This window comes from Quercus robur, chromosome 2, assembly GCF_932294415.1.
Source record: "Quercus robur chromosome 2, dhQueRobu3.1, whole genome shotgun sequence".
NCBI lineage: Eukaryota > Viridiplantae > Streptophyta > Magnoliopsida > Fagales > Fagaceae > Quercus > Quercus robur.
Window position 1 is genome coordinate 49,405,374 of NC_065535.1, and position 288,358 is coordinate 49,693,731.

A 288,358-nucleotide genomic window follows, 5' to 3' on the forward strand; every position below is an offset into this window, starting at 1 on the left:
AACGACCTAAAGAAGCACAGGCTATATATGGAAATTCAGACAATCCCTAGCATAGAGGGATTACAAGCCTTCCCATTTCAACAATTGTGCACCTAGATGGATCCGACCCTTTCCTACATCAAAGATGGCCAACTCCCATCAGACCTGTTCGAAGCAAAGTCAAAGCCGCAAGATTCACCGTCATAAATGACAAACTCTACAAGAGGGGATTCTCATTGCCTTATTTAAAATGTCTAAATCCCAAAAAAACGATGTATGTGTTGCGGGAGATCTATGAAGGTGTATGCAAGAATCATTCAGGACCTCACTCTTTAGTTAGGAAGGCAATCGGGGTAGGCTACTTTTGGCCGACCATGCAAAGAGACGCAGTTAAGCTCGTCGAAAAATGCGATGAGTGTTAGCGGTTTGAAAATGTGCAACCCATTCCTAGAGAACTAATGAAGAGCATATCTTCACCTTGGCCATTTTCCACTTGGGGGATTGACAACGTTGGTCCACTGCCACAAGGGAAGAAGTAGGTTAAGTTTTTACCTGTTGCTATCGACTATTTCACAAAATGGGTTGAAGCAAAGCCTTTAGCACTAATCACAGAAAGCAAGATACAAAACTTCGTCTAAAAGAACTTTGTTTATAGGTTTGGAATCCCAAGGGAAATCATCTCTAACAATGGACGGCAATTTGATAGCCGAAATTTTAGAGAATTCTATGTAGAGCTGGGAATAAAGAACCACTACTCGTCACCTGGCCATCCACAGGCAAATAGATAGACAGAGGTAACAAATTGTACTTTGCTCAAACTCATCAAAGCACAACTTGAAGGGGCAAAGGGTGCTTGGCCAGAAAAGTTACCAAGGATACTATGGGCTTATCGAACAACTGCAAGACAACCAACTGGAGAAACACAATTCAACCTGGCCTTTGATACGGAAGTAGTCATTCCTGTCAAAGTGGGGCTGTTAAGCCTTAGACAAGCCCATTATGGCAAGAGTTCAAACAATGATAAGCTGAGGCTAAGTTTGGATTGTTTATCTGAAGTCAGAAACAAGGCAACTCAAATAATGGCCCGATACCAATAGAAGATGGCAAAGTACCACGATCAGAGGGTAAGACTCAAAAGGTTCAACCCTGATGATATGGTACTGCGAAAAGTCTCACAGGCCACTAGAGACCCAACCCAAGGAAAATTAGGCCTTACTTGGGAAGGTCCATATAAGGTCATCCATTACTCGAGAAAAGGAAGCTACTACCTAGAAGACCTCGACGACAAACCATTGCCTCGTCCCTGGAATGTGGAGCACCTCAAGAAGTATTATCAATAGGAAGTACCTCGTCTGACGATGCATCAGATAAGCAAGATTTCTTTTGCTTTTACTTTAGCATTTCCCTTTTAGCATTTTAGCTTGGTCAAGTTATTTCCAGTTATTCCCCTTGTAATCCCCTCACAAATAAGGGTGAATGAAATAATAAGGCTCCTTGCACCATCTCTTTTTTGAAAGGTTCGATCATCGATTTAGTCATCCATAACAACACAATCTCAAGGGTAAAGTTGTAGATGAGGTTAGATCATGAAAAAGAGATACCTAAGGAAAACTGTTAACGGTAAAAACTCTAACAACGACTTTAAATCGTAAAAAAAATTATAAGTGACAAATACTCCAACAACGACTTTAAATCGTAAAAAAAATTATAAGTGATAAATACTCCAACAACGAGTTTAAATCATAAAAGAGACTAGTTAATGGTAAAAACTCCAATGACGAGTTTAAATCATAACAAAAACTCAGTGATGGTAAAAACTCTAATGACGAGTTTAAATCATAACAAAGACTTGTTAATGGTAAAAACTCCAATGACAAGTTTAAATCATGAAAGAGACTTGTTAATGGTGAAGACTCCAATGACAAGTTCAAATCATAGAAGAAACTGTTAGTGAAGGAACTCTAGCGACAAGTTTTAAGTGTAAACAAGAGCTACTAAAGGTAAAAACTCAGATGATGAGTTTAAATCGTAAGACCATAAAAAACTATTAGCAGTAAAAGATCGTCAAGAAACTTGATTGACGAACTACTAGTATGTCTCTTTGACGAGATGCAAAAGAGGCCCTTCCTAAGGAAAGGTCAAAGCAATCAAAACAAAGAAGATAACAAGAACTGCAGCTGCATTCAAAATGATTAATGTATTTTAAACAGAAATTAAAAAGCCTCAAAACAAGGAGGAAACTAGAATCCTGGGTGATCATTGTCTTTAAAAAGGAAATATTATAGCCTCAAAATAGGGAGGCAACCAAAGTTTTCCAAAAAAAAAAAAAAAAAAAGAGAGAAATAAAGATGTCAAAAGTTTTTTTCTTCAAGGTGCAGCAGCGACCCCGTCCATATGACCTTCAACCACATGTCCCTCGTCCGTTAGTCCAGCTTCAGTTGCATCATCTCCTTCGGTAGCAATAGTAGCCTCTTCCTATTCATTGGCTTCAGCAAGAACCTCAATGTCAATGGCTTTAAAGTTGAGGTTGGAAAAATCCACAACATGGGTTATGATGCTTCATCATCCATCTACGAAGAAGCTCAAAGCCTTTATAATACTGAATGAATTGAAGTTCAGAAAAGCACTTAGACTTCAGGAACTGATCGATTATTTCTCACACTCCTCGTCAGTTCATAGAAGAGTAGCCTGAATTTCGTCATCTTTTTTCGTGACGAGTAACTTCTCCACCTTCAGCGCTTCATTGAGCTCCTTGACCTTCCCTTTTGCTTTCGTGGCCTCATCCATAGCCTCCATCAAGTGCTTCCTCAATCTCAAGCTTTCAGCTTCTACAGATTCGACCTTTGAGTTGGCCACCACTACCTTCTCCTCAGTGCTCAAATAGTTGATCATCAGACACAATGATTCTCCAAGAATCAGGAAGAAGGGTACAAAATCAAGCTCCATAGGCAAAGAAAAAATTTTAATGACGAGGAAATAGTTAAGTTAAATACCTGTACTAGTTTGTGTATGTGACAACTGACTAGCTCATGGGACGAGATGGAAGACAGCCCCATAAGCTTTTCATCTATGATCACATTATGAGCCTAACCAAGAGCTGTAGCTTGATCTCCCAGACACTTTTTCCGACTTTGCTCTTCCCTTTAGAGCGAGTAATGGGAAGTGTAAACATCATCATTTTGAGGGACAAGGTTGGAAAAGAAGGGATAGTACGAACGAAGGGAGAAACGGTCGTCTCACTTTTCTCCTCATTTAGTTTGCGCTTCTTTGTCTCAACGGCCATCTGAGATAGGGGCTCATTCTTCATTCCCTTAACACGTGCATGTTTTTCCTTGCTATACCTAGTGGCCATCTCTACAAAAACAATATCAGAGAAAAATGTGAGAAATAGAAATAAAAAGAAGAGAGGGATCAAGAAAGGAAGGTATACATACTTTTCTCTTCTTGGAGTATTTTTCTTAACACGTATTCAGAAGGCTCAGGTCCAAGACAGTGGTCATACAGACGACAAGGATCTACCAAATCGTCAAAGTCATCAATCCCATGAGCAAATTCCAAAGTAGCTTCAATTCGACTCTAATAACGGCTCTCCAAGTCAGGACATTCAGAAGCTGCAAAACAGGTGTCAAGAGAACTTTTACATATATGAAACAAAGGTCATCTATAAAAAAGAAAAAAGAAAAAAAAAATGCATTGAGAGATGGGATCTCCCATTTCCGTAGTAACCAAGGGACTTCATCCCAAAGGTCGTCAAACATGGTTTCCCATCTAGAGCAAGAAATAAAAAAGTATTGTGATTTCCAATCATGGAAGGAAGAAGGAATCCAGAGACGATCCTAGAGTTCCTATTCCAAGGCAAAAGCTCATAATACCCATAATGTGTAGAGAGTTTCAGACGGTACAAGTGTAAGAACTCATTCTGAGATATCATGTTGCCTTCATGGACGGACACCCAAATTGACATACAGCTTATGATAGTCCTCCAAGTGTTTGGGATGAGCTATCCAAGGGCATGATTGAGAGCGGAAAGAAGCGACATTATGAATGGGTGAATGGGAAAGCAAAGACCACATGAAAAGGCAGCTTCGTAGAAGCACACCTTGCTGTGGGCAAAGTTGCAAGCCTTCTCATTTGGACGAGGTAAGCGTGCGACGGTGCCACGAGGGAATTGAAACCTTTTCCTTATAGATTTCAATTGTGTCATCTTTAAACAACAAGATTCAAAAAGGGCATGGAAAGGGGGCAAAGAAGAAGACAAAGGAGCATTTGGGCTTTTCAAAAGCTTCGACACCACAGTGTCCACACCTAATTCCTCGGACTCATAGTTTGAAGATAGGCCCATCTCAAGCTCGCTAGACCTAACTCCAAAGTCCCCCTTCTCGATGACGGCCATCTCCAAATGGTATTTAATCAAAAAGCATCAGATCAGGGGATAGAGGGTAACTAAGACAGGCCTAAAAGCAGCACAACAATGAGGTAAAAACAAGCCTACTTGGGGGCATTTCCCATCAAATTGTTCAAGGAAAACTCCTAGTCTAGCAAAGAAAAAGGAAACAGAAGGGGTTTGTTGCCTAAGAGAAACAAAATCAACCATTAATGGAGATTTGGAGTATAGAGAGCTTACCAGGATGGAGTTGAGAGTTTATTAGAGCTACAAACTTCAGATACAGAGGTTGAAGAAGAAAGAAAAAATAAGAAACGGATTATCTAAAAGGAAGAAGCAAGAATCAAGGCGAGGGAAATTCAATAAAAAGTCCACACATGTAGCAAATAGCAAAAGGACATGTGGCAATCATCTGACGAGAAAACTCGCATCGCATTAATGGTGATTAAACGAGAATCTCAGGAAACGAAGAAGGAGTTGGACCGCCAAAACTGTTTTGTATTCCTTTTCTCATCGAACCCAATGACAACAAAAGGAATAGAGGGGGCAACTGACGAGTAGCGATAAATGGTCGTCCATAGAGTGGTCGTCCAAACAGGCGACTACATTATGGACGAACATAAAAGTGCATTGATCTTAGAATTAAACTCAGTAATTAATGGTGAATGATGAGCGGATACAAAACCATTACCGCCATCCTCGTCCGTAACGTTGGATGACAGTTACAAACCTTAAATGATAATGATTAAATGGTCATTAATGAGCCATTAAGTCCATCATCTCAGGCACAATGTAAGGTTAAGCCAACAGGCTAAGCATTTAATGGCAAACGGGTTATATAAAGCCAAGAGAAGCAAGTAAGCATTATGTTTTGCATTACACAAAAATTACTCTACGGATTATTGATCTTGAAAGAGTCTTAAGTAAACTTAAGCATTGGAGGGTACTTGGCAGGCCCCAAACCGGTGTCACCATTTACATAGCATTCTCTCTTAAGTAGGAATCCAAATCGTCCACTGGTACAGACGAGAAACATACTGACGAGGCAAAATCTCGTTTTATCAGTTACATTGCCTATTGTTTTGGACCATGGCCCCTATTGAAAACAATTTTTTTAGTACAAATACAAACCCACTTCTACAAATCTAAAATTTCTAACTCTTATACTCAAGAAAGTGGTCATTGCTAGTGATGCAACATTACCCACATTTAATGATGATATCTCAATTTATGAAAATCTTGAACTAATATTTCATAAATAATTTTTGATTAAGAAAGAAGATTTTTCGAGGGAATCTATAATTTTGAACATTAAAAAAGAGATTGCAACTAAATTCAATACAAAGTCCATAATATATGATTTACTGGGAATCCAAACAACAACGTCAAATTCCATTTTGATAGATAATTTAGTTTAAATTTACTAAGAAACAATTATTTTATGTTTTTTTCTTTTATTGATTCTTTGTTTATATTCAATAGATGTAGTTTGGATTCACATGAAAAAAAAAAACAAAATTATTCATGTTTGGCACCCCCTGACTTCAAATCCTAGTTCCATCCCTGTTTGGTATCTCTGTAATTATTCTTTCACAAAATGACTTAATAATACAATTCTCTAAATAGGATATTGCTTTACCTTTATGTTCTTTTTTTCCATTTCATGAACACTTACATGTGGCTTGAATCCTCTATTTGTTTATGTTAAACATCCGGTTTCAAATAAGAAAAATGCTAAAGCCACAAACTATTATACAATCTTTTTTACAAACTGTTGATATGATAAGTAATTATCAGTAAGTAAAAAAGTAATATTAGTAATTGATCCAGATGAGAATAAATAAGAATTTATCAAATTAATAGTTTGTAAAAATATAGTAAAATAGTTTGTGGTTGTAACAATACTCTTCAAATAATAACACAAAGATACCGTTTGTTTTACAAGATCGATCACAAAGCAGAAACGACTAGTTCTAATAGGTAGTATATATTGTGATTGTGACAGTTTCTTCTGGTCTAACTGGGATTATGGTATTAGTCTCCATTGTGACAGTTTCTTGCCTTTTAGAAGAAAACCATCATCATGTATGGCTATGATAAAGGATAGGAGCATAGAGAACAATCAATCTACCAAAGATTTCACAATGAATCAAGGCTCACTTGCTCCCAAGCAATATAGTTATTCAGAAACAAAGAAAATGACAAATTCATTTAAAGACAAGCTAGGTCAAGGTGGATATGGAAGTGTATACAAAGGAAAACTATTGAATGGTCATCTAGTAGCAGTGAAAGTCATAAGTGAGCCGAAAAGTAGTGGAGAAGAATTTATTAATGAAGTATCTAGTATTAGTAGAACTTCTCATGTCAACATAGTCACTCCTTTGGGTTATTGTTATGAGGCAAATAAAAGAGCTCTAGTTTACGAATTCATGCGTAATGGATCTCTAGATAAATTCATATATAATCATGGATTTCCAAAAAAAATTGTCAATTGGAATGGAAATCTCTTTTCCAAATTGCTATTGGCATTGCATGAGGATTAGAGTACCTGCACCGTGGTTGCAGCACAAGGATTTTGCATTTTGACATCAAACCTCAAAATATTCTTTTGGATGAAGATTTTTGTCCTAAAATATCTGATTTTGGTCTAGCAAGGCTTTGCCAAAGGAACAATAGTATTTTCTCTTTGTTGGGAACTCGAGGAACTATAGGGTACATTGCACCAGAGGTTTTTAGACTGTTCCAACAGATCGGCCATCTATGACTAAGGTAGTGGATATGTTGGAAGGTAGCCTTCAATTCAAAGATATTCCCCCAAAGCCCTTCCTATCATCTCCTACAAGGTCACTTCAAAATTCTTCAACAATATCTTCATCGGAAAAATTGTTAGAAGACATTTGAATAAATGCAAAGAAGACAAAGAGAAGCCTTGATTTTTTGCTCACTATTAGTTAGAAATAGTTTGTGTTAAAGACTACCTATGCATGTTTAATTGGATAAAATCGTATGTACTTCAGAATCATACTCTGATAGAGCAATCCCAAGTCCTAACGCATGTCTTAAGAAATAATCCTTAAAATCGTTTTTTCTTTTTTCTTTTCACCTTTTAACTGATAAATACTTACTATTATATAGAATATGTCTATAAAATTCTCTAAATGAATCACAAAGATCATTGTTACATACTTGTTATATCAATTCTTACATGGATGTTTTTGAAATAGAATACACTTATATGTGTGAGATAGCAAGCCAAAGTAATTGAGATATTAGCATCCCCTAATATCTTGTCTCATTATGTAGGCTCAACTATGCATATACTCCCTTCTAGCTTAAGAGATTCAAAATGGAGTCCCCACTACAATTAATAGACAAGCCTACATCCACAATCCTAAATTTGGAGCCTAAGTTATGATACGGGAAGATGTTAGATGTCTCCGCCTAATTCGAGGATTAGACTCTAGAATCTAATGTCCCAATGATTTTTTACCTAGTTACATACAAATTAATACACAAAATCTCAATAAATGAAAAGGAATGTGATGTAGAACAGACAATACATGCCTTCCTAAAGCAGCAGGGGTGCTGAAAGTCACAATGTAAGATCAAGGGAGGTGCAGTAGAGGCCATTGGGGCAGCAGTATCGGAATTGCATGAAATTTTGTAAGTTGAAGGGAAATGGCATTCTAATCCAGACTCGAGAATAGAGATGGCAATTTTTCCCTGCCCCGCTTAACCCGCCCCTCCCCGCTTTGCCCCGCGCAGGTTTTCCCCGTCCCGCAAAGGTGGTGGGGTGGGGATGGGGCAAGATTTTAGCCTCGCACCACGGGGCGGGGCAGGGATGGGTTTAGGCTTTTTAGACCCACCCCGCCTCGCCCCTCCCCGTCCCCGCCTTGCCCCGCCCCGCTTTACTAAAGGTTATAATTGTAAAATTTTCATACCCTAAAACCCTACTATTTAAACAAACATATTAATATTAGCATATTTTATTTTACCCAATGTGATTCTATGCCTTTATTTTGTTGTGTTATACTATGAGATTTTTTTTTTTTAATGATTGTCTTGATAAACACTTGGATATATTATTAAATTTTTTTCTAAAAATTGATTTGATTTGATGGGATAAATTTAGTTGTAATTTCAAGTATATTTTTATTAATGAAATAGGTTTCATTAAAAAAATTGTACTAGTTGTAGGGCAAATTAACAAAAAGTAGAGTTTTACGGGGTGGGACGGGGCTTCGTGGGGCCCCATGGGGCGGGGATGGGGTGAGAAAGTATTCCCCGTCATGCGGGGCGGGGCGGGGCGGGGCGGGGCGTGGATGGGGCAAGATAAAACCATGCGGGGCGGGGACGAAGACCCCATCCTTCGGCCCCGCCCCGCCCCATTGCCATCCCTACTCGAGAAGAATCGAGCGTCGTCTAAATTTAGGCAAATTCCTTCATTAAGGCCCTGAAAACAATGTTTTTGCTATTTATAGTAATATTTTTTTTTCCTTAATAACTTTAGTTTAAAAGTTAGAATAAGGTCCCGTCTGCTTCGATATGTCTCTTAGAGAGTATTTTCAATTTCTGCAATTATCTCAATTTTTCTATTTTTGGCAAAAATCACTATTTTGCCACCTAATTACGTGATTAGCGCGAATTAGGGTTTCTGGGCGTTTCCCTAGCCGCCCTATGGTTTCTTTTATTATTCAAATATATTGTAGCCTCCAAGGTAATTTAGTGTTCAGATTTATAAAAATACAAACTTTGTTTTTTTCTCTCTAATGGATTCCAAGACCTTATCACCTTGTGAATTCAAAGGACCGAGGTTTTTATTTAGAAGCTAACGTGTTTAGTTTCTTTTTCCATTCAAAAAGCAATGTGTTTGTTATTTGTAGCTTCTGTGACTTCAGAATGACAAAAATAACAGATAACGTAAAAGAGACTAAATTACCACACAAAAAAAAAAAAAAAATTAATAATAAAATCAATACTTGAAGTTACAAATATAATCAAAGTTGAATAAATAAAATAAAATTGAACAACTTATAACTTTACAATAAAAATTCCAATTTTTTTTTTCAAGTAATGCATAAACATGATTTTTTATGCACGAAAACTCCCTTTTATTTAGCAGTTTTCTTGATGACTTGAATTTCAAGGCTGCACGCTGAAAAGTTAAAATTTACATGCAAAACATTTTTTCATGTGTACCCGAACAAGGTTGCCCGTGACCCCTTCAGCACTTCCTTCGATGTCATCCGCAATGACTTCAAGATTGTTCAGCTTCATCATCGGTCTTCATCGCTACCATTTACAGCTCCCTGCTACTGGCTCTTTTTCATTGTTGCCATTGACAACCTTTTCATTTCATTCATCTCAAAAAACCTTTTCATTTTCTTTTTTTTTTGGGGTCAATTTAAGCTACAATGTTGGCTATTTTAGAGGAAACTCTAATTTAAATAACTCAGTTTGAATACTCTAATTCCCCACTTTAATTGCGTGGGTGTATGTGAGATTTCTAATTCCTGTATTTTTATTTTATGAGGAAGGATTTGCTGCAAACATGTTTGTAGGAGTTGCTGCAAATAAGATGAGGTGTCAACAGATTCTCCAAAAAAAAAAGAGATGAGGTGTCAACTTATCCTAGGCCATGTGCATGTCATATGACCATCCCAATTCACTTAACCACAGTTAAAACTTAAACCACCAACCTCTCCCTCTCTCTATCTCTACCAACCCAACCCAAGTAAAATGAAACCTCTATCATCTCTCTCTTTGTAGGCCTAGCTCCCCTTTCTGTCTCTCAGGCCACCACTGTTCATCATTGCCACCGTTCCTTGGTGGTTGGTCAACTATTCTCAATTAAGCCAAAACACTCATTTCTTCCTCCATTTAGTCTTACTCCTTTACCAAAAAAAAATTCGGTGTGATTGACCCATGGTTTAATTGGGTGGATATAGTTATAAATATAAGTATAACATTTGATTTGCTTCAAATTTCTTGTGTAGAATTGTCAAGGTCAAAATAAAAGAATTATTTTGGGAAGTTTGGCTTCAAATGGGAACTGAGAATAAAGAAATTGAATTCAAAAATTTAAAAATCCAAACCCAGATCTACTCATTGAGCAGTTTAACCATAGGGGCGGAGCTACATGTTAAGGTGGGCCAAAATTTTTGAAATTTTTTTTTACTATATAGAAATATTTAATATTTTAATAATTAGCCCTCAAAAATGGGACTTGGCCCCCCAACTATTTGAGTTGGTCCAATAATGTTCTTAAAAAAAATTGTCCAATTTGTCTAGTAGTTTTAGAGAACATATTGTTTCTCAAATTCATTTTTTATGGTAATATGTGTTCTCGTATTTTTTAAAGTTTTGGATCATTTATGTCTTTAGACACTTCATTAATTTGATTGAATTTTTTTTTTTACTCACAACGGTAGACAATTTGGTAACTTATATTGAAAATGAAAATTGTAAGGATTTTACTATGGAAGATGGTGAAAGATTAATTTAATTCTATGAAACATATAATTTTAAGGATTCATTATGAAATATACTAATTTTTTGTGTGTGTATAGATACATGTGTTTGTGTATGTGTATAAAAGTTTGTATAGAGTAATAAATTAGCAACACAAATCGGCCCCCCCAAACAAAAATTTCTGGCTCCGCCCTTGTTTAACCAAATCTAAAAAAAATTCCTCTCAACCAAAAACCCAAAGTTCCTTAAACCCATCATCTTGAGCAACTCAGGCAAAAGATCAAAAGCACAACAAAGAGTGGGTTCCTTTCTTCCAAGCTTAATTCTATGTCCATATTCACATGATTCTTTTAGGGAATGAAAGGAGGGAAATTCTGGGTTGAAGAAACAAAAGAAGAAGAAGAAAAATAAAAACAAGAACAAGAAGAACAAAACCCATATTTGGATCCTAAACCCAACAACCCATTAACATGTTTGGCGTTTATCAAACTCAAAGGATAACATACTTGAGTTATTTAGCTTTGCTTCATTCTAAATCTCTAAGCCTTGTGGCTTTGCAAATTATATAAAAAAAAATGGTCTTGTTGTTTTTTACCGTAATTTTTGAGGATGTGAGCATATCTAACCGGTGGTGGAGAGACTTTGAGAGATAGAGGAGTGTTGGATGATAAAGTGAGAGATTATAGGGGTTTTGTTTTACTTGGGTTGGTAGAGAGAGGCTGTGGTTTAAGTTGTAACTGTGATTAAGAGTAATTTGACTAGTCATGTGACATGCACATGGCCTAGGACACATGTTAGTTCCATATGTAGCCATCTCATCTTGTTTGCAGCAACTCCTACAAACATGTTTGCAGCAAATCCTTACTCTTATGAATTAAGGGTTTAGATTTTTTGAATGATTGTTGTATGAGACCAAAATACTAACAACTTTATTTTTTAAATAGATTGGATTCAAACTTAAAGTCCCTTATTCAACAATAAAAAGAATGGTTGAAATATTTTTTGGACATTTTGATTATATTCTCATTTTGGTCCTTACCTTTTAATTTTATTGCATTTAATCCATAAAATCAAAAAGTGATCTTGTTTTGGTCTCTACCATCATCTCACAAATAGAATTAGTCTACGTGACAGCGGAGTGCACTATTAGCATAGTAAATGCTAATGTGGCCATTAAAATAATATTTAAAAAAATTATTTGGCATTTTGAAAATGCCACACTAGCAAATTTTTTTTTTTTTTTTAAAAGCCACATTAGATAAAATAATAACAAATTTTATAAACTTCTTATATTTTGAAAAAGAAAAGAAATTAATTAAATTAATTTTTTTCCTTTTTTTTTTGGGAAGAACTCCTACCATTTTCTTTCTATGCGTTGGTGTGTGTGCTTATTTCTTTTAATTCTTTCTTTTCTTCTTTCTTCTTCCCAGATTTCTTTTCTTTTTTATTTTTCTTTCTTCCCGATCTCTCTCTCTTTTCTTCTTCTTTCTTCCCGATTTCTCTCTCTCTCTCTCTCTCTCTTCTTCTTCTTCTTCTTCTTCTTCTTCTTCCTGATCTCTGTCTCTCACTCTTTTCTTTTTACTTATTTCTTCTTCTCGATCTCTTATCTCAAACTCTTTATCTCTCAGATCGGTGTCTCTCTTCTTACAAATCAGTGGGGTCCGTCTCTTGCTTCAATCAATGTCTCTATCTCGCTAGGTCTCTCTCTTAGATCGGTGGGTTTATGGATAACTATCAGTCTCTCTTTGGTCTAAAACTCTCACTCTCTATCTCTCTCTGATTTCCCTTGTGAAACAAAGATCAGTAGTGTTGGTTAGTGGTTATGAAGTAGTGGTCGACTAGGTTTGGTGGTGGGTCATTGGGGGGGGGGGGGGGTGGTTGTTGTTGAAGTAAGTTATGGGGTGGGTTGGTGGTTGTGAAGCAGTGGATGGTTCTGTCCCAGTGCCAGCTGAATGTTAGAGCAAAAAATGCAGTCGTCTAAGGCCCCAAGTAAAAAAAAAGCTCCAAAATTTTAACTAATAGGATTATTTATAATTAATAAATAAAATAATATTTGTTTACCAGATAAAAAAAAAAAAAAAAAAATGCAACATCCACAATATTTTTCACAACACTTTAACAACTAATGTTAAGTAATAGGTTGTTATTGATGACAAAAAAATAATTATAGTTATATTTTCAAAAAGAAAACAAAAAGCAACTTAAAAATTAGGATTTGTTGTAAAAAATATTGTGAATGTTGCACTTCTAAAAAAAAATAATAATAATAAGACAATTTTTTTGCAAACTTTTACTAGTTCTCATCTAAGCCTACCACTAACACAGTTTTTTTACTTACCACTATGCCACATCAACAAGTATGAAAAATTTTGTCAAACTTTTTCTATCTATAAAATTTCTAAAAAAAGAAAAAATTCTACGTAGTTCATATTAATTAGTAGAACTTTTGCATCTAAAATAAGATAATCAATTTTCTTCTTAGGCCCCCAAATGCATCAAACCACCCCTGTTTTGTCCAGTGGTGGGTCATGGGTTAGGTTGTTGTGTTTTGCTGTCTTTCTATTTTGGTGTTTCGGTTGAGATGTTTTGGTTTAGATGTTCTAGTGATTGCTGGGTTTTGGTCTCAATTTGAAGATTGTTGTGTATGTTTTTCATGTTTGGTTGCTGAGAAAATGCATGAAGAGAAACAAAAATATTGATTTTTTTTAATTTTTTGGGCAACCAATTATTTGAGGAAGAACATGAACAGCTTGGGGAAAGAAAATGAACAGTCATGAGAAAAACACAAAGAACGTAAATAGACATGATCTTCCAATAAAATAATGAAAAGAAAAGAAAAGAAAATTTTGTTGTAGTATAATAAGTAAAATTATATTTTATTTTAAAATAATTAAAGAAAAGAAAAAATAACGACGTGGCTTTTTCAATATTTAAAATGCTTACGCGGCATTATTGGAATACCAAATAACAAATTTTATTATTATTTTAATGAACATGTAGGCGTTCTGTGTGCCAACTGTATACTCTGTTTGCCATGTAGACTATTTTTTGTTAGTGAGACGATGGTAGGGACCAAAATGGAACGGGTTTTTTATTTTGAGACTAAAAGTGGTAAAATAGAAAGATATAGACCAAAATAGGAATGAAGCCAAAATGTAGGGACCAAAAGTCATTTTAAGATATTGGGAAAAATTTGCAAGACTTCATGCTTAAATTGATGTGTTCGCCACTTATAAGCAAAAGTCAAAAGATACTGGAAAAAAAATTTATTGCCATTAAGAGAAAATGTTTCTTTTTTATCTTTATTTTAGTCCTTTATTATAATATCTATTAAAGGAATACAAATTCTATGTACCATTTGTTATGTTCCACTTTATATTCCACCAATCACAACTTGTTATATGATGGGTTCTAGTTAGCTCAACTGGTAAAGTTTCTGATGGTTGTATAAGAGATCTGAGGCTCAATTCCCGCCTACACCAAAAACTGATTGGTGTCTTGGTCTGATGATAAAAAACTATTATCAGAAGCGGATGCCATAGGTTAAAACTCTCTCAAAAAAAAAAAAAAAAATCAAAACTTGCTATGTATTTGTTTAACTTTCTTTATAAAATAGCCAAAGTTTAAAATAGAAAAATAATAATAAGAGTAATGCTAAAGAAACAAACTATTTTACAAAAAAAAAATTTACAAACTGCTAATATGGTGGGTGATTATTGGTAAATGAAAAAATGAGGTTAATGGTGGGCCTAAATGAAAATGAGTAAGAAGTTAGCCACAACATTATTTTATAAAAATGTTGTAAAATAATTTTTATTTGTAGTATTACTCAAAAAATAAACACATAACAAATTGTGATTTGTGGAATATAAAATAGAACACAAAATGTGATTCAAAAGATTTGTATTCTTATTAAAGTCCCTATATAAGAAAAAGAACATCCTACACCACCTTTCAATACTTTAAGAGATCTTACATATAAATTTTAGGAAAGTTCTTAATTTAGGGTGTGTTTGTATAAACTGCTAGAAAACAGTGTTTTAAGTTTAAATTTAAAATCTTTCTAAAAAAAAGTTTAAATTAAAATAAGTGTTTGTAAAAAAGCTATGGGAAATTGTTATTGCAAAATAGAGTTTTGTGTTTTCAAAACACTTTTTTAAACTCTCAAAAAGCCTAACCAAATGGACACTTATATTGCACTAATAATTAATGTAAGATTTATATTATAGACTAAAGAAATGTATATAATATAAGATTTACATTAATAGTACAATACAAATCTATAAGTGGATTGTAACAAATTTGCAGCCATGTTATCGTAAGTTTCACTCTTCAAGCACCTTCAGCCAAGGCAACGACTTTATTTTCCATCCTTTGAGAACGTGTTGGGTTATTTACTTATTTTGTTTTCCTTTTTTGCTTCTTGATATGCCTCAAGCCAATTTTTATGGTAATGACGTGGCTGAATATATTCGCACGGATACTGTTGGAGAAGACAAGAAAGGCTTTGGATCAGGAACTTCTAATGATTGAAGGCTACCTTCGACTAAAAACTTCCTGTGCAATGTACCCTATATTTTCACTGGCACTCAACATGGATACAATACTCTCCTTTCTCGTGTGTAATCTTGTACGGCCAAATCAGATATTTTCGGACAAAAATCTTCATCCAAAATAATGTTATAAGGTTTTATGTCAAAATGTAAAATTCTTGTGCTACAACCATTGTGTAGGTACTCTAATCCTTGAGCAATGTCAACTACAATTTGGAAGAGTGAGTTCCGTTCCAATTGAAGATTTGTTCTCAAAGATACTTGGTTATAAATGAACTTATCTAAAGATCTATTTGGCATGAATTCATAAACTAGAGCTCTTTTAGTTGTGTCATTACAGTAACCTAAAAAAGTGACCATATTAACATAGGAAATTCCACTAATGGTAACAACTTCATTAATAAATTCTTGTTCCAGACTTCCAGTACCTTTCAACTCACTCATTACTTTAACTGCTACTAGACAACCATCCACTTGTAACCTCTGTCTATACTACCATAGCCTTCTTTCAACTCACTTATTACTTTAACTGCTACTAGACGACCATACAGTAGTTGATGATGCCGGAAGTATGCCACCAGTGAGTCACACGTTCCTCGTATGTCGCCAATGGTACCTGCACAACGAAAAGGAAGAACCTAGCGAGGAGTACCGGTGTGGTACCGGCCAAATACCCTCCGAAGGTTAAGTTAGAACTATTCTCACTGCTCTAGAGTGCTAGAGAGGGTAAATTATGCGTACCTTGGGCCACGAGGGTGCTAAGGTTTTTATAGTAGCAAGGGTCATCCCTCTTTCCCTTGGAGTAGAAGTCATTTCCTTATAGAAGTCCTTTTGGGCGTATTTTTCGGGATCCTTTCCTTATAGGAATCTCTCGAATATTCTCTAGCGTGGGAAACAAGACAACTCCTTACTCTTAGCGTGGGAAGCAAGTCAACTTATGCTTGGTCCATCAGCCTCAATTTATTTCCTTCAGCTTTTTGGGCGTCACCTAGTGAGACCGTCAACCTTGGAGACCGTCATCTAAAACCGTCGGCTATCGCACCGTCTGCTTACGTATGGAAGATTGCACAAATCCGTCGATCTGAGGCTCTCCTCTTATCCTCATCAGTTGCCCCCTACTCTACATGTTCGACGCTTAAAACCGTCAGCATGTGGAGTTATTTCTGAAAAAAGAAAACGAATTATGAATGACTCCTCGAGCCGTGAGCTATTTAATGCGAGGTCACGTGGCGCGCAGTCGTTGGCCTCGTTCCTGGGCACGGGCGTCGCCTCGCATTCCGTGCGTTTTCCCCCTTATATAAATATCACGCCTCATTGTTTCATTTCGCCATTTCAACCTTGCAGATCTTTCAAGAGAGAAACCGTCGCTCTTACTCACGATTCGTTCCGTCAAATTTTATCAATACCGTCATTCTTAAGGTTGTTTCACTTATTCAAGATCTATTTCACCTGTAAGTTCCTCTTCCTTTCTCTTTGCATCTTTTTTATTTTCACTTTTGCCCAAAATTTTTTTTTTTATTGAGAACGTCAGTCTAGGAACTTAGGGTGTATCCGTCACTTGTAGGTAGTCAGATGTCAAGTGACGCGTCGAGTGATCAGTCGTCAGTCCGCGACGGAGCGGGCTACGACGAGGTTTTTGGCTCAGGTCAAGAGTCCGACGGCTTTTTTGAGTCGTCAGGAAAAGAAACGTCAGCCCAATCCCTTAGTATTGACGTAGAAGACCGTGTCGAGGGAGTTAGGGAAAAGGTGTTAAGTGAGGTTGAGGTCGAGGGGATCGACGAGGAAATTGTTGATGACGGGAACTGGGAGGAAGGCGACGAGGAGATTGATAGTGACAGGGATAGGGATGACGGTAACGAGGTCAGTAGTGACGGGAATGAGGATGAAGGTGACGAAGAGTCCAGTGAGGGAACTTCAGGGAGTTCTGGAGGTAATCGTCCCTTCATCCTTCCGGAGGAGTGGGCCGTCAATAAATTTCTCCCAAAGATGAGCAACAGAGTTTTTAATGAGTTGCGTATTCGTTTCCAAATCCCAGACCACATTCCCCTCCGTCTCCCTAGAAAAAATGAGAAGTGTTATACAGGGAGGACTGCTGATGTGGGGATGTACGATGCCATGTTCGCAGCCGGCCTTAGATTACCACTGACGGCTTTACATTGTCAGTTGGCGAATTTCTTGGGATTGTCCGTCAGTCAGATTGCGCCAAATGCCTGGAGGATCTTTATTGGTGCTGAGGTCCTTTGGGGTCGCTTGAGTGGGGGGAACCATCAACTTTCGCTAGACGAGTTCTTTTACTGCTACAGACCCCAGCATAAAGTATCCGCCAAGGGGACATACCATTTTGCACCTCGTGAAAAGAACTTAAGATTAGTGTTTGATATGCCGGACTCAAATAGGAATTGGAAGAATAGATTTTTCTTTGTTAAGGGGACGGACTGGGTGTGCCGTCCGGATGAGTGGGATACGTTGCCCGGGGGTTATTTTGATAACACTTGGGCTTATATTAGGGAGTCAGGTTGCCCCCGTCTCTTTCTTTTTACCGTCCCTTTCCACTTTCCAAGGAGTTTTCACCGTCTCTTTTAACACCGTCTATTCCCTTTTGTTTCAGCTATCGCTCGTCCGGAGGTATCTGACGAACAAAAGGAATTCATCCGTTGGATACTCAGCATCCCGCTCGAGCAACGTAAGTGTAGGGATTTGATAACCCTAAACACTCTTCATTTGTATTGTGGGGGTCCTGAGCCGACGGTCAAGGCTCGGAAGTTGGAAGAATTTTCTAGAAAGCGTAAGTAAATGCATTATTTAATCCGTCTGCTTATTTGTTCCGTCTGCTCTTACTTATCTGTCAGTTTACTTTGTGTAGAGATGGAAGCTGCGAAGCAAAGGGTGAGGGCCGCTGCTGCCCGTAAGAAGGAGGAAGACAAAGCCAAGGGGAAAGAAGGAGCGTCAACCCCTCATTCTTCTTTGAAGGGTTCAATCAAGAGGAAGGCTGACGGAAAGGATGATCCTCCTTCTAAGAAGGTGACCGTCACTTCTATGGACATGCCCTCCAAGAAGTCGCCCCCCAAGTCTGGTCACGGTGCTAGGAAAGGAGTGATGACCTCCTCTAGTCCCGTCATTGAGGGGCCCCGTTGCTTGTTGACTCACAAGGATTACGCTGTCGAGGGGGTGGAATCTCTCATTAAACAGACGGATCTGGATCCTTGTGCTCAGCTAGGGACGGAGGACCTGGGAGCGTCAGCCTTCTTTGATATTGCACGGGTATGCTTCCTACTTTGAACAATCTGATCTTTACCTTGCATAATAGCTGATGGTTGTGTTTCCTTTAGGCCTTGGTTCGTGTTAAAGCACTTCAAGACCGGTGCGTGGCCAAAGAAGGCGTCGTTTCTCGGGTGAGGAGGCACAATTCCAACCTGATGGATCAGCAGGCGCAATACAAGGAGGCCGTCCGTCTCTTAAACTCAGATCTGAAGGATGTGAAGGAGAAGTTAGGAGAAGCTGAGGGCCAGCAGAAGAAACTTGAGGAGGAGGTTTCGTCTTTGCGCGCGCAAGTAGTGACGGCTGGGACTGACGCAGTCGAAAAATTCAAGACAACCCAGTCCTTCATTGATTCCTGTGCTGACTATTATGGCACAGGTTTCGATGATTGTCTGAAGCAAGTAGCGTCAGCTTATCCGAAGCTGGATCTGTCTAGAATCACCATGGATGCCTCCGTGCTGATGATTCCTACTGCTGACAAAGATGACGAACCCCTCAGTTTGGATTTTTTGCTTAATGATGCTGGGGTCGTTTTGGCCCAGCCTGCTGTCCCTACCCCCGCTGAGTCTTCAGATCAAATTGCCAAGGATAAAGCTGACGGGGTCTCCAAGGACGTTCCTGCCACTTAATCCTTGCTTATTAATTGTAATTTTTGAACAATATTTTCAAGTGCCCTTATGTTTGTTGGGCTTTTTACTTGTAATTCTATCCACCCTTTTTTTTTTTATATGGTGCTTGTTATCCGTCACTTTGAACATGTATATTGATGTTTTTTAGACCGTTATCTCTTTGTTTTTTAGCCTTTTTCGATTAGCTCGTCATCTTTACAGGCTTGTTGGTTAGAGAACCTCGTTTGTAAGTAGTCTCATTTTTTGGTCAGACCGTCAACAATTTGTCCGTCTACCTTATAAGTCCTTTAGTTCGATGACATTTTCATCCATTGGACCGTTAGCTCAATAGCGTTGGCTTTTTCGGACCGTCACGCACTTGGCCTTGGCCTTGTGCTATTGGTCCGTTAGTTTTTTAGGCATGGTCCATTTGATGATCGTCAGTTTTTTAGCTTTAGCTTTTCTGGACTTATTTTCTTTGGCCATTAGCCTTGATGCCTTTTGACACCCCTGTTGGTCCGTTAGTTTTTTCTTTAGTCCTTGTGTTATGGACTTAGTCGTTTTGGCCACAAAGTTAGTGGACCGTAGAAAAAATACACTTCAGCGATTTCTGAATAAAACTCTTCTTATTGCCATGCATTTAAATAAAAGAAATTAAAACCAAATTCTACCCCTTGGGCTAAAAAATATTGTCGCAAAAAAAACTAAAGTAAATGATAAATCTGAGGAGTAAAACTATAATTTGCTGAAAATAGAAAAGAGGTTGGTCTTCATGCTGCTGCTCCTATTGGTAGTACTTTCGTAGGTGCTCGGTGTTCCATGGGTGTGGTAGTTTTTGTCCGTCCAACGTTTCTAGGTGGTAAGTACCTTTTCTCTGCCACGACGAAACTCGGTAAGGACCTTCCCAATTAGGACCAAGTTTCCCTTGGGTAGGGTCCCTGGCGGCGCCCATGACTTTTCTAAGAACAAGGTCTCCAACTTGGAAGTCTCTGTGTCGAACCCGAGAGTTGTAGTATTTGGCCATGCGGTCCTGGTACCTAGCGAGCCTTTGTTCCGCTGCTGCTCTGATCTCGTCCACTAGGTCAAGCTGTAGTCGCATAGCTTCGTCGTTTCTGTTCTCATCATGGTTGTGTACCCTGTAGCTTGTGAGTCCGACTTCGGCCGGGATGACTGCTTCGCCGCTGTACGTCAGGCGGAATGGTGTCTCACCTGTGGGTGTTCTTGCCGTCATCCTGTATGCCCATAGTATACTCGGCAATTCTTCGGGCCATATACCCTTTGCCCCCTCGAGCCGAGTCTTGATGATCTTGAGCAAGGATCGGTTTGTGACTTCGACTTGTCCATTAGCTTGAGGGTGGGCGGGGGAGGAGTAGTGGTTCTTTATTCCTAACTGTGAGCAAAAATCCCGGAAATGGTCGTTGTCGAACTGCCTTCCGTTGTCCGAGACAAAGACTCTAGGTATGCCAAACCTGCATATGATGTATCTCCAGACGAAGCTCCGCACGTTCTTCTCTATAATCGTGGCCAAAGGTTCAGCTTCCACCCATTTCGTGAAATAGTCGATGCCTACTACCAGGAATTTCAGCTGTCGTACGGCTGTAGGGAATGGTCCCATAATGTCTAATCCCCATTGTGCGAACGGCCACGGGGCCGTCATCGGGGTCAGCTCTTCGGTTGGTTGTCTAATAATGTTTCTGAACCTTTGGCATTTGTCACAGGCCCTGATGTAGGCTTCGGCGTCCTTCTGCATGGTGGGCCAATAGTAACCTGCTCGCACAAGCTTGTGTACCAACGATCTGGACCCTAATTGGTTTCCGCAGATTCCTTCATGCACCTCTCGCATGACATAATCTGCCTCTTCCATACCCAAGCATCTCAAATATGGTCGAGAGAAACCTCTTTTGTAAAGGACGTCTTTTATTAGAACGAACCTTGCCGCCTGGACCTTAAGTTTCCTTGCGGCCTCCTTTTCGTCTGGTAGGACCCCATCTTTCAGGTATGAAACTAACGGGGTTGTCCAGCTACTGTCGGAGCGTATTTCCTGCATGTCGCTGAGATCTATTAGCGGAGAGAGCTGTACGAAAGAGAGTACATTACCAGGGATGACCATTTGTTCCGCTGAAGCGGCCTTCGCGAGACGGTCTGCTCGCTCGTTCTCTTCTCTGGGAATCTGGACGACTTTGGCTTCTAGGTCACCCACTCTTGCCCTTACTTCATCAAGGTACCTTTTCATCTTTTCGCCCTTGCACTCGTAGTCTCCATTTATTTAGTTAGTGATGACCTGTGAATCGCAGTAGATGACTACCCTTGTGGCTCCTGCTGCTTTGGCGAGGTCGAGCCCTGCTATCAGAGCCTCATACTCTGATTCATTGTTGGTGGCGGGGAAGTCGAGACGGACCATACATTCAATGGTGTCTCCTTCGGGCAATAGCAGCACAATGCCAGCCCCTGCGGCTTGCCTGTTGGACGATCCGTCCGTATGTATACTCCATTGAGGGGACTCTGCTGCCCCCTTGTCTTCGTCATGGGTGAACTCAGCTATAAAGTCGGCGACAACCTGTCCCTTTATGGCGGTCCGCGGGCGATACTGAATGTCAAATTCGCTCAGCTCGATTGCCCATAATGCCAGTCGTCCCGCGGCCTCGGGGCTGCTCATTGCTCGCCATAAAGGCTTGTCAGTCAGGACGTTTACCGTATGAGCTTGGAAGTATGGTTTGAGCTTTCGGGCTGCCGTAACCAATGCGAAGGCAAGTTTTTCCATCGGCGGGTATCTTTCTTCGGCACCGTGAAGCGCTCGGCTTGCATTGTACACGGGCTTTTGCACTTTCTCTTCTTCTCTGACCAAAGCTGCGCTAACGGCTACGGGGGAGACGGCCAGATAGAGGAAAAGCTCTTCTCCCGGCTGCGACGGGCTCAACAACGGTGGGGAGGAGAGGTAAATCTTCAATTCTTCGAATGCTTGCTGGCATTCGTTGGTCCATTCGAAGGATTTTTTCAATGTTCGGAAGAAGGGCAAACACTTGTCCGTTGCTCTTGACACGAACCTGTTTAGTGCCGCTATTTTTCCATTGAGGCTTTGTACCTCCTTTACACTTCTTGGTGGTGCCATTTCCATAATGGCCTGGATCTTGTCCGGGTTCGCCTCGATTCCCCTTTGAGACACCATGAATCCTAAGAATTTTCCTGCCGTCACTCCAAAGGCGCATTTCCCTGGGTTGAGCTTCATGTTGTAGGAGCGGAGTGTATCAAATGTTTCTTTGAGATCTCCTAGATGATCTTCCTCCCTCCGGCTCTTGACTAGCATGTCGTCCACGTAGACCTGGACATTCCTCCCAATCTATTGCGCGAACATTTTGTTCATGAGCCTTTGGTACGTTGCGCCTGCGTTCTTCAGGCCGAAGGGCATGACCTTGTAACAGAATAGGCCTTGGCTGGTTACGAACGACGTTTTCTCCTGGTCGGCTTCGTGCATTCGGATTTGGTTGTATCCTGAGAAAGCGTCCATGAAGCTCAGCAACTGGTGTCAGGCCGTAGAGTCTACTAGGACATCGACCCTCGGGAGGGGGTAGCTATCCTTGGGGCAGGCCTTGTTAAGATCGGTGAAGTCCACACACATCCGCCATTTCCCGCTCGCTTTCTTCACCATTACTACATTTGCTAACCAGTCGGGATAGTATACTTCCCTAATGAAGCTCGCTTCCCGTAGCTTTCTGACTTCCTCTGCTATGGCTCGGTCTCGCTCGGGGGCAAACACCCTCCTCTTTTGTCTGACGGGTGAAAAGGCGGGCGACACATTCAACTTGTGCACCATGACTGAAGGATCTATTCCCGGCATATCTTCATGTCCCCATGCGAATACGTCTCGATTGCGTCTGAGGAAGGTTATGAGCTCCTGACGGACTGTGGGGTTAGTGAGCGTTCCAATTTTGGTCGTCCGGCCAGAATCGGAACTGTCAAGGGGTATCTCTTCTAACTTCTCAACCGGCTCCGTTACTGTCCGGTGCTCTTCTATGCTTAAAGCCTGAACCTGATCCTCCATTTCCATCATGGCTATGTAGCATTCGCGCGCGGCCATCTGGCTCCCGCGCAGCTCCCCTACTACGTAGTCAGTTGGGAACTTTATCATCAGGTGGTAGGTGGAGGTTACCGCCTTCCATGAGTTGAGCGTGGGTCGCCCGAGAATAGCGTTGTAGGCTGACGAGCAATCAACTACCAAGAATGTCACGTCCCTGGCTATCTGTTGGGGGTAATCACCCACAATTACGGATAAGGTGACCGCGCCCAGTGGGAATACTCGGCTCCCGCCGAAGCCAACAAGCGGGGCATTTGTTGGGATCAGTCGCCCCTTGTCGATCCTCATCTGCTGGAACGCGGTGTAGTATAAGATATCTGCTGAACTGCCATTGTCGATCAGCACCCGGTGCGTATTGTAATCCCCTACACGCAAGCTGACGACGAGTGCGTCGTCATGTGGATGGTGAAGGCGTCGCGCGTCTTCTTCCGAGAATCCGATTACGGGACCTTCTCTCCGTGTTATCTTCGGCACGACTCCCGTCAACTGAACATTTTGTATCATCCGAAGATAGGTCTTGCGGGCCTTCTTGGATGACCCGACGGCAGTCATTCCTCCCACGATCATCCTTATATCCCCAATTGGGGGCCTCGGTCGCTCATTATCCCGTCGGGGGTGTTGGTCATGTGCGGGGGGATCCGTTTTCTCCTTGCTAACGAATCTCTGCAGCTTTCCTTGTCTGATAAGGGCTTCAATCTGCTGCTTGAGGTCATAGCAATCAGCTGTGTCGTGGCCGTCGTCGCGGTGGAATCGGCAGTACTTATCTCGGGAACGTTTGTTGGGGTCACTCTTCAGCTTTCCCGGGAACGTCAGAGCCTCTTCGTCCTTAATTTGCATAAGGACTTGATCTATCGGGGCTGTTAGCGGAGTGAAGCTCGTAAACCTTCCTCCCAGGGGCTTAGGGCGTCTTTCGTCCCTTCGGTCTGCGGTTCTTGCCTTCTTTCTGCTTTGGTCCTGCCGATTGTCTTCCTGCCGTTCTCTTTTCCTAGGCCTCTCTTCCCGGGCTAACAGCACATCTTCAACGTTCATATACTTTGTGGCGCGATAAAGTACTTCTAACATGGTTTTTGGGTCGTTTTTGTATAGGGAAAACAAAAACTTGCCCTTCTTTAAGCCATTCGTGAATGCCGCGACAAGTATCTTGTCGTCAGCTTCGTCGATCGAGAGTGCCTCTTTGTTGAAGCGGGAGATGTAGGCTCTTAAAGTTTCGTCTTCTCGCTGCTTCATACTCATCAAGCAAGCCGTAGACTTCTTGTATCGATGGCCTCCAATAAAGTGTGCGGTAAACTGAGCGCTGAGTTCTTTGAAGGTGCTGATGGAGTTTGGTGCCAGTCGACTGAACCAAATTCTCGCTGCCCCCTTCAGCGTTGTAGGGAAGGCCCTACATATGATGGCGTCTGCTACTCCTTGAAGGTGCATTAGGGTCTTGAAGGTCTCCAGGTGGTCCAGTGGGTCCTTGACCTCGTCATAACTGTCTATCTGCGGCATGTGGAACTTACTTGGTAAAGGGTAGGAGTTGACGATGGCGGTGAATGGCGAGTCAGTTCGGTTGACAAGGTCGTCAAGGTCGCTTGATACTCGTCCCTTGAGAGCATTCATCATAACCTCCATTTGTTCCTTTATGGCTTGCATCTCCTCGATAACAAGTGGCGGAGTGGTTTCCGCGAGAGAGGGGATGCTTGTGTTCTGTCGTTCTGGTTTGCTCGGGGCGTTGCTGGCCTGGGGTCCTTCCCGGTTTCTCCTGTCGGCGCTGGTTCCTTCTTGATCTGCTCCTTGGTTGTTGGGAGCTGCATTTTTCTGTCTCAGTTGCTCTTCTAGGTCGTGGTTTTGTTTTGTGAGGCGCTCCACGGCGGTGGCGAGCGTCCTCACCTGTCTTTCAAGCGCAGTCGTAGGGGTTTCTTCTTCTTGAACGTCGTTGGTGGTCGCCATTGAGCGAGTGAGTACCATGTAACTCTTTTGTCTTGGAAGCGAGAATGTGCTAAAACGTTCCGCACAGACGGCGCCAACTGATGATGCCGAAAGTATGCCACCAGTGAGTCACACGTTCCTCGTATGTCGCCAATGGTACCTGCACAACGAAAAGGAGGAACCTAGCGGGGAGTACCGGTGTGGTACCGGCCAAATACCCTCCGAAGGTTAAGTTAGAACTATTCTCACTGCTCTAGAGTGCTAGAGAGGGTAAATTATGCGTACCTTGGGCCACGAGGGTGCTAAGGTTTTTATAGTAGCAAGGGTCATCCCTCTTTCCCTTGGAGTAGAAGTCCTTTCCTTATAGAAGTCCTTTTGGGCGTATTTTTCGGGATCCTTTCCTTATAGGAATCTCTCGAATATTCTCTAGCGTGGGAAACAAGACAACTCCTTACTCTTAGCGTGGGAAGCAAGTCAACTTATGCTCGGTCCGTCAGCCTCAATGTATTTCCTTCAGCTTTTTGGGCGTCACCTAGTGAGACCGTCAACCTTGGAGACCGTCATCTAAAACCGTCAGCTATCGCACCGTCTGCTTACGTATGGAAGATTGCACAAATCCGTCGATCTGAGGCTCTCCTCTTATCCTCATCAGTAGTAGTAGTTCACCTTTGTATATACTACCATAACCTCCTTGACCTAATTTGTTTCTAAATGAATTGGTGATTTTCTCAATCTCCGAAAAAGTATATTGATTGAGCGCAAGTGAGCCTTGATTTATTAAGAAAGCCTTGACATATTGATTGTCTTTTGTGTTCTTCTTGATCACTTTTATAATTGGGATTTGTTCTTTTCTAAAGCATGAAATTATATATATATATATATATATATATATATAGTCCCAATGCCAGCCGAAACACCTATATTAGAAAATTGACATTTAGTCATATCATTAATAACTATTACTTATAAAAAAAAACAAACAAACAAACAAAGAGATATTGTTTTTCGTGGGTTCTAGTTAGTTCAACTAGAAAAGTCTTTTATGATTTGAATAAAAGATTTAGGATTTAATCTCCACTTACACCAAAAATTAATTAGTGTATTGGTCTGATGATAAAAAATTATTATCAGAAATAGACGCTATACATTGAAACTATCTCAAAAAAATTATAAAAAAAAAAAAAAAAAAAAAGAAGAAGAAGAAGAAGATATTGCTTCCCAAGTACCTGTCGATTCTTCTCGAAATTTGGACAAGAACACAGGAATCATAGAACTCTCACACTTTATGGAAATGAACTTCTATTTATTAAATTTAGTATTCTTTATTACAAGGATCTTCTCTTAGAATGTTTATGCTCTCTTTCTTTTTGATATATTTTGTGTCGGTCTTTTCTCTTTCTTCTTTCTTCTCTTTTATATGAGCCATCTTCTTCTTTTTCGTTTTTTGTTCTTGTCTACCTAGATAACTTCTGGTCTGATTGAGCTCTTCTTTCTTGGTTTTTCATCATGAATGAAGACTTTTGTGGATTTTCTTACTATTCAAGTTTGTCTTTCAGCATTAAATGTGGTGGAGGAATAAACCAAATGGAGAGAAAACAGTATTGTGTGTGCATGACCCTCAACTCAATGATTTAGGACACTAAGCAAGATATGTGCCACAACTAATTTGTATCATGGGTTAATATTGATCCACAATGGGAAATTTGGACAAGAACATGTGAATCGTAGGACTCTCACACTATATGGAAATGAACTTCTATTTATTGAATTTAGTATTCTTTGTTACAAGGATCTTCTCTCAAAATGTTTATGCTACCTCGGAAAAGTGTAACTTCTCTAGGATTTATCTCAGTAGCTCAGATATGCCTCGGATACAGTCTCGACCCTAGGCTTGGAAGGCCATTGGTTCTGACCAATGATCCGAGGACCTTTGTTTATTATTAGAATGGGCTAGCCAATGCTAGGTTTGTTTCCTCCGTTTGGGCCAATGCTTAAAATAGGCCCAATGTTTATCCCATTATAATAAGGTCCAATATTCACCCCACTACAAGTATCCTATGTGGAGAACTAAGTAATTAGCTATTAAATTCCACAAAAGAGAATTAAGTCATTAGCTAGGAAACTACATGAAAGAATAGCTAATGAGATACACAATAAAATCTTACAACATTTTTATAATACTTATTTTTAATTGCACAATTTATTATTTTATTTTGACCTATGAGATATTGACACCTTAAATATAGTCTAAAAATTATCCCAAATAACAATTAAAATAGCCCAAACAATTTATTTTATTAGTAATTATTTATATTTCAAATATACAAAAATTATATATATATATATATATATATTATATAAACTTGGTAAAATTTTAATATGCATTTAGTTATACTTATTTGTAAATTGTTTACAATACATTATGATGATGCCGAAAATATCACCAATAGGTCACACAGCACTCGCGACTCAAAGCGAACCTGCACAACAAAATAACCGAAAACCTTAGAGAGCACCGGTGTGGTGCCGGCCAAATACTCTCCGAAGGTCAAGTTAGAACTATTCTCACAACTCTAGAGTGCTAGAGAGGGTAAATTATGTGTACCTTCTTTTGCGAGGGTATTGGGGATTTTATAGTAATAGATGATCGGCTATTCCTCCTTGGTATGGAAGTCTTTTCCTTATAGAACTCTACTTGAATCTTTTCGAGCGTGGTGAGCAAGGTTTTTCCTTGTAGAGGAGATCTACTTTCAGTGTGCATGTCTTCTAGAATCACCATTGTGCTCGGATTTCCATGTTGGGATTCTAGGGCGTTTTTAGGCAATGAGCGATAGAGACCTTAGATCAAGGGCCCTTACTGTGTCCTTTAGTGATGGGCCTTCAATGAGCGTTGGATCATCTCTACATCGGCCCAACAATTCCAATCCAGCAGGCCCATTACCACAGGCCCGTCAAGCTTATATTTTATCCTCTTCAGTTGCCCCCTTCACCCCAAGGGTCCGTCAGTTTAGAACAAAGGAACCATGGGGTGACGACCCTAAGGTAAGGGCGTGACGGATAATTTTTTATGACGGAATGAGACCAATAAGACTTAAAAAAGAGGTTTTAAGGTTATAGTTACAATGGGTTGACGGATTGATGCAAGCTAGGATGACAGTGCAAACGAGGAAACTGTCGACCATACCAACTACTGACACGTGTCGTAATTTGATTAATGATGATGACACGTGTCGTAATTTGATTGGGTTTTATCTCGGATCGAAGTGTCGCTTTGGCTTCCGTGCATCTCCCTTATAAATAAGGGAGTCTTCCTTCACATTTCTCCAATTTCAGCAAAAATTAACCTGTCAGAACTTATCCGTCATATTTTTTCAGAAGCTGAACCGTCTAGTGGCTTTAATCGTCAGTGCTATACTTCCTCGTTTCATTCATAAAATTGGTAAGTGTTCTTTTCAAGACCAATCTTGTTTTAATTTACCATACTATCCACACCCGTTATGAACATATAGACCCGTCAGAGTCTTAGGTTCTTGTCGTTTCCTATAGGAAATGTCTAGTGCGTCCAGTAATCAGTCGGTTGTTCGTGACGGGCTGGATTACGAGGAAGTATATCCATCCGGTCATAGAGAACAAGATAGTCCTGGTGATGATAGGAGTCCGTCCTCCTCCTCCTCATCCTTAACATATGAGGATACAAAGGTGGTTGAACAAGACGAGGGCTTTGATGACGGTGAGGAACAGATTGTTAGATCCGTCGTCGGTGCTGATGGGCTCAGGGAGTTCGTCATGCTACCAGAGTGGACGGTGAATTACTTCTCGTCCGTTATCAAAGAAAAGCACTTCAAAACATTTAGGGATAATTATCAAATTCCAGACAATATTTCCATCCGTCTACCCTATAAATCAGAGAGATGTTATTATGAAGGGGTAGAGGGTGTCGGGGTATATGAGCAAATGTTGAAGGTCGGACTCAGGTTCCCATTGAGTTCGCTTCACCGTGAGCTCCTCCGATATTTGGGATTATCCGTGAACCAGATTTCCTCTAATGCCTGGAGGGTCTTCATAGCGATGGAGATTCTGTACGGCGCAATGTCCGATGGCACCAAGAGGCTGACGGTTAGGGAGTTCCTTCATTGCTACCGTCCGGACAAAATTGATAGGTCTAGGGGAATATATAGCTTCGTTCCCAGGAGTCCACTATTGAAGGTCATCTATTACACGCCGGACTCAAATAGGGATTGGAAGAGCCGTTACTTCTTCCTAGAGGGTGACAGCTGGATGTGTCGTCCAGGGGATACGGATTACATGCCCATCGACACCACTTGGGGTATATTACACCCGTCTAGTATGGACCGTCCTAAAAATTTAACTTTATTTCATTATGTATGTTTTAAAACAATTTAACCGTCCTTCTTCCTTTGCAGTTAGACGACGCCCCCAAGTCGACATTAAGGAGTTCGCCTTCCTTGAGAAAATCTTCTCAAAGACCCAGCTGGAGGAAAGGACTTGGGCGAAGTTGGTGACACTTAAGACCATTCATTGGTATTGTGACTGACCAGAACCAACACCAGCTGCCGTCAAGTACGAGTCACAGATTAGAAGGCGTAAGTTCGTCACCCAATTTTTGATAAATTACGTATCTTATTTTGATAATTAGCAATCCCGTCCACGTTTTAGAAATGGACGACGCCAAGAGGAGAGCTTTGATTAGATCCAAAGCCGTAAAGAAGACCGGTGATGTTGCTCCCCTTGTGACGGGCCCAAGTAATCCGTCCGCCAAGAGGAAAACACAGCCCAAAGGGGATCGTCAGGCCAAGAAGGCCAAAGTGTCCTTGGAACCCGTTGTGGGACTTATGGCGGAGCCTCCGAAGATGACCACTCCAATCAAGCACGGGGTCGGGAAGGGCCTCATGAAGGGGCCGTCAAAGGATCAAGAGAAGTCGCCCGTCCTTCTTCGGGAGGATTCTAAGCATGCCTTAGAACAGATTTCCTCCATCATGTCGGCAGAGGATTATGAAGACCTAGGCAACCATTCAACAGAGGCCATGGGTGAGACGGGCCTTTTTGCTACTACACAGGTAAGACAGCCCGTCTACTTTACCAATGCTAATTACTACTTCTCTTTTTTTTTTTTTTTTTTTTTTTTTTTTTTTTTTTTTTTTTTTTTTTTCACTTCGTTTCATAACTACCATTATTACTATTTTTTAGGCAATGGTCATAATGAAGGGGCTGATGGGACGGTGCCTCAGCCATGAGACGACCTTCGATCGTGTACGGGCAAAAGCGGAGCAGACGGAGGACGAGCTTAATCAGTTGCGAAATTGGAAACCCAAGATGGAGAAAAAGCTTGAGCTTTCAGAGAAGGCAAGGAAAAGTCTTGAACAGGTGACGGAAGAGGCAAAGAAGACTCTTGAGAGTAAGGACAAGGAGATAGAAGAACTGAAAAATGAAGTCCGTCAGGCTAATGACGTCGCGGTTCGTGAGTACCGTGACTCCGACGCCTTGATTACTGAACTAGGTGACTCCTTCCATCAAGGTTTCGTGGATGCCATCCGTCAGGTCAAGCAAACTTATCCGGATTTGGACGTTTCAAAGTTCAAGGTCGAAGACCCAGCTTAGACATCCATCATACCTGTTGCTTCAGAGGATACAAATGACCTCTTTGCTGATGACGATGCCCTTGGTGACGTCGAGTCAGCACCAGCAAAAGTTGCACAAGCTCAACCTGATACGGAATCGGTCCCTCCGTCCGTCGTTAATGAGGACAAAGTTCAGTAGCTAGATTTTTCTTTTTATGTACTTGGAGAACAATTTTCATCCGTTGCGGATGATATGTAAACATTGCCTTTTAAGGGCCTATTTTTTGTTGAATGCTTCCGTTCACTCCGTTTTATATGCTGAATGTTTTAATTTTTTACTTGAATTCTGTTATTGTGGGACCTATTTACACCCGTCCACTTATTTGTTACTATTGGGTCCGGCATGTATGGGGATGGTTTTTGTCAGAAGAATTCATTTTTTGGAAACCCTTCCACCCCGTGACATTAAATTTTCGTCCGTCCATTTTTTGGACTGGCTTTTATATCCGTCCACATTGGACTAAACTTTTATCCTCTCGGGATGATTCGTCCGCTTTGTGGACATGTTTTGTCTTCGTCCTTTTTAGGCTTGAAGTCGTCATCCTTTAGGATGATATGTCCATCTTGTGGACTTATTTTCTATCCATCCATTTTGGACTTCCAATCGTCGTCCTCGTAGGATGATCCGTCCACTCTGTGGAGCTGTCTTGGACTTCAAATCGTCATCCACGTGGGATGATCCGTCCACTTTGTGGACTTATTTTGGATCCGTCCATTTTGACTTCAAATTGTCATCCTCATAGGATGATCCATCCACTTTGTGGATTTATTTTTGATCCGTCCATTTTGGACTTCAAATCGTCATCCTCGTAGGATGATCCGTCCATTTTGTAGACTTATTTTGGATCCATTCGTTTTGGACTTCAAATTGTCATCCTCGTAGGATGATCCGTCCACTTTGTGGATTTATTTCAGATCCGTCCCTTCTGGACTTCAAACTGTCATCCTCATAGGATGATCCGTCCACTTTGTGGATTTATTTTAGATCCGTCCATTTTAGACTTCAAATCGTCATCCTCGTGGGATGATCCGTCCACTTTGTGGATTTATTTTAGATTCGTCCATTTTGAACTTCAAATCGTCATCCTCGTGGGATGATCCGTCCACTTTGTGGATTTATTTTAGATCCGTCCATTTTGGACTTCAAATCGTCATCCTCGTGTGATGACCCGTCCACTTAGTGGATTTTATTTTGTATCCGTCCATTTGGGACTTTAAGTTGTCGTCATCCTTATAGGATGATCTGTCCACTTTGTGGACACAATAATAATAATAAAAAATCCATGTAGAAAATCCAAATTGTATATGATTATTCTTCTTAATAGAAATGCGTAAGGGAAAAGTACCTGCCCCCTTGGGCTTAAAAAGGCACGAATAGATTGTCGCAAAAATAGTTGAAAAAACTAATAATTAAAAAGCTTAAAATAAACTGGTCAATTGGGGGATCGTTGTTGTTCGCCGTGTTATTACTACTGGTAGTACTTTCTCAAGTGCTCGGCATTCCTTGGATGTGGTAGCTTCTTTCCGTCTAACGTCTCCAGGTGGTAGGTTCCTTTCCTTTGCCATGACATAACTCGGTAAGGTCCTTCCCAATTGGGGCCGAGCTTTCCCTGTGTAGGGTCTCTAGTTGCACCCATGACCTTCCTGAGTACGAGGTCTCCTACTTGGAAGTCTCTGTGTCGGACCCGAGAGTTGTAGTGTCTGGCCATGCAATCCTGGTATCTAGCGAGCCTTTGTTCCGCCGCCGACCTAATCTCGTCTATCAGGTCCAGCTGTAACCGCATTGCTTCGTCATTCTTGCTCTTGTCATGGTTGTGAACCCTGTAACTTGTGAGCCCAACTTCAACCGGGATGACCGCTTCGCTCCTGTACGTAAGTCGGAATGGCGTCTCTCCTGTTGGGGTCCTCGCCGTTGTCCTGTATGCCCATAGTATGCTCGGCAATTCTTCAGGCCATATGCCCTTTGCCCCCTCGAGCCGAGTCTTGATAATTTTAAGCAGGGATCGGTTTGTGACTTCAACCTGGTCATTAGCCTGAGGATGGGCGGGTGATGAGTAGTGGTTCTTTATCCCTAGCTGTGAGCAAAAATCCCGGAAGCAGTCGTTGTCGAACTGCCTCCCGTTATCCGAGACAAGAACTCTAGGAATACTAAACCTGCATATGATGCACCTCCAGACAAAACTTCTAATGTTCTTCTCCGTAATGGTGGCCAAAGCTTCCGCTTCTACCCATTTTGTAAAGTAGTTAATACCCACTACCAGGAATTTCAGCTATCGTACCACCGTTGGGAAAGGTCCCATAATGTCTAGTCCCCACTGAGCGAACGGCCATGGAGCCGTTATCGGGGTCAGATCTTTGGTTGGCTATCTGATAATATTGCTAAATCTTTGGCATTTGTCACAGCTTTTAACGTAAGCCTCAGCATCCTTCTGCATGGTTGGCCAGTAATACCTAACTCGGACCAGTTTGTTCACCAACGACCTCGATCCAGAATGGTTCCCGCAGATCCCTTCGTGTACCTCCCTCATTACGTAGTCTTCCTCTTCGGCACCCAGGCATCTTAGATATGGACGAGAGAAACTTCTTTTGTACAGGATGTCTTTTATCAAGAAGAACCTTGCGATCTGGACCTTCAGTTTTCTTGCAGCCTCCTTTCTGTCTGGCAGTACCCCGTTCTTCAAGTATGAAACTATCGGTGTGGTCCAGGTGCTTTCGGTGCATATCTCCTGCATGTTGCCAGGATCTATTAGTGGAGAAAGTTGAACAAAAGAAAGTACATTACCTGGGGTTATCATATGCTCTGCTGAAGCGGTTTTGGCTAGGCGGTCGGCGAGCTCATTTTCTCCCCTGGGGATTTGGATGATCTTGGCTTCTAGGTCATCAATTCTTGCCCTTACTTGATCAAGGTATCTCTTCATCCTTTCCCCCTTGCATTCATAATCTCCGTTCACTTGATTGGTCACGACCTGAGAGTCGCAGTAAATGACTGCACTCACGGCTCCTGCGGCTTTGGCTAGGTCGAGGCCTGCTACCACTGCTTCGTATTCTGCTTCATTGTTGGTGGTGGGGAAGTCAAGACGGACCATACATTCAATCCTATCTCCTTCAGGTGACAGCAGTACAATGCCGGCCCCCCCGACTCATCTATTGGATGATCTGTCGGTATATATGCTCTATTGAGGGGACTCTTCTACCCCCTTGTCTTCGTCACGAGTAAATTCTGCTATGAAGTCGGCTACGATCTATCCTTTAATGGTTGTACGTGGGCGGTACTTGATATCAAATTTGCTCAACTCTATTGCCCACAACGTTAGTCGACCTGCAGCTTCAGGATTGCTCAATGCCCTTCGCAAGGGCTTGTCGGTCATTACGTTTACCGTATGGGCTTGAAAGTAGGGCTTGAACTTACGAGCCGCCATGACTAGTGCAAAGGCGAGTTTCTCCATAGGTGTGTATCTTTCTTCGGCATCGAGGAGCGCCCAGTTGGCGTAGTATACGGGCTTCTGTACCCCGTCCTCTTCTCTGATTAAGGCCGCGCTGACTGCGACAGGGGAGACAGCCAAGTAGAGGAAGAGTTCTTCACCTGGTTGCGAGGGGCTTAGCAGAGGTGGTGAAGATAGATAGCCTTTTAACTCCTCGAATGCTCGCTGACACTCGTCCGTCCACTGGAAAGACTTCTTTAACGTGCGAAAGAAGGGCAAACACTTGTCTGTGGCTCACGACACGAATCTATTTAATGCCGCTACCTTGCCGTTAAGGCTTTGTACTTCCTTCACATTTCTCGGGGGAGCTATCTCTATTATGGCTCGAATTTTGTCCGGGTTAGCCTCAATCCCCCTTTGAGATACCATGAATCCTAGGAATTTTCCTGCTGTTACACCGAAGGCGCACTTTCCCAGATTGAGCTTCATGTTATAGGATCGAAGCGTGCCGAATGTTTCTCTAAGATCTTTCAGGTGGTCTTCCTCTTTTCGGCTCTTCACTAGCATGTCATCGACATAGACCTAGACATTCCTCCCTATTTGCTGTGCGAACATCTTGTTCATCAGCCTTTGGTATGTTGCGCCCGCATTTTTTAGGCCGAATGGCATTACTTTGTAGTAGAAGAGGCCTTGACTGGTCACAAACGAAGTCTTCTCTTGATTAGCTTCGTGCATGCAGATCTGGTTATAACTTGAGAAAGCGTCCATGAAGCTTAGTAACTGGTGTTGAGCCGTCGAGTTTACTAGGACGTCGACCCTTGGAAGGGGATAGCTATCTTTGAGGCACGCTTTGTTAAGATCGGTGAAGTCCACGCACATCTGTCACTTGCCGTTTTCTTTTTTAACCATTGCTACATTCGCCAGCCAATCGGGATAGTAGACTTCCCTAATGAAGCTTGCCTCTTGTAGTTTGCGGACTTCTTCCGCAATTGCTTGGTCTTGTTCTGGGGCGAACACTCTCTTCTTCTGTCGGACGGGTGAAAAGGAAGGCAACACATTTAATTTGTGTACCATGACTGAGGGATCTATTCTTGGCATGTCATCATGACTCCAAGCGAACACGCCTTGATTGCTCCTTAAGAAAGTTATGAGCTCCTGACGGATTGCAGGGTTAGCGAGCGTCCCAATCTTGGTTGTTCGATCTGGATTGGAGCTGTCAAGAGTTATCTCCTCTAGCTTCTCTGTTGGTTCCGTCACTGTTCGGTGCTCTTCTATGTTCAAGGCCTGGATTTGGTCTTCCATCTCCATCATGGCCACATAGCATTCCCGTGCGGCCATTTGACTTCCGCAAAGCTCTCCTACTCCATAATCCGTAGGAAATTTGATCATCAGGTGGTAAGTTGAGGTTACCACCTTCCACGAGTTGACCGCGCCCAAAGGGAATACCCGGCTTCCTCCGAAACCAACGAGTGGGGCGTTCGTCGACATTAATCGCTCCTTGTCCACCCTCATTTGCTGGAACGCCAGATAATACAAGATGTCGGCTGAGCTGCCGTTGTCGACCAACACCCGGTGCATGTTGTAGTCTCCTACCCGCATGCTGACGACGAGAGCATCGTCATGTGGATGGTGCAGGTGTCGTGCATCTTCTTCTGAGAACCTGATAATGGGGCCTTATCTCCTTGTTATCTTCGGCACGGTGCCCGTCAGCTGAACGCTCTGTACCATCCGGAGGTACGTTTTGCGAGCCTTTTTTGAACACCCAGCTGCAGCTGTTCCTCCGACTATCATCCTTATGTCCCCTATGGGGGGTCTTGGTCACTCGTTCTCTCTCCGGGGGTGCTATTCTTGTGGGGGTGGATCTGTTCTCTCCTTGCTGACGAACTTTTGCAGCTTTCCTTGTCGGATAAGGGCTTCAATCTGCTGCTTCAAGTCATAGCAATCGGCTGTGTCGTGACCATGGTCACGGTGGAAGCGGCAATATTTGTCCCTAGATCATTTGTTGGGATCACTCTTCAGCTTTCTAAGGAACGTCAGGACCCCTTCGTCCTTTATTTGCATTAGGACTTGGTCTATCAGGGTGGTTAATGGGATGAAACTTGTGAATCTTTCCCCCATGGGTTTAGGGCATCTCTCCTCCCTTCGGTCTCCTACCCTGCCTTTCTTCTGCCCCTGGTCCTGTCGGGTGTCTTCTTGCCTCTCTCTTTTCTTGGGCCTCTCTTCTCGGGCCAACAGCGCGTTTTCAGCGTTCATATATTTGGTGGCCCTGTAAAGCACCTCTAACATGGTCTTTGGGTCGTTTTTGTATAGGGAGAACAAAAACTTACCCCCCTTCAGCCCATTCGTGAATGCTGCTACAAGTATCTTGTCATCAACTTCGTCGATCGAGAGCGCCTCTTTATTGAAGCGGGATATGTAGGCCCTTAATGTCTCCTCCTCTTGCTGCTTGATATTCATTAAACAAGCTGTGGACTTCTTATACCGATGTCCTCCGATGAAGTGCGAAGTAAATTGAGCGCTCAGCTCCTTGAAGGTGCTGATGGAGTTGAGTGCTAGCTGGCTGAACCAAATCCTTGCTGCGCCCTTTAGGGTTGTAGGAAAGGCCCTGTACATAATTGCGTCTGCCACTCCTTGAAGGTGCATCAGGGTCTTGAAGGTCTCTAGGTGATCTGGAGGGTCCTTGACCCCGTCATAACTATCCATATGTGGCATGCGGAACTTACTTGGCAGGGGGAAGGAGTTGACGGTGGTCATAAATGGTGAGTTAGTCCGGTTGACAAGGTCGTCAAGATCACTGAACACTCGTCCCTTGAGAGCGTTCATCATCACTTCCATCTGTTCCTTTATCGCCTGCATCTCCGTGATGATGGGTGGTGGAGCCGTATCTGCAAGAGAAGGAAGGCTCGTGTCCCGTCGTTCTGGTCTACTTGGGGCGTTGCTAGCCTGTGGTCCTTCTTGATTCCTCCTTTCAGCGCTGGTCCCTTTTTGATCTTCTCCTTGGTTATTGGGGGCCACATTTTTCTGGTTCAGCTGCTCTTCCAGGTCGTGGTTTTGTTTGGTGAGACGCTCCACAGCTGTGGCGAGCGTCCTGACCTGTCTCTCAAGAGCAGTCGTGGGGGCTTCTTCTTCTTGAACGTCGTTAGTGGTCGCCACTGAGCGAGTGAGTATCATGTAACTCTTTTGTCTAGGAAGCGATAATGTGCTATGTTTCCCACAGACGGCGCCAACTGATGATGCCGAAAATATCACTAATAGGTTACACAGCACTCGCGACTCAAAGCGAACCTGCACAACAAAATAACCGAAGACCTTAGAGAGCACCGGTGTGGTGCTGGCCAAATACTCTCCGAAGGTCAAGTTAGAACTATTCTCACAACTCTAGAGTGCTAGAGAGGGTAAATTATGCGTACCTTCTTTTGCGAGAGTATTGGGGATTTTATAGTAGTAAATGATCGGCTATTCCTCCTTGGTGTGGAAGTCTTTTCCTTATAGAACTCTACTTGAATCTTTCCAAGCGTGGTGAGCAAGGTTTTTCCTTGTAGAGAAGATCTACTTTTAGTGTGCGTGTCTTCTAGAATCACCCTTGTGCTTGGATTTCTGTATTGGGATTCTAGGGCATTTTTAGGCAATGAGCGATAGAGACCTTAGATCAAGGGCCCTTACTGTGTCCTTTAGCGATGGGCCTTCAATGAGCGTTGGATCATCTCTACATCGGCCCAACAATTCCAATCCGGCAGGCCCATTACCACAGGCCCGTCAGGCTTATATTTTATCCTCTTCACATTACAATAACTAGTTCAAGCATAAAGTGGAGCGTATGTTAGTATATGTAAAGCAAAGCATTCAATATATGTATATGTAGATGTTTGCGTATATTCTAAATGGAGAGTAAATTCAAAGCAGTCTTGGTGTAAAAGGCTATTTTATACTCTATGACACATCAGATTTTTACACAAAGAAAAATAGAGCATGACACACACTATAAATATTTGGAAATTAAAATCCAACTAAGCTGAAAGGTAAAACCGAATCTCACAATGCAAAGCCGTTGGAGAGGGTGCCGATGACATAGCCAAAGTCTAACAGGTGCCATTAGATAGCATCAATGAGCTAAAATGTGTTACAGAGACTCTCTGTGCAATTCTGTTCATAATACCGTATGTTGTAGCCTCAAACACAAAGAAGTCCAAATTTTGAAACAGTAAAATGCGTTAGGGTCATATTTTCTATGTTTTGGCTTATCCTTTGACAAAACACACTTCACTTGTAATTGGGTAGATCTAAGTTGAGTTTAATGTATCAAGAAGTATGTTGCTCAAATACAAAAGTGGTATCATTAAAGACATGAAAGATTGATCCAAGAAACAAGTGAAGAAAAATAGTTTCAATAATTCTCGACACTAGGGTCGACACTAACATCTATCAAGAATTGATGGTGAAGCTCGACACAAAGACACAAAGATTCAATTAGAGAACTCAAACACTATGTGAGAAGCTACTGCGTTTATGCACCTTAAGGTTTTGTAATCAAGTGCTTCCAAATCTTCAACATGCTTTGAAGTGAAGAACTTTGCAGCCAATAACAATCAATCAATTGCTTGGAGTTAGTCACGTATTCAGATCTGTGCATGCGAAAAAGTCTTCTACAATAGCAAGTCCAATTAGGGATTGGTGTAAAGGTTCAACTATAGGTTGGTATTTTGGGATAGTCTAGGATAGTGGTAAGATTCCTTATTCTTGTAACCACTTGTTCTTAATTAGTGGATTCTTGAAAGTGATGACCTGAAATTCACCTGATGGGGGTTTTTGGCTTGCGAAAGGTTTTTTCCATTCGTTAACAAATCACCGTGTCATTAATTTCCGCTGCATATTATTTTAGTTGGTGATTTGTTAGTGCCTCCACGAATTGCAGATAATTTGACATAATTAATCAACTTAGGTAATTAAATTAATTAACTGGGGTCAATCTATAACCCAACAAAATGTTCTATGGTTTGTGTTTGTAATGGCCCTAATGGTCTGTTTGGATTGAGGGGGAGGGAGGGAGTGAAAGTTAAGTATAGCAGAATTAGCCCAAAATTAACATATTTTCAGCCAACTCTACTCTACTCCCCTCCACTCTCCCCCCTCACTCCTCAATCCAAATAGGCCATAAGTTTTGCATCTTCATGTTAACACAGGATCATGGGTTTTGTTAATGATCTTTACTTTTAGCTCACAATTTTCGTAAAAATATTGATATTGTTTTGTGGGGATTGGATTGTGTTGGTTTTTGCTGAGTAAGGTGAAACTATTGGTTTGGGTTTGTTATGTTATGGCTAGTAGGCTACCCATGTATTTCAGTTGGTTTTCAGCTTATTTCGATTTTAATTTTTTTTTATTATATTACATTAAGTATTTATTAGAGTAGAGTTGTGTGTGAATCATACTCTTTTTTTATTTTTTTTCTTTTTTTTTTCTTTTTGCACAAAAATCGGGTGTCACGTTGTTATTGGAGGCGGTAAATGTAGACCCTATGATGGGTTTAATTTAATCTCTTGTACATGACCATAAATTCAGCAAATTGAACCACCAGATAGGTTGGAGAACAAAATTGGAAGCCTAAAAGTCTTTGGGTTCATGGTTTGTAAGTCAAGTCTCTTCACATAGTTTTTTGACCACGGTTGCCGTGTTTGTTCAATCCCTTCGGCTGGAAAAAGATCTAATGAAATAGGACTCTTCACATGGTATATATATATATATACACACACTATGGGAGCTACACGTTCACATCCAAATGTTGATGAGTCACGACACCTAATCTGGACCAAATTACGCACGGCGCATTGAATACGGAAAGCTTTTCTAGTCATTATCTGATTAATTAAAATATCCTTTGCGACTTTGTCCGCTATTTTAATTTGATTAATATTAAGGGTATGTTTGAGATTTGTTTATTTTATTAAAATTGAAATTTTTTTGTTGTAAGTACTATAAATGAAGGTAAAAGTTAACTGAAATAGTACAGTAGGACCCATGAATAATACTAAAAAGTGCAATGGAGCCTATAAATAATAGCAAAAATAAGCTAAATAATAAGATAAGTTGGCAAAATTAATTAATCATGCCAAACGGACGCTAAATGAGCACATTTTTGTTGGTCTTTCGCTTTCATTATATATATATATATATATATGTATGTATGTCTTAGTCTGAACAATAGCAGAGTTTAGTAGACTACAACTTGGTAGGGACATGATATTCGATGAGAAGAAAATGCATTTATTTTGTGTAGCGAAAGGCTTTCATCTAAACTCACTTTTATATTAATTAACCATAATCACACATGCAACAAAAATTGGTTGGGGCATGGAGTCTTAAAGAAGTTGTAATTAAGTCAACTAAACGTCCAATGTGATTCCTTCTCTCTCTTTCCACACAAATTTTTTTTGTTTTATTGGTTGGACGTTATGTTCTCCTGTTAACACTCACTCAATTATGTTTCGTTTATTTTCCTTAGTACAATAGATTACCCATAATCACTACCTACCTTCTTCTTCTTTTTTTGAGTTTATCTCTGGAAATGAATTCGTGGGTTCTCTCATCGTCTCCTTTTCTTGTTTCTTTAATTTTCATATTCTTCTTTTTCATCAAGATTCCTCTATCTTTATGCGATGAAGATATGTACAAGAGCTGTAGCAATATGTTCAACTGTGGAAAGTTGAATAACATTGGTTTTCCTTTTTGGGGAGATAACCGACCAAGTAGTTGTGGCTATCCTGGACTAAAGCTCAATTGCCAGGGAAGTGTTGCTACCATAAAGATTATGAACGTGACGTACCAAGTGTTAGGTGTCAATCCCAAGGCCCAAATACTCAAGATTACGAGAGAGGACTTCTCGGCAGGGATTTGTTCACCAGAGTTCGTGAATTCCACCCTCGATCCTACACTATTGGATTTTGGCATTGGTTTACAGAATCTTACAATAGTCTATGGCTGTGATTTTTCTTTGACACCTTTCCTAGGCCTCGGACAATTCAATTGCCAAATAAATGGTTTTGCGCACATCAAATGGGGAGCTGATGGGCCTGGGGAATGTAAAGAAAGCGTAGTTGTTCCTGTTCCAGTTCAGTTCGGTCCGTGGACAGGAATAGAAATAGATCAGTCAAAATTAGAGGAAGCCATTAGAGAAGGATTTGATGTAAAATGGAAGGTGGATACAGCGGCATGTCTTAATTGCACGGCATACAAGGGAGTATGTGGTTATGACCTGAAGCGGAATCAGTCAACGTGCTATTATTCCTCACCAGGTACGTATTCCACTCGTGTCAATAATCGATTTGCATCCTCACAATTTATCATCTCAAATGGACAACACAGCACCACTACTTATGTTATTCATCCCATAAGCGATGACCAAATCATTCTATTCATTTTTGTTATCCTCTTAATTAGTCTCAATAGATTGATTTGCAATATAGATAATTTTTTACGGGAGAACTTTTGGGGTTGGGTCTGATAACTAATACTCTGGAATTTTATAGATTAGTAGTAGTAATAGCATGTTGAAAGTTGAAACACAACATTTAAAATCTTAAGCTAGTAGGATAAACCCAGAAATTTTAAGTCAGCAGTCACTCTTTTACCTTACATGTTTGAATATTTTGGCAAAAACAATATTCCTCTATGCCCCAAAAATATCTTTAATTTGGTCTTCAAATTCCCCCCCCCCCCCCCTTTTTTCCTACGTGGATAATTGATTATAAGTAAAATGACGGCAGAAGCTAAAATGACAACAAATTATAAACTATAAAGACTGAAATGAAAGCTATAAAATGTTGAGGACCAAATTAAAAATAAAGCTAAAATCCTTGGTGATATACAAGTAGAAGTGGTCAATTGATACAATAGTAGGTAGATTTGAAGAGTTCGTGTGATGTATTGTGCTAATTTTGCTATTAGATTGTACTATCTTTGTCTTAGTGTACTATCCATTTATTCTTATTACTTCTTTCTTTTTTTTCATAATATGTAAAACTTTTATTGAACCAGAAAACTATACAACTTAGGAGGAGCCCATATTAGAACCAAAGCAATGCTCCTGAAAGATGACATCAACAAAAGCTTGGGGGCCTGAACTTAAATCAAAGAAACCAAAAGCCTATTCTTCAAAGACCACCTAGCCAAAACATGAGGAGATTTATTAGCTTCCCTACTAAACCAATTGAAAATACATACACTAAAAGCCTCCGCTAGATTACTAACTATATATCTCCAGCTTATAATCCTCCAGGACAACTCTAACCCAGCCCCTGAAACGCCTCTATGCAAGCTTTGGTATCACTTTCCATAATTATTCTCTCCAAGTTCTGGGTTTTGGCTAGCTGCACTGCCCATAGTATTGCTTCGACCCCTACTTAGAGAGGGATAATGGTATCGGCTTCTTTAGATGCTGCCGAAACCATTGTCCCTCTCCAAACTCTAGCGACCACCGCAACAATTGAGAACTCTTTGCCCACTGCAATGTTGTAATTAAATTTCACGTCCTTTTGGCGGATGAGACCATTTGCTGTGGATTTTTAAGACAGAATTGTTATGTGGGATCTCACTTCTCCAGTCGTGTTCTTTTTTTAGCAAGCATAGATTCCCAACTAGGCTATCAATCTCAAAAGTCTTCTTTTCAAACAACACCTAGTTCCTATTTTTCCAAATCAATTCTAGTATTATGGCTCCAGACAAAGTAAAAGCTTCCTTACGTTCCATATTCAAACCAAATATCATTGGTGGATCTAAAATCCATATATAAGACCTTCCCAACTTTGAAAGAATATAGCATCAGTTTTAACTTTCCACTCACTTCCAAACCATAATGCCCTTGCGACTTGACTATTCCAAAAAAAGATGAATGGGGGATTCAATTTTGTGGTCACATTAAACATAAGAAGTTTCTTCAATGAGACATAGCCTGCTCAATCTATCCCTTGTGGGAGGGGCAACCACTGTTGTATGCCAGAGGTGCATTTTTCAACCATGTCATGGAGCTTCGACTTCCAAATTTTCTTTAAGACTGGGTGGTGAGGGGCTACGTTACCATCCATTGTTAATTCTCTATAAACTGATTTGACAGTCAATCTCCTTAACTACTTCTTATCCAGGTCCATCCATCCAATTGGGCACTATTCCATCTAGGTGTGTTCAATATGGCTTTAACAGAGGCTTCATCAAAATAAAATTTCAGCTTTGCCACATCCCAACCTATTTTATCTTGATTCGTTACTTGAGAAACCACTAAGCATTAGGTCTCCCCATGGCCTCTTCGAGGCTTAGGAATGAAATCTGTAACATCTAGGATCCATGGCTCATCCCAAACCCAAATGCTATAACTATTTCCTATTCGTCTGCTTGCACCTTTTGCCATACGGGGTTTAATAGCTTCCAGGCCTCTCTAAACCAAGATGCATTTTTTGTTGGACCAGAATTTAGCCAATTATTGTGAACTCTATACTTGGCTCTTAGAATTTTGACACAAAAACTATCTCTATTGGAAAGAACCCACCAATCTAGCTTTGCCATAACGGCCATGTTAAAACTTTCAAAAGACTTAAAGCCCAACTCACCATCATGCAATGTTAACATAACTCATTCCAGGAAATAGGAGTAAAATACCTGACAATTCCAAGCTAATAGACAGACCAGACCATCTACAGTATATTTCCAAGCAGCCCATCAGAGACTCAATCTCAGCTACCTTTGCTTTACAAAATAGCATAACATCATCTGTGCACGTATAGTAATTTGGATATTCTTGGGGTCTTACTGCTAGGGTTGTTCAAGCCACCCGCAAACCAAATCCACCCGCCAAATCCTCAAAAACCCAAGCAACCTTACCCAACTGTAAATACATCAAATTTGGCAATTTTAAACCATTTCAATGACCTTTCCGACTAGATGCAACGGAGTTCGGCTACCAACATAGCTAGATCCGGTGGAGATTCGTTAGATTTAGTAGGAATTCACTACGAGTTCTTTGCCAAATTTGGTGGAAATCTCTCCAAATTCAACAAGATCTCCACCAGATCTGGTGAGATCTCACAAGATCTTAGACGAGTCTCGCCAGATCTTATGAGATCTCTCCACTCCTACTTTTTCAACGATTTTGGGCTTCACCTAAAGTTGACCACCGTCCAAGGATTACCCAATCCATTCGACCCAATACCCTACAGATCAACTACAGGTCTGGAAGTTCTCCACCCGATCTAATTGGGTTAGTTTTGGGTTAGGGACAAACCCAACCTGTGGACAACCCTACCTACTACAATCTGAACTCCGCTGATATTACCTCTATCCAATTCTCTATTAATAAGCCTACAAAGAATTTCATGGCATAAGATGAACAAAGAAAGGGAGATGGGGTCTCCTTATCTAATGCCCCTTGATGAAGTAATAACAGGCCCTTTACTTCCATTAAGCAGAAGGATGAATGTAATCATTGCTACACAATGTTGAATTGAGGAAATTAACTTCTAACTGAAACCTAGTTGTGGAGGACAACCTAGATGAATTCTCATTCCAATTTGTCATAAGCTTTTTGGAAATCCAATTTAAACCCCATATAAATTGAAACTGTGAACCACTTTTTGAGCTAAGACCACATTCTCTGATATCCACTTGTCAGGCACAAAAACAACTTGGCTAGGATCTATAATCCTAGGTAACAAAGGTCTCAACCTCTTCACTATAATTTTAAAAATTATTTTGTAATAAAAATTACATAAAATAATTGGCCTAAACTAATTGAAATTGCATGCACTTTAGGTCATGGGGATTAAATTAAGGAAGGTATGATTTGATTTCCTTAATATCCAGCCATCCCATTCTATTAGGTCATGGGGGAATGTTAGTTGTTCATAGTGATGGAGGGGTGGATGGGGTTTTGGTTGGTTTGGGTTGCTAAAGTATAGAGAGGTTCTTTGGTAAGGACAAAGTCAAGATTTCTATTTGAGGGGTCAAATTAAGAACTATATTATTATTTTTTTATGATGATCCAAATTAGCACCCATTTATTAACAAAATATCAACAAATTAATAAAAAACACAAAATAACTATTTCTTAAAAATTTGCAATGTAATTATCTATCAAAATAAATTTTGATGTTCTTTTAATTCTCAAAAATCGTAAATGATTAATTCCGTAAAAAATGTTGCAAAATTTTATATTTCAATGTATAAAATCAAAGAGTGTTTTGATAATATTCATGGTTTGCAAATACTCATTCAATAGTTGTAGTGGAAATTGGAAGATTAAGTATAAGCTCAAATGTATAACCACTCTATTAAAAAATTAGTAGGCTACTAATTTTCTAGTCCTTATTAGCCATTGACAAAATTAAAAAATATTTAACAACTTTTAGAAGCCAAATGTCAAATTACATTATGCTTAAATGGTGAAATCTATTTTCAATAGTAGTTTTGCATGATTTATGAATCTTGTTGCTAAAACTTGTTTAAGCATAAAAAATATCTAATCAAAATAGTGCTCAACTATAAAGTCCACTAGGTGGAACTAGCTAATTGAATAACACTCAAATCTCAAGATTTCAAATTTTTTTAAATAGTCCTAAATAAGCAATCAACCAAAGTGTCGTACCAATATTTTTTTTTTTTCCAACAAAGATTTTTTAAGGGATTTTTTTTATTAGTAAAAAAAATTGAAATTTTTTGAAAGGGACAACAAACCACAAATATGAATTAGATGACCATTTTAATTAATTTTGAGTTTTTTTGGATTAGATGACTATTTTGTTTATTTATTTATTTATTTATTTATTTTGTTTCAATTTTAATGGGCCATATGAATTTTTAACCAAAAAATTCAATAATATTTATAAATATCATATATTAAGTGGGGAAAAAACATTTAAAAAATCCAAGGGGAGGCCATGGCCCTCGGTGGCCTAAGGGTACCTTCGTGTCTTTGTCCTTGTTCTTTGGGTCCATTTTTTTGGTACGTATCAATCATCATAAAACATTTTAGAGCATTTCCAGAGAGCAACAAAATAAACGAAAATTAACATGAGTGCAAGCGCATCAACACACAATCTTTTTCCCTTTTGGGGAGCCTATATAAGCGTTACTAGGCGAAGAACCTTTGCGATCCTTTTTCTTAATGCGTAAACGTATAGTTGACAGTTTACCAAAAAAAAAAAAAAAAAACGTATAGTTGACAAAACTGGTAATTAGTATAGATGGTCATGCGACTTGAGAATTTGTCGGCATGGGATTCCATTCTGCTACATGCGGTACTAATTGTGCTGGATGTGACCCCCGTATTAGGTACATCGATCGGGTTCAATTGATTTTTTTTCTTTTTTAGTCATAAAGCTTTCACCATATAGGTTTCGTTTGGTATACGTTTATCATCTTTTTCCACAATCATTTTTCTTCGTCTTCCACTTCATATTCCAAGCATTTAAAAGTCATACTTTTATGTATGATAATTAGAGTGAATGAATGGTCAGCGATTAGGTAGGTGGAGAATGGTTAATAGCCACATGTTGATACAGTTATACTGAAAAGGAAGTGTGGCATTGCTTGTAGTTGTAGTGAAAGGTTTTATGGTTTGCTCACTCACATATATGATATGGGTAGAGTATCCCAATGACTAATAAATCATATATATTATGATTCAGTTGTAATATCGCCTTTGTTTAAGTCCTAAACTCCCCGTATTTGATCAAGTCACTCATTTCCATTTCTTAAATTTTTCCTCCAACAACCAAATTCACATTAGGTAAAAAGAATCCTTTCTCCTCCACCCTCTTGACTGGAAATGAATTTCGAGCTTCACTCTTCGTTTGCCATTTTATTCTTCTCTATGCCGTGATGTTGGTTTCGATCAAGATTCATTCAGCATCATTCTACAAGTTGTGGTGTGTATATATATATATCCGAAGCTAAGAAAATCCAATTAAATTTCTAAATTGGATTTCAAAGCATCTTTAATTTGGTGAAGATATTTACTACTCATTTAGAAAAAAGAAAAAAAAAATGTTTGTTCATTTTTATATTAAAGGTAACACCACATTCAAGGATAATTATTATTTTTAAAATATAAAAATTTTACAAAAAGTTCTTAATTTTGGTGAAGTTATTAGCTACTCATTGCAATAAATGAAGAGTTTGTTTATTTTACATTAAAAGTATTCTTAGAGGTTTTTTTTTTTTTTAAGAATCAACAAAATAAAAGATTTAGTGATGATAACTTAGTGAACCAATATTAAGCTGGTGAGATTGTCCCTTTAAGGACACCTAAGTGGTGGGTTCCATGGGTATTAAACTCAGACTAAACTGGGATTAATAACTTAGTGAACCAATGTTAATTCTATCTGATTATTTAATTGAACCACTTATGCAATTAAACCAATAAAATTCAATGGGTTTTTTTGCAACTCAAACGAGTTGTATTGACCTAGTTGGTGTAATACTAAGCAAAATTGCCTTTATAGATCCTGCAGTATTTATTTTTTTTACTTTATTTTAATGAAGATAGAAAGCAATACAATTTTCTAAATAATTGAAACAAATGGTTTTATTATGAGGTTGATGCTAGACTTTTCAATGAGATAGTGTGGTGATACAGCCCACAACGGCTTTTGGGCTCATTGGGCCTGGATCTCCAATTAATTTGTATGCTGCTTATAGGGTATAACTTACAACAAGAGATCCCAAGAGAAACCCTTTTTTTTTTAGAAATCCCAAGAGAAACTTGATTAGACAATGGGGGTAATAGACGTTTAAAAATAATTTATGGCTAAGAATCCGACCACTCGAGGAGGATTTCAGGTAGCTAAGGTGCCCCTTAGGTGTCTCGAGTTACGTCACCTTCCCCAGATATCAACTAGTGTTTTCCTTCTGCTCTCCCATCTTTCTCTCCCAAAAACAATGTTCCAACCCCTTCGTCTAACTCATTCCTTCATTTTTATACCTTTCTGTTTGTGAACTCGTAATGATGAGAGAATATCCTGCTGACATGTGGGTCCCTCCAATGCTTGGGTGGTCCATTGAGTCTAGGCTACTATTCTAATGTTTCTAACCTTATGTTAGGGGTGGGTCCCATTCTTCTGCTACTGAAATGACTTTCTTGTAACTTGAGCCTAACGACAAACCATATGCTTGGCTGGCGGACTCTCCCAAGGCATTATTTCCCTTCCTTAGGGGGACAGAAGAGGATTGTTCAAATACCGTAAAGGATGCAATGGTCTAGGTAATTCTACTCAGTAATTCAGTTTGGGACATGTACGTGCAAGTTAGATTTATGAACTTGTATGAAAAGTGGATAAGCTATCTAACAATACATTTTGATGAAAAAGCTCGAAAGTGATAAAAATGAAAGCTTTAACATCATAAAATCGAGAGAAAAAGAAAGCATTGCAAGGAAAGTAAAGAAAACAAAGAATGTAGATGGAAAACCTTTAAGAAGGGATGAAAAACCACGGGTGAGCAAGGGGGAATTTCCCTTACTCTTTCAAGCTTTCTGTGAAAGATGGAAGTTTTTCTTGTACAATGATGGTGTTCTTCCTAAAAGAGAGGCATTTTCTCTACCTCACTTCCTTACAAACTTTCTACTCTTTTCTCTAATGTTCTCTCCTGGTTCTTTTGCCCTAATGGTCCTGCAACATGTTCCTCTTATAGTCTGAGGAATGTTGCCAAGTACAAAAGACAGGTGTCAAACCATGATTCCTCCATGTGAATCCTAATACAACTACTGTACTATGTAGTGGCTGAAGGAGAGAGAATGAGCACGCCAAAGTCAAGGTAGCGGCATAAAGGGTAACCTTACCACTACGTGGGGAGCAATCCTTGGACAAGGAAAGGGACATTAGGGGCATTGAGGGTGATGCATGTTTCCTTAACAGCGGTCTAGCACAAGCACAGCCAATAAAAAGGGGGAATTTCATAGCCTTTAACCATAGGGGGTCACTATCTCCCTTTTGTGAGTGTTGGGTGTCCATGTCAAGTGCAAACTTCACTCTTCCCCAAGATGATTGTGCTGTTAGCACAAACCAAAGATCCTTTACTTTAACCAACATTTCCTCTCCTTTGCTCACAGCCATTCCACATGTAGGGTCTAGATCTAGCCATGTCAGGATTCTCACATGCCTTGGTTGGTGTACTATACATTAGCCCCCTGACTATCAATGGTGCTTAGTGGCAAAAGTCTTTAACAGTCACATTGTATCAGACTTTAATACTCAAGCAATTATGCCTCGTGACGTTTGAAACTAGACACGTGGCTTCCGCAGGAATTTCTAGCCATTCTATTTATGTGTGTGTGTGTGTGTGTGTATACATATACATATTAAGTGCCTTGTATTTATTAATTTGTAGGATCACTTTAGTCAGCTATATTTAGATACTATCTAATAAATTTTCATACCTATAGGGTTTTAGGGGAGTCCAAATCTTCTATCCCACTCTTCCTACTCCAGTATATATTCCACAAATAAATACATGTCACATGTCTATCTAATTTATTAAATGCTAAATTTATGCCTTCTATTATTTCAATTTCCTAAGTATGATGGGTTATTTATTTATTTATTTATTTTAGGAAATTGAAATAATAGAAGACATAAATTTAGTATTTAATAAATTAGATGGATATGTGGCATGTTTTTATTTGTGGAGTAGTGGAGCAGTGGAGCATGAAGAGTAGGATAAAAGATTTGAACTCGTTTTAGGGATAAGAAATTTTTCAACCTACCAATGTCATTTTGATTATTGAATTCTTCTTAAAAGCTACCCAAAATGAGCCATGTATAATTCTATTAAATAAGATATTGTCACTTTTATCACACAAACTTGCAAAGGATCATAAATCAATAATATCAAGTCTATACCTAGCACAACCATGCACCCTTAGTGCGGTGGTCACTTCACAAGAATAAAAGTATATATGGAGTGTGAGGGGTTAAGTTCGGAGTTCAAGTTTCTAAAAGGAAGTTTCACATAAATATACACTTAGATTAAGTTAGAGTAGAATTTTTACGTTCTATATAAAATAAAATAAAATTAAATTAAAAATTTAAAAAAAAAAAATCTATACCTGGCACAATTTAAGGTATGAAGTATGATGTGCCACAACTTATAACCTCAAAGTGCTAAGAAAAACACAGCCAGTTGATTTTTGTTTTTCCAAGTTCATTTTCTTTTCCATTAATCAATTTTCCAAGATATTTTATCAATCTACGGAGAATAGACCAACAGTTGTTGGAATTGAATAAACCGATTCTATTCGAATCTTCAATGAAATCAAAATGCGATTGGTCTGTGCTTGTAGTGAAAGCCGGGCTCCTCTTTTGTCACAACATATCGCTTTTCCCGCGGAAGTGACTTAATGTTCAAAGTCTTCGTCTTCAACTGCTCCGTAGAAAAATTTTCCCAAGAAGTGATGTGACTCTTCTATGTTTTCCTTATTTTCCCTCAAACTACCAAACTCAAATAGTTCATTTCATCCATCACTTCTCCCCCACCAAAAATGAATTCTGGGTTTTTATTTCGGTATCCCCCTCTTGTTATTTTCTTCATCACAATCTTGGTTTTCGTCCAAATTCCTGTGTTCTTATGCTATGATGATTTTTATGCTAGTTGTAACAATAAGTACCACTGCGGGGACATCGCTAACGTTGATTATCCGTTCTGGGGAGCTGACCGAGTGCGTGGTTGTGGCAAACCAGATTTGTTTCTCAATTGTACTGGTGATATCACTTTGATTGAAATGAGGAACGTAACATACCGCGTTTTGAGTGTTAACATGGCCGCCAGAAGCCTCAAAATTGCCAGAGAGGACTACTACTCGGGCGGAATTTGTTCACCAAAGTTCGTGAATACCACCCTTGATTCCAATTTTTTTGTTTACAGTTCTGGCTACACAAATATTACGGTCGTCTATGGCTGTCCTTCAACCACGCCCGAATTGTTTGGTTGTCTAGGGAGTGGCTATAGCCTATATTGTACCGGAAGTTAATGGTCCTGGTATATGTAAGGGTCCAACTGTTTTCGTTCCAGTTCCTAAAACCCCTACAATGAATGGAGATATTTGGAATTTGTCCAAAATGGAAGAAGTACTGAGAGAGGGATTTGAGGTGAATTGGAAAGAGGATAAGTCTTGTAGTGACTGTATTCAATCCAATGGAGTTTGTGGTAATGACGCCGATACGAATCAAACTACTTGCTTCTCCGCACCACCTACCGAAGCCCCCCAAAAGCCTCAAGGTACGTACAAATTCCCTCGCCAGCAAAAATTGGTTCTAATTAATGTTGTATCTTCAGTCTTCACACATTATTTTCACAACCAAGACCACCATCATATCATTTCTAAACCATTACCAGACTAGTAACAAGCCAATGACTGAAATTTTTCTACATCTAGTCCACCAAATACCAGTAAGCAAATCTTTTTTTGTTTATTTTTTTGCTAAGCGAATCAGTCACAAAATCACCCGCCCAAAAAATGAGTCCAAGGCCCATGATATGATGTTATCGGTTCTAGTACTGTATGGCTTGACATTTCTGCTGTATTTTTTCTTGTTCAAAACGATAGGTTTCATTTACACTGAGGAAAAACGACATGAAAGTAAGTGAAAATTCTTCAATGGGAGCAATAACTGGGCATTTAAACACTAAAATCAGAACCGTAACTTTTTGGCCGGCCTATATACTGAACAAATATCATAATGCTTTTTAGTACTGATATTTTTTAATAGAATACTTCTTTATTTATCAAAAAAATAAAAATAAAAATCAGGGCTCTAACACTAACACCTCTTACTAGTTTTACTTACAGTAGAGTCTAGAGACAGATTCAAGTTAAGTGATAGACTTGACTGAAATAGCGTTATTCTCTGGATTTAGTGGTTTTTTTTTTTTTTTTTTTTTAATTAATATATTGGATAGTGGAACAACGGAACAACCACTTGCTACTCTTATTCAGGAAAAAAAAAATCAAAAAAACAAAAACAAAATTAGTCCCAAGTAACAACAAAAAATTTAGTCCAAACAACAACTCCTTAAAGTTGCTCGGTATAGGTTGAGTAAAGTTTATAGTTAATAAACTTATGTTTAATTTACAAAAAAAAAAAAAAAAAACTTATGTTTTGTCTTTTGGATTAAAATATTAACAAATACGCTATCTTAGACTTAATTAGGTAGTGGCATGCTTAGCAATTTGTTAATAAAATTAAAAGCGCAACATTCACACGGCACACTACGCATTGTTGAATGTCTAATGCAGATAGATGCAATTAGTAAATGTCAAGAACTTCTGATTTTATAATTTGAGATTGTTGGTGGGTGAGTTGGAATCATTATTTTTCTTAACTTAATTGCTTAAAATTTTCGTTCCTTTTATCTATTTGTCTTATCTATTTCATTGAATGGTCCACTATTGTTTTTGGTCAATTTTGTAATTTGTGTGTTTGTTAATTAAGCACTATGGCATTGTTAATCTTACTAAATAGATTTCCTTTTTTGTCTTGTTTTCTTTTTACTTGGCAATAATACTAAGTCAACCTGTTAGAATTCTAATGAACATATAATGAGATCATAATCATAACGTTAATTTGATTTAAAGGGCTCTTTGATTTGAAAGGGATCATATATGATTTCTAAAACTCAAAAGAACGTTGAATTCTATTTTTAATGGATGATTTCATTGCAATATATTAAGAAAAGTTGTTTTAAGTAGTTTCATTTGTTGATGTTTTGTTAATAATAAATGGATATTAGTTTTAATTTTTTTTTTTTAATTCATATTTCAACTTACCCAACTTCCCCCTCAATTAAAATCTTGGCTTTGTCCTTGTCTCCAACCCACTACGGGTCAAGCTCTAAAGCCCATTCCCCATCTGATTTGCTCTACAGATCAAATAAAACCCGATCCATTCAAGGTTAAACAAGATAGGTAGCTACAGGACAAGCTTATATTGCCATCCTTAAGCATATCAATCCAAAATATATTATCTTCTTTATTTTTTTTATCATAACCCGGATGTATTTTTATTGTATGGGCTAAAAACGACCTCGATGACTTGTGCCTGGGGCCCAATGCAATTTATTTATGGAGATGTGTATGCAGGCCAACACTTTGAGCTTCAAAACTATACAATCCAGATTAAATACAAAGAAATAACAAATCACCTCTATTCTGCTGAGAAAAGAATTGTCAAGTATGATAAAGATTCTTATTTAGGTCTCCTCAGGCTGACCGAGGAATGATTTCATACATGCGTTACAACCTACAGACAATATTTCTTTTCTCTAATTTTTCCGATCCCTACCCTTTTTTTTTTGGGGGGGGGGGGGGTTCTTCCTCCTTTTGTAGCCATCTGGTTCACATCTCAGTCTTCCACTTGGAGGGCTATTAATCTTTTCTTGGATACTTGTTCCATCACTATTTTGTTGGTGGTGTTAGAGTAAGATACAAGCTATGAGGGTACTGTTCAAGAGTCATTTTGCCATTAATGCAATAGGTTGAGTTATTGCAGAGCACTTGATGTAGAGGTGATGGTTACTTTATCTGGAAGTTTTCTTCCCTCTTTTGTCTATACGTCACCATGGTCCTCTTCAGCTTTCAATCTTATAATTCTTGTGGCCCCCTTTTGCCCTTTCCAAGGGGCAACTATTGCTCGGCCTCCTCAGGCGAGTTGTAACCCTCAGTTCTTCTGATTCGTCGAGTACATAGGTTGTCTTAGCTAGGCTGGGCCTAGTTTGATAACCAGTTGGGCCTGATTTTTCCTCAGGTCGGTCTTGTTAATGGTGCCCTCTCTTCGGCCCCCACAATTACATTATTGCCAATATACACTTCTACTTATGTTGGTTTTAAATTTTTATTTTTTTAAAAAAAATTAATACTTTCTACTTGGGTTAGATGACATGTCCTTTTCAAAATATAATAAATACAAACAAGTGAGCAACTCCTCTCAAGTTGAAAGGGGTAGTAAAACTATTTGTCTCTCTCTCTCAAGACTATAAGTTCCTATTAGAAGCCACAACATTAGTTCTAATTTGATCAATATATTACCAAAGAATAAGTCTAGTGCCACAACTTGTGACACAACTCGCCCATTTGGCGAATTATGGTTGGTGGAGGGGTGATGGTGGATCCATGTGGGGACACCCCTCCACTAATCATAACTCACCACATGGGCGATTTGTGGCACAAGTTATGGCACCAGAACTACTCATTACCAAAAGTAAAACCTTTGGTCAATAAGTGGACTGTCCTGCCGCTGACATGCTGTAATTTAAGTATCACTTAAATCTACTAATGAAAATGTAATAAACGGTTGTCCAATTTCTCTTATAAACTGCAAATAACAATATAGTAGGGATTTTAAAATTTATTTTTTAGTATAATTGTGGTGTACCTTTGTGTTAAAAGTTAGAACCTTTTTCCCTCTTCCTTGTGTATGTTTGTTTCTAAAAATAAAAATAAATAAATAAACAATATAGTAGAGATAATTTCATATAATATTGCTATGGATATGGATATGGTAGAAATAACTCTCAAGAAGTAATGATGGATCAATACTAAGAGGCAAGTGCAAACCCTTTTTCTATTCTTTTCTTTTAAGTTGTGTAGGGTTTTCTAGTATCTTGTAGTGGGTCTCTCATGGTTATATTTTTGCTTCTTCTTTTTCTTTTTTTTTTTTTATTTTTCTTTCGTAAGTAATTAGGTGTTTGATACTCTTTGTTCATGGGTCTACTCCTATTTGGTGTTTTAGTTTTTCTAGCGAGTCGTCTCTTTTTTATCCAAAATTATTCAATATTTATAGACCTTAACATAAAATAAAGAAGTAAAATCCACTAATATGTGAAATGATGAAACATTGTACCCGAAACTAAAGTTTCTTTTTGATACATATATAGCACAAGAAATGAAAATACATTTACGTTACAACATTGATACACTTTTACTATGTCTCCTCGGGCTGACCGAGGAATGATTTCATACATGCATTACAACCTACAGACAATATTTCTTTTCTCTAATTTTTCTGATCCCTACCCATTTTGGGGGGGGGGGGGGGGGGTCTTCCTCCTTTTATAGCCATCTGGTTCACATCTCAACCTTCAACTTGGAGGGCAATTAATCTTTTCTTGGATACTTATTCCATCACTGCTTTGTTAGTGGTGTTAGAGTAAGATATAGGAGGGCACTGTTTAGGAGTCATTCTACCATTAATGCAACAAGCTGAGTTGTTGCAGAACACTTAATGTGGAGGTGATGGTTGCTTTATCTGGAAGTTTTCTTCCCTCTTTTGTTTGTACGTCACCATGGTCCTCTTCGGCTTCCAATCTTGTAATTCTTGTGGCCCCCCACTGGCCTTTCCATAGGGCAACTGTCGCTTGGCCTCCTCAGGCGAGTTGTAACCCTTAGTTCTTCTTATCCGTTGGGTACTTTGGTTGTCTTAGCTGGGCTAGGCCTAGTTTGATAACCAGTTGGGCTTGATTATTCCTCAGGTCAGTCTTGTCAAGGGTGCCCTTTCCTCGGCCTGTTTTCCATTCCTTATTTTCGTGAAATCTTTTATCTCTTCTTTGTTGTATATTTTGTAAACCAATTTTCATAATCTTCTTACACCCTCTTTCAATCTTCCCTCTAGCTCCTGTTTCATTTTTGTTCTTTTGACCCAATAGCTGGTATCAGAGCCCGTGATCAGTTTCATTCTCCTTTGATTAGTATATTTGATTATTGTCCTGATTAGTATGCTCTGTGATTTACAGTTGCCACAATTTGTGGATCCTCTATATTAATCACATCAGAACATTGGATTTGATAATCAAATAGAACACTGAGGGGTTTGCTCTTAAAGATTTTAAAGAATCTGCTTCTCCAATAGTAACCTTGTGGATGTTTCAGCCTAAAATTGGCATCTTAGTCCTGTTAGGTCTTTGGTAAACAGTTCTATCTGAAAGAAACTATCATGGCAAGTTCATCTTTAGAAGTCATTGATACCACTAAACCTACTTTTGATCTTTCCCTTCGAAAATCCACTGCAAATAGGTTAGATTACTTGTATGAGATTTCCCATGTTCCTGAAGATAGTAAAATCCCTATTACCGACTTTCCCATTGTAAATCCTTATACAGTATTTGATAAACCCCAAGTCTCTTTTAAAAAATCCATAAAAAAACTTCTAGGCCCTTCTCAACCTTCTACAGTAAAAGAATATGTCCAAGCCTCCAAGTTTGACCAGTATAACATCCCAGCAAGTGAAACAGAAAACTTCATTACCCTTGCCCTTCCTAGAGAGTTTATAATCCCATGGCAGAAACAAGGATATACCCATCTTCATTTTGGAGTAGTTAGGTTGGCATTGACTTTCCATGGAAGAAAAGGACTCCCAGTAGTCTCTAGAATTTCACTTCTTGATTCCAGATTCTTGGAATATCAAAATGCAGTTATAGGGACAGTTCAAACCACTCTAAATGCGGGAACAGTCTTTGTTACACTTTTCCCTAATTTTAATATGTCCCTTAAAGATCCCCATCTTTGTGATGCTCTTAAGGTACAGGTCCAAATTACAGGAGCCTTCCAGGTGCAAGACAAATTTGCTGCCACGCTTCACTACTAGCTTGCCTACAAACTACAGAATCATACTTTTGACATGGCGGTTCCGGATATGGCTCAATCTAATGATGCCTTATTAATTCAAGTGGATCCTGGAATGACGCCTATGTGTACGTTTGTTCCAAGACAACTCAATAGAGAGCAGATGACTTCTCTTTTTCCAGAGTCATGGATTACGAAATATGAGATGCTCCATCAGGCGGCTAAACCAATTCAATCAAAGACTCCTCTTTTTATCAGAAAAGAGAATGGGGAAGTAGAGACAAAATTCCTGACAACTCCTTCAGAAAAGAAAGATGTAACAGTCTTTCCAACACAGATTGCTATGCTCTAACCAGTCTCGTATGTTAAAGAAGATGGCCTTGAGATCCAAGGATTTCGGGAAGATGGGAAGCCTTGCTATGAAGGAAAATCATCCACTGGACACATCTGGTGGGATGTTTGTGATTGTATTGATTGCCAAGAAGAAGAGATGTTTGAGGCAGATCCTTCGCAAAGAAAGAAGAAATCTTTCCAGCAAAAACTTAAAGAAAGATATGAGGCAGGAGATCCAGAAGTTGACCTTCTTGGAGAACCATCTAGAAAATTTGACTATTATGTTCTTTACCCTAGAACCAGAAAACAAACCCTTCCCTCATTCCCTTCTTGCAAAGAAAATTTAAACCAGTACCAGAAACCTTCATTGATCCCATATTACCAAAAGGTCCTTCCACAAATACCAAAATACCAGTCACTCCCTACTGCTCAAATACATAACCCACCATCTTGTTACATGTTTGACCAAGCCTCACCTTCCTATTCTCAGAACTTTCCTCCACTAGAAAGTTTTGATCATCCCCAAACCAATACCAAACATATCTGGAAAATCAAAAACCCTGTCGGAACCAATCCAGATGGAACCAAAAAACAAGTCTCTTCTGCAGAAGCAGCCTTAAACTGGCAAGCAGAAAATGCTGTGGCTCAAAATAAAGTCCTCTCAAAGATACTTGATAATCAGCAAAAGATGGCAGAGGTGGTTACTCACACCTTCTCAGCCTCAAACGCTTTGGTCCAAGACTTGAAGAAAAAGATTAAAACTATTGAACAGGAGTTGGCCACAATTACATCCACAGTCAAAGACTTGTTTGTTTCTTTTCCTCTCATTGGACAAAAAGAAAAAGAAAGGAAGCAGTTGCTGCTACAGCTTCAATCTATGGAAAGATCCCAGAAAGAACCCACTCTCACTCCTCCCATACATGTCCAAACACCTCTCCAGCCACGACAATCACTATACAAAGACTTGACGGTACCACCGACCTCCCCATTTTCACCAACTTCTCCTTACCAAAATCTCCAGCCACTGGTTATAACACATCCTGACTACAATCCCTTCAAACCAAGTGGAATCTTTCCAGCCATCACATATTCTACCTTACCAGAGTCCCAAAATAAAACACAAAATGAGTCCTCCCCAATAAAAAGGGACAAAGAACCATTATACCAACCTCCAGATCCAACCATAGGAGCCTCTTCAAAACCCCCAGACATGAATATGTTAGCCATAAATCCTGATCCCCCAAACCCAATTTCTTCATTTCTCAGAACTCTCACCCTTTGTGCTTCCTATAATAGAAGACTCAGACTTAGACTTGTCTGGTCTTGGTTTGGAGGAAATATTCATGACTGATCCAAAAGAAGAAGAGGAAGATGATGTTCTCCGTCCCCAAAGGCCTCCATCTCCGCCACCAATCTTTTCTCCACCACCTTTTGTCCTAGATCACCAAACCAGATTGTCTTACTCACCAACTACAGATTCAAAACATTTGTTTACCCTTGATAATGTTCCTCCCTCTAAATGGCATGATGAGTTTTTTAATATGTACTCCTGGTGCATAGCTGAACTTCAAACTCCCAATGCCACTGTTTCACAGATTATTGCTAAGTTTGTTGCAAGGATTATAGGAAGATTACGAGAATGGTGGATCAATTTGGGAGAATACAGACAGAGACAAGCAACCCAATGTAATACATTGGAGGGTTTCTTTACAATTGTCCATAATGAATTTTTGGGCGCACCAACTCATTATAAGGAGGTAGCACGAGAAGAATTCTTGCTAATGAAATGTTGCTCATTTCAAAGAAAAGATTTGGAGAAACATTTTGACAAGATGTCTAGAAGATATTACTCTTTCAATGGTATGGATGATGTCAATGCCAAGCATACCTTCCTCAATTCTCTCCCAGAACCATTAGGGGACGAGACACTTCGCATGATGAATCTTCAGAAAATAACTCCGCAACAAGCCTCCTTGGGAGAAATTTATCAGCATGCTCTCATAGCCCTTGAAAAACTCTGCAATCAAAGAAAATTTCTTTCAGAAATAGACAAAGTTCATAGCAAGCTCAGAGATAATTGCAAAAGAAAAGATTTGCAGATAAAGTGTTATGACAAGAATTGTTCCTGTTCAACAAAAAGAAGAGATCATTTCAAGAAATACTCTTGGAAGAAAAAACATTGAGCAAGTTCCAAGAAAAGATTTTCAAAAAAGAAAAATTGGAAGTTTCTTCGACGAAAGCAGTTTAAAGGAAAAACTTCAAAAGTTTGCTTTGTATGCAGAAGACCGGGACATTTTGCAAAAAATTGCCCAAAGAAGGAGAAAGCAGCCAAGCTTCTTGAACAAGCCTAGATCCATGCAGAGGATACTCCATTTTCTGACGTAGAATCACTTTTCTCGTTGGATGATGAGTATTCCCCTCAAGCTTTGGTTGTCATGGCTTATTCCACTTCAAAGGAAGATACAGATCTTGGCAATGATGAAGACTCAGAACCAGAAATCCAGACCATCTATACATCCCAGCCTATTATAGCTCCTTTAACCAATCCCACCCCTATAGCCCAGGTACACATCCTCCTAGACACCTACTCCAGACCTATCCCAGTAATAGCCCTGTTTGATACGGGAGCAGCAGCCACAATTCTCCACCCCAAAATTTTGCCTACAGAATGTTGGCTACCCTATAATCAAATGTTCAGAGCGGCAAATGGTGAAACATTCCTTATCACTTTGAAAAGCAAACCTCTGTTCATCAGAATTTTTCCGACTCTCATCATTAGGCACCAAGTCCTTGGATCCCCTCTCACAGGTAGAGACCTTCTCATAGGATTTGATCTCCTACACCAAATTCCTAACCTTAGATGGTCCTCAAAAGGACTCATGCACAAGCAACACCTTCTCACATGGACCCAAGTTCCTCATTTGTTCACAGTTGACCCCTTTCAGTCTTTAAAACTCCAGATTATCCATGACTGTTGTGCAAATACCCACTCTGAATTCCTTCTTAAGAATTCAAATCCTCTGTGGAAAAACCCCAACTTTTTCATATCCCTTCCCTTTAAGGAAAAATGAAGATGTTAATCCCACAAAAGCCAGTCATCGGGGAATGAATCCTGAACATTTAACCTTAGCCAAACAAGAGCTTGCCACCCTCCTTTCCGAAGGCCTTATTGAACCAACAACTTCTCCATGGGCATGTGAAGCCTTTTATGTTAATAAGCATTCTAAACAAGTCAGAGGAAAACTCAGATTGGTGATTAATTATCAGGATCTCAATCACTTCCTTGCAGATGATAAATTCCCCTTGCCAAACAAAAGTGCACTCTTTCAACATCTTTCAAGTGCAAAATTTTTTTCAAAGTTTGATCTGAAAGCAGGATTTTGGCAATTGGGAATCCACCCAGAAGAAAGATACAAAACAGCTTTTTGTATCCCTGATCACCACTATCAATGGACTGTTATGCCCTTTGGTCTTAAAAATGCTCCATCCCAATTCCAAAAGGCAATGGTAACGTTGTTCCAGCCACTCCTGAACAATGCATTGATTTACGTCGATGATATTCTCCTATTTTCCAAGGATGAAGAATCCCATGAGAAGTTGCTCGCTGAATTCTATAATTTAGTGAAATCACAAGGGATCATGCTCTCGGAAAAGAAGATGATCATTGGACAATCCTCTATAGATTTCTTGGGGGTAAATATTTCAGATGGAAAGTATGTACTACAACCTCACATAGCTGCCTCTCTTGGTCAATTCCCAGATAGGCTCACAAGTGCTAAACAGATACAGCAGTTTCTTGGAATTGTTAATTACATGTCAGATTTTATTCCTAAAATCTCCAAGTATAGAAATTCTCTAGCCCAACTGCTGAAAAAATCTCCCCCAGAATGGGATTCTGTCCATACAGAAGCAGTCCAACAGTTGAAAAAATTGGCAGAACAACTTCCTCCTTTGCAAATCCCAGGAACAGGTAAACGGATTTTGCAAACAGATGCAAGTGATGAGTATTGGGCAACAGCTCTGTTTGAAGAACTTGATGGTAAAAGAAATATTTATGGGTATAAAAGTGGTGCATTTAAACCTTCAGAATTACACTACCACTCTACTTTTAAGGAGATTCTTGCAGTCAAACATGGAATTGAAAAATTCCAGTTTCATCTTCTTGGGCATCACTTCCTGGTAGAAATGGATATGTCTTCCTTTCCCAAAATGCTTCAGTTCAAAAGGAAAATGCTTCCACACCCCCAGTTACTCAGATGGTCAAATTGGTTTTCACAGTGGTCCTTCCAAGTCAAGCACATCAAAGGAAGAGATAACCTTATCACTGATTATCTTTCCAGAAAGCCTCCAATCCTCAATACCACAATTCTTCCTTCCCCCTTATGTGTATACCCTGTTACAGATCCTTCCTCCTCATCAAATCCTTCTCCTGCAATTCCTAGTGATATCCTTAACATGATAGAGAATCTCCCTCTAGAAATAAAAGACCAAATAAAGACCTTGACCCTTCAAGCCAGAGCCAAAAGAATTATCAGAATCCTCCATAATTATCTCAGAAATCACCAACCCCATTTCCTTGCTATTTTCCCTGATATTGACCAACCATGGAAAACCCCTTTTGCCTTCTGGATAACAAACTGGACGGTTGCACATTATCTCTACATGTGGTACTTACTTAATGAGTATCATTTGTGTATCCATTTTGAACCAGAATTTTACAAATATATTTTCCCACGTGAAAATAGATATTTTCATAAATTCTGGTTTAACATTTTGAAAAATGATGCCTATGATGAAGAATGGATAAAATATCCTTCCACAGAACATCCAAGATTTGCAAGCAAGATTACTTCAGCAACTTTGATTGTTAAGCTTAACTCCAAAAATGATGTTCGTACAGAAGGACTTTTCAACCCTGTAGAAATACAGTGGCTTACCAATCCAGATGGCACTTTGCACACACATCGAGACCCATCTTGGGTATCCTGTTACTATGCTCTCACACTGACAGAATCTCTAAATAAAGGGATTTTATCTCAAGCAGTACCCATGGATCAGAAACCTGTAGAAAGCAATTACCACATGCAGACCATTGGGAAATGTCAAACCCTCTTGAGGGGTATGATGATCCCTATTACCATAACAATGATCCAGATGTAATTGCTGATGTAGATGAAGAATGGTTCCAAGGAAGAGACGGATGGGACTAGACTTTCCTAATATATTAAAAAAAAAATAAAAAAATAAAAACCCTAGAAACGTCTTCAGACGTTTCATCCTTATCCTTACAGCATGCCTTACAGTGATCTTCCCAGCTGTCCATTTCTGCAGTAAGGACCCCTACCATACACCTGCTTCACAGCCTAATCAAGCCAAACGGAGGCTTCTGCCCCTTCAGCCAGGTGTCAACATGGAGCCAGCCCCTACTCTCTCTTCAAGCATTATTGTACTCTACTTGTAAGATATTTCTGTAAGAGTTTTTCCTTATAAATAGCCCCCAAAGGGCTTTGTAAAAGGGCAGAGTGAAGAAAAGAAGAAAGAATCCCTGTAAGATGTCCACCAGCATATCCAATGTAAAAAAGTTGTTAAGTCTAATAATATCCTTAAGTTTGCTGTATTTAGTTCTGTGTTCCATTCCTTATTTTCGTGTAATCTTTTATCTCTTCTTGGTTGTATATTTTGTAAACCAATTTTCATAATCTTCTTTCACCCTCTTTCAATCTTCCCTCTAGCTCCTGTTTCGTTTTTGTTCTTTTGACCCAATAGCTGGTATCAGAGCTCCTGTTTCGTTTTTGTTCTTTTGACCCAACACAAAATGAGTCCCCCCCAATAAAAAGGGACAAAGAACCATTATACCAACCTCCAGATCCAACCATAGGAGCCTCTGGTTAAAGGAGCTATAATAGGCTAGGATGTATAGATGGTCAATATCAGGGAAAATAGCAAGGAAGTGGGGTTGGTGATTTCTGAGATAATTATGGAGGATTCTGATAATTCTTTTGGCTCTGGCTTGAAGGGTCAAGGTCTTTATTTGGTCGATTCTTGGAATATCAAAATGCAGTTATAGGGACAGTAATTTGATCAATATATTACCAAAAGTAAAACCTCTGATCAATAAGTGGACTGTCCTGCCGCTGACACGCTGTAATTTAAGTATCACTCAAATCTATTAATGAAAATGTAATAAATGGTTGGCCAATTTCTCTTATAAACTACACATAACAATATAGTAGGGATTTTAAAAGTTACTATGGTTTTTAGTAGAGTTGCGATGTGTCTTTATGTTAAAAGTTAGAACCCCTTTCCTTCTCTCTTGTGTGTGTTTATTTCTCACCAAAAAAAAAAAAAAAAAAACAATATAGTAGAGATAATATCATATCATATTGCTATGGATATGGATATGGTAGAAATAATTCTCAAGAAGTAATGATGGATCAATACTAGGATGCAGGTGCAAACCCTTTTTCTATTCTTTTCTTTTACGTTGTGTAGGGTTTTCTTGTATCTTGTATTGGGTCTCTCATTGTTATATTTTTGCTTCTCTTTTTCTTTTTCTTTTTCGTAAGTAATTAGGTGTTTGATACTCTTTGTTCATGGGTCTACTCCTATTTGGGGTGTTAGTTTTTCTAGCGAGTTGTCTCTTTTTTATCCAAAATTATTCAATATTTTAGGGGTAATGCCCTCTGCTCGTGTGAATGATAGACCTTAACGTAAAATAAATTAGTAAAATCCACTAATATGTGAAATGATGAAACATTGTACCTGAAACTGAAGTTTCCTTTTGATGGATATATAGCAAAAGAAATGAAAATACATTTACATGATACAACATTGATACACTTCTACAATGTCGCTTTACCACTTTAGGTGTCTCACCTACCTCAGGGGAGTACCACAATTCTTCTTCTATTATGGAATACAGATTATAAGGTCACCAAGTTGCTTCTAATAAATGCCATAGGTCTTTTATTCTTGGATTGATTCCTTAAATTTGTGTAAGAAAGAGCACGTAGATCTTAAAAAGGATCAACTAATGTGTGGCTACACATGGCACAATATTGTAAGTCAAACGAAACCAGTTTCAGTTGTTAGGCTAGCTTGAATATCGAAATTCAATTGAGCCATATAATTAATGGACGGTGTGAGAGAAACATTCCCACCTAAAAAGTAGAGACCAACATATTCTTTTCATACCTGTCCTATAGAAAGTTTGATCTTTTTTTTACTTCCCCCTCCCCTGTGTGTTAACTTCTAATAAAAAAATTGATCTTAATTCTTACTTGTTGCTTATATCTTTTGTATTTTTTTTTCCGTTGACTTTCTTTCTCTCTCCCTTTTTTTTTTTTTTTGGGTGTGTTTTGGCGGCCCTTCATATTATTATTATTTAATATGAATGCTTCTTCCTTTCATATTATTTATTGTTCTCTATATCTTCCAGTTTTTCCATATAGCAAACTCCAAAATTCCTCATATTACTTTGCCATATTCCTCTCCTAGACCTATCATGCAATACAACCAATTTCATGTTTCCTCTGGAATTAAACCACATTATTAGGAGGATTAAAAAGTAATAAGCATGAAACGCGAGTCATGTGAGCCTACGTTGTTGACTTTGATCATAGAATGTGTAATATGACGAGGATGAATTTGTTAGGGTTGAAAAAAAAAAAAAAAAAAAGGAGTTTAGGTGAGTTTTTTGTTTTTAAAGGCGGCTGATTTTTTTTTTTTTTTTTTTTTTTGATACAAGATAGAATTCTAATTTAGCCTAATTTAAGTGTATATGTGTGTGAAGCTCCCTCCTGGAGACTTGAACCCCGACCCTTGCCCCCCACACTCCACAAACACTTACTTGTGGAGTGATCATCACACCAAGAGAGTACGGTGGTGGCGGCTGATATTTTTGACTTGGCTTAAATTGGTTACAGAGATCTCTGACTTAGGTAGGCAATCTAGATATCGTGCAGGGGCCGCTTATAAATATTTAGATCTATCAACATATACTGAATTGACCCGTAGTAGTAAGGTTCCAAACAGAAGCTTCTCTTTGAAATTTTTAACCCTCCTATTTTTCAATGCCCACTAATTCTACCATGAGGTTTGATAAGAAATATATATATATATATATATATATATATAAAATAGCATTTCCACCATCTTCTTTTTCAACCCAATTGCTCGCAATATCTCTTCAATCCGCTCTCTCTCTCTCTCTCTCTCTCTCTCTCTCTCTCTCTCTCTCTCTCTCTCTCTCTCTCTCTCTCTCTCTCTCTCTCTCTCTCTCTCAAGATGCATCCCCATCTCTTCCCAGCCATCACTCTGTCGTTGATGATAATAGCCATAACCTTAATCCATTGTCCAACTTCTTTGTGCGATGATGAGTAATACCTCACCTGCCTGGCACCATTTAATTGTAGTGGCTACAATAATCTCACCTATCCTTTCTGGGGATCGAATCGGCCTGAATATTGTGGTCACCCGAGTTTTAAGTTAGACTGCAGAAGCAATGTTCCGCGGATCGACATCACCTACATCAACTACAGAGTCCTTCAAATCAATAACTCATCGCGGACTCTCAAGGTTGCTAGGACGGATTACTGGGACACAGTTTGCCCTTCTGCGCTTGTTAATACCACCATAGATTTCACCCTATTTTCCTACACTTCAGATACGAACCTGACACTCTATTATCAATGCCCTGTCCCTTTAGGTCCTATTACAGCTCTGATCAGTAATAGCGTTCTTCAGTTTAGCTGCACCATAAACAATACAAATTTTTTCAATTACTATTCCCTGAACATCTACTCTCCGGATTTATCCTCAATTAGTAACTCAATCGGCGCATGCAACTACTGGGTCAATGTTCCAATTCTGCTACCAACAACTGCGATTGCTACAACTAAAGATGCAGTAAAAGCAGCTATTGATGGCGGCTTCATGTTGACTTGGAATGCAAGAAATCCCCAGTGTGATACATGCCTAGGGGCCGGAGGGCTTTGTGGTTCTGACCCAAACACAAGTGCATTTGCTTGCCACTGTCAAAACGGGACTTTTGTATCCGGGTGTGCTGGACCTGTATCATCATCAAGTAAGCATGAATCTTTGCTGTCATTCGTTCTTATTTCATTTCTTGTCTAGTTTTCTATGCCGTTTAGATGCTCAGTTACTAGCATCTATATTGGTAGCTGCCTTCTGCTTCTCTCATTTTTTTTGCTTTAGCGTGAGCGCTTTACTGGTAATAAGTGCTCCTCAGCAGCTAGCCTGACTACAACTAACATTGTTTTCATCAGACTAGAGGTTTAAGATCAAACGTTTAGGAAAAACTCCGATCTTGTTTTCCGGCAAATATAGCATCCATCATATTTTTTAACATCATACATAAGTCCATGAGACCTGGCATCAGAAAAGTTGCTCCCTTCAATTCAAGAATAAGTAAATATTTTCCTCTGGTCAATGATGGACTGATTCCTTGGTTCTCTTTGCAAGAATATGAAATAAATGGATGGTTTGTGTTAGAGGTATGTGATTAAATAATTAAATTTATCATATCTCAATAACTTAATCTTTTGGGACAATTGATAATTTAATAATTAGATAAGATCAAAACCAAGTCAAGTTGTGTGATAACATTTATTAAGGATTACACTGTAGACACTAACGTCCTCTAGCAGCAATTATATGCTGTAGCACTGTGGGCCATATTGTGCTTGGTTTAGGGTGAGTTTGGTTCAGCTTTTTGAAAAAGTGCATAATGAAAAAGTGGAGTTTTGTAAAAGTGCATAATGAAAAAGTGGAGTTTCAAAAAGCTGAGTGTTTGGTAAAAGCTGTTAAAAAGTGCATAATGAAAAAGCTGAGTGTTTGGCTAACACTTATAAAATTGGCTTTTTGAGGGGTAAATGACCAAAAAGGACAATGTATATATAAGATTTATTGTGAAAGTATTGTAAAAATATTGTGATAAAAATTGATAGTAATTTTAATTTTAACATACTATTAAAATTATTTTTTTCTCTTTCTAAAAAAATTTTTTTTTTCTCACCAATATTAGCTAATAATAGCCTACCTTAAAATTTATTGTAAAAATATTATGAAAATATTATGATATAATTTCTTTTTTCTCCCTTTTTTTTCTCTCCACACACGTGGCTCTACTTCCTTTTTTTTTCTTTTTTTTTTCTCCTCTTTTTTTCTCATCCACCCACGTAACCACACTCTTTTATTTTCCTTTTTCCTTCTTTCCTCTACCATCTTCAGTCCAGAACATTCCCAGCTCTCTTTCTTTTCTTTTTTTTTCTTTTTTTGCCTCTTAGCACTTCGGTCCAGAACACAGCTCTGCTTCTTCTTCTTTTTTCTTTTTTTTTTCTTTTTTTTTTTCCTTTTAGCACTTCGGTCCAGAACACAGCTCTGCTTCTTCTTCTTCTTTTTTTTTTTTTTCCTCTTAGCACTTCAAATCGGAACACATTGGAATCATCGAAACCAATGCCAGAACTCATCCTTTATTCTTTTTTTTTCACACTCCAGAGAAGAAGATGATGATGATGATGATGATGAAGATGAAGATGATTGAAACATAAGGATTTTGGGATTTTGGGTTTTTTTTTTCTATGGATTTTGGGTTGATTTTGAGTTGGGTTTGGGATGGGTTTTCCGGATTTGAGTTGATTTTAAGTTGTTTTTGTATTGATTTTGAGTTATTTTTGGTTTGGTTTTGTTCATTCTGTGTTCGGAATATCAAAGGTTGAAATGGGTTTTGTTGATTGTGGGGGTAGACCGGTGAAGAAGCAGAGGAAGACGAAGAGGAAGAAGATGAAGAAAAAAGACACAGATGAGAGATGAGGACGTGAGAGAACTGATGGGTATTTCGGTCTTTTTGGTTATTGCAACGGTAATATACGCACGTTTTGATTTATGGACCCCTGAGGGTCCATATTCCTTCCGCGTTTTGCCCTCAGTTTTTATAAAAGTTCAAAACGCAACTTTTATAAAAAAGCTGCGTTTTTGAGCTTACCAAACGCAAGTCTTGGTTGAGCTTTTTTGAAAACGCCCTTTTTGGGCTCAAAAAGTGGAACCAAACGGGCACTTAATCTGGGATTACAAAACTGATTAACCTTTTCTAGTATTTGGATTTTTCAACGTATACACCTGTTCCTTGACCGAATACCAATTATCAACCGTCTATGAATTTTGTTTTGTGTATTTGGGTGCTCATGAATCTTGATAGAACTCAATTGTCTATCAATTTAGTCCATTAGAGTGCGAAATTTTCACCTACTTCCATTTGAAAATGCTAATCAACCTTGTCTATCAATTTTGGTCTCTATCTATTCTAGGTTGCACCAACACGCCTGTCGAACACCAATACCGGTAAGACTCGCCGGACCCTGGTGTCCGAGTGGTGTCTTTTTTTTTTTTGTTGCTTCTCCAACACGGTAAGGAGGTTGCGGACCAGTACAAACAAGAAGAAAAAAGAAAAAGAAAAGGAAGAAGAAGATGAGAAAAATGAGTCTGTGACTCACTGACTTGGTGCCTAATGACTGAGATCTGTGCTCCAAATCTTACAATTTTTTTTTTTCCCTTCTAAACCTTTTTCTAATTTAGATCTCATTCCTCTCCATTGTAACTGCCGCTACATCGTCTTTATTCTCCTTCTTTTTTCCTGCGTCTTTGGTTTCTTCATTGCTAATGCATTACAAATGTGTGCTTTCAGCTTTGTGTCTTTCAAATGTTCATATCTAACTATTTAGTCAATGATGTCAGATGGTTAGGTGAGAGTGGTGTGGCAATTTAATGCACTTGTTGTATATCTTTTGCTATTTTAGAGTCAGCACGTGTCTAATCTTTCTTTTTTCATTTTTCTTTCTTTTTTTTTTCTTTTTCTCATTCCTTCACTTCTTCTTTTTGGCTTTAATTGATTCCTTCACTTGTGGTTTATTGTAAGTATTGTATTTTTTAAATTCTAAACATAAACGTATTTTATGTCTAAAAATATTAAATAACAGGGTCTGGTTAATGTGTGCCCTTAGGGCACACATTAATTATCTATTTTGGAAAAAAATTTATGGGAAATTGAAAATGCTGTCAAAACAGTGAATTACTTTTTCGTTTTTCCATAAAATGATTCCTAAAATTGTTTACTAATATATGTCCTAAAGGCACACGCTAGTAAATCCCTAAATAATATGCCTAAATATAAAATTTAATTAATTATTTAATTGTCGTACCCATGCGATGTCGTACCCTTATTTTTTAAAAATTGTCGTACCCCCGTATCTGTACCTCTGTCCATGTCCGTGCAACTTAGTATCTATTTGGATGTTCTTGATAAAACTTTTCAATACATTTAAATAAAGTATATAATCCCACATACATTGCAATGATTTTTTTTTTCAATTCGAATAATTAACATGTTTATCTCTGTTTATGAGTGTTATAAGCTATTTCTAACCTTTTCTATATTATAATAATAATAATAAGTACTAATTACAATTTTAGTCTGTTAATATTTTCAAACCAATTCAAAATAAAATTGACAAAGTTGATGAACAATCAAGTTAGTTCAAGATTATTTGACTTCAAGGATTAAAAAATGTATTTGAAAAGGCTAACTACCTTGCCAATATTGTTGGCAGTCCGTACTTGTCCTCTTCCATTATTTCTATATGACTCAATCCTCTAGCTGTCTGAGTTGCAAATATCTCATTGTTTTCTGGGTTAAATCTTGTGGTTTACTTCCTTGACACTTAATAGTATTACGTATTAACAATCACTTCCTATGCACTCACACTGATATTATGTTTGTACTATAGGATCATCTTCCAAGCTGAAGCGTGAAATTGTCATAGGTATGTAGTATTATCATGAAAATTTTGTTAGATGAGAACTGGGTTATCATTGGTTGCACATGACAAAGTTTCCTTTCTTTAACAACAGGCATTACGGCTGCTGTGCTTGGGACTATAGTAGTCTTTATCATAATATGCTGCCTTAGAAGAGAACAATTGAGTAAGGCATTGATCTTTAGGAGGACAGCAAGGAAAAACGATGAAAATGTCAAGGCATTTATATTGAATTATGGTTCACTTGCTCCCAAGCACTATAGTTATGCAGAGATCAAGAAGATGACCAACTCATTCATAAACAAACTAGGCCAAGGAGGATATAGCAATGTATACAAAGGAAAGCTGCCAAATGGTAAGCTCGTGGCAGTAAAAGTTCTAAGTGAATCCAAAGGCAATGGAGAAGATTTTATTAATGAAGTTGCTAGCATTTGTAGGACTTCTCATGTTAATATAGTCACTCTTTTAGGTTTCAGTTATGAAAAGAACAAGCGAGCTCTAATATATGAATTTATGCCCAATGGATCTCTAGATAAATTCATATATCATCGAGAATCTTCAGCAACAAATTGTCGCTTGGAATGGAAAACATTGTACAAAATTGCAGTTGACATTGCTCGTGGACTAGAGTATTTACATCGAGGTTGTAGCACAAGGATTTTGCATTTTGACATAAAGCCTCAAAATATTCTTTTAGATGAAGATTTCAACCCAAAAATCTCTAATTTTGGCCTTGCTAAACTATGCCAAAGAAAAGATAGCATTGTATCAATGAATGGCATGAGAGGAACAGCAGGGTACATTGCCCCAGAAGTATTTAGTCGGAGCTTTGGAGGAGTCTCTCACAAGTCTGATGTCTATAGTTATGGAATGCTGGTTCTTGAAATGGTTGGAGGAAGAAAGAATTTTGATGCTGGAGTGTCTAATTGCAGTGAAAAATATTTTCCAGATTGGATTTATAAGGATCTTGAACTAGATTTGGATGGAAGAACTCGTGGGGTCATCACAGAGGAAGAAGAGACATCAAGTAAGATGATCCTGGTGAGTTTATGGTGCATTCAGACAAATCCAGCTGATCGACCATCCATGAATAAGGTGGTAGAGATGTTAGAAGGAACTCTTCATTCCTTACAGATACCCCCAAAGCCTTTCTTGTGTTCGCCTAAAGTGTCACCAATGGAGTCTTCAACAACTTCATGAGCCAAAATTAATTCAAAAGAAAAGGTTAGGATCCAGTCTTGGGTGGGAAAAATAGAAACATTTTTTATTACTCATTTCATATATTGAATCTGATAGGGCAAAAATGTATTGACCCCTTGTAAATTAATTAATTACCCAAGTTAATTAATTAGGTTCAATTACATGCAATGGCGTGGTAACACAAACAAATCACCAACTAAACTAAATGCAATAGAAATTAAATTTGACACAGTGATTTGTTTACGAATGGGGAAAACCACCAAGGCAAAAACCCCACCGGATGATTTTAAAGTCACCACTCCCAAGAATCCACTAATCAATAATCAAGTGATTACAAGTAAAAGGAATCTTACCAACTACCCTTGGCCTATCACCAATTACCAACCTACAGTTGAATATTCACTTCAATACCCAATTGGACTTGATCTTGTAATGGCACTCTTTCTGTTTAATGCACGAATCCTAGTATGTGACTAACCAATGATGCACGGATCCCAGTATGTGACTAACTCTAGTAACTTGAAGAAGGTTGTTGGCTGCAAAGTTCTTTACTTCATGCACAATGAAGATCAGGAAGCTCTTTGGTTACAAAACCCTTTGGCGTAAAAACACAATAGCTTCTTTCAGAGAGAATAAGGCACTAAGTCACTCGACGCATGTGCGACGGTCTTTAAAATAATCCTTATATATGTTTAGGGTTGTGAGAAAAGAAACCCTACACAAATATACAAGAATCTGCATGTAATCAAATCTGAAAAATCTGATTTCGTAATTCTCAACAAAAACAACATGTGTTGAACTTCAACATTAATTCTCGATAGAAATGAGTCTGTCGAGACTTTTATCGAGCTTTAGTGAACAGCTCTTTCTTCACTTATTTCTTGGTCAGATCTTCATGGTTTTAACACTTGACTTGAACTCTTGTTTCTTGAAGTACTAAACCTATCCTAGATCTACCCAATTACAAGTGTATTTTGTCAAAGGATTAGCCAATTACATAAAATATGTCCTCAACAATCTCCCCCTTTGGCAATCCATGACAAAACCACAACAAAACAAATAATCGTAAGAGAAGTCTTAAATCACTAAACTCATAACCACTTGTTGTATTACAAAATAAATCTATCCCTACTACAAACTCTTGAAAACCTTTGTAAGAAGAGAGTTCATGGCAAGATAGACTTTCACAACCTGTCTTTCTAAAACACTTAAACAAAACTCATCAAGGCATCATGTGTGAAACAAAAATAAAGATTGCGTACATAAAAAAACATGCGTATAAAGATAGAGAAGAAACAACACATGTAATAAAAGAAGAAAATGCATCAAGTCCTCACTACATCCCTCAAAAACTATGAACACTCCCCCTATCAAAATGACCTATACTAACTCTCCCCCTAAGTACAAGACTATTCTCAAAACCAAAACTACTGCCCCTTTTTGTCACAAATAACAAAGGGTAAGTCACTGAGAGGCCGTCATCTTGTCATCATTGGAAGAGCTAGCACCATCCTCATCATCTTCATCATCATCATCGTCGTCCTCAGAATGAGAAGCTGCGGGATGCTCTAAAGAAGGAGAGGGAGCAAAACCAGTCATGCGAGCCTGCTAGCAAGCAATGCAACCCACTTGAGTGTTCATCTGACACATCTCATCAGTGAGATAGTCTAGACGACCACCAAAGTCAACCTGCATCCTCTAGAGCTACTCCATGATGGCCTCAAGGGTCACACCACTAGTCGCAGAGGTAAAAGGGGTAGAAGAAGACGGAGCCGAAGATGGTGGAGCTGCAAGAGACGCAGGATCGATCATCTCAACGCGTGGCCACTTTGACTGAAGCTAAGCCTCACTCTGCCGAATAGAACCAGTGCTAATGGCACCCATGATAGTGAAGAGAGAAGAGAAAGGAACGGAAAAGGAGAAGTGCTAAAGGGTCCATGTGATAGTCGAAGGAAAGATAAGCTTATCACGAGTAGCGGCATCCTGATAAACATCAATAATAGATGTGATGAAATGAGAGGGAAAATCAATGGTAAAATCCTCCATCAAAGAAAGAAGAAAATGAGCACGCGACTCAGTGATGGAGTTATAGTGAAACAATGGCGTAAGAGTGAATGTCATCACCATGTTAGGGAATCTCGAGCCTTTTGCAAAACCCGAACATGGAGTGTTTAGCTTATCACCCTATATAGGAGTCTCACATAAGTGAGAGATAAGCTCATCTCTAGACACAGTCCGTAGCCGATCATAGCCAGGATAGTTAGGATGCGCTACCCTAGGGACACGTAGTACCTCGGCAACAAGATCCGAGGTAACTACTATACGTGTACCTCTGAATCGCGTAGCGAACTGAGGTACAGAGGTATCGATGCTGTGTATGTTGGAGTAGAACTCCTATATAAACATGATAGGACAACACACGGGTTTCTCACATAGAGATTCCCATCCCCGAGTCCGAATGACATCGGGTGGCGTAGTGTTGGAGAAATCCAACAAAATGACTTGGCGTTCCGGATGAATGCCACGGGCCTGGAAGTTCTGAAAGAAGTCCGTCTTGGCCTTCTCATCAGGAACCAAATGTGAGATGGAACAGAAAGAAGAGGCAAAGAGGATGACCTGAAATGTTGAAGAGGGTTCCAAGCCAGAATGGATTTTCTCTGTTTGGGTGCCATAAAGAGGTTCTATTCGAGAGAGAGAGAAAAGACATAATAGGATCACAATCTTGAACCGTAAAAAAGAGAAAATGAGAAGTACATATGCATGAAAAGTGCATGAACATGTGACATGAAAATTTAAGAGCATCATTGGTAAAACCCAATCCAAACCTAACAGCACTCACATCAATAATCAAGCACACATCTAACAAATGCATGAAATATTGTTATAATGCTAATGAAATGCAATGCATGATCATATAGCAACAACATCATAACACCCAACCCAAAATTTCAAGATAAGTTCAAAAACCCCAAAAATTTTGAAAAACCCCAAAACTTAGGTCTAAATGCATGAAAAGAAAGAGGATTAGAACACTTACCAAGTGTTTGGAGCAAGATCTAGGCTGAAAATCACTTGGGTGTGAAGAATTAAGTGAGAGTGAAAAGTTTGGGTCGAGAGAGAGAGAGAGAGAGATTTCTTTCAAGAAAGAGAGTGAAAAATGAAATTTGAATTGTGCCTCGCCTTTAAATAAGAATCGCAGCTCGATGGATCGAAGTTTCTATCGAGGATCTGTCGAGCTTTAAATCTCGACAGAAGTGAATCTGTCGAGGTGCTATCAAGGATCTGTCGACCGCAAAAGAAAGGTCTCAATGGATCGAGAATCTATCACGCAGACAGAGAGCAAAGAAATTTGGCTCAATGGATCGAGGAAGCTGTCGAGCTTCTATGGAGATGAAACCCATAATTCTCGTTAAATCAAGAAACTGTTTAACTTTTATCGAGAAGTGACCCAGAAATCTCGATGGATCGAAGATCTATTAAGATTCTATCAAGAAGGTAGAGAGCACAGGAAAATTCCTTGATGGATCGAAGATCTGTCGAGGTTTTATTGAGACTGAAGAAAGAAAGCTTGATAGAAATGGAAACTGTCGAGGATCTGTCGACAAGCTGTCGAGCTTGAAGAAAAGGAGTTTTTCAAGGAGGAAAAACACAAGGAGATAAAAGCAACAAGCAAGCAACTCAGCTAAAGATCCAAACAATATGTTAAGCTCTCAAAACATCTCTCAGCATATATGCAAGGCATTCATACATCCAACACACACACACACTAACAAGTCTAACCAATTTTATATTTCAAAAACAAGTTAAGACAGTTTAGTGAGCATTTATCAGTACATGTATTTCTTTTGATGGCCAAATCACATTGTACCTGCACATGTATCAAGAGTAGCAAAGAATTTGCGTGTTGTGTGTGAAACATAGTAAGAGTGCATAAATGTCTCATATTGTGAAGATTTGAGACATGAGAAAATCAAAAACATCCACACACAATCATAACTGGTTGATGGAGACTATCACCTTCAAGGTACATCCTATAACTCCCACATCTCCTAGAAACATGCTTACAATCATATTAAAAGCATTTTAATCTTTTTGCTTTTTTTTTTTTCTTTGCAATTTTTTTTGTTTTAAGCATAGCATGCATGGCCATATAAGGAAGAGAAGAAATACCCATTTATGTAAGCTAAAACATCCCAATTTTGTTGTACCTAAGCACACAAATGTTATTCATGATTGGTAGGATTTAGTAGTGAGCTGGTTATTTATGCATTTCTCTTAGGATTTTCTAGTCCTTCCCATCAAAAAGAGTGATATGAGCATAAGATATCAGAGATCATCTTAATCGTACTCATCACAAACACGAGCCACAAATCTCACTTGCTTAGTTGTGCATTGAGATGCTCATCTAAGTTACAAGAGATACAAAGTTAAGAAACTTTATTTCAAAGGCCATCCAAGGTACATAAGTACCAATATACACAAATAACTCCCACATCTCCTAGAAACACACTTACAATCATATTAAAAGCATTTTAATCTTTTTGCTTTTATTTTTTTTTCTTTGCAATTTTTTTTGTTTTAAGCATAGCATGCATGGCCATATAAGGGAGAGAAGAAATACCCATTTATGTAAGCTAAAACATCCCGATTTTGCTGTACCTAAGCACACAAATGTTATTCATGATTGGTAGGTTTTAGTAGTGAGATGGTTATTTATGCATTTTTCTTAGGATTTTCTAGTCCTTCCCATCAAAAAGAGTGATATGAGCATAAGATATAAGAGATCATCTTAATTGTACTCATCACAAACACGAGCCATAAATCTCACTTGCTTAGTTGTGCATTGAGATGCTCATCTAAGCTACAAGAGATACAAAGTTAAGAAACTTTGTTTCAAAGGCCATCCAAGGTACATAAGTACCAATATACACAACACACACTGTTTTTGTATTTTTCTGATTTTTCAATTTATTTTTTTATTTTTATGAAAAACAAATAAATCAAAACTGAAAACAACCAAAACAAAAACATGAAAAAAACACACAAATCATAAAACTAGACTGACTCAAAAGCTTAAAAACAAACAAACAGGACATGCAAGAACAAAAGAGAAAGGAATTGACTTAATCACTTGGAGTCTTTTTCCTTCCACACTTTGGAATTGGAGGAAGGACATTTCCTTTTTGCAAACCTTTGATCCTGAGGTTAGGGGGAAGAATTGAATCCATTAAGGTTCAAAAGGAACATAATGGCCTTAAGAAGATCTCCTAGGGGAGCAAGAGAGGATGGAAATTAATTCTGGTTTCCAAATGAGAGCATACTATTGCTTTCTTGAGTGGCTAACAACTTATAACAATTTGGACGAGTGTGCCCTGAAGCTCCGTAGTGATGAGAGAAATGCGACTTCTTTTGTTTAGACTTTTTATTATTGTCTTTCTTAGTCCTAAGGTTCCTAGTCTCTTTCTTTTCAACCTTAGGGGGTGCTCCTAGAATAGATTTTCCCTTATCTATGTTCTCACAAGCTATTTCAATTTTAGTATCAACATTCTCTGAAATATCATCATTAGCAGGTGAGACAAACACAATTTTACTAGAAAAGGCAATATTAGGAGATATAGAGAATTTGTACCCCAATCCAGTCTTCTCAAAAGCAAATTTCTGAAAGCTTAGCATCTCGTCTAGCTTTGCACTGGAAGTCCTCTCCAGTTGAGCTCTGACTTGGAATAGCTCTGCTTCAAGCTTCTTTGTCCTTTCAGCTTCTTTATCCTTTCAACAAGGAAGTTCTTCTTGAACCACAAAACTCCAATGGTCTGATTTGCTTCATCAAACCTTGTGGAGAGCTCTTCTCGATCAAGTTCCACATCACTCAGCTTCTTGGTGGCTAGCCTATACAGTTTCTCATGTTTTTCCAAAACCTTGTATAATTTTGCATAGGCTATATGGATGTCATCCTACTCATCCATCTTTTCAAATTTTGACTCCACCAAGTCTTCTTCTTTATCATCAACTTTCGTAATCCCTTTAGGAGGATCGATTGTAGTGGTGAAGGCATTTAGAATTCCCTCATCATCACTGTCATTGGACTCAGTTTTAGCTTCAGTGTCACTTAAGATTGCAGCAAGTGCCTTGCTTTTTCCAGTAGCCTTAAGATATGTTAGGCATTCCTATTTCATATGCCCAAAACCATGACAGCCAAAACATTTAGGACCAGAGGGAATGGTGTATTGACCACCATCTTTAGAGTCTTTCTTCCTTTTGTTCTGACCATTGGACTGAGACGTATTTCCTTGCCATCGATCCTTATCTAATCCTTTCACATTGGCATTCTTGATGAACTTCTTGAATTTCCTAGTGATGTAGGATTTCATCTTTGAATCCTCATCTTTAGAGGATTCATCCTTTTCATTACTTTTGGCCTTCAGTGCCACATTCTTTCCTTTGCTTGCTTTCCCAAGTCTTGTCAACCCTAGTTCAAAGGTCTGCAAATTTCCAGTCAACTTTGTCAAAGGAATAGAGTCAATATCCTTTAATTCTTCAATGGCAGTGATCTTGGTATAGAATCTTTCAGGTAGAGACCTTAGCACCTTTCTTATGACCTTGGGTTCGAGAATAGTTTCCCCAAGATTAAAGATTGAGTTGACTATGTCCTTGAGTTTAGCATAAAACTTATTGAATGACTCATCCTCCTCCAACTTGATCTTCTCAAAAATTGTAGTAAGCCTTTAAAGCTTGGAATCTTTAACAACCTTAGTTCCTTTATAAGTCGTCTGAAGAATGGTCCATGCTTCCTTTGCAGTTTCAGTCGAGGATATTTTCTTAAACTCCTCATTCATGACCCCACTGAAAATGGCATTTAATGCGTTGCTGTTGAAGTTTGTCGCTTTGATCTTTGCATCATCCCAATCAGCCGACACTTCCTCCAACCAATCTCCACAGTTTACCACACTTTCTCATTTAAAGACTGCAAGAAAACTCTCATACGTACTTTCCAGTATGCATAGTTAGTGCCATCAAATAAAGGTGGAATAATCAGAGACTGTCCTTTGTCCATGACAACAGGGGTCAACGGATCACACAGTAATAATTAAAACCTAATCAAAGTGTGCCTGCTCTAATACCACTTGATAGGGCAAAATGTATTGACCCCTTGCAAATTAATTAATTACCCAAGTTAATTAATTAGGTTCAATTACATGCAATGGCATGGTAGCACAAACAAATCACCAACTAAACTAAATGCAGTGGAAATTAAATTTGACACAGTAATTTGTTTACAAATGGGGAAAACCACCAAGGTAAAAACCCCACCGGGTGATTTTAAGGTCATCACTCTTAAGAATCCACTAATCAATAATCAAGTGATTACAAGTGAAAGGAATCTTACCAACTACCCTTGGCCTATCCCAAATTACCAACCTACAGTTGAATCTTTACTCCAATACCTAATTGGACTTGATCTTGTAGTGGCACTCTCTCCGTTTAATGCACAAATCCCAGTACGTGACTAACCAATGATGCACGGATCTCAGTACGTGACTAACTCCAGCAACTTGAAGAAGGTTGTTGGTTGCAAAGTTCTTCACTTCATGCATAATGAAGATCAGGAAGCTCCTTGGTGACGAAACCCTTTGGCGTAAAAATGCATTAGCTTCTTTTAGAGAGAATAAGGCACTAGGTCACTCAATGCATGTGCAATGGTCTTTAAAATAATCCTTATATATATCTAGGGTTGTGAGAAAAGAAACCCTACATAAATATACAAGAATCTACATGCAATCAGATCTAAAAAAATCTGATTTCGTAATTCTCAATAGAAACAGCATGTGTTAAGCTTAACATTAATTCTCGATAAAAAGGATTCTATTGAGACTTCTGTCGAGATTTAGTGAACAGCTCTTTCTTCACTTGTTTCTTGGTTAGATCTTCATTAATTCTCGCTAGGTCTCTCTCTTAGATCAGTGGGTCTGTGGATAACTATCAGTCTCTCTCTGGTCTAAAACTTTCACTCTCTATCTCTCTCCGATTTCCCTTGTGAAACAAAGATCGGTAGTGTTGGTTGGTGGTTATGAAGCGGTGGTCGACTATGTCTGGTGATGGCTCATGGGTTAGGTTGTTGTGTTTTGCTGTTTTTCTATTTTGGTGCTTTGGTTGAGATGTTTTGGTGTTTTGGTTTAGATGTTCTAGTGATTGCTAGGTTTTGGTCTCAATTTGAAGATTGTTGTGTATGTTTTTCATGTTTGGTTGCTGAGAAAATGCATGAAGAGAAACAAAAATATTGATTTTTTTTTAATTTTTTGAGCAACCAGTTATTTGAGGAAGAACATGAATAGCTTGGGGAAAGAAAATGAACAATCATGGGAATAACACAAAGAACGTAAATAGACATGATCTTCCAATAAAATAATGAAAAGAAAATTTTGTTGTAGTATAATAAGTAAAATTATATTTTATTTTAAAATAATTAAAGAAAAGTAAAAATAACGATGTGGCTTTTTCAATATTTAAAATGCTTATACGACATTATTGAAATACCAAATAACAAACTTTATTATCTATATATATATATATATATATATATAACCGAAATCTCTAAAGCTCCCACAATTTTCCACGTCAGCAAAATATTAAAAAAAAAAAAAAAAAAAAAAAAAAAAAAAAAACGTAATAAAACCCTAAAACCCACGACAGCCCCTTTTTGTCATCTGCTTCTTTCTTCTATTTTTTAGTCACGCTTCACTCTGCTCCTCTCTCAAACCCTAAAACGCCAGCCTTATTTGTCTCCACTCCAGTCATGTATCCCCTCCACTATTTGGTTATTGGTCACGTTTCCTTGCCTCTGTTATTCACCTCCCAGTTGCTTCTCCGCCTTCTGCTTTCAATTATTTTGAAAAAACACATAGGTTGAAACTTGGTGTACTATCAACGTATCTGATGCGTTAAATTGTCACAAACATTTAAATTTATCATCAATTTTATATTATATATAGTTTTTGTGATTTTACATTGAGTTTACTTGAGTTGCTAATCTTTGCTTGCGTCTGAATAAGTCTTGACTTTAACTGATCTAATATGTTTTTCATCTTTGAAATTTCAGAATATATCAGGAAACCATAAGAGAATCTGACAAAAGTGGGAATCCACGTAAGGAAGATGAAGACAAGGCACGTGGTTTCTTCAGAAGTGAATGATAAGGTATCAAGGTTAGGTCTGCATGTGATGGGTTCTGAAATATTTGGCTCTTAGAGCTCTAATTGTTTGTGTTTGTGCATGAGTTCCTCTTATATGGTTTGATCATCATCTATCCACTTTGTTCTCTCTTCGAATTCTCATGTGTGGCTGTCTCTGTGTTGATCTACACTAGCAAAAACTTTGGCAGCTAGGGACACACAATATTTTGTAAATAGTCCACAGGCCCCTCTTGGATGCTAACTATGGTGTATGTTCCTCTTAGTAGTTGTTGTATCTTCATTATATTAGTTGAAACTTGGCTATATGATGTTTTTAGAATGACTTGACTATTTAAATTTTATATGACTTTAAAAGGTTTGCTTCTCAGTTGAATGCAGTTCAGCTATTTGATAAAATTCCTCTTTCAAAATATGCACAATACACATCTAATATGAGTGTGTATATTGTGTTTGTTTCTTGCTTTTAAACATGAATCATTGTTTGTAGTGTGAAACCCAGTTGAAATTTTCACCATTTCAATCAATCTTTTTTGTATATAATAAACACACAAGATAGTCTAAAGAATTACATAATAATTATTACTTTTTTTGTTTGATAAGTTGTGGTATTTTATTAATGGAAACGATGAATATATGCTCAAGATAATGAGCATGAGCACATCGTAACATTAAAAAATTATGCTTAAAAAGATTGCTTCTTTCAGCTCTATTATGCAATGTTTTATATTCTACAATGTTCTGTTGATCAAATTGGTTGCACCCTAATAATCCCAAGTAGGTGACATTATCTGCCCATTTAGTAAGCCATTCTTTTTCACATCTTTGCTAAAACTTCTATTTTGCAGAGTTCTTTGATATGCTTATCTAAACAACATTTTGTGCTAACCTTATATGAATTTTCTAATATGTGTTGGTGTTGTTGGATTTGATTATATTGGTTGAAACTTGGCTATATGATGTTTCCAAAATGACTTTACTATTTAAATTTTATATGTTAATTATCCTTAATTTATTGTTAAGTTGGTGCTAAATGTTATTCAAAATCATATTTTGAGAGGAACTTTTTAGTGGTTTTTTTTTTTTTTTTTATTCCAATATTCTATTAAATTTGATTGAAATAGTAAGCTTATAATTTAGTACCTGTTTGGGTATAGCTGAAACAGACCCAGCGTCTGCGTTTCAGCATTTTCCTTTTTTCTTTTTTCTTTTTTCTTTTTTGAGAACGTGCAATAGCGTTTTTTTTTTTTGCTTTTTCAATGGGTCCCATGCACTGTTCACGAGACCCATAAACCTCTTTTTTCAACAAAACTTTCATTAAAAATGGGCCCCACAGCACTATTCACACATTTAAAAATTATTTTGCTATAGTGATTTATGTTTTCAGCAAAATAAACAATATCCAAACGGACCCTTAATCTCCATTATGATTTCAAATTTAATTTTTCCTACTACCAGTTTGATAGTTATCATTATTGAAAGTGTCAAATTTTATAATTATAGTACAAATTTTGTAGTTTGTTATTGTGATTATCATGCTTAGTTTCTACGGAAATATAATATTGATGATTATGAAAGGCTTACTTCGTTTATTATTTTAATTTATGAAGGGGTCTAAAAATATATTCCGCTCTCAAAATGGTTTTTTACCCGAATTGTTTTGGGGCTCTATATACTTGAGAGACTCTTTGAAGTTTGAAGTTTCTAAGCATGCTCTTAGTTTTCAATATTAATTTCTAGTGTCTATGTCAAATTTATGTTTCATCCCCCCCCCCCCTTTCTCTCTTTTTGTATCATTGCGTTTTATTTTATTATTATTTTTTTAATAATGACTTCTATCTGGTCAGTCAAAAAAAGTGGGAATGTAATTTTTATATATAATTATAGGTTATTTTTGTTAGTGTAATTGGGATTCGACCATCTTTATATAGCCGTTAGGTATGATTTTTTTAATAAAAGATTCTATTGATCATTGACGAAATGCAACACCTACTCTTCTAAGTTTATGAAAATTATTCTGAAGGAAAAATGTCAACAAAAACTTATTTCTTTCAGTAGGTTAATTATTTACTTTCAACAAAAATAATTGTTAACAACTTGCTTTAAATTATCCCGTGCATCACACAAGTTAGCGACTAGTTATTTTAATGAACATGTAGGTGTTCTGTGTGTCAACTATGTACTCTGCCTGCCACGTAAGCTATTTTTTGTTAGTAAATGATGGTAGGGACTAAAATGGAACCAGTTTTTCATTTTGAGACTAAAAGTGGTAAAATAGAAAGGTATAGACCAAAATGAGAATGAAACCAAAATGTAGAGACCAAAAGTCATTTTAAGATATTGGAAAAAATTTACAAGACTTCATGCTTAAATTGATGTGTTTACCACTTTTAAGCAAAAGTCATTTTAAGATACTGGAAAAAACATTTATTGCCATTAAGAGATAAAATGTTTCTTTTTGATCTTTATTTTAGTCCTTTATTATAATATCTATTAAAGGAATACAAATTCTATGTATTATTTTTTATGTTCCACTTTATATTCCACCAATCACAACTTGCTATGGTGGGTTCCAATTAGCTCAACTGGTAAAATTTCTGATGGTTGTATAAGAGATCTGGGGTTCAATTCCCGCCTATACCAAAAACTGATTGGTATCTTGCTCTGACAATAAAGAGCTATTATCAGGAGTGGACGCCATAGGTTGAAACTCTCTCAAAAAAAAATCACAACTTGCTATGTATTTGTTTAACTTTCTTTATAAAATAGCCAAAGTTTAAAATAGAAAATAAATAAATAAATAAATAAATAAATAAGAGTAATGCTAAATAAACAAACTATTTTACAAAAAAATTTACAAACTGCTAATATGGTGGGTGATTATTGGTAAATGAAAAAATGATGTTAATGGTGGGTCTAAATGAAAATGAGTAAGAAGTTAGCCACAACATTAGTTTATAAAAATATTGTAAAATATTTTGTATTTGTAGTATCACTCAAAAAATAAACACATAACAAATTGTAATTTGTGAAACATAAAGGAGAACACAAAATGTGATATAGAGGATTTATATTCTTATTAAAGTCCCTATATAAGAAAAAGAACATCCTACACCACCTTTCAATACTTTAAGAGATCTTACATATAAATTTTAGGAAAGTTCTTAATTTAGGGTGCGTTTGTATAAACCGCTAGAAAACAGTGTTTTAAGTTTAAATTTAAAATCTTTCAAAAAAATGTTTAAATTAAAATAAGTGTTTGTAAAAAAGCTTTGGAAAATTGTTGTTGCAAAATAGAGTTTTGCGTTTTCAAAACACTTTTTTAAACTCTCAAAAAGCCTAACCAAATGGACACTTATATTGCACTAATAATTAATGTAAGATTTATATTATAGACTAAAGAAATGTATATAATATAAGACTTACATTAATAGTACAATACAAATCTATAAGTGGATTGTAACAAATTTGCAGCCATGTTATCGTAAGTTTAACCCTTCAAGCACCTTCTGCCATGGCAACGATTTTATTTTCCATCCTTTGAGAACGTGTTGAGTTATTTACTTTTTTTTTTTTTTTCCTTTTTTGCTTCTTGATATGCCTCAAGCCAATTTTTATGGTAATGACGTGGCTGAATATATTCGCACGGATCCTGTTGGAGAAGACAAGAAAGGCTTTGGATCAGGAACTTCTCATGATTGAAGGCTACCTTCGACTAAAAACTTCCTGTGCAATGTACCTATAGTTTCACTGGCACTCAACATAGATACAATACTCTCCTTTCTCGTGTGTAATCTTGTATGGCCAAATCAGATATTTTCGGACAAAAATCTTCATCCAAAATAATGCTATAAGGTTTTATGTCAAAATGTAAAATTCTTGTGCTACAACCATTGTGTAGGTACTCTAATCCTTGAGCAATGTCAACTACAATTTGGAAGAGTGAGTTCCGTTCCAATTGAAGATTTGTTCTCAAAGATCCTTGGTTATATATGAACTTATCTAGAGATCCATTTGACATGAATTCATAAACTAGAGCTCTTTTAGTTCTGTCATTACAGTAACCTAAAAAAGTGACTATATTAACATAGGAAATTCCACTAATGGTAACAACTTCATTAATAAATTCTTGTTCCAGACTTCCAGTAGCTTTCAACTCACTCATTACTTTAACTGCTACTAGACAACCATCCAGTAGTATACCTCTGTCTATACTACCATAGCCTCCTTTCAACTCACTTATTACTTTAACTGCTACTAGACGACCATCCAGTAGTAGTAGTACACCTTTGTATATACTACCATAGCCTCCTTGACCTAATTTGTTTCTAAATGAATTGGTGATTTTCTCAATCTCCGAAAAAGTATATTGATTGAGCGCAAGTGAGCCTTGATTTATTAAGAAAGCCTTGACATATTGATTGTCTTTTGTGTTCTTCTTGATCACTTTTATAATTGGGATTTGTTCTTTTCTAAAGCATGAAATTATATATATATAGTCCCAATGCCAGCCGAAACACCTATATTAGAAAATTGACATTTAGTCATATCATTAATAACTATTACTTAAAAAAAAAAAAAAAAAAAAAAAAAAAAAAAACAAAACAAAACAAAACAAAACAAACAAACAAACAAAGAGATATTGTTTTTCGTGGGTTCTAATTAGTTCAACTAGAAAAGTCTTTTATGGTTTGAATAAAAGATTTAGGATTTAATCTCCACTTACACCAAAAATTAATTGGTGTATTGGTCTGATGATAAAAAATTATTATCAGAAATAGACACTATACATTGAAACTATCTCAAAAAAAAAAAAAAAAAAAAAAAAAAAAAAAGAAGAAGAAGAAGAAGAAGATATTGCTTCCCAAGTACCTGTCGATTCTTCTCGAAATTTGGACAAGAACACAGGAATCATAGAACTCTCACACTTTATGGAAATGAACTTCTATTTATTAAATTTAGTATTCTTTGTTACAAGGATCTTCTCTTAGAATGTTTATGCTCTCTTTCTTTTTGATATATTTTGTGTCGGTCTTTTCTCTTTCTTCTTTCTTCTCTTTTATATCAGCCATCTTCTTCTTTTTCGTTTTTTGTTCTTGTCTACCTAGATAACTTCTGGTCTGATTGAGCTCTTCTTTCTTGGTTTTTCATCATGAACAGAGTCTTCTAGGGTTCCTTCTTACTGTTCAAGCATCCACCTAGACAACTTCTAGTCTTATCGAGCTTTTATTTCTTGGTTTTTCATCATGAATGAAGACTTTTGTGGATTTTCTTACTATTCAAGTTTGTCTTTCAGCATTAAATGTGGTGGAGGAATAAACCAAATGGAGAGAAAACAATATTGTGTGTGCATGAACCTCAACTCAGTGATTTAGGACACTAAGCAAGATATGTGCCACAACTAATTTGTATCATGGGTTAATATTGATCCACAATGGGAAGTTTGGACAAGAACATGTGAATCATAGGACTCTCACACTATATGGAAATGAACTTCTATTTATTGAATTTAGTATTCTCTGTTACAAGGATCTTCTCTCAAAATGTTTATGCTACCTCGGAAAAGTGTAACTTCTCTAGGATTTATCTCAGTAGCTCGGATATGCCTCGGATACAGTCTTGATCCTAGGCCTGGAAGGCCATTGGTTCTGACCAATGATCCGAGGACCTTTGTTTATTATCAGAATGGGCTAGCCAATGCTAGGTTTGTTTCCTCCGTTTGGGCCAATGCTTAAAATAGGCCCAATGTTTATCCCATTATAATAAGGTCCAATATTCACCCCACTACAAGTATCCTATGTGGAGAACTAAGTAATTAGCTATTAAATTCCACAAAAGAGAATTAAGTCATTAGCTAGGAAACTACATGAAAGAATAGCTAATGAGATACACAATAAAATCTTACAACATTTTTATAATACTTATATTTAATTGCACAATTTATTATTTTATTTTGACCTATGAGATATTGACACCTTAAATATAGTCTAAAAATTATCCCAAATAACAATTAAAATAGCCCAAACAATTTATTTTATTAGTAATTATTTATATTTCAAATATACAAACATTATATATATATATATATATATATTATATAAACTTGGTAAAATTTTAATATGCATTTAGTTATACTTATTTGTAAATTGTTTACCATACATTACAATAACTAGGTCAAGCATAAAGTGGAGCGTATGTTAGTATATGTAAAGCAAAGCATTCAATATATGTATATGTAGATGTTTGCGTATATTCTAAATGGAGAGTAAATTCAAAGCAGTCTTGGTGTAAAAGGCTATTTTATACTCTATGACACATCAGATTTTTACACGAAGAAAAATAGAGCATGACACACACTATAAATACTTGGAAATTAAAATCCAACTAAGCTGAAAGGTAAAACCGAATCTCACAATGCAAAGCCGTTGGAGAGGGTGCCAATGACATAGCCAAAGTCTGACAGGTGCCACTAGATAGCATCAATGAGCTAAAATGTGTTACAGAGACTCTCTGTGCAATTCTGTTCATAATACCGTATGTTGTAGCCTCAAACACAAACAAGTCCAAATTTTGAAACAGTAAAATGCGTTAGGGTCATATTTTCTATGTTTTGGCTTATCCTTTGACAAAACGCACTTCACTTGTAATTAGGTAGATCTAAGTTGAGTTTAATGTATCAAGAAGTGTGTTGTTCAAATATAAAAGTGGTATCATTAAAGACATGAAAGATTGATCCAAGAAACAAGTGAAGAAAAACAGTTTCAATAATTCTCGACACTAGGGTCGACACTAACATCTATCAAGAATTGATGGTGAAGCTCGACACAAAGACACAAAGATTCAATTAGAGAACTCAAACACTATGTGAGAAGCTACTGCGTTTATGCACCTTAAGGTTTTGTAATCAAGTGCTTCCAAATCTTCAACATGCTTTGAAGTGAAGAACTTTGCAGCCAATAACAATCAATCAATTGCTTGGAGTTAGTCACTTATTGGGATCTGTGCATGCGAAAAAGTCTTCTACAATAGCAAGTCCAATTGGGGATTGGTGTAAAGGTTCAACTATAGGTTGGTGTTTTGGGATAGTCTAGGATAGTGGTAAGATTCCTTATACTTGTAACCACTTGTTCTTAATTAGTGGATTCTTGAAAGTGATGACCTGAAATTCACTTGGTGGGGGTTTTTGGCTTGTGAAAAGTTTTTTCCATTCGTTAACAAATCACCGTTTCATTAATTTCCGCTGCATATTATTTTAGTTGGTGATTTGTTGGTGCCTCCACGAATTGCAAATAATTTGACATAATTAATCAACTTAGGTAATTAAATTAATTAACTGGGATCAATCTATAACCCAACAAAATGTTCTATGGTTTGTGTTTGTAATGGCCCTAATGGTCTATTTGGATTGAGGGGGAGGGAGGGAGTGAAAGTTAAGTATAGCAGAATTAGCCCAAAATTAACATATTTTCAGCCAACTCTACTCTACTCCCCTCCACTCTCCCCCCTCATTCCTCAATCCAAATAGGCCATAAGTTTTGCATCTTCATGTTAACACAGGATCATGGGTTTTGTTAATGATCTTTACTTTTAGCTCACAATTTTCGTAAAAATATTGATATTGTTTTGTGGGGATTGGATTGTGTTGGTTTTTGCTGAGTAAGGTGAAACTATCGGTTTGGGTTTGTTATGTTATGGCTAGTAGGCTACCCATGTATTTCAGTTGGTTTTCAGCTTATTTCGATTTTAATTTTTTTTATTATATTACATTAAGTATTTATTAGTGTAGAGTTGTGTGTGAATCATACTCTTTTTTTTTTTTTCTTTTTTTTTTCTTTTTGCACAAAAATCGGATGTGTCGCGTTGTTATTGGAGGGGGTAAAAGTAGACCCTATGATGGGTTTAATTTAATCTCTTGTACATGACCATAAATTCAGCAAATTGAACCACCAGATAGGTTGGAGAACAAAATTGGAAGCCTAAAAGTCTTTGGGTTCATGGTTTGTAAGTCAAGTCTCCTCACATAGTTTTTTGACCACGGTTGCCGTGTTTGTTCAATCCCTTCGGCTGGAAAAAGATCCAATTAAATAGGACTCTTCACATGGTATATATATATATATATATATATATATACACACACTATGGGAGCTACACGTTCACATCCAAATGTTGATGAGTCACGACACCTAATCTGGACCAAATTACGCACGGCGCATTGAATACGCAAAGCTTTTCTAGTCATTATCTGATTAATTAATATATCCTTTGCGACTTTGTCCGCTATTTTAATTTGATTAATATTAAGGGTATGTTTGAGATTTGTTTATTTTATTAAAATTGAAATTTTTGTTGTTGTAAGTACTATAGATGAAGGTAAAAGTTAACTGAAATAGTACAGTAGTACCCATGAATAATACTAAAAAGTGCAGTGGGGCCTATAAATAATAACAAAAATAAATTAAATAATAAAATAAGTTGGCAAAATTAATTAATCATGCCAAACGGACACTAAATGAGCACATTTTTGTTGGTCTTCCGCTTTCATATTATATATATATATATATATATATATATATATATGTCTTAGTCTGAACAATAGCAGTGTTTAGTAGACTACAACTTGGTAGGGACATGATATTGGATGAGAAGAAAATGTATTTATTTTGTGTAGCGAAAGGCTTTCATCTAAACTCACTTTTATATTAATTAACCATAATCACACATGCAACAAAAATTGGTTGGGGCATGGAGTCTTAAAGAAGTTGTAATTAAGTCAACTAAACGTCCAATGTGATTCCTTCTCTCTCTTTCCACACAAATTTTTTTTGTTTTATTGGTTGGACGTTATGTTCTCCTGTTAACACTCACTCAATTATGTTTCGTTTATTTTCCTTAGTACAATAGATTACCCATAATCACTACCTACCTTCTTCTTCTTCTTTTTGTTTATCTCTGGAAATGAATTCGTGGGTTCTCTCATCGTCTCCTTTTCTTGTTTCTTTATTTTTCATATTCTTCTTTTTCATCAAGATTCCTCTATCTTTATGCGATGAAGATATGTACGAGAGCTGTAGCAATATGTTCAACTGTGGAAAGTTGAATAACATTGGTTTTCCTTTTTGGGGAGATAACCGACCAAGTAGTTGTGGCTATCCTGGACTAAAGCTCAATTGCCAGGGAAGTGTTGCTACCATAAAGATTATGAACGTGACGTACAAAGTGTTAGGTGTCAATCCCGAGGCCCAAATACTCAACATTACGAGAGAGGACTTCTCGACTGGGATTTGTTCACCAGAGTTCGTGAATTCCACCCTCGATCCTAAACTATTGGATTCTGGCAGTGGTTTACAGAATCTTACAATAGTCTATGGCTGTGATTTGTCTTGGATACCTTTCCCCGGACAATTCAATTGCCAAATAAATGGTTTTGCGCACGCCAAATGGGGAGCTTATGGGCCTGGGGAATGTAAAGTAAGCGTAGTTGTTCCTGTTCCAGTTCAGTCCAGTCCGTGGACAGGAATAGAAATAGAAATAGATCAGTCAAAATTAGAGGAAGCCATTAGAGAAGGATTTGATGTAAAATGGAAGGTGGATACAGCGGCATGTCTTAATTGCACGGTATACAAGGGAGTATGTGGTTATGACCTGAAGCGGAATCAGTCAACGTGCTATTATACTTCACCAGGTACGTATTCCACTTGTGTCAATAATCGATTTGCATCCTCACAATTTATCATCTCAAATGGACAACACAGCACCACTACTTATGTTATTCATCCCATAAGCGATGACCAAATCATTCTATTCATTTTTGTTATCCTCTTAATTAGTCTCAATAGATTGATTTGCAATATAGATAATTTTTTAGGGGAGAACTTTTGGGGTTGGGTCTGATAACTAATACTCTGGAATTTTATAGATTAGAAGTTGTAATAGCATATTGAAAGTCGAAACACAACATTAAAATCTTAAGCTAGTAGGATAAACCCGGAAATTTTATGTCAGCAGTCACTCTTTTACCTATCATGTTTCAATATTTTGACAAAAACAATAATCCTCTATGCCTCAAAAATATCTTTAATTCCTTTTTTTTTGTCTTCGTGGCTAATTGATTATAAGTAAAATGACGGCAGAGGCTAAAATGACAACAAATTAAAAACTATAAAGACCAAAATGAAAGCTATAAAATGTTGAGGACCAAATTAAAAATAAGCTAAAATCCTTGATAATAAACAAGTGAAAGTGGTCAATTGATACAATAGTAAGTAGATTTGAAAAGTTCGTGTGATGTGTTATGCTAATTTCGCTATTAGATTGTACTATCTTTGTCTTAGTGTACTATCCATTTATTATTATTACTTCTTTTTTTCATAATATGTAAAACTTTTATTGAACCAGAAAACTATACAACTTAGGAGGAGCCCATATTAGAACCAAAGCAATGCTCCTGTAAGATAACATCAACAAAAGCTTGGGGGCCTGAACCTAAATCAAAGAAACCAAAAGCCTATTCTTCAAAGACCACCTAGCCAAAACATAAGGAGATTTATTAGCTTCCCTACTAACCCAATTGAAAATACATACACTAAAAGCCTCCACTAGATTACTAACTATATATCTCCAGGTTATAATCCTCTAGGACAACTCTAACCCAGCCCCTGAAACGCCTCTATGCAAGCTTTGGAATCACTTTCGATAATAATTCTCTCCAAGTTCTGGGCTTTGGCTAGCTGCACTGCCCATAGTATTGCTTCGACCCCTACTTAGAGAGGGATAATGGTATCGGCTTCTTTAGATGCAACCAAAACCATTGTCCCTCTCCAAACTCTAGCGACCACTGCAAGGTCCGCAACAATTGAGAACTCTTTGCCCACTACAGCGTTGCAATTAAATTTCACATGTCCTTTTGGAGGATGAGACCATTTGCTGTGGATTTTTAAGACAGAATTGTTATGTGGGATCTCACTTCTCCAGCCGTGTTCTTTTTTTAGCAAGCATAGATTCCCAACTAGGCTGTCAATCTCAAAAGTCTTCTTTTCAAACAACACCTGGTTCCTATTTTTCCAAATCAATTCTAGTATTATGGCTCCAGACAAAGTAAAAGCTTCCTTACGTTCCATATTCAAACCAAATATCATTGGTGGATCTAAAATCCATATATAAGACCTTCCCAACTTTGAAAGAATATAGCATCAGTTTTAACTTTCCACCCACTTCCAAACCATAATGCCCTTGCGACTTGACAATTCCAAAAAAGATGAATGGGGGATTCAATTTTATGGTCACATAAAACATAAGAAGTTTCTTCAAAGAGACATAGCTTGCTCAATCTATCCCTTGTGGGAGGGGCACCCACTATAGTATGCCAGAGGTGCATTTTTCAACCTGTCATGGAGCTTCGACTTCCAAATTTTCTTTAAGACTGGGTGGTTAGGGGCTACGTTACCATCCATTGTTAATTCTCTATAAACTGATTTGACAGTCAATCTCCTTAACTACTTCTTATCCAGGTCCATCCATCCACCTGGGCACTATTCCATCTAGGTGTGTTCAATATGGCTTTAACAGAGGCTTCATCAAAATAAAATTTCAGCTTTGCCACATCCTAACCTATTTTATCTTGATTCGTTACTTGAGAAACCACTAAGCATTAAGTCTCCCCATGGCCTCTTCGAGGCTTAGGAATGAAATCTGTAACATCTAGGATCCATGGCTCATCCCAAACCCAAATGCTATAACTATTTCCTATTCGTCTGCTTGCACCTTTTGCCATAAGGGGTTTAATAGCTTACAGGCCTCTCTAAGACCAAGATGCATTTTTTGTTGGACCAGAATTTAGCCAATTATTGTGAACTCTATACTTGGCTCTTAGAATTTTGACAAAAAAACTATCTCTATTGGAAAGAACCCACCAACCTAGCTTTGCCATAACGGCCATGTTAAAACTTTCAAAAGACTTAAAGCCCAACTCACCATCATGCAATGTTAACATAACTCATTCCAGGAAATAGGAGTAAAATACCTGACAATTCCAAGCTAATAGACAGACCAGACCATCTACAGTATATTTCCAAGCAGCCCATCAGAGACTCAATCTCAGCTACCTTTGCTTTACAAAATAGCATAACATCATCTGTGCACGTATAGTAATTTGGATATTCTTGGGGTCTTACTGCTAGGGTTGTTCAAGCCACCCGCAAACCAAATCCACCCGCCAAATCCGACCCAACCCGTCACCACCAAATCTGACTGCTCTAGCAGTTGACTATGAGTCCCAACCTTCAAAAACCAAACATCGGCGGATCTCCTCCTCAAAAACCCAAGCAACCTTACCCAACTGTAAATACATCAAATTTGGCAATTTTAAACCATTTCAATGACCTTTCCGACTAGATGCAACGGAGTTCGGCTACCAACATAGCTAGATCCGGTGGAGATTCGTTAGATTTAGTAGGAATTCACTACGAGTTCTTTGCCAAATTTGGTGGAAATCTCTCCAAATTCAACAAGATCTCCACCAGATCTGGTGAGATCTCACAAGATCTTAGACGAGTCTCGCCAGATCTTATGAGATCTCTCCACTCCTACTTTTTCAACGATTTTGGGCTTCACCTAAAGTTGACCACCGTCCAAGGATTACCCAATCCATTCGACCCAATACCCTACAGATCAACTACAGGTCTGGAAGTTCTCCACCCGATCTAATTGGGTTAGTTTTGGGTTAGGGACAAACCCAACCTGTGGACAACCCTACCTACTACAATCTGAACTCCGCTGATATTACCTCTATCCAATTCTCTATTAATAAGCCTACAAAGAATTTCATGGCATAAGATGAACAAAGAAAGGGAGATGGGGTCTCCTTATCTAATGCCCCTTGATGAAGTAATAACAGGCCCTTTACTTCCATTAAGCAGAAGGATGAATGTAATCATTGCTACACAATGTTGAATTGAGGAAATTAACTTCTAACTGAAACCTAGTTGTGGAGGACAACCTAGATGAATTCTCATTCCAATTTGTCATAAGCTTTTTGGAAATCCAATTTAAACCCCATATAAATTGAAACTGTGAACCACTTTTTGAGCTAAGACCACATTCTCTGATATCCACTTGTCAGGCACAAAAACAACTTGGCTAGGATCTATAATCCTAGGTAACAAAGGTCTCAACCTCTTCACTATAATTTTAAAAATTATTTTTTAATAAAAATTACATAAAATAATTGGCCTAAACTAATTGAAATTGCATGCACTTTAGGTCATGGGGATTAAATTAAGGAAGGTATGATTTGATTTCCTTAATATCCAGCCATCCCATTCTATTAGGTCATGGGGGAATGTTAGTTGTTCATAGTGATGGAGGGGTGGATGGGGTTTTGGTTGGTTTGGGTTGCTAAAGTATAGAGAGGTTCTTTGGTAAGGACAAAGTCAAGATTTCTATTTGAGGGGTCAAATTAAGAACTATATTATTATTTTTTTATGATGATCCAAATTAGCACCCATTTATTAACAAAATATCAACAAATTAATAAAAAACACAAAATAACTATTTCTTAAAAATTTGCAATGTAATTATCTATCAAAATAAATTTTGATGTTCTTTTAATTCTCAAAAATCGTAAATGATTAATTCCGTAAAAAATGTTGCAAAATTTTATATTTCAATGTATAAAATCAAAGAGTGTTTTGATAATATTCATGGTTTGCAAATACTCATTCAATAGTTGTAGTGGAAATTGGAAGATTAAGTATAAGCTCAAATGTATAACCACTCTATTAAAAAATTAGTAGGCTACTAATTTTCTAGTCCTTATTAGCCATTGACAAAATTAAAAAATATTTAACAACTTTTAGAAGCCAAATGTCAAATTACATTATGCTTAAATGGTGAAATCTATTTTCAATAGTAGTTTTGCATGATTTATGAATCTTGTTGCTAAAACTTGTTTAAGCATAAAAAATATCTAATCAAAATAGTGCTCAACTATAAAGTCCACTAGGTGGAACTAGCTAATTGAATAACACTCAAATCTCAAGATTTCAAATTTTTTTAAATAGTCCTAAATAAGCAATCAACCAAAGTGTCGTACCAATATTTTTTTTTTTTCCAACAAAGATTTTTTAAGGGATTTTTTTTATTAGTAAAAAAAATTGAAATTTTTTGAAAGGGACAACAAACCACAAATATGAATTAGATGACCATTTTAATTAATTTTGAGTTTTTTTGGATTAGATGACTATTTTGTTTATTTATTTATTTATTTATTTATTTTGTTTCAATTTTAATGGGCCATATGAATTTTTAACCAAAAAATTCAATAATATTTATAAATATCATATATTAAGTGGGGAAAAAACATTTAAAAAATCCAAGGGGAGGCCATGGCCCTCGGTGGCCTAAGGGTACCTTCGTGTCTTTGTCCTTGTTCTTTGGGTCCATTTTTTTGGTACGTATCAATCATCATAAAACATTTTAGAGCATTTCCAGAGAGCAACAAAATAAACGAAAATTAACATGAGTGCAAGCGCATCAACACACAATCTTTTTCCCTTTTGGGGAGCCTATATAAGCGTTACTAGGCGAAGAACCTTTGCGATCCTTTTTCTTAATGCGTAAACGTATAGTTGACAGTTTACCAAAAAAAAAAAAAAAAAACGTATAGTTGACAAAACTGGTAATTAGTATAGATGGTCATGCGACTTGAGAATTTGTCGGCATGGGATTCCATTCTGCTACATGCGGTACTAATTGTGCTGGATGTGACCCCCGTATTAGGTACATCGATCGGGTTCAATTGATTTTTTTTCTTTTTTAGTCATAAAGCTTTCACCATATAGGTTTCGTTTGGTATACGTTTATCATCTTTTTCCACAATCATTTTTCTTCGTCTTCCACTTCATATTCCAAGCATTTAAAAGTCATACTTTTATGTATGATAATTAGAGTGAATGAATGGTCAGCGATTAGGTAGGTGGAGAATGGTTAATAGCCACATGTTGATACAGTTATACTGAAAAGGAAGTGTGGCATTGCTTGTAGTTGTAGTGAAAGGTTTTATGGTTTGCTCACTCACATATATGATATGGGTAGAGTATCCCAATGACTAATAAATCATATATATTATGATTCAGTTGTAATATCGCCTTTGTTTAAGTCCTAAACTCCCCGTATTTGATCAAGTCACTCATTTCCATTTCTTAAATTTTTCCTCCAACAACCAAATTCACATTAGGTAAAAAGAATCCTTTCTCCTCCACCCTCTTGACTGGAAATGAATTTCGAGCTTCACTCTTCGTTTGCCATTTTATTCTTCTCTATGCCGTGATGTTGGTTTCGATCAAGATTCATTCAGCATCATTCTACAAGTTGTGGTGTGTATATATATATATCCGAAGCTAAGAAAATCCAATTAAATTTCTAAATTGGATTTCAAAGCATCTTTAATTTGGTGAAGATATTTACTACTCATTTAGAAAAAAGAAAAAAAAAATGTTTGTTCATTTTTATATTAAAGGTAACACCACATTCAAGGATAATTATTATTTTTAAAATATAAAAATTTTACAAAAAGTTCTTAATTTTGGTGAAGTTATTAGCTACTCATTGCAATAAATGAAGAGTTTGTTTATTTTACATTAAAAGTATTCTTAGAGGTTTTTTTTTTTTTTAAGAATCAACAAAATAAAAGATTTAGTGATGATAACTTAGTGAACCAATATTAAGCTGGTGAGATTGTCCCTTTAAGGACACCTAAGTGGTGGGTTCCATGGGTATTAAACTCAGACTAAACTGGGATTAATAACTTAGTGAACCAATGTTAATTCTATCTGATTATTTAATTGAACCACTTATGCAATTAAACCAATAAAATTCAATGGGTTTTTTTGCAACTCAAACGAGTTGTATTGACCTAGTTGGTGTAATACTAAGCAAAATTGCCTTTATAGATCCTGCAGTATTTATTTTTTTTACTTTATTTTAATGAAGATAGAAAGCAATACAATTTTCTAAATAATTGAAACAAATGGTTTTATTATGAGGTTGATGCTAGACTTTTCAATGAGATAGTGTGGTGATACAGCCCACAACGGCTTTTGGGCTCATTGGGCCTGGATCTCCAATTAATTTGTATGCTGCTTATAGGGTATAACTTACAACAAGAGATCCCAAGAGAAACCCTTTTTTTTTTAGAAATCCCAAGAGAAACTTGATTAGACAATGGGGGTAATAGACGTTTAAAAATAATTTATGGCTAAGAATCCGACCACTCGAGGAGGATTTCAGGTAGCTAAGGTGCCCCTTAGGTGTCTCGAGTTACGTCACCTTCCCCAGATATCAACTAGTGTTTTCCTTCTGCTCTCCCATCTTTCTCTCCCAAAAACAATGTTCCAACCCCTTCGTCTAACTCATTCCTTCATTTTTATACCTTTCTGTTTGTGAACTCGTAATGATGAGAGAATATCCTGCTGACATGTGGGTCCCTCCAATGCTTGGGTGGTCCATTGAGTCTAGGCTACTATTCTAATGTTTCTAACCTTATGTTAGGGGTGGGTCCCATTCTTCTGCTACTGAAATGACTTTCTTGTAACTTGAGCCTAACGACAAACCATATGCTTGGCTGGCGGACTCTCCCAAGGCATTATTTCCCTTCCTTAGGGGGACAGAAGAGGATTGTTCAAATACCGTAAAGGATGCAATGGTCTAGGTAATTCTACTCAGTAATTCAGTTTGGGACATGTACGTGCAAGTTAGATTTATGAACTTGTATGAAAAGTGGATAAGCTATCTAACAATACATTTTGATGAAAAAGCTCGAAAGTGATAAAAATGAAAGCTTTAACATCATAAAATCGAGAGAAAAAGAAAGCATTGCAAGGAAAGTAAAGAAAACAAAGAATGTAGATGGAAAACCTTTAAGAAGGGATGAAAAACCACGGGTGAGCAAGGGGGAATTTCCCTTACTCTTTCAAGCTTTCTGTGAAAGATGGAAGTTTTTCTTGTACAATGATGGTGTTCTTCCTAAAAGAGAGGCATTTTCTCTACCTCACTTCCTTACAAACTTTCTACTCTTTTCTCTAATGTTCTCTCCTGGTTCTTTTGCCCTAATGGTCCTGCAACATGTTCCTCTTATAGTCTGAGGAATGTTGCCAAGTACAAAAGACAGGTGTCAAACCATGATTCCTCCATGTGAATCCTAATACAACTACTGTACTATGTAGTGGCTGAAGGAGAGAGAATGAGCACGCCAAAGTCAAGGTAGCGGCATAAAGGGTAACCTTACCACTACGTGGGGAGCAATCCTTGGACAAGGAAAGGGACATTAGGGGCATTGAGGGTGATGCATGTTTCCTTAACAGCGGTCTAGCACAAGCACAGCCAATAAAAAGGGGGAATTTCATAGCCTTTAACCATAGGGGGTCACTATCTCCCTTTTGTGAGTGTTGGGTGTCCATGTCAAGTGCAAACTTCACTCTTCCCCAAGATGATTGTGCTGTTAGCACAAACCAAAGATCCTTTACTTTAACCAACATTTCCTCTCCTTTGCTCACAGCCATTCCACATGTAGGGTCTAGATCTAGCCATGTCAGGATTCTCACATGCCTTGGTTGGTGTACTATACATTAGCCCCCTGACTATCAATGGTGCTTAGTGGCAAAAGTCTTTAACAGTCACATTGTATCAGACTTTAATACTCAAGCAATTATGCCTCGTGACGTTTGAAACTAGACACGTGGCTTCCGCAGGAATTTCTAGCCATTCTATTTATGTGTGTGTGTGTGTGTGTGTATACATATACATATTAAGTGCCTTGTATTTATTAATTTGTAGGATCACTTTAGTCAGCTATATTTAGATACTATCTAATAAATTTTCATACCTATAGGGTTTTAGGGGAGTCCAAATCTTCTATCCCACTCTTCCTACTCCAGTATATATTCCACAAATAAATACATGTCACATGTCTATCTAATTTATTAAATGCTAAATTTATGCCTTCTATTATTTCAATTTCCTAAGTATGATGGGTTATTTATTTATTTATTTATTTTAGGAAATTGAAATAATAGAAGACATAAATTTAGTATTTAATAAATTAGATGGATATGTGGCATGTTTTTATTTGTGGAGTAGTGGAGCAGTGGAGCATGAAGAGTAGGATAAAAGATTTGAACTCGTTTTAGGGATAAGAAATTTTTCAACCTACCAATGTCATTTTGATTATTGAATTCTTCTTAAAAGCTACCCAAAATGAGCCATGTATAATTCTATTAAATAAGATATTGTCACTTTTATCACACAAACTTGCAAAGGATCATAAATCAATAATATCAAGTCTATACCTAGCACAACCATGCACCCTTAGTGCGGTGGTCACTTCACAAGAATAAAAGTATATATGGAGTGTGAGGGGTTAAGTTCGGAGTTCAAGTTTCTAAAAGGAAGTTTCACATAAATATACACTTAGATTAAGTTAGAGTAGAATTTTTACGTTCTATATAAAATAAAATAAAATTAAATTAAAAATTAAAAAAAAAAAAAATCTATACCTGGCACAATTTAAGGTATGAAGTATGATGTGCCACAACTTATAACCTCAAAGTGCTAAGAAAAACACAGCCAGTTGATTTTTGTTTTTCCAAGTTCATTTTCTTTTCCATTAATCAATTTTCCAAGATATTTTATCAATCTACGGAGAATAGACCAACAGTTGTTGGAATTGAATAAACCGATTCTATTCGAATCTTCAATGAAATCAAAATGCGATTGGTCTGTGCTTGTAGTGAAAGCCGGGCTCCTCTTTTGTCACAACATATCGCTTTTCCCGCGGAAGTGACTTAATGTTCAAAGTCTTCGTCTTCAACTGCTCCGTAGAAAAATTTTCCCAAGAAGTGATGTGACTCTTCTATGTTTTCCTTATTTTCCCTCAAACTACCAAACTCAAATAGTTCATTTCATCCATCACTTCTCCCCCACCAAAAATGAATTCTGGGTTTTTATTTCGGTATCCCCCTCTTGTTATTTTCTTCATCACAATCTTGGTTTTCGTCCAAATTCCTGTGTTCTTATGCTATGATGATTTTTATGCTAGTTGTAACAATAAGTACCACTGCGGGGACATCGCTAACGTTGATTATCCGTTCTGGGGAGCTGACCGAGTGCGTGGTTGTGGCAAACCAGATTTGTTTCTCAATTGTACTGGTGATATCACTTTGATTGAAATGAGGAACGTAACATACCGCGTTTTGAGTGTTAACATGGCCGCCAGAAGCCTCAAAATTGCCAGAGAGGACTACTACTCGGGCGGAATTTGTTCACCAAAGTTCGTGAATACCACCCTTGATTCCAATTTTTTTGTTTACAGTTCTGGCTACACAAATATTACGGTCGTCTATGGCTGTCCTTCAACCACGCCCGAATTGTTTGGTTGTCTAGGGAGTGGCTATAGCCTATATTGTACCGGAAGTTAATGGTCCTGGTATATGTAAGGGTCCAACTGTTTTCGTTCCAGTTCCTAAAACCCCTACAATGAATGGAGATATTTGGAATTTGTCCAAAATGGAAGAAGTACTGAGAGAGGGATTTGAGGTGAATTGGAAAGAGGATAAGTCTTGTAGTGACTGTATTCAATCCAATGGAGTTTGTGGTAATGACGCCGATACGAATCAAACTACTTGCTTCTCCGCACCACCTACCGAAGCCCCCCAAAAGCCTCAAGGTACGTACAAATTCCCTCGCCAGCAAAAATTGGTTCTAATTAATGTTGTATCTTCAGTCTTCACACATTATTTTCACAACCAAGACCACCATCATATCATTTCTAAACCATTACCAGACTAGTAACAAGCCAATGACTGAAATTTTTCTACATCTAGTCCACCAAATACCAGTAAGCAAATCTTTTTTTGTTTATTTTTTTGCTAAGCGAATCAGTCACAAAATCACCCGCCCAAAAAATGAGTCCAAGGCCCATGATATGATGTTATCGGTTCTAGTACTGTATGGCTTGACATTTCTGCTGTATTTTTTCTTGTTCAAAACGATAGGTTTCATTTACACTGAGGAAAAACGACATGAAAGTAAGTGAAAATTCTTCAATGGGAGCAATAACTGGGCATTTAAACACTAAAATCAGAACCGTAACTTTTTGGCCGGCCTATATACTGAACAAATATCATAATGCTTTTTAGTACTGATATTTTTTAATAGAATACTTCTTTATTTATCAAAAAAATAAAAATAAAAATCAGGGCTCTAACACTAACACCTCTTACTAGTTTTACTTACAGTAGAGTCTAGAGACAGATTCAAGTTAAGTGATAGACTTGACTGAAATAGCGTTATTCTCTGGATTTAGAGTTTTTTTTTTTTTTTTTTTTTTAATTAATATATTGGATAGTGGAACAACGGAACAACCACTTGCTACTCTTATTCAGGAAAAAAAAAATCAAAAAAACAAAAACAAAATTAGTCCCAAGTAACAACAAAAAATTTAGTCCAAACAACAACTCCTTAAAGTTGCTCGGTATAGGTTGAGTAAAGTTTATAGTTAATAAACTTATGTTTAATTTACCAAAAAAAAAAAAAAAAACTTATGTTTTGTCTTTTGGATTAAAATATTAACAAATACGCTATCTTAGACTTAATTAGGTAGTGGCATGCTTAGCAATTTGTTAATAAAATTAAAAGCGCAACATTCACACGGCACACTACGCATTGTTGAATGTCTAATGCAGATAGATGCAATTAGTAAATGTCAAGAACTTCTGATTTTATAATTTGAGATTGTTGGTGGGTGAGTTGGAATCATTATTTTTCTTAACTTAATTGCTTAAAATTTTCGTTCCTTTTATCTATTTGTCTTATCTATTTCATTGAATGGTCCACTATTGTTTTTGGTCAATTTTGTAATTTGTGTGTTTGTTAATTAAGCACTATGGCATTGTTAATCTTACTAAATAGATTTCCTTTTTTGTCTTGTTTTCTTTTTACTTGGCAATAATACTAAGTCAACCTGTTAGAATTCTAATGAACATATAATGAGATCATAATCATAACGTTAATTTGATTTAAAGGGCTCTTTGATTTGAAAGGGATCATATATGATTTCTAAAACTCAAAAGAACGTTGAATTCTATTTTTAATGGATGATTTCATTGCAATATATTAAGAAAAGTTGTTTTAAGTAGTTTCATTTGTTGATGTTTTGTTAATAATAAATGGATATTAGTTTTAATTTTTTTTTTTTTTAATTCATATTTCAACTTACCCAACTTCCCCCTCAATTAAAATCTTGGCTTTGTCCTTGTCTCCAACCCACTACGGGTCAAGCTCTAAAGCCCATTCCCCATCTGATTTGCTCTACAGATCAAATAAAACCCGATCCATTCAAGGTTAAACAAGATAGGTAGCTACAGGACAAGCTTATATTGCCATCCTTAAGCATATCAATCCAAAATATATTATCTTCTTTATTTTTTTTATCATAACCCGGATGTATTTTTATTGTATGGGCTAAAAACGACCTCGATGACTTGTGCCTGGGGCCCAATGCAATTTATTTATGGAGATGTGTATGCAGGCCAACACTTTGAGCTTCAAAACTATACAATCCAGATTAAATACAAAGAAATAACAAATCACCTCTATTCTGCTGAGAAAAGAATTGTCAAGTATGATAAAGATTCTTATTTAGGTCTCCTCAGGCTGACCGAGGAATGATTTCATACATGCGTTACAACCTACAGACAATATTTCTTTTCTCTAATTTTTCCGATCCCTACCCTTTTTTTTTTGGGGGGGGGGGGGGGGTTCTTCCTCCTTTTGTAGCCATCTGGTTCACATCTCAGTCTTCCACTTGGAGGGCTATTAATCTTTTCTTGGATACTTGTTCCATCACTATTTTGTTGGTGGTGTTAGAGTAAGATACAAGCTATGAGGGTACTGTTCAAGAGTCATTTTGCCATTAATGCAATAGGTTGAGTTATTGCAGAGCACTTGATGTAGAGGTGATGGTTACTTTATCTGGAAGTTTTCTTCCCTCTTTTGTCTATACGTCACCATGGTCCTCTTCAGCTTTCAATCTTATAATTCTTGTGGCCCCCTTTTGCCCTTTCCAAGGGGCAACTATTGCTCGGCCTCCTCAGGCGAGTTGTAACCCTCAGTTCTTCTGATTCGTCGAGTACATAGGTTGTCTTAGCTAGGCTGGGCCTAGTTTGATAACCAGTTGGGCCTGATTTTTCCTCAGGTCGGTCTTGTTAATGGTGCCCTCTCTTCGGCCCCCACAATTACATTATTGCCAATATACACTTCTACTTATGTTGGTTTTAAATTTTTATTTTTTTTAAAAAAATTAATACTTTCTACTTGGGTTAGATGACATGTCCTTTTCAAAATATAATAAATACAAACAAGTGAGCAACTCCTCTCAAGTTGAAAGGGGTAGTAAAACTATTTCTCTCTCTCTCTCAAGACTATAAGTTCCTATTAGAAGCCACAACATTAGTTCTAATTTGATCAATATATTACCAAAGAATAAGTCTAGTGCCACAACTTGTGACACAACTCGCCCATTTGGCGAATTATGGTTGGTGGAGGGGTGATGGTGGATCCATGTGGGGACACCCCTCCACTAATCATAACTCACCACATGGGCGATTTGTGGCACAAGTTATGGCACCAGAACTACTCATTACCAAAAGTAAAACCTTTGGTCAATAAGTGGACTGTCCTGCCGCTGACATGCTGTAATTTAAGTATCACTTAAATCTACTAATGAAAATGTAATAAACGGTTGTCCAATTTCTCTTATAAACTGCAAATAACAATATAGTAGGGATTTTAAAATTTATTTTTTAGTATAATTGTGGTGTACCTTTGTGTTAAAAGTTAGAACCTTTTTCCCTCTTCCTTGTGTATGTTTGTTTCTAAAAATAAAAATAAATAAATAAACAATATAGTAGAGATAATTTCATATAATATTGCTATGGATATGGATATGGTAGAAATAACTCTCAAGAAGTAATGATGGATCAATACTAAGAGGCAAGTGCAAACCCTTTTTCTATTCTTTTCTTTTAAGTTGTGTAGGGTTTTCTAGTATCTTGTAGTGGGTCTCTCATGGTTATATTTTTGCTTCTTCTTTTTCTTTTTTTTTTTATTTTTCTTTCGTAAGTAATTAGGTGTTTGATACTCTTTGTTCATGGGTCTACTCCTATTTGGTGTTTTAGTTTTTCTAGCGAGTCGTCTCTTTTTTATCCAAAATTATTCAATATTTATAGACCTTAACATAAAATAAAGAAGTAAAATCCACTAATATGTGAAATGATGAAACATTGTACCCGAAACTAAAGTTTCTTTTTGATACATATATAGCACAAGAAATGAAAATACATTTACGTTACAACATTGATACACTTTTACTATGTCTCCTCGGGCTGACCGAGGAATGATTTCATACATGCATTACAACCTACAGACAATATTTCTTTTCTCTAATTTTTCTGATCCCTACCCATTTTGGGGGGGGGGGGGGGTCTTCCTCCTTTTATAGCCATCTGGTTCACATCTCAACCTTCAACTTGGAGGGCAATTAATCTTTTCTTGGATACTTATTCCATCACTGCTTTGTTAGTGGTGTTAGAGTAAGATATAGGAGGGCACTGTTTAGGAGTCATTCTACCATTAATGCAACAAGCTGAGTTGTTGCAGAACACTTAATGTGGAGGTGATGGTTGCTTTATCTGGAAGTTTTCTTCCCTCTTTTGTTTGTACGTCACCATGGTCCTCTTCGGCTTCCAATCTTGTAATTCTTGTGGCCCCCCACTGGCCTTTCCATAGGGCAACTGTCGCTTGGCCTCCTCAGGCGAGTTGTAACCCTTAGTTCTTCTTATCCGTTGGGTACTTTGGTTGTCTTAGCTGGGCTAGGCCTAGTTTGATAACCAGTTGGGCTTGATTATTCCTCAGGTCAGTCTTGTCAAGGGTGCCCTTTCCTCGGCCTGTTTTCCATTCCTTATTTTCGTGAAATCTTTTATCTCTTCTTTGTTGTATATTTTGTAAACCAATTTTCATAATCTTCTTACACCCTCTTTCAATCTTCCCTCTAGCTCCTGTTTCATTTTTGTTCTTTTGACCCAATAGCTGGTATCAGAGCCCGTGATCAGTTTCATTCTCCTTTGATTAGTATATTTGATTATTGTCCTGATTAGTATGCTCTGTGATTTACAGTTGCCACAATTTGTGGATCCTCTATATTAATCACATCAGAACATTGGATTTGATAATCAAATAGAACACTGAGGGGTTTGCTCTTAAAGATTTTAAAGAATCTGCTTCTCCAATAGTAACCTTGTGGATGTTTCAGCCTAAAATTGGCATCTTAGTCCTGTTAGGTCTTTGGTAAACAGTTCTATCTGAAAGAAACTATCATGGCAAGTTCATCTTTAGAAGTCATTGATACCACTAAACCTACTTTTGATCTTTCCCTTCGAAAATCCACTGCAAATAGGTTAGATTACTTGTATGAGATTTCCCATGTTCCTGAAGATAGTAAAATCCCTATTACCGACTTTCCCATTGTAAATCCTTATACAGTATTTGATAAACCCCAAGTCTCTTTTAAAAAATCCATAAAAAAACTTCTAGGCCCTTCTCAACCTTCTACAGTAAAAGAATATGTCCAAGCCTCCAAGTTTGACCAGTATAACATCCCAGCAAGTGAAACAGAAAACTTCATTACCCTTGCCCTTCCTAGAGAGTTTATAATCCCATGGCAGAAACAAGGATATACCCATCTTCATTTTGGAGTAGTTAGGTTGGCATTGACTTTCCATGGAAGAAAAGGACTCCCAGTAGTCTCTAGAATTTCACTTCTTGATTCCAGATTCTTGGAATATCAAAATGCAGTTATAGGGACAGTTCAAACCACTCTAAATGCGGGAACAGTCTTTGTTACACTTTTCCCTAATTTTAATATGTCCCTTAAAGATCCCCATCTTTGTGATGCTCTTAAGGTACAGGTCCAAATTACAGGAGCCTTCCAGGTGCAAGACAAATTTGCTGCCACGCTTCACTACTAGCTTGCCTACAAACTACAGAATCATACTTTTGACATGGCGGTTCCGGATATGGCTCAATCTAATGATGCCTTATTAATTCAAGTGGATCCTGGAATGACGCCTATGTGTACGTTTGTTCCAAGACAACTCAATAGAGAGCAGATGACTTCTCTTTTTCCAGAGTCATGGATTACGAAATATGAGATGCTCCATCAGGCGGCTAAACCAATTCAATCAAAGACTCCTCTTTTTATCAGAAAAGAGAATGGGGAAGTAGAGACAAAATTCCTGACAACTCCTTCAGAAAAGAAAGATGTAACAGTCTTTCCAACACAGATTGCTATGCTCTAACCAGTCTCGTATGTTAAAGAAGATGGCCTTGAGATCCAAGGATTTCGGGAAGATGGGAAGCCTTGCTATGAAGGAAAATCATCCACTGGACACATCTGGTGGGATGTTTGTGATTGTATTGATTGCCAAGAAGAAGAGATGTTTGAGGCAGATCCTTCGCAAAGAAAGAAGAAATCTTTCCAGCAAAAACTTAAAGAAAGATATGAGGCAGGAGATCCAGAAGTTGACCTTCTTGGAGAACCATCTAGAAAATTTGACTATTATGTTCTTTACCCTAGAACCAGAAAACAAACCCTTCCCTCATTCCCTTCTTGCAAAGAAAATTTAAACCAGTACCAGAAACCTTCATTGATCCCATATTACCAAAAGGTCCTTCCACAAATACCAAAATACCAGTCACTCCCTACTGCTCAAATACATAACCCACCATCTTGTTACATGTTTGACCAAGCCTCACCTTCCTATTCTCAGAACTTTCCTCCACTAGAAAGTTTTGATCATCCCCAAACCAATACCAAACATATCTGGAAAATCAAAAACCCTGTCGGAACCAATCCAGATGGAACCAAAAAACAAGTCTCTTCTGCAGAAGCAGCCTTAAACTGGCAAGCAGAAAATGCTGTGGCTCAAAATAAAGTCCTCTCAAAGATACTTGATAATCAGCAAAAGATGGCAGAGGTGGTTACTCACACCTTCTCAGCCTCAAACGCTTTGGTCCAAGACTTGAAGAAAAAGATTAAAACTATTGAACAGGAGTTGGCCACAATTACATCCAAAGTCAAAGACTTGTTTGTTTCTTTTCCTCTCATTGGACAAAAAGAAAAAGAAAGGAAGCAGTTGCTGCTACAGCTTCAATCTATGGAAAGATCCCAGAAAGAACCCACTCTCACTCCTCCCATACATGTCCAAACACCTCTCCAGCCACGACAATCACTATACAAAGACTTGACGGTACCACCGACCTCCCCATTTTCACCAACTTCTCCTTACCAAAATCTCCAGCCACTGGTTATAACACATCCTGACTACAATCCCTTCAAACCAAGTGGAATCTTTCCAGCCATCACATATTCTACCTTACCAGAGTCCCAAAATAAAACACAAAATGAGTCCTCCCCAATAAAAAGGGACAAAGAACCATTATACCAACCTCCAGATCCAACCATAGGAGCCTCTTCAAAACCCCCAGACATGAATATGTTAGCCATAAATCCTGATCCCCCAAACCCAATTTCTTCATTTCTCAGAACTCTCACCCTTTGTGCTTCCTATAATAGAAGACTCAGACTTAGACTTGTCTGGTCTTGGTTTGGAGGAAATATTCATGACTGATCCAAAAGAAGAAGAGGAAGATGATGTTCTCCGTCCCCAAAGGCCTCCATCTCCGCCACCAATCTTTTCTCCACCACCTTTTGTCCTAGATCACCAAACCAGATTGTCTTACTCACCAACTACAGATTCAAAACATTTGTTTACCCTTGATAATGTTCCTCCCTCTAAATGGCATGATGAGTTTTTTAATATGTACTCCTGGTGCATAGCTGAACTTCAAACTCCCAATGCCACTGTTTCACAGATTATTGCTAAGTTTGTTGCAAGGATTATAGGAAGATTACGAGAATGGTGGATCAATTTGGGAGAATACAGACAGAGACAAGCAACCCAATGTAATACATTGGAGGGTTTCTTTACAATTGTCCATAATGAATTTTTGGGCGCACCAACTCATTATAAGGAGGTAGCACGAGAAGAATTCTTGCTAATGAAATGTTGCTCATTTCAAAGAAAAGATTTGGAGAAACATTTTGACAAGATGTCTAGAAGATATTACTCTTTCAATGGTATGGATGATGTCAATGCCAAGCATACCTTCCTCAATTCTCTCCCAGAACCATTAGGGGACGAGACACTTCGCATGATGAATCTTCAGAAAATAACTCCGCAACAAGCCTCCTTGGGAGAAATTTATCAGCATGCTCTCATAGCCCTTGAAAAACTCTGCAATCAAAGAAAATTTCTTTCAGAAATAGACAAAGTTCATAGCAAGCTCAGAGATAATTGCAAAAGAAAAGATTTGCAGATAAAGTGTTATGACAAGAATTGTTCCTGTTCAACAAAAAGAAGAGATCATTTCAAGAAATACTCTTGGAAGAAAAAACATTGAGCAAGTTCCAAGAAAAGATTTTCAAAAAAGAAAAATTGGAAGTTTCTTCGACGAAAGCAGTTTAAAGGAAAAACTTCAAAAGTTTGCTTTGTATGCAGAAGACCGGGACATTTTGCAAAAAATTGCCCAAAGAAGGAGAAAGCAGCCAAGCTTCTTGAACAAGCCTAGATCCATGCAGAGGATACTCCATTTTCTGACGTAGAATCACTTTTCTCGTTGGATGATGAGTATTCCCCTCAAGCTTTGGTTGTCATGGCTTATTCCACTTCAAAGGAAGATACAGATCTTGGCAATGATGAAGACTCAGAACCAGAAATCCAGACCATCTATACATCCCAGCCTATTATAGCTCCTTTAACCAATCCCACCCCTATAGCCCAGGTACACATCCTCCTAGACACCTACTCCAGACCTATCCCAGTAATAGCCCTGTTTGATACGGGAGCAGCAGCCACAATTCTCCACCCCAAAATTTTGCCTACAGAATGTTGGCTACCCTATAATCAAATGTTCAGAGCGGCAAATGGTGAAACATTCCTTATCACTTTGAAAAGCAAACCTCTGTTCATCAGAATTTTTCCGACTCTCATCATTAGGCACCAAGTCCTTGGATCCCCTCTCACAGGTAGAGACCTTCTCATAGGATTTGATCTCCTACACCAAATTCCTAACCTTAGATGGTCCTCAAAAGGACTCATGCACAAGCAACACCTTCTCACATGGACCCAAGTTCCTCATTTGTTCACAGTTGACCCCTTTCAGTCTTTAAAACTCCAGATTATCCATGACTGTTGTGCAAATACCCACTCTGAATTCCTTCTTAAGAATTCAAATCCTCTGTGGAAAAACCCCAACTTTTTCATATCCCTTCCCTTTAAGAAAAATGAAGATGTTAATCCCACAAAAGCCAGTCATCGGGGAATGAATCCTGAACATTTAACCTTAGCCAAACAAGAGCTTGCCACCCTCCTTTCCGAAGGCCTTATTGAACCAACAACTTCTCCATGGGCATGTGAAGCCTTTTATGTTAATAAGCATTCTAAACAAGTCAGAGGAAAACTCAGATTGGTGATTAATTATCAGGATCTCAATCACTTCCTTGCAGATGATAAATTCCCCTTGCCAAACAAAAGTGCACTCTTTCAACATCTTTCAAGTGCAAAAATTTTTTCAAAGTTTGATCTGAAAGCAGGATTTTGGCAATTGGGAATCCACCCAGAAGAAAGATACAAAACAGCTTTTTGTATCCCTGATCACCACTATCAATGGACTGTTATGCCCTTTGGTCTTAAAAATGCTCCATCCCAATTCCAAAAGGCAATGGTAACGTTGTTCCAGCCACTCCTGAACAATGCATTGATTTACGTCGATGATATTCTCCTATTTTCCAAGGATGAAGAATCCCATGAGAAGTTGCTCGCTGAATTCTATAATTTAGTGAAATCACAAGGGATCATGCTCTCGGAAAAGAAGATGATCATTGGACAATCCTCTATAGATTTCTTGGGGGTAAATATTTCAGATGGAAAGTATGTACTACAACCTCACATAGCTGCCTCTCTTGGTCAATTCCCAGATAGGCTCACAAGTGCTAAACAGATACAGCAGTTTCTTGGAATTGTTAATTACATGTCAGATTTTATTCCTAAAATCTCCAAGTATAGAAATTCTCTAGCCCAACTGCTGAAAAAATCTCCCCCAGAATGGGATTCTGTCCATACAGAAGCAGTCCAACAGTTGAAAAAATTGGCAGAACAACTTCCTCCTTTGCAAATCCCAGGAACAGGTAAACGGATTTTGCAAACAGATGCAAGTGATGAGTATTGGGCAGCAGCTCTGTTTGAAGAACTTGATGGTAAAAGAAATATTTATGGGTATAAAAGTGGTGCATTTAAACCTTCAGAATTACACTACCACTCTACTTTTAAGGAGATTCTTGCAGTCAAACATGGAATTGAAAAATTCCAGTTTCATCTTCTTGGGCATCACTTCCTGGTAGAAATGGATATGTCTTCCTTTCCCAAAATGCTTCAGTTCAAAAGGAAAATGCTTCCACACCCCCAGTTACTCAGATGGTCAAATTGGTTTTCACAGTGGTCCTTCCAAGTCAAGCACATCAAAGGAAGAGATAACCTTATCACTGATTATCTTTCCAGAAAGCCTCCAATCCTCAATACCACAATTCTTCCTTCCCCCTTATGTGTATACCCTGTTACAGATCCTTCCTCCTCATCAAATCCTTCTCCTGCAATTCCTAGTGATATCCTTAACATGATAGAGAATCTCCCTCTAGAAATAAAAGACCAAATAAAGACCTTGACCCTTCAAGCCAGAGCCAAAAGAATTATCAGAATCCTCCATAATTATCTCAGAAATCACCAACCCCATTTCCTTGCTATTTTCCCTGATATTGACCAACCATGGAAAACCCCTTTTGCCTTCTGGATAACAAACTGGACGGTTGCACATTATCTCTACATGTGGTACTTACTTAATGAGTATCATTTGTGTATCCATTTTGAACCAGAATTTTACAAATATATTTTCCCACGTGAAAATAGATATTTTCATAAATTCTGGTTTAACATTTTGAAAAATGATGCCTATGATGAAGAATGGATAAAATATCCTTCCACAGAACATCCAAGATTTGCAAGCAAGATTACTTCAGCAACTTTGATTGTTAAGCTTAACTCCAAAAATGATGTTCGTACAGAAGGACTTTTCAACCCTGTAGAAATACAGTGGCTTACCAATCCAGATGGCACTTTGCACACACATCGAGACCCATCTTGGGTATCCTGTTACTATGCTCTCACACTGACAGAATCTCTAAATAAAGGGATTTTATCTCAAGCAGTACCCATGGATCAGAAACCTGTAGAAAGCAATTACCACATGCAGACCATTGGGAAATGCCAAACCCTCTTGAGGGGTATGATGATCCCTATTACCATAACAATGATCCAGATGTAATTGCTGATGTAGATGAAGAATGGTTCCAAGGAAGAGACGGATGGGACTAGACTTTCCTAATATATTAAAAAAAAAATAAAAAAATAAAAACCCTAGAAACGTCTTCAGACGTTTCATCCTTATCCTTACAGCATGCCTTACAGTGATCTTCCCAGCTGTCCATTTCTGCAGTAAGGACCCCTACCATACACCTGCTTCACAGCCTAATCAAGCCAAACTGAGGCTTCTGCCCCTTCAGCCAGGTGTCAACATGGAGCCAGCCCCTACTCTCTCTTCAAGCATTATTGTACTCTACTTGTAAGATATTTCTGTAAGAGTTTTTCCTTATAAATAGCCCCCAAAGGGCTTTGTAAAAGGGCAGAGTGAAGAAAAGAAGAAAGAATCCCTGTAAGATGTCCACCAGCATATCCAATGTAAAAAAGTTGTTAAGTCTAATAATATCCTTAAGTTTGCTGTATTTAGTTCTGTGTTCCATTCCTTATTTTCGTGTAATCTTTTATCTCTTCTTGGTTGTATATTTTGTAAACCAATTTTCATAATCTTCTTTCACCCTCTTTCAATCTTCCCTCTAGCTCCTGTTTCGTTTTTGTTCTTTTGACCCAATAGCTGGTATCAGAGCTCCTGTTTCGTTTTTGTTCTTTTGACCCAACACAAAATGAGTCCCCCCCAATAAAAAGGGACAAAGAACCATTATACCAACCTCCAGATCCAACCATAGGAGCCTCTGGTTAAAGGAGCTATAATAGGCTAGGATGTATAGATGGTCAATATCAGGGAAAATAGCAAGGAAGTGGGGTTGGTGATTTCTGAGATAATTATGGAGGATTCTGATAATTCTTTTGGCTCTGGCTTGAAGGGTCAAGGTCTTTATTTGGTCGATTCTTGGAATATCAAAATGCAGTTATAGGGACAGTAATTTGATCAATATATTACCAAAAGTAAAACCTCTGATAAATAAGTGGACTGTCCTGCCGCTGACACGCTGTAATTTAAGTATCACTCAAATCTATTAATGAAAATGTAATAAATGGTTGGCCAATTTCTCTTATAAACTACACATAACAATATAGTAGGGATTTTAAAAGTTACTATGGTTTTTAGTAGAGTTGCGATGTGTCTTTATGTTAAAAGTTAGAACCCCTTTCCTTCTCTCTTGTGTGTGTTTATTTCTCACCAAAAAAAAAAAAAAAAAAAAACAATATAGTAGAGATAATATCATATCATATTGCTATGGATATGGATATGGTAGAAATAATTCTCAAGAAGTAATGATGGATCAATACTAGGATGCAGGTGCAAACCCTTTTTCTATTCTTTTCTTTTACGTTGTGTAGGGTTTTCTTGTATCTTGTATTGGGTCTCTCATTGTTATATTTTTGCTTCTCTTTTTCTTTTTCTTTTTCGTAAGTAATTAGGTGTTTGATACTCTTTGTTCATGGGTCTACTCCTATTTGGGGTGTTAGTTTTTCTAGCGAGTTGTCTCTTTTTTATCCAAAATTATTCAATATTTTAGGGGTAATGCCCTCTGCTCGTGTGAATGATAGACCTTAACGTAAAATAAATTAGTAAAATCCACTAATATGTGAAATGATGAAACATTGTACCTGAAACTGAAGTTTCCTTTTGATGGATATATAGCAAAAGAAATGAAAATACATTTACATGATACAACATTGATACACTTCTACAATGTCGCTTTACCACTTTAGGTGTCTCACCTACCTCAGGGGAGTACCACAATTCTTCTTCTATTATGGAATACAGATTATAAGGTCACCAAGTTGCTTCTAATAAATGCCATAGGTCTTTTATTCTTGGATTGATTCCTTAAATTTGTGTAAGAAAGAGCACGTAGATCTTAAAAAGGATCAACTAATGTGTGGCTACACATGGCACAATATTGTAAGTCAAACGAAACCAGTTTCAGTTGTTAGGCTAGCTTGAATATCGAAATTCAATTGAGCCATATAATTAATGGACGGTGTGAGAGAAACATTCCCACCTAAAAAGTAGAGACCAACATATTCTTTTCATACCTGTCCTATAGAAAGTTTGATCTTTTTTTTACTTCCCCCTCCCCTGTGTGTTAACTTCTAATAAAAAAATTGATCTTAATTCTTACTTGTTGCTTATATCTTTTGTATTTTTTTTTCCGTTGACTTTCTTTCTCTCTCCCTTTTTTTTTTTTTTTGGGTGTGTTTTGGCGGCCCTTCATATTATTATTATTTAATATGAATGCTTCTTCCTTTCATATTATTTATTGTTCTCTATATCTTCCAGTTTTTCCATATAGCAAACTCCAAAATTCCTCATATTACTTTGCCATATTCCTCTCCTAGACCTATCATGCAATACAACCAATTTCATGTTTCCTCTGGAATTAAACCACATTATTAGGAGGATTAAAAAGTAATAAGCATGAAACGCGAGTCATGTGAGCCTACGTTGTTGACTTTGATCATAGAATGTGTAATATGACGAGGATGAATTTGTTAGGGTTGAAAAAAAAAAAAAAAAAAAGGAGTTTAGGTGAGTTTTTTGTTTTTAAAGGCGGCTGATTTTTTTTTTTTTTTTTTTTTTTTGATACAAGATAGAATTCTAATTTAGCCTAATTTAAGTGTATATGTGTGTGAAGCTCCCTCCTGGAGACTTGAACCCCGACCCTTGCCCCCCACACTCCACAAACACTTACTTGTGGAGTGATCATCACACCAAGAGAGTACGGTGGTGGCGGCTGATATTTTTGACTTGGCTTAAATTGGTTACAGAGATCTCTGACTTAGGTAGGCAATCTAGATATCGTGCAGGGGCCGCTTATAAATATTTAGATCTATCAACATATACTGAATTGACCCGTAGTAGTAAGGTTCCAAACAGAAGCTTCTCTTTGAAATTTTTAACCCTCCTATTTTTCAATGCCCACTAATTCTACCATGAGGTTTGATAAGAAATATATATATATATATATATATATATATAAAATAGCATTTCCACCATCTTCTTTTTCAACCCAATTGCTCGCAATATCTCTTCAATCCGCTCTCTCTCTCTCTCTCTCTCTCTCTCTCTCTCTCTCTCTCTCTCTCTCTCTCTCTCTCTCTCTCTCTCTCTCTCAAGATGCATCCCCATCTCTTCCCAGCCATCACTCTGTCGTTGATGATAATAGCCATAACCTTAATCCATTGTCCAACTTCTTTGTGCGATGATGAGTAATACCTCACCTGCCTGGCACCATTTAATTGTAGTGGCTACAATAATCTCACCTATCCTTTCTGGGGATCGAATCGGCCTGAATATTGTGGTCACCCGAGTTTTAAGTTAGACTGCAGAAGCAATGTTCCGCGGATCGACATCACCTACATCAACTACAGAGTCCTTCAAATCAATAACTCATCGCGGACTCTCAAGGTTGCTAGGACGGATTACTGGGACACAGTTTGCCCTTCTGCGCTTGTTAATACCACCATAGATTTCACCCTATTTTCCTACACTTCAGATACGAACCTGACACTCTATTATCAATGCCCTGTCCCTTTAGGTCCTATTACAGCTCTGATCAGTAATAGCGTTCTTCAGTTTAGCTGCACCATAAACAATACAAATTTTTTCAATTACTATTCCCTGAACATCTACTCTCCGGATTTATCCTCAATTAGTAACTCAATCGGCGCATGCAACTACTGGGTCAATGTTCCAATTCTGCTACCAACAACTGCGATTGCTACAACTAAAGATGCAGTAAAAGCAGCTATTGATGGCGGCTTCATGTTGACTTGGAATGCAAGAAATCCCCAGTGTGATACATGCCTAGGGGCCGGAGGGCTTTGTGGTTCTGACCCAAACACAAGTGCATTTGCTTGCCACTGTCAAAACGGGACTTTTGTATCCGGGTGTGCTGGACCTGTATCATCATCAAGTAAGCATGAATCTTTGCTGTCATTCGTTCTTATTTCATTTCTTGTCTAGTTTTCTATGCCGTTTAGATGCTCAGTTACTAGCATCTATATTGGTAGCTGCCTTCTGCTTCTCTCATTTTTTTTGCTTTAGCGTGAGCGCTTTACTGGTAATAAGTGCTCCTCAGCAGCTAGCCTGACTACAACTAACATTGTTTTCATCAGACTAGAGGTTTAAGATCAAACGTTTAGGAAAAACTCCGATCTTGTTTTCCGGCAAATATAGCATCCATCATATTTTTTAACATCATACATAAGTCCATGAGACCTGGCATCAGAAAAGTTGCTCCCTTCAATTCAAGAATAAGTAAATATTTTCCTCTGGTCAATGATGGACTGATTCCTTGGTTCTCTTTGCAAGAATATGAAATAAATGGATGGTTTGTGTTAGAGGTATGTGATTAAATAATTAAATTTATCATATCTCAATAACTTAATCTTTTGGGACAATTGATAATTTAATAATTAGATAAGATCAAAACCAAGTCAAGTTGTGTGATAACATTTATTAAGGATTACACTGTAGACACTAACGTCCTCTAGCAGCAATTATATGCTGTAGCACTGTGGGCCATATTGTGCTTGGTTTAGGGTGAGTTTGGTTCAGCTTTTTGAAAAAGTGCATAATGAAAAAGTGGAGTTTTGTAAAAGTGCATAATGAAAAAGTGGAGTTTCAAAAAGCTGAGTGTTTGGTAAAAGCTGTTAAAAAGTGCATAATGAAAAAGCTGAGTGTTTGGCTAACACTTATAAAATTGGCTTTTTGAGGGGTAAATGACCAAAAAGGACAATGTATATATAAGATTTATTGTGAAAGTATTGTAAAAATATTGTGATAAAAATTGATAGTAATTTTAATTTTAACATACTATTAAAATTATTTTTTTCTCTTTCTAAAAAAATTTTTTTTTTCTCACCAATATTAGCTAATAATAGCCTACCTTAAAATTTATTGTAAAAATATTATGAAAATATTATGATATAATTTCTTTTTTCTCCCTTTTTTTTCTCTCCACACACGTGGCTCTACTTCCTTTTTTTTTCTTTTTTTTTTCTCCTCTTTTTTTCTCATCCACCCACGTAACCACACTCTTTTATTTTCCTTTTTCCTTCTTTCCTCTACCATCTTCAGTCCAGAACATTCCCAGCTCTCTTTCTTTTCTTTTTTTTTCTTTTTTTGCCTCTTAGCACTTCGGTCCAGAACACAGCTCTGCTTCTTCTTCTTTTTTCTTTTTTTTTTCTTTTTTTTTTTCCTTTTAGCACTTCGGTCCAGAACACAGCTCTGCTTCTTCTTCTTATTTTTTTTTTTTTTCCTCTTAGCACTTCAAATCGGAACACATTGGAATCATCGAAACCAATGCCAGAACTCATCCTTTATTCTTTTTTTTTCACACTCCAGAGAAGAAGATGATGATGATGATGATGATGAAGATGAAGATGATTGAAACATAAGGATTTTGGGATTTTGGGTTTTTTTTTTCTATGGATTTTGGGTTGATTTTGAGTTGGGTTTGGGATGGGTTTTCCGGATTTGAGTTGATTTTAAGTTGTTTTTGTATTGATTTTGAGTTATTTTTGGTTTGGTTTTGTTCATTCTGTGTTCGGAATATCAAAGGTTGAAATGGGTTTTGTTGATTGTGGGGGTAGACCGGTGAAGAAGCAGAGGAAGACGAAGAGGAAGAAGATGAAGAAAAAAGACACAGATGAGAGATGAGGACGTGAGAGAACTGATGGGTATTTCGGTCTTTTTGGTTATTGCAACGGTAATATACGCACGTTTTGATTTATGGACCCCTGAGGGTCCATATTCCTTCCGCGTTTTGCCCTCAGTTTTTATAAAAGTTCAAAACGCAACTTTTATAAAAAAGCTGCGTTTTTGAGCTTACCAAACGCAAGTCTTGGTTGAGCTTTTTTGAAAACGCCCTTTTTGGGCTCAAAAAGTGGAACCAAACGGGCACTTAATCTGGGATTACAAAACTGATTAACCTTTTCTAGTATTTGGATTTTTCAACGTATACACCTGTTCCTTGACCGAATACCAATTATCAACCGTCTATGAATTTTGTTTTGTGTATTTGGGTGCTCATGAATCTTGATAGAACTCAATTGTCTATCAATTTAGTCCATTAGAGTGCGAAATTTTCACCTACTTCCATTTGAAAATGCTAATCAACCTTGTCTATCAATTTTGGTCTCTATCTATTCTAGGTTGCACCAACACGCCTGTCGAACACCAATACCGGTAAGACTCGCCGGACCCTGGTGTCCGAGTGGTGTCTTTTTTTTTTTTGTTGCTTCTCCAACACGGTAAGGAGGTTGCGGACCAGTACAAACAAGAAGAAAAAAGAAAAAGAAAAGGAAGAAGAAGATGAGAAAAATGAGTCTGTGACTCACTGACTTGGTGCCTAATGACTGAGATCTGTGCTCCAAATCTTACAATTTTTTTTTTTCCCTTCTAAACCTTTTTCTAATTTAGATCTCATTCCTCTCCATTGTAACTGCCGCTACATCGTCTTTATTCTCCTTCTTTTTTCCTGCGTCTTTGGTTTCTTCATTGCTAATGCATTACAAATGTGTGCTTTCAGCTTTGTGTCTTTCAAATGTTCATATCTAACTATTTAGTCAATGATGTCAGATGGTTAGGTGAGAGTGGTGTGGCAATTTAATGCACTTGTTGTATATCTTTTGCTATTTTAGAGTCAGCACGTGTCTAATCTTTCTTTTTTCATTTTTCTTTCTTTTTTTTTTCTTTTTCTCATTCCTTCACTTCTTCTTTTTGGCTTTAATTGATTCCTTCACTTGTGGTTTATTGTAAGTATTGTATTTTTTAAATTCTAAACATAAACGTATTTTATGTCTAAAAATATTAAATAACAGGGTCTGGTTAATGTGTGCCCTTAGGGCACACATTAATTATCTATTTTGGAAAAAAATTTATGGGAAATTGAAAATGCTGTCAAAACAGTGAATTACTTTTTCGTTTTTCCATAAAATGATTCCTAAAATTGTTTACTAATATATGTCCTAAAGGCACACGCTAGTAAATCCCTAAATAATATGCCTAAATATAAAATTTAATTAATTATTTAATTGTCGTACCCATGCGATGTCGTACCCTTATTTTTTAAAAATTGTCGTACCCCCGTATCTGTACCTCTGTCCATGTCCGTGCAACTTAGTATCTATTTGGATGTTCTTGATAAAACTTTTCAATACATTTAAATAAAGTATATAATCCCACATACATTGCAATGATTTTTTTTTTCAATTCGAATAATTAACATGTTTATCTCTGTTTATGAGTGTTATAAGCTATTTCTAACCTTTTCTATATTATAATAATAATAATAAGTACTAATTACAATTTTAGTCTGTTAATATTTTCAAACCAATTCAAAATAAAATTGACAAAGTTGATGAACAATCAAGTTAGTTCAAGATTATTTGACTTCAAGGATTAAAAAATGTATTTGAAAAGGCTAACTACCTTGCCAATATTGTTGGCAGTCCGTACTTGTCCTCTTCCATTATTTCTATATGACTCAATCCTCTAGCTGTCTGAGTTGCAAATATCTCATTGTTTTCTGGGTTAAATCTTGTGGTTTACTTCCTTGACACTTAATAGTATTACGTATTAACAATCACTTCCTATGCACTCACACTGATATTATGTTTGTACTATAGGATCATCTTCCAAGCTGAAGCGTGAAATTGTCATAGGTATGTAGTATTATCATGAAAATTTTGTTAGATGAGAACTGGGTTATCATTGGTTGCACATGACAAAGTTTCCTTTCTTTAACAACAGGCATTACGGCTGCTGTGCTTGGGACTATAGTAGTCTTTATCATAATATGCTGCCTTAGAAGAGAACAATTGAGTAAGGCATTGATCTTTAGGAGGACAGCAAGGAAAAACGATGAAAATGTCAAGGCATTTATATTGAATTATGGTTCACTTGCTCCCAAGCACTATAGTTATGCAGAGATCAAGAAGATGACCAACTCATTCATAAACAAACTAGGCCAAGGAGGATATAGCAATGTATACAAAGGAAAGCTGCCAAATGGTAAGCTCGTGGCAGTAAAAGTTCTAAGTGAATCCAAAGGCAATGGAGAAGATTTTATTAATGAAGTTGCTAGCATTTGTAGGACTTCTCATGTTAATATAGTCACTCTTTTAGGTTTCAGTTATGAAAAGAACAAGCGAGCTCTAATATATGAATTTATGCCCAATGGATCTCTAGATAAATTCATATATCATCGAGAATCTTCAGCAACAAATTGTCGCTTGGAATGGAAAACATTGTACAAAATTGCAGTTGACATTGCTCGTGGACTAGAGTATTTACATCGAGGTTGTAGCACAAGGATTTTGCATTTTGACATAAAGCCTCAAAATATTCTTTTAGATGAAGATTTCAACCCAAAAATCTCTAATTTTGGCCTTGCTAAACTATGCCAAAGAAAAGATAGCATTGTATCAATGAATGGCATGAGAGGAACAGCAGGGTACATTGCCCCAGAAGTATTTAGTCGGAGCTTTGGAGGAGTCTCTCACAAGTCTGATGTCTATAGTTATGGAATGCTGGTTCTTGAAATGGTTGGAGGAAGAAAGAATTTTGATGCTGGAGTGTCTAATTGCAGTGAAAAATATTTTCCAGATTGGATTTATAAGGATCTTGAACTAGATTTGGATGGAAGAACTCGTGGGGTCATCACAGAGGAAGAAGAGACATCAAGTAAGATGATCCTGGTGAGTTTATGGTGCATTCAGACAAATCCAGCTGATCGACCATCCATGAATAAGGTGGTAGAGATGTTAGAAGGAACTCTTCATTCCTTACAGATACCCCCAAAGCCTTTCTTGTGTTCGCCTAAAGTGTCACCAATGGAGTCTTCAACAACTTCATGAGCCAAAATTAATTCAAAAGAAAAGGTTAGGATCCAGTCTTGGGTGGGAAAAATAGAAACATTTTTTATTACTCATTTCATATATTGAATCTGATAGGGCAAAAATGTATTGACCCCTTGTAAATTAATTAATTACCCAAGTTAATTAATTAGGTTCAATTACATGCAATGGCGTGGTAACACAAACAAATCACCAACTAAACTAAATGCAATAGAAATTAAATTTGACACAGTGATTTGTTTACGAATGGGGAAAACCACCAAGGCAAAAACCCCACCGGATGATTTTAAAGTCACCACTCCCAAGAATCCACTAATCAATAATCAAGTGATTACAAGTAAAAGGAATCTTACCAACTACCCTTGGCCTATCACCAATTACCAACCTACAGTTGAATATTCACTTCAATACCCAATTGGACTTGATCTTGTAATGGCACTCTTTCTGTTTAATGCACGAATCCTAGTATGTGACTAACCAATGATGCACGGATCCCAGTATGTGACTAACTCTAGTAACTTGAAGAAGGTTGTTGGCTGCAAAGTTCTTTACTTCATGCACAATGAAGATCAGGAAGCTCTTTGGTTACAAAACCCTTTGGCGTAAAAACACAATAGCTTCTTTCAGAGAGAATAAGGCACTAAGTCACTCGACGCATGTGCGACGGTCTTTAAAATAATCCTTATATATGTTTAGGGTTGTGAGAAAAGAAACCCTACACAAATATACAAGAATCTGCATGTAATCAAATCTGAAAAATCTGATTTCGTAATTCTCAACAAAAACAACATGTGTTGAACTTCAACATTAATTCTCGATAGAAATGAGTCTGTCGAGACTTTTATCGAGCTTTAGTGAACAGCTCTTTCTTCACTTATTTCTTGGTCAGATCTTCATGGTTTTAACACTTGACTTGAACTCTTGTTTCTTGAAGTACTAAACCTATCCTAGATCTACCCAATTACAAGTGTATTTTGTCAAAGGATTAGCCAATTACATAAAATATGTCCTCAACAATCTCCCCCTTTGGCAATCCATGACAAAACCACAACAAAACAAATAATCGTAAGAGAAGTCTTAAATCACTAAACTCATAACCACTTGTTGTATTACAAAATAAATCTATCCCTACTACAAACTCTTGAAAACCTTTGTAAGAAGAGAGTTCATGGCAAGATAGACTTTCACAACCTGTCTTTCTAAAACACTTAAACAAAACTCATCAAGGCATCATGTGTGAAACAAAAATAAAGATTGCGTACATAAAAAAACATGCGTATAAAGATAGAGAAGAAACAACACATGTAATAAAAGAAGAAAATGCATCAAGTCCTCACTACATCCCTCAAAAACTATGAACACTCCCCCTATCAAAATGACCTATACTAACTCTCCCCCTAAGTACAAGACTATTCTCAAAACCAAAACTACTGCCCCTTTTTGTCACAAATAACAAAGGGTAAGTCACTGAGAGGCCGTCATCTTGTCATCATTGGAAGAGCTAGCACCATCCTCATCATCTTCATCATCATCATCGTCGTCCTCAGAATGAGAAGCTGCGGGATGCTCTAAAGAAGGAGAGGGAGCAAAACCAGTCATGCGAGCCTGCTAGCAAGCAATGCAACCCACTTGAGTGTTCATCTGACACATCTCATCAGTGAGATAGTCTAGACGACCACCAAAGTCAACCTGCATCCTCTAGAGCTACTCCATGATGGCCTCAAGGGTCACACCACTAGTCGCAGAGGTAAAAGGGGTAGAAGAAGACGGAGCCGAAGATGGTGGAGCTGCAAGAGACGCAGGATCGATCATCTCAACGCGTGGCCACTTTGACTGAAGCTAAGCCTCACTCTGCCGAATAGAACCAGTGCTAATGGCACCCATGATAGTGAAGAGAGAAGAGAAAGGAACGGAAAAGGAGAAGTGCTAAAGGGTCCATGTGATAGTCGAAGGAAAGATAAGCTTATCACGAGTAGCGGCATCCTGATAAACATCAATAATAGATGTGATGAAATGAGAGGGAAAATCAATGGTAAAATCCTCCATCAAAGAAAGAAGAAAATGAGCACGCGACTCAGTGATGGAGTTATAGTGAAACAATGGCGTAAGAGTGAATGTCATCACCATGTTAGGGAATCTCGAGCCTTTTGCAAAACCCGAACATGGAGTGTTTAGCTTATCACCCTATATAGGAGTCTCACATAAGTGAGAGATAAGCTCATCTCTAGACACAGTCCGTAGCCGATCATAGCCAGGATAGTTAGGATGCGCTACCCTAGGGACACGTAGTACCTCGGCAACAAGATCCGAGGTAACTACTATACGTGTACCTCTGAATCGCGTAGCGAACTGAGGTACAGAGGTATCGATGCTGTGTATGTTGGAGTAGAACTCCTATATAAACATGATAGGACAACACACGGGTTTCTCACATAGAGATTCCCATCCCCGAGTCCGAATGACATCGGGTGGCGTAGTGTTGGAGAAATCCAACAAAATGACTTGGCGTTCCGGATGAATGCCACGGGCCTGGAAGTTCTGAAAGAAGTCCGTCTTGGCCTTCTCATCAGGAACCAAATGTGAGATGGAACAGAAAGAAGAGGCAAAGAGGATGACCTGAAATGTTGAAGAGGGTTCCAAGCCAGAATGGATTTTCTCTGTTTGGGTGCCATAAAGAGGTTCTATTCGAGAGAGAGAGAAAAGACATAATAGGATCACAATCTTGAACCGTAAAAAAGAGAAAATGAGAAGTACATATGCATGAAAAGTGCATGAACATGTGACATGAAAATTTAAGAGCATCATTGGTAAAACCCAATCCAAACCTAACAGCACTCACATCAATAATCAAGCACACATCTAACAAATGCATGAAATATTGTTATAATGCTAATGAAATGCAATGCATGATCATATAGCAACAACATCATAACACCCAACCCAAAATTTCAAGATAAGTTCAAAAACCCCAAAAATTTTGAAAAACCCCAAAACTTAGGTCTAAATGCATGAAAAGAAAGAGGATTAGAACACTTACCAAGTGTTTGGAGCAAGATCTAGGCTGAAAATCACTTGGGTGTGAAGAATTAAGTGAGAGTGAAAAGTTTGGGTCGAGAGAGAGAGAGAGAGAGATTTCTTTCAAGAAAGAGAGTGAAAAATGAAATTTGAATTGTGCCTCGCCTTTAAATAAGAATCGCAGCTCGATGGATCGAAGTTTCTATCGAGGATCTGTCGAGCTTTAAATCTCGACAGAAGTGAATCTGTCGAGGTGCTATCAAGGATCTGTCGACCGCAAAAGAAAGGTCTCAATGGATCGAGAATCTATCACGCAGACAGAGAGCAAAGAAATTTGGCTCAATGGATCGAGGAAGCTGTCGAGCTTCTATGGAGATGAAACCCATAATTCTCGTTAAATCAAGAAACTGTTTAACTTTTATCGAGAAGTGACCCAGAAATCTCGATGGATCGAAGATCTATTAAGATTCTATCAAGAAGGTAGAGAGCACAGGAAAATTCCTTGATGGATCGAAGATCTGTCGAGGTTTTATTGAGACTGAAGAAAGAAAGCTTGATAGAAATGGAAACTGTCGAGGATCTGTCGACAAGCTGTCGAGCTTGAAGAAAAGGAGTTTTTCAAGGAGGAAAAACACAAGGAGATAAAAGCAACAAGCAAGCAACTCAGCTAAAGATCCAAACAATATGTTAAGCTCTCAAAACATCTCTCAGCATATATGCAAGGCATTCATACATCCAACACACACACACACTAACAAGTCTAACCAATTTTATATTTCAAAAACAAGTTAAGACAGTTTAGTGAGCATTTATCAGTACATGTATTTCTTTTGATGGCCAAATCACATTGTACCTGCACATGTATCAAGAGTAGCAAAGAATTTGCGTGTTGTGTGTGAAACATAGTAAGAGTGCATAAATGTCTCATATTGTGAAGATTTGAGACATGAGAAAATCAAAAACATCCACACACAATCATAACTGGTTGATGGAGACTATCACCTTCAAGGTACATCCTATAACTCCCACATCTCCTAGAAACATGCTTACAATCATATTAAAAGCATTTTAATCTTTTTGCTTTTTTTTTTTTCTTTGCAATTTTTTTTGTTTTAAGCATAGCATGCATGGCCATATAAGGAAGAGAAGAAATACCCATTTATGTAAGCTAAAACATCCCAATTTTGTTGTACCTAAGCACACAAATGTTATTCATGATTGGTAGGATTTAGTAGTGAGCTGGTTATTTATGCATTTCTCTTAGGATTTTCTAGTCCTTCCCATCAAAAAGAGTGATATGAGCATAAGATATCAGAGATCATCTTAATCGTACTCATCACAAACACGAGCCACAAATCTCACTTGCTTAGTTGTGCATTGAGATGCTCATCTAAGTTACAAGAGATACAAAGTTAAGAAACTTTATTTCAAAGGCCATCCAAGGTACATAAGTACCAATATACACAAATAACTCCCACATCTCCTAGAAACACACTTACAATCATATTAAAAGCATTTTAATCTTTTTGCTTTTATTTTTTTTTCTTTGCAATTTTTTTTGTTTTAAGCATAGCATGCATGGCCATATAAGGGAGAGAAGAAATACCCATTTATATAAGCTAAAACATCCCGATTTTGCTGTACCTAAGCACACAAATGTTATTCATGATTGGTAGGTTTTAGTAGTGAGATGGTTATTTATGCATTTTTCTTAGGATTTTCTAGTCCTTCCCATCAAAAAGAGTGATATGAGCATAAGATATAAGAGATCATCTTAATTGTACTCATCACAAACACGAGCCATAAATCTCACTTGCTTAGTTGTGCATTGAGATGCTCATCTAAGCTACAAGAGATACAAAGTTAAGAAACTTTGTTTCAAAGGCCATCCAAGGTACATAAGTACCAATATACACAACACACACTGTTTTTGTATTTTTCTGATTTTTCAATTTATTTTTTTATTTTTATGAAAAACAAATAAATCAAAACTGAAAACAACCAAAACAAAAACATGAAAGAAAACACACAAATCATAAAACTAGACTGACTCAAAAGCTTAAAAACAAACAAACAGGACATGCAAGAACAAAAGAGAAAGGAATTGACTTAATCACTTGGAGTCTTTTTCCTTCCACACTTTGGAATTGGAGGAAGGACATTTCCTTTTTGCAAACCTTTGATCCTGAGGTTAGGGGGAAGAATTGAATCCATTAAGGTTCAAAAGGAACATAATGGCCTTAAGAAGATCTCCTAGGGGAGCAAGAGAGGATGGAAATTAATTCTGGTTTCCAAATGAGAGCATACTATTGCTTTCTTGAGTGGCTAACAACTTATAACAATTTGGACGAGTGTGCCCTGAAGCTCCGTAGTGATGAGAGAAATGCGACTTCTTTTGTTTAGACTTTTTATTATTGTCTTTCTTAGTCCTAAGGTTCCTAGTCTCTTTCTTTTCAACCTTAGGGGGTGCTCCTAGAATAGATTTTCCCTTATCTATGTTCTCACAAGCTATTTCAATTTTAGTATCAACATTCTCTGAAATATCATCATTAGCAGGTGAGACAAACACAATTTTACTAGAAAAGGCAATATTAGGAGATATAGAGAATTTGTACCCCAATCCAGTCTTCTCAAAAGCAAATTTCTGAAAGCTTAGCATCTCGTCTAGCTTTGCACTGGAAGTCCTCTCCAGTTGAGCTCTGACTTGGAATAGCTCTGCTTCAAGCTTCTTTGTCCTTTCAGCTTCTTTATCCTTTCAACAAGGAAGTTCTTCTTGAACCACAAAACTCCAATGGTCTGATTTGCTTCATCAAACCTTGTGGAGAGCTCTTCTCGATCAAGTTCCACATCACTCAGCTTCTTGGTGGCTAGCCTATACAGTTTCTCATGTTTTTCCAAAACCTTGTATAATTTTGCATAGGCTATATGGATGTCATCCTACTCATCCATCTTTTCAAATTTTGACTCCACCAAGTCTTCTTCTTTATCATCAACTTTCGTAATCCCTTTAGGAGGATCGATTGTAGTGGTGAAGGCATTTAGAATTCCCTCATCATCACTGTCATTGGACTCAGTTTTAGCTTCAGTGTCACTTAAGATTGCAGCAAGTGCCTTGCTTTTTCCAGTAGCCTTAAGATATGTTAGGCATTCCTATTTCATATGCCCAAAACCATGACAGCCAAAACATTTAGGACCAGAGGGAATGGTGTATTGACCACCATCTTTAGAGTCTTTCTTCCTTTTGTTCTGACCATTGGACTGAGACGTATTTCCTTGCCATCGATCCTTATCTAATCCTTTCACATTGGCATTCTTGATGAACTTCTTGAATTTCCTAGTGATGTAGGATTTCATCTTTGAATCCTCATCTTTAGAGGATTCATCCTTTTCATTACTTTTGGCCTTCAGTGCCACATTCTTTCCTTTGCTTGCTTTCCCAAGTCTTGTCAACCCTAGTTCAAAGGTCTGCAAATTTCCAGTCAACTTTGTCAAAGGAATAGAGTCAATATCCTTTAATTCTTCAATGGCAGTGATCTTGGTATAGAATCTTTCAGGTAGAGACCTTAGCACCTTTCTTATGACCTTGGGTTCGAGAATAGTTTCCCCAAGATTAAAGATTGAGTTGACTATGTCCTTGAGTTTAGCATAAAACTTATTGAATGACTCATCCTCCTCCAACTTGATCTTCTCAAAAATTGTAGTAAGCCTTTAAAGCTTGGAATCTTTAACAACCTTAGTTCCTTTATAAGTCGTCTGAAGAATGGTCCATGCTTCCTTTGCAGTTTCAGTCGAGGATATTTTCTTAAACTCCTCATTCATGACCCCACTGAAAATGGCATTTAATGCGTTGCTGTTGAAGTTTGTCGCTTTGATCTTTGCATCATCCCAATCAGCCGACACTTCCTCCAACCAATCTCCACAGTTTACCACACTTTCTCATTTAAAGACTGCAAGAAAACTCTCATACGTACTTTCCAGTATGCATAGTTAGTGCCATCAAATAAAGGTGGAATAATCAGAGACTGTCCTTTGTCCATGACAACAGGGGTCAACGGATCACACAGTAATAATTAAAACCTAATCAAAGTGTGCCTGCTCTAATACCACTTGATAGGGCAAAATGTATTGACCCCTTGCAAATTAATTAATTACCCAAGTTAATTAATTAGGTTCAATTACATGCAATGGCATGGTAGCACAAACAAATCACCAACTAAACTAAATGCAGTGGAAATTAAATTTGACACAGTAATTTGTTTACAAATGGGGAAAACCACCAAGGTAAAAACCCCACCGGGTGATTTTAAGGTCATCACTCTTAAGAATCCACTAATCAATAATCAAGTGATTACAAGTGAAAGGAATCTTACCAACTACCCTTGGCCTATCCCAAATTACCAACCTACAGTTGAATCTTTACTCCAATACCTAATTGGACTTGATCTTGTAGTGGCACTCTCTCCGTTTAATGCACAAATCCCAGTACGTGACTAACCAATGATGCACGGATCTCAGTACGTGACTAACTCCAGCAACTTGAAGAAGGTTGTTGGTTGCAAAGTTCTTCACTTCATGCATAATGAAGATCAGGAAGCTCCTTGGTGACGAAACCCTTTGGCGTAAAAATGCATTAGCTTCTTTTAGAGAGAATAAGGCACTAGGTCACTCAATGCATGTGCAATGGTCTTTAAAATAATCCTTATATATATCTAGGGTTGTGAGAAAAGAAACCCTACATAAATATACAAGAATCTACATGCAATCAGATCTAAAAAAATCTGATTTCGTAATTCTCAATAGAAACAGCATGTGTTAAGCTTAACATTAATTCTCGATAAAAAGGATTCTATTGAGACTTCTGTCGAGATTTAGTGAACAGCTCTTTCTTCACTTGTTTCTTGGTTAGATCTTCATTAATTCTCGCTAGGTCTCTCTCTTAGATCAGTGGGTCTGTGGATAACTATCAGTCTCTCTCTGGTCTAAAACTTTCACTCTCTATCTCTCTCCGATTTCCCTTGTGAAACAAAGATCGGTAGTGTTGGTTGGTGGTTATGAAGCGGTGGTCGACTATGTCTGGTGATGGCTCATGGGTTAGGTTGTTGTGTTTTGCTGTTTTTCTATTTTGGTGCTTTGGTTGAGATGTTTTGGTGTTTTGGTTTAGATGTTCTAGTGATTGCTAGGTTTTGGTCTCAATTTGAAGATTGTTGTGTATGTTTTTCATGTTTGGTTGCTGAGAAAATGCATGAAGAGAAACAAAAATATTGATTTTTTTTTAATTTTTTGAGCAACCAGTTATTTGAGGAAGAACATGAATAGCTTGGGGAAAGAAAATGAACAATCATGGGAATAACACAAAGAACGTAAATAGACATGATCTTCCAATAAAATAATGAAAAGAAAATTTTGTTGTAGTATAATAAGTAAAATTATATTTTATTTTAAAATAATTAAAGAAAAGTAAAAATAACGATGTGGCTTTTTCAATATTTAAAATGCTTATACGACATTATTGAAATACCAAATAACAAACTTTATTATCTATATATATATATATATATATATATATAACCGAAATCTCTAAAGCTCCCACAATTTTCCACGTCAGCAAAATATTAAAAAAAAAAAAAAAAAAAAAAAAAAAAAAAAAAACGTAATAAAACCCTAAAACCCACGACAGCCCCTTTTTGTCATCTGCTTCTTTCTTCTATTTTTTAGTCACGCTTCACTCTGCTCCTCTCTCAAACCCTAAAACGCCAGCCTTATTTGTCTCCACTCCAGTCATGTATCCCCTCCACTATTTGGTTATTGGTCACGTTTCCTTGCCTCTGTTATTCACCTCCCAGTTGCTTCTCCGCCTTCTGCTTTCAATTATTTTGAAAAAACACATAGGTTGAAACTTGGTGTACTATCAACGTATCTGATGCGTTAAATTGTCACAAACATTTAAATTTATCATCAATTTTATATTATATATAGTTTTTGTGATTTTACATTGAGTTTACTTGAGTTGCTAATCTTTGCTTGCGTCTGAATAAGTCTTGACTTTAACTGATCTAATATGTTTTTCATCTTTGAAATTTCAGAATATATCAGGAAACCATAAGAGAATCTGACAAAAGTGGGAATCCACGTAAGGAAGATGAAGACAAGGCACGTGGTTTCTTCAGAAGTGAATGATAAGGTATCAAGGTTAGGTCTGCATGTGATGGGTTCTGAAATATTTGGCTCTTAGAGCTCTAATTGTTTGTGTTTGTGCATGAGTTCCTCTTATATGGTTTGATCATCATCTATCCACTTTGTTCTCTCTTCGAATTCTCATGTGTGGCTGTCTCTGTGTTGATCTACACTAGCAAAAACTTTGGCAGCTAGGGACACACAATATTTTGTAAATAGTCCACAGGCCCCTCTTGGATGCTAACTATGGTGTATGTTCCTCTTAGTAGTTGTTGTATCTTCATTATATTGGTTGAAACTTGGCTATATGATGTTTTTAGAATGACTTGACTATTTAAATTTTATATGACTTTAAAAGGTTTGCTTCTCAGTTGAATGCAGTTCAGCTATTTGATAAAATTCCTCTTTCAAAATATGCACAATACACATCTAATATGAGTGTGTATATTGTGTTTGTTTCTTGCTTTTAAACATGAATCATTGTTTGTAGTGTGAAACCCAGTTGAAATTTTCACCATTTCAATCAATCTTTTTTGTATATAATAAACACACAAGATAGTCTAAAGAATTACATAATAATTATTACTTTTTTTGTTTGATAAGTTGTGGTATTTTATTAATGGAAACGATTAATATATGCTCAAGATAATGAGCATGAGCACATCGTAACATTAAAAAATTATGCTTAAAAAGATTGCTTCTTTCAGCTCTATTATGCAATGTTTTATATTCTACAATGTTCTGTTGATCAAATTGGTTGCACCCTAATAATCCCAAGTAGGTGACATTATCTGCCCATTTAGTAAGCCATTCTTTTTCACATCTTTGCTAAAACTTCTATTTTGCAGAGTTCTTTGATATGCTTATCTAAACAACATTTTGTGCTAACCTTATATGAATTTTCTAATATGTGTTGGTGTTGTTGGATTTGATTATATTGGTTGAAACTTGGCTATATGATGTTTCCAAAATGACTTTACTATTTAAATTTTATATGTTAATTATCCTTAATTTATTGTTAAGTTGGTGCTAAATGTTATTCAAAATCATATTTTGAGAGGAACTTTTTAGTGGTTTTTTTTTTTTTTTTATTCCAATATTCTATTAAATTTGATTGAAATAGTAAGCTTATAATTTAGTACCTGTTTGGGTATAGCTGAAACAGACCCAGCGTCTGCGTTTCAGCACTTTCATTAAAAATGGGCCCCACAGCACTATTCACACATTTAAAAATTATTTTGCTATAGTGATTTATGTTTTCAGCAAAATAAACAATATCCAAACGGACCCTTAATCTCCATTATGATTTCAAATTTAATTTTTCCTACTACCAGTTTGATAGTTATCATTATTGAAAGTGTCAAATTTTATAATTATAGTACAAATTTTGTAGTTTGTTATTGTGATTATCATGCTTAGTTTCTACGGAAATATAATATTGATGATTATGAAAGGCTTACTTCGTTTATTATTTTAATTTATGAAGGGGTCTAAAAATATATTCCGCTCTCAAAATGGTTTTTTACCCGAATTGTTTTGGGGCTCTATATACTTGAGAGACTCTTTGAAGTTTGAAGTTTCTAAGCATGCTCTTAGTTTTCAATATTAATTTCTAGTGTCTATGTCAAATTTATGTTTCATCCCCCCCCCCCCCCCTTTCTCTCTTTTTGTATCATTGCGTTTTATTTTATTATTATTTTTTTAATAATGACTTCTATCTGGTCAGTCAAAAAAAGTGGGAATGTAATTTTTATATATAATTATAGGTTATTTTTGTTAGTGTAATTGGGATTCGACCATCTTTATATAGCCGTTAGGTATGATTTTTTTAATAAAAGATTCTATTGATCATTGACGAAATGCAACACCTACTCTTCTAAGTTTATGAAAATTATTCTGAAGGAAAAATGTCAACAAAAACTTATTTCTTTCAGTAGGTTAATTATTTACTTTCAACAAAAATAATTGTTAACAACTTGCTTTAAATTATCCCGTGCATCACACAAGTTAGCGACTAGTTATTTTAATGAACATGTAGGTGTTCTGTGTGTCAACTATGTACTCTGCCTGCCACGTAAGCTATTTTTTGTTAGTAAATGATGGTAGGGACTAAAATGGAACCAGTTTTTCATTTTGAGACTAAAAGTGGTAAAATAGAAAGGTATAGACCAAAATGAGAATGAAACCAAAATGTAGAGACCAAAAGTCATTTTAAGATATTGGAAAAAATTTACAAGACTTCATGCTTAAATTGATGTGTTTACCACTTTTAAGCAAAAGTCATTTTAAGATACTGGAAAAAACATTTATTGCCATTAAGAGATAAAATGTTTCTTTTTGATCTTTATTTTAGTCCTTTATTATAATATCTATTAAAGGAATACAAATTCTATGTATTATTTTTTATGTTCCACTTTATATTCCACCAATCACAACTTGCTATGGTGGGTTCCAATTAGCTCAACTGGTAAAATTTCTGATGGTTGTATAAGAGATCTGGGGTTCAATTCCCGCCTATACCAAAAACTGATTGGTATCTTGCTCTGACAATAAAGAGCTATTATCAGGAGTGGACGCCATAGGTTGAAACTCTCTCAAAAAAAAATCACAACTTGCTATGTATTTGTTTAACTTTCTTTATAAAATAGCCAAAGTTTAAAATAGAAAATAAATAAATAAATAAATAAATAAATAAGAGTAATGCTAAATAAACAAACTATTTTACAAAAAAATTTACAAACTGCTAATATGGTGGGTGATTATTGGTAAATGAAAAAATGATGTTAATGGTGGGTCTAAATGAAAATGAGTAAGAAGTTAGCCACAACATTAGTTTATAAAAATATTGTAAAATATTTTGTATTTGTAGTATCACTCAAAAAATAAACACATAACAAATTGTAATTTGTGAAACATAAAGGAGAACACAAAATGTGATATAGAGGATTTATATTCTTATTAAAGTCCCTATATAAGAAAAAGAACATCCTACACCACCTTTCAATACTTTAAGAGATCTTACATATAAATTTTAGGAAAGTTCTTAATTTAGGGTGCGTTTGTATAAACCGCTAGAAAACAGTGTTTTAAGTTTAAATTTAAAATCTTTCAAAAAAATGTTTAAATTAAAATAAGTGTTTGTAAAAAAGCTTTGGAAAATTGTTGTTGCAAAATAGAGTTTTGCGTTTTCAAAACACTTTTTTAAACTCTCAAAAAGCCTAACCAAATGGACACTTATATTGCACTAATAATTAATGTAAGATTTATATTATAGACTAAAGAAATGTATATAATATAAGACTTACATTAATAGTACAATACAAATCTATAAGTGGATTGTAACAAATTTGCAGCCATGTTATCGTAAGTTTAACCCTTCAAGCACCTTCTGCCATGGCAACGATTTTATTTTCCATCCTTTGAGAACGTGTTGAGTTATTTACTTTTTTTTTTTTTTTCCTTTTTTGCTTCTTGATATGCCTCAAGCCAATTTTTATGGTAATGACGTGGCTGAATATATTCGCACGGATCCTGTTGGAGAAGACAAGAAAGGCTTTGGATCAGGAACTTCTCATGATTGAAGGCTACCTTCGACTAAAAACTTCCTGTGCAATGTACCTATAGTTTCACTGGCACTCAACATAGATACAATACTCTCCTTTCTCGTGTGTAATCTTGTATGGCCAAATCAGATATTTTCGGACAAAAATCTTCATCCAAAATAATGCTATAAGGTTTTATGTCAAAATGTAAAATTCTTGTGCTACAACCATTGTGTAGGTACTCTAATCCTTGAGCAATGTCAACTACAATTTGGAAGAGTGAGTTCCGTTCCAATTGAAGATTTGTTCTCAAAGATCCTTGGTTATATATGAACTTATCTAGAGATCCATTTGACATGAATTCATAAACTAGAGCTCTTTTAGTTCTGTCATTACAGTAACCTAAAAAAGTGACTATATTAACATAGGAAATTCCACTAATGGTAACAACTTCATTAATAAATTCTTGTTCCAGACTTCCAGTAGCTTTCAACTCACTCATTACTTTAACTGCTACTAGACAACCATCCAGTAGTATACCTCTGTCTATACTACCATAGCCTCCTTTCAACTCACTTATTACTTTAACTGCTACTAGACGACCATCCAGTAGTAGTAGTACACCTTTGTATATACTACCATAGCCTCCTTGACCTAATTTGTTTCTAAATGAATTGGTGATTTTCTCAATCTCCGAAAAAGTATATTGATTGAGCGCAAGTGAGCCTTGATTTATTAAGAAAGCCTTGACATATTGATTGTCTTTTGTGTTCTTCTTGATCACTTTTATAATTGGGATTTGTTCTTTTCTAAAGCATGAAATTATATATATATAGTCCCAATGCCAGCCGAAACACCTATATTAGAAAATTGACATTTAGTCATATCATTAATAACTATTACTTAAAAAAAAAAAAAAAAAAAAAAAAAAAAAAAAACAAAACAAAACAAAACAAAACAAACAAACAAACAAAGAGATATTGTTTTTCGTGGGTTCTAATTAGTTCAACTAGAAAAGTCTTTTATGGTTTGAATAAAAGATTTAGGATTTAATCTCCACTTACACCAAAAATTAATTGGTGTATTGGTCTGATGATAAAAAATTATTATCAGAAATAGACACTATACATTGAAACTATCTCAAAAAAAAAAAAAAAAAAAAAAAAAAAAAAAAGAAGAAGAAGAAGAAGAAGATATTGCTTCCCAAGTACCTGTCGATTCTTCTCGAAATTTGGACAAGAACACAGGAATCATAGAACTCTCACACTTTATGGAAATGAACTTCTATTTATTAAATTTAGTATTCTTTGTTACAAGGATCTTCTCTTAGAATGTTTATGCTCTCTTTCTTTTTGATATATTTTGTGTCGGTCTTTTCTCTTTCTTCTTTCTTCTCTTTTATATCAGCCATCTTCTTCTTTTTCGTTTTTTGTTCTTGTCTACCTAGATAACTTCTGGTCTGATTGAGCTCTTCTTTCTTGGTTTTTCATCATGAACAGAGTCTTCTAGGGTTCCTTCTTACTGTTCAAGCATCCACCTAGACAACTTCTAGTCTTATCGAGCTTTTATTTCTTGGTTTTTCATCATGAATGAAGACTTTTGTGGATTTTCTTACTATTCAAGTTTGTCTTTCAGCATTAAATGTGGTGGAGGAATAAACCAAATGGAGAGAAAACAATATTGTGTGTGCATGAACCTCAACTCAGTGATTTAGGACACTAAGCAAGATATGTGCCACAACTAATTTGTATCATGGGTTAATATTGATCCACAATGGGAAGTTTGGACAAGAACATGTGAATCATAGGACTCTCACACTATATGGAAATGAACTTCTATTTATTGAATTTAGTATTCTCTGTTACAAGGATCTTCTCTCAAAATGTTTATGCTACCTCGGAAAAGTGTAACTTCTCTAGGATTTATCTCAGTAGCTCGGATATGCCTCGGATACAGTCTTGATCCTAGGCCTGGAAGGCCATTGGTTCTGACCAATGATCCGAGGACCTTTGTTTATTATCAGAATGGGCTAGCCAATGCTAGGTTTGTTTCCTCCGTTTGGGCCAATGCTTAAAATAGGCCCAATGTTTATCCCATTATAATAAGGTCCAATATTCACCCCACTACAAGTATCCTATGTGGAGAACTAAGTAATTAGCTATTAAATTCCACAAAAGAGAATTAAGTCATTAGCTAGGAAACTACATGAAAGAATAGCTAATGAGATACACAATAAAATCTTACAACATTTTTATAATACTTATATTTAATTGCACAATTTATTATTTTATTTTGACCTATGAGATATTGACACCTTAAATATAGTCTAAAAATTATCCCAAATAACAATTAAAATAGCCCAAACAATTTATTTTATTAGTAATTATTTATATTTCAAATATACAAACATTATATATATATATATATATATATATATTATATAAACTTGGTAAAATTTTAATATGCATTTAGTTATACTTATTTGTAAATTGTTTACCATACATTACAATAACTAGGTCAAGCATAAAGTGGAGCGTATGTTAGTATATGTAAAGCAAAGCATTCAATATATGTATATGTAGATGTTTGCGTATATTCTAAATGGAGAGTAAATTCAAAGCAGTCTTGGTGTAAAAGGCTATTTTATACTCTATGACACATCAGATTTTTACACGAAGAAAAATAGAGCATGACACACACTATAAATACTTGGAAATTAAAATCCAACTAAGCTGAAAGGTAAAACCGAATCTCACAATGCAAAGCCGTTGGAGAGGGTGCCAATGACATAGCCAAAGTCTGACAGGTGCCACTAGATAGCATCAATGAGCTAAAATGTGTTACAGAGACTCTCTGTGCAATTCTGTTCATAATACCGTATGTTGTAGCCTCAAACACAAACAAGTCCAAATTTTGAAACAGTAAAATGCGTTAGGGTCATATTTTCTATGTTTTGGCTTATCCTTTGACAAAACGCACTTCACTTGTAATTAGGTAGATCTAAGTTGAGTTTAATGTATCAAGAAGTGTGTTGTTCAAATATAAAAGTGGTATCATTAAAGACATGAAAGATTGATCCAAGAAACAAGTGAAGAAAAACAGTTTCAATAATTCTCGACACTAGGGTCGACACTAACATCTATCAAGAATTGATGGTGAAGCTCGACACAAAGACACAAAGATTCAATTAGAGAACTCAAACACTATGTGAGAAGCTACTGCGTTTATGCACCTTAAGGTTTTGTAATCAAGTGCTTCCAAATCTTCAACATGCTTTGAAGTGAAGAACTTTGCAGCCAATAACAATCAATCAATTGCTTGGAGTTAGTCACTTATTGGGATCTGTGCATGCGAAAAAGTCTTCTACAATAGCAAGTCCAATTGGGGATTGGTGTAAAGGTTCAACTATAGGTTGGTGTTTTGGGATAGTCTAGGATAGTGGTAAGATTCCTTATACTTGTAACCACTTGTTCTTAATTAGTGGATTCTTGAAAGTGATGACCTGAAATTCACTTGGTGGGGGTTTTTGGCTTGTGAAAAGTTTTTTCCATTCGTTAACAAATCACCGTTTCATTAATTTCCGCTGCATATTATTTTAGTTGGTGATTTGTTGGTGCCTCCACGAATTGCAAATAATTTGACATAATTAATCAACTTAGGTAATTAAATTAATTAACTGGGATCAATCTATAACCCAACAAAATGTTCTATGGTTTGTGTTTGTAATGGCCCTAATGGTCTATTTGGATTGAGGGGGAGGGAGGGAGTGAAAGTTAAGTATAGCAGAATTAGCCCAAAATTAACATATTTTCAGCCAACTCTACTCTACTCCCCTCCACTCTCCCCCCTCATTCCTCAATCCAAATAGGCCATAAGTTTTGCATCTTCATGTTAACACAGGATCATGGGTTTTGTTAATGATCTTTACTTTTAGCTCACAATTTTCGTAAAAATATTGATATTGTTTTGTGGGGATTGGATTGTGTTGGTTTTTGCTGAGTAAGGTGAAACTATCGGTTTGGGTTTGTTATGTTATGGCTAGTAGGCTACCCATGTATTTCAGTTGGTTTTCAGCTTATTTCGATTTTAATTTTTTTTATTATATTACATTAAGTATTTATTAGTGTAGAGTTGTGTGTGAATCATACTCTTTTTTTTTTTTTCTTTTTTTTTTCTTTTTGCACAAAAATCGGATGTGTCGCGTTGTTATTGGAGGGGGTAAAAGTAGACCCTATGATGGGTTTAATTTAATCTCTTGTACATGACCATAAATTCAGCAAATTGAACCACCAGATAGGTTGGAGAACAAAATTGGAAGCCTAAAAGTCTTTGGGTTCATGGTTTGTAAGTCAAGTCTCCTCACATAGTTTTTTGACCACGGTTGCCGTGTTTGTTCAATCCCTTCGGCTGGAAAAAGATCCAATTAAATAGGACTCTTCACATGGTATATATATATATATATATATATATACACACACTATGGGAGCTACACGTTCACATCCAAATGTTGATGAGTCACGACACCTAATCTGGACCAAATTACGCACGGCGCATTGAATACGCAAAGCTTTTCTAGTCATTATCTGATTAATTAATATATCCTTTGCGACTTTGTCCGCTATTTTAATTTGATTAATATTAAGGGTATGTTTGAGATTTGTTTATTTTATTAAAATTGAAATTTTTGTTGTTGTAAGTACTATAGATGAAGGTAAAAGTTAACTGAAATAGTACAGTAGTACCCATGAATAATACTAAAAAGTGCAGTGGGGCCTATAAATAATAACAAAAATAAATTAAATAATAAAATAAGTTGGCAAAATTAATTAATCATGCCAAACGGACACTAAATGAGCACATTTTTGTTGGTCTTCCGCTTTCATATTATATATATATATATATATATATATATATATGTCTTAGTCTGAACAATAGCAGTGTTTAGTAGACTACAACTTGGTAGGGACATGATATTGGATGAGAAGAAAATGTATTTATTTTGTGTAGCGAAAGGCTTTCATCTAAACTCACTTTTATATTAATTAACCATAATCACACATGCAACAAAAATTGGTTGGGGCATGGAGTCTTAAAGAAGTTGTAATTAAGTCAACTAAACGTCCAATGTGATTCCTTCTCTCTCTTTCCACACAAATTTTTTTTGTTTTATTGGTTGGACGTTATGTTCTCCTGTTAACACTCACTCAATTATGTTTCGTTTATTTTCCTTAGTACAATAGATTACCCATAATCACTACCTACCTTCTTCTTCTTCTTTTTGTTTATCTCTGGAAATGAATTCGTGGGTTCTCTCATCGTCTCCTTTTCTTGTTTCTTTATTTTTCATATTCTTCTTTTTCATCAAGATTCCTCTATCTTTATGCGATGAAGATATGTACGAGAGCTGTAGCAATATGTTCAACTGTGGAAAGTTGAATAACATTGGTTTTCCTTTTTGGGGAGATAACCGACCAAGTAGTTGTGGCTATCCTGGACTAAAGCTCAATTGCCAGGGAAGTGTTGCTACCATAAAGATTATGAACGTGACGTACAAAGTGTTAGGTGTCAATCCCGAGGCCCAAATACTCAACATTACGAGAGAGGACTTCTCGACTGGGATTTGTTCACCAGAGTTCGTGAATTCCACCCTCGATCCTAAACTATTGGATTCTGGCAGTGGTTTACAGAATCTTACAATAGTCTATGGCTGTGATTTGTCTTGGATACCTTTCCCCGGACAATTCAATTGCCAAATAAATGGTTTTGCGCACGCCAAATGGGGAGCTTATGGGCCTGGGGAATGTAAAGTAAGCGTAGTTGTTCCTGTTCCAGTTCAGTCCAGTCCGTGGACAGGAATAGAAATAGAAATAGATCAGTCAAAATTAGAGGAAGCCATTAGAGAAGGATTTGATGTAAAATGGAAGGTGGATACAGCGGCATGTCTTAATTGCACGGTATACAAGGGAGTATGTGGTTATGACCTGAAGCGGAATCAGTCAACGTGCTATTATACTTCACCAGGTACGTATTCCACTTGTGTCAATAATCGATTTGCATCCTCACAATTTATCATCTCAAATGGACAACACAGCACCACTACTTATGTTATTCATCCCATAAGCGATGACCAAATCATTCTATTCATTTTTGTTATCCTCTTAATTAGTCTCAATAGATTGATTTGCAATATAGATAATTTTTTAGGGGAGAACTTTTGGGGTTGGGTCTGATAACTAATACTCTGGAATTTTATAGATTAGAAGTTGTAATAGCATATTGAAAGTCGAAACACAACATTAAAATCTTAAGCTAGTAGGATAAACCCGGAAATTTTATGTCAGCAGTCACTCTTTTACCTATCATGTTTCAATATTTTGACAAAAACAATAATCCTCTATGCCTCAAAAATATCTTTAATTCCTTTTTTTTTGTCTTCGTGGCTAATTGATTATAAGTAAAATGACGGCAGAGGCTAAAATGACAACAAATTAAAAACTATAAAGACCAAAATGAAAGCTATAAAATGTTGAGGACCAAATTAAAAATAAGCTAAAATCCTTGATAATAAACAAGTGAAAGTGGTCAATTGATACAATAGTAAGTAGATTTGAAAAGTTCGTGTGATGTGTTATGCTAATTTCGCTATTAGATTGTACTATCTTTGTCTTAGTGTACTATCCATTTATTATTATTACTTCTTTTTTTCATAATATGTAAAACTTTTATTGAACCAGAAAACTATACAACTTAGGAGGAGCCCATATTAGAACCAAAGCAATGCTCCTGTAAGATAACATCAACAAAAGCTTGGGGGCCTGAACCTAAATCAAAGAAACCAAAAGCCTATTCTTCAAAGACCACCTAGCCAAAACATAAGGAGATTTATTAGCTTCCCTACTAACCCAATTGAAAATACATACACTAAAAGCCTCCACTAGATTACTAACTATATATCTCCAGGTTATAATCCTCTAGGACAACTCTAACCCAGCCCCTGAAACGCCTCTATGCAAGCTTTGGAATCACTTTCGATAATAATTCTCTCCAAGTTCTGGGCTTTGGCTAGCTGCACTGCCCATAGTATTGCTTCGACCCCTACTTAGAGAGGGATAATGGTATCGGCTTCTTTAGATGCAACCAAAACCATTGTCCCTCTCCAAACTCTAGCGACCACTGCAAGGTCCGCAACAATTGAGAACTCTTTGCCCACTACAGCGTTGCAATTAAATTTCACATGTCCTTTTGGAGGATGAGACCATTTGCTGTGGATTTTTAAGACAGAATTGTTATGTGGGATCTCACTTCTCCAGCCGTGTTCTTTTTTTAGCAAGCATAGATTCCCAACTAGGCTGTCAATCTCAAAAGTCTTCTTTTCAAACAACACCTGGTTCCTATTTTTCCAAATCAATTCTAGTATTATGGCTCCAGACAAAGTAAAAGCTTCCTTACGTTCCATATTCAAACCAAATATCATTGGTGGATCTAAAATCCATATATAAGACCTTCCCAACTTTGAAAGAATATAGCATCAGTTTTAACTTTCCACCCACTTCCAAACCATAATGCCCTTGCGACTTGACAATTCCAAAAAAGATGAATGGGGGATTCAATTTTATGGTCACATAAAACATAAGAAGTTTCTTCAAAGAGACATAGCTTGCTCAATCTATCCCTTGTGGGAGGGGCACCCACTATAGTATGCCAGAGGTGCATTTTTCAACCTGTCATGGAGCTTCGACTTCCAAATTTTCTTTAAGACTGGGTGGTTAGGGGCTACGTTACCATCCATTGTTAATTCTCTATAAACTGATTTGACAGTCAATCTCCTTAACTACTTCTTATCCAGGTCCATCCATCCACCTGGGCACTATTCCATCTAGGTGTGTTCAATATGGCTTTAACAGAGGCTTCATCAAAATAAAATTTCAGCTTTGCCACATCCTAACCTATTTTATCTTGATTCGTTACTTGAGAAACCACTAAGCATTAAGTCTCCCCATGGCCTCTTCGAGGCTTAGGAATGAAATCTGTAACATCTAGGATCCATGGCTCATCCCAAACCCAAATGCTATAACTATTTCCTATTCGTCTGCTTGCACCTTTTGCCATAAGGGGTTTAATAGCTTACAGGCCTCTCTAAGACCAAGATGCATTTTTTGTTGGACCAGAATTTAGCCAATTATTGTGAACTCTATACTTGGCTCTTAGAATTTTGACAAAAAAACTATCTCTATTGGAAAGAACCCACCAACCTAGCTTTGCCATAACGGCCATGTTAAAACTTTCAAAAGACTTAAAGCCCAACTCACCATCATGCAATGTTAACATAACTCATTCCAGGAAATAGGAGTAAAATACCTGACAATTCCAAGCTAATAGACAGACCAGACCATCTACAGTATATTTCCAAGCAGCCCATCAGAGACTCAATCTCAGCTACCTTTGCTTTACAAAATAGCATAACATCATCTGTGCACGTATAGTAATTTGGATATTCTTGGGGTCTTACTGCTAGGGTTGTTCAAGCCACCCGCAAACCAAATCCACCCGCCAAATCCGACCCAACCCGTCACCACCAAATCTGACTGCTCTAGCAGTTGACTATGAGTCCCAACCTTCAAAAACCAAACATCGGCGGATCTCCTCCTCAAAAACCCAAGCAACCTTACCCAACTGTAAATACATCAAATTTGGCAATTTTAAACCATTTCAATGACCTTTCCGACTAGATGCAACGGAGTTCGGCTACCAACATAGCTAGATCCGGTGGAGATTCGTTAGATTTAGTAGGAATTCACTACGAGTTCTTTGCCAAATTTGGTGGAAATCTCTCCAAATTCAACAAGATCTCCACCAGATCTGGTGAGATCTCACAAGATCTTAGACGAGTCTCGCCAGATCTTATGAGATCTCTCCACTCCTACTTTTTCAACGATTTTGGGCTTCACCTAAAGTTGACCACCGTCCAAGGATTACCCAATCCATTCGACCCAATACCCTACAGATCAACTACAGGTCTGGAAGTTCTCCACCCGATCTAATTGGGTTAGTTTTGGGTTAGGGACAAACCCAACCTGTGGACAACCCTACCTACTACAATCTGAACTCCGCTGATATTACCTCTATCCAATTCTCTATTAATAAGCCTACAAAGAATTTCATGGCATAAGATGAACAAAGAAAGGGAGATGGGGTCTCCTTATCTAATGCCCCTTGATGAAGTAATAACAGGCCCTTTACTTCCATTAAGCAGAAGGATGAATGTAATCATTGCTACACAATGTTGAATTGAGGAAATTAACTTCTAACTGAAACCTAGTTGTGGAGGACAACCTAGATGAATTCTCATTCCAATTTGTCATAAGCTTTTTGGAAATCCAATTTAAACCCCATATAAATTGAAACTGTGAACCACTTTTTGAGCTAAGACCACATTCTCTGATATCCACTTGTCAGGCACAAAAACAACTTGGCTAGGATCTATAATCCTAGGTAACAAAGGTCTCAACCTCTTCACTATAATTTTAAAAATTATTTTGTAATAAAAATTACATAAAATAATTGGCCTAAACTAATTGAAATTGCATGCACTTTAGGTCATGGGGATTAAATTAAGGAAGGTATGATTTGATTTCCTTAATATCCAGCCATCCCATTCTATTAGGTCATGGGGGAATGTTAGTTGTTCATAGTGATGGAGGGGTGGATGGGGTTTTGGTTGGTTTGGGTTGCTAAAGTATAGAGAGGTTCTTTGGTAAGGACAAAGTCAAGATTTCTATTTGAGGGGTCAAATTAAGAACTATATTATTATTTTTTTATGATGATCCAAATTAGCACCCATTTATTAACAAAATATCAACAAATTAATAAAAAACACAAAATAACTATTTCTTAAAAATTTGCAATGTAATTATCTATCAAAATAAATTTTGATGTTCTTTTAATTCTCAAAAATCGTAAATGATTAATTCCGTAAAAAATGTTGCAAAATTTTATATTTCAATGTATAAAATCAAAGAGTGTTTTGATAATATTCATGGTTTGCAAATACTCATTCAATAGTTGTAGTGGAAATTGGAAGATTAAGTATAAGCTCAAATGTATAACCACTCTATTAAAAAATTAGTAGGCTACTAATTTTCTAGTCCTTATTAGCCATTGACAAAATTAAAAAATATTTAACAACTTTTAGAAGCCAAATGTCAAATTACATTATGCTTAAATGGTGAAATCTATTTTCAATAGTAGTTTTGCATGATTTATGAATCTTGTTGCTAAAACTTGTTTAAGCATAAAAAATATCTAATCAAAATAGTGCTCAACTATAAAGTCCACTAGGTGGAACTAGCTAATTGAATAACACTCAAATCTCAAGATTTCAAATTTTTTTAAATAGTCCTAAATAAGCAATCAACCAAAGTGTCGTACCAATATTTTTTTTTTTTCCAACAAAGATTTTTTAAGGGATTTTTTTTATTAGTAAAAAAAATTGAAATTTTTTGAAAGGGACAACAAACCACAAATATGAATTAGATGACCATTTTAATTAATTTTGAGTTTTTTTGGATTAGATGACTATTTTGTTTATTTATTTATTTATTTATTTATTTTGTTTCAATTTTAATGGGCCATATGAATTTTTAACCAAAAAATTCAATAATATTTATAAATATCATATATTAAGTGGGGAAAAAACATTTAAAAAATCCAAGGGGAGGCCATGGCCCTCGGTGGCCTAAGGGTACCTTCGTGTCTTTGTCCTTGTTCTTTGGGTCCATTTTTTTGGTACGTATCAATCATCATAAAACATTTTAGAGCATTTCCAGAGAGCAACAAAATAAACGAAAATTAACATGAGTGCAAGCGCATCAACACACAATCTTTTTCCCTTTTGGGGAGCCTATATAAGCGTTACTAGGCGAAGAACCTTTGCGATCCTTTTTCTTAATGCGTAAACGTATAGTTGACAGTTTACCAAAAAAAAAAAAAAAAAACGTATAGTTGACAAAACTGGTAATTAGTATAGATGGTCATGCGACTTGAGAATTTGTCGGCATGGGATTCCATTCTGCTACATGCGGTACTAATTGTGCTGGATGTGACCCCCGTATTAGGTACATCGATCGGGTTCAATTGATTTTTTTTCTTTTTTAGTCATAAAGCTTTCACCATATAGGTTTCGTTTGGTATACGTTTATCATCTTTTTCCACAATCATTTTTCTTCGTCTTCCACTTCATATTCCAAGCATTTAAAAGTCATACTTTTATGTATGATAATTAGAGTGAATGAATGGTCAGCGATTAGGTAGGTGGAGAATGGTTAATAGCCACATGTTGATACAGTTATACTGAAAAGGAAGTGTGGCATTGCTTGTAGTTGTAGTGAAAGGTTTTATGGTTTGCTCACTCACATATATGATATGGGTAGAGTATCCCAATGACTAATAAATCATATATATTATGATTCAGTTGTAATATCGCCTTTGTTTAAGTCCTAAACTCCCCGTATTTGATCAAGTCACTCATTTCCATTTCTTAAATTTTTCCTCCAACAACCAAATTCACATTAGGTAAAAAGAATCCTTTCTCCTCCACCCTCTTGACTGGAAATGAATTTCGAGCTTCACTCTTCGTTTGCCATTTTATTCTTCTCTATGCCGTGATGTTGGTTTCGATCAAGATTCATTCAGCATCATTCTACAAGTTGTGGTGTGTATATATATATATCCGAAGCTAAGAAAATCCAATTAAATTTCTAAATTGGATTTCAAAGCATCTTTAATTTGGTGAAGATATTTACTACTCATTTAGAAAAAAGAAAAAAAAAATGTTTGTTCATTTTTATATTAAAGGTAACACCACATTCAAGGATAATTATTATTTTTAAAATATAAAAATTTTACAAAAAGTTCTTAATTTTGGTGAAGTTATTAGCTACTCATTGCAATAAATGAAGAGTTTGTTTATTTTACATTAAAAGTATTCTTAGAGGTTTTTTTTTTTTTTAAGAATCAACAAAATAAAAGATTTAGTGATGATAACTTAGTGAACCAATATTAAGCTGGTGAGATTGTCCCTTTAAGGACACCTAAGTGGTGGGTTCCATGGGTATTAAACTCAGACTAAACTGGGATTAATAACTTAGTGAACCAATGTTAATTCTATCTGATTATTTAATTGAACCACTTATGCAATTAAACCAATAAAATTCAATGGGTTTTTTTGCAACTCAAACGAGTTGTATTGACCTAGTTGGTGTAATACTAAGCAAAATTGCCTTTATAGATCCTGCAGTATTTATTTTTTTTACTTTATTTTAATGAAGATAGAAAGCAATACAATTTTCTAAATAATTGAAACAAATGGTTTTATTATGAGGTTGATGCTAGACTTTTCAATGAGATAGTGTGGTGATACAGCCCACAACGGCTTTTGGGCTCATTGGGCCTGGATCTCCAATTAATTTGTATGCTGCTTATAGGGTATAACTTACAACAAGAGATCCCAAGAGAAACCCTTTTTTTTTTAGAAATCCCAAGAGAAACTTGATTAGACAATGGGGGTAATAGACGTTTAAAAATAATTTATGGCTAAGAATCCGACCACTCGAGGAGGATTTCAGGTAGCTAAGGTGCCCCTTAGGTGTCTCGAGTTACGTCACCTTCCCCAGATATCAACTAGTGTTTTCCTTCTGCTCTCCCATCTTTCTCTCCCAAAAACAATGTTCCAACCCCTTCGTCTAACTCATTCCTTCATTTTTATACCTTTCTGTTTGTGAACTCGTAATGATGAGAGAATATCCTGCTGACATGTGGGTCCCTCCAATGCTTGGGTGGTCCATTGAGTCTAGGCTACTATTCTAATGTTTCTAACCTTATGTTAGGGGTGGGTCCCATTCTTCTGCTACTGAAATGATTTTCTTGTAACTTGAGCCTAACGACAAATCATATGCTTGGCTGGCGGACTCTCCCAAGGCATTATTTCCCTTCCTTAGGGGGACAGAAGAGGATTGTTCAAATACCGTAAAGGATGCAATGGTCTAGGTAATTCTACTCAGTAATTCAGTTTGGGACATGTACGTGCAAGTTAGATTTATGAACTTGTATGAAAAGTGGATAAGCTATCTAACAATACATTTTGATGAAAAAGCTCGAAAGTGATAAAAATGAAAGCTTTAACATCATAAAATCGAGAGAAAAAGAAAGCATTGCAAGGAAAGTAAAGAAAACAAAAAATGTAGATGGAAAACCTTTAAGAAGGGATGAAAAACCACGGGTGAGCAAGGGGGAATTTCCCTTACTCTTTCAAGCTTTCTGTGAAAGATGGAAGTTTTTCTTGTACAATGATGGTGTTCTTCCTAAAAGAGAGGCATTTTCTCTACCTCACTTCCTTACAAACTTTCTACTCTTTTCTCTAATGTTCTCTCCTGGTTCTTTTGCCCTAATGGTCCTGCAACATGTTCCTCTTATAGTCTGAGGAATGTTGCCAAGTACAAAAGACAGGTGTCAAACCATGATTCCTCCATGTGAATCCTAATACAACTACTGTACTATGTAGTGGCTGAAGGAGAGAGAATGAGCACGCCAAAGTCAAGGTAGCGGCATAAAGGGTAACCTTGCCACTACGTGGGGAGCAATCCTTGGACAAGGAAAGGGACATTAGGGGCATTGAGGGTGATGCATGTTTCCTTAACAGCGGTCTAGCACAAGCACAGCCAATAAAAAGGGGGAATTTCATAGCCTTTAACCATAGGGGGTCACTATCTCCCTTTTGTGAGTGTTGGGTGTCCATGTCAAGTGCAAACTTCACTCTTCCCCAAGATGATTGTGCTGTTAGCACAAACCAAAGATCCTTTACTTTAACCAACATTTCCTCTCCTTTGCTCACAGCCATTCCACATGTAGGGTCTAGATCTAGCCATGTCAGGATTCTCACATGCCTTGGTTGGTGTACTATACATTAACCCCCTGACTATCAATGGCGCTTAGTGGCAAAAGTCTTTAACAGTCACATTGTATCAGACTTTAATACTCAAGCAATTATGCCTCGTGACGTTTGAAACTGGACACGTGGCTTCCACGAGTATTTCTAGCCATTTTGGCGTCGCTTTGTTTCCCGCACTTGGCATATAGGCATTACTTTTCACAAATGTTGTGTCTTTTCGCTTGACTCCGGTTGGTGATTTAAAAAGGAAAAGATCTTCCTTTATTCTTAATTCCTTTTGTATTTTCACACCTTCTTCTTCTTTAGAGAGAAAAATCCCCCATTATCAACGAAGTGGCTAGATTTTCTTCTGCAAGTTCCAACTCTCCATAGAAAGACTCCACCTCTTCGAGCAGTGACTCGAGTTCTTCAAATATCAACAATGCACCACTACCCAACCCTAAACCCATTCCCCTTCCTCCTCCCCTCCCTTTTCCAATTTATCCTCTTCCCCCTCAAGTCTTCCTTCCTTAAGAAGTTCAACCTTAGAAAGGGAGTGAAGAAGAAGGGGAGGTCTCAAAAGGGCTTCGGTTGAAGGTCGAAGAAGATGCTGAGGATGAAGCCTACAATGCCTTCATGGGGGCTGCTTCAAGGTGTAGGAGAAGGCGCAGAGCTTTTCAAGCAAACTATGAATCAAGCGCAATAGCCTTCAGTGATTCTGATTCTGACTTAGAGGAGTTAGATTCCTCTAATGACTCTAACTTTAGAGATGATGAAGGTGAGGAGGAGGAAGAGGAGGACATGGCTCTAGACTATCCCCAAGAAGATTCTGACTCTAGGGCAGATGAGGATGCCTACAAACCTTGCTCCCCCTAAGCTATTCACCTTCAAATCTACGGTCCTTTTTTTTTTTTTTTTTTTTTTTTTTTAGGTAAGCCATATTATTGGCCTTAGGTTGTAGGTTATTTGTTTTGTAATTCAAATGTTATTATTATTATTATTATTATTATTATTATTATTATTATTATTATTATTAATGCAAGAAAAAGGGATGATAGGCCAAAAGGGCCATACAATATAAACCTCCCTTTCTTTTTGGAACATATTTATATTAACAATATAGTTTGTTTTCAAATTTGTTGTGTAATTAAAGCTTGTTTATTATTATTTTCTTTATGCTGTTACCTTTTTCTTTTGGAATTGCTACACAAAGAAACAACATATAAACATGTAAGTTAACTAAAACACAAGACAAGAGCAAAAAATAAACCTGTTGGTGAAGAATCATGCCTTTTCGTTGTCTCTACAAATGCTTTTTTTTTTTTGGGTACTTTTTAGTAACTGATTCTGTTAGAAACTCTAATTCTTCCCCTGTTGACACGTGTCAAAATTTGAAAATGTGCCACTTTCTAAACGGCTGTTTTTAGAGGGAAAGAGAGCACCTGTTGGAAGTACAAAAGGAAAGAAATTGCCCAGAGTATAAAAGGAAAAAGGAACTATCTCCTTCCCCCATTTTTCTCATTTTTTCCTTATCTTCTTCTCTTTAAACCCAAACATTAGAATCCTCCACAAGCACGAAACCATGGGTGTCAAACGCAGTTTGAGATCCAGTTCTTCAAAAATTACAGAGCCTTCAACCAAAAAATCAATAGTCCACTGCTAGGGGGAGAAGAGAATACTTCCACAAAGGAGGAATGGATCATCCCCCCCCCCCCTTTTTTCGAAGATTACTAGTTTGATAAAAGTTTCGATTGAGACTCTATTCCCTGTTCTTCAGATCCCCCCTACACAGCATATGGGAAGCTTGATGATCTGTTGACTATAGATCTGGACTTAAAGCACATTCCTTGACTTGACACTTGTAGAGGAGATTTTGCTCCCACCACTAATGTAGTCTTTAAATATCATACCTCTATTTCTAAAGGCTAGAGAAGTTGGTGTCGAAGGGTGTTGACACATCCTCTCTTCATGGATATCCTGCAAAAATTACGTCTTGTTGGAATTGAATAAACCGATTCTATTCGAATCTTCAATGAAATCAAAATGCAATTGGTCTATTCTTGTAGTGAAAGCCGGGCTCCTCTTTTGTCACAACATATCGCTTTTCCCACGGAAGTGACTTAATGTTCAAAGTCTTCGTCTTCAACTGCTCCGTAGAAAAATTTTCCCAAGAAGTGATGTGACTCTTCTATGTTTTCCTTATTTTCCCTCAAACTACCAAACTCAAATAGTTCATTTCATCCATCACTTCTCCCCCACCAAAAATGAATTCTGGGTTTTTATTTCCGGATCCCCCTCTTGTTATTTTCTTCATCACAATCTTGGTTTTCGTCCAAATTCCTGTGTTCTTATGCTATGATGATTTGTATGCTAGTTGTAACAATAAGTACCACTGCGGGGACATCGCTAACGTTGATTATCCGTTCTGGGGAGCTGGCCGAGTGCGTGGTTGTGGCAAACCAGATTTGTTTCTCAATTGTACTCGTAACATCACTTTGATTGAAATGAGGAACGTAACATACCGCGTTTTGAGTGTTAACATGACCACCAGAAGCCTCAAAATTGCCAGAGAGGACTACTACTCCGGCGGAATTTGTTCACCAAAGTCCGTGAATACCACCCTTGATTCCAACTTTTTTGTTTACAGTTCTGTCTACGCAAATATTACGCTCGTCTATGGCTGTCCTTCAACCACGCCCGAATTGTTTGGTTGTCTAGGAATTGGTGTACCGGAAATTAATGGTCCTGGTATATGTAAGGGTCCAACTGTTTTCGTTCCAGTTCCTACAATGATTGGAGATATTTGGAATGTGTCCAAAATGGAAGAAGTACTGAAAGAGGGATTTGAGGTGAATTGGAAAGAGGATAAGTCTTGTAGTGACTGTATTCAATACAATAGAGTTTGTGGTAATGACGCCGATACGAATCAAACTACTTGCTTCTCCGCACCACCTACCGAAGCCCCCCAAAAGCCTCAAGGTACGTACAAATTCCCTTGCCAGCAAAAATTGGTTCTAATTAATGTTGTATCTTCAGTCTTCACACATTATTTTCACAACCAAGACCACCATCATATCATTTCTAAACCATTACCAGACTAGTAACAAGCCAATGACTGAAATCTTTCTACATCTAGTCCACCAAATACCAGTAAGCAAATCTTTTTTTGTTTATTTTTTTGTCAAGCAAATCAGTCACAAAATCACCCGCCCAAAATATGAGTCCAAGGACCATAATATGATGTTATCGGTTCTAGTACTGTATGGCTTGACATTTCTGCGGTATTTTTTCTTGTTCAAAACGATAGGTTTCATTTACATTGAGGAAAAACGACATGACAGTTAGTGAAAATTCTTCAATGGGAGCAATAACTGGGCATTTAAACACTAAAATCAGAACCGTAACTTTTTGGCCGGCCTATATATTGAACAAATATCATAATGCTTTTTAGTACTGATATTTTTTAATAGAATACTTCTTTATTTATCAGAAAAATAAAAATAAAAATCAGGGCTCTAACACTAACACCTCTTAATAGTTTGCAACAACTCTTTATGCAATAGTTTTACTTACAGTAGAGTCTAGAGACAGATTCAAGTTAAGTGACAGACTTGACTGAAATAGCGTTATTCTCTGGATTTAGAGGTTTTTTTTTTTTTTTTTTAAATTAATATATTGGATAGTGGAACAACGGAACAACCACTTGCTACTCTTATTCAGGAAAATAAAAATAAAAAAAACGAAAACAAAATTAGTCCCAATTAACAACAAAAAATTTAGTCCAAACAACAACTCCTTAAATTTATACAATACAAATTCCTAAAGTTGCTCGGTATAGGTTGAGTAAAGTTTATAGTTAATAAACTTATGTTTAATTTACCAAAAAAAAAAAAAATACTTATGTTTTGTCTTTTGGATTAAAATATTAACAAATACGCTTTCTTAGACTTAATTAGTTAGTGGCATGTTTAGCAATTTGTTAATAAAATTAAAAGCGCAACATTCACACGGCACAGTACACATTGTTGAATGTCTAATGCAGATAGATGCAATTAGTAAATGTCAAGAACTTCTGATTTTATAATTTGAGATTGTTGGTGGGTGAGTTGGAATCATTATTTTTCTTAACTTAATTGCTTAAAATTTTCGTTCCTTTTATCTATTTGTCTTATCTATTTCATTGAATGGTCCACTATTGTTTTTGGTCAATTTTGTACTTTGTGTGTTTGTTCATTAAGCACTATGGCATTGTTAATCTTACTAAATAGATTTCCTTTTTTGTCTTGTTTTCTTTTTACTTGGCAATAATACTAAGTCAACCTGTTAGAATTCTAATGAACATATAATGAGATCATAATCATAACTTTAATTTGATTTAAAGGGCTCTTTGATTTGAAAGGGATCATATATGATTTCTAAAACTCAAAAGAACGTTGAATTCTATTTTTAATGGATGATTTCATTGCAATATATTAAGAAAAGTTGTTTTAAGTAGTTTCATTTGTTGATGTTTTGTTAATAATAAATGGATATTAGTTTTAATTTTTTTTTTTTAATTCATATTTCAACTCACCCAACTTCCCCCTCAATTAAAATCTTGGCTTTGTCCTTGTCTCCAACCCACTACGGGTCAAGGTCTAAACCCCATTCCCCATCTGATTTGCTCTACAGATCAAATAAAACCCGATCCATTCAAGGTTAATCAAGATAGGTAGCTACAGGACAAGCTTATATTGCCATCCTTAAGCATATCAATCCAAAATATATTATCTTCTTTTTTTTTTTTATCATAACCCGGATGTATTTTTATTGTATGGGCTAAAAACAACCTCGATGACCTGTGCCTGGGCCCAATGCAATTTATTTATGGAGATGAGTATGCAGGCCAACACTTTGAGCTTCAAAACTATACAATCTAGATTAAATACAAAGAAATAACAAATCACCTCTATTCTGCTGAGAAAAGAATTGTCAGGTATGATAAAGATTCTTATTTATGTCTCCTCAGGCTGACTGAGGAATGATGTCATACATGCGTTACAACCTACAGACAATATTTCTTTTCTCTAATTTCTCCGATCCCTACCTTTTTTTGGGGGGGGGGGGGGGGTGGGGGGTTGGTCCTTCCTCCTTTTATAGCCATCTGGTTCACATCTCAGCCTTCCACTTGGAGGGCTGTTAATCTTTTCTTGGATACTTGTTCCATCACTATTTTGTTGGTGGTGTTAGAGTAAGATACAAGCTATGAGGGTACTGTTCAAGAGTTATTTTGCCATTAATGCAACAGGTTGAGTTGTTGCAAAGCACTTGATGTAGAGGTGATGGTTAATTTATCTGGAAGTTTTCTTCCCTCTTTTGTCTGTACGTCACCATGGTCCTCTTCGGCTTCCAATCTTATAATTCTTATGGCCCCCTTTTGCCCTTTCCAAGGGGCAACTATTGCTCGGCCACCTCAGGCGAGTTGTAACCCTCAGTTCTTCTGATTCGTCTAGTACATAGGTTGTCTTAGCTGGGCTGGGCCTAGTTTGATAACCAGTTGGGCCTGATTTTTCCTCAGGTCGGTCTTGTTAAGGGTGCCCTCTCTTCGGCCCCCACAATTACATTATTCTCAATATATACAACACTTCTACTATGTTGGTTTTAAAATTTTTTTTTTTTTAAAAAAAAAATTAATACTTTCTACTTAGGTTAGATGACATGTCCTTTTCAAAATATAATAAATACAAACAAGTGAGTAACTCCTCTCAAGTTGAAAGGGGTAGTAAAACTATTTGTCTCTCTCTCTCAAGACTATAAGTTCCTATTAGAAGCCACAACATTAGTTCTAATTTGATCAATATATTACCAAAGAATAAGTCTGGTGCCACAACTTGTGACACAACTCGCCCATATAGCGAATTATAGTTGGTGGAGGGGTGATGGTGGATCCATGTGGGAACACCCCTCCACTAACCATAACTCCCCACATGGGCAATTTGTGGCACAAGTTGTGGCACCAGAACTACTCATTACCAAAAGTAAAACCTTTGGTCAATAAGTGGACTATCCTGCCGCTAACACGCTATAATTTAAGTATCACTTAATCTATTAATGAAAATGTAATAAACGGTTGTCCAATTTCTCTTATAAACTGCACATAACAATATAGTAGGGATTTTAAAATTTATTTTTTAGTATAATTGTGGTGTGCCTTTGTGTTAAAAGTTAGAACCTCTTTCCCTCTCCCTTGTGTATGTTTGTTTCTAAAAATAAAAATAAATAAATAAACAATATAGTAGAGATAATTTCATATAATATTGCTATGGATATGGATACGGTAGAAATAACTCTCAAGAAGTAATGATGGATCAATACTAAGAGGCAAGTGCAAACCCTTTTTCTATTCTTTTCTTTTAAGTTGTGTAGGGTTTTCTAGTATCTTGTAGTGGGTCTCTCATTGTTATATTTTTGCTTCTTCTTTTTCTTTTTTTCTTTTTCTTTTTTTCATTTTTCTTTCGTAAGTAATTAGGTGTTTGATACTCTTTGTTCATGGGTCTACTCCTATTTGGTGTTTTAGTTTTTCTAGCGAGTCGTCTCTTTTTTATCCAAAATTATTCAATATTTTAGGGGTAATGCCCCCTGCTCGTGTGAATGATAGACCTTAACATAAAATAAAGAAGTAAAATCCACTAATATGTGAAATGATGAAACATTGTACCCGAAACTAAAGTTTCTTTTTGATACATATATAGCACAAGAAATGAAAATACATTTACGTTACAACATTGATACACTTTTACTATGTCGCTTTACCACTTTAGGTGTCTCACCTTCCTCAGGGGAGTACCACAATTCTTCTTCTATTATGGAATACAGATTATAAGGTCACCAAGTTGCTTCCAATGAATGCCATAGGTCTTTTATTCTTGGTTTGATTCCTTAAATTTGTGTAAGAAAGAGCACGTAGATCTTAAAAAGGATCAACAAGTGTGTGGCTACACATGGCACAATATTGCAAGTCAAACGAAACCAGTTTCAGTTGTTAAGCTAGCTTGAATATTGAAGATTCGAAATTCAATTGAGCCATATAATTAATGGACGGTGTGAGAGAACCATTCCCACCTAAAAAGTAGAGACCAACATATTCTTTTCATACCTGTCCTATAAAAAGATTGATCTAGTGTCGATTTGGCATAATTAATTTTGCTAACTTATTTTACTATTTAGCTTATTTTTGCTACTATTTATAAGTCTCACTCCACTTTTTGGTACTATTCATAGGTCTCACTATACTATTTTAATTAACTTTTACTTTTATCTACAGTATTTTCAGAAAATTATTTTCAGTTTCAACAATAAGCGGATTCTAAATAAATCCCTAATTCTTACTCGTCGCTTATATCTTTTGTTTTTTATTTTTTTTTTTTCTGTTGACTTTCTTTCTCTCTTTCTTTTTTTGGGGGGGGGGGGTGTTTTGGCTGCCCTTCATATTATTATTATTATTATTATTATTATTATTATTATTATTTAATATGAATGCTTCTTCCCTTCATATTATTTATTGTTCTCTATATCTTCCAGTTTTTCCATATAGCAAACTCCAAAATCCCTCATATTACTTTGCCATATTCTCCTCCTAGACCTATCAAGCAACACAACCAATTTCATGTTTCCTCTGGAATTAAACCACATTATTAGGAGGCTTAAAAAGTAATAAGCGTGAAACGCGAGTCATTTGAGTCTAACCTTTTTGACTTTGATCATAGTATGTGTAATATGACGAGGATGTATCTGTTAGACGTGAAAAAATTAAAAAAATAAATAAAAAAATTTAGAGTTTAGGTGAGTTTTTTGTTTTTAAAGGCGGCTGATATTTTTGACTTAGCTTAAAATGATTACAGCCTAGTTATATATATATATAGAGAGAGAGAGAGAGAGAGAGAGAGAGAGATTTCTGATTGGGTAGGCAATCTATATTTTTTTGATGAATATTGGGTAGGCAATCTAGATATCGTGCAGGGACCGCTTATAAATATTTAGATCTATCAACATATACTGAATTGACCCGTAGTAGTAAGGTTCCAACCAGAAGCTTCTCTTTGAAATTTTTAACCCTCCCATTTTTCAATGCCCACTAATTCTACCATGATGTTTGATAAGAAATACATATATAATAACGTTTCCACCATCTTCTTTTTCAACCCAATTGCTCGCAATATCTCTTCAATCCTCTCTCTCTCTCTCTCTCTCAAGATGCATCCCCATCTCTTCCCAGCCATCACTCTGTCCTTGATGATAATAGCCATAACCTTAATCCATTGTCCAACATCCTTGGGCGCAGAAGATGAGCAATACCTCAACTGCAGCGCACCATTAAATTGTAGCGGCTTTACCGACCTCAGTTATCCTTTTTGGGGATTGAATCGGCCAGAATATTGTGGTCACCCAAGTTTTCAGTTAGATTGCAGCAATGATGCCCCGCGAATCAATATCTCAAACATCAATTACAGAGTCCTTGAGGTCGATAAAATATTGCAGACTCTCAGGGTTGCTAGGACGGATTACTGGGACACGATTTGCCCTTCTGTGCTTGTTAATACCACCATAGATTTCACCCTATTTTCCTATAATACTTCAGATGCGAACCTGACACTCTATTATCAATGCCCTGTCCCTTTAGTTCCTATTACATCTCTGATCAGTACTAGCGTTCTTCAGTTTAACTGCACCATAAACAATACAAATTTTTTCAGTTACTATTCCCCGAACATCTACTCTCCAGATTTATCCTCAATTAGTAACTCAATCGGCGCATGCAACTACTGGGTCAATGTTCCAATTCTGCTACCAACAGCTGTGGCTCTGATTCCTCCAACTCAAGATGCAGTAACAGCAGCTATTGATGGCGGCTTCAGGTTGACTTGGAATGCAAGTAATCCCCAGTGTGATACATGCCTAGGGGCCGGAGGGCTTTGTGGTTCTGACCCAAACACAAGTGCATTTGCTTGCCACTGTCAAAACGGGACTTTTGTATCCGGGTGTGCTGGACCTGTATCATCATCAAGTAAGCATGAATTTTTGCTGTCATTCGTTCTTATTTCATTTCTTGTCTAGTTTTCTATGCCGTTTAGATGCTCAGTTACTAGCATCTATATTGGTAGCTGCCTTCTGCTCCTCTCATTTTTTTTTTTTTTTCTTCAGTTGCTAGCCTAAGTGCAGCAACCATAGTTTTCATCAGACTAGAGGCTTAAGATCAAGCTTTTAGGAAAAACACCGATCCTATTTTCCGACATATATAGCAACCACCCTATACTTGAACATCATACATCATCCCAGTCCATAAACCCTGGCAACATAGAATTTGCTTCCTTCAATTCAAGAATAAGTAACTATTTCCTCAGGTCAACGATGGACTAATTCTATGGTACTCTTCGGGAGAATATGAAATTGATGGATGATTAGGATTTTTTATCTAACTACTTAGGTGGGATCAAAGCCCACTAGGCACTAGCCAAGTCAAGTTGTGGGATAACATTTCTTAAAGCATTTATTTTTGACAGCGACCGTCCTCTAGAAGCGTTTTAGTGCTGTAGCACTGTTAGTTATTTTGTGTTAGGCTTAACCTGGGATTGCTAAACTGATTAACCTTTTCAAGTATTAGAATTTTGTAAACGTATATACCTAACCTAACCTTCCTTGACCGCATACCAATCACCAACTCAGTAATTATTTAATGTTTCTAAACTTTTGTTAATAGAATTGTCTATCAATTTTTTTTTGTTTGGATTATGGTTTTTGAGTAGAGATTGTGGTATGTCTTTATGTTTGAATCTCTTTCATTCTCTATGTATGTGTGATTGTTTCTCAAAAAAAAAAAAAAAAAGTTATGTTTGGTTGGGTGCAAAAATTTCTCCTATTCGCATTGAAAATCCTAATTAAAGATTTATCTCTAAATTCAACTTCATCAGAGTACTTTTCTGGTTCACATGACAAACACTGGGCTCCTTGGAAAGTCTAACCTGACTGTGCTTTTTTATCCTTTTTTTATGATTAATCCCTCCGTTAGCATGATATTATACTTTCCAATTTCTTGCGTCACGTGTATCATGAAATGTACATATTACTGTATTCCTTAATTAATTAATTGTTAGTAGTATAATATTGACGGAGCTGCTTGCATGGGTAGCAAGGTCCAATTATATAATATAAGTTTAGAAACATTAAATAATTACTGAGTTTTTTTTTTTTAGAAACAAATACACACAAACAAAGGAGATGGAATGAGTTTCTAACGCAGAACATCCCCACTGAAAACAAAAATAAAATGTTAATTAACCTAAAATTCATTTGACAAATAATTACTCGTAGTTAATCACAAAATACTCAAGAAAAATTATCAAAAAATATTTATATCCAAATCAAAGAATTTGTAGGAAATATGAAGATAAATAAAATTGAATTTGTTTAGAAGAAAACCAAAAGATGTTATTTTTTCTAATAAAAGAGTGGTTATCAAGAAAAATGCTTCATCTTACTATTATTATATTTTATATTAACTATAGTAATATATTGTTTTCTTCAAACAAATGTGGTGAATTTAATTAAAAATATTGCAGCTCTTCTAGATGTAGTATTAAAGTTTTTATGTCTAATGAAACATAACTAAATATAATAGCAAAGAGTTGGTCAAAAGTTCCTGCTTTCATTTTTTTTTTTTTTTTTTAGAGACCACTTCTAACTTCTCTTCTTTGTATTTTAAATGTAGTTTTACATCGTTGGGTTTTAATATAAAATCATTAAACTCTCCTAAAAAAAATATAAATCATTAAATTAAAATATAAACCAGACGCTCATTAGCTTCAATTGTGTCAATGATCCATGGGGCTATTAGTGTATCCACCTTTGAGGTAGCTCTGATTCTCCAAAAAAACAAAAACTTTGTGGTAGCCCTGGTTGGTTTGTGTCTAGGGTTCAATTTTTTACGCCTTCGCCTACTTCCTTTTTTTTATTATTTACTTTTATAATAGTTAGAAATATCCTAAATCTACCCCAGACTTGTCCCCTGGGGTCTTGAACACAAGGATGTCAATACCGTATCGGAGGCCGTACCGATTTGGCCACCGGTACGATATATTTCGGATACCGGTCAATACCGATGTACCGTTTCGGGTTTACCGCTATTTTATATATTTAATATATGTATATATACACACACACACACATACACACACAAAATCTCTATTTACCATAAAACAATACCTCAAAAATTCATGTTTACCATAAAACATTACTTCAATTAAGAACAAATAATTCATAGTTTTAAACTTTTAACATCAACTAAAAAAAAAGGGGGGGTATATTTCATGTTTCAATCCGATATCCAATTACCAGCCAATACAGCCGAATTTCGCCGATACGATCGGTACGATGCCAGTACGACCGGTATTTTTTCCGGTACGAAACAGGGGGGTCGAGCGTACCGGATTGCTGGCTGGTACGGTACGGAATCGATAACCTTGCTTGAACAAGAGACCCCCATCTCCCTAACTACATAGGGAGGTGCCATTATTAGACCATTAAGACCATTGATTTTATTTCTTTTTATGTGAAGAGATAGAATATGAGAAAATAATTGTGTACTCCCGGAGTACCATAAATCTATATTAAACCTTATGTAAATACACTTAGTCACAAAAGTTGCCTACAAAAACCTTGCTTAGTACGAACCTTCTTTCCAATCCTCCTAAATTTCTTCAACAATCCATTATTTTACATGACTCAAGACTCATATTAATCTTCCTTGTCAACAAATAAATCATACATAAATACTATTTCTTGTCCAAACAAGTTGGCCACTTTACCCTCAATTATTAAACAACATGTCACACGAATAATCAAACCACTCTCTTTTTCAAGTTAATCAATCAAATTACGTGATAAAGACATAAAAACCCACGTTACCATGTGCCACCAATAATTTGAATTGTGTGGCTTAGTGGTTGGCTCACAATTTCCATTACGTTTTGGATTAAAAACTTCCAATCAATATTTTGAAGTTACTTCGAAAGAATTCATTCACGTAATTGGAATTCACAGATCCAAAAAAGTACTCAATTATAAAGAGTTTTAGACATCTAGTAATTACCAAAGCTTGTGGGAAGAACTATAGATATTGAATATGCTTTCATGGGATCCATTTTTTTGTTAATTGTCACTATTCATAATTTAGTATTGTAATTTTCTTGCCAATCTTTCAATTTCAAACTATTTTATACATTTTCTCGTACTTTATCACAATCCTTATTATACATTGGCTCATGTTAATAAGTGCACTTAGGAGCAATTGTCAATAAACTATTTTAGAAATGTTTTTATAGTACTTTTATGAGAAATTGAAAAAACAGTCAAAAAAATTAATTTATTTTCTCCTTTTTATAAAAATTGTCCTAAAAAATTTTCCTAAAATTGTCCATGGAGCATTTGTCAACTTTTTCCATATATATTTTCACACATTTTTTGTCACAACTGTTTTATGTAATAGATTATAATTAACTATTTATTGCTTCCTTATATAAATCCAATATTTTTTTTTTTTTCCACCGTTTAGAATATATCCTTTTTGACACGTTAAAGTGCGTAGTAACATGCTAGTCCAACTTTATTTCGGTCATTTTGTGCAACTGAGAAATGTGAAAACAAAACGTTAGTCCAAGTCAACGAAAGCCCGCCCTGTTATGGGTCAACCTTCCAGAAGTCCAAACTCCCCAAGCAAGACAACAGCATTACCCAGCAAAGAAAGACTTCATCACCTCACTCTTCAGCCCTTCCCACCTCAATCAATGTACCCATTCATCTTCTTCTTCTTCTTCCTCTTCTTCCTCTCCGTCTCCGCCACGACTTCGTTTCCCACCTCAGTCAATAAATTCGACGAATGTTATCAGGCTCCCTTCGACTGTGGGCCCTTCAAGAACCTCTCTCAACCCTTCACCTCCCAAACCCGGCCCGCCAACTGCGCCCAGACCCAAACCGAGTTCCTGCTCACCAAATGCGACGCCACCGACTCCGAGTCACCCGAGTTGACCATCCCCCCACTGAGTTACCGAGTTCTCCGACTCAACCAGACCAATAAAACCATGACCCTAGCCAGGTCAGACCTCTGGGAAAACACGTGCCTAACGGAATTCACTAATACCTCTCTGGGTTCCACGATTCTGAATTACACTAGCGACAATGAGGACCTCACTATCTACTACGGTTGCAACGCTGACTTTTCGTTGAAGCCTACTAATCAGTTTAATTGTAGCATTAATGGGAAAGTGAGCGCTTCTTTTTATCTGACCGGTCCGGTTCCGACCGATCCGGTTCTGAATATTACTACATGCCAAGTCGGGGTCAGACTCAAAATCCTTCAAACGGCGGCGATTGAGCTAACAACCAATCGGTCCGCTCTTAAGGAAGCTTTGATGAGTGGTTTCAATGTGACTTATAGTGATTGTGGCACACAGCTGTGTCCCAACCCAGGTATTAGACGATTTATTTCCAAATCAGTACTAAATTTAAATATATAGGGGAAAAAAAAAATTATAGGAACATTTATCGGGAAAACTAACATTTTTTTTATATTGCTCTTTGTTCTGATTGCCATTTTCGTTCATTCATTTAGTGGTCCCAGTCGTTAATGTGTTCAATGTAACTTGGTGCTTTCAAATGGTTCTTGTCTTGATTTCTTGTTCCCTGCTTGTACTAAGTTGCTAACCCAATGCCCGAAAGCTTAGAGCGTGCTGAGATAGTACAGAACACATTAATGCACTCCACGTGTGTGTGGTTTACAGAATTGATATCTAATGTAATCAAAGTTTCATTAATTCAATCAGAGAACATCAATCTTGACAAATAATTATTGTTGCTGATACTTAGCTCTAATGTACGTGCACTCCGTACCATTTAGTTGCCACAGGACATGGTTGTGCCAGGATTAAACTATATCTACAATACATCTATCTTACATATTGATTTTTGGTTCTTGGAAAAATTGAGATTTCTAAATAGTGTGAAAGTGACCAGCCTTAGACTTGCTACCTATATTTTAGAACTATGTAGTAGAATGGTTTCTTCTGTCCTATTTACAGTTGTTCTTCCGATAATTTTCTTGCGTCCTGTAGAAGCCATCAAGCTGCTCTGGCTAATAGATGATTCTCTTTTTGTATGCTAATGCGAGTCTTTTTTTCAGTTGGTCACTTGATGATTGGAACATCTTTCACAAAGGACACGTAGTAAGAAAGAATGCGGGATTTTATGATATCTATTATTGTTGATAGTACAAAGAAGCATTGTTAAACCATGCAAATTTATATCCCCTGTTGTTTGATCCTGTTACTGGAACAAAAAATAAAAACTACATTCTGTTCTTTCCTTCCATCTTCTTCCTTTAAGTTACTGCTGTTGACATATGTATCTAAACATGATTAGTTTTGAAAGGGTTGACTTTCTTTGGGAGGATGAAATGTTTAATTAGGCTTAAGCATTGCAGTTTCTGCAGTTCCTTGCAGCCTGACTTGTACATAAGACCCATTCTACAGTGTATTTATATGCATACAACACCCCCACACACATACTACTAATATAGCACACTTTTTCTGAGAATTTTTGTCAATAAAATTTAAAATTTCCCACTAATTATTTTATTAAAAGGACCTTGAAACCTTTCATTGCTATTTATAAGAGCTTAAAAGAAAATGTTATATTAGCAAATTTACATGAAGTGGAATTTATCCCAATATCCAATAAACATTGTACAACTAATGACCAGACTGGTAGAGTGACAGGCCTATCTACTTGATATCTATTCTGGTCAATATGAAATGCTATCTCCCATATCCCCTACAATACGACATGGCAAGCTCACCTCATTTATTTAAAATAAAAAATTAACAAGTATTCTTAAGTTTTTGGGTACCCTGCAAATGTGAAAGTTTTTCATATTTTCTTTTTAATTAATTTTTTCCTCTAGATTTTTCATGTGCAGATCCTCCCCCTTCCTCTCTGTGACGGCTGTTCCATAGTCTTTCCTTGTTTACAATCTAAGTTACAGAAAAATATCAGTTTTGAATAATAGTACTTGGATTATCTTTTAAGCTTAAATTAGGTCTTGACTATTTGTGTATGATTATGTTGATTGAATATGTTCCTCTATAATATCAGTCTGTACTCATTTAGACTGACATTTCTGCATCTTTTGACTTTTGCAGAACAAAAATCTGAGGTATCACTCAGAGTAGGTAATATTTTATGGTTTTAAATTATATTGCATGTTTTCAATGAGAGCAGAGGAAATTTAAGCAAACCCTTGTTTCATCTTCAGGCATAGCCATAGCAGGTGCGGCCATTGCTGGCATTTTTCTAGGTTTCTTGGTCTTTTCCATCAGGAAACAAAAGAAAAGACGCGCACAAGAATCAAAAAGCAAAGACCTGCCTACACCTCCTTCAAGCACAGGTGGACCTGCTTCTTCTAATTTCGCTCGAAGCATCCCGTCTTATCCCTACTCAAAGTCAGATCTTGAAAAGGGAAGTACCTACTTTGGAGCGCAGATTTTCAGCTATGATGAACTGGAAGAAGCCACTAACAATTTTGACACTTCTAGAGAACTTGGAGATGGGGGATTCGGCACTGTTTACTATGGTAGGATAACTTTTGTTGTATAGTTAACTCACCCATGCCACCGACCTACATTTGTTTTTAATCTCATCCTTTGAATTGTTCTCCTAATCATTTACAGGCAAGCTCCATGATGGGCGTGTAGTTGCAGTGAAGCGCCTATATGAAAATAATTTAAAACGTGTCGAGCAGTTCATGAATGAAGTTGAGATCCTAACTAAGATAAGGCACAAAAACCTTGTGACACTGTATGGGTGCACCTCAAAACGTAGCCAAGAACTTCTCCTTGTTTACGAATACATTCCCAATGGAACTGTGGCTGATCATCTTCATGGAAATCGTTCGAAATCCGGTTTGCTGACTTGGCCAGTTCGGTTGAGCATTGCCATAGAGTCAGCTGAGGCACTGGCATACCTCCATGTATCAGATGTTATACACCGTGATGTCAAAACCAACAACATTCTCCTTGATGAGAAATTCCAAGTTAAAGTGGCTGATTTCGGTTTGTCACGGTTGTTCCCAACAGATGTCACACATGTATCAACTGCTCCACAAGGGACACCTGGGTACGTTGATCCTGAGTATTACCAGTGCTACCAACTTACTGACAAAAGCGACGTTTATAGCTTTGGAGTGGTATTAATTGAACTTATATCATCACTACCAGCTGTGGACACCAATAGGCACCGGCATGATATAAATTTGGCTAACATGGCTGTCAACAAGATTCAAAATCATGCATTACATGAGTTGGTGGATCCATATATTGGGTTTGAAAAGGATTACACTGTAAAGAGGATGACAACGTCAGTGGCAGAATTGGCTTTTCGGTGCTTGCAACAGGAGAGGGATATGAGGCCTAGCATGGACGAAGTACTGGAGATTTTGAGAGGAATCCAAAATGAAGAGATAGGTGCTCAGAAAGCTGAAGTGGTGGATATTAGGGCAGCAGATGATGTTGGGCTTTTGAAGAATATTCCTCCCCCGCTTTCTCCAGATTCAGTTGTGAATGATAAATGGGTTAGCAGCTCTACTCCACCTAATTCCTTCTAGCTGTTGAAATTTCCTTTTCTCTATGTTTTTGCTTAAAACTCTAAAGTAGAAGGGTAAAGTAATACACTCATGATTGGATGTCAATGAGTGGGTTAGCATTTCATTATCTTCTGTTTTGATTGCCTTTGTTTTGTGTTAATAGAATATAAATGAGAAAGAATTCATATATTAATGTTGGGCAGTGTACATAGTCTATGGAGCAGTCAACAATTAAATTAAATCATATTGGGATGTATTTACACACATGCTATAAGGCTTTGATGCTATATTTGAATCTAAGATTTTGAATTAAGTTGATTTTTATGACTAAAATGAGAATTGTAGTTCACATAATTAATTGATGAATTAGAAATGGTGGTGATATTCAAAGATTAAATTTTTTGATGACAACTCCTAAAAATTCCTCATTTTCTTGTTTTTGCGTTTTCCTTCCTAACAGCAGATGCAAGATTTAAGGAGAACTGCTTGAACCAAGTTGTGCAGGCAAGTATGGACATTCATTCAGTGCTCTGGCAAGTGGGTTCAGGTTTAGCATTAGTGATGTGCATTTGTTTGAATATAGTGGTAAAACCTTGGTCCATTTCAATCATGTACAAAGTCTCTAGAAATTGCATCATAAAAAATCCCATTGAAGGATCAATAATGGGAACTCCATTGTAGTCTTCAGCCTGTAATTCCTTTTAACATCCGTTTGGGATCTACTTATTTTATTGAAACTGAAAACTTTTTGTTAAGAGTACGGTAAAAGTTAGCTGAAATATATAGTGTGACTCATAAATAGTACCAAAAAGTGCAATGAAACTTATTAATAGTAACAAAAATAAATTAAATAGTAAAATAAGTTAGCAAAAATAACTTTTGTTAAACGGACACTTAAGATACATGTTTATCCCACCCATCCCATCCAAAAACTAAAAAAAATTAAAATAAAAAAAAGTATATACAAATTTATGTTATTTTATACAACTGAGATTGGATGTTGAGCTTTCAATTCCTGTTACGGTGTAGAAAAAAAATTGGTAGGATGGTTGCTTGTGACAGTAATGGTTTTGTTTTTGGGGTTAATTGCATTTTGCTCCCCGCTGTTACTGAATTCTATTCATTTCATTTTTTTTTTTTTTTTTTTTTTTTTTTTTTTTTTTACGGAAAGTTTTTTTATTTGAAATTTATGCATTATTTATACTGAAATGTCAATTAAACCCTTAATAAACCCTGAAATGCCAATTTTATCATCCATATCAAATAGGGTAAAGAAAATATATTAAAGGGAACCCGTTGTGAATCATTTGGATCAAATGCAAAATACATTGTCACTCTTGATATAAAAACTAAAAAGTGAGAGTAATAAGAAAAATATGACAACAATCCTAACCATCATAATGGGAAACTAAAAAAATACAATTCATAAAAGGTTCTCAATTCACAACCGGATTATACCCAGAAATCGAACTAATTAACGTATGTTGTGAATCAAATCCCCTAAAAAAAAAAAAAAATTCAAATGCATCCCCAACGCAACCATGCCCGTCTTCAAAATCCTCTATATATATATATATATATATGAAACATTGGTAAGAATTCATCACTAGTTCTTGAACAAGATCATTCATGGGAGAATCTTTCTTATAAGACAGATTATCAATATCAATTTCAAACTTTGAAGCAAATTTGAATTTTACTTTCTGTCCAAACGGATTAGTAGTAATTCCATCATGTTCAACAAGAAAAGGATACAAAGCATTAATAAATGGCAAACCAAGAATCACTTTATTAGTCATATTTTTGACAAGAACAGAAGGAATCTTGAAACAAACATTATCATGGCACACATGAACATTATTCAATTCATACTTAATTTTCATTTGAGAACCATTAGCAGAAACCAATCTTTCAGTAGATTTCTTGAAATATTTTGAAGGAATTAATCCTTCTTGGATACAGTTCATATCTGCACCAGAATCAATCATAGCAATAACAGTGAAATGATAATCAGGAGAAACAACAATTTTAACTTTTGTAAACCATTTTGGAGGAAGTAATTTATTAACAAAAGCAAGTTAAGGATCAGTGAAAGTATCAGGAGTACCTTTATCAGAAAGAAGAGCCTGTTGACTGGATTCATCTCCATCATTGTGCTCATTTTGTTTATTTTGTTCATTACCGGATTTATTAAGATCTTTATCAATTTTTAACATTATCAATTCTTGTTTGAGATTATTGTTATCACTTTTCATGCTTTTGAATTCATGTTTTAATTCATTTATCTCTTGTTTAACAATATGAATTTCATGTTGGAGATCATTAACAGTTAGTTCTTTAGATTTCTTTTTATTAAATCTTTCCAAAGTTTCTTCAAAGCTTATATTAGATTTTGGTTTTTTACCAATTTCATCTCTTATCAAATTTTTCTTAAACCTATCCAAATATTCTTTCTGGAGTTCAGGGTTTTGAATTTGATTTATTAGTTGAATTATTAATTTTTCATCTTCTTCACTCTTGGTGAGAGCATTAATAACATTGCAACGTTCAAGAGCCTAATACTCGAACTAGGGAGATCAATGTAACGTTCAAAGAACCTGTTCATAAGATTTTGGAATGGATAAAAAATGAATCATATTTTCGATGGCCAAGTAAGATGGGGGGTGACCCAGCAAGGAGAAATTAGAATTTATATTGTATATATCACCAAGAAAAGGGGCACACAACCGAGTAGTGTATGGTATTCAGGGATCATTTGGAACAGCTGGTGAAATCTGGGCATTCGAAGGAGTTCATAGCTGCACCAAAAGGTAGTATAGTAGGGCAGACCTCAAGGAACCAATGGAACATGCTCCCACAACCATTGGGGGTTATAAAGGTTATACATGCGGGTTCAATTGACACGAATTTAAGCCGACGTAAGGGCATCCTGAGTGTGACTTTGATAAAGGATGCCAAGGATAATGATCAACTAGGAAAGAGGCCGAAATTAAGCAGGGAGTTAATTGAATTCGGAGATGAAGATTTGGAAGGAGCAACCTAACCTTGGTCTGACCACAATCACCGACTAAGTGGAAACCTTATTGACTGATTCAAGGATGGAAATCTCGACCACCAACGAGGTAGAGGTATTAAAATAAACTAAGACCAAGAGCTTGTCCTCGGTTTGTACAAGACCAAGTCTATATGAACCTCGGAGGGAGTCATTCCCAACAATTCACGTGGGACTCGGATTACACTAACTTAAAGTATGAACAATACTTATATAAAAGAGCATAAGAGGAAGGATAAAAGTAGCATGAGGCCAATAAGCAAAGGAAAGGAAAATTAAAATAGTAGAGTATGAACAAAACAACACAAGATTTCATAAATGAAATGGTGTTTAGTCCACCTAAAGGACTCAATAAGTTTACCTGATACATTAAAACTAAACAAGATACCAAATGAAATAAAAATAAGAAAGCGTCAATAAGTTCTTACATAATTTAAAGAAGAGAAATATATAACAAATAAAAGTGAGAATACATAAATAAATAATGTTTTAAGTATTTGGATCTTGGGCGTGGTCAAGGGGAGCGATAACAATATATGTGGTCACTAGGGGCCTTGGATTAGGCAAGGAGGCTGGCAGCTCTTAACCCTTAACGGCATCAAGGGTGGTCGAGTTGTCGAGATCGATTATCACAATGTGAGAATCAATTTCCTCAGCCAACTCTCTCATGCTGGGGCTGTCTTCCTCTTTAATCGAGGCCGAGGTCTAGACACGAGGATAAAGGGGAGGTTCGGGTAGAGGTATCTGCTCGGGATCCCTAAAAGGAGAGTTCTTAGGGAGATGAAGAGCATTCATAGCTGCCATTCACCCCTCCCCGAACCCGTAACGCCAGGATTCAAACATAACAGGCTCGTTGGAATTCTAGACATCAGTAAAGCCCATATTGTAGAACTTTTCCTCTCTTTGCGTCACAGCAACCTTTAGATCAGCTATTTCCTTGTCCTTAACCAAGATGACGCTCTCAGCTTGAGTGAGCTTGACCTCTGCTTCAACCAATTAACCCTCCAAGTATGCCACTCTCTTCTTAGTAACCACACGAGCTCTCTCGGCCTCTACAGATCGTCGCTCGCAGCGACTAAGTCGTTAGTTTGCTCCCAAAGTGTAGACTTGGACACCTCCTTTGAGGCCCTCTCCTTATTAGCTTCTTCCATGACACCCTTGAGCCGACCTTCAAGGATATAGGTCATCTAGGTAGCCTAATAAGACAGTACGGATAAAAGATGAGAGGTCAAGTCAAAGGGAAAAATGAAAAGAATACATAAATAGATTAAAAAAATCGAGGTTTACCATGATGGTGTGCCATTTCAACTTGAGGGAGATGGCCTCATCACTGCCTTCCAAGAAGTAATGTAGGTCATCAGATAGTAGAAATGCTTGCCTAAGACTATTTGCAATCCAACTCCCCTACCTTTTGGCCCAATTCCGGATAAAGGAATCAGTTGGAAGAGGGCTATCTCCCAACATAAAGACACTCTACCAACCTTGAGAGGGAGGTACAGATGAAGAAGCAATATTAAAGCCTACCATCTCGATGGGCTTTAATTCAAGGGATGGATCCCAAGCGATTAAAGGTACGACAATCGAGACTGGCATTGGACCAGAGGATGGGTCAGTAGGTTGCTTAATTGGATTAGAGGAATCCCGTGGTCTCTTGCGATTAGAGGAACAGGTGAGGGAGTATGATATTGCTGTTGCTATTGTTAGGGAGCTGACCATCCATCGAAAGCTTGGCCCTCAGGAATGAAGCGGTCGGTAGTCATCTTTCTCCTTACAACCATCTTGGAGTCCAATTCTTCAAAGTCTGATTCTTCGGCTACAGGTTCTTCGACAACTAGCTCTTCAACTAGAATGTGCCCGGCTCTGCTGTGGAATACTCTATCAGTAGAACTGTCCTTGGCAGGGAGCAAAGAAGCCTCTCTTATTCGGTGAGGACCTAGTCTCCGAGCTTTACTAAGAGAAAGGCCTTTTGGAAGGAAAACTGGGAGACAAATGTCGATATATGAAAGCAAGGGGCTACCAACGGTAAAAGCCTGCCCTGGATCCTGGTAGCTAGTGTATGAAGGAAAGGAGCTGAGGATAAGGTGGGACGCTTTTAGTTAACTGTCATAGTGCACAAATATCTTTGAGCACAGTATAAAGTTTAAGTCTCGGGAGTGCACGACATTAAGATCAAGCCTAAAACGTTTAGTAACTGCAGGGCAGAAGAAAATACACTTTGTTAGAAAGGATTTTTTTTTTTTTTAAGTCACAGAGTTGTGCAGTAATATAATGAAATTTAAGGGAAGATCCTCGGGCAAAATTAGGAAAGCAATGCCGAGTAGCACAACCCTACAGTTAAAAAATCAAAAGGAAAGGGAATACTGACCAATGTCTCAAGGTGAGGTTGGGCAAGTGTGCTCGCCAGCAAGCTAGTTCCCACTCACTTTGATCCACTCTCCAGCCAAATTCCTGTTGGAGTTGAGGAGGCACGATATTAATCGGAAAACGGTGTCTTGAACATTTAGGTAGTAACCCATCCTTAAGCCACCACAAATAATGTACATGAAATTGATGTCATGGTGGTTGAGTCTTAATTCATACAGGCTGTTAAGCCAACTCACACAACTCACCACTCTATAGAAATTCGGTGGAAATTGGTCAGGGCAAAGGCCATGGAAACTAAGTGTTCTAAGCAATAAGGGATCCACAGGAAATCTAACCCCCCCCCCCCCCTTTCTAAAATTGCCATTAAAGGAAAGAAATACTACCTGAGGACGCCTATCATTCTCTATGTTTCCTTTAGGGCAAAACTCTATATCTACATTTAAAGGGATATCAAACCTAGCCCTAAAGGTTGCTAAGGCAGCCTCAGTTTTAAGAAGATGTGCAAAATCCATTTGTATGTATAACGAAATTGGATGAAAACTTGAAAAAATAGAACAGGGAGTAGGGGACTTACAATAATGCACTAAGGAGAGCAATCCAGGAAGAAGAGAGGTTACTCAGGATGGTGAGGAAATAGAGATTGAGAGAAGGAAAAGAAGTAAGGAAATGAGTAATGAGGGAGAAGACCCCTATTTATAGAGGGGGAATCTTACGCTCTGTTTGTTTCGCTGGAAAACCTTCTGTAAAGATAGTTTTCCACATTTTTCAGTGTTTGGTAGCACAAAAAAAACCTGGTCAATGGAAAACTATTTTTGGTCAACGGAAAACTCTAATAAAAATAAGGCTTATTTTCTATAAGCTGTTTTCCAATTTTTTTTTTTTTTGGAAAACAATCTTTCTCTCATGTGTTGCAACTCCTATAAATATTATCTTCGTCTATAGCCGTGGGAAACATAATTTTTTGGCGCCTTCTCTCACTCATGGTAAGTTTTCTCACTTTTTCTCTCTTCCCTTTGCTTTTTCTTTCCTCACACCCTCACCATCACTAACTCTGGTCACTCCTTTTCCCATAGATCTCTCTCTTTAACTGTCTCTCTTATCTCTTTTCTCCATGTTTCTCTTCCCCTCTGTAACACAATTCTCTTATTAGATTTTTCTTTACTTCACTGATCGATCAATAGCTCCGACTTGCAAAGGAGAACAAATTTTCAGCGGTAATTATTTCATTCCTCTCTACCAAAATCCCAATTCTTTGCTTTGAATTTCAAGCTTGATTTTCTTTTTTCTCTAAGAAATTTTCGATTTGATGGATTCCAGGCAGAAGTTACTTCTTTTTTGTACATAAAGTGCAAAAAAAAAATAATAATAATAATAATAGAAGAAGAAGAAGAAAGAATGAAAGAAGTAAAAAATGAAAATTTTAAACATAGTACCTATATTGCTCTAAACTGCTTTTACATGGGACAATCTTTACCGTGGACTAATAATATTGTTATATAATGAATGATAATTGTTTAAGAGAATTGCATTTGTTGGCAAATACATTTTTTGTTGGCAGATACTCTGTAGTAATGATATATTATGTAGTACATTATGTAAATACATAATTTAGAGTAATATTGAAGACTTGTGGTTGACCATAGTAAACAAATGGTTGATATGTGTGTGTGTGTGTGTGTGTACGTACGTTACTTTCTATATATATGAGCAAGATGAGTGGTAGAGATCATGAAATTTGACAACTAATTAATTTTGATTGTATCTATTGTCAAAATTTTAGATTAATTAGTATGAAAACCAAATTCATTCTTGGTTTTTTATTTATAATGATTACATTAGTTAGTTTACATAATATACATGTTTTAAATTATACAAGAAATATTTAAAAAAAATTGCATACCAAACACCAGAAAACATTCTCAAGCGTATTTTCAAGGTCGTTACCAAACACTGGAAAATAAGACAGTTTTCTAGAAAATGCTTTTTGGAAAATGAACCATTTTCCAAAAAATATTAATGCTGAAACAAATAGAGCGTTAAGGAGCATTGATTGAATTTTTGGAGGGAAAATCATTAATTCCCCTTCTATAACCATTACACACGTGGCCTCGATATATGAGCCGTCAGGTAATGGTGGTTGTTTGATATGATAGCCTGTTGCTCTGCGCACCAAAGACGCGGGTTATCTTGTCTACAATTAATGGTTGACGATTGATATGACTGAAAAAATAGCCGATCATTAAATTTGAAATCTCGATTCCATCCCCAAGATACAGGAAAGGAATTGAAGGGGGCTATTATACGGAGAACGGATCCACCAACCTATTGTCTTAGGGCCCACTGGTCGTGGATCGAATGTAGGTCGTACCATTGGCCCAACCCATACTGTTCAGCCTAGGGATAACCCTGGAACTATTATAATCTCAGGGTCCAATGTTGTTCAGAGTCTGTCTCTAACGTATCTCGGTAATGCCTTAGGGGAGATCACTTGCCAAGCACTATCCAGCGTTAGTCGCGAGTTCCAAAACTAATGTACCCATTCCCAAAGTAGGGCCACCTTTTTGTCAGGAATAATCATAAAGGGGACCTACTTGCATGAAAAGCCACTCTATGCAAGTATGACAAACCCACTAAACAAGCCTATAAATAGAGGAAAAGAGGAAGGAGAGGAGGATGGACATTTTCTAAGTGGGATATCAGAAGGAGAGAGAAAACTAAGAAAGAGAAAGAGCTTACTTGGGAATCACTAGGGAATCGTCAACAAGGTAGAAGAATTGCGTTTCAAGGAACTTCCCATTGTAGGATATCCATAACCCATACAACAACAAATAGATTGTGAGCACAGCCTGGTAAACGGCCCATTAACCGAGCTGTACATGCCCCCCACACACACACAAACCTCTAAGCACATGCATTATGCGTGTTTAGAGACTTTTATTTTTTGAGGTAAAGATTATTAATTTTCATCTTTTATAATTTAGAATTTTTTTTTTTATTTCTAAACAAATAAAATTGATAAACTTTAGAGGTGAACGTAAAAGGAAAGAAGGCTAAATTTTAAGAGTTCTATTATTTTTTTATTTTATTTTTTAAAAAAATTGGGGGTGTTTTACTTTTATTCGAATGAAAAGGGGAATAAAAAAGGCTAAATTTTAGGGAGTAAAAAGATGAATGTGAGGGGAAAATCCTAAATTTTAGGGAGTTCTCCTTTTGAATTTAAAATGAAATTTTTTATTTGATATTTATGATCTTATTTCTAAGAGAAGTTACCCTTTATCTATCTATCTATCTATCTATATATATATATATATATATATATTTATATATAATTTAGAAAATCTCACTTGTCACTTGGTGGCAGCCACTGGCCCACCGCTTAAAAATGTGGATTTTTTTATGGGTTGTGTTGGGTGTGTGTAGGGTTGTGTTTGTGGATTTTATTTTAGAATTAAAAATGTGAATAGAAAGGATATAATACTTAATAATTGAAATAGTGATTTAGTATTGAGGTTAATGTATGTATATGAAAAAATAAATAAATAGCTAAACTAGAAGAAAAAAAAAAGTTTTTTGGGTTAGTTTGGCTAGATAAAATTAATTTTTTTGGGGTTAGTTTGGCTACAAATGTGTAGAGGCTGGATTGAATGCTCTAAATTTGTTAAAATAACAAAAGTAAGACTTTTAGATGAAACTTGATTAAATCTATATTAAGCCTTGTTTAGATGCTCTTAGCCACAAAAGTTGCCTAGAAAAACCTTACTTAATATGAACTTTCTTTCCATTCCCACTAAATTTCTTTTTAGGGAAAATGTTAACGAGAAATGCTAGAGACACACACTTTTGTACAACTTTGTGTCACAACTCCCCATGTAGCGAGTTGTGGTTGGTTAGAGTGTGTCTCCACATGGCCCACTAACACACTCTAACCAACCACAACTCGCCATGTGAGGAGTTGTGTCACAAAGTTGTGCAAAAGTGTATGTCTCCAACATTTCTCAATGTTAACAAGCACCATAGTTAAGATGCTTGTTAAAGATGATTTTTTGTGGGATCCATCTATAAAAAATTAGTATAAATTGATAAGATGATTGAAAATATTACTGAAATGACAAGTAAAACTCAAAAAGTTAGCTATTACTTAATCAGCTTTTAGATCACCCATGGTTTCAAATTTCTTCTACAATCCATTGTTTTACATGACTCAAGAGTCAAGACTCGTATTAATCTTCCTAGTCAACAAATAAATCATACATAGGTGTGGTTTGGATTGAGATTATTCCTGTGTCTGCGTTTGCGTTTTTTATTTATTTATTTTTTTTTTACTAGAAGCACGTGAACACAGCTGCCAGTGTGCACGGGACCCACACCACTTTCAACGTCCACACATTGCCTTGCTATGGCATTGTCAGTGGGTCCCATGTACTGTTTACGGGACTCGCAAATCTCACTTTTCAGCAACTTTTTCATTAAAAATGAGTCTCACAGTACTATTCACACATTTAAAAATTATTTTACTACAGTGTTTTCAGTTTTCAGTTTCAGCAACAATAAGTTCAATTCAAATGGAACCATAGACTATTTCTTGTACAAACAAGTTGACAACAATACCCTCAATTATTAAACAATACAGTGTCACACTAATCAATCAAACCACTCTTTATCGTTTTCAAGTTCATCGATCAAAATTACGCTATAAAGATATAAAAACCCACGTTACCATGTGCCACCATTAATATTAAAGTTAGCATTCGTATTGATTGTCTTAGTGGTTGGCTCACGATGTCCATAAGGTTTTGGATTAAAAACTTCTAACCAATATTTTGGAATCACTTCAAAAGAATCCTTTCATATAATTCTTTCATGTAATTAATATTGTCTGTAAAACGAGGAACTTCACACATCTAAAGAAGTATCAATTATAAAAAGAGTATTAGACATCTAGTAATTACCAAAGGTTGTGAGAAAGAACTATAGATAATGAATATGCTTTCATGGGATCCACTGATTTGCTAATAATCACCATTTATAATTTAGTATTGTCATTTTCTAACCAACCTTTCAATTTCAAAAGCTAATAATTCTAGTACCATATATTTTCACACATATTTTACTAAAATTATTTTATATAACAGACTCTCATATAAACTTACTATTTTTTCCTTTACTATTTACTCAAAACAGTCGCATGGAACATGCTAATAGCATTATTGTTTCAAAAGTTCCTTCATTTCATTTCGTACTTTTTGCGCAACTGAGAAATGAGAAAATGGTCCAAGTCAACCAAAGCCACCCCTCAAACAAAAAAAAAAAAAAAAGTCAACCAAAGCCCGCCCTTGTTATCATAAAGGATAATATATATATATATATATATATATATTGTTTATATAATGGAATTTAGCTAAAGCTAGAGGCTTAATATTTTACACAAAATTTCATAAGTGACAAATTAAAATTTTAAAAAAAAATCATTTACAATGTAAATAAGAAAACTTATAATGATTGTCGCTTAAATATTATTATGAAATTTATGTAAAATTATTATATTAATAATTGTGCAACTTTAATTTAATTTTTATTTCTATACATTGTCTTACATGACAGCTGACACACGTAAACACTTCCCTTTTTTTTTTCCTTCTCTTTTTTCTCATCCACTCATTTCATTTCCAAGTCCTCTGTCAAACTCTTCCCCTCCTTTTTTTTATTTTCCACAGCGCGTTGTCTTCTTCTTCTTCTTCTTTGCCCTCTCTCTTTCTTTCTCCATGTAACCCCAAAGCGGCTTTAGATCCAGTAACTGAGGTCTATGGCTATTTGATACAAACACCTCTCTCTCTCTATCCGTAGACCCAAAACCAAATCCAAAATCCCTTTCGATCGGTAACCCAAAAACCAATTTTAATTCCTAAACCTTACATAAGCCAGATCATTTTATCTCCGGAGGATTTTTTGTAAGTATTTTGTGGTTAGATTATTGTAATTTTCTTATCTCAATATGATTTTCTGGTAAGTATTTTGTTGTTAGTATTTTTTGGTTTAAAAAACTATTCCATATCCCCTACAAGCTAGGAATTTATTTGGGCATCTCTAGAACTTCCTCCCTCTTTATTTTTCACTTGCTTATCCCCGCCCCGCATTGCCTTTTTCTTTGTTGGAGCTGTTCCATTGCCTTTTTTGTATATAATCTGAGTTACAGAAAAGCATGTCTTAACAAACATGATCATGTTGATTGAATATGGTTCGCCTAGAATACCAGTTCATGATCATTTTGGCTGACATTTCTACATCTTTTGACTGTTGTAGGTAAATTGGGAATGAATAACCTCCAATTAGGTAATATTTTGTGGACAAACTTTTACTCCAACCCATTGCATGTGATTCAAAAAAACCATCCGCATGTTAAGTCTCATTACTTGTTATTCATCAAATCATTTAAGTCACATCAGTACTAAATAGGTGAATAAAAGTACATATTGATTATGTGTTGAATTTTCTCTAATTCATTGCATGATAATTCATAAGGCTATCTATATAAGTATTAAATTACATGAATTTAATAAACTTTTTCCATCTTCAGGCCTTTTCATAACAGGTGCAGTTATTGCTGGCATTCTTCTAGGTATCTGGTTCTATTCCATCAATCAACGGAGGAAGAGACGTGCTGAACAATCTAAAAGCAATGAACTTCCTACAACTCTTTCAAGCAAAAGTGTACCTGCTTCTTCAACTAATATCGCTCGAAGCAACCCATCTCATCCCTACCCAAATTCGGATCTTCAAAAAGGAAGCACCTACTTTGGAGCGCACGTTTTCAGCTATGAGGAACTGGAAGAAGCCACTAACAATTTTGACCCTTCTAAAGAAATTGGAAAAGGGGGCTTCGGCAAAGTTTACTATGGTAGTTGTATTGTTTCACACACCAATGCAACTTTACCTACATTTTTAATTTTTAAAATATCTTTTCCTGAACTGTTCTCCTAATCATTTACAGGCAAGCTCCATGATGGGCGTGTAGTTGCAGTGAAGCGCCTACATGAAAATAATATGAAACGTGTTGAGCAGTTCATGAATGAAGTAGAGATCCTAACTAAGATAAGGCACCAAAACCTTGTGGCACTGTATGGGTGCACCTCACAACGTAGCCAAGAACTTATTCTTGTTTACGAATATGTTTCCAATGGAACTGTTGCTGATCATCTCCATGGAAATCGATCCAAGTCTGGTTTGCTGACTTGGCCAGTTCGGTTGAGCATAGCTATAGAGTCAGCCGAGGCACTGGCATATCTCCATGTATCAGATGTTATACACCGTGATGTCAAAACCAACAACATTCTTCTTGATGAGAATTTCCAAGTGAAAGTGGCTGATTTCGGTTTGTCACGGCTGTTCCCAACAGATGTCACACATGTGTCAACTGCTCCACAAGGGACACCTGGGTACGTCGATCCTGAGTATTTCCAGTGCTACCAACTCACTCAAAAAAGTGATGTTTATAGCTTTGGAGTGGTATTAATGGAACTTATATCATCATTACCAGCTGTGGATATGAATAGGCACCGGCAAGATATAAATTTGGTTAATATGGCTGTGAACAAGACTCAAAATAATGCGTTACATGAGTTGGTTGATCCGCTTCTTGGTTTTGAAAAGGATTACACAGTGAAGAAGATGACAACGTCAGTGGCAGAATTGGCTTTTCGGTGCTTGGAAAAGGAGAGGGATATGAGGCCTAGCATGGATGAAGTACTGGAGATTTTGAGAGGAATCCAGAATGGGAATGAAGAGATGGGTGCTCAGAAAGCTGAAGTGGTGGATATTAAGGCTGCAGATGATGTTAGGCTTTTGAAGAATATTCCTCCCCCGCTTTCTTCAGATTCAGTTGTGACTGATAAATGGGTTAACAGCCCTACAACACCTCATTCCTCCTAGCTATTGAGATTTCCTTCTCTTATTTTATTTTTATTTTTTTTCCTTAAAACTCTATAAAGTAGAAGGTAAAGTAATGTACACTCATGATTGAATGTCAATGAGTGGGTTAGCATTTCATTATCTTCTGTTTTGATTGTCTTTGTTTTGTGTTAATAGAATACAAATGAGAAAGAATTCATATATTCGGAGCCGTCAACAATTATATTAATTCATGTTGGGATGTATTTAATTACACACATGCTATAATACTGTGATGCTATATTTGAATCTCAGATTTTGAATTAACTTGGTTTTTATGGCTAAAGGGATGATTAAAGTTCACATAATTGATGAATTGGAAATGGTGGTGATATGCGAAGATTAAAATTTTGATGACTAACTCCTAAAAATTCATCGTTTTCTTGTTTTTGCGTTTTCCTTCCAAACAGCAGTTGCAAGATTAAAGGAGAACTGCTTGACCCAAGTTGTGCAGGCAAGTATGGACATTCATTCAGTGCTCTGGCAAGTGAGTTTATGTTTAGCTTGGTCCATTTCAATCATGTGCAAAGTCTACAACTTGCCTCCAGAAATTGCATCATAGAAAATCCTTGGCAATTCCTATTGAACATGTTTTACTATCATGCATGAATGCAGCCACAGTATATAAGTTGGGAACCCCAGTATAGTCTTGAACCTGTAATTCCTTTGAGAGTTAAGATACAGTTTCCTCGATTATGAGCTTCGACTTTCCTGCAACCTAAACCCCACCCATCCCACCCAAAAACTATTATTAAAAAAAAAAAAAAAAATGTATATACAAATTTATGTTATTTTATACAATTGAGATTGGATGTTGAGCTTTCAATTTCTGTTACAGATTAGAAAAAAATTAGTATATAGGATAGTTGTTTGTGACAGTAATGGTTTTCTTTTGGGGGTTAATTAATTGCATTTTTCCCTTTAAATTATAAAAGACAATATAGGATGATTGGTAACTTGCAAATTGATCCCCGCTGTTACTAAATTCCATTATTTTCAGCTCTTTTTATTGGAAAGTTATTTTGTTTGAAATTTATGCATTATTCATACTGAAATGTTAAACCGTTTTCTCTCCCCAAAAAAAAAAAAAAAAAAAAATTAAACCCTTAATAAACACCGAAAATGCCAATTTTATTATCGATATGATGAAATAAGGTCAAAATTTTTTTTTAAGAGAAGCCGTTGAGAATCATTTGGATCAAATGCCCAAAATACAATATCATTTTTTATATAAAGGGTGAATAATAAGAAAATATGATAGCAATCATTCTGGGAAATTAAAAAATACAATTGTTCTCAATTCACAACCGATTATACCATGAAATCCAACTAATTTACAAATGTTGTTAATCAAATCCCCTAAAAAATAAATAAATTCAAATGCGTCCCAAACGGAACCATGTCCATCTTCAAAATCTCATTAATCAGGGTTTCATGATTTTATTTGATTTGTTTTTTTTTTTTTTTTTTTACAAATCCAACTTGATGGTGGCCCAGTACTGCTTAAATAATAAATATTCAACATCCTTGATAATAGCAGCATCAAATCCTCACCTCCCTTTACTCAACATTTCCAGCGTTGTCTACGATACTCACACTCACAGTTCGAGCTTCATGACTCCCTCCCCAAAACATGGATCCAAATTAAGACCTACCGTCATATCCCCGTTCAACTAACCATCGACTTCACCACCCTTAACTAACTGACACACAACTTGGCCAACCTCCAAGACCTTTTCCAAATCAAAAGCTCTACACCTTCATCGACCACCCTCACCCCCATAATAGGGCCTTCCTCATTCTAATGCGCAATGTGAGTGAGAGGACAGGGTATTTTTCTCTTTTAATGTGATTATATATATATATATATATATATATATATATGTGTGTGTGTTTTTCTTTAATTTTTTTTTCTTAGGTATTGTAAAATATGGAAAAATTTGTAAATTATTAATAAATCAGAGGTGAATATTACTCAGTTTTATAGTTTGTGAGGAAAGAGTGCATTTTTTTTTTTTTGGGGAGAATTGGGAAATGGTGCAATTAACTATTATTTTTAATTCTTATAATTTACATTAAAATCTGATTTTTTTTTTTTCTTTTTACTAAAGTTATTAAAGTTCTTGACTTTACCTTAAATTTCACCAATGAGTTGAGTGGAGAGACTATATATGATAGGAAGGGTAAAACTGCCTACCATATATCTCTCCTAAACTCCATAAAAAGCAAGAGTTTTTATGCATTAAGTAAGCCCTCTTAATTAATAAAATCTCATACAAAAATTTGAAGCTCTTTATTTTTTAACCCTTTTATTTTGTATTACCAAAAAAAAAAAAAAAAGGAAAGAAACCTCATTTTGGGAGGGGGGGGTATAACTAGAATTTTTTTTAAGAGAGTTTCAACCTATGGCGTCTACTCCTAATAATAGCTATTTATCATCATACCAAGATATCAATCAATTTTTGGTGTAGGAAGGGATTGAACCATAGATCTCTTATTCAACCATCCGAGATTTTATCAATTGAACTAACTGGAACCCACGAACTAGAAACTTATATTAGGCACACACTTGGGTTTCAAGTTCCTTGAGGGAATTGGATTTAGGGATTGAGACCTTAAAGGCTCAAGTATGGCTTAGGAATGGGAGTCATAGTTGTTAGGGTGATCACATGACCATCCTAACTAGCACAATATATACACACACACATAATTATATTTAAAGTAACATGTTTTATCTACCCTAAAAAAAATATTGACCTCCCTGACTTGATAATCTTAAGAATTTTGGTTCAATAAAAATAAGAGTAATGTCAGGTTCACAATAAAATGTCACAACAATTTTACATAACATTCCAAAAAGTATGTCAACTCACACATGTACTTTTTGTAATCTCTAATTTTTTTTTTTTTTTTTTTGTATGCTAATATTGGAATTTTTGCGACATCTTATCGTGTTTATAGCATTACTCACAAAAATAATCTTGGCCCCCAAACATAATCCTTAAATCCTTAAACAAAAACAAATAACAATAAAATTTCAAATAACAATAAAAATAAGCTCAAATAACATCAAAAAAAAGCCCAAAAAACAATAAGATTAAGGTAAACAACAACAAATAAAAAAAAATATTCAACAAAAGGCCATTCAAAAACAAAAATAAAAAATAAAAACCCGTAATCATTCAAATTCGTAACTCGTTCAACCATTCCTTAAAAATAATTAAATAATTACTAATTTTATTTTCTTGAAAAAAAGTACCAAAAGAGAGATTGTGATTGTGAGTTCTCAATGACGCTGGGAGTTCTGCTCCTTAGCAGCTTGACTCGCAATCATAACATGTATCATCATCATTTCAAATTCAGACTCTTTCTCATTTTATTACTATCTCAGGATTTTCTCACTTAATTTCTCATCAATCCTTTTTTGCTTTCCAAATTTTGTTTGTAGAAGACAATCGTGAAACTTCATGTATTTGCACTTATTTTTTTAAGATGTCAAAATATTCAAGTTCTATTTTTATTGGATTTGGTATAATTTAAATTTCTTATTATCTAGCTGGAAAAAATTTCATGAACCTGCCACCACTAATTTCAAATTGATTTGTTGCTAACCATCCGCATTACAATTAGTTTCTTATGAAACCAAGGATGCTTTATTTTTTCTTTAAAAAAAAAAAAAAAAAATTTCCCTAAAGAGACCGTTATACCTTACTTGTCTAATTTAGTAATTTCATTGCCCCTTTAATTAAACAGACAGTCAAACCCCAAAAAAAAAAAAAAAAAAAAAAAAAAAAAAAAAAAAAAAAAAAAAAAAAAAAATCAACATCACCATACCAAACCAGGCCTAGCCCTACTAATAAATAGAAATTTGAATTCCCAAACCTTAATTTGACATAAATAAAAAGAGAAAGAGAAATGGTAGCAGTGAGCCACGTGTAAGGAATTGGTAGAAAATGAAACAGTATATTATAGGTAGCTTAATAGACCGAACCAAAGCCAAAACCCAAACAGACACATAAATAATAAAAATACAATACGTACTAGTAACACATAACCGTCCCAATTAAAAAGCCGTCCATTTTATCACTTTCCACTTTCTAGTTTCCAAAGAATCCAAACCCCACCACCCCCTCTCTCTCTCTCTCTCTCTCTCACAAATTCACAATCATATCTCAATTCCTCTCAACTCTTCACTGTTTTCTTTTTTCTTCCTAACAAGAAGAGTAAAGCGCAATGAAAATGGAATCCAAATCCAACGCCAATCATATTCCCTACTCAGATCTCGCTTTCTAGTTTCTCTCCTTCACAAGCAACTACTGCTACACTCTACTACACCCACAATTTTTTTTCTGTCTATAAAAATGGCTACCCTGCAGAAATTCAAGCTCCTTGCAACTCAGTGCGCGGTAGTCGCCGGAAGCCCCACGAGGAGCCCGTCGGCGAGTCCCGTCATCCATCTCCGTCGCCGCAAGACTCTCCGGATGCTCCTTAACCGCACGGACCGACGATTCTCTCGCCGAAACGACTCCCCGTCGGAGATGGACTCCGATCCCAATCCCACATCGAGAAACAACAACAACAACAATAACAAGAACAACAATAAGAACGGTAGCAAAGAGGTTAGGGTTCGGCATAAGTTAAAGGACTTGTTCGTGTCCTCTCCGCCAATTGAAGATAGGGTTTCCGATTCTAGATTTAACCGTCAAGAAGATGATGTCGGGTTCTCACCGGCAACCGGAAGCGCCGGTGGCAGTGGAGGAGGAGGAGGTGGAGGTGGAAACGGCTTTGCGGCTAGGCGTGGTGGCGGAATCGGCCCTTTCAGACCGATAACGGCGTCGTTTCGGTATAGATTGCTGAGAAGACCTTGGCGACCTGTACTCGTCACCATTCCGGAGTAGAAACCAGCCAAAATAATTGTACGGATATATTCCGAAATTTCCTTTTTCTTTTTCTTTTTCTTTTTCTTTTTATTTTTTTATTTTATTTTTATATTTCCTTTTTTTTTGTTTTGTTTTTTTTTTTCCTGTGACATTTTGGAGGTATTTAAAATAGATGAGGCAAAAATGTGAATATTTTGGGTTTGCTAAAATGCGCTTGGAAAATGGGCGCAAATTAGCGGCGCATTTTAGCAATGGAAATATCGATAAATAAAAAAGAAGAAGAAGAAGAAGAAGAAGAAATGTTGTATTATGTATATGATGGTCTTAAAAAGCAAATTTGTGCTTTTCTATGGGGTGTTGGGTCCATGAGATGAGAGAGTGGGATTGATCATGAAGACAAGGTTAAGACAAAGATATGAACAAGGTCTTAATTTTTTAATAAAAGCTCTCTGTCTCTATTGCATCTTCCATGTGTTGTTGTTCAGAGATGTTCCATAATAATTAGTTTTTTTTTTTTTTGGCCATAAGAGAATGAAAATAATTATGTTAAGGATGTGGATATATATACATACATATGTATATATATTATGGGTGTACTTCTAGTTCTCTCTCTCTCTCTATATATATATATATATATATATATGCATGTAGGACCCAAATGTATGTAACTTAAGGGGTGCTGAATGGTGAATACATACTTTGTTCTTTATTTATTGGGTCTTATATTTTTTGGATTTTAATCATTATACGAAGCACAGTCTACATTGTAATCAAGCTTTTTAGATTTGTGGAGCTCTTTGTCTGCTTCAATTCAGATTTGGGCAGGCATGGCAAGTATAATTATTATGGAAAATTTGACTTTTGAATATAATAAGGTTTGATTTGGTGGAATTTGTGGTAATTACGACAATGCTAGATATACAGGAAAGCAAAATGACTCGTAATTCAGTAAAATCATACATGATACATGTGCAATTTGGTTTTCTTTTTATGAGATTTTGTTACAAGTTGATGGGGGCAAGAAAATTGTCATTTCCCAACAGCCACTTCATTGCTTTGCTTATCTTGGACCTGCTTGGACCACAACCTTTTACCAAGTCATATGGTGGGTGTACGACTTTTGGTGTATTCTTTACGCATGAACAAATTTCACATAGACGAGTCAATGTCACCATTCCATTGGAAAATTGTGTTGTGTCATTTTGGAAGAGGAATCTTTAGAGGTTATTATTTCATAATTCTATTTGGCAACTTAGCGATAATTATTCAATGTTTTAGATTGGATTATGTAGTTTTACCATACAAATTTCTCTCAAAAATCATGAGAAATTTTAATGGAGGATAGGATGAAACACGTTATACTACACATTTACATACTCTTTCAAGCGATATAAGAATCCAATTGTTTTTTACTCAAAAGTCATAAGAAGTTTTAATGGAAAATAGGATAAGACATGCTATACTGCACATTACATGCTCTTTCAAAGATATAATAATCCAATTGTTTGGTGGCAGTGTTTGCTTGAGGTTGCGAATATTTTAGAAGTTCTGTTTTGGTTCATTTGCTCAGTTTTGGGTCTACTCACGCTGCTTCTTTTTTTTTTTTGAGAAGATTGTACTGAGTCATTTGACTTTGGATTTTATATTATATTTCTTCTATATTTTTTTAATCAATAATATTTCTGATTCATCAAAAGAAAAAATAGTACGATTGGTGCGATACGAAATTAGTATCTTGAGCATTTTATGTCAATTCATCCCGCACAAAATGATGGTTCAATAACAATTTATGAAAGTGATAATAAAAAATAACAAGAAATATTCACCCTTATTGTCTTATTGACTCACTCCCACCTATTTAAAAAGTCCTATAAAAAAACCCAGTCTATTCAGTATTTCCAAGTTCCAAAAGGGCTCAAATTTTTTTTTTTTTTTTTTAATAATTCCGAAAGGGCTAGATTTTTAAACCGGCGATGCAATGGATACATGCAACATGAATTGCAGCATCTCAGATACTGTTTGCGATTCTTTACACGTTGCAGGTCAGGTATATTGTACATTTGTATTGTATCATTGTATGGATTGGAGCCTAGAACGAAGCTGGCGACAATTTCTTTCTAAGAAAATAAGAGGAATCTATTTTGCCTTCTTCCTTAATGAACTGTAAAAGCAAAAGGACACAAGAAATCTATATGCTTTTGAGCTGTAATGCACAAATATTTTTGACCAGACCAGGAAGTTTTCATTGGAATCAAATTTGAGCCTGAAAGAATCAAAAAATTAAAGAAGTTCTAACAGTTAGAGGAAGGTATTTATGTTTGATTTATGATAATTGTTAGGGTATATATATAAATCTTAAACCCTATATTTTGAAATGGTTTTAAATTGAACTCTATGCTTTAAATATATTCCAACTCAAACCATAAACCCATTTTTGGCATGAACTCATTGATGGAAACGGTTAAAACAAAGTCATATGACTTGAAGTGAAATAATTATACATATAAGAAGATCGGAATTGGGCCTTATCGCTTTGTTCGATTGATTTAATAGTAAATGCCAGTGATCATATTTACGGATTTGTGTCTGTAAATCAACCTATATATATTGAGAATAAGGTCGTTTACCAATCATTTCTTCTTAACCAATAAAAGTTAGAATTTTGTTCACTTGATATATCATTTTTCTAGTAGGAACATGGCTTAAAATAGCCACAAGACATCATTTTATTTAAGTATGCTGTTATTGTCCATAAATGAGTTTAGAGTTTGAACTGATTTTTTTAAAGTCAGGTTTAAATATTTAAAATTATAAAACACGCTCTTAAATTGGAGAAACTATTTAATCTTTATATAGGATCACATCAACACTGTTTAGTGGTTCTCTACTCTAGGAACATAAAGTCATGTGTTCAATTTAAATCAATCATTATCCTAATCACACCGTTTCAAATAAATAAATAAATTTATACATATATAAATGAAATAAAACCAAAAACATCTCAATTCCAACGTTGGCAGCACAAACGACAACCCTCTACCCCACTCCGGCACCAATAAGATAGCGAGCTCAATGGTGATGGTGAATCTTAACAAGATTGAATCTGCTTGTTAATAAGATGGTGTGAACAAACATCTCAATTGTGAATTATTTTTCCATAGAAATACAGTCGGCACCGGAGATGGGAAACTGCTAAGGTTCTTGTTTTCAATTTTGAAGAATGTGATTAGGATAATGACATTAAATTGGGAACATGGCATTACATTACTTAGAGTGGTGGACTACTAGACATTAGTGAAGTGGTCCTAGATGAGGACCGAATAATTTCTCCTTAATTAAATTGGGTTTCATAATATAATTTACCTGAATATTGTTATTCTTGAATTCTTGTCTTCCTGATGCAATATTGAAGCACAAGATTGACGGGTACTTTGGCACTTCGCCATTGCACGGAGTTGCTTTGCCACAAAAGGGAAAACACGTTTAAGAAGGCCAAGAGCCGAGATTAAAATAAATACATTAATAAGTAAAAGAGAGATCATGAAAAGGGATGCAAACCAAAAATCGCCCATGGTATGCATGCATGTTTGCACACTTGTTTATGCAAATATGCTTTTACTGCTGGTCTATACAGTTAATAACATGATTCTTTGTTTGGATTTCAACATTTTGCATTCTAAAATATCCTCATACAAATTCTTAAACTCATACAAATTCTTAAACTATTTAACAAAAATGGTTTTTTTCTTTTTCAAATTAGTTTGGAGAAAAATCCTTATTTGTGAATTTTGAAAATCTAACTATAGGATTACGTGTTCTTATTATATCCTAGCCTCCATAATTGCAAAATTTCAAGAAGATGAAACATTAATAGTTATGTCATCAATGATGTATTTAAATATCAAGTTTTTTTGGTAAAAAATGATACATAAAAAATAAACTTATTGATCGATAGTAAATAACACCCGATTTGAATGAAATTTGATATACATGTTAAAAATATAATAAACATACAATCTAACAATTATATTTTCAAAATTTACATTTAATAAAATAATATAAGAGGAGTTTGAATGAAGAGTTTCTCTCTAAACTATTTTGAAAAAAAAAAAAAAACTTGTACATAATTAAAATACAAAATTGTGGGAGGACGAGAATCCGAGAATATGGACAAATAGGCCAAGGATAATGTCAGGAGTACGGACCATGGAAAGCACTGATAGTTAATCCTTGGGAAAACATAAGCAACTTTCTACAGGTATAGGGAGACTATAATGCATGAGGACCCCGAGGATACCAACAGGTTCTCAGGGGGCCGAGAACCAATGCTAAAGGCCGTCGGGCACAAACCGAGAATGAGAAGGAAGATTTGTCATCAAGCTAGGAATGATAGAAGACAGATAAAGCATCTATCACCTCCACATTCAATACTTTACATCCACTTAGTTGGCCGCATTAATGAGAAAATGACCCTTAAATAATGTCAGCACAGCTCATAGCCTAATGAAGAAGCCTTCTAGTAAGGCCCTAATGGGATAAGTATCTAGGGAATTGAACCTTGACCCTCCAGGTATAGGGCTATGATACACCTTAGTTGATTATATAAGGCAAAGAAACCCCTAGAGGATGTGGATTCATTTTTGGTAACTTTAAACCAATTGTAATCACTACCTCGGACTAAACTCGAGGAGCTCAATACAGGCCCTTTAAAGCTATTTCTCATCTATACTAGCATAATTACAGTTAAAGTTAATTCTATCAACTCCAATTAATTTTTCCATCTAATTAACGGTATTAAAGGTTGATTAAGCATCCCATCTTTTCAAATTAATTGTGTGAGCAAAAGTAGCAAGTTTTGACACATTTTTGACTTGTCTTATTTTTGCCCGCCACAAATTGGCACCGTTTGTGGGAATATTCTTCTTAGTATGGCCAATCCCAGAAGAAGTGGTTTGTTGGAATCTGTGGGTCCCAACGCAAGGACCAGTTCGTAAGTCTTGAACGAAGGAGAGATCGTGATATGGTCCACACCCATAGCGAAAAAGTCCTATCTGTGCATTTTGAATGAACTGGTCAGCTTCAAGCCAATCATAACTCGTATGACGAGGAGGTATATAACCTCAAGAGGAAAGTGGACCGATTATGCCAACTCCTCCATCACAAGGCTCATATAAGGGAAGAAAGGACTCCCACCCCAAGCCAAAGTTCTAACTTTGAGGATGACAGAAGTTACCGACGAAGAAGCAGAACTCTACCCGGTGATTCTTTCACATCATCATCCTCAGAGCAAGAAGATCTTCTTGCAAAATTTTTAAGAAGATCAAACATTAATAGTTGTGTCATCAATGATATATTTAAATTTCAAGTGTTTTTGGTAAAAAAATGAGACATAAAAAATAAGCTTCTTGATCAAATAGTAAATAACACTTGATTTGAATGAAATTTGATATGCATGTTAAAAATATAATAAACATATAATCTAATGGTTATATTTTCAAATTTTACATTCAATAAAATAATATAAGAGGAGTTTGAAGGGTTTCTCTCTATAAACTAATTTGAAAATAAAAATCTTGTACATAATTAAAACACAAAATCATTTTAAAAAATAGTAAAAGAAAAAAAAATCAAAATTTTAAGGTTAACATCAAGGTTAAACCATGATAATTTCATAATTAATTTAAGACTAAATATTGTTGTTGTCGTTAAAGTTTGCATACACTTCGGTTTTTCTCATCCTTAATTTTTTTTTTTTTTTTTGTCCCTAAACTATTAAAAATATTACACTTTCTATCTTTAAATTTTAAGAATATATTTTTCTTTTATCCCTAAAGTATTAAAAAAATATTTATTTTTTTAAACTATTGAAAAAAAATTAATCTTTAAAAGAAATTTTAAACAAATAAACTTTTTACAATTTAGAGTCAAAACAAAATTCATGTGAATTTCAGGAATGGAAACAATATTATATTTTAGTATTAATTTAATAATTAATTGAAACACAAATAAATGGTTTAATTTGTAAAAATGAAAAAAGAAATTAAACATAATATCTAAAGAAATTTAAACATCTTTTAACTGTATTTTTTGAAATTTTATAAGGCAAATAAAAAGTAAGCAAGTATAAATAGATTATGTGTTTATTAATCCTTCAACTACAAAGTATTTAAAATTTGAATAAAATCATTTTCCAAACAAATATATTAGTTCTTCATTAATTAATATGTTCGCATTTTCATGTCATTTGCATGGTCAAGTGTGTAATAAAATGGAAATGAACGATAATAAAGGTGAGATTTGAGCTAAGAATATTGTAGCTCAACTAGTTGACATCTCCTAACATTTTCAGTCCAAATTTCCACCCATGTCCTCTTCCCTGTTGTAACTATCGAATTATCGAAGAATGTGAGGTGCCGAAGTCATTTCTCAAGGTGTGGGATAAAATTAAATTCAAATAAATATATTATTAGGAAGTTCTAGCATAGGTACTAGAGGTGGATACTGTAAATATACTCACAACTTGTGCTTACTTAAGTTCTTGGGAGGTTAGAGAAATTGTGCTTGTGACATCATCACATCATGACCTCAATAATATACCTAAATTTTGTAAAACCAAAGGCTTTTTTTTAATAGAAAATTCACCACAACTATCGCCCCTAGAATTTTTATTTAATTTTAAATGATTTTTTAAAGACCCATACCCGATCCTATTATTTATCGAGCTGGGTAAAATCCAACCCATTAAGATCAGGCCGGATCGGATATCCGCGGGTTGGACTTTTATTGCCATCTCTAGTTTTATTTCTTTGTGGGTTAAGTAAGACCCACATGTTCTTTCCATTAGAAATTATATGGCGTGTCAGTCAAAGCCATAGTAATTAGGGCTATACACGATGCGATGCGGCCGGTTATGGGGGGAATTTTTGCACCGCACCTATAGGGTGCGGTTTCCCTCATGCCTGACCGCACCTCACATGTAAAGGGCTAGGAATCGGTCTACTCCAGTTTTGGTTCACCCTAGCGGTGCGGTGCAATTAGTTTAGTGCAAAAAAAAAAAACAAACATAAAAATTTAAAAAAAAAAAAAAAAAACAAACAAACAAACAAACATGTTCTCTCTCTCTCTCTCTCTCTCTCTCTCTCTCTCTCTCTCTCTCTCAATATATATATATATATATATCTAATTTCCACACAAAATTTTCAAACAAATTCCCAATATTTATAGAAGCATAGTAAGGAGCCAAGGAGAGGTAGCCTAGGTATTGAGCATTATACAAATTCACATGCCTGTTATTGAGCATCAAAACATACTCTAGAAATTTCTATATAACAGCCATGACAGAGGAGAGAAGAGAGAGGAAAGCTTGGAGAACATTGCCATCAAGCTGTAGAAGATGTTGTTGGTGAGTGGTGGCGAGTGGCAGAGGTAGGTGGGAGATAGAGAGAGAGAGAGGCGGAGATGTTGAGAGAGAGATAGAGAGAGAGAGAGAGAAGAGGCGGATGAGAGAGTGAGGAGAGGTCTAATTGTCTAACTAAAGATTTTTCAAATTTAACCTCACCTCTAAATAAAACGATGTCATTCCTGGGGTTCCTTTTTTCTTTTTCTTTTATTTTATTATTTTTTTTTATTCTGACACTAAAACGACGCTATTTTGAAGCTGATAGTAAAATTTTAAAATGGTTCCAAAATGGTGTCGTTTTGAATCAGATTTGAAAAAAAAAAAAAATTAATGCAATGGTGTCGTTTCTAACTAACTTAACCTAAACCCTATTTTTCCTTCTTCTTCCTTTGTTTCTCTCAGTTTCACGCCAAACTGGTACTCTCTCTCTCTCTCCCTCCCTCTCAATTTCTTTTATTTTAAAACTGATGAATGATTATATATTATATATGTATAAGTTAAATATATATATATATATATATCGGTTCGATTCGGTTTCTCTTTGGTTTGCAAATCTTGCTGTTGAGCATCGCACCAACCGACTTCGGTAACGGAAAAAGCCTACCGATCACCGCGTCAAGAACCTTCGGTGGAGCTTTCAACGGTCGAATCGACACGGTTTCGAGCGGTTTTGTTGGTGTCGGTGAATCCTTAAACAGGCCTAATACAGGCCTAATAGTATTGTATCAAATTAATTATATTAAAATTAAATTAATGAACAAAAGTTTAAAATGTCTAAGTGTAACAAAATAAAAAGTTTAAGGGGGGTATTAAAACAATTTAGCCAATAATAATATATGACAAGTGGAGCCTAGTGCATCCATATAATATAATAAAAAACCACATGGGGTGTGATTTGATGATAGATATCTTTGTCTTAACACTCAGAAAAGAGCGGTTTGAGCGATAGTCCTAGTAAGGCCTATATGGTACATATGGTATTATCCATTACTATCACGTGACATGGGATCAATGAGACCTCACCAAAGACCCACTCTTTATTATTCAACAAAAAAATATATAACACAATAAAAAAAATTAATTTATCTTTCACAATTATTTTTAATTAGAAACAAATAGTTTCACGTGCTCCAATTAAAAAAAAAAAAATCACGTGCCCATCAAAAAAGTATATACTTTCTCGTGTTTGGAATCTATATCTAGTCAGTGGGTTTAAATGTTTGATACGAGAAGGTATCTCTATAACGGGCTTATTCGAGCCCAAAACGAAATGTTCGCATGTCTAGGCTTTTAAAAATGGTTTAGTTGTATATCGTCTTTGCTCCCAAAAAAAAAAGGTTTAGTCGTTATAACTTTCTGTTGTTCATGCTCTAGAAAACAAGGCCCACATCGTTGATGGTTCAATCTCAATAACAATATCACTTCTATCAATCCTATTTTATTCTCTTATCAGTATAAATCCCTTCAATTTAACTTTTTCACAAAAGCTAGGCGTTTTATAACTCAATTAGCATCTTATGATATTTATAATAAAGGTATTTAGAATTCAAATTCTCCCATGTCCCAACAATTGAATTATTAAAAACAAAAATCTTCATAGAAGATTATCCATCCTTAATTTATTTTATTTTTGAATCACAGGATTATGATGAATAACTAATCTCATAGCCAACATTTTAGGGAGTTAGGGTCACTCTCAAGCATAGTTATCAAACTTGAATTGGACGTTAACCGGTTTAGGAGCCAAGTCCCTTAGTCTCTGGTTCAACTAGTGGATCACTAATTGAACTGCAAGGTTAAATAAAAGACATTCAAACCCAATGACATTATGTACATATAGGAGAGCATTATATATTAAATTAACTTAACTGATTTAAGGAGAAGTCTGAAACACACACACACACATATATAGGGATAAATAAGATGAATTTGAATTTATGGCATCTACTCTATAATCTATACTTTATACTATTGTTGATATCCATTTTCACGACACATTTTCTATAAGCCCAAGTTTCTCTTGGGCTCAATTCATGTATTATATTTTATTTTATTCTTTTAAGCATGGCTCAAGCCCATGCTACTTATTGGGAAAATTGAGGAAATGTGGTTTGCAGGGAATGGGTTGGTTCCTTTTAGACCTTTTGCATGAGCCCAACCCAAGCGGGCTAGGGATGCGGGTCACACCTCAGACTCATTGAGGAGGTCTTGTATCTAAAATTTCCACCCCAAAAGAGCTTTTATGCTCTAGTTGTTTGTAGTCCAAAGTTTCTGTCCTAAACCATTTTTGCCTTTAAAACATAGTTGGCTCTCATTGGCCAACTCCAGCTGCTAGCCGCCACTTGAGTATTCCAATAATCTAAAATGGCTTACTAAAGGCAGCCAATTAGAGGAAACCCCCTTTATTTCTCAAATCATGTTAAAAGCATGTCAAACTCTTCCTTAAACAAAAGCAACTCAAGCCAAGACACCAAATTAGTGTCATGGGGGATAAAAGCCTCTTCTACTACCAAAAAACTAATCATTAGCAGCATCCCAAACTCTATATAAAACTCTCTTCAACTCAGAAATGAACCAACCATGTTTTACCCACATAACTGAAACTTTAGAGCAAAAACTCATTCAGCCAGCCAACATTCCCACAATTCCGAAGTTTGCGAGTGGAAATATGGGTATAGGGGAACCTTTCCTCTCTTCCTCACAACCTCTCTCAATTTCCTCTTCTTGCTGACTATGGGTTGAAGTTTCGAATCTGTTGTGTTTCTATGTATTTTTTAACATTTTTGTTATTGGCATTTTGATTTCTCTCTTGTTAAAGTACCATTAGCCTTTGTTCATTATACACTTGGAATTTTGGGCTTGATTTTCCACAAATAATCACTTCTAAAGAACGCAAAGGGAGATTTGGGTCATTCTAGCATTTTTGGCCATTGTCACAAAAACGCCCCCAACAATTATCAATCAGATTAAGGTAGAATGAATTCTTTTTGGTTTAGGCAAAATTTGATCCTAGTTTAATTATTTAAGGATAAAAATTTTACTAGTTAAGTTAATGAGAAGTGACATCCAAAACATATGGTTGTAGAGCTAGACTCAAAAACGTTTTGAAAATTTATTAAATATGTAATGTTTATATAGAGTTAGGTTCAAGTCACACCTAGTATAACTCTAAGCAATGTTATATTACTCAATATTTTTTAATTGGAAGTGAATTTTGACAACTCCACCATTAAATTATATTATCTTCGTATATTCTTCATACTTGCAAAATTTCAAGGTGATCAAAGATCAATAGTCATATCATCAATTAATTATTTAAAATTAAGTTTTTGTAGCTTAAAATAATTCATAAAAGATGATTTTATGAATCGAGTAATAAATAACATCTGATTGGTATAAAAATTAGCATGTATGTTAAGAACATATAGAACGTGTAATACAATTTTGAGATCAAAATAAGAAATATGAACATGCAATACACTCATATACACCAACTACTTAAATTGATTAGACAATTATATAATTAAGAAGAACACATAGTTATCCCTAACAATTATCTTAAAATTAAAAGAAAAAATAAATAAATAAAGTTCTCTTTTCTCCATCCTTATAAAAAATAATAGTTGATTAATAATAAGTTAAAAATATTGAATCTTTTTGCGAATCTCAACGTCAACTCATGTTTATGGAAGTTTACTAGGCACGTTGGGTTATAAAGTACTTTATAATACTGTTTTATATTATTATACATGGTAGGAATGTAATATACATGCAAAGAAAAATAAAATCCTTAATCATCAAATATTTAATTCAGCACTCCAAACATATATAGGATCCCTGATTAACGGGGATAATTAAAGATAGGGTAAATTATATATTTGGTCTCTATCCTTTACCATATATTTTAATTTGATCCCTAACCTTTTAATTGTGTCAATTTAGTCTCTAATCTTTTAGTGTCATGTTAATTTAGTCACTGTTATTATATCTTGGATGAAAATTGATGACATGTCAAATGGCTAAAATAAAATTTTAGTGTATTGTTACATCAACGAAAGTTAATTTTTTATTTTGACCATTAAATGCGTCATCAATTTTCATCCAAAAAATAATGGTAATGACTAAATTGACACGGTACTGAAAAATTAGGGACCAAATTAACACAATTGAAAGGTTATGGACCAAATTGAAATATGGTGTATAGGATAGGGACCAAATACGTAGTTTACCCTTAAGGTGTGTTTGTTTGAAGGTGAAATAAGGTGGATGGAAAACTTTGGAGAGAAAATGAGAAGGAAAACTTTTTTGAGCGTGTTTGGTTTGGTGGAGAGGAAGGAAGGAAAATAAATGGTGGGACATATGTGTTTTTTCTCCAAGCCTACCAAAAAAGTTTCTTCCAAAAATGGAGAAAAAACTGGAGAGAGAAAATGAGGCTACTTAATAGACAAAAATGCCCATCTTTTTTTTTTTCCCTGGACGTTGCTTTTTTGTTTTTGTTTTTTTTTTTTTTTTCATTTTTTGATTTCTTGGGTTGTGGGTGGGCACGTTGCCCCCCCCCCCCCCCCCCTTTTTTTGGTAGGCGGTGGGTGTGATAGTTGTTTTGTTTTTCTTCTTCTTTTTTTTTTTTCTTTAACTTGACATGATTTTGTTTTGGGACATGATTTTTATTTTTTAATAAATTGGGTGATTGCTTTTTTTTTTTTTTTTTTGGGTTGTTTTTCACTTTTTTGTATTAATTGACCATCATTTTTTAACAAGGGTGTATGCGTAAATTTATACAAACTCATTTTTTCCATTCTTCCACTTTTCCAATCCCAACCAAACAAAAATGAGAAAAATTAAAATCTTTTCTATTCTTTTGACTTTTCCATCCTCCCATCATTTTCTATTATTCCACTTTTTTCACCTCTCTAGTCAAACGGACCCTTAAAGGTTTATAATAAAAGAATGTAATAGTTAATCTCAACCATTTTCTAAGAAATTTTGTTCAACCCGCCATATAAAAATTGATAAAACCATCTATGTGTACTTTTAGTTACATGACTCATAATTTAATGAATCATACAACTTACTTAAATGATACCTATTGATAGTTTTATGAGTCATAATGTAATGAATTTGACAAGATTCTCCAAAATTGTTTTTGAAGAAAAATTTTGTCTATAAAAGAAATAGCCGGGAATAGATAAATAGAAATTTCTTGTGGACCAACTCATTCTTCAATTTTGCCTCACATGGTCCAGGCCTTTTTGTGCTTACAAAAGCATTATGTTTTGCAATGAACATGCTCCATGTTCTTTGGTGCACGCCGCCACCATGCACTAAAACACATGGAAGCTTTTTCCACCACAGATTTGAGAAAATTGTTGAGTCCAAATTTATGAATCTGGTCTCTTGGGAGCCTAAAATTAATTCCAAGACACGATCTCGTAGAACTCAGGCCTTTTCAACTTTTAGTTCTTCAATAATTTCTTCGCATGCTAACTTGGTTTGCTTTGACATCTCTTGGGTCTTTAAAAATGTTGTAGTTCATCAATTATCAGGTTTCCTTCCATGGCTAAAATCCTGTAACATATGAGAAGTGGTACTTCTATATATCATTATTACTATACATCTGCAAGTATTAATATATTTCACATAAGAAATTTATAATTTTTCGAAGTAAAATGGACATTATTATATCATGGAACTGAGCTTGAAATTTACCATAGAAATAAGGATTATGCTGTATTGAAATTATACTTATTGGTGATATTGTTTGTTGTCATGAGTAAATAAAAAAGGTCTATTTTAATAATTTTATTCCCCCCAAGCTTTTTACATATATGTTTATAGAAACCTCCTCACTAACTCAGTTTGGTAACCTCAAAAAATAGGTCCGTCTCATACTCTTGGTTAATGTTTGATACGAAACACATAGCAGCCCACTGTAGCTGAGAGTTATTTGCTATAAATAGTATTTTATTAGTCTCCCACACGCTCAACCTCTGCCACAGGAAAGAATATTTTAGATGAAAAGTAATAAAACAGGAAAACAGGAATAAAAAAAAGTAATAAAAAAGAATATTTAAATGAAAAGCTAAAAATTTTAGATGAATGTTAAGTGTATTGTAAAGTGAGTTGTTAAAATAGATAAAATAGTTTTTTAAATTGCTAAAATTTATAGTTTTTAGCAACTTTACTGTGAGTGCTGTTAGGATGTACATTTAACATTCTGTATAGCGAGGGAGGTGTAAAACATATCAATTTGATTCTAATAGGAAAAATTTTTATACTTAATCTTACTAATCAACATCAATTGGAATTAGCGAGAGACTCATGGAATTTAGACTCAGACTACACATTCACAAGTAAAATTGAGAGTACAAGAACAAGTTTTAAATATATAGCCTACTCAAAGTTTCTATAAAATTACATAGATACATATTTCATATGTGTGTGCCTACATGCTTGTACATGTAAATATCATTTATTAAACATATAATAAGTTAAAAATAATTTTATAATTACAAGAAAAGGTCAGCCCTGTTGCTTGCTGATCTTGTTGTAAAGTTTGATTCTTCTTTAATTGTGTCCAACCAATATCATGTATAGTTAACCCTTTTTTTTAGAAGAACATGTATAGTTAACCTATTACCTATATAGTATTAAAACAATGGAAATATTCAAAGTTTGATTATTAAATTCATCATCGAATTATTGTGAAAACTATAATTTGGCTCTTCAATTATTAATTGTATTAATTTAATATCTCCACTTTCAAAATTAAGTAAATTTAATCCCAACAACCATCAATCTCTCACCCCTTTTGACCAAAGAGACAAGGATGTCATTGTCTTGATTTTATAAATTGAGAGACTGAATGACGTAATTAATAGTAGTTGAGAAAGAAAATTAAACTTTACCCAATAATGCTAAGACCATATTAGTAACTTAGGTAATAAAAAAATAAAAAAATTAGTAATTTAGCCAATATTTTTCTCATTGGCAACTCTTAGGAAATTACGAAGTGAAGCAAGTACTGGTATTGAATGTGCGATTAAATCTCAACTTACACTGTAAAGATTTTGACTCAGATATCCTTATCGATGCTAAATTATATGAATTTTTTCGAGCTCAATGGAAAAAACTGAATAAGCCATTAGATTGGAACCAAACCGACTACAAAAAAGATGGCATGGGTGATGGGACAAGAAGTTAGCTCAAGGAGTGCTTCATGACCATTATTGCATAGAACGAGGAATACTTATTTGACAAAAATTGCTTATATTTTAATTTTCATTTTAAGACTTTTACTTAACAAAAAAATCTTATTACATATTCACTATTATACACTCTATTTTGAAATTATGTTTTAAAAACACAATTTCAGTTCATATGTAAGTGTGTACATGATGAGTGTGCGATTGAGTAAACTATCATTACTCTTTACTGAATTTACACTCTTTCACATGTCATCTCACTTAGAAGAGGGGTGTATGAATTTTTTCTATGAAAAATTTGGTGCCCATAAACTTATTGGTGTTATATCAGGTCCAAGCCTGTGCTTGTTGTTGTCGTAAAAGGGATGTGAATAATTTCCAATTTCCCACCTAGTGGGTTAGTTTCCAAGTTCCTTTTGACTTTGTGGGAGTCTATACTTAGAATTCATTATTAACAACAAAGTAGTTGAAAAGCGAACTAGGGGCTTGTAATTGAGGAGAGATGGAGATCTAGGAATGGCCTATCAATCATCATTGAGTGGACCTTGCTTGAACCGGCCAAGCTCTTAATTGAGTTCCTTTCATTTTTTAAAAATGTCCAATTTCCACCTCATTGTGGATTAGGTTCTATGTTTCTATCCCTTAGGGTCCGTTTGGATTGAACTTGTTGTTGCTGAAACTGAAAACTAAAAATTGAAAACACTGTAGCAAAATAATTTTTAAATGTGTGAATAGTGTTGTGGGACCCGTGAACAGTGCATGAACAGTACATGAATAGTGCGTAAACAATGCATGAACAGTGTTTTTTGCCCCCTGCACAGTAAAATCACAACTAAAAACGCAAAACGTGGACGCCAGTTTCAGCTGAAACCAAACGGGTACTCTATTGACACATTTGAGACTATTGACTCAACACTTTGTATTATTTAAATTTAATAATACAAAAAAAATGCTTACCCGTTGAGTTTGCTAGCAATGTTTGACTCTACAAATTGCTCAATGTTTCGTAGACTCAAACTTTCACACAGCCTGTACTGCTTCTGCAAATAATACTTCTGATGGTGGTTGTAAGGTTGAATTTAATCAACCATTTTGTTGGTTTTATTCCATATCAATTTTCTTGTAATTCAGCACTTAGAAACCTTGTATTTAGGTGGGAATCATGTAAAGGTAGTGTGTGAGAGAATGTGAAGAAATGCTCAAGACTGTGCACTAAAGCAGGGACTTGCAACTGGATCTCGCGGGTGGCTCACGACTGGCAAGCTGCCAGAGGATGCACACGAGAGAAGCATGCAAAGAAGCTGAACTGTCATGCCAGTTGTAGCACTACAGGACAAAAAGTTCAGACTGGCCATTCAATTAGCTTGCAGCTTGAACTCACGACTCAGTCAAGTCGTGAGGCCAAGTCGCCAACCAACTCTATTTTGAAAAACTGACTCTTCGCATTCCATTCTCACACAAGTATAAATACCCCTTATACCCATGAAATGTTGAGAGCTTCCAGAGAGAATTTTGAGAGAGAAACCCTAGAGAAAAACGAGATTAACTCATCCACAATCTTTACGTAGTGACTCTTCAAATTTCTTAACTCTCACCCTCTTCATTGTTACATCCTTGAGAGGTACATTAGCCAAAAACCTTTTCTCACCATACTCATATCTGTGAAAAGGTTATTTGGTACTTGGGAAACAATTAGGAAGGGACCAATTGATATTGGTTGATTCTATGAGTTATAGCGGAATCCGGTAAGCTAAAGAAGACAAAGGTCCGGCGTAACCTCGTTGAAGCAAGAAGTTTGGAAGGCTTAGGTACACTGGGTAGATTAGGCTTGGAAGGTTTTCTGCTGTTCATGTATTCCAACTTCATTCTTTAGTGGATTATTGACCGCTTGGAGGGCGACGGAGAGGTTTTACACCAAGAACTTCGGTTTCCTCTTCGATAACACATCGCTGTGTTGTCTTTGTGTTTGCATCTCTCTTCCCTTAATCTTTGCCATTTAATTTCTGTTGTGGTTGTGATTTTATTTGGTTTAGATTGTTTTATCAATTCAGTTTTAGCTTATGTTCATATTCCGCACATACATTGTTTGATAATAAGCTTGAATTGGTAATTTGTAAATTAGGAGTCTAAACGTTCAAGGCATTTTATACACTATTTGAACATTCAGTGGTTTTCTGCCATGTGGAAACCTGTAGTATCAAATGCTAAGATTTTGGTCACGATCCTCTTGTTCAGCTTTATCTGCCTTCTTATCTTTGACTCTTGTGCTTGCTTCCTCTCTTCCTCCTTGTTGTAAAATATTGCAGATCTTTGGCGTGTACTTAGTCTAAAGTTCTACCATATCTATTATCCACTAAGATTAGAGCTACAAATAATAAAAATAATCACAATGATAGTGATATATATATTATATTCTTAAGGAAAAGAAATTACTAGTTAGTCTTTGTTGGTGGGATCATGGAAATCCCAAAAACTGTCCAAGAGAGATTTGTATGAGATTTTTCTATTATCGTATATGACTTTCACAACTTCAGTATGGCCTGTTGTTCCTTCACAGACCTATGAATGCACTGAAAAGAGTTCAGTTTTTGCTATAAAAGCTACATGAACAATCATGGTTCTAGTACGTACATGGGTATAAACATTGTTCTTATTTTATCTTTGTTCACCAAATAAATCTAGAAACACACCTAATTTCACAATTCGCTAGCTGAAGTTGTCAACTTAGACTCAAGGTTTTCAGACCTGGACCGTTCATTGAACCGTAAAAGGGAGAGGTTCAAGGTTTTTAAGGTTGAACCGAGGTCGAACCGGGGTCAAATCGTGATGACGTCATAATTAATTTAATAATTAATTAAAGCCTAAATATAGATATTAAATTTATAAAACTAGTAAAATTGACAATATATCTATATATGTGAGGGAAATTTAATGATTTTCAAGTATATATTTAATAATTAAATAAGAAAGTTAATAAAATAAAATGATAACCATGAAAACATTAAAATTTATGATTAATTTTTGAAGTAAAGTTGAATATCTTTGAAGGATTTTAATTATAAATTTTTTTTTATTCCTTGTAAGAGATGAATAATTTAATTAAGTAGAATAAAATTGTGTTAAGTTGTTTTTTTTTATTAAAAAAAAAATTGCTAAGGGGTTGTACCGCACGGTTCTCACCGGTTCGTGCGGTCCAACCCCAGTTTTAGGGGTTCACGGAATTAACAAAAAATCTGGTTCTTTAGGCTTAAAAAATCGGTTTTCATCCCGATTCCCGATTTTCACGGTCCGATCTCCCGGTCCGGTCCAGTTCTGAAAACCTTGCTTAGACTAGTTAACACTTTTTGTCTACTACTTTTTACATGAATCTACTACCTTTTTTTTTCCCACCACTTATGATCGACTATTTTAGTAAGTTGTGACATTAAGTGTCATAGAATTGTTGTTTTTCGCCTCTCTATATGTAGGCTTTTCCAGGGTTCCTCCGCAATAGCCTGGGCAGTTTTCAAAACACCATCTACATGCCCAAACATAGCTTCAAGATTCTAGAAGATACCTGCAGCAATGCCCATGTATCAATTAACCACAATACTGTAAGAAATTCACACATCAACGAATGGGAGGGAGAGATAGAGAGTACCTCCTGCAAATACTGCTTCACTGAGAAACTCTAAGGGCATATTATTGGGTCCTGAGGTGTTCTCAGAAATGGGAAATTCAGAATTTTTAGGATTAATTTGAGGAAGCAAAGTATACATGGTTTTGACACTCAAAATTAATTCAAAAGTAATGAATTGGGTCTTTGGCCTCTCTTCATTATTTGCTAGTCACTTCAAATATATATACTGCTTTATATATAGTGTGAGGCTAGTAGTTTAACAAAAACCATGAAACCAGATATGATGCAAGGGAAGCTTTAGTTTACACCCTCCAATAGTTGTATGCCATATCAACATTTTACTAAACAACCCATACAACTTACCACACTGAATAACAACTTATTTATAACATATTTCAGAAATAAAAATCAGACCACCGCGCACCTTTGACGCAATGGTCATTCCATAAGTATATGTGTTTGTGGGGTGTGGGGTGTGGGGTGTGGGGGGTAAGGACTGAGGTTCAAGTCTCCAAGAGGGAGCTTCACACACATATATACTTAGATTAGACTAGAGTAGAATTTCTATCTTGTATAAAAATAAAAAATCAAAATAAAATCTCCTCCTTAGAAAAGGTTGCACCAATCCAGCCACCCCGCCACATGGCCATAAATGCGTCACACATCGTCGGAGATGCTACCATCACAACTGTCTGATCTATTTTCCCACCCTCCACATCAACAACAAATTAGATGGCACCGTACACGCCGCCTGAGAGAGCTAAGAGCCTGTTTGGCCAACAAAATTTGATCACTCAATTTTCATTACTCAATTTTCATCACTCATCACTCATAACTCATCACTCGTCACTTATCACTCAATTTTTCACATCCGTTTGCCTTCATCACTCAATTTCCATCACTCACTATTTTTCACACTATTGGGGGGCCCACGCCTGTTACGATGCAGCTTTTTTTTTTTTTTTTTTTTTTTTTTTTTTTTTTTTTCAGTACCCAGAAACCCGAACCCAATGAAAAAAAAAAAAAAAAAACCCCAGTGAAGAAGACCGAACCCAGTGAAAATAAATAAATAAATAAATAAAAATTAAAAAAACCCAGTGAAGAAGACCGAACCCAGTGAAGAAGAAAGGAAAAAAAAGAAAAAAGAAAAAAAAAGAAACCCAGTGAAGAAGAAAGGAAAAAAAAAAAACCAGTGAAGAAGACCGAACCCAGTGAAGAAGAAAGGAAAAAAAAAAAAAAAAAAAAAAAGAACCCAGTGAAGAAGACCGAACCTAGTGAAGAAGAAAGGAAAAAAAAAAGAAACCCAGTGAAGACTGAACCCAGTGAAAAAAAAAAAAAAAAAAAAAAAAAAACCAGTGAAGAAGACCGAACCCAGTGAAGAAAAAAAAAAAAAAAAAGTTAGTTGGTCAAAAGTTGCTGCTGAGTGGGTCCCTCATGTGTGTTTAATTACAAAAATGCTATTGAGTTATGAGTTATGGAAACAAAAAATTGGAAACTGAGTTATGGCTTGCCAAACAAACTTTTTTTTGAGAATTGAGATGGGTCCAACCATTTTTTAGAATTGAGTTATCGAAACTGAGAATTAAGTGATGAGAATTGCCAATCCAAACAGCCCCTAAGCTTCTTAAGGAAAAGAGGGACATCGAAGAGTTTGGACTGGAAGCAAGAAAGGAAGTTCAAGAGCAAACTCTTGTGGGTTAGAAATTACTTATGTTGTTTTCTTTAATTTTGGCTTGGAAAGTAAAATTTAAAATAAAATAAAATAAAATAAAATAAAATAAAACCATTTTTTTAGTAAAAATTCAATGAAATTATGTTGCAGGGTTTGTCATTTATTGTGTTTCACATTAACAAAATGAATTTTTTTAGCATAAATTTTAGTCCATTAAAAAAAAATGAATTTTTAAGAAAAAATGAATTTGATCTTGATGGTGGTTATGGGTTCCAAGTCATATTGAAGATTATGTGTACTTGGGTTTCTTTTTTGAAGTTTCAGAATTAATATTCTCAACCAATTTTTGCTTCCCAAACCCATTTGCCTTGATCAATGTCTAGATTTTTGTTTCTTTAATTTTTTTTTTTTTATAGGACATCAGTTCGGATCGTGCTTCAAATGTGTGTGTGTGAGTTTGTTTTTTTTTTTTTTTAATTATTATTATTATTATGTTATTGTGCGTGGGGGAGTAAATCAGGCAGTGATGACAATAGCATCTCTGGTGTTGGTGGCGGCATTCTGGGGTGGGTTGCTGAATCAGTGTTACTTGTTCTAAGGAAGAGGTTTTAATTTTTAATTTTGAAATAGGTTATAATTTAGTTGTTATTGTGTGTGCATTGTGTGGTAAGTTGTACTGCTTTATTGGTAAGACAATGACATGACATTTAATTATTGGGTACATTAGGTGGCAAAAAACATGGCTTTTATGCCATGATTGGACCCAATTTACACTCTTGAATGAATTGTCTAGTTTTGATCTGTAGGGCTGTCTAAACAACCCACAGATTTGACCCACCTGGCCAAACCGACCAGACTCGAACTGTCTGCCACCTGACCCGACTACTCCGGTAGTCGACAGCAAGTCCTTACTTTCCAAAATCGATTCCAGCGGATTGAGTGCGAGTCTCTTCCTCCAAAACCCGAGCTACCCGACCTGACCGCCATATAAATGGGTTTAAAGGTTTTTCATAACTCACTGTCTCACTCTCGGTTCTTACTCTTACTCTTGCCTCTCAATCTCACGATCTCTACTCTTCGTTGATGTCTACCCTTTGCCGATCCTACTCGTCGTCAATCTCTGCCTCTCCATCATCGATCTTTGCCTCTTCGTCGTTGATCTTTGCTCTTCATAGTCGATCTTCGCTCTTCGTCCGCAATGTCGCCAGCTCGTCTTCGCCTTCACCACCTCCATCTCTCAGGTTCAATCTTTCTATTTCATCTCTTAGGTTCAATTATCTGTGGTATTGTTGTCTATTGTTGTTTTTGTTCTTTGGATATGTGGATCTGTTCTTTGGGTTTGTAGATTTGTTGATTTTGTTCTTCAAGAATCAAACTTCAGTGTTTGATCCTTGTATTTTGGTCGAAATCAAAGCCGACTGCTGCCCACCCGAGCCCGATCTGACTCAACCGGTGACTTTTCGCAGTTGGTGGCGAGTCTGGAACTTCTCCACTTGATCTGATCGGGTCGATTGCGGGTTGGGCACAAACCTAACTCAGACCAACCCGTGGACAGCCCTATTGATTTGTAACCTTCTTTTCTTTATTTACTAGTGTCTTCTTGTTTGTTCTAATTCGTTTTTGACTTTTTTTTTTCTTTTGTAATTCCAAAAGTATTATGGGTTGGGGACTTGAACCTAGACCGACTTCTCTTTGCCTATTTTGGGCATTCTGGTCTCCCGTTTTTTTTACTCAATTTTTTTTTCTAATGTGTTTTCAATCTTTTGTTTTATAAGGTCAATTATTATGAGGTGGGGATTTGAACCTTGGACCATTAGGCTCTCTGTTAGAAATACCAAAATATGTTAATTAAGTTACAAAGTTCTTGACAAAATTAAAAAATATATATATATATATATATTGCATAATGGATTAGAAGCCTCTACTTTTATGTGTGTATATATATATATATGTGAGTACACAACTCGCCATTAAGCAGTTTTTGTCCGCTTTGGGGAGCCAGTCCCTCACGGTTTTGTCCTCGTCTCCGAGTGTGGCTGGGGGATTTTTGCCATGAAGTGATTTACACCTAGGCTCACCCTTGTCCCACATCGGTTAGAGAACCCTCCCACTCAAGGTTTATAAGCTTCTGGAGCAACCAAGAGTGTACCACTACTACACATGATGTGAGTACACAACTCGCCATTAAGCAGTTTTTGTCCGCTTTGGGGAGCCAGTCCCTCACGGTTTTGTCCTCGTCTCCGAGTGTGGCTGGGGGATTTTTGCCATGAAGTGATTTACACCTAGGCTCACCCTTGTCCCACATCGGTTAGAGAACCCTCTCACTCAAGGTTTATAAGCTTCTGGAGCAACCAAGAGTGTACCACTACTACACATGTGTTGTAGTGGTACCCTATTGCCTTGAGCACAAGCTTATAAGGCATAGGGGGAGCGCTTCTCTAAGCGATGTGGGACTCTTGCACAATGAGCATGCCCACACTCACTAAGAGGACAAAGCCGTGCGGGTGTCAAGCCAAAAATCCAATATCGGCTACAAGGCAAGCCCTTGGCCTGAGGTGAGGTGAAAATCCCCAAAGCGGACAAAATATTGTGTTCCCACAATATATATAAAAGAATTAAAAATGTTTATTTCTGCAAAGTTGAAAAGTCTACTTAATTATGAAATAATAGGTCAGCTTTAATCACACTAATGTCAATTTTCTGGTTTAATTTTCTTTTTAGGTGATTTGCAAAGTACACTTCTAAAGTTTGAAGTTATTTGGATTTCACACCATGAGGTTTAAAAAATTAGATTATATATATATATATATATATATATATATATATATATATAAACTTTAGGATATAAAATCCTAATAGGTCAGCCTTGATCGTATTAATGTCTTTTTTTTGTTTAATTTTCTTTTTGGATAAAAGTACACCCCTAAAATTTGGGGTTGCTTAGATTTTATATTCTAAAGTAACACATCTGTTAACAAAAGTAGCACTTTTGTTAGTGAACTCACTTATGTGGCCGTCAAGTGACACACTGGCTTCTAATGTGTAATTTTTCTTGCCATGTAGGTGAGTTTACTAACGGAGTGGTTGTTTTTGCTAACAAAAGTAAAGTTTACGATGTAAAATCCAAATTTTCAAACTTCAAGTGTAAATCTAAGCAACCCCAAATTTTAAGAGTGTACTTTGCAATTTACCCTTATTTAGATTTATGACTTTGCTTTTGTGTGTAGACTCTAATTTACCAACATGCCTTACATGTAATAAAGATATTTTGCCTTCTGGCATTCAATGACTAATGTTATGGCCTTATGGGAAAAAAAAATTCAAAGTTACATTTGATGCATCCAAAATTATGCTTTTGATCACCTTTCTAATTAACATGATAGTTTTTAGTCTTTTAAAACCTGTTTGGTAACGTTGTTCTAGTAACGTTATTTGTATTTTTTGAAAATACATGTGGGTAAAAAAGTGTATAGAAATACGTGTAATATTGTTTAAAAACTGAAAACTATTGCTTAAAATTCCATACCAAACGGCCCCTAATATCTCTAACAGTGCTCACATTTTCCTGCGTGTAGTGGGTTTGTCAATATTGTACTCATATTGGTGGTCGTTTCACGTTTGTATCAAGAGCAGTTTGAATTTGGCCAGCTTTTTTAGTTTTTTAATTGAAAGCTTATTCTTTTAAATGGCTTAAATATTTTCAATACCAAAAGTATACAAATGAAATGATGAATAGCCATATAATGAAGTTGAACAATGAACATTGACTTGATAGATTGGTATTTTCTTCCAAGTTTTCTCGGTGTTGGCTTTTGGGGTCGAAGAATGGAGGACACCGAGACGGGCATTTGCCGTGAGAGAAAAGGTTTGAGAAACCTTACTTGAATGTTTTTTTTTGGACATGACAACTTATTGTTAGACCATGATAAGTAGTCATTGATACTGAATTTATTTATTTAATTAATATATTTTTAGTTGATATATAGTTAATCATCGGGTAAACTATCTTAGTGCAAAATCCTAGATTACAAAAAATAAGGGTAAAATATCATTTGGCCCTAAACTTTCAAACATTCATTTTTCATCTTTAAACTTTATAAAACATTTTATTTTTCATTTTTTTTGTCTATGTCCGTTAGGTTATTATTATTATTTTTTTAGAGAGTTTCAACTTATGAAGTCCGCTCCTGATGATAGCTCTTTATCATCAGACCAAGACATTAATCAATTTTTGGTGTAGACAGGAATTGAACCCCAAATTTCTTATACAACCATCAGAGACTTTACCAATTGAGCTAACTGGAACTTGCTGTTAAGTTATATTCTATATGGCCTAACAAAGTACTAATCGGGTATTTGACTTGGACCAAACTATTTTATTTAAAAAATTATTAACACATGTAAAAGAGTAAATGAAACACAAGAATAATAATTTTTGAAAGGAATTAAATTACAAATCAATGAGAGTCTTAGGCGTAAGTGTGTTAGGGCTTATAATCCAAAATTCTTAAATTGTAAAATCCTTCATTCACTAAGGCCTCATTTGGGAGGAGAGAATGGAATGGAATGAAAATGAATGAAAAGAATAATTTTATAATATTTTTCTTTTCCCTTATTTGGGAGTTTTAATGGAGGGGATGGAAAGTCTATTCCCTTTTTTGGGAGTTTAAGTGGGAGGGAATGGAATGGGTAGAAGGGAACATTCATTCCTCTCTATTTCCTTAAAATCTCAAATTTTCATTCTCCCCGAAATTGAGAGGAATGGGAGGGAATGAAATTAGATTTAATTATTTTTTTACTAAAATTCCAAAAATACCCCTACATATTCAATCCTTTATTTTAAAATAGGAGTCTAATAGTAATATTGTCATAAAATAATTTCATTCCATTCCCTCCGTGTTGCTCCCAAATAAGATTACTTACATTTCATTCGTTTTCATTCATTTCCATTCCTTTATTTTAAAACATTCAATCAAGGTTACTTAATTTCATTCAATTCCGTTCTTTTCCATTCATTTCCCTTACTTAAATAAATTTCATTCCATTCCCTTATGATCATTTCATTCCATTCCCTTATGAACTTCCAAACGGAGCCTAAAAATCTCAAACTGGTGACCCTATTTGCGTAATGTACTTGAACTTGGTGAGATTGTGTAATTAAAAGTATGTGTGTTTAGTAGTTAGTTTGTTTCTTAAAAAAAAAAAAAAATATATCGTTTAGGCATCCAATAATTATCAGCCACTAGTAGGGCTGTAACCGGTTTGGTTCGATCGGTTTTTTTTTATCCGACCAACCAAAACCAAAATTTTCAGTTTGTAAAAGTCTCAATTGAAACCGACCGAAATAGTTGAAAAACCATCGGTTTCGGTTTGTTTTCATTTCGATCGGTTTTTCAGTCGGTTCCGGTTTTTGGGCCTAGAGTTTGGGCCAGTTGGGCCTTTGATTTTTTCCTACCAATTTTTCACATTTTCTCAACTCCCAAACAATTTTTATAACTGAAATATTGAAAATATACACTTAACACAACCAAAAATCAAAATAAAAACATCTTTTATTCATAAACTAGATGAGAGGAGGAAGAAAGGGTGAGAGATTGAGGGAAAGAGAGGATCAGAGTGGATGGAGCGGTAGCAGACAGATCGGTTTCCCTGCATATGGCTCGTTCGTGCTTTCCAAGGCGCTGCCTGTGACTCAGTATGGGAGAAGCGCAGCCAGATCGGCGATCGGTGGTGGTGGCCAGATCGGCCAATGCATTGGAGAGCCTGGTGGAGCACGGCCTAGGTCGGTTGTCAAGATCAGAGCTCGTCCGTGCATGGCTAGCGATCGGAGAAGTGGATCGGTGATGAGGGAAGGGTGGGCTAAGATCTGGGTGGACCGGTGTTTGTGGGTCTTGGGTGTTTGGCTGGCGCTTGATCTGGGCGGTGTGTGGAGGCGGCGGCAGAGGGAGATTCGGTGTGAGAGGTAGGGACTATGGAGTGAGGATGTCTGAAGCCTGAATGTGAGAGAAAGGAAAGTGTGAGAGTGAAATCTAAAAAATGTGGGTATGTAGGGTAGGGTTTTCCAACTTTTGATTTTATACTCTAATTAGTTTTAGTTTAATTAGATATTTACTTAGTTTAATTATAGGTGATTAATCTAATGGGTTTTAAAATGCTATATTTACTTAGTTTACTTGGCCGGATCATTTGAATTTTGAAATGAAATGATGGAGGCCACTACCTAATTGTGAATCACTGAGTTGTATTAAAATGAAATGATGGTTGATGGAAAGGTCCACTGCCCAACACAAAGCTGCTAGCCAATATTTACAAAATATTATATATTTAATATAAAATATAATATAATAATATATTTCGGTTCGGTTCGGTCGATTCGGTGTATTAAAATTTGCCACTGAAAACTGAACCGAACTTTTTGGTTTTTTACATAATAAAACCGAAACCGAATCAAAACCGAAATTTTGGTTTAGTTTCGGTCAGTTTGAAGCGATTTTTTCGGTTCTTCGGTTTTTTGCACACCCCTAACCACTAGTTTCCGTTGTGAAGCTCTGCCTACGTTGAGGAGATGAAATAGAAGGTTCCTCTGCTATGAAACTCCAATGGAAATTGAAGCCTACTAATTTGCGACTTTGGAAGCCTACTGATCGACAAAATAGTTCTACATGTAAGGAATTTATGGTATTTAAGCATTATCAAAAAAAAAAATTTTGACAGTTAGAAGCTTTATCATGTTATATCTCGAGTTCTTGTTAGCCTTGATCTATTCTGTGTGTTTATGTCTCTTTTATTTTTTATTATGCGAGTGTTTTACATCTGGTTGGATGTGAAGTCGGGTCCTTGGCTACTCTACTCTATGCTATTGATTAGGCTGTAAGAAGATTTTTTTTTTTTTTTTTAGTTATTGCTAGTAAATGCTCATAGGTGAAGTGCCATTGAAGACCCATGAGTGCAACTTAGAGGAAAATTGGATAATTTTATTGGTTATAGTCATCCATCCAAGGGTGGGTATTGAAAGTTCAATAAGTGTATAAAACACCTTGAACGTTTAGACCCCCAATTTACAAATTAACAATTCAAGATTAATATCAAACAATTAATGTGCGGAATATGAACATAAGCTTAATACAAAATTGATAAACAATCTAAACCAAATAAAATCACATCCACAGCAGAAATTAAATGGAAAAGATTAAGGGAAGAGAGATGCAAACACAAGGACAACACTCGATGTGTTATCGAAGAGGAAACTGAAGCCCTCGGCGAAAAACCTCTCTGCCGCCCTCCAAGTGGTAAACAATCCACCAAAGAATGTAGTTGGGATACATGAACAATAGAAGACCCTCCAAGCCTAATCTACCCAATGTACCTAAGCCCTCCAAGCTCCTACTTCAACGAGGTTACGTCGAACCTATTTCTTCTTTAGCTTTTCGGATTCCGCTACTTGACCATAGCATCAACCAATATGAAATTGGTCCCTTCTTAACTGTTTCCCAAACACCAAATGGCCTTCTCACAGATATGGGTATGGTGAGAAAAGGTTTTGGTAATGTACCTCTCAAGGATTTGACAATGGAAAGGAAGATAGTGGAGGAATTTGAAGAGTCTCTATGTGAAGATTATGGATGAATCAATCTTATTTTTCTCTAAGGTTTCTCTCTCAAAATTCTCTCTAGAAGCTCTCTGAATATCGTGGGTATAAGGGTATATATATAGTAGGGTGAGAAGGAATGGGAAAAGTCAGTTTTTCCCAAAAAGGGTGGTCTGGCGACTTGACCTTGCGACTGGGCTGAGTCGCGAGTTCAAGCCGCAAGCTAACGGCCTGGCCAGCCTACGACTTTTGTCCTGTAGTGCAACAGCTGGCATGACTCTTCAGCTTCTCTGCATGCTCTGCACGTGTGCCAACTTTGGCGGCTTTCCAGTCGCGAGTCAACCGCAAGTCCAGCCTCGAGTCTCTGCATCCTTGCACAATCTTGAGCATTTCTTCACACTCTCTTACTCACTACCCTTACATGATTCCCACCTAAATACACGGTTACTAATTGCTAAAATACAAGCAAATTTGGTACAGAATAAAGCTAACAAGATAGTTGATAAAATTCAACCTTACAGGTATATAAAGGCACTCTGAGTGATTTCAACTGCCAACAATCTTGGAGTAATATTTCAGGCCTTACTCCTGTAAAACAGTACTAGCTTTAGTTGGAGCTGGTCATGTAAAAGGTTTAAGAGCTCGCTCAAGTAATTCTAGTACTATATAAAAAATTACAATTTTTACTACACCTATTTTACGTAGCAAATTGTAATTGGTTATTTGTCACTTTCATGGATCCATAACTTTTTTTTTACCACACAACCTACCATATAGAAAATTGTGGCAATAATTGTGAAAAATTTTATGGCTCTAGATTTTTAAGACTCACTCATTGTGGGTACCTCTCCATTTTCTAATTAAAAAAAATAACTTAATTAAAGTATTTATTAAAATTTTAAATGTCATCAAATGTTAATTTTGGATCATTTTGTATATATATATATATATATATATTAGATTTTTGAAGTTTATATTACAAAGAAAATAGAACAAGTAAAAGAAAATTTTATACAGCAAGTCAGCAAGTACAATTTTCTTTTTCTTTTTCGGAAAAAGATAACGGTTACCTTAAGAACAGTGATTTAGAAAATATTTTTAAAAATTGTTTATGAGAATTTTTTTATTTTGAAGTGTTTATATTTTCCATAAAAGTAATATTAAAACTTTCCTAAAATAATCTATTTACAAATGTCTAAAAATGCATTTGTGATGATTAATTTTTACCATCAAGACAAATTAAAAATTACAAATAAATTTCTTATTTTTGGTGTAGTTGGGATTTGTTCCCAAATCTTAAACATTTATTTAATGCCAATTAAGCTAATTAAAAGTTAAAACTTAGAATTACAAACTAAAAGTTAACATGAAGTTTGAAGAACTAAATTGGGTTGTAAATTACCTAAGATAAAGGCCTAAATGGCAAATTCCATTGATCCCATACTCCTATGATAAATGAGATGAATTGGATAATAGATACCTCCAACTCGAAACTTCCAAAGTTCTTTCAGACTTCAATTATGAAAAGGTAAACACTAGAATATACTTTTAACATGGGACCCACAACCTAATCGGGTGGGATCTTACGTATGATCCTTTTCGTGAAGCCACCTAGTCCTGTCGAGCTAGGCGCGTAACCAACCGCCTAAACATAGCACGTGGGGATTGTCATCAAACCCCAGCAGCCTTAAAAATCAATAACATGCTTTTGCCCCCACCACACTTCCACTAACACCTCCATATGTATGGCCTAACGTGTCTATCTAATCCAATAACTTTAATGATTTAGAAATTAAAAAAAATAATAATAATAATGTGTATATATATATATATATATATATGTTTGTACATAAGATAATCGTTAATTTCAAACTACTTTTTTTTTTTTTTTTGAAAGAGTCTGTAATTTTTTTTTTTTTTTTTTTTTTTTTACAAGTTAGAATTCTACTCTAGCCGAATCTAAGTGTAAATGTGTGTGAAACTCCCTCCTAGAGACTTGAACCCCGGCCCTTACCCCCCACACCCCACAAGCACTTATACTTGTGGAGTGACCATCGCACCAAGGGTGTGCGGTGGTAATTTTTTTTTTTTTAATAAAGGAAGAATATGTACTTAATAGTGAATTTATCAAATAAAAAACAAAAAGCTACGTAGTATGAATAAAAGCTATAAAATTCACTTGAACCTAACTTTATAAGTTAGGTAGAATAAAACCTATAAAGCAGCTTGAACCTAGCTTTATAAATGTTCCTATACACCAAAAATTAATTGATTTTTTAATATAATAATAAAAAGTAATTATAAAGAGCAGATACCATAAATTGAAATTCTATCTCATATATATATAAATTTTATATTTTTGTAAGTGAAGTTTATTCTTAAGTGATTTAATAATTATAAATTGATATTTTCATTTCTAATACATACAAATTTTTTTTTTTGGGGGAAACTGAAACGAATATCATTTGATTAAATTAACAAGAATCAAAATACAGAACTTCTAGTGTAGGTGGGGGGGAGTCCTCCAACCAAACAATTTCATCATCTATGGATCTAGCATATCGAGCTAAGGAATGTGCTACACTATTAGCAGCATGATGTACACAATTAATAAACACAAAGTATAGAGTAGAGGCAATGAATTAAATATCTGTATGCAAATGTCCCAAGCGAGATTGATTCGGTCGTGGACAAGAGATTGACTTCATGACAGTTATATTATCTCCCTCAACGATCAACTCCGAGAAACTTAAGTCGACTGTGAACTCTAGTGCTTTGCAACAAGCCAGCACCTCCGTCTCCTCGCTGTCAATAATCGACAGACCTCTTGTTGATAATGAAGCCATAACCTCTCCTAACTCATTTCGAATCACTGTTCTGAGCCTCGATGCATTTATGTCATGGAATATAGCAACATCAAAGTTGAGTTTAAAGCATCGCTGGGGTGGTGGACTCCATGTAGAGCTTTTGGCATTGGATGTTGGGATGAACATATGGGTTTGCATCTCCCTGTATTCCTCCAAAAAATTGCTAGCTCTTTGCCCCAATCGAGATGGGTCCTGCATGGTTCCACCATGTGTAATTGTGTTTTGTTGGGACCAAAGCCAAGCTTGTACCAAAAACAGCTCAAACTCCTCCAACGACAACTTGTTCAATAGCTCTTCAACCAATTGTAGGAAATCCTTCTGGCCACTAGCACACTTTTGTAAACCCCTTGAGCACCCAGCCCATACATCTTGTGCCACACTACATTCCCATAATATGTGTAGGATAGAGTCATAACCTCTTTTGTAGAGTTCATAGGTACCGTCTTCCACAATATGTTGACAAACGAGGTTCTCACGAGTTGGAAGAATATCATGCAAAGCTCGCCACACAAAAACTTTAATTTCATTTGGAATATGCAGCTTCCATAATTTCCTCCACACCAAGTTTCCAACCATTGCCATATAACACTCACCATGCTCGCTCTCCTTCCTCATAATCTGTCTAGTTGTCTGGTAGCCAGACTTGATAGAATACTCCCCACTTTTATTGTATAGCCAGAACTATATATCTGTGGCATGACCATGGCTCAATGGAATATGAAGAATAGCATCATCATCCACTCTATGAAATTTCATCTCAACTTGTTGACGATCCCATACATGGACATTCCAATCAATTGATTCAGAGACTCGTCATTCCCACTTCTCCACCAATGGTGGATGAAGCACCCTATTAGTAAGATGATTGGAGATCCACTTATCCTTCAAAACCTGAATGGCCAAACTATTTCCCACCTTCCAACAATAGCCCCTCCTTAGGATAGGTTGAGCCGCAATTATGCTTTTCCACATATAGGAGCTATTTGGTACATCCACTGCCTCCAAAAAGTTACAGCTGGGGAAATATTTCGCTTTGAAACATCTATGGAGTAATGAATCCTGATCTAGCAAAGACCACCATCCTTGCTTTGTTAACATTGCTAGATTAAAATTCTAGATGTCACGAAAACCCATTCCCCCTTCTTTCTTGGGTCTAGACAGCCAATCCCAACTCTTCTCATGTATTTTCCTTTCATTGCCTACTTGTTTTCACTAGAATCTTATGCACATAGCATTGAGTTCATTACAAAGCTTCATCTGTAGTTGAAGCACCCCCATCGTATAGGTAGGCATTGATTGAGCCACAGCTTTTATGAGCAGCTCCTTCCCTGCTCTTGACAACATATTTTCTTTCCATCCTTACAGCTTTTTTCAAACCTTATCCTTAAGAAAAGAAAAGGCTTGGTATTTAGAACGTCCAATCAAGGTGGTTAGCCCTAAGTATGACTCAAATTTGTCCACCTCCCTAACTCCCAAGCTGTTTTTTATCCACTCCTTTTGATCATGACCAGTATTACTAATAAAATAAATAGAATATTTCTCAAAATTTATGCCTTGACCTGATGCCATAGCATATGGTTGCAAAATCTCCTTAACCATGTGTACTTCCTCTTGACTAGCTTGACAAAATAGCAAGGAGTCATCTGTAACCAAAAAATGGGACATTCTAGGTGCTCTCCTACAAATAGACACACCATGTAGTTGCTCTTCCTCCTCCGCTTGTGCTAGTAAAGAAGTGAAACATTCTGCACATAAAAGAAACAGATAAGTAGATAATGGGTCTCCTTAACATAGCCCTCTAGAAGGTTTAATATTACCATAGGCTTTGCCATTGATGCAGACAAAGAAAGCCCAACTTGGCTATGATGCCTTTAAGAAAATTCCATTCAACCCGATCATATGCTTTGCTGATATCCAATTTCAATGCAAGGGATCCTTTTTTACCTTTTTCCGATCGTGCATAGCATGTAAAGATTCATAGGCAACCAAAACATTGTCAATGATGAGGCAGCTAGGAATGAAAGCACTTTGGGATGGAGCAATCAATTGAGGAAGAATCTGTTTTAGTTTATTTGCCAGAACTTTAGAGTTGATTTTGTAGATAACATTACAAAGGCTTATAGGTCTATAATAAAAAAAAAATTCTGGGGATTTTATCTTGGGGATAAGAACAATATGAGTGAAGTTGATATTGGGTTCCATATGTCCAGTGTTCAAAAAATCTAGGACTGCATTAATCACATCATCACCAACAATATGCCAAAATTTTTGGTAAAAGAGAGCATTCATACCATCAAGTCCAAGAGCCTTTATTAATCCCATTTAGAACAATGCCGTTTTGATTTCTTCTGCACTATATTCACTGGACAAGATTTCCTGCATATTGATAGTCACCTTGTAAGGTATTGCATCAAGGCATTCTTCCAACCGGTTACATGCACTTGACTTGAAAATATTCGCAAAGTAATTAGTAGCCACATCTACTATGTCCTTAGTCTCCTCCAGCCATATATTCTCATGATTTTTGATCCCTATAATGAAATTTCTTTGCCTTCGTTGTGATGCTTTGGAGGGAAAAAACTTGGTATTTTTATCCCTATGTTTCAGCCAAGAAATGCAAGAATGATGTGCCCATTAGATTTCTTGTTTAAGCGAAAGATCATCCAGCTCCTTACTTGCCAATATAAAATCAGACTTTATGGCAGCTGTAAGTTCACTCGTGGTGAATAATTTCAATCGTTTTTAGAGTTCTTTAATCCTTTCTGTATCAGGGTGTGTTCTAGTAGCACCCCATGCATGCAAATCCACTCCACAACGATTAATTTTTTCCTTGATTGCACGCAAGGCCGAGACTACTCCTCCTTGTCTACTCCACGCATCTTGGATCACTCTTTTGCAATCATCTCAAAGCAACCAAGCTTCTTTGAACTTAAACCCCTTTGTGCTCCTTGAATTTGTTCGCCAAGCAGTCTTGGTATGAAGAATGATTGGTAGATGGTCAAATGTGTGGGAGAAGAGGTGAGTAACTGTGCTAGTTGGGAACTTCACTCTCTAATCCACATTAGCTACAACACGGTCTTGGCACTGTCTCATGTTTATTTGTCCAGGTCTTTTGTTATTCCATGTGAATGGGTAACCAAAGAAGCCCAGATCAGTCAAGTGACATCGCTCCAATGCATCACGAAAATCATCCATTTGGTTGTAGGGCGGAGGTCGTCATCTTTGTTTCTCTGTGGAGTGCAAGATGGCATTAAAATCTTCGATACATAGCCACAGCCCATCAATGAATGACGAGAGCTAAGATAAAAGAGCCCAAGATTTTACTTTCTGACTAGATTTAAGCCATCCATAAAAGTAAGTCAAATACCATTCTAAACCATCCTCTTCCATCATCTTAGCCAGTATATGATTCTTTGTAAAATTAATAACATCCACCATCACTTCCGCCTTCTATAACAGTGCCAAACCTCCCCCTGAGTTAGCCTTCTGAACAATGAACATATTAGGGAAAAGTATATCTCTGCAATGCTTCTCAAAACCCTTCTTATCCAACCTTGTTTCCATTAAAAAACACACAGTTGGAGCTTGATCTCTCACAAGCTTATGAAGGCCACAAACTGTCCAAGGGTAAGCTTATGAAGGCCACAAACTGTCCAAGGGTTCCCAAACCCTTGGCAATTCCAACTTAACAGCCTCATTGTGATCGGCAAGGGTGTTTCAACACTCCTACTGCTTCATTAAAAGGTTGATCAGTCTGGATTCTCCCTCGCTTCTCCCCATATGCCTCTACCCCGTCTACTGCCTCTTTTGTATGAACTTGTGAAAAAACCCTTTTTCCCCAAAACTTCTATGTGTTCATCTTTGTTTGAAACCTTAGGCCCACAATCCATTCAAATTATCTTAGTCCACTTGGGCTTGAGTTCAGTAGATCCAGTATTAGGCCCATCTTTCACATGCTCAAGACCAAATGACAAAACATCACGTGTAGCACTTAAATTTGAAACCTCTGAATTTAATTCCGCGTTATTAGGGAGCATGCTTTCCGTAATTGCTCTATCTCTTCCTTTCCTCGAAATAGTAACTAGCTAAAGATCAGTAATAGTTCCTAAAATCCCGCGGCTTCCTATCTCGTGGATTCCATGTTCAGTAGGGTTTGTAGTGGTAGATGCCGCCACTGATGATGGATTGACAGGCTGATTAGGGCTGCCATTATCCTTATTCTCCTCCATGACTGCTTCTTTGTGTGAAGTGGACTAAGTCGACCCCCTTTTAGATGGTGACCCTTGCTAAGCACCCAACGCATTTAGCCAATCTCCATATTGACATACAACCTCATTCCATTTTTCGATGCAGCATGATGACTTGCACGATGTCGAATGTCATGTCCTAATAAACCACAATAGTGAAAGAATATCAAGAGCCTTTCATACTTGAATGTAACCCAAGTACAACCCCCATCTGACCCTGCAACATAACCCCCTCTCTAGATTGGTTTTGAGATTAGAAGAGATACTTTGACTATCATAAAAAGACTTTGAGCCTTTTGTTTTTGCCTCTTCTCAACTTCTTCCACCACTCACATCCTGCTTCCTACTTTCATTGCTACCTTGGGAGAAAACATATCAAAGGGCGCCCCCCAGATCTGGACCCATAGAGACGTCGATTTAAACTTCACATTGCTTGCCATCATTCCTTTTTTCCACCTACGCAACATGAGCGCCTGGTTGTCAAAAGTCCACGGACCTTCCCTCAAAACCCTCTCCATATCAAATTTAGTTTGAAATTTTAATTGAAATAGATTTGATCCCACCTCTATAATTTGGACCCCTTCATCAAGACCCCATGCTTTCCTCAAAGTATTTTGTGTTGCTCTTTTATAGAAAGGTTTGCACATAAGAAACTTTCCAATCAGACTCTGACTACAAGTCTTTATCTCATCCTTACAACGTTCGTTTGACACCGTGATCATTTCTTCTTCTTCTATGGTTAACTTCATATTCTCTAAATTGTTTATCACATCGATTGCCATGATAACATGGAAAAGGAAAAAGGAAAATGAAAACCCTTAGGATTGTCCTAAGGGAGAGAAAAGACTCGTTGAACGAGAGAGAGAACTCCTACGTAGAGGAGAAATTTAACCGTCATACAAAATTTTTCAGATAGAAGTGTTTAAGAGAATTATTTGAGTTGGAATTTTTATTTTAAATGACTTGAATATAATAAAAATATGTATAATTGGAATAGTATTATTTAGTTTCCACTTTTTTATATAACAACAAATAATATTTTACCTAATTGAAAGTAATTTAAAAATCAAAGAAGTTAAGGTCATAAAGATGAATTGAGAAATATAAAATTGCCCATTAAATCTACTCCCACTAACACAACCTCCACACACACACACACAAAAGAAGCCAAAGTTGTTTTTTTAATTAAAAAAAATTGAATAAAAAAGCTTTTATATATATATATATATATATATATATATAAAAGAGGATTCTCCTCTTTTAACTAAACTTTTATGTGGTTAAAAAATACTCTTATTAATAAAGGGTAATTTCATTTAGAAATAGTGTCCCAAATGTCAAATAAAAAATTTTATTTTGAATTCAAAAAGAGAATTTCTAAAATTTAGAATTTTTTTCCATTCACGTTCAAAAAATAATTTACAGTTACTGCTTATTTTTAAAGTTTATCATTTTCGTTTGTTTGGAAAATATATATATAAAAGATCCTATATAGGATGCGCATAATGTGTGAAAAAGGCTAGTAGAATATAAAATCAAATATTTTTGTTTCTATTAATAAGTAAATTTGAAATAATTAGGTGTAATATGTTTTTTCAAATCTTAGAGGAATCTTCTTTAACCCATTAAGTGACCTTTTCAAATCCACAATACCAAATGTCTTTGATTGATAAAATCTTCAAAATTTATAACAACATGTGTTATTAAATTTATCAATTCATTTGATGAATCAAAGAAAATTAGTGAGCTAATCTAGCAAACAAAAGCTTTGAAAGACCTGCAAAAAAGAATTACACTATCGAAGGTCACCAGCATGGTGCCGACTTAAGTTTTTTCGATGCTTAATGTCAAACCCAAGATTGAACTCAAATGGCTAGAGTTAGCTTTTTTTCACTCATACTTTAGAATGGAGGGGTCTGGTATTTATATAGACTGGCTTCCATGATTTTTGCCACTTCCTTAGTGGGGGCATGATTGAATGTTTAGAGTTAATGGTAGTGAGATTCTTGGATTTTATGCCCATAACTTGAGAATGTGGGTTGCTGGGTGGATATCTCATGCCTGAAGTTTGGAGGTTTTCGTGATTGTACTTTCATCGGTATGCAATCGTTCAGGGGTGGACAAGTGGATGGAGGGTTCAGGCGACTCATGTTGAAGGCTTCCCATGATACTTGTTGGACGACTTAACATCTTTTTTTTTTGAGAAAAAAAAAAAAGGGGACTCGCGTGTGGCAGTCATTGTCCCATGCCCCATGGTACAGTTGGGTAAGCCCATGGGTACCACTAGCTCAAACTAGAGCTCGGAAACTCCGAACCCACACATACCCCAGGCTCTATTGGTTTCTGGGACTTCCAGAAATTACAATTACAGTCCTCGTGAGAACTCGAACCTGGGATGTAATGAAGTCTCGGCAGTCACCTACCAGTTGTACCACACCTGCTGGTGGTGGACGACTTAACATCTTAGTCCAATGAGCTTAGCTAGTTGGCTGGAAGGGCCTTGATGCTGGATGATGGAATTTTGAACGATTAAACAATTGTGTTTGATGAGTGGTGCATTTGGGCCGGAGGACCCTTGATGCTTGGTGATGTAACGAGGAGTTTTGGTTGTTAAGGGCGTCTTGGTCATTGTCTTAAGAATTATGGTCTGTTTGGATAGAGGAGGAGTGGAGGGAAGTAGAGTAGAGTTAACTAAAAATAAATTAATTTTGTACTAAATTTATTCTACTCTACTTCCTCTCTCTCCCCCTCAATCTAAATAGATTATTACATTAATCATTTATTTTAGAAAAATTTTTATAAAAATTGAAAAAGTTGTAAAAAAAATTAGTTACTTTTTTATATTATCATGAAAAGTTTCTTAAAATGATTTATGTTGTATGCCCTAAACATATACGATACTAAAAAAACTATTTTAAAATTCTCCTAATTTTAATTTGTCAAATCTAATCTCAATCAAAGAAAAGCAAACTCGTTATTAGTATGATATGACCACCTGAGCATCCAAAAGTCGCAAGTAGTTAGTTATATACAACTAAACATTTTTCAATCTTCTAATTCTTTTGCAAATACACAGCTTTTGCCTCCATAATACAAGTATATAAACACAGACAAGTCATATAAAAGTCGCCGTCAGGCGACAATACCCACTGAACAGTCCCTCACTTCTCTCTCCCATTATAAAACTCTTTTAAACCTTTATTAAAAATATGAGTTTCCACGGCAAACTTTGACACGCTCCTTTCCTTTGACGCGCCACCACCAACTACCACGCGCCACCATATCCTCACCTTTTGTCATCTTTCTCTTCTCTCAACTTTCCTTTCCTTTCTGATCTGAGAAAAAAGAGGGGTTTTAAAGGCTTGTATGAGTCTGTTTCCGTCGATGATAACAACAGAATGGGCGGAGTCACGTCGTCGATCGCGGCCAAGTTCGCTTTCTTCCCTCCGACCCCACCATCTTACACTCTGATCTCAGAAGACGACACGTCGTCGTTGGAAACTCAACCTGTTCGCTTCTCTATTCCTGAGGTTCCTAGGAAAAACAACGTGGAGGTACTCAAGCTTCGGACCAGAAAAGGCAACGATATCGTAGCTATTCATGTTAAGCATCACAAGCCTTCCGCTACTCTGCTTTACTCTCATGGAAATGCTGCTGATTTGGGTCAGATGTTTGAGCTTTTCGTTGAACTTAGCAATCGACTTCGTGTCAATCTCATGGGGTAAGACTACTTTTTGAGCTTAACTTTGGGTTTTTGAGGTTTAGTTTAGGGATATTTTATCTGGGTTTTTGGTATTTTTGTCACTGCCTTGAGTTTTGGTTGGGAATTATTGTGTCTAAAATTTGATGGGCGTTGCTTAGTATGGTGAAATTTTCATGACAGTGCAATTGGGTTTGTCTCCTTTCTCAAATTTTTTGTGTGATAGTGGTTTTGGATGTAATCAACGTTGTAAATGATTAATCTTTCTTTCCTATAGCACATAGTATGGTGTTTCGTGTGAAAGCTTAAGTCTGATGGTTCTGCTTTGATAAAAGGATTTTAGGAAGTTTCTAAATAAATGAATGTCACAAGAAAATGAGAACTTTAAAGGGCAAGAGTTAGATTAGGAAATGATTAATTTTGTTGTCAACAAGTATACTCATAGTATATCTGAGAACTGAAATAGAAAAATGATGATTTTGTTGGCAACTTTAGTTCATGGAGAGGGTGTATGATGGAATCCAGTGGCATGGCAGGGTACATGTTATAATTAAAATTAAGGATGTCTAGGCATATTGTCAATTTGTCGAGATCATTGAATGTTCTTCCTCATATAACAGGATGTGTCTTCCGATTGCTGAAAATTAGGTAAAAAACTATATCTGTTCCACTGAGACGATAGATGCCCAACTTGAAGAATGAAGAGATGCTTTCATTGAGTTTTGTGATAGTCATCAAGAATAGGTAGTCAAAGAAAAATAACTATAGGAACTTTATGGGTTTCAGATATTGACTGGATCAGGATTCTTTCCATTTGTCTTAAAATGGAGAGGATGTTTTCATGAATCTAAAGGAGTGCACAGTACAATGTGCTATGTCATTTAAAATTCCATTCCACCACATCAGGTATGATAACTAAAGTTAAAATTCCAATATGAAGCTGTAAATGCTTCTACTTGGTCAAGATGCGCATTCAAATACTTCACAACCTGAAGAATTGCCTCCCAGTGTGGATGACGAGGATCTGTCATAAATTGGCCTACAACACTCACTTCAAAGGATATGGAAAGTAATGGCGAGATAATTCAACTTGCCAACCATGTGACAATATTTTCAGGATTTGATAATAACTTCCTTTGATTCACTCGCAATTTAACATTGGGATTTGTAGGAGTTTCTACAGGTTTAGAACTTGACAGTCTAGTTTATCCCAAAATATCCAACACATATTTCCACTGCTAAAACTAATTCTTTCCTTAGATCAGGCTAACTCAATTCCCTAGAAGTAATTTAGGTTGCGTAGATCCTTAGCCCAAGAAATAATGTAGGTTTCCTAGATCCTTAGTTCAAAATGAACTTTGGATGAACTCCTTTAACTCCTGTGTCCCCTTCTTATTATTACTAGTGAGAATTATATCATCAATGTAGACTTTTAATACAATCTTTTTGTTCTTAAAAGTAAAAGAGAAGATTGAATGATCGGACTGGCAACGGTGAAGTCCAACCCTGATTACCGTATCACTAAAGTTAACAAACCAAGTTCAAGGAGGCTGGTTAAGGCCATAGACAGCTTTACGTAATCTGCACACCTTATTAGATTCCTCCTGAGCAAAAAACCCCAGTGGCTGCTTCATGTATATTTCACCCGCAAATCACTATGTAAAAAGGCATTTTTAAAACCCAACTAAAACAATGCCCAACCAAGATTAGCACCCAAGGATATTAGAAACTGAATTGAAGAAATTTTAGCAACGGGAGAAAATGACTATGAATCATCCACCCCAAGTCTGAGTATAACCCTTGGTAACTAGGCACGCTTTCAGGTGCTCAATGGAACCATATAGCAAATACTTCATAGTATCTACCCAGTCATTGGAGTGTTGGGGGGCTTATTTCATTGCATGATGGTGGTTGTCGGACATATGGTTACAAGATTGGTTGGTTGCGGGCAATGTGTGATGCCATAGTTGGCTGAAGAATGCTAAAGTTGGCCGTGGAAGGGATTTTTTATTTTTTGGCTTTGATACTATGTTAATTCTTGAAAAGTGTGTTTGTTTGGGTTAAATTAAATTATGCTACACATATGCTTAATATTTATACTAATAGGTTTAGTACAAATACTACTCCTAATAGATTACATGATTTATACATCTACTATAGATAAGATAGTGCCTCTTTATTGATAACTTTTGATACTTATGAAAAAAATAGAAAATAAACGAGGTGGTTTGCATATAACCCCAATTCAACATGTTCGTACGTCTTATCAAAAAAGAAAAAAAAATGTTCGTACATATGTATGTATAAGAACGCATATCTGCATATGTATATGTAAGTATACATATTTGTTGAATTACATCTAATGAAATAATGGTCAACTCATGATCTTCTACTACCAAGTCTTAGCACCCTAATCTATCATTAATATTTGACACTAGTACAGTGTTAACAGTACGCCTTTTGGTGTTTTCATCTTTGTGTCTATGCTATATAAAGCTGGAATAAAATTTTCTGGTAGCATGGCCATATGGTGCGTTGATGCCTCGCAGCACGGTATCAACATGGTGCATTTAATATTAATGACATCAGTAATAGAAAAGAAAATCCTATTTTTTTATTAGATATAATTAATCAATATTAATGACATCAGTAATATGACACCCATTATTAGGTTGAAATAATAACAGTTACTTCAATATTTATATCTTTCTTCTAGTTCTCTCATAGTCAAATCTATAGTATAAAAAAAAAGTTGTACCCAGTGCACAAATCTCTTGCATTTTGCGAGGTCTAGGAGAGGTCATGGTAAGCAGTAAGTAGGCTTACCTTCATGTTTTTTTTTTTTTTTGAAGAGGCTGATTCCTGGACAGTCAATTCTACAATATAGTTTTTTTTTTTTAAAAAAAAAAAAAAAAAATTATTTTCAGAAATTTGAATTTACTTGAATTCCTGTGCATCACATGGGCAAAGAAGTAGGAGAAGTAGGAAACTGCTCAAATTCTGTTTTGACCGAGGATGTGGTATTTATTTGTATTTCTGTTCATGTCTGGTTTTGTCAGTACTCTCTTTTGGCTGGTGTTAACGACATTCATTTCATAAAGTTTCATTATGTGAGAACTATGCACATTTGATTTTGTTTTCTTCTCAACAGTGCATGTTTGCATCATATCCAAGTGTTCTGTCTGGTTTTTTATTTTTATTTTTAAATGATATGGAGAAAAAATTTCATTTTTGTTAGAGCTAAATAAGCATGAAGATACAGATAAATATCCCTTCTATTAATTAAAGAATCTGAAAGTAAAATAGAAGTAGTGAAGTACACTACTTTTTGATACTAGTATATCTTTCTACAACTCTGATATTATAATCACCATTGGATTAATTTAGTGACCCTTGCTTCTTTGTTTTGTGCAGGTATGATTACTCTGGTTATGGACAATCAACTGGAAAGGTTGGATGCGTAGCTTCACTAATACTAGTTTGATGGATTATTTGCTTTTATCAAATCTTGCTAGTCTATAATTTTTTGTAGGTGTCTGTTTATTAGAGCACTTAGATATCCTGATTTTTGTTCAAAATAAAAACTCTGAACTAAGTGTTAGGTTTTGTACCTTTTTGGCAGTGTTAGACTTCTATTTTGATGAATCTAAACAAATAAATAGGAAAGATTGAAACTCAAGTTTTGAGTAGGCTGAATTTTAGAAGTCATGTGACAAGCATTTCTGACATTAACAATACAGGCTGACCAATCCTAGATTCCCAGACATGCATACATATGTGATCTATAACAATTATGTCATATAAAAAGTATATTGACGCTCCATTTGTTTAATCAGAAATTCCTGCGTTTTTTTGGTTTTTGGTATGTGGAAAATGAAAGTCAACAGAAAAAATATTTTGTGGTCAATGGAAAACATACCCACTAGAAGGGTAACTTCTCTCTCTTAGCTCTTTCTCTCCACTGGTTGATTGTTGATCGACTGTAGACTGGCTATGACTGACTTTTTTTTTTCTTCCAAATGACTTTCTTTGATAAAAAAATCTAATTTTTCTACTTATTCCAAATTTAGGATGTGTTTTTCCAATTTGAGGCTCCCAAATAGCCCAAAAATAGAAAAGTTTTTCCTATTTGGGATCTGTTTTGTGAATGAAAGTTTTTGTTCTTATAATTACTTGGAATTATAAGAAATATTAAGGATTTTTTATGCTAGTCAAACAATAGAAAAATGTTTTCTAGCTCATTTTCAGTGTCTTAACCAAAAACAGGAAAACTAGTTAGTTTTAAAGAAAACTAGTCATTTTCCACAAAAAAAAAAAGTTTTTTATTTTTATTTTTTATCAAAACAAATGAGGTGTTAATGTGTATTATGTAATGTTGGTTCAAGTGTAGTATGAAACTAGGACCCTACCTGCCACACTTTTTAACCTCTTCAACGAATTCCCAGGGACATGTAAGAAGTATGACCTTGACATGTACTTAGAAATTTGTTGAAACTACTGTGTACTTGTACATTTTAACTTGTGCTGACTAAATATATCTTGATTTGAATTTTTGGGTCTAACGCATCTGTCTCAAATTGTATTCAGATAAAATCATTCATTCATTTGTTCTTTTGTTCTCTTGGATTTTTTTTTTTTTTTTTAATAAATTATTAGGCTACCAAATGGGAGGTAGTTTAACTGACACCTCCCATGGGTTGAACCCAAGACCTTCCTACCAATGCATTACATGGGTTTCGAATAGAAGTTTTTCATCTATATATTTGTTCAATTTTCTGTTCTTTCTGGTCCATGAATACATAACTAACTCATTTACCAATCATGAATATACTAAAGTCTTTTGAGATGTTTCTAATATGTGAATAATGGGTCTTTAAGTATTACTGCATGTATGATTAAAAGCATTCTCCCAAGTTCTTTCAGAAAGGATGTAGCTTGTCATCATTATGCATTTTTTTATTGGTATATTCCATTTTCACAGAAAAGAAGCCACATGGATAATTTATATTTCTCCGAATAATAATTGCTTCATATTTCGAGGAGATCAATTATCAAAAAATCTAAATTCCTAAGTGTTAATGTTAATGTCAAATTAAGTTTATGGGCTATTTCACTTATAAAAGAAAAAGGTTTATGGGCTATTTCACCTGCCTAAGGAGAAAACATATTACCTGTGACGATTATGCTGTTAGAATTAATTGCACACAAAGGCATACCAGCACTTGTAAAAATTCTTATGAACATGATGATAACTTGAAATCCTTTTTTGGCTGACAATTCATATGATACTGCATATCAAATATTCTGTGATTAATACCTCAATTTTTGGCAGTGAAAGGGTGAGTTAAGTATTTGTTTAGCACTAACTAGGGCCAGCACCTAAGCAATATCTAGATCCTTTGGTTGTTGAGGCAAAAAGGTAGACTGCAGTTTGATGCATCATAATATATATATTATTCTATGGGGATCTCATTATTAACATTAATTGCTTGGCAGATACTGTGCTTGAATGACCCTGGATCAGCACATATTTCAGAGATTTTTTATGGAAATTGTTATTTTCCTTGATGGTCATAATCTAACAATCACTCCTTTTCTTTTGAAACAGCCATCTGAATGTAATACGTATGCTGATATTGATGCAGCATATAAATGCCTTAAGGAGCAGTATGATGTTAAAGATGAACAATTAATATTGTATGGTCAATCTGTTGGTAGCGGCCCCACCCTTGATCTTGCTTCAAGAATACCAAACTTGAGAGGAGTGGTTTTACATAGCCCAATTTTGTCTGGGCTGAGAGTACTGTACCCAGTCAAAAGAACATTCTGGTTTGATATTTTTAAGGTATTTTCATACCATTGATTCTATTCCTCATGCCGTTCCATTTGGTAGACGGACTAATGTAATTTATTTTTCCTTTCAGAATATTGACAAAATTGGCATGGTGAACTGTCCTGTTCTTGTTATACATGTAAGTCATATTTACTTCAAATTTCATTTTCATTCTCTTTTTGCGCTTCATCATGACAGCCATATTCTTCTTGATCTCTTTGAGCGTGGGTGGGTGCATGTGGCTGGATGCAAGTATTGGATTATATCTATGGACCTTGTTGGTTTTGGTAACTTAACTAAAATTAAATGATAGGACAAAGTTTCTTTACAAACTAATTTGGAGAGAAACACTTCAAACTCCCACTAAAAAATTAACGTGGCTGTATATTTTGAAAATATAATCGTTAGATTGCATATTTTTTATATTATTAACATGCTTTTCAAATTTCACTCAAATTGGATGTTAATTACTATTCAATCCAAAAATGTATTTTTTATGCATAATTTAAGGTTACAAAAACTTGAAATTTAAATATTTAATTGATGACATAACTATTGATTTTTTATTTTTTTGAAAATTTTCAAGCATGGAGGATATAATAAGAAAATGCAATCTAACTGTGGATAATGACCCTAGGAAAAGGGTTAGCCACATCAACACTATACTTTAAAAAGACTCATCACAATTGAAGTTTCTTGTAGTTGTTAATAAAGCCTAAATCTACTTAGTAAATGGCAGATATGGGACTTCATCACTCCTACACAACACACACTTAGACAATATCCAAATCAGATTTGGGCATCACATGATATTTCTTTGGTATTAGAATGCTTTCTTAGTCAGATAAGGAATTTAGAGATAGCATGTGCTAATCCTTAAAGAGAACAAATTGTAGGAACTCTTTAACCGTATTTGTGAGAAGTTTGACATGGGATGAAACTTTCCTCCTGAGTTGTGAATGAACTATATTAGTTAGAGTCTGAATCAATGAAAAATAATAACGGTTTAAATCCATCTGAATCTGCCAAGCTTTTCACAGATGTATTGAGCTAATAAATGGACCCTTTATGATTCTTTTATCATGTGGGAGGAGAATCATTTTTCATCATAAATCAAGCACGAAGGACATTTCTAGAGGACTACGCCTAGGAGAGACTCTATCCCCTGTTTTTTGTTATTATTAATTTATTATGGAGGCCTTTAATGTAATGATGGAAAAAGCAATAGAAGGAAGATATTTATTTGGTTTTACAGTGGCGACTTGGGCAGTAATTTATTGATGATTTCTCATATACTCTTTGTGGATGACAAATTGATGGTGAGGCTAACCTTAATCAGATTTGTATTTAAAGTTTGGCTTTATTTGGATTGAAGCTGTCTCTGGTCTAAAGGTTAACTTGGGCTAGTCAGAGTTGGTACCAGTTGGAGATGTGCATCATTTGGAATAGTTGGCGGATATTATGGGGTATGAAGTGTCGTATATGCCAACGGAATATCTAGACCTTCCTTTGGGTGCTAAATTCAAAGCAAAGATCATTAGGAATACCATATTGGAGAAGATGGAAAGAAGACAGGCAGGAAGGAAGCGACTTTATCTCTTAGAACGGAGTTAGGATTACCTTAATCAAAAGCACTCTTTCAAGCTTACCCACTAATAGATGTGGCACATCACATTGAAAATTTACGGTGAGATTTTTTATGAAGACTGTTAATTGAGGACTCCAAATTCCATTTAATTAAATGGAATAAAACATGTGAGCCCCTTCTAAGTGGAGGATTGTCCATCGGGGGAACCTGAATTGTTTAATCAAGATCTTTTGGAAAGTTGTTGTGGAGATTTGGCATGGAGAGAGAGGTTTTGTGGAGGAGGGTAATAGAGAAGAAATATGGGAGTTTGTGGGGCGGATGGTCTACTACTGTTTTTAATGGCTCTCACAGTGTTAGTCTATGTAAATACATAAAGAGAGATTGGGAAAACTTTTTGTGTTTCATTAAGTGTGGAGTGGGTGACAGGATCAAACTTAAATTTTGATAAGATAAATGGTGCGGAGATATCCCTTTAAGGAGGCTTTCCTGAAACTGTTTTGCCTGACAAGGAATAGGGAAGCTTCAGTAGCAGATTGTATGCAATTTTGTAATGACACTGTATATTGGCCTTTGAATTTTATTGGAACAGCTCTAGACTGGGAGTTGGGAGTCCTTATTGTCTTTCTTGGACTTAATTTACCCTACTTCAGTGAGAGATAGTGGAAAGGATAAGCTTTATTGGACCCCATCTAAACAAAGGGGTTTGAGGTCTAATTCTACTACAAAGCTTTTAGTTCCTAAAGGAGAGGTGATTTTTCCCTTGAAAAGAATTTGAAAACCTAAGGTTTTTGCAAGAGTTGTGTTCTTATGTGGACTGCAGCATTGAGGAGAATCTTAACAATAGAAAAATTGAGGAAAATAAATATAATTGTGCTAGCTTGGTGTTGTACATGCAAAAGGAATGGGGAGATAGTTGTATTATCATCATAGAGTTGTGGCATATGGCTTTTAGCATGTTTGGGGTTCGGGGGGTTATGCCTACAGGAGTAATAGATTTGTTAACATGTTGACAAGGCAGTTTTGGTTAACAGAGGTGCACAGAAATTTGGAAGGCGATTCCTTACTGTTTATTGTGAGTGGACTATTAAATCTGAAATTGATGCTTTGATCCTAGTTTGAATGGATGATTACGTCAGGATTATTTTCTTTTTCCAACTTATTAAATTCTTTTGATGTTTTCAATTTTGAAGTTTAATTGTGGGTGCACCTATTGTATAATTCCTGTGTACTTGGGCTATGCCTTTTTATTTTGGAAATTTGGGCTATGCCTTTTTTGTCTTAATTAAATTTGTTATTTATCCAAAAAAAAAGCTTAATTCAATTCATCATGTTCATGCCAAGGTTTGTCCGGGATAGCTTTTTAAATGTGGTTTTGTTCCCCCAAGTGATCACATTGCCCTCTACTCCTTGCCCTTTCCAGTAGAAACATTCCAAAATCCTATTATCTTTTTCCCTAAGTTCTCTTACAGAAATTTATAATAAACATATTATGTTCCCTGTTCAGGGGACTTCTGATGAAGTTGTGGATTGGTCCCATGGGAAGCAGCTTTGGGAGCTTTGCAAGGAAAAGTATGAACCCTTGTGGTTAAGTGGAGGTGGACATTGCAATCTTGAGCTTTACCCAGAGTTCATTAAAGAACTAAAGAAATATGTACAGACCATTAGCAAATCAAAAGCAACCACAAATGGTTCTAAAAAACCTACAGTAGAATCTGATAATCAGAGCAAAGCATCTGAAACTGGAACTGCAGATACATTTGAATTAAGTTCAGATGTTCCAGAAGTTTCTAGAAACAGTTTAGATAGCCGACTTGAGAAGTCCAGAAAATCAAACAAGCCTGAAAAGTCTCGTATGAGCACTGACCGTGTTGACAGGTTTAGACGAAGAAAGGGCTTAGTCTGGTGATTAATTTACACAGCATTTCAATAAGTTATGTGCTAATATCTACTTGAGAAGGTAAATCTATTCACCCCAGCTTATGTAATGATGTGATCCTAGATGGAATATATCCAGTTGAGTGTGTTCCTTCACGTAATTATTTTTTCTTTATCTGTATGTATGCTCAAAGATTGAGAGGAATCTAGCATTTTTTATTTCTTCTCATCTTTTGTAAAATCAACAGCCTTACGCAGTTTTAGCTATTTTCTTTCTTTAGTCTCTTAAGTTGATATTCTAATTGTATGTATTCTATTACAGCATTATCAAACTCAAAATTCATGTAGTTTCAGATATTTTGCCTTCTTTAGTACCCGTTTGGGAGGGCTTTTTAAAATTGCACTTACGTTGAGGGAACTGGAAATCCACCGGTGGTGTTATACTATTATCGCTTTTGGTGGGGGTTGGGCTTGTTTTGAAGTTGTCAGTATTATTTATTTATTTTTGAATAAGTCGCCGATAGGATTGTGTGATTCGTGTCATAGGATTCAGGGATTGTTAAGCGTTAACGCTGGTTCAGCTGCACCTGGCTATTCAAAGTGTCGGTGAATGAAATTTGCCAGGTATCTGTGGAGTCAATGTGGCAGGACTGAAAAGAGCAAGTATTTTGTGCATCCATTTTATGCAATAGATGTGAACAATAATTTCTCGGGCTACAACAGCTCACAAACACTTGGTTATTTCATGCTTCTTCAATTCAAGTGCTTAGTTATGCATACATGCCGTTTTGCTGTGTCATGCATATTCTTTTCTAGGTTATTTAGTTCAGGCTCCGGTTGTGTGAGTTAAGTAAGAGCTTTCTGCGGAGGCTATGGTTTGCTATAACTCAGGTCACCCCATACCATATATCTTGAATCTCAATTCATTGCATCATCGCTGGCACAAGGTTTGGATTTCCAGCCTTATTTTATTTTATTTTATTTTTTCTTGAAGAATAGTGAAGTTAGGTTTGCATTTCATGAAATCATGCTTTGGTTTCCTAAAGAATTGTAGGTTTGTACATGCAAAGTTGTCAAAATCAAAATTCTATGAGGATCGCAGGAGGTAGGTAGGATCATGGATTATAGAATCGTAAGATCTTACTTGTTTTCAGATTTAAAGCAAAAACCACATTAATAGTGACTTTGTATGTTGAATAATTATATAAATTATAAATTCTTCCATAAAAAAAATAAGGATTTTGATCATATGATGTAATTTGCATGTTCTACATCGCTACGTCTATACTATACTAACGAAACAAATATATTTAAGTTTTGAAGTAATGTATTTAAAAAGTTCAATGAATGTTTAATTAAAAATCAACCAAGTACCAAAATACTAGCACACTTTTTCCTTCAGTAGTAGCTCTTGAACCTTCATCATCACCTAACAATCCAATGATACAATAGTGATCACACATTAACACTATACATATGTAACTTTTTTTTTTTTAATTAATAAAAAAAAAAAATCTATAAAGGAAGGCTTTAGAATTGTAACTTCATCATCTTCAGCAAAACCTGTACCGTCATCTTTTGGTTGATACCCTTTGCTAACCACTCATCATCCGAAGACAAGTTCTTCAAACCAATTTCTTCTTTTGCACTTGATGGTTTAGGTATTTTCTCTTTTTTCTTCAAGTTTTACATAACAAATACAAACTCATTTATTTTTTTTCTTTGTTTTGGTTTAAACGAATTTCTCCTTTTTGAGTGTACTTAAAGTTGTACCAATTTTAATAGAGAATTGTCAACTGAGAGGAACTGAAGTCATTTGGTCTTATTATTCCAAATGTACTCCAATTACTTTCACAACCTGAAAAGCTACATGTGAAGCTCAATATTCTTAAAGCAAAATTTTTCAATTCAAGAAAGTCATCTCTATGTGAGTCCCACCAATTAGTTGATACATTTATGAAGTACAATGTCTTAGTCTTGAGATTACAATTTACAATTTATAAGGATGAACTTAAAAAAAAAAAAAAAAACTAATTTTTATGTTTTGGTAGAATTGGTAGGATCCTATACAATTATACACGATCTTACATATGATCCTACAATTTTTACGATTCTTGTGCGATTTTAAACGTTTTGATGAGGTGAGAGCGTAAAATCGTGTGATCTTACGATCCAGATCACGATTTTGACAACCATGTGTATAAATATATCACGTGATAGGCACTCCTTTAGATATGTTGGGTATTATAGCTATGAAGGAGAGGATAATGAAGTGATGGAGGACCATGACAATAACCCTTGAAGACATATAAGAAGTGTCCTTGACTTTTAATTAGTTTTATATGTTAAGGGGAATTTGGTAGTTTTTTTGTTATTTTTAGGGATAGGTTGTACTAATAGTTCATTGGGTGATATTACTTGAGTTTAGTTATTTAGTTTTTGCTTAGTTGTAAAGCCAAGTAGTCCTAGTACAAGTATAATTAGGAGTTTCAAGAAGTCATGTTTTAGTCTATTATATTATTGGGCTAATTACACTTTCCTTTCTTGAGATTTTAAGAAATGACACTCTACCCCAAACTTGAAGGAAAAAAAATACTTTCCCCCCTTTGACATCTGATTGATTAAACTTTGTTAAATTAATATTAAAAATGTTGTGTATTAACCTATCCTTTATTTAAGGTCAGATTTCCAAAACTGTCTTATTTAATAATTAAAATTCATTGTTTTAAAGTCTATTTTAAAATATTAAGTATGAATTTTACTTTTCTTTTTCCTCTTTTCAGTTGATTATGGAGAAATTTGCCGTTGCAACTTACAAGTGTTTTGGTATTTGATAAATTTTGCATTTTATTTTAAATTTATCAATTATTTTTTTTTATTATCCGTGGTTAAACTTTTGTAAAGAGATTTTTATTAAAAAAAAAATTAGAATATTCCATTACTAATATAAACAAGGAGGGGTGAGGAGTGTTAATTTCTTCAAACCTTAAGGGAAATGAGTGTTTTTTTTTTCCTTCAAGCTTGAGATAGAATGTCATTCCCCTAAACCTTAAGGAAGAGGAGTGTAATTACTCTATATTATTTAAAGGGATGTAATTCTTTCTATTGAGGAGAAAAATAAGTTCTCATATTTTTATAGAAGCTATGAAGCTTGTTCGAGGTTTGTGTGATGTCACCTTTTCCGATGTATGATGCCAAGGGAATCCTAGGTGTGATGCCTAGAAATTTATTTTCTTTTTCTTTTTTGATCTAAATTTCCAGCAACTTAATCATTGCAAATAAAGTTGATTTGTCACCCTATAATCCAAAATTGCAAAACCCTAAAGAATCCATCCATCAAATAACCTCGAATAATCCTTAAACAACCCTTGATAACTATATTACTATTCACAGATTACTGTTCATAGCGTAGGAACAACAACTCAAATCTTGGGGTTTATCCTTTGTTTCAACCCCAAATCCTATGGACGCCCCCAAAAATCAAATTTTTTGGTGGTGTCGCACATATAGAGGGCGTTTGGGCTAGACGTTTTCTTGCTGATGCGCGTTTGCGTTTTCCGCGTGGGACCCACGCTACAGTAACACAGCAAACACCTCCCTTTTTTTTTTTTTTTGTTTTCTCGCGTTTCAAGAGTGAACAGTTACTGTGCAGCCGTATATGTGGACTTTTCCAGTGTGAACAGTGCATTTGTGCACTGTTTACGGACCCACAAATTCCACTTTTCACAATTTTTTTATTAAAAATGGGTCCTACGGTACTATTCACATATTTAAAAAATATTTCGCTACAGTGTTTTCAATTTCAGTTTTCAATTTCAGCAAAAATAAGCTCAATCCAAACGGACCCTAGGTCCTTAGTGATGTAATTCTTTGTGTGCTTGTGTCTCTAGGGTGAGGGGTGTGTGTGTGTGTGTAAGTCCCTTTTTCTTATTTTTATTTTAGGAGTCTCCACCAACCATTGGTTTTGTATTAGGTGTGATTGGTCACCTAGGAGTCTAATTCATTTTAAGCTAACTAATTAGCTAAATCAATTTTAAGGGTTTATTAATTAAGGTAAACCAAAAGTCTCGAATCAAAGATCTTGGACTTGGAAGTTCAGTTACATGTGTGAAAGGTGTTAGGCACCCCACAACGTCTATCCAAAGCATAGTACCCCATTTTAATTTATTTCAAACATTATCTTTTTAGTGAAGAAATTAGATACTTGGCATTTTGATTTTGAAAAAAAGTTTGGTTCAAACAATATATATATATTGCATGGCATTGAACCATAGGCACAAATCCTTAAATATGCAATCCTAAGGAAAGTTTTAAACAACAATGCATGGCAAGTTTGAAAACATTTATTATATTTTATTTTTGAAAAGGGAAGTTTTGGAAAGAAAAACATTTTTTTTGAAGATAAATTTTGTTGTTTTGAAAAAAAGGAAGTTTTTTGAAAAGCTACTTTCATCATTTTGTTTTTTTTTTTTTGAAAGAAAAGATTCCTTTTGAACAAGAAAAATTTTGAAACAGAAAACAAATCTCATTTTTTGAAAAAAAAAAGAAAAGAAAAGGGATTTGGAAAGAGTTTTTTTTTTTTTTTTTTTTTTTTTTTTTTTTTTTTTTTAAGAAAGAGACCATTTTTTTAGGAGAACCTGAAAATGTTGGGACATTTGAAGCCTTCTAAAAATCATTTCGAAAAAAAAAACTTGGAAATTACACTTTGCCCACTTGAGGTCTGTTCGAAAAACACTTTGCCTACTTGTGATTTAAAAATTGACACTTTACCCATTTGAGATAAGTTTCATTTGTCTCCCGTTACCCACCTATGTTAAAAATAGAGATAAATTTGTATTTTTGTTACCCTTTTATATTTCTCTCCTCTCAAAACATTAAAAATAAAAAAATAAAAAAATCAAGAAATAAGATCTAAAAGCTAAAAGGCTGTTTGGATTGCCAATTCTCATCACTCAATTCTCAGTTTCCATAACTCAATTCTCAAAAATGGTGGGACCCATCTCAATTCTAAAAAAAAAAGTTTGTTTGGCAAGCCATAACTCAGTTTCCAATTTTTTGTTTCCATCACTCAATTCTCTGATTTTTGAGTTATGAGTTATGGAAACTGAAAACACCTTTTGGCTGTTTTCAGTTTCCATAACTCATAACTCAATGACATTTTTGTAATTAAACACACATGAGGGACCCACTCAGCCGCACCTTTTGACCAACTGACTTTTTTTTTCTTCTTCTTTCTCACTGGTTCGGTCTTCACTGGTTTTTTTTTTTTTTTTTTTTTTTTTTTTTTTTTTTTTTTTTTTTTTTTTTTTTTTTTTTTTTTTTTCCACTGGGTTCGGTCTTCTTCACTGGGTTTCTTTGCTTTCTTCTTCACTAGGTTCGGTCTTCTTCACTGGGTTTCTTTTTTTTTTTTTTTTTTCCTTTCTTCTTCACTGGGTTCGGTTTTCTTCACTGGATTTCTTTTTTTGTTTTTTTCTTTTTTTTTTTTTCCCTTTATTCTTCATTGGGTTTCTTTTTTTTTTTTTTTTTTTTTTTTTTTTTTTCACTGGGTTCGGGTTTCTGGGTACTGAAAAAAAAAAGAAAAAAAAAAGCTGCACCGTGACAGGCATGGACCCCCCCAAATAGTGTGAAAAATAGTGAGTGATGGAAACTGAGTGATGAAGGCAAACGGATGTGAAAAATTGAGTGATGAGTGATGAGTGATGAGTGATGAGTGATGGAATTTTTTTTTTTTTTTTTTTGGTGAAAAAAGAGCTTCATTACAAACTAAGCAGCAACAATACAAGCAGAACATACCCTATTACAAAACAACCCATTAAGGTCATCCTCAAAAACATCTATAAGGTCCACAGGCGGACTATCAAAGGTAGAAAAATCAGCATCAAGACAAAAGCTTAATCTAGCAAGACTATCCACACACCTATTCGCTTGACGGAAGCAATGCTTAATACAAAACTGTGGAATGCGAGAAATCAATAACTTGCAATCATTCAACAAAGGCGATATGACATTATTCACATAAGAAGGATTATCTAAGGCATCCACAATAGATTTGGCATCAAGTTCAACTTCAAGAGCATTAATGTTAAGGTTGCTGCATAAAAGAAGACCCTCCCTTAAACCCCATAGCTCAGCGGCAAAACTATTGGTCATGCCAATACTCCTACTAAAACCCATAACCCACCTACCTGCATCATCTCTAATCACCCCTCCACAGCCTGCCAAACCTGTGTTACCATAATAAGAGCCATCTATGTTGAGCTTCCACCATCCTTGAAGTGGCTTCTCCCACCTAATCCTCCATAAAACTTTCCAGGTCAGCAGCCTTGGAGAAGAAAGGCAATGAAAGAATTCCACTACTTGGTTTACAATCACCAAATCAAGCTTCGGATTCCTACATTTGCCATTGAAGACTGCATTATTTCTACTCTTCCAGACATTCCACACAGCAAAAGGAAAAACAACATTCCAAGGAGGTTGAGAAGCACCTAAACTGTGCTTAAATTTACTATTTAACATCAGCCAATCTTGAAGGTTGCTCCTCCAAAAGGCTTGATTAGAGGGTAACACCCCTAACTGATTCCACAGGCCTCTTAAAAGAGGGCAATCTCTCAGGGCATGTAAAATGCTTTCAGCTCCTTCCTGGCATAAAGGGCAAGTAATATCAAGACTAACACCCCTCTTCTCAAGGCAAACCTTAACTCCAATGTTGTTATGGGCACACTTCCAAAGAAAACTTCCTAATCCTTGGAAGAGTATTCACTTTCCAAATCCAACGAGCTGGAAAAAGATCTATCCCTTCATCCCCCATGGCAATCCTATAAGCACTCTTCAAGTCAAAAGTGCCTTTAGGAGACCCCGACCAAGCCAACTTATCAACACCTCTACTCAACAAATTCACTGGGGTTGCTTGAATCAACCTTCTAACCTCAACAGGAAGTTCAAAAGGAATCTTCCCCCAATCCCAACCAGTGTCTATCATAAAATCTTTAACTTCTAACTGGCTAGCCTCTCTCATGATAGGACCCTAAATCAAACATCTAAGAGAACCTCCATTAGTCCAATTGCTCTGCCACACATTAAGCCCACTATCCCTACCAACCATCCACCTGCTACCCTTATTGAAAGTGTCCATACCTTTCTTCATCGCAGCCCAAATGTGAGAGCAAGGAAGCCTGTTAGCATTGGTAGCAACTCTTCTTCTCGGATTACAATATTTCATATTCAAAACTCTAGCCCAAGGGGCCTCCTTTTCAGTATGGAACCTCCAATTAAGCTTAGAAAGGAGAGCTATATTCTTCCCCTTTGCAGATTGCAACCCAAGTCCCCTTCCTCCTTAGACATTATCACCTTATCCCAACCAACCTAGTGAATCTTCTTGGCAGCCTCAGAAGAACCCCATAGGAAATTTCGATTCAATCTATCTAACCCATTCAAAATTCTACCAGGCAAAAAGTTACACTGCATAACATATGAAGGAACAGCAGCTAAAGAGGCTTGAATGAGAACATTCCGCCCCGCCAAAGAGAGCATGTTAGCCTTCCAACCCGAAAGCTTTTGTTTTGCTCTATCAAGGATGAAATTGTACTCCTGAGTAGAAGAACCAGGATGCTTGAGAGGGAATCCAAGATACTTCCCCAAGAAAGGAGTGGAAGCAAACCCAAGAATGTCACAAAGAGATTCCCTTGTGTCACGGTCTACATTAGGAGAGAAATACACCCTCGACTTAGCTTCACTTACTGATTGCCCAGATAACTCACAAAAATCATCAAGAACATCTCTAATGGCGGCGCAATTAACCCAATCTTCCTTAGCAAAAAGGATGAGGTCATCCGTAAAAAAAAGATGAGAGAATTCAGGACCACTTTGAGAGGCTTTAACTGGCTGCCATGTCTTCATATTGCACTTCTCTTCTATTAACTGACCAAGAAAATCCATGCAAATGATGAAAAGATACGGAGAGAGCGGATCACCCTGCCTTATCCCTCTAGAAGGAAGAATCGGCTCCAAAACTTCCCCATTAAACAATATGGAAGTGGAGACTGTCGACACACAACTCATTATAACATCTATGAGCTGTGTGGGAAGGTTAATCCTAATAAGCATGTTCCGAATAAACCCCCACTCAAGCTTGTCATACGCCTTCTCCAAATCTATCTTTAAGGCCATGTACCCCGTCTTCCCTTTCTTTTTCCTAAGGGAATGAATTATCTCTTGGGCAATGATGACATTATCAATACCCTTTCTACCCGGAACAAAAGCCGTCTGTAAGGGAGAAATAAGCTTATCCAAGAAAGGTCTCAACCTTGCCACAATAATCTTGGTCACCACTTTATACACCGTATTACACAGACTAATAGGTTTGTAATTACCTAAAGTCTCAGGACCTTGGATCTTAGGAATCAAAGCAATAAAAGTCTTATTCAGATGCTCAGGCACTTTCCCATTCCTAAAGATCTGCTTAACTTCCTCAATCATAGAGTCTCCCACTACCGGCCAAAATTTTTGGAAGAAGCCCGCATGAAGTCCATCCGGACCCGGGGCTTTAAAAGGTTTTGAGGACCACAAGGCAGCCTTGATTTCTGCTTCAGTAACCTCTCCACCGATGCTCTCCCTCTCCCCATCCGAAAGGCTAGCCTGACACTGGACAAAACTAGGATCATCCCTTGAAACAACCTCATGAGATGTTGTGTATATCCCATTAAAACCGCTTCTAATAAACTCTTTGATATCATTCTCCTCAAGGATCCACTCCCCCATTGAATTTTTAATAGCCATGATTTGATTCCTTTTCCTCCTAACCAAGGTTGAAACATGGAAGAAAGCTGTATTACGATCTCCTTGAACCAACCAATTAACCCAAGACTTTAGAGCCCATAACTCCTCTTCTCGATTGAGAACAAGATCAAGATCCCTAAGGAGATCCCCTTCCAACTTTAGAAGAAAACTAGAAGGTTTAGAAGCAATAGCCTTCTGAATACCATTGATCCTAGCCATCTAAATTTTCTTCCTTGTAAAAATATTCCCGAACTAATTTTTATTCCAATCCACAACATTCCTAGTGAAGCTATCAACGGCCCCAACCAGATTATTTGCACCTCCCCAAGCTTGAGAAACAATATCAGGGAAGGTAGGGTCAAGCAACTAGCACGTTTGGAATCTAAACGGCCTCTTCTTCCCCCTGCTTACACTTGATTGCATCTCTAACAGAACAGGGCAGTGATCAGAGTGGTACTTAGGAAGATGGGTGACTTTAGCATCCGGGTAGAGCAAACACCACTGAGGGTTCACAAAGAATCTGTCTATTCTCTCCTGAATCAAAGCTTGAATTTCCCTTCTATTAGTCCAAGTGTAATGAGGACCCGCAAAGTCGATGTCTATCATATTACATTTATCTAAACACTCCTTGAACAAAAGAGAGCTGTTAACACTAACCGCTCTACCACCAAATTTATCATCATTAACCAAAGGTTCATTAAAATCCCCTGCTATAACCCAAGGCATATTGTGAAGGTTTGCTACTTTCATAAGGTTATTCCACAAAATGTGTCTTTCAGCACATCTAGGACTAGCATACACAGCAGAAAAAAGCCAAACAACGTTAGAATTACGTACCTTAACCGTAAAATGAATTTCTTGTTCAGTACTAGCCAAATGGGCAACGTCAACTCTTTCAGAATTCCACAGCACCTATATACCACCAGCAAATCCAACTGCATCAGAGCGAATAGCTCCATCAAAAGGGTGTCTCTCAGTGATTTCCCTTGCTCTGTTAACCCCAACATGAGTTTCCATAACCACCAAAATATCCGGATTATATTTTTGCACCATCTCCCTAACACGCTTTTGAAAAGAGGGCTTAGAAGCACCTCTACAATTCCAAATAATGCTATTCATAAGGACAATAAAGACTGGGACTTAACAACACTCAATGGGCAGACCCACCATCACCTCTTCCTTCCAAAACCATCAAATCCGCACCATGAGCTACACAGCCCCTACTCTCATCACTTAAGGAGCCATGGCTAGTACGATCTACCTGAAAACCCTTTCCATCGCCGGAACCAGCACCAGGACAGCCCAGCATGCCGTTGTCACAGCCAGCCAGCCCTTCGTCCATGCCTTGATCTTCAAGAGGACCAAACCCACGTTCCCAGCTCATAATGCTCGCCTCACAGCCACTTCGAACACCATGTTTTCCTCCGGAGCCACCTCTTCAAACCTGTCCCGTCTTGGAATCGTTAACAGCAGTGAAATGGAAATCTCCATCTGGCGACGACATCGACTTGGCTACAGCGATCTGCCTCAGCTCCGCCCTTGCAACGGCACCGGATTAGCTCATCCTGCGTGCCGGCGATCGGTCCCTTAAGTTATCTTTCCCAGTAGCACTGATCTCAAACTTGTATCCACCCCTTGCACGAGCCTCCGCCTTCATCCCTTTGACTGATCCAGACTTACGGCCTTGAACACCTTTTGGAATAAGGGCTTTCATTTCTGCATTATAGGCTGAACCCTCATGGGCTTCTTTCCCACTTTTTTGGAGGACTTGTTCCACTTGGGCTTTCTCCAAAATCCTTAAAGGGTTTGCCTCCCTGCTAAGCCCATTGGAGTCCTCAGTCATCTCCACACCAACCCAGTTCTTCCTATGGCCGTTACTCCTCTGCTCCACAACAAAATCGTGGCCAGGTAAGGACCCACCACTCGTCTGAAATTTTGTCTCTTTCTTTCTATGTGCCACGACCACCCAAGGTCCATACGATCCCTCATGCACGTCCTCTTACACGGCATTGTCCTTTCCATGTGGTCCCAAATTTATCTCAACACTGTCAGTATCATGAACAACGTGTGTGCTTGCCCCTTTATCACCTGCACCTCCCTTCTCCTCTTCCTCACACGGTGGCACCGGCCTAATAACAAATGGACAAGCCTCTCTTTTATGGCCCATTCTTCCACACTCAAAGCATAAGTTATGGATACCCTCATAAGTAACCGTTTGCTGGAGTTTACCTATCATCACCGTAGTAATAAGCGGCTTGTCCACATCAACTTGAATACACAACCTTGCAAACTTACCTCTTGATTCAATCGCTGTAAAGGTATCAATCCTTAACACATTGCCAATAGCCTTCCCGATGTGTTGGAGAGCCTTAGCATTGTAGTATTCAATAGGCAACCCACTGAGTCTAACCCAAACTGCAATAGAAGACACCTTGGCTGATTCGGGCTTGAAATCTGGTTCCCATGGTCTAACCGAAAGGAAATGTTCTCCTAAAAACCAAGGACCTTTCTTCACACAGTCTCCACATCCTCTTTCAATGACAACCTTAAGAGAAAGAAACCATGCTCAAGGTCAACAACATCCATACAACCTGCTGGCTTCCACAAGGATAATAATCTAGCTTGGAGAAAATTTAATCCAATAGCTCTACCGTATACTTTCACAATCAAAGCTCTCACCCAAGGTCTTCGGATCTCTTTTTTAAGCTCCTTCAAGAACTTTACAGCTACCATACCTTGCCTAAGAGTTTCCACTTCGTCATTCGACTCGGCATCGTCATCCATGAACTTCTCAAAACAAAAAGCCTGCGTGTATGCACCTGGTATTTCACCCATAAGTTTGTCTCTGAATGAAGCATTTTGGCTGCCATGGCCCCCAGCGAAACTAGGAGATGCAGACCCCGAGCTTTGGCCTTCACAAAAACCTGCATGAGTCACATTTTTAACTTTTTTATTGCTGCGGGCAAGTTCCGCTTGTTCCTCAAGAAAGAGAGAGCGTTCCATTTCAGAGAGAATACTCTAAGTGATGGAAATTGAGTGACGGAAATTGAGTGATCAAATTTTGTTGGCCAAACAGGCTCTAAGTTTTGTTAAAATTAAAAACCTAACTTTTAATTTAGATTAGAAAAGATTGTCCATAATTACAATAATGTTGAAGATGTTGAAGATATCCTTCAACCAAATGAAGACCTTGTTGTGAGGAGCAGCACTAAATTGTTGCCTGGACGTCTTGAATATTCAAGACTTGTAGATGCAAATGTAGAGGATCCTTCAAATGGTCCAATAAATTCAGTTCAGTTCCATCAAAATGCACAATTGCTACTAGCTACAGGATTGGATCAAGAGCTTTAGATTTTTTTTTTTTTTTTTTTTTTTTTTTTTTTAATTTTTATAGATTGATGGCAATCAGAATACCAAGATACAAAGTATCTTCCTTCCTTGATGATTACCCCATTCGAAAGGCATCTTTCTTGCCCGTGGGTCTCAGGTTATTATAGCAGGAAGGAGAAAAATCTTCTATAGCTTTGATTTAGTGAAAGCAAAAGTTGAAAAAATTGGCCCCCTGGTTGACAGGGAGGAGAAAAGCTTGGAAGTTTTTGACGTTTCCCCTAATTCAAGTACAATTGCCTTTGTGGGATATAAGAATTATATCATGCTGATTTCTACTGAAACAAAGGCTAGGGTTTCTCTTGATTTTTTTTTAGTTTTTTATGCTTTAAGTGGAGAGAGATATAAGAGGGAAGCAAAAATACAAATTTACCCATGTTTTTAACAGAAGTAGGTAATGAGAGACAAATATAGCTTACCTTAGATGGGTAAAGTGCTAATTTTTAAACAATAGGATGGTAAAGTGTTTTTTAGGCAAACTACAGGTGGGTAAAGTGTAATTTCCCAACCAAAAAAAAAAAAAAACATTAGAGTTAAGAAGACAAAAGAAAAATAGGTTTTAAGAAAAAAAATTCATGGGTTTATTTTTTTAGGGAAAAAAGGGTTTAGCTTTAAAAGATTCCTTGATTTTATTTGAGAAAATGGTTTGAAGGAAAAAGCTTCATTTTGGAAAATATTTTTTGTAAAATGTGGAGGATTGGAAAAAGCTCTTTTTTAAAAATAATTAATTTTCATGGGTTTTCCTTTTGAGAAGAGTTGAACTAAAAATCCCATGATTTTTTGTTAAAGAAAGAGACTTATGTTGAAAACATTTTTGGTGGGGAAAAATTATTTTGACCACAACAGATTTTAAAAGAAAAAGCTCATGGGTTTTATTTTCAAAAGAAAATTTTTGGGTTCCAAAAATCCCATGACTTTGAAGAAAAAGAAAAATTCCTTTTAAACCTTTGCTCATTCAAAAGATTTCTTTTATCATATTTTTTGAGAAGAAATTCCAACATGGTAAAAGAAATTTTTTATTTATTTTTTTTTTAAAGAAGGAAAAGAGATTTTTAAAAAAAAAAAAAACTTATTTTGCATAAAAGAAAAAAGATTTTTTTTTTTTAAGAACATTCTAAAGGGAAAGAAAAGATATATTTTGGAAAGAACATTTAAAAAAGAAGAAGAAGAAGGTTTAAAGGAGGATTTTTAAAGAAAAGATTTTATTTTTGAAAACAACTTTTGAAAAGGCAATAATGTTTTTTTATTTTTTATTTTTTTTTATTGAAAAACCATTTCCTTAGAAAAGCATACTAAATGAATTTGTTTACCCAAGTTATTAATTTATGGCCACATTATTAATGAGAGAAGGTAAAGAGCAACAATAGTATGAATTTAAATGCTAGGAAATTTAAATGACCAGGGAAAGTAAAGTGCTTGAATTTAAATAACAAATAAAAGTAAAGAGTTTGAATTTAAATGACAAATAAAAGTAAAGAGCTTAAAATTAAAAGAAAATAAGAGTAAAGGTTCATTGAAAAGGTGTTTTTTTAGAGATCTCTCTTAAAGCTCATTTAAAAACAACATTTTCATATTGTGCTTTACTTAAGGTTTAAAGCTCATTTAAAAAGGATAGATAGAAAATCTTTTTATTAGGTGATGAGATATATATATATAAATAAAATAGGAAATAAAGGTGCAATAAATAAAAAGGGGAGTGGGGATAAGCAAGAATTAAATGGGATGACAATAATGTAAAGGGGAAAGGGGGAAGAACATTAAAAAAAGAGAAATGATATGTCCACAACATTTTTACAACAAATCCTAAGTGGCAGGTTGTTACTGGTTGTTATTGTTAGGGCAAAAAAGTAATCTTAGTGTTAGGTTCAAATTTAAACCAATAACAACTAATCACCTATGATTTGTTGTAAAAATGTTGTAGACGTAGCACCTCTCTAAAAAAAATGGGATGACAATAAAGTAAAGGGGATGGGGGGGGGGGAACATTAAAATAAATAGAATGACAATAAAGTAAAGGGGATGGTGGAAGAACAGTAAATAAATGGGTAACAATATACAAAATAAATAGATGAACAAAATGTAAAGAGTTCCAAGATGCCTAGAAGAGATGAGAATTCTTCCCCCTAAGGGTACTTCTCATACTAGGTCTAGGTGATGGTTTAATACCCATCTAGGAACATAATAACAATATCACAATCAACAACAAATAATATAAGTGTAAAGGAAAAGATAGATAGATATACACAATCACAACAACAAAATGCTAGGAATTTACATCAATAAAGGAAAGACAACAAGCAAATAAATGGAATTTCATATATATAAGATGAATGATGTATACATATTAAGAAATAGAGAGGGGTGGGATGGGTGTAGTTATTAAGAAACTACCATCACATTTCTAGTGCGATCTTCGTGCAATTATTGGGAGGCCTTTCTAAGCTCCGATTTCTTCAAAATATATATCTCTAAAAAATCTCTAGATGTCTATTTTCCATAGGTTATAACTTTGTGAGATTTTGAGCTACGGTCGTTAAGATATCGCTTCCAAAAGGGAGGTGATACACTGCAGGAAATTCTGTAAGATTTTTCCTTAAAAAAAAGGCGAAAAACACATTTTGGTCCCTACATTTTGACCCGATTCCCGTTTTAGTCCCTAAGTTTTTTTTTTACCGCTTTTAGTCCCTCTCCAGAAAAACGGTTCCATTTTAGTCCTTGCCGTTACATCAGAAACGGATATTGCTGACGTGGCAAACGGCAAAGTCAAAAAATAATAAACTAATGTCCACGTGGCCTAAATTAATAATAAAAAATATTTTTTAATGCCACGTCAGCCTCTAAATTAAAAAAATTAAAAACTCTCATAAAAAAAATCCTTAAATAAAAAAATTAATTTATTAATTCTAACTAAATAAAAAAAAATTAAAAAATCTCATCAAAACAAAAAATCAAAAAAAAATTTAAAACTAAACCCAGCAAGAACAACAAAACCCAGAAAGAACTAAACCCAGCAAGAACATAAACCCAGCAAGAACTAAACCCAACAAGAACATAAACCCAGCAAGAACATAAACTCGACCTTTTTCATAAACCCAGCAAGAACATAACCCAGCAAGAACATAAACCCAGCAAGAACATAAACTCGACCTTTTTCATAAACCCAGCAAGAACATAAACCCACAAGCTTTCTCTCTAAATACTCCAATGCCCAGATCTATTATTATCTCCTTCCATTTATACTAAACCTCACCGTTTTCTGATTACTCACTGAAAATATATTTATAAAAAAAAAAAAATTCAATCTTTTTTTTGGTTGTTGTTGAAGGCAAATTCAGAGCCGTCGGATCAAGACCCATCAACGAAAATGCAAGGTACAAGCAGATTCTTCACGATCGGGCTCGTCGCAGCATGGTACTCCTTCACGATCGGGTTCAGTTCTTTAAGATCGCGGCGCTGAGCCTCGTGTTCTGCGTGTCGGTTGTGTTCGGGAACATATCGCTCCGATTCTTGCTCGTCTCGTTCAACCAGGCTATTGGAGTATTTAGAGAGAAAGCTTGTGGGTTTTCTCTTCCATGGATCTGAGCAAAAATTGAGTTTTAAATTTGCCGTGTTTGAGTTTTAAATTGAGTTTTCTCTTCCGTGGGTTTTAAATTTGCCTGTCGGTTGAATATTAAAAATAAAAAAAAAAATAAAAAAAAACAAAAACAACGTGGGTGTGAAACAAAACAAATGAAAAAGGTCGAGTTTTTGAGGATGACCGACGAGGAATGTGGCTCTCTGCAAATATGGGTTTGAATTTAATTTTTTGAGTTTTAAATTTGCCGTGTTTGTGTTTTGTTAATCTTGTTTTTGCTGGGTTTTAAATTTGTTGTTCTTGCTGGGTTTAGTTTGTTCTTCCTGGGTTTAGTTCTTTCTGGGTTTTGTTGTTCTTGCTGGGTTTAGTTTTAAATTTGTTTTTGATTTTTTTTTTGATGAGAGTTTTTAATTTTTTTTATTTAGTTAGAATTAATAAATTAATTTTTTTATTTAAGGATTTTTTTTTATGAGAGTTTTTAATTTTTTTAATTTAGATGCTGACGTGGCATTAAAAATATTTTTTATTATTAATTTAGGCCACGTGGACATTAGTTTATTATTTTTTGACTTTGCCGTTTGCCACGTCAGCAATATCCGTTTCTGATGTAACGGCAGGGACTAAAATGGAACCGTTTTTCTGGAGGGGGACTAAAAGCGGTAAAAAAAAACTTAGGGACTAAAACGAAAATCGGGTCAAAATAGGGACCAAAATGTGTTTTTCGCCTAAAAAAAAATTTATTCCTTCCAATCTGTGGTAGATATCATCGAGCCCTTTTTGTGAGAGGTGGTTGAGACCTCATACTTCAAGTTGGTTTAGCTAGATCACTCCAATTCTTGCCCAATTTCTACATTTTTTTTTTTTGCATGAAGTTGGTCCAAAAATAGCCCATTTAACTTGAAAATTTTAATTAGTGTTTTGGTGTTTTGTTGATATCTCATTCGTTTTAACTCTGATTTTGGCCCATGAACTATCATTTCACAGGGAGAAATATGACCTACGAGGCAATCTAAAATTCAACTCGATTGGTCGGTTGGATCAAAAAGTCAACTTCTTGACCATACTTGGGTAGGGCTTTTGGTCTCAATTGCTATCAGTGGGGTTTTGAATGCTGTAGCCCTTTGATCCGCTATCCGATCATGTTGTATTTATTTGATACCCTTTTTTTGGCTATGAAACTTGCAATTCACACATTTTTTTTGAATTTTTTTAGATTTGGCATTTGTTTTGATGCATGAATCGGGATCAAACAAAATATGGTATTGACAAATCCTAATCTTCTTTCCCTCCATTGAAAAACCTATAATATTTATTATTTCCCAACCTTCTCCCCACCAAACCGTAACCGTAATTCTTAAAAATCCAAGTTGTCCAAGTGCTACCAGATTTGGCCAAGGATTCTAAATCCAATTTTTCTTTGTTCGTCCTTATCCTATGTCAATTTTGAAATTAAAGAGAGGTTTTACATCATTTAGGGGGGAAATTAAGTGATAGTGAGTGTTGTGGACACTCCAAAAATCTTTTTGTTGAAAAAGAGGCCCTTTTGGGTTTAAGGGCTTTTATCTTTGGTTTATCACACATTGGGTCTTTGATGACGTGACTCTTTGTGTGCATGTGTTTCTAGGGTGAGGTATGTTTGTGTGTGTGTGTGTCTCTTTTTCTTATTTTTATTTTAGTAGTTGCCACTAACCATTGGTTTTGTATTAGGTGTGATTGGTCATCTATTTGTCTAATTCTATTTAAGTTACCTAATTAACTACAACCATTTTTTAGGGTTGTTAATTAATTAAGGTAAACCAAAAGTCTTGAATCAAAAATTTTGGAATCGGAAGTTCGGTTATGTGTGGGGAAGGTGTTAGACACCCCACACTACCTATCCATTTGGATAGGCACCCCATTTTAATTGATTCTAACGTTATCTTTTTAGTGAAAAAAAAAAAAAAGATACTTGGCATTTTGTTTTTGAAAAATGTTTTGTACAAACAATACACACACACATACACATGTGAGTATTTATTTATTTATAACATAACATGTGAATATTTATTTCAAAGGATTATTTACAAACAAAGCATGTGAAGTATATATGCATAGAATGTGCAAAAATTTGACTACGTTGCAAAAAATAATATACCTAACATGTGATTATTTATTTATTTATTATACATTTAGCATGTTAATATTATGTATACTATGTATTCAGAGGATATTTACAACATGAAAATAAAAGGGGGGAAGTAAGAAAAATAACACCCTATTGTCATCCACTATTTTTCTCATTTCTCATGCAAAAAACACAATAAAATAAAACATTAATGCCAAAGGGGAGGGGGGAAAATGTTATAACTTGATTGATGTCTATTGGTTCAATGAAATTGGACCATAGACACAAACCTCTAAGGATGCAATTCTAAAAAGGAAAAAAATTCAAAACAACAATGTGTAAAGGAGGAAAGTTTGAAAACTTACCTAAACGAAAATAAACAATTTCTTTTGAGAAAAAGATTATTTGGAAAACCAAGTTTGCATAGTTTTTGGTAAAAGATTTAAAAAGATTTTTTCTATGTTTAAAAAGGATTCTCCTATGATAATAATAATAAAAAAAAGAGTGTGAAGAAGTATTGATTTTAAAGAAAAGAGATTGGAAAAGCCTTTTTTTTTTTTTTGGGTGAGAAATAGTTACATTTTTTTTTTTTTTTTTTTTTTTTTTTTTTTTTAAGAAAAGGGATTCCCTGGCATGTTAGGAACCAAGGTTTTTCTTCATTTTTTTTTAAGCTAGAAAAAGTCCAAAAATCATTTTATTTTGAGAAAAGGGTTTCGATGGTTTTGTTGAAAACCATAGTTTTTATCGAATTTTAAAGAAAAATTTTCAACTTAAAATTTTGTAAAAGATTTTCTATTGAAGAAACAAAGTTTAGGTTTTGAAATCTTTTTGTGAAGACAACAATTTTTTAAAAAGGAGAATTTTGGGAAAGGGTTGGTTTAAAGAAAAAGATTCTCATGGGTTTTTCTTTTAAAGAAAGGCTTTTGGATCCAAAATTCTCATGGTTTTTGTTGAGATGACAAAATTTTTCAGAAAACAAAGTTTGAATTGAAATCTTTTTGTGAAAGCAACAACTTTTGAAAGAAAGAAGGTTTTGAAAAAGAGTTGATTTAAAGAAAAATGATTCCCGTGAGTTTTTCTTTTTTAAAGAAGGGCTTTTAGATCCAAAAAATGCCATAATTTTTGTTGAGATGACAAAAGATTTGAGAAAAAAAAGTTTGTATTGAAAACCAAAATCAATGAGCTGGAAAACTTTCCCCAAAAAAAAGGAATTTTAGAGATTGAAGGAAAATATTTCCATGGGTTTTATTTTGAAATAGGGGCTTTGTATCTAAAAATCCCATGGTTTTTGTTATTCTTGAAGAAAACATTGTATGTAAATTTTTTTTTTTTAAAAAAATTTCTATTCAAAATGGGTTTTAAAAAAAGAAAGCTTTTTACGTAGTAAAATAATTTTTGAAATAAAGGAAAAGAAAGGAAAGGGGTTTATAAAAACTTTTTTTTGGAAGGCTTTTTAGCGTTTTAAAAAGGAAACTTTTTGAAAAAAATTTCCCTTTGAAAGAGGGTGGCCATTGGAACCTTTTTTTTTATAAGAGAAACGTCTTTATTATGCGTGAGAAAGAATAGTGAAGAACAAGAGTGCGTAAATAAAAGTGCTAGAAAGGTAAAGCAATTTAAAGACAATAAAGTAAAGTGCTTGAAAAGAAAAGGAATTTAAAGACAAGATAATAAAATAAAGAGCATGGAATGTAAAGGAATTTAAAGACAAGACAATAATGTAAAGTTTATTGAATAATATTCTTAGGAAATTTCTCATAAATAAATTCTAATCTTGCCACATCCAAGTCTTATGGGTTCTTTACCATAATAAGAAATGGGCATCCACCATTCTCTAGGTAACATACCCATATTGTGCCTAGGAACAAGGTTTAGAACCCATTTAGGAAAACCCATCTATGATAAAGCTTTATTTTCCAACTAAGGTTGGCCGCACACACGGCCTAAGCCATCACATAATGTCTAGTTAGGAATGTAAATATTTATAATAGGTGTTCTGGTTGCTTTCTCAAGTGAAAAGGCAACCAAAAAGAAAAAGGGTAGAAAACATTTTTTAGGTGTAGAGAGAGAGGGAGAAGAACACAATAATATATGGCACAATATGTATAAAGGACAATAAATGAATTAAGCAATATAAAGAACAACAAGTCAATAAAGAGAGCAACAAATAAATAGATGAACAAGTAAATATAGCAACAAATAAATATATGAACAAGGAAATAAAGCAACAAGTAGATATATGAACAAGGGAATAAAAAGAGCAACATAGTAACTTCTCCTAAATGCCTAGACTTGATGGGTTCTTCTCCCAATTAAGGAATGGGAGACTTGAAGCCTTCTACCACCCACCTAGGGATACTACCCACCAGGGACGGACCTATGGGGGGGGGGGAGGCACCCCTAGCCCAAAGAAAAAAAAGAATTTTTTTTTAATGATTATTATTTTTTTTTCTAGAGTTGTGCTTCACTCTTCCAAAAACTTAAACTCCCTCTCTTTTATTTAGCCTAGCCCAACTAGCAACTACCCAACTCAAAAACTTAACAAAAACAAAATTTTAAAATAAAAAATAAAAAATCCCAGTCAACCCAATATTAGAGTACTAGCATTAGGTGTTCTAAATGGTAAATATTTAGTATTTAGAACACCAAATACCAAAAACACTACGAGACATTTCAAATGTTATATTAAAGTAGCAAAAGTTTTGGTTTGTGAATATATATATATATATATATATTTATATATATTTTGCAACAATTGATGCTCTAAAGAAACAATATTATTTTGTATTTTTTTTTTTTTTTTTTTGTCTTTGTTGGAAAATGATTTCATCTTAATGTATTAAGAAATAATGATTTTTTTTGTATTGATCTTGGTTGATAGTTTGTTAGTACTATATGGATACCTATCTGGATTTTTTTTCTTCTTATACTTCGGCCCCCCTATCTTGAAATCCTCGGTCTGCCCCTGCAACCCACATAGTGTCTAAGGAAAAAGTATGAAACTCATTTAGGAGAAATCCACAAACATATAAATAAGCAACAAATAAATAAAGCAACAAGTAAATAAAACATTATATAACTAAGACAATATGTAAAGAGTAATAAATAAATAGAGCAAGTAATATAAAAATAAGAGTAAGGAAATAAAATGCAATAATGTAGAAAGACAAGTAAATAAATGGAGCAATTTATATATAACATGATTTTTACAAGAAAAAGGGAAAAAGGAAATGGGTATGGCTATGAAGAAGCTAACCCATTTCTTAAAAACTTACCTACTTACCTAAGGTTTTTGGAAAATGAAAGGTGGAAGAGAGAGTGGCTGAAAATTTAGAGAGAGGTTTCCTAAGGAAGAAAACTAGAGAAAGAAGAGAGAATTTCCTAGTCTAGAGATTTTACTTTTTTGGGTGTTGTAGTCCATTTTTTCCAAAACGAGAATGGGTATATATAGGAGTGGGGAGCCAAACCTCCACATAGCCATATGGTGACATGTGGCCATGTAGGGTGTGTTGCGCAACACCCGTCTTGGCATCCCCTAATTCCTCTCCAAGATTTCTTATTTCGTCTTTTTCCTAATTTTGATCCGATCTTTGTACTATTGTTTGGAGATCTCGATATTTAGTTTCCATAGGCTCTAACCTCGTTCGATTTGGATTTATGGTTGTCAAGATATCACATCTAGAAGGGAGGTGATGCAATTTAGGAAATTTTGCAACACTTTCCTTGAAAAATTCATTTGTCTCAATCCATGGCAAATAATATCAAGCCCTTTTGTGGAAGATAGTTATGACATCATAATTCAATCTTGTTTAGGCAGATTGCTCCAATTTTTGCTCAATTGGTACAATTTTTTGTGCGAAAACGACCCCAAAACAGCTCCTTTTGAATTGAGAATAGTGAAACATTTAATTAGAGTTTTGTTATTTTAATAATATCTTATCCATTTTAACTCTGATTTTGGATGGTGAACTGTCATTTTGAAGGGAAAAATATGATCTACAAGATGGTCCAAAATTTATCACAATTAGATGGTCAGATCAAAAAGTCAATTTTTTGACCATCCTCGGTTAGGGTTTTTGGTCTTAATTATTGCTAGAAATGGCAAAATTGACTTCGAATTTTTGCTTCATCAACTGATCGTGGTAAATTATGTTGCTTTAATTTATTACCCATTTTTGGCTTTAAAAATCATGGTTTTCACCCTTTTTGAGTTTTAAAACATTGTTTTGATGCATTAATCTAGTTAGACAAAATGTGGTATCGACAAGCGTGATGATATTATTTTCAAATCTTGGCATAACTCAATGGATTTAACCTTCGATTGAATGATATAGAGAGTTGAATTACTAAGTCTAATGTTCAAGAAGTAGCTGGTACAAAAGGGAAAGCATCCACAGAAAATATTTGGAATAATGATGGTAAGAACAATAAGAATGAAAAGGAATAATTAACAAACCAGGTTAAGGGGACATTGTGCCCAAGGAGTGCCTTAAGAAATTTATTAAGGCAAATACTGGTGCTAAACTATTTAATCTGCAAAATGGATCAAGTGTGGTGAGGTAGGTCAAATGGGTTATGCCAAATAGTTCTAGTAGAAGATAATTTAAATGCTTCAAGTGTGGTGAGGTAGGTCAAATGGGTTATTAATGTCCAAAGAAGAGAAGTTTATAGATTGGAGTTGAAGATGCAGAAGGAACACAAAAAGATGACAACCTTAATGACGATGTATTTGATTACGGAACTTTTGCTATGGATGATGATGAGGATAAAAGGAGAGCCTCAGACTGACGGTTTAGTGCGATCTTTCATACGTAAGCAGACGGCGCGATAGCTGACGGTCATAGGGTCAACTGTCTCCAAGAGTGACGGTCTCACTAGGTGACGCCCAAAAAGCTGAAGGAAGTAAATTGAGGCTGACGGACCTAGCATAAGTTGACTTGCTTCCCACGCTATGAATAAGGAGTTGTCTTGCTTCCCACGCTAGAGAATATTCGAGAGACTCCTATAAGGAAAGGATCCCGAAAAATACGCCCAAAAGGACTCCTATAAGGAAATGACTTCTACTCCAAGGGAAAGAGGGATGACCCTCGCTACTATAAAAACCCTAGCACTCGCGCGACCCAAGGTACGCATAATTTACCCTCTTTAGCACTCTAGAGCAGTGAGAATAGTTCGAACTTAACCTTTGGAGGGTATTTGGCTGGTACCACACCGGTACTCCCCGCTAGGTTCTTCCTTTTCGTTGTGTAGGTACCATTGGCGACGTACAAGGAACGTGTGACTCACTGGTGGCATATTTCCGGCATCATCAGTTGGCGCCGTCTGTGGGAACCGTTTTAGCACATTCTCGCTTCCAAGACAAAAGAGTTACATGGTACTCACTCGCTTAATGGCGACCACCAACGACGTTCAAGAAGAAGAAGCCCCTACGACTGCACTTGAAAGACAGGTGAGGACACTCGCCACTGCCGTGGAGCGCCTCACAAAACAAAACCACGACCTAGAAGAGCAACTGAGATAGAAAAATGCGGCTCCCAACAACCAATGAGCAGATCAAGAAGGAACCAGCGCCGACAGGAGAAACCAGGAAGGACCCCAGGCCAGCAACGCCCTGAGCAAACTAGAATGACAGAACACAAGCATCCCCTCCCTCGCGGAAACCACTCCGCCACTTGTTATTGCGGAGATGCAAGCCATGAAGGAACAAATGGAGGTTATGATGAATGCTCTCAAGAGACGAGTATCAAGCGACCTTGACGACCTTGTCAACCGAACTGACTCACCGTTTACCGCCACCGTCAACTCCTACCCTTTACCAAGTAAGTTCCGCATGCCGCAGATAGACAGTTATGACGGGGTCAAGGACCCACTGGACCACCTGGAGACCTTCAAGACCCTAATGCACCTTCAAGGAGTAGCGGACGCCATCATGTGTAGGGCCTTCCCTACAACGCTGAAGGGCGCAGCGAGAATTTGGTTCAGTTGACTGGCACCAAACTCCATCAGCACCTTCAAAGAACTCAGCGCTCAGTTTACCGCACACTTCATTGGAGGCCATCGATACAAGAAGTCTACGGCTTGCTTGATGAGTATGAAGCAGCGAGAAGATGAAACTTTAAGAGCCTACATCTCCCACTTCAACAAAGAGGCACTCTTGATCGACGAAGCTGACGACAAGATACTTGTTGCGGCATTCACGAATGGCTTGAAGATGGGCAAGTTTTTTGTTTTCCCTATACAAAAACGACCCAAAAACCATGTCAGAAGTACTTTATCGCGCCACAAAGTATATGAATGCTGAAGTTGCGCTGTTAGCTCGGGAAGAGAGGCCTAAGAAAAGAGAACGGCAGGAAGACAATCGGCAGGATCAAAGCCGAAAGAAGGCAAGAACCGCAGACCGAAGGGACGAAAGGCGCCCTAAGCCCCTGGGAGGAAGGTTCACGAGCTTCACTCCGCTAACAGCCCCGATAGATCAAGTCCTTATGCAAATTAAGGACGAAGAGGCTCTGACGTTCCCGGGAAAGCTGAAGAGTGACCCCATCAAACGTCCCCGGGACAAGTATTGCCGATTCCACCGCGACCACGGACACGACACGGCCGATTGCTATGACCTCAAGTAGCAGATTGAGGCCCTTATCAGACAAGGAAAGCTGTAGAGATTCGTTAGCAAGGAGAAAGCGGATCCCCCCGCACAAGACCAACACCCACGACGGGACAATGAGTGACCGAGACCCCCTATCGGGGATATTAGGATGATCATAGGAGGAACGGCTGCCGCTGGGTCATCCAAGAAGGCCCGCAAGACTTATCTTCGGATGGTACAAAATGTTCAGCTGACGGGAGTCGTACCAAAGATAGCACGGAGAGAAGGTCCCATAATCGGATTCTCGGAAGAAGACGCGCGACGCCTTCACCATCCACATGACGACGCACTCGTCGTCAGCTTGCGTGTAGGAGATTACAATATGCACCGGGTGCTGATCGACAATGGCAGTTCAGCAGATATCTTGTACTACACAGCATTCCAGCAGATGAGGATCGAGAAGGAGCGACTGATCCCAACAAATGCCCCGCTTGTTGGCTTCGACGGAAGCCGAGTATTCCCACTAGGCGTGGTCACACTATCCGTAATTGTGGGTGATTACCCTCAACAGATAGCCAGGGACGTGACATTCTTGGTAGTTGACTGCTCGTCAGCCTACAACGCTATCCTCGGGCGACCCACGCTCAACTCATGGAAAGCGGTAACCTCCACCTACCACCTGATGATAAAGTTCCCAACGGACTACGGAGTAGGGGAGCTACGCGGGAGTCAGATGGCCGCACGCGAATGCTACATAGCCATGATGGAAATGGAGGATCAGGTTCAGGCTTTAAGCATAGAAGAGCACCGGACGGTAACGGAGCCGGTTGAGAAGTTAGAAGAGATACAGCTTGACAGTTCCAATCCTGGCCGGACGACCAGAATTGGAACACTCGCTAACCCCACGGTCCGTTAGGAGCTCATAACCTTCCTTAGACGCAATCGAGACGTATTCGCATGGGGTCATGAAGATATGCCAGGAATAGATCCTTTAGTCATGGTGCACAGGTTGAATGTGTCGCCCGCCTTTCCACCTATCAGACAAAAGAAGAGGGTGTTTGCCCCCGAACGAGACCGAGCCATAGCAGAGGAAGTCAGAAAGCTACAAGAAGCGAGCTTCATTAGGGAAGTATACTATCCCGACTGGTTAGCAAATGTAGTAATGGTCAAAAAAGCGAGCGGAAAATGGCGGATGTGTGTAGACTTCACCGACCTTAACAAGGCCTGCCTTAAGGATAGCTACCCCCTCCCGAGGGTTGATGTCCTAGTAGACTCTACGGCCCGGCACCAGTTGCTGAGCTTCATGGACGCTTTCTCAGGGTACAACCAAATCCGAATGCACGAAGCCGACCAGGAGAAAACGTCGTTTGTGACCAGCCAAGGCCTCTTCTGTTATAAGGTCATGCCCTTCGGCCTGAAGAACGTAGGCGCAACGTACCAAAGGCTCATGAACAAAATGTTCGCGCAGCAGATTGGGAGGAATGTCCAGGTCTACGTGGACGACATGCTAGTCAAAAGCCGGAGGGAGGAAGATCATCTAAGAGATCTCAAAGAAACATTTGACACACTTTGCTCCTACAACATGAAGCTCAATCCAGGGAAATGTGCCTTTGGAGTGACGGCAGGAAAATTCTTAGGATTCATGGTGTCTCAAAGGGGAATCGAGGCGAACCCGGACAAGATCCGGGCTATTATGGACATGGCACCACCAAGAAATGTGAAGGAGGTGCAAAGCCTCAATGGAAAGATAGCAGCACTAAACAGGTTCGTGTCAAGAGCAACGGACAAGTGTTTGCCCTTCTTCCGAACATTGAAGAAATCCTTCGAATGGACCGACGAATGCCAGCAAGCATTCGAAGAATTGAAGATTTACCTCTCCTCCCCCCCGTTGCTGAGCCCGTCGCAGCCGGGAGAAGAGCTTTTTCTCTACCTGGCCGTCTTCCCCGCAGCCGTTAGCGCGGCCTTGGTCAGAGAAGAAGAGAAAGTGCAAAAGCCCGTGTACTACGCAAGCCGACCGCTTCACGGTGCCGAAGAAAGATACCCGCCCATGGAAAAACTTGCCTTCGCATTAGTTACGGCAGCCCGTAAGCTCAAGCCGTACTTCCAAGCTCATACGGTAAACGTCCTGATTGACAAGCCCTTACGGCGGGCAATGAGCAGCCCCGAGGCCGCGGGACGATTGGCGTTATGGGCTATAGAGCTGAGCGAATTTGACATTCAGTATCGCCCGCGGATTGCCATCAAGGGACAGGTCGTCGCCGACTTTATAGCTGAGTTCACTCATGATGAAGACAAGGGGGCAGCAGAGTCCCCTCAATGGAGCATATATACGGACGGATCGTCCAACAGGCAAGCCGCAGGGGCCGGCATTGTGCTACTATCGCCCGAAGGAGACACCATTGAATGTATGGTCCGTCTCGACTTCCCTGCCACCAACAATGAATCGGAGTATGAGGCTCTGATAGCGGGGCTTGACCTCGCCAAAGCAGCAGGAGCCGCGAGGGTAGTCATCTACTGCGATTCACAGGTCATCACTAACCAAATAAATGGAGACTACGAGTGCAAGGGAGAAAAGATGAAGAGGTACCTTGATGAAGTAAGGGCGAGAGTGGGTGACCTAGAAGCCAAAGTCGTCCAAATTCCCAGAGAAGAAAACGAGAGAGCCGACCGTCTCGCAAAGGCCGCTTCAGCTGAACAAATGGTCATCCCTGGTAATGTATTTTCTTTCGTACAGCTTTCCCTGCTGATAGATCTCAGTAACATGCAGGAAATATGCTCCGACAGCAGCTGGACAACGTCGTTAGTTTCGTACCTAAAAAACAGGATCTTACCAGACAAGAAGGAAGCCGCAAGGAAACTTAAAGTCCAGGCGGTGAGGTTCGTCTTGATAAAAGACGTCCTGTATAAAAGAGGTTTCTCCCGACCATATCTGAGATGCTTGGGTACGGAAGAAGCAGACTACGTTATGAGAGAAGTACATGAAGGAATCTGCGGAAACCACTCAGGGTCTAGATCGTTGGTACACAAGCTTGTGCGAGCAGGGTACTACTGGCCCACCATGCAAAAGGACGCCGAAGCCTATGTCAGGGCCTGCGACAAATGCCAAAGGTTCGGCAACATTATTAGACAACCAACCGAAGAGCTGACCCCGATGACGGCCCCGTGGTCGTTCGCGCAATGGGGATTATACATTATGGGACCATTCCTTACAGCCGTACGACAGCTGAAATTCCTGGTAGTGGGCATCGACTATTTCACGAAATGGGTGGAAGCTGAAGCTTTGGCCACGATTACAGAGAAGAACATGCGGAGCTTCGTCTGGAGGTGCATCATATGCAGGTTTGGCATTCCTAGAGTCTTTGTCTCGGACAACGGGAGGCAGTTCGACAACGACCATTTCCGGGATTTTTGCTCACAGTTAGGAATAAAGAACCACTACTCCTCCCCCGCCCACCCTCAAGCTAATGGACAGGTCGAAGTCACAAACCGATCCTTGCTCAAGATCATCAAGACTCGGCTCGAGGGGGCAAAGGGTATATGGCCCGAAGAATTGCCGAGTATACTATGGGCATACAGGACGACGGCAAGAACACCCACAGGAGAGACACTGTTCCGCCTGACGTACGGAGGCGAAGCAGTCATCCCGGCCGAAGTCGGACTCACAAGCTACAGGGTACACAACCATGATAAGAACAGAAACGACGAGGCTATGCGACTACAGCTCGACCTAGTGGACGAGATCAGAGCAGCAGCAGAACAAAGGCTCGCTAGGTACCAGGACCGCATGGCCAAATACTACAACTCTCGGGTTCGACACAGAAACTTCCAAGTTGGAGACCTTGTTCTTAGAAAGGTCATGGGCGCCGTTAGGGACCCTACCCAAGGGAAACTTGGCCCCAATTGGGAAGGTCCTTACCGAGTTTCGTCGTGGCAGAGAAAAGGTACTTACCACCTAGAAACGTTGGAGGGACAGAAACTACCGCACCCATGGAACACCGAGCACCTACGAAAGTACTACCAATAGGAGTGGCAGCATGAAGACCACCCTCTTTTCTATTTTCAGCAAATTATAGTTTTACTCCTCAGATTTATCATTTACTTTAGTTTTTTTTCGCAACAATACTTTTTAGCCCAAGGGGCAGGATTTGGTTTTAATTACTTTTATTTAAATGCATGGCAATAAGAGGAGTTTTATTCAGAAATTGCTGAAGTGTATTTTTTCTACGGTCCACTAAGTTTGCGGCCAAAACGACTAAGTCCATAACACACGGACTAAAGATAAAACTGACGGACCAACAAAGATGTCAAAAGACATCAAGGCTAATGGCCAAGAAAATGACGGTCCGGAAAGGCTAAAGCTAAAAGCTGACGGTCCAATAGATGAAGCTATCATCATATGGACCAGGCCTTAAAAACTGACGGACTAATGAAGATGTCAAAAGACATCAAGGTTAATGGCCAAGAAAATAGCGGTCCGGAAAGGCTAAAGCTAAAAAGCTGACGGTCCAATAGATGAAGCTATCATCATATGGACCAGGCCTTAGAAACTGACGGACTAATGAAGATGTCAAAAGACATCAAGGCTAAGGCCAAGTGAATGACGGTCCTAAAAAGCCAACGCTGGAAAGTTGACGGTCCAATGGATATATCATCATATGGACCAGAACTAAGACCTATAAGGTTGACAGTCGAATTGATGACGGTCTGACCAAAAAATAAAACTACTTACAAACAAGGTTCTCAAACCAACAAGCCTGTAAAGATGACGAGCTAATCGAAAAAGGCTAAAAATAAAAAAGATAACGGTCTCATTGAAATTAGTCAACAAAGGAATAAAAACATCGATACACATGTTCGAAGCAACGGATACCAAGCGCCATAAAAAGGGCAGATAGAGTTACAAGTAAAAAGCCCAACAAACGTAAGGGCACTTAAAAACGTTGTTCAAAAATTACAATAAATAGCAAGGATTAAGTGGCAGGAACGTCCTTAGAGACCCCGTCAGCTTTATCCTTGGCAATTTGATCTGAAGACTCGGCAGGGGTAGGGACAGCAGGCTGGGCTAAAACAACCCCGGCATCATTAAGCAAAAAGTCCATGCTGAGGGGTTCGTCATCTTTGTCAGCAGCAGGAGTCATCGGCACGGAGGCATCCATGGTAATTCCAGACAGATCCAACTCCGGATAAGCTAACACTACTTGCTTCAGACAGTCATCGAAACCTGTGCCATAATAGTCAGCGCAGGAATCAATGAAGGACTGGGTTGTCTTGAACTTTTCGACCGCGTCAGTCCCAGCCGTCTCTACTTGTGTACGCAAAGATGAAACCTCCTCCTCAAGTTTCTTCTGCTGGCCCTCAGCTTCTCCTAACTTCTCCCTCACATCCTTCAGGTCTGAGTTTAAGAGACGGACGGCCTCCTTGTATTGCGCCTGCTGATCCATCAGGTTGGAGTTGTGCCTCCTCACCCGAGAGACGACGCCTTCTTTGGCCACGCATCGGTCTTGAAGTGCTTTAACACGAACCAAGGCCTGAAGGAAACACAACCGTCAGCTATTAAGCAAGGTAAAGATCAGATTGTTCAAAGTAGGAAGCATACCCGTGCAATATCAAAGAAGGCTGACGCTCCCAGGTCCTCCGTCCCTAGCTGAGCACAAGGATCCAGATCCGTCTGTTTAATGAGAGATTCCACCCCCTCAACAACATAATCCTTGTGAGTCAACAAGCAACGGGGCCCCTCAATGACGGGACCAGAGGAGGTCATCACTCCTTTCCCAGCACCGTGACTAGACTTGGGGGGCGACTTCTTGGAGGGCACGTCCATAGGAGTGATGGTCACCTTCTTAGAAGGAGGATCATCCTTTCCGTCAGCCTTCCTCTTGATTGAACCTTTCAAAGAAGAATGAGGGGTTGACGCTCCTTCTTTTCCCTTGGCTTTGTCTTCCTCCTTCTTACGGGCAGCAGCGGCCCTCACCCTTTGTTTCGCAGCTTCCATCTCTACGCAAAATAAACTGACGGATAAGTAAGAGCAGACGGAATAAATAAGCCGACGGATTAAATAAAGCATACACTTACGTTTTCTAGAAAATTCTTCCAACTTCCGAGCCTCAACTATCGGCTCAGGACCCCCACAATACAAATGGAGAGTGTCTAGGGTTATCAAATCCCTACACTTACGTTGCTCGAGCGGGATGCTGAGTATCCGACGGATGAATTCCCTATGTTCGTCAGATACCTCCGGGCGAGCGATGGCTGAAACAAAAGGGAATAGACGGTGTTAAAAGAGACGGTGAAAACTCCCTGGTAAGTGAAAAGGGACGGTAGAAAGAAAGAGAAGGGGGGCAACCTGACTCCCTAATATAAGCCCAAGTGTTATCAAAATAACCCCCGGGCAACGTATCCCACTCATCCGAACGGCACACCCAGTCCGTCCCCTTAACAAAGAAAAATCTATTCTTCCAATTCCTATTTGAGTTCGGCATATCAAACACTAATCTTAAGTTCTTTTCACGAGGAGCAAAATGGTATGTCCCCTTGGCGGATACTTTATGCTGGGGTCTGTAGCAATAAAAGAACTCGTCTAGCGAAAGGTGACGGTTCCCCCCACTCAAGCGACCCCAAAGGACCTCAGCACCAATGAAGATCCTCCAGGCATTCGAAGCAATCTGGCTGACGGACAATCCCAAGAAATCCGCCAGCTGACGATGTAAAGCCGTCAGTGGTAATCTAAGGCCAGCTGCGAACATGGCATCGTACATCCCCACATCAGCAGTCCTCCCTGTATAACACCTCTCGTTTTTTCTAGGGAGACGGATGGGAATGTGGTATGGGATTTGGAAACGGATACGCAACTCATTAAAAACTCTGTTGCTCATCTTTGGGAGAAATTTATTGACGGCCCACTCCTCCAGAAGGATGAAGGGACGATTACCTCCAGAACTCCCTGAAGTTCCCTCACTGGACTCTTCGTCACCTTCATCCTCATTCCCGTTACTACTGACCTCGTTACCGTCATCCCTATCCCCGTCACTATCAATCTCCTCGTCGCCCTCCTCCCAGTTCCCGTCATCAACAATTTCCTCGTCGATCCCCTCGACCTCAAACTCACTTAACACCTTTTCCCTAACTCCCTCGACATGGTCTTCTACGTCAATACTAAGGGATTGGGTTGACGTTTCTTTGCCTGACGACTCAGAAAAGCCGTCGGACTCTTGACCTGAGCCAAAAAATTCGTCGTAGCCCGCTCCATCGCGGACTGACGACTGATCACTCGACGCGTCACTTGACATCTGACTACCTACAAGTGATGGATACACCCTAAGTTCCTAGACTGACGTTCTCAATAAAAAAAAATTTTTAGGCAAAAGTAAAAAAAAAAAAGCAAAGAGAAAGGAAAAGGAACTTACAGGTGAAATAGATCTTGAATAAGTGAAACAGCCTTAAGAATGACGGTATTGATAACAGTTGACGGAACGAATCGTGAGTAAGAGCGACGGGTTCTCTCTTAAAAGATCTGCGAGGTTGAAATGGCGAAATGAGACAATGAGGCGTGATATTTATATAAGAGGGAAAACGCACGGAATGCGAGGCGATGCCCGTGCCCAGGAACGAGGCCAACGACTGCGCGCCACGTAACCTTGCATTAAATAGCTCGCGGCTCGAGGAGTCATTCATAATTCGTTTTCTTTTTCAGAAATAACTCCACATGCTGACGGTTTTAAGCGTCGAGCATGTAGAGTAGGGGGCAACTGATGAGGATAAAAGGAGAGCCTCAGACTGACGGTTTAGTGCGATCTTTCATACGTAAGCAGACGGCGCGATAGCTGACGGTCATAGGGTCAACTGTCTCCAAGAGTGACGGTCTCACTAGGTGACGCCCAAAAAGCTGAAGGAAGTAAATTGAGGCTGACGGACCTAGCATAAGTTGACTTGCTTCCCACGCTATGAATAAGGAGTTGTCTTGCTTCCCACACTAGAGAATATTCGAGAGACTCCTATAAGGAAAGGATCCCGAAAAATACGCCCAAAAGGACTCCTATAAGGAAAGGACTTCTACTCCAAGGGAAAGAGAGATGACCCTCGCTACTATAAAAACCCTAGCACCCGCGCGACCCAAGGTACGCATAATTTACCCTCTCTAGCACTCTAGAGCAGTGAGAATAGTTCTAACTTAACCTTCGGAGGGTATTTGGCCGGTACTCCCCACTAGGTTCTTCCTTTTCGTTGTGTAGGTACCATTGGCAACGTACGAGGAACGTGTGACTCACTGGTGGCATATTTCCGGCATCATCAGATGACTTAGAGGAGGATGAGGAGAATACTTCACTTGTTTCTATTGCGAGACATATTTTAATGACTTCTAAAGTTGGCAGAGAAGATTAGAGGAAGAATTTAATATTATAGTTGCTAGTGTGTGTGTGTGTGGAAACCAAGGTAAAAGGGGTTATTATTTATTGATGGGGAAGCTAGTTGAATGTTATGTCATTGTCCACAGTTAAATGCCTTAAACTTCCGATCTCATCCTTAACCATAAAAAGTGACATAGATAGATGAAATATCTATTTAAAGACTGAGTGAAAAATTTCGAGGGCAATGTCTGGCTTGAGTGGGGAGCAAGCTGGGCCAAAAAAGAAAGTGAATATGCGGGTTTTGGTCCATGTGCTGATCGGCACTTGGTCCAAGTCCTTCCCGGATCTTTTCCTTTTCAGTTTGATTCTCTCCAATTCTCTTTAATGCTCTAATTTCCTTTGAAATTTTCACCTATAGTATTTCAGACTTCCTTGGACCTCAAGCTTAGTCATTGAAGTCCAAACTAATTTGATGAAATTAATTAACTCTTAAATTAATCAATTTTGGCGTGGAGACAACGTTCATGGTCCATTTGGCTTCCGGCTGGTGATAAGAACACCAAATTCTTTCACCAACGGGCAAGTCAATGACGACGAAAAAATCACATAGCAGGGATATTTAATGCTGATGATGAGTGGTGCAACATGGATGATGGTATTGCAAATGCAGCAGAGCAGTACTTTCAAGCCTTGTTTACCTCAGCACATCCAAGTAATATGGAGACTATTCTGGACCCAGTGGAAAGACTAGTAACCCCTGACATGAACCAACAACTGCTACAACCTTACACACCAGAGGAAATAAAACGAGCTTTGTTCCAAATGCACCCATCCAAGTCACTGGGCCCTGATGGTATGTCCCCATTCTTCTTTCAAAAATACTGGCATATTGTAGGGAATGATGTGGTTAGAGCTGTTCTTTCTGTTTTGAACTCGGGCCACCTCTTGCACAAGATGAACTATACCCACATTATTCTTATCCCCAAGAAGAATGAGCCCCAATACATCTCAGATTATCGCCCTATCAGCTTAGGCAATGTGGTATCACGCTTATTCTCTAAAGTTTTGGCTAACCGCTTTAAATTAATATTGCCTAATATTATTTCCAATGCTCAAAGTGCCTTTGTTCCTAATTGCTTGATCACTGATAATACCACTGTAGCGTTTGAGTTGTTACACAAGATGAGAAATAAGAGGAAGGGAAAGAGAGGTCAGATGGCGGTGAAGTTGGATATTAGCAAAGCTTACGATCGGGTTGAGTGGTTGTTTTTTCGGAATATGATGAGCAAACTTGGGTTTGATGATACCTGGATACGGCTGGCTATGGAAACGGTTTACACTGCTTCTTACTCAATCCTCATCAATGGAAAGCCTCGTGGTTTGGTCCAACCCTTTCGTGGAATCAAGCAAGGCGATCCTCTCTCGCCATATTTGTTCCTGCTTTGTGCCGAAGGTTTGTCTGCAATGCTCCGAAGGGCGGAAGCAAATCGGTCTCGTACAGGGGTTGTATCTTGTCAGCATGGAGTGCACATCTCACATTTGCTCTTTGCCGATGACAATCTACTATTCTGTCAAGCAACGGTCCAAGAGTGCCAAGTGTTGCTCAACATCTTAGCTCAATATGAATCAGCTTCTGGACAGGCCATTAACCGACAGAAAACGTCCCTCTTTTTTAGCCGAAACACCAAACATGACACTCGGGATATGATCAGAAGTTTGCTTGGAGCCAGAATCATACGGATTGCGAGAAGTATTTGGGCTTGCCGATGGTAGGGGGTAGAGCTAAGACAACCATGTTTAGAGAGATCCAAGAGCGAGTTGCTAAGAGAGTGTTAGGATGGAAGGAGAAATTCATCTCCAAGGCTGGTCGAGAAATACTTATAAAGACAGTTGCACAGTCCATACCGACTTACTCCATGAGCTTATTCAGGCTTCTAAAAGCAATGTGTGACGCTATCAACTCGACCTTGGCCAATTATTGGTGGGGACAGAAATATGATGAGAGAAAGATCCATTGGGTGAGCTGGCAAAAGTTGTGTACGGACAAGAATAGAGGAGGTATGGGTTTTCGGGACATCGACGCTTTTAATCTTGCAATGTTGGCCAAGCAAGCATGGCGTCTGCTTCAGGGCACTCAGTCTTTGTTTTATCGAGTGTACAAAGCACGTTATTACCCTAACTGCACATTCTTGGAGGCCCAGCTGGGACACAATCCTTCTTTCGTATGGCAGAGTCTTCTAACTGCTCGGGAGGTGATCATTGCGGGATCAAGATGGAAAATTGGAGACGGAAAGCATATTGGTGTCACTACGCACAAATGGCTGTCCCATGTCCCTATTTTCAACGGTGAACCCGCTCCTGAGTTGAAAGTTAGTGATTTGATAGATGAGGACACAAGATAGTGGGACAGAGGCAAGATTCACGCATTGTTCACGGCTAGAACCCGGACTGAGATTCTAGCTCTCCCTCTCAACAATCTCCAAGCTCGGGACTCCCTCATTTGGATGGAGAATAAGGCAAGGACCTTCTCAGTAAAGACCGCCTACCATGTTGCACTTCAACTAAAGCAAAAGCAGGTAGTGGAGCATTCCAAGGCTAGGTCAGACAAGTCAACCTGGAAGAAAATCTGGACTTTGAATGTTCCCCCAAAAGTCAGAAATTTCATTTGGAGGGCGTGCTCGGACTGCTTACCTACTCGGGCCAATCTGCATAGAAGGAAGGTTCACGTTGAGGTGGTTTGTGGTTTGTGTAAGTAGAAACCTGAGACCACGGGGCATATTTTGTGGGAGTGTCCGCCTGCCAGGAATGTCTGGGCATTGGTAAAGGGAAAGATTCAGAAGTGCAACAATGAGGCTCGGGATTTCTTCCTACTGTTCGGTTCATGGTGCAAAGCTTAGATCAACGTGACCTTGAACGTTGGGCTACAGTGGCATGGTCTATTTGGAACGTCCGAAATAAGGTCTATTTTGAACATAAACAAACCCACCCAAGGACTATCTTGAACGGTGCAGAGAGTCTAGTAGATGAGCCTTGGATTTATACAAGTTTTCTTTACAGAGTTAATTGTTTAGTATGTGTCCTTTCTTAGCTACGGTAGTGTAGCCTCAGTCTATGGCCAGCTGCATGTAGCTGGCCTTGGACTTATACAAGTTTTTGCTTTATACGTGTACTTTTTAGTTTAATAAAATTTCTGACCTGTTCTCAAAAAAAAAAAAAAAAAAATGTTGTCTCACTGATTGAATCGAGTGCATGCAACTTCATAATAAATCATGTCCTGGACCAATAGTGTCACGACACATCATTAAAGAAAATTTGAACTAAAAATAGATCAATTAAAATTTAGAGTTCATAATCAAATGTGGTCGGGACTTAATTTATGCAAGTGCACATTAATTGTTAAAACTTAAATTTATGATATCTTTTAATCCGTTGGTCCAATTAAGGCTCATGAACTGTCGTTTTGATCATCGTGATTTCAAGATTTGTTTCATGCAATTCAATTGAAAATCAAACAACCAAAATTACAGTTTTATCCCTAAGATAATAAACATTCTCCATACTTTATAGCATATCAATCAAAAGCTGATAACAAACATTTTTAATACCATTATTTTATATGAACAAATAGGTTTATAAATTACTATTACATACTAATAAAGAGATCTATAGATTTGGTTGAGATAAGATTATGGATAAACATAAATAAGAGTAAAATTTTAATAAACCATAAATAAGGGTCACATTAACAGATGCCCTTAGGACAATAGTTAATAAACTATAATAGAAAAGTTTTGACATTATTTTCATGGGAAATATAAAAAGCTGTCAACAACATTTATTGTTTTATCATTTTCCAATAAACTGTTTCTAAAAATGGTTCCTAAACCAATACCCTAAGGGCGGTTAACATTTCCCTTTAATTAAACATATTGTGTTCATTCAATTAAAAAGGAAAAAAAGACGAGTGATGTGATGTAATTGAAAAAAGTGATGCAACATGTGGAACATGAACTTGGTATAGAGGCCGAAGAAACGATGGGGAAGTGTGGCAAGTCTCAGGATGATTCTCAAATTAGTGAAACAGCGGGGGTGCTGGATCACCCTTGCCAAACACAATGAGGCTATTAAGCTGGAACTACCAAGGGCTTGGAACCTCTTGGACAGTTCGTAGCCTTCACAACTAGTAAGGGATCAAGCTCCCACGGTGTGTTTTTTGATGGAAACATGCTTGGACAAAGAGGTTTTGAAAGTCATTGTAGAGATTTATCTTTTTAGAATAAGTTTATTGTGAAGAAGCCAAAATTCGATGGAGGCCTGACACTAATTTGAGATTAAAAAAAACAAAAATGTGCTTGATTTTTTTTTTTTTTTTTTTTTTTTTTTTGGAGAAAAAAAAAAGTGCTTGATTTTGATAGGAGAGTTTGCTTCTTTTCTTTAAAGTAACCAACTAACCATAGATAATTCCCTTAAAAAAAAAAAAAGGTAACCGAAGATAAAGAGAAGGAGAGGTATATGTTAACTAGTCTCATCACACGCACTTTGCACATGCGATGAGGTTTTTCTTGTGGTCCTATTTTGTAGAAAAAAATTGTTTTATTTTATTTATTTATTTTGAGAATCTAATTTATAAGTGGATAAAACAATTTGAAAATCACCAGGAGAGTGATCCTATTTTTTAGGCCATGTTTTAGTGGGAGTTAGTGTTGTATTTTTACTAGATTATCCTTTAGTTTTGTCTCTACTTAAACATAGGGGTGTAGGGGTATTTTTGAACCAAAAAAATGATGATCCTAAACTAGTGAAGCCCCTTAAATAGTAGTATAGATAATTTGCTAAATTTAAGGATATAGATGGGAAGTTATAGTAATAGTTTTTTAATAGGAGTGTTTCTTTTTCCTTTAAATTCAAAATAAATAAGAAGATATTTGAAAAAAAATGAATAAAACAAATGTGAGATCATGGAGTAAGGAAAGAAAATTCTATTAAAAAAAAATTGAAAATGTTTAACCAAGAGAGTGATCCTATTTATCAAAAAAAGAAAAGAAAAAAAAAAGAGAAAAGACCATGGACCTATTTATCACAAAAAAGTAGTCCTATTTTATTGACAATGTTTTAGTGGGAATCAAAAGCCGTAGTTTTACTAAATTATCCTTTAGTTTTGTTTCTACTTAAAAAATAGTAGTATAGATAAAATAAAAACACATGTTTAAAAAAAAAAAAAAAAAAAAAAAAACTCATCATATGCATGAAGCGTGTGTGATGATGCTAGTGTATGTGTGTGTGTGTATATATATATATATATATATATATAGAGTTTGAATTTATTGAACCCGCCAGTAACTAATCTGAATTGCCTATATATATATATATATATATATATATATATAAATAGGGATAAATATAAAATTAATAGTTTTAAAAAGCTTAGGTGTAACATGTAGTTATAGGAAGTGGCGGTTGATGCATTTGGGGGCCTAAGATGAAAATTGATTATCTTATTTTATTTGCAAAATTACTACTAATTAACATGACTACGTAGAAGGTTTTTTTATAGAAAGTTTACAAACACAAAAAATTTGACAAAACATTTTACATTTATTGATGTGGTAGATTGATAGTGATAAGTAAAAAAGTGATGTTAGTGGTAGACTTAGATGAGAATTAGAAAATGTTTGCTAACTCAACTATTGTGAAAAATGTTGTGAAATTTTTTTGTGTATTACTTTTTTTTTTTTTTTTTTTTGAGAAGTGCTACATTCATAGTATTTTTTACAATAAATCTTAAGTGTTAAGTTGCTTCCTGTTTTCAATTTGAACCCACCACTAAAATTATTTTTTTCCACTTGCTAGTTAGGATTTGTTATAAAAGTGTTGTGAAAAATGTTATGGACGTAGCATTTTTTTTCTCTTTTTTTTTTTGTTTGTTTTTTATTTGATAAAAAAAATATTATTTTACTTATTGTTTAACATTTCAGCTTAATTAAGTTAAAATTTGGGGGTCTTTATTTTTTTTACTTCGGGCCTTAGGCGACAACATCAATGGCTTATACCATTGAGCCGGCATTGGTTATAGGGAAAAATTGCTTAGGGGTCGTCCCAAGATGCCGCTTAGAGATTTTGAACCCAAGACCTCAGGAATCTCATCATAAGATCTTAGGAACTACTAAACTAATTAATAATTTGGGTTATCTATACTACTATTTAAGGGGTTTTCTCTATTTGGGATCTTTAATTTTGTGGTTCAAAAATACCCTTACACCCTTAGATTTAAATAGGACATTTCGGTGAAAATACATCTTGAATTCCCTACAAAATAGGATTACTATTCTAGTTGGTTTTTCAAACTCAACTCTCACATCTCTCCCATATTCCACTCACCCCCATGTTTTTTCTTTTTTCCTTTATCCTTACTCTAACCACTACATTCCATATCCTCAACTCTCCTCTATTCCACTCACCCCATGTTTTTACTTTTTTTATTTTTTTTTTCCATTATCAAGACTTATCTATTTCTACCTAAAAAAAGAGAGACTTATTAGTTTCTTTTGTCCCTTTTTATTTTTAACTAACCGCTAAGCACGCGCTCACGCGCATGCTCAGAGGCTCTTTTATTTTTTGGGTAAAGGTTAATAATTTGTATAAATTATAATTTTGGATTAATATATTTTCCAATCACAAAAAATAAATAAATAAATAAATTAGAGTGTGATGAGTGTTAAGTGTTTGTGGTGAAATAATTTTTTCATCACTCCCCTAGGTTTTTTTTATTTTTTTATGATTGGAAAATACATTAATTCCAAATTATAATTTATGCAAATTATTAATCTTTATCCCAAAAAATAGAAGAGCATCTGAGCACAAGTGTGAGCACGTGCTCATAGGCTAGTATTAATTTATATATAACATTAAAAAATTATTTTTAAAAACATTACTCAATTTGAATGCTTCTTGAACTAAAGTCTTTTATCCAATAACATAGATGCGAGACAAATTGTACAATGTACATATTAGCAATTTTAAGCATTAAAAATCTCCTCATATGTGCTACACGTCTTAAGAGGTTTTTCAAATATTTTTTAAAATAATATTTTTCATTCATTTCAATTTGGGGCTAACGCTTAGTTACTAAGATTTATGTGCTTACCAATCACCAAAATACCAAAAAAAATTACACACCCACAAACTCATACATCTCATCACATTCCTAGGTGTTTTGTACTTTGGATGGAACATAATGCCTCACATCATATTTGTATTACATATTTAAAATTAAATTGCCGCTATTTTCTTCTCAAGAAAAAAAAATTGCCACTATTTACAAACTGGTAAGATGATATACACAAATCACACAAAAAATGTCCGCAAGTATATTCCAATTTGAATCTTTGAAACAATTAAGCAGCTAAAGTGTTAAAGCCGTCAAATTAATTACTTACCCCTTAGAAGACTAATACCCTCAATAATACTTCTAGGAAATTAAATATTAAGTAATTTTTCATAAATTCCAAAAAAAATAATAAATAAATAAAGTTAGTTTTCGGATACATAATCAGCCAAACTCAAAGTCACAACGTCAAAAAAGGCAATGATCATTACAAAAAATTTCCGAAAAAAACCTAACTGAAAAATAGGAAAAAAATGTTCATAAAAAAATGACATGAAAAGAAAGCACCAAAGATGTACAACTTGAATTTTTATATAGTCAATATTATACAAATAGAAAAAAAAAAAAATATATATATATATATATATATATATATATAAAATGATACATCACGTGGGATTTTTTTTTTTTTTTTTTTGAATGAGAAATTTTCTCTATTGGATATGTGCAAATTTGGAATGATATAAGTGTTGATTTCTGTTGCTGAGACTGAGAGTATCAAAACAATAAATTGTGGAAATAAACTGGAAAAGAGACTTGAGAAAGAGATAAAGAAGAAGAGATAAAAAAAGGGTAAGATTAGTAAAAAAAATTTAGAAAACAAAAATACACAAACTAATAAATTAATAATTTCAACATTGTGAAAGGAAATAAACCTTTCTAAAATTGGAGATGATGATGAAGTGAGCAAAAAATTGATGAAATCCTAAAATCTATGGAAAAAACCTAAAAAGAGAATTGATATATATATATATATATATATATATATATATAAATAGAGATAGAGTGTGTGCTTATATAATGAGAGTGAGATAAAGAAGAAGAGATATTTTTTTATTAAAAAAAAAAGTTAGATTTGGAAGTGGTGAACGTGGGAACTATTTGAACTAAAACTGTTTAGTTTGAATTGTAGGATTGGGAGAGAAGTTCATCTAAAATCAAGGATTTTGAAGATAAAAACTTGAGTCCTAATTTAAAGGTGAGAGAAAAGGGGATAAGGATAATTGTTAATGTTTTTATTTATTATTATTTTTTAATAAAAAAAATTTAACTAGAACTATGTTTTAGGGGTAATTCTACAGTACCCCCTCTTTTTTTAGGGGGTATGGTACCCACTAGTAGGCAACCTACTATACCAGGTTACTAAAATATCACATTTGATTGTACCATCTTCACATTGTGTAGTACTAACATCACATGTGACGATACTTTTGTCATATACGATGGTTCTTTTATTTTTTCTCACATTCGATGGTACCATCATCACATTGTATAGTATCAACATCACATGTGATTGTACTTTTGTCACATTCGGTAGTTCCTTTATTTTTTTTTTCTCACATTTGATGGTACCATTCTCACATTGTGCAGTACCAACATCACGTGCTGTACTTTTGTCATATTCAATGGTTTCCTTATTTTTTTTTTATCACATTTGATGGTATTATCCTCACATTGTGTAGTACCAAGATCACATGTGACTATACTTTTGTCACATTCGGTGGTTCCCTTATTTTTTTCTTACATTTGATGGTATCATCCTCACATTGTGCAACACCAACATCACATGTGACTGTACTTTTGTCACATTCGGTGGTTCCATTATTTTTTCTCATATTTAATGATACCATCTTTACATTGTGTAGTATCAATATCACATGTGACTGTACTTTTTTCACATTTGGGTGATAACCTTTTTTTTTTTTTTCTCATATTTGATGAAACCATCCTCACATTGTGCAGTACCAACATCACATGTGACTATACTTTTGTCACATTCGGTGGTTCCCTTATTTTTTTTTTTCACATTTGATAGTATCATCTTCACATTGTGTAGTACTAACATCACATGTGACTATACTTTTATCACATACGATGGTTCCTTTATTTTTCTTCACATTCGATGGTACCAGCCTCACATTGTGTAGTACCAACATTACATGTCATTATACTTTTGTCACATTTAGTAGTTCCTTTATTTTTTTTCTTACATTTGATAGTACCATCCTCACATTGTGTAGTACTAACATCACATGTGACTGTACTTTTGTCACATTCAGTTGTTCCCTTATTTTTTTCTCACATTTAATGGTACCATCCTCATATTATGCAGTACCAACATCACATGTAACAGTATTTTTGTCACATACGGTGGTTCCCTTATTTTTTTCTTACATTTGATGATACCATCCTCACATTATGTTGTACCAACATCACATGTGACTGTACTTTTGTCACATTCGATGGTTCTTTTTTTTTTTTTTTTCTTCTTCACATTTAATGGTACCATCCTTACATTGTGGAGTACCAACATCACATGTGACTGTACTTTTGTCACATTTGGTGGTTCCTTTTTTTTTTCCTCATATTTGTCACTTCTATTATCACATTTGATAGTTCTTTTGTCACATATAGTGGTTCCTTTATTTTTTTTCTCAAATTTGATGGTTCCATTGTCATATTAAGCTGTACCTATATCGCATCTGCTCTATTTTTGTCACATGTGACAATTCTTTTGTCACATTGGGTGGTTCTCTTACTTTTTTTTTCATATTTGACGGTTCCATCCCTATATTGTGTAGTTCTAACATCATATATGACAATTCTTTTCTCACATTCAATGGTTCCCTTATTTTTTTCTCACATTTGAAGTTCCATCTTTACATTGTGCAGTTCCAACATTACATGTGATAGTTTTTTTTTCTCACATTTGGTGATTCCTTTAATTTTTTCTCACATCTAACGCTTCTATCCTCACATTGTGCAGTTCCAACATCACATTTGACAGTTATTTTATTACATTTAGTGATTCTTTTATTTGTTTCTCAAATTTGATGGTTCCATTATCACATTATGCAATTTCAAATCAAATTTGACAGTTCCTCTGTCACATATTGTGGTTCCTTTATTTTTTCTCAAATTTGATGGTTCTATTGTTACATTAAGCAGTACCAACATCGCATCTAATTGTCTTTTTGTCACATTCAGTGGTACCCTAATTGTTTATTCTCAAATTTGACAGTTACATTATTACATTGTATAGTACCAACATTACTTCTGACCGTACTTTTGTCACATTCGGTGATACCCTTTTTTTTTTCCTTACAATTGATTGTTCAATTGTCATATTGTCATAGTAGGCAATACCAATATCACATCTGACTATAATTTTACATTTGGGCCCACCACTGAAGTCACTTTTTTACTTACTAATAACTGCTCATCACAATAGTAATTTTTTTAAAGTTATTAAAAAATTTAGATCTAAAATTTAAAACCAAAAAAAAAAGAAAAAAAGAAAAAGAAAAAACATCTCAAGAAATTAGCCCAACCACAATAATTACTTTTGTTCACAAAAAAAAAAATCAGCTAGAATTATCTTGGTTTCTTTCATAAATATTTGAATATACCAATTAACTTCCTACGTATCTCTCTTGGTAGCTTCCATCACATTCAGGGGCATAGCTCCCTATAAAATAACATAGTTGAGATCACTTTCTTGATGTTTATATTTTTATTATTTATATATACTATAAAACCAAAGATGTATAACCTTATGTGCTCTCTAATTTTTCTTATGCAACATCTACAACTTAATCACAGTTGTGTGTTTATTGTGGCGTCTAAGGTTGGAAATAGGGTGACTATACAATTAGCAAGTTATGCAAAAAATCCAATCCAAAGATTGTTGACAATTTTAAAATTTTCAGTAAACACTTGAATTGAAACCACAGGTCCAGTATGAAATAGTCATCAATCAAGGCTACTACACCAGGTTTTATATTTTTTAGGCATTTTCATTAGATCCACGTGTGCGGAAGTGTCCCAAGGGAGATATTCAGCATGGTTCAAGAAGAATTATTGAGAACATAAAATTCATTGTGCTTTACTACATAGATATGGAAGGTTATCGTACGTACACCTTATCTCAGTATACATCCCCTTACTCAAGATGGGAGGTTGTGTATTGTCCAGTTGATCAATCTCTGAAGTGCTCTTGTTTGCTATTCTAGTTGTATGGATATCCTTGTGGGCACCTATTTGCTATTATGAAGGTTGAACATTTGAAACAAGTTCCACCGACATGTATAATGAACAGATGGCTAAAAATAGCAAAGTCCAACCTACCTTGCAAACAAAGAACATATTCAATCAATTGTGGGTCCAAATTAAAATCAATTACTTTTTTTTTAAATAGGATTTGTTTCAAAATTATTGTGAAAACATTATAAATGTAAGATTTCTTTTAAAATAAAATAAAAAATTTCATGTAAATCACATAATATCAAATAAACACTAGGTGTCCATTTAGGCCCACAATGAGAGCATTAGTATTGGGTGAGCTAAAATTTCCAAGTGCTATTTTTGCAGCCCAAACACCAAAAAACACTCTACATTTGAGTTTTTAAACTTAAAAAAATTTACAATTGGCTACAATAAACTCCTACTTTTAACACTTGTGTAGCACATTGCTACTTATTTTTTAGCGTTATATTATTCTCTCTCTCCTTTGTAGCCCTGGTTCTACTTTCTGCAAATTATATATGACTTTAGCATGCAAGAAAGCTTGATTTCCAAGTGGAGAGTAAACTCTATCAAATAGAAATTAGGCCCCAATGAGCCAATTTTTTATCACTTAATTTATTCTTGTCACTTTAGAAGAAGGGTGACAAATTCTTGATGAGAACCGTACGATGCAAACCATATCATATAACAACTCTACACAGGTTTGCTGGTGCAATTTAAACAATATATACATATATATTGTTTAGGGCATGAGAGGTATGAGGTTGATTGGGGTATGTGTTACGAAATGCAACGGTTGTGAGAAAAACATGATAACTGAGTGTTGAACCTAGGATAGTATGGATAAGTTGTGGAGATCCAACTCCTCTATCAGCTCCAGGACTAGTTGTCCTCCTGATATTGTAAATGAAGAAGATCACACTATTGATGATAATGAGATGATTCCTGATTTCCGTAAATGGACTATTCCTAAAGTTGATACTAAAACTATTTATAAAACTAGTTTTGTTGAAAGTACTTTTCATTCTGCTTATAAAGCTAGAACTGTTGAACAAATTTTCTCTATTTCGAAAGTTCATGAAAAATGTTGCTTATTCACTAAAAAGAATATTAATGACTTCCTTGCTGCTAAAAAATTCTATTATTTGCATATTGGTATGGTTCAAGTTGCTATTAAACCACTTACCCGCAAGGGCATTAATGCTTCTGTTCTTATGTGTTTAAGAGATGCTAGATTTAAGATTTTTAAAGATAGCATTCTTGGAATGATCACTGCTTCTTTGTATGATGGTCCTGTTTATTTTAACTGTTATCCTGATCTTACTCTTGCTTTGGATGATCCTAATATTGTTAAAGCTTTAACTTTGAATATTGCTTCATCTGGATATTACATGGAAGAGGGTAGTAAGCCTTTTGCTTTGATTTATCGCATTTATTACAAACTAATGGGTACTCAAATGAATCCTTGTGCTTTAATGCCTAGAGAACCTTCAGGTAAAACCATGTTAATTCAATGTTCAACTCCTGATGCTAAAATCCAAGTTCCAAAAATGATTCAATGGCAAGATATTAATCTTCCTAAGGATTGGTTGTTAGAACATGAAACCCCTCCTACTAAACCCATTTTTGATGAGCTTGATCTCACCCATATTCAACAATATCTTGATGGTACTGTTAAAATAAGTTTTCAAAACAATCCACCTTTGAGGATCAACGAAGGAAGACGTTCCTTTGGTGGATCTGAAAGTATTTCAAAAAGAGATCGCGACATCAATGAGTTTTTGAAAAAGAATTTGGAAACATCCTCTGATTTAAAGCTAAAAGGTATTTCAAGTGATAAATCCCAATTTAGCTCTGTTTACTATTCAACTAAACCTGAAACTTCCACTCCAGTTAGTAAAACTGCTAATGAAGATGAGGAAGAGACTGTTTCTCTTACTCCTTCTGATTTTGAATCTCCTATTGAAACTCCTCCTGTTTACCAAAATCAATTAAGAGTTTTGACTATTTTAAATGATGATTTTGAAATTGATTGGGATTCTCTGTACAATGAGTTTATGCTTGCTTCAAACAGAACCAAGAGAAAATATTTCCAAGATAATTTTGCTCAATCTGATAAAGACCATGCTAAAGGAAAATGGTTGGAAATGATGAATCAATTGAAAAAACATATTTTGTTTTTTGATTTTCTCGAAAACCATTATGTTCCAAATAATGAGGTTTCAAAACAACATTTATATGTGATAAAGAAATCAAATTTTGTTAAGATTGATAAAACCATTGTTAGGTCTAGTCATCCACCTCTTGATTCAATTTTGATAACTACTAAGAAAGATGAAGTGACAAAAGAGGAAGTGAAGGCCTCTCCTTTCAAAATTGCTGATGATCAAACTCCTATTGTTAGTCTTATTGAACAAAACAATTTTACTAATCAATCTTTGCATATTATTGGTCAACAGCTTGACCGTATTGAAGAAAAATTTGTTGAAAAATCTGTTTCTACCTCTGAAAAATCTGTTCCTGTTAAAACTGAGAAACCTTTGATTGATTTACCCAGTCAAAGAGAAAAGGTTATGTTTAAAACTTCTCAGTCCAAGACTCTTGAAATTGTTGACAAAATGCTTTCTGATCTAAAGATTAAATCTGAGAGTACTAGTACTTCTACAAGAACTCCAACTGCTCTCACTATTTCCAAAAAAGAAATTATTTTTGATGAAAATACAGATTCTGATACTGTTTCTTCTGTTTCTTCTGTTCCTGCAAAAAGAATCTTTGATAATGATTTCCCAGAAATTAAAAGATTTGTTGGAAACTCCAAACCCATGTCTTTTACAAAAAATTGGTATCCAAAACCCACTCCTCCTGATATGCAGTTTGAAGAGAGATCTTTTCAAACACAGTTTTCTGTCTCTGCTGATAAACTCTATGAATGGAATATTGATGGTTTGTCTGAACAGGAAATCATTAATAAAATGAGCCACATGTCTATGGTTGGTATTGCTTATCAAAACAACCATAATCTTGATCAACCTGAAATTGTTAACTTGCTTCTTACTGGTTTTTCTGGTACTCTTCGTGGATGGTGGGATTCTTACATCACTGAAGAATCCAAAGAGTCTATTAAACATGCTGTTAAAAAGAATGAAGAAGGTTTGCCTATTTTTGATGAAAGTATTGGTCGTGGTATTCCTGATGGTGTTAATACCTTGATCTATACCATTCTCAAACATTTTGTTGGTACTCCATCCAATATTTCTTCCCGTGTTTCTGATTATCTTAATAATTTGAGTTGTCCAACTATGTCTGATTACAGATGGTATCAAGATGTTTTTACTTCCAGGGTGATGCTCCGGAAAGATTGCCATAAGCCTTATTGGAAAGAAAAGTTTATTGACGGTCTGCCTCCTATCTTTGCTCATAAGGTAAAACAAGAATTAATGGGTAAAAATGATTCTATTGATTATGATAATTTAACTTATGGTGATATGTTCAGTACTATTAAAAAACTTGGCATTAATATGTGCAATGATGAAAAATTATTAAAACACCAATTAAAGAATAAAAGAAAAGCTAAATATGAAATGGGAAATTTCTGTGAACAATATGGTCTGCCTCCTATTGCTCCTTCTAGGCAGAAAAGTAAAAAACATGATAAAAGCCATAAAAAATACAGAAATACTTTTAAACCTAATGATTTCTATGCTAAGAAGAAAAATGTTTCTAAAAAACATGTTAAACAAAAACCAAGTAAAGGTAAATGCTTTAACTGTGGTAAACCGGGACACTTTAGTAAAGATTGTAAAGAAAAACCTGGTAAGTTAAAAAACAAGTTCAACATGTTAAACATTAATGATAATATGCAAGAAGAATTATTTAGAATCCTTGAATCAAACAGTCCGTCTGATTCTTTGGAAGATGATTTTTCTTCTTCATCTGATTCTTGCTACCAATCTGCTGATGATTCTTCTGATTCTCCTAATATTAAAATTGGTTGTAGAGATTCCTGTTGCAATGTTATTAATACTCTCACCAAGGGTGAAGAAGATGAAAAACTGATAATTCAGCTAATAAATCAAATTCAAAACCCTGAACTCCAGAAAGATTATTTGGACAGGTTTAAGAAAAACTTGATAAGAGATGAAATTGGTAAAAAACCAAAATCAACCATAAGTTTTGAAGAAACTTTGGAAAGATTTAATAAAAAGAAATCTAAAGATTTAACTGTTAATGATCTCCAAAATGAAATTCATATTGTTAAACAAGAAATAAATGAATTAAAACATGAATTTAAAAGCATGAAAAGTGATAATCATAATCTCAAACAAGAATTGACAATGCTAAAACTTGATAAAGATCTTAATAAATCCAGTAACGAACAAAATGAGCACAGTGATGGAAATGAGTCCAGTCAACAGGCTCTTCTTCCTGATAAAGGTACTCCTGATACTTTTACTAATCCCCAACTTGCTTTTGTTAATAAATTATTTCCTCCAAAATGGTTTACAAAAGTTAAAATTGTTGTTTCTCCTGATTATCATTTCACTATTATTGCTATGATTGATTCTGGTGCAGATATGAACTGTATCCAAGAAGGATTAATTCCCTCAAAATATTTTGAGAAATCTACTGAAAGATTGGTTTCTGCTAATGGTTCTCAAATGAAAATTAAGTATGAATTGAATAATGCTCAGGTGTGCCATAATGATGTTTGTTTCAAGATTCCTTCTGTTCTTGTCAAAAATATGACTGATAAAGTGATTCTTGGTCTGCCATTTATTAACTCTTTGTATCCCTTTCTTGTTGAACATGATGGAATTACTACTGATCCATTTGGACAGAAAGTAAAATTCAAATTTGCTTCAAAATTTGAAATTGATATTGATAATCTGTCTTATAAGAAAGACTCTCCCATGAATGACCTTGTTCAAGAACTGATAATGAATTCTGATGATTTTAAAGGTGATTTTCATAACACTAAAATGTTAAAACCTATCCATTATCCTAACAATATTAATGATTCTTTGCAGGACTCGGATAATGATACGTGGATAAATACCACTAATAAGTGGGATAATAATAATATTCATATTTATACCACTAGTAAGTGGATTATCATGGAGGGAAAAAACAAGGGAAAAGCTCCTGCGCATGACTATTCCCAAAGCAAAAGGTTCCCAGCGGGACGACCTTTTAAAATGCATGAAGGCGTATCTTCTGGTGTAAAACCCAGTGGATCAACATCCCTTCAAGGAGATGTCCCGGCAGAGGTGACATACTCCAATGGTGATATATTAATTGCTTTACAAGAAGTCTTGTCAAAAAATTTACAATTCCACAATGGTACCTACTCAGAGTTACCAGATTCTATTAAATTCATTCTTAATAACCTTCAGTTTGCTTTTACCAAAAACCACAGTAATGTTTTTCATAAAACCCTTAGAGCCCTTGAAATCCACCTTGTTAACCTTACTGCTCAAAACGAGATTTATATGAGCCATTATAGTAACCTTATTCCAAATAATGACCTTGCTTCAAATATTGACTTTGTTCCAGAATATAACCTTGTTTCAGAAAATGAGGCTCTTGTGAGCCGTCTTAAAATCTACATTAGTCAACTCTTTGGCAAAGAGGAAATCCATTCGATGGATACAAAGACTATAATGGGCACTGATTATGCTAGATTGAGTCTTAAGACCCAATCCATGTTAAGAAGTGCTGTTGCCAACTTGCCTTCAGATTTGCAATCTCGTATTCTGGATAGCAAGGCTATGTCTCGGTCTTTTGACCTATGGTCCAAATATTTCAGAAAACTTGTTACTGCTACTATTCCTGACCCTAATGAAATAGACGAAGGTGATAATGTCTTTATTCAGCTTGAATGGGAAGACCACTTTGGGAGCAGTCTCAGAGTATATGAAAAGAAACATCCATTTCCTGGTCTCCTTATTAATTTTGATACTGGTTCATATTTCACTGATGAAGATTCAGATGATAGTGATGATGAGGATCCTAATTCTAGCTGGCTTTCCCAAATGTTTGAATATGGCTTTGTTAGGTTTGTAAAATTGACAAGTCATAAACAGGCTAGCCAACTTCCACAGATCATTCAGAATGCTATTAAAGGGTTTGAAAACTCTTCCACTAGACCTTTTGTTACCATCAGATGCTGGAGCACTCTACCAAAATGGGAGACAAATAACTGGATGAATGTTAAACCCTCAAAGCATCTCATCCTCATTAATGGCTATACTCACCAAGGGCCATGGTTCGAGGGAAATTCTCAGTTGTCCCTTAAAGCCACTCTTGCAAAATGCTGGAGAAATTATTTTAATAATCAAATTCGTGAAGTTGCTCATAATCTATGGAAAAATTACCATTTCATAGGAAGCACAGGTAGAATTGCTGTTTTTGGCCCCAAACCCTATGCTGAAGCCTTTGTTCACCTACAGACAAAAGATCATCCTAATCTAAACAGTCTCCTCATCCCAGGAAAAACTCCAAAGCTTGAGCCAATTTTATATTGTGGATTCTGTAATAAGTATGCTATTTACCATGATCATATATGTGATTCTCCACAAGGTCCTTTTGATCCCTTTGATGGTTATCCCTCCGATGCTCCCTCTACTGATTGATGAGGTCACTACTATTTCTAGACTGGTGTTACTTTATTTGTCTGGCTTGCACAACAACCAAAATATTTTATTGTCATGTTGCGGAAAATCCGAAACTAACTCGTGATATTCCGGATTTTGCGGAAGATTTTGATTCCCCTATTTGTCTAGCCTGCACAACGGCCACTATTTGTCTAGCCTGTACAATGGCCACTATTTCTCTAGCCTACACAACGGCCACATCTATTACAATATTCAGAATTGAAAGACACAAGCCATGATGGTTGTGAAGATATGATGTTTCCTTTTGACCAACCATGCCACCTTTGGAGTCTTTTTAGAAAAGAATGAAGCATCCAAGTGCTTGGTGGAAGACATGCATGCTTTCCTTTTGTCTTTTGCCATGATTCTCCTGACATGTTGGACCAAATGAAAGCCAAAAGCTCAGAAGTTTTTATTTCAAAAAGTGGAAAAAACACTGTTCACTGATTACTGTTCACTAATGACTGTTCACTGATTACTGTTCACGGATTACTGTTCACAGATCACTGTTCACTTTTACTGTTCATGACACTGTTCACTCTGAAAATTTTGCCTATTTAAGGGGGGTTGTCCCTTAAATTTTAGGGCTTCTGAAGTCAAGTTTGGTTTCTGATTTCCTTTCCCTTAGAACTAGCCTTCTTAGAGAAAGAACTCACCCTACTTCTACTACTCATCCTTGTTTACTACAAACTTTGTAATCATACAAACCTTGTAACTAGGACTAGTTCAAGCTTTGTACTTGTTAACCCATAACTGTTGAGATCTTGTATTGACTACTACTACTGTAAGTGTTTATCCTACTTTCAATAACAAGTATTTTCAGTTCTATGTTCATTACTTTACTTATTGCTACCACCACCTTGGACGGATTACCGCCATACCAGATGGTTCTAAATTGCTTTCATTTATTTTGAACTATTGTTCTTATTTACTTTAAATTATTTTGATATACTGCTTGGCTGGTTCTACCGCCTTATTATTGTTCTTACATTCAAGTCATTTACTTTAAAGCTATTTACTTTCAAGTTCTTTACATTATTTCCATTTACAATACATCTGTGCTTCCTTCTCTTTCTCTTCATCTGTGCGTCCCCTTCCCCCTTTATGGTATAACAATATATACATATATAAATTGCACATTTCACTTGCATATATGGTGAAAACATGTAGCTTTTGTCTGTATAGAACTTGCACAATTTCATTCTATCAAGCTGTTAAAAAATTGATCATATGGAATAAATGTATCTTCTAAAACGATTAGAATTGGAAGTTCCACAATGAAGATGCAATATTCCCTTTTCAAAAGGAATTCAATCATTAGATAAAAACGACCAGATTCTCTTTCTGCAAAAAACAATTATCTGAGGCCTAACTAGTACTCCAGCCAACAGCACTCCATAGTTTATGCTTCTTCAATTTTCTCCTTCTCATAGCTCCACTTGTATTACCAAAAATCAAGCATGTTTGAAAAATGAAAAATAAAAAACTAATAACTAAAAAAAAGAAAACAAAATTATATAATGAAAATAAATCATTATAAATTTTTTTAAAAATTTGTCATGAAGATAATTTACCTATCTTTATTTCTGAATTAAGTGATAATTTACCGATCTTTATTTCAAGATGACTGATAGTTTGAATAGATGCAATTCAATGAAAAGATGTCTTTAAGTTCCAAAAATCAATATTTATCAATCCCAACTCCAAAAAAGAGTCAGATAAGTAGATTATCATAGTTTCTTCTATTCCCACCCTTTATCTCTATCGTAGTAAGTTGCATAAGAACACTAATGAAATTAGAAAACATTATCTAAAGTACCCAATTGAAGCACGATGAGTGTTTGATCCTATCAAATTGAGAGAGAGATTAGAGAGAGAGCAATGATCGGTTGAAAATTGAAATCAAAGATTTCACAGCTTGCATTAATTAGGGTTTTGTCTTTTTGATCCTTACCTTTTACAAATCTATTTTGATCTAAGAAAAGAGAGAACAAACATTCAGATTCCAATAGGAGATTCGCCTAGGATATTGATTTGAAAGCAAGAGAGCAATTTGAAAGAGAGAACAAAAGAGAAAAAAAAATACTCCCTTTGATTTTTCTGTGTACGCAAAACGAGAGAGAGAGAGAGAACGCAAGAGAGAAGTCCGAAGGGAGCTGCTATTTTTTTCTTACACGTGTTTTTATTTTTATATGTTACCTACTTGACCGGTAACTGGTATTACATTAAGAATGAATAAATGATCAGGATTAAAACAAATAAAATCAACGGTCAAGATTTATGGGGGGTATGGTACCCACCAAAAAAAACAGTGGGTACCGTAGAATGACCCGTGTTTTATACTTGGGTAAGAGTTAATGAGAAGTTGGAATTCATTTGAAAGAAAAAAAAAAATACCATGCTTGAATATTTTTTTTTTTATTAAAATTTCGATAGCAAAATATGGTGCTTGAGTTTAGGACAAATTTGTTGTGGTTAGTAACCACTATTACTGGGTTGTTAGTAATATTTAGTAGGAAGTTATTGCAAGGAAATTGCAATTGATTGTGTAAGTAGGGAGGGTGGTTTTGGTTTTGCACCTGGAGTGAGTTTTCTTGATGGAGTGTATTTTTTTTTTTTTTGGGATAAGGATAAGAAAAAAAAAAAAAGTAAGGTTTTAAAAAAAAAAAAAAAAAAAAAAAAAAAAAAAAAAAAACCAACTTAACGTGAAGGGGAGGGGGGAAAAAAAAGGAGATCTTGCAAAAATAGATTTTTATTTTATTTTATTTTTAATGATGGGATAAGAATAAGAAAAAAAAAAAAAAAAAAAAAAGAAAGAAAGAGGGATAAGAATAAAGGTTTTTCCCCATAAAAATAAAAAAATAAAAAAATAAAAAAAAGAGAGAAAAAAAGTAAGGGTTTTTTTTTTTTTTTTTTTAAACCAACTTAACGTGAAGGAGAAAGGAAAAAAAAAAGGAAATCTTGCAAAACATTTTTTATTTTATTTTTTATTTTTTAAGAAGAAAAAGAAGAAGAAGAAGAGAGTTGGTTGCCGTATTTTAATAGGAGTAATTGTAGAAAATTTAAATTTTAGTAGTGGTTTAGTGGATGTGAAGTTATTTTGTAGTAGGTAGGAGTAATTGTAGTAAATTTCAATTTTAGTAGTGGTTTAGTGTATGTAAAGTTATTTTGTAGTGGGTTGTTTAAAAGTTAGAAATCTAATTTTACTTGATTGCCTTCCAATTTTGTTCAGGTGTAAGGGTATTTTGGAACAAAAAAAAAAAAAAAAAATCCAGTTCAAATAAGGAAGCCCTTTAAATAGTAGTATAAATAAAATTTCCCATTTCCTTACTCTAATCTCACGACTATTTTTCTTTTTCCCAAATCTCTTCTTTATTTTGAAAAACAAAAAAACTCATTCTATAAAATCATTACTATAACTTCTCATCCATATCCTTAAAAATTAAGGCACCACCATAATTTTTTTTTTACACTAATGTTTACACAATTTTTATCCTTAAAAATTTAGGCTCCACCATAACTTCTCATTCATAAAAATTACTACCCCTAAGTAATTTGGTCACTTTTTAGGTTTAAATACACCCTAAACCTATTAAAAAAAAAAGTATTGCATATAGTGTAATTTACACTATATGCAATACGGTTTTTCTTTTCCTTTTTTGGATGGTTGGGAGCAAAAGTTAAAATATTAATTTTTTGTTATGAGCCGTCCAATAAAAATATAATTTCTTTTATGGGTTGTTTGAAGAAAAAAAAAAATTAACTTTTTAACATATCTTCCCAACGGTCCATAGGTATTGAACCTAGCTCTAGCATGGGATCTGGATCCTATGGTGACCCATGGAAAAGTTAGATTACTTCACAAATAAGAAAAGTTCCAATTTTTTTTTTTTTAAACAATCACGTAGATTTTTATTTTGACGGATTTCTTCATGGCCAATAGATTTAATAGCAAAGAAGGTTTTTTAGGGTCTAACCTGAAAAGAGTCTTCAAAAATATATTTCTTTTACTTTTCTTTTTATTTTTTATTTATATATATATATATATATATTTTTTTTTTTGATAAACTGGAAACTCAATTAAAACAAAAGACTAGAAAACAGAGGCAACAACAGGGCCTACTCTGTCCATGTACAAACCACGTTTATCTGCCTCAATGAGAGGGAGCAAGTCCACAGGTGGACTAGAAAATGGAAAAAAATTTACAGATTGTAGGAGGCCTAATCTAGACAGTTTGTCAGCGCACATGTTGGCTTCTCTAAAGATATGTCTGATATGGCACTGGGGAATGTGAGCAACTAGTTGTTTACAATCATCAAACAGAGGGGAGAGAATAGTGTTAGCATAAACAGGGTTGTTGAGAGCATCAACTACTGTACTAGCATCCAACTCAACAATGACAAATTGAAGATTAATATGGTGGCAAAGTTGAAGACCGTCTCGAAGCGCCCAAACGGGCCAAACCTCAGCTATGAAGCTGTTGGTATTCCCAATATATCTTGAAAACCCCCCAATCCAGTTCCCTTGATCATCCCTTATCAATCCTCCACATCCTGTAGCGTTCAAAAGGTCAGAAGCCGACCCATCTATGTTTAACTTCACCCAACCTGTATATGGCTTTTCCCATCTGATCTGTCTAATCATTCTGGCTTGGTTCCTTCTAGGCCGATTGATGCACAAGGCATATTTCGTGGCTTGCATGATGATGCTCTTAGCTAGCTACGGATTTGCTCCTTTGCCCTTGAAGATCGTTTGGTTGCATTGATGCCAAATAAGCCAGATGGCAAAGGGAAAAAAAAACATTCCATGGGGGGTGATTCGAGGAAGACAGCCGCTTTGACTTGCCGTTGGTGTTTAGCCATTCATTGATTCCCTGAGAGAAGAAGGTAGAATTGTTGCTTTGTACCCCTAGTTGGTGCCATGTTGGTTTAACCACATTGCAGTCTCGGAGTGCATGGATAATGGATTCATTTGCTACGTGACACATTGGGCAGGATCCATTTAACTACATACCTCTTGCTACCAAGCACTCTTTCACACCTATGGCCTGATGTAAGCACTTGCACATGAACATTTGGATTTTAGGGAGGGTGCAAAGTTTCCGAATCCAAGTGCCATCAAAGGCGTTAGTGTCTTGGTAGTCCGAAGCTAAGAGGTAGGCACTCCTAGCATCAAAAACCCCCTTAGGGGAGAACTTCCACGCTAGTTTATCATTACTTCTCGCAAAAATGGGTGTAGGAACAGCCTGGACAATGGCCTTAACTTCCGGAGGGAGCTTGAATGGAATAGTGGGCCAATCCCAACCACTAGTAGAGCACACATCTCTGATTTTGAGGTTCTCGATCTCACGGGGGAATGGGCCTTGTATGAGTTTCCTTAAAGGACCAAGATCTGACCAGCAATCATACCAGAAATTCAGCTTGCTGTCGTGGCTAGGAACCCATTTAACTCCTTTTTTAAACACCTCTTCCCCTTTCCTCAGCCCTTTCCACGTGGGGGAGCAAGCAAGTCTAGCTGCGTTTCTGGAATTGATTATTTGCCTAGTGCAATACTTCAACTTTAGGACTTTAGACCAAGGTGCATTGCCTTCGGTGTGCAGCCTCCAATTAAGCTTGGCCAGGAGGGTCATATTTCTGCCTTTGGCTGTTTGAAGACCCAATCCTCCTAGATTTTTTGGTTTAGTGACTTTGCTCCAATTAACCCAATGCATTTTCTTAGCTTGATCCGTGGATCCCCAAAGAAAATTCTTGTTCACCCGGTCTACTCCATCCAGGATCTTGCTTGGCAATAAGTTACTTTGCATTACATACGCAGGAATAGTGGAGGAAGAGGATTGAATAAGCACCATTCTGCCCGCCATGGATAAAAGGTTTGCTTTCCAACCCGCGAGTTTTTTCTTAACTCTATCTAGGACAAAGGAAAAATCTTGCTTACGGTTGCCTAGATGTTTAAGCGGAAATCCCAAATACTTACCCAAATTAGAGGTTGGGGTAAAGCCGAGAAGATTGGACAAAGCTTCTCTTTGATCTGAGTCTACATTTGGGGAGAAAAAAACCCGAGACTTCGCTACAGTTATAGTCTGACCCGACTTTGCACAAAAATCATTAAGTACTTCCCTGATAGCTAGGCAATTCTCTGGGTTGGCATGAGCAAAAAGGACTAGATTGTCCGCAAAGAAGAGATGAGAGAAAGGCAGCCCATTCCTGGAGGTTTTGATTGGGTTTCAGCTCTTATCCACACACTTCAACTCTATTGATTGGCTCAAATACTCCATGCAGATAATAAAAAGGTAAGGGGAGAGGGAGTCCCCTTGCCTGATGCCTCTCGAAGGCCGAAATGGCTTAAGGTAGCCCCCTTTAAAGGGAAGGGAGGAGGAGACCGATGAAAGGCAGCTCATGATTAATTCATCCAAACTACTAGGGAAGTTTAAGTTAAGAAGCATTTCTCGGATAAAACTCCATTCAATCTTGTCGTATGCAAGCGATCATTACTTGTTGCCATTCGAATGAAGTTATGAATTGTGCAACAGGCTCTCATCACATTCCCTTGTTGACATGGTTTATAACGGGGCATCATTTTTAAGACTGGAAATCGTGCCTTTAAAACGTCAAAACATCTTTCAAAACATTATGAAGAGAGGATCATCTATAATTGAAAATCTCTTTAGTACCTTTAGGATGATCCCCACCTCGAAAGTCTTGTAGATGGTATCTCTCAATACAGTACGAAGGTAGAAACCCCAAGGTGCATGGATAACCAGAATCCACTAAATAATAGCCACCTAACAAAAAAAAAAAAAAAAAGATAGAGAGAAGTATGACATGGTGAATGGAATAAACTTGAAAATTGTAAATATGTAAGTGAGGCAACAATATATCTTACCAGATGGAGGCCATGGGAAATTATTTTCTGGCCTTTAAAGTGCATCTAAGAATACTTGTGAGTCATTGGCTGTACCCTCCCAACCCGAGTAAACAAATGTAAAATTCATATCAAAATCACATGCACACATTATATTATGGGTGATTGTGACCTTTCTATTCCTATAGCTGACTAGCTTTGATGCTGGAGCCCATGCACTGATATATGTTCCATCAATTGCTAACACATGATTGATTAGAAATTACTTAAAATAAACACGAATGTCCTTGTTTACCCAATAAATACATATGGGAGCCATAAAAACTATTCAACCAATACAAATGATTGATTAGCTACACTTTACAAAACAAATACACAGATCCACAACAGTATCAGCATATCCAAGTGTTAGTTTAGTTTATTTATTTATTTTATTTTTTGCTAAACTTCAATGTCATTAATCAAAGCTAAGTACACGGTGAGCAATCCCCCTTACAAACTAGCTCAAGTGATTGAGGAAGATTACTTTTATTGAAACAAAACGATTGGAGGGAGTTGAGTGCAAATTTAGCAGCTGTATGTGCTGCTGAATTGCAGTTTCTCCTAACCCATCTAAACTTGCGAAAAACAAAACAAGAAAGTAAACTACTAATGTTGCTAACAGTAGTGCTAATGTTCCAGTCAGGAATATAGGACTATGAAAGGCATAAACTTGAAAAGAGGCTACAACAAGAACGTAATGAAAGCTCCTTACAGATGTAAACTACTACAAGTGCATGGTAGATGGATACTCAAACAGGATACAAGATATCTACAAAGAATGTTTCATGATCATGAGTTAACCTAACAGATTTTTCTGTAATTACACAAACAGATAGGAATTTCTTTTCTTTTCTTTATGTCTGACCTTAAAAAGATAGAAATCTTTATAACTTGTCAATACTAGCTCCAAAGAAGCATTACATCAAACAAATTTTGTGCTGCTCTATAATAACCCGTGTACAACCTTAACAATATAAGTCAGAGGTAGAGACACATTAGGATATTAATTCCTATCTTGTGTGTACAATTTAATGGCATGAGGTTATCTAAGGCACTACAGGACAGAGTCATATGAAACACAAAAATACCAAAGACAAATCAGCTCACATTAACTATCGACACTCTATAGTAACATATACGATCAAAGACAATTCAGCTCTAGTAATTTCATTATAATCCATAATCTAAGAAAAAAAAGGAAAAGAGCCCAAAAAATAAAAACAAAAACAAGAATGTGAAAATAAGAGAAACGTATGTGGGAGTACTTCTGAGTGATTGGGTCCTTAAAATTATGAACCTCTTCAAAAACTTTGAAAGCCGCAGAACTGCTCAATCACACACAATATATATATATATAATTAGAAAAGGAGAGTGAGAAAAAAACGAGATAAAGAATGGTATAATCCGATGAAGAACAAAAAGAAATCATGAAGGAGAGTCCGGTGAAGACCAATCACTTATCTTACAAGTGGTTCTCTCAATCAAGGTTTTCAATTGTGCCTCTGTGAGTAGGGGTGTCAAATGGGCGGGTTTGGGTGGGTTTGGAGTGGGCATAATTGAGTTGGGTATATAAAACTCATTTACCCATTAAAACCCATTTAACTAATTATTTCTAACCCAAATTCAACC

At 36.4% G+C, this 288,358-nt stretch overlaps 7 protein-coding genes and 1 pseudogene across 21 annotated transcripts; 7 read left to right on the plus strand and 1 right to left on the minus strand.

The window, feature by feature from the left end:
* Nucleotides 1-6,450: 6,450 nt before the first annotated feature.
* On the plus strand, nt 6,451-7,127 carry LOC126699936 (LEAF RUST 10 DISEASE-RESISTANCE LOCUS RECEPTOR-LIKE PROTEIN KINASE-like 2.4; annotated as a pseudogene).
* A 33,532-nt stretch (nt 7,128-40,659) lies between these two features.
* LOC126713856 (LEAF RUST 10 DISEASE-RESISTANCE LOCUS RECEPTOR-LIKE PROTEIN KINASE-like 2.5) lies at nt 40,660-129,434 on the plus strand. 6 transcript variants are annotated; one of them, XM_050413755.1, is made up of 4 exons: nt 40,660-41,583; nt 70,022-70,057; nt 70,146-71,275; nt 128,945-129,434. In XM_050413755.1, the coding sequence occupies exons 1-3, from the start codon at nt 40,857-40,859 to the stop codon at nt 71,249-71,251; spliced, it is 1,869 nt and encodes a 622-aa protein (XP_050269712.1). In that variant the 5' UTR covers nt 40,660-40,856; the 3' UTR covers nt 71,252-71,275; nt 128,945-129,434. The 6 variants fall into 6 exon arrangements, with proteins under 6 accessions (XP_050269712.1, XP_050269711.1, XP_050269710.1 ...); XM_050413754.1 differs by lacking the exon at nt 128,945-129,434 and adding an exon at nt 80,346-80,686; XM_050413757.1 differs by lacking the exon at nt 128,945-129,434 and adding an exon at nt 50,921-51,547 and having other exon boundaries at nt 41,503-41,583; nt 70,146-71,303.
* LOC126713854 (LEAF RUST 10 DISEASE-RESISTANCE LOCUS RECEPTOR-LIKE PROTEIN KINASE-like 1.3) lies at nt 65,460-176,996 on the plus strand. 10 transcript variants are annotated; one of them, XM_050413749.1, is made up of 6 exons: nt 65,460-65,560; nt 154,790-155,544; nt 161,729-161,758; nt 161,842-162,159; nt 162,257-162,697; nt 176,013-176,741. In XM_050413749.1, the coding sequence occupies exons 1-6, from the start codon at nt 65,505-65,507 to the stop codon at nt 176,507-176,509; spliced, it is 2,097 nt and encodes a 698-aa protein (XP_050269706.1). In that variant the 5' UTR covers nt 65,460-65,504; the 3' UTR covers nt 176,510-176,741. The 10 variants fall into 10 exon arrangements, with proteins under 10 accessions (XP_050269706.1, XP_050269705.1, XP_050269708.1 ...); XM_050413748.1 differs by lacking the exon at nt 65,460-65,560 and adding an exon at nt 114,054-114,155; XM_050413751.1 differs by lacking the exons at nt 65,460-65,560; nt 154,790-155,544 and adding an exon at nt 137,837-138,598.
* Nucleotides 89,187-119,898, plus strand: LOC126713858 (LEAF RUST 10 DISEASE-RESISTANCE LOCUS RECEPTOR-LIKE PROTEIN KINASE-like 2.4). The gene is made up of 3 exons (XM_050413759.1): nt 89,187-90,118; nt 118,617-118,652; nt 118,741-119,898. The coding sequence occupies exons 1-3, from the start codon at nt 89,392-89,394 to the stop codon at nt 119,844-119,846; spliced, it is 1,869 nt and encodes a 622-aa protein (XP_050269716.1). The 5' UTR covers nt 89,187-89,391; the 3' UTR covers nt 119,847-119,898.
* Nucleotides 176,997-180,599: 3,603 nt separating the features above from the next.
* LOC126713859 (uncharacterized) lies at nt 180,600-181,875 on the plus strand. Its single transcript, XM_050413760.1, has one exon. It carries the CDS (start codon nt 180,889-180,891, stop codon nt 181,423-181,425), a length of 537 nt encoding a protein of 178 aa, XP_050269717.1. The 5' UTR covers nt 180,600-180,888; the 3' UTR covers nt 181,426-181,875.
* Nucleotides 181,876-211,529: 29,654 nt separating this feature from the next.
* On the minus strand, nt 211,530-212,369 carry LOC126699945 (uncharacterized). Its single transcript, XM_050397919.1, has one exon. It carries the CDS (start codon nt 212,367-212,369, stop codon nt 211,530-211,532), a length of 840 nt encoding a protein of 279 aa, XP_050253876.1.
* Nucleotides 212,370-219,079: 6,710 nt separating this feature from the next.
* LOC126713860 (uncharacterized) lies at nt 219,080-229,286 on the plus strand. The gene is made up of 5 exons (XM_050413761.1): nt 219,080-219,722; nt 223,116-223,152; nt 225,310-225,546; nt 225,626-225,673; nt 228,627-229,286. Exons 1-5 carry the CDS (start codon nt 219,400-219,402, stop codon nt 229,026-229,028), a joined length of 1,047 nt encoding a protein of 348 aa, XP_050269718.1. The 5' UTR covers nt 219,080-219,399; the 3' UTR covers nt 229,029-229,286.
* A 34,269-nt stretch (nt 229,287-263,555) lies between these two features.
* LOC126699984 (uncharacterized mitochondrial protein AtMg00310-like) lies at nt 263,556-264,164 on the plus strand. The gene has a single exon (XM_050397968.1). It carries the CDS (start codon nt 263,556-263,558, stop codon nt 264,162-264,164), a length of 609 nt encoding a protein of 202 aa, XP_050253925.1.
* Nucleotides 264,165-288,358: the final 24,194 nt, after the last annotated feature.

What these genes read in the sequence shown, in the direction of transcription:
- LOC126713860 (XM_050413761.1), top strand. Translation starts at nt 219,400, where the DNA reads ATGGGCGGAGTCACGTCGTCGATCGCGGCCAAGTTCGCTTTCTTCCCT. An exon ending in TCTGGTTTGATATTTTTAAG is followed by an intron (nt 225,547 to 225,625) that starts GTATTTTCATAC and finishes TTTTCCTTTCAG; the next exon opens with AATATTGACAAAATTGGCAT. An exon ending in GTCCTGTTCTTGTTATACAT is followed by an intron (nt 225,674 to 228,626) that starts GTAAGTCATATT and finishes TTCCCTGTTCAG; the next exon opens with GGGACTTCTGATGAAGTTGT.
- LOC126713856 (XM_050413755.1), top strand. Translation starts at nt 40,857, where the DNA reads ATGAATTCGTGGGTTCTCTCATCGTCTCCTTTTCTTGTTTCTTTAATT. An exon ending in GTGCTATTATTCCTCACCAG is followed by an intron (nt 41,584 to 70,021) that starts GTACGTATTCCA and finishes TTTGTACTATAG; the next exon opens with GATCATCTTCCAAGCTGAAG. An exon ending in GAAGCGTGAAATTGTCATAG is followed by an intron (nt 70,058 to 70,145) that starts GTATGTAGTATT and finishes CTTTAACAACAG; the next exon opens with GCATTACGGCTGCTGTGCTT.
- LOC126699984 (XM_050397968.1), top strand. Translation starts at nt 263,556, where the DNA reads ATGTTTAGAGAGATCCAAGAGCGAGTTGCTAAGAGAGTGTTAGGATGG.
- LOC126713854 (XM_050413744.1), top strand. Translation starts at nt 154,608, where the DNA reads ATGCCCACTAATTCTACCATGATGTTTGATAAGAAATACATATATAAT. An exon ending in TGGACCTGTATCATCATCAA is followed by an intron (nt 155,545 to 161,728) that starts GTAAGCATGAAT and finishes TGACTTTTGCAG; the next exon opens with AACAAAAATCTGAGGTATCA. An exon ending in TGAGGTATCACTCAGAGTAG is followed by an intron (nt 161,759 to 161,841) that starts GTAATATTTTAT and finishes TTTCATCTTCAG; the next exon opens with GCATAGCCATAGCAGGTGCG.
- LOC126699945 (XM_050397919.1), bottom strand. Translation starts at nt 212,369, where the DNA reads ATGAGGAAGGAGAGCGAGCATGGTGAGTGTTATATGGCAATGGTTGGA.
- LOC126713859 (XM_050413760.1), top strand. Translation starts at nt 180,889, where the DNA reads ATGGCTACCCTGCAGAAATTCAAGCTCCTTGCAACTCAGTGCGCGGTA.
- LOC126713858 (XM_050413759.1), top strand. Translation starts at nt 89,392, where the DNA reads ATGAATTCGTGGGTTCTCTCATCGTCTCCTTTTCTTGTTTCTTTATTT. An exon ending in GTGCTATTATACTTCACCAG is followed by an intron (nt 90,119 to 118,616) that starts GTACGTATTCCA and finishes TTTGTACTATAG; the next exon opens with GATCATCTTCCAAGCTGAAG. An exon ending in GAAGCGTGAAATTGTCATAG is followed by an intron (nt 118,653 to 118,740) that starts GTATGTAGTATT and finishes CTTTAACAACAG; the next exon opens with GCATTACGGCTGCTGTGCTT.